This window comes from Nicotiana tabacum, chromosome 20 (assembly GCF_000715075.1).
Source record: "Nicotiana tabacum cultivar K326 chromosome 20, ASM71507v2, whole genome shotgun sequence".
NCBI lineage: Eukaryota > Viridiplantae > Streptophyta > Magnoliopsida > Solanales > Solanaceae > Nicotiana > Nicotiana tabacum.
The window spans coordinates 59,583,882-59,872,239 of record NC_134099.1 but is presented as its reverse complement, the minus strand read 5'-3'; the positions used below and the strand labels follow the sequence as shown (position 1 = coordinate 59,872,239).

The following is a 288,358-nucleotide window of genomic DNA, read 5'->3' as shown; positions in this document are numbered from 1 at the left end:
TTTCTAGCCTCTATCTAAAGTCTGGGCTATAAACAACCTTTTGTACTTGTGTATCTCATACCTCCTTTAACTTTACCTTACTTACCTTTAAATCTCGCATCGTATCTTTTGTCTCTTTCATAGCATCCCTTCCACATAGGTGGAATTTACATCCACGCCTTAAAGATATACTATAATAATTGCACCTCTAGTGCTTAGACAATCCGATGGAAGCTTCATACTAACTTTTTATGAATCAACTCTATGGCACGATATGGAAACGAAAGAAAGGTACATTTCCTTAATGCCCTGTAGCTTCCAAATTATAAGTGTGGCGCGCAACATACCCATAAGTGAGAATCTATTAAACATGGCCTTGTAGATTCCCTAGGCACGGTCTGCTCTGATACCCCTTTGTCATGCCTCAACCTGGGGATACCCGACTGGTACTGTATACGGTGAAAGCGGAGAGCCCAATTTCTCGACATCAAGGCGCCTCAGAAAACCATCTCGAAGTCTCGAGGCTACAAGGTTATGATCGAGTCTCCTCCCTCGAGGTTTGTCGAGGTCCGATCTTGGGACGACGTTAACCTCGACCATGATAGAAATGGGGAGTTTCCAAGGCACGTGGCTAGGACTGACATGACTACCCTAGCCCTTAATCAGGATGTCTCCTTGCTGTCCCATCTCTATTTCTTTGTAATTAATGCTTGTTGTACTATGATGGGATTCCCCTCCTATATAAAGGGGATCCTTTCCACTTTGTGGGGGGGGGGGGGTGTTGCTTCAGTTGCTCCACACGAAATATATAAGAACATTCTATTTGCTCTCTAACATACTCTCTTGATATTATTACTTTCATTTATTATCTTCATATTTTGTTCATCATTTATTGCTTATCATTGGCCATAAAGAGCCTCCGTTAATTTACCATAGTTTTTAGTCACATTTTGACCCCCTTCGATAGCCCACAGGCGAGCTCCGAAATCAACCCCGAGGCCTCAAATTAGCAAGTTCGAGGCCCAGATATTTGACCCATTGGTTTGGTTATCACTTTGCTCCTTGCTCTTATCTCGTTTCTAAACTTCACACTTAGCATCAACTACTTAACAAAATAACATAAAAATAGATCACGTATATTTAGAGTCCCATCAACAAAATTAATTGTTATTACCATTTTCACGATAAACAGTTTGGCGCCCATCGTAGGGCTAAAAATAATAGTGATTATTTTCTTGCTGGTTTCGTCACACTACGCAAGTTATCTTTCACACTTTTTCTTGTCCAAGATCTTCGATTTTAGGTCAAAATGTCTAACTCAGTGAATGGAGGCGAAAACAACAACCTCGAGGACCATGGAGAAAACGGTGTGGACGTTCCAGGTGTTGGTGTACCACCACAAAACCCTGGGAATGAGCCAGAACCAATCCCCATAGACGCGGTCTCAAGTGACGCCGAACGGGTTGATATAAGCTCGCATATCGACACGAGCGTGCGTCAGGGAGATCTATAAGAAGCTCAAAAAACCCTGACCAAGGAAGAGCATGAGGTTAGCCTTCATGTTATTTTTGAAATGTTGCAGGCACAACATCTAGCTATTGCTTAGCTGCAAAGTCACCAGAAAACTTCCAGCACGATAGCACCGGGGGCAGCTCCTCTAGCCGAACAAGTACTGGAGAGACGAGCAATAGCGGGTCGATGACCGATCCCGACATTGTAAAAATGCTCGAGGACCTCACCAGAAGGATCAAATATGACGAGAAAATGATAGAAGCCAATGACAAGAAGGTCGAGACCTACAACTCCAGGGTCAACCAAATTTCGGGCGCACCCCAGTCCTGAAAGGTGTGGATTCGAAGAAGTTCATACAAAGGCCGTTCTCTAAGGAAGAGTCCCCAAAACCCATTCCAAAGAAGTTCAGAATGCCAGAACTCCCAAAGTACAACGGGACCTCGGACCCCAACGAACACGTTACTGCCTACACTTGCGCAGTAAAGGGCAATGATATAAAGGATGACAAGATCGAGTCTGTCTTACTAAAGAAGTTCGGGTAAACGCTCTCAAAGGGGGCCATGATGTGGTACCACAACCTATCTCCTAACTCCATAGACTCATTCGCCATGCTGGTAGACTCCTTCATAAAGGCACATGTCGGTGCCATCAAAGTAGCAACGAGGAAATCTAACGTGTTCAAGATCAAGCAGAGGGAGAACGAAATGCTGCGAGAGTTCGTATCTCGCTTCCAAACGGAACGAATGGAACTACCGCAGGTCTCTAACGGCTGGGTGGTGCAGGCCTTCCCTCAAGGTCTGAACGAACGAAGCTCGGTGGCTTCGAAGCAACTGAAAGAGAATCTGGTCGAATATCCCGCCGTGACTTGGTCGGACGTCCACAACCGATACAAATCATAAATTAGGGTCGAGGACGACCAGCTAAGAGCCCCCTCAAGCTTAGTATACCCAATTAGGCTCTTGGCGAAGGAGCTAAAGCCGAACAAAGAAAGATATCAACCATACACCGATGACAGAAGGAAAGCCCCGAAGCGCAACCCACCTCGCAACGATCGAAGGATAGATCGAGGATAGAATCCTTGGGGACTCATCAATAGAGACGGATTCGATAGGAATGCGGGGTCAACAGAGGCGCCCCACTTATCAGAATACAACTTCAACGTCGATGTGTCAGACATCGTGTTCGCCATCAGCAAAATCAGAAACGGAAGATGGCCCAGACCTATACAATATGATCCTTCACAAAGGAACTATAATCTAGTATGCGAGTTTCACAACACGCACGGACACATGACCAAAGATTGCTGACAACTTCGGGAGGAAGTGGCTCGGTTACTCGACAATGGCCATCTTCGGAAATTCCTCAGCAACCGAGCCAAAAACCAGTTTCAAGAAAGGGAAACAACCAAAAAGAACAAAGTAGATAAGCCGCAACATGTCATCCACACAATCTTTTGAGACGGATACCACTAGCCGAAATGCCAAAGTCCCCTCCAGCAGAGAGACTAAGAAATAAATCGATGAAAAAATAGCAGCCACGAGACCATCTCCAAGGTTCGAAAACGCCATCGCCACTAAGGTATAACCATCTTCTTTTTATTTTATATTATATTTCATGATCCTTATGCAGGCGCCCGACCGAAGCAGTCAAAGCACTGACCTTGCTCAAAGACCTTAAGGTTTTAAAGCATCCGTTGCACTCTTTTCCTTAGACCGGGTTTCATCCCGAGAAGGGTTTTATCGGCAAGGTTTTTAATAAGGCAACATCCACATGCTACCTAAGGAAGGTTCAACAAGTATTCGAGGCTTCTTTTGCAATCAACCTCGAACACTGGGGGCCATCCCCCCGAGAGGCCATCCAGTCGGAAAAGCTAAGAAACGCCAAATGGGGTCCAATAGGAAATGATGTACCGGGCAAACGGTCGAACGAACCGTGTCCACATAGCTAAGCCTTCGACGGCGAAAACATGTACACCTGTACTGAATAATTGAAAAAGCATCTTCTATCAAAGCATCTCGTGCTCCAAAAGAAGCTCGGCACCTCCGCAAAAATGACTTCTCTGCCAAAACCGTCCCAAACACTCGGGGATTGGCGTCAATAATTCAACACCTGAATGACCTCCAGGTCGGGACTCCAAAATTATAAGCCCTCAGATGAGGTAACATGAAAATCGCGAAATATCTCCAATGCCGAAAGTACCCCGAATACTCAGGGACTAGTGTCAAAATCTCAAAAAACACATGACCTCAGGGTCGGGATCTCCAAAATTGTAAGCCCTCGACGAGGCAATACAAAGTTTGCAAATAATGGCTCCCGAGTCAAGAAACCCTCAACGACTCAGGGACTTCCATCAAGCTCCACCTCCATCGACTTATCAAAACCCGAGGCCATAAGACCCCGAGCGGGCAGACTCGGTCTCGTAAGACCTACAAAAGGCAACAACTATATCTGTAAGACCACAAGCAAGGCATGAACAATACTTGTACCAAGTATCCAACACTATAAGACCTTACTAAAGCCATTAACCCGATCTCAAAGCTTCGGCTAGATATTGAACTTGTAAGACCCCTAAAAAGGCATATTCTCGATATAGATGCCAAAACTACTTTATTTGGGACTCAAAGGCTCCAACCAAACACAAATGACTACAGTCACACGGCTGTACCATCTGAACAAATGCGACTCGGGGACGCCCAACTGTCGCGACAAAATCACAAGCCTTCAATTGCTTCAAATCTACTTCGAAAAGAACCAGTTAAATAGGCTACCCTTGATACATGCAAATGAGCTTCGACTGCGTCAGCTCCTATACATCAGGTTCAAGATACTCAATCTCCGAGCCAAAACCTCCCGAGGTGCTCGATCATCGCTGCATAATGATTCACAATCGAGGTTTTTTATTAAGCCGTCGAAGAGTCAGAAAAACACTATTTCAAATCCTTATCGAGGGAAAAATAAAGCCCACATAAATGGTTGCATTGACCAAAGTGTAAGATCAATTGTCGCTAGCCTAATGAGCCTCAGGGCCACACACATAAAAGGTCATTTCGACCCAAGGCGTAAGAGCCATTGTCACTAGCCCACACAAATACAAAACTTGAGGGTCGAATGAGCTCGAGTCGTAACCCGATTCGGAACCTAAACCCAAAATAGTTGAGTAAATATTCCTAAGAGCAAGGCGTAAGAGCCGTTGTCGCCAGCCCACACTAAAAAAGGCCGCGTTGGCCCAAGGCGTAATAGCCATTATTGCTAGCCTACATAAAAGGTCACATCGACCAAGCGCGTAAGAGCCTACGGGCCAGCCCAATGAGCCCCAGGTCTGTATCACGAATCTAGGGATTCCTACCAATTCAAAGGTCGATTGATCTGGCCGGAATCTTCGCAAAGAAGAACCCAGAAGATACAAAAATCGTGGGGTTTCCCCCTTGTACATACATGTAGAAAAATACAAGCTCTATTTACAGTGTGCTTTGAAAGAACTATATACAAAGACAAAGAAAGAAAATAGACATCCCCCTTGGGGACTATGGCCCGACGGCCCCGTCCTCGCCATCTTCGGCATTAGACAGAAGGAACTTGGCATCATACTCCTCCACCTTGGCTTGCCTGATCTCCTCCGAAAGATCGAAACCCCTGGAGTGAACTTCCTCGGGAGTTTCCCTCCGAGATTTGCACTTTGCGTACTCTTTATTGCTGCCCGCACGACCAAGAGTTCTCCTTAGCTTAGCTCTAGCACTAGCAACACTCTTTAAATAGGTCGCCGCTCTCTGATCCGCCCTAGTGCTGTTCATCACGGCCTCGACTCGGGCATTTACCACCTTGGCTTTCACCTTTGAGAGCTCAGACTCGAGACTTGCGATCATGTTCACCCCTGCAGAATCACTCATATGAACGGTCCGGATTTGCATCTCCAGGTGGAATCTTTAGTCAAAGCGCTCTCCTTGGCCGCAACTTGGGCATCTACATGGGCCTACAGCTCGTCGAACTCACGTTTGACCTTGCCAACTTCACCCCAAAGTCGTTCCAGCTCCTTCGTTTTGCTCTCCAACTGGAATATCTAAACATTAACCTCCGAAAATGAAAGAAGGAGCATATGTCGACATGAAATACAAGATACCTATCTTCCGAGATAGCTCTCGTGGCTCCGGCTTCGATTCGCCTCACACCGCAGGGATACCAACTCGCTTTCTTTTTTCACACAAAGAAGCTTAAGGGATTTCTCCCTATCCGAAGCTTTATGCAACCGAGCCTCGTAGCGAAGCAACTCAGATTTGAGCCTGTCAAAGGCCTACGAAAGAAAATTCAACGAGAAAGGGAGAGTGTGAAGCCGGAATAGTCCTATGCCGATTACCAAACTTACCATTGTTTGAATAACTATGGAGTTGAGTTCTATGGAAATATTAAGAGCTTACTTTCTATGTATTATGTTTCCCTTGTACAGTTTATGTTAAGGATGTTCCTTTTGGTAATATAAGATTTATGACATCATGGTTGATATTGTTTTCATGTTGTGTTACATTTTTGTGTTGTGGTTATGCTGTTAGGAGTGATTTCTGGGATTCTCTAACAGGTGGATAAGCCCAATTATAGGGGAAAATCTACCAAAATTTCTGGAAATATAGGGAGTTAGTCAAATTTGGAACTGTTGGTGTGTGACTTAAGCACCGAGTCGCTTTGGATGCCGATGGTGTATTTGAACCCTCATTCGAGGATGAATGATCCTAAACGGGGGAAATTGTAAGGCCCCATAAAATTTTACCTAAAACCCAGGGTTTCGTGGCGCCGAGGTAGGCTAAAGTGTTTGAGGATTGTACGAACGTTTTGGGTTGCACCGTGCGTCAGGGAGTTGAAAGAAATTTTTTGCAAAACATGGCATTTTTGCGGTCCACTATGCAACCGCAGAACCTCTTCACGGGCCGCAGATCGGCCGCAGAATGCAACTGAACTTGAGCCAATTTTTGAAGATCATTATGTGGTCTATTATGCGACCGCATAATCATTTTGCGGGCCGCACATTTCATCGCAGATTCAGCATGAAGAATTCCAGAGGGAGATTTTGCGGTACGTTATGTGACTGCATAACCGTTCTATGAGCCACATCACGGCCACAAACCTGACCAGACCTGCCTAGTTTTGGGACCATTTTTGCGGTCCCCTTTGCGGATCGCATATTCATTTTGCAGTCCGGTCTGCAACCATAGACTCGATTTCGTAGGCTTAAGTTTGGAATTTTTTTACTTGAACCCATTTTTATAAAACGACCTTGGAGGGCATTTGGGTTGGTTTAAACTACTATTTTACAGAGAGGGGAGTATCTTAGATAGAGAAGGAGGCCCAACCTCTTTTGCTCATCAATTCTCACCCCAATCTTGGAGATTCAAGGGAATCACTCACTAGTCCATCAACTATCCAGGTAAGACCTTGTTCTAAGACCTTTATGCAATTATTATGAGTTAATGTAAGTTGTAGAGTAGTACATAGGCCATGCATGTGCCATTAGGGGGTAGTATATGGGGTTGTTGAACTATTCCAAGTAGATTCTTGTTGAAATTGGTTGAGGGAGGAATGGATCACCATTAAAGAAGCCTTGTATTCAATTTTCATGATAGGTGTTCGAAATTCCCTAAAGACTTATATCATGAGAATCCTTCTAATTTTGATTTGATTTTATCATCTTCCTATAGATTTAAGTTGCTAGGATTTTTGGAACATTATAGTAATTTAAGGAAAGCTCAAGTGAGGTACCTTGGCTAAAATATTCTTTTAGAATCAATTCCATGATGTCCTTGTACGTTAAAATTATGATTGGCCTAGTGTCTTATTCCTCAAGTTACGAGTCCTTCCTAATAAATTTGATTATTCTACATAAGTGTTGTGTTGAAAGAAGCACGTTCTCAAAATGTGTTCCAATTGATCTTATCTTATAATGATCTCCTTCGAGAATGTAACCAAGTACGACCAATGTATCAAAGGTGTTGTGATATAAAATTATGTTTTAATTGCAAGTTATTATGACTAATTGTGGAAGAAAAACTCAATTTGCTTAAGACCCTTATTGCTTATATATATATATAATATGTCGATTGGGAATGCCCTTATTGTTGATAATCCATGATGATAATTGAAAATGAAAGGAGTGTGTATGAAATATGAAATACAACCGACGTGCCAAAAACAAAATTACACTTGTGGCCACTAGTGCCAATGAAATGAAAAGACGCATGTTAGATTATGAAATGAGCTGCAAATCCTTTTTCTAATAATTATTTTAGAAGTATCGTTTAGTCAATAAATAAGGGTAGGTTGAAATAGCCTAACCCCACAACTACACGTGCCAGTGTAGGAGTGATTGAATGGTATAAATATTGATGCGATGGGATTATTCCCCTTAAATGAGATGGGATTGATGTGTTGAGATTATTCCCCTAAATGGGATGAGATGATTTCTAGCAGAAAGTGATGTCGACCCACACGACATTATGGTGAGACGAATTAGCCGATCAGGTCGAGATCGGACGCCATGTCGCGCACATAGTGGTGTTGTTATTGGATGTCTTTGGGTGAGATGACTTAGCCGATCGGGCCGTGATTGGACTCCGTGATAATAACACGGTGGTATATCGGTACTAAAGATCTCCTAACCTAAAGCATTGTTATTTGCTTGAAATTCATCTTTCTCTTAACTTGACATTGTTATATTATTTAAGGCTCTCATTGATTCCATATTCTTTCTCATTGTACTATTACTCGTTATATTGAGAAGGTGTTTAGTCTTACATACTAGTAATATTCCATATGTAATAATGTCCCTTTTGCCGGGGGCGCTGCATCTTTAATGGATGCAGGTGGTTCCACAGCAGGCAGCATCAATTAGTGATAGTGGTACACTCTCTCCTTAGCTAACATTGTAAACCCCACTTCATTTTGGGGTCTTGTATCTTTTGTTCCTTATGTATAGTGTTTTGAGGTATAGCCTTGGACTTATTGCCGGCACCATCATATTTCTCTCTTGTATCCATTAGAGACTTCGTAGACATAGTGTGGGTTGTATATTGTTGTTGGGAAAGTCAAACTAGCAATGTTGTATTTGTATCACATGTTTCACTTCAAACTATGAATATATAATGTATTTTAGGAATTATAAATGAAGTAGCTAATGGTAATGAAATTGGTGTCGTCCATGAAATTCTCTCATTGTATAATGAATGGTACATATCTTCACTTTATTCATGGGTAAGGTCTGGTAGAAAGCATCAAGTAAGCTTGCTTGATCGGGGTATCTCGGAGTGTCGGTCGCACTCCCCATTGTCAGGGTGTGACAACCCTACTCCTTGTATTTTGAGGTATAGCCGAGGCCTTGTCATCGGAACTTCCATATTTATACTCATGTTCACTTAGAGGCTCTGTAGACATATTGTGGGTTGTGTTTTGAATGGAAATAACAAATTAGAAATGTTGTGGTTGTCGGACATGTTTTGGCTTTTAAACTATGAACTTGTAATCTTTTGGTAATTATCAATATAGCTCCTTTATGTAATGGAAATTGGTGTTGTATATTTTATTCCCTCTTCTGTCAAACTCTTGATATTTATTCTCAAATTATTCATTGGGAAGGATGGATGGTAGGAACTAAGTAGGCGTGCTTGACTGGGGTAACTCGGTTGAGCGCCGGTCTCACTCCCCATGGTCAGGGCGTGACATTTGTGATTCTTACCATCATGCTTTATGTGCTGTATGACTAGATGACTTCGTGAAACAAGTTAGAGATCATGTGTAGGTTAATCTCCTGTTCAAACATGATAATCGCTATTTTCTAGTGTATCCACCTAATCTGAGTCGTAGTTGTACACTTCGCACATGCATACACTTTAGCATATTATTTTATCAGTCCATGAGTATGTGATTTGTTATCCATTTACTGTATACATGTATTCTTGTATAAGCTTTTAGTGTTCTAAATTGGTTTGACAACACGTGAGTTGTCCGTGCGGGTTGAGTTGATTTTAGCACATGAGTTGTCCGTGCGGTTGTTATAGAATGTGTGTTGTCCATACAGTGTGGATAAGGATCCTTCGCCCTAGGGTCATCCTCTCATGTTTCTCCTTGATGGCGTAATGAAGTAGTGGAAAAGCGATCAGTGTTGGGTCTTTGTATATCTCCTCTATATGTGAATTCCTTGGGTATATCTCATACATGATACATGCCTTCTTATGCATATCTTCTCTATATGCTGCTTCTATTATTGAAATGGTATATCGACATATCTTCTCTATTTTTCTCCTCTATGTAATTTGACTTTCCTTTTTACGCATATCTCCTCTATATGCTAAACTGTTATCCTGTTTAATGTTCGTGTATTTATTCTTTATCTGCACCTTGAGACCTATGGTTATGATGGATTTTGGTATTGTTACAATGTATTCGTATGTATTTTACTTGTACAAATTTTATCACATGAGTATCATTGGTGATTCTTACGACTACCTCTATGAGGTTAGTCATGATACTTATGGAGTATATGAGGTCGGTTGTACTCATACTACATGCTACATTTAAATTTGATCAGATCCAGGTAAGAGACCTAGCTGAGAGGTGTACTGGATCACTATTGACTTGCCAAGAGATGAGGAAGAGTTGTTGTCACGACCTAGAATCCCAACCTGTTGTGAAGGTACCTAACACACTTGCTAGGCAAGCCGAAAAACATATATTAGCTAAGCATTTGAATAAAACATGATTTAATAAGCTCAACAGTTGAAAATATCATAAATATTTGATAAAAGTAATTGAAACTCTAATACAACCATCCCTAAACCTGGTGTCAACGAGTACATGAGCACTACTAAGTATCAACATAAACCAAAACTCTAGTATAAATGTCTGAATAATAGAATAGAACTGAAGAAAATAAAAGGATAGCCAAGGTCTGCGGATGCCATAACAGCTACCTTGAAGTATCTAAGCAAGTACTAGCAACAATCTAGCAATCACCGCACCCAGATATACCTGGATCTGCACACGAAGTGCAAAATGTAGTATGAGTACAACCAACCCAATGTACTCAATAACTAACATGACTAACCTTGGGCTGGAAGCAATGATGAGCTCAGAAGGATATGACTAGAACCAATATAATGACAACGTAGGTAAGATAATGACAATAATAGTAAATAACTCAAAGAAACTTCCATATTGAGCTCGTTCACGGTATAGAATTTAGACATGATTTCAAGTTCACAATTAGAGACCAAAATTGATAATAACATGTCAAGTATAACTAGCATGAGGAATGGTACATCTCTATACCTACATGTCAAATATAAGGTATGATAGTGATCTTTACAGGTACTCACACTCTTAGAGTACTCACTCCGTCTATCTCAAATGCCCACTCATCACGCACACAATCACTCAATATTGTATGGGTGCCTGACATCAATGCCCCTCACCAAAGCACGTGTATATATGTCACTGTGCATGCGCTTACTGCTGGTATGTTTGACTCCAGAGAGCGGGATCCTGCACAAGCGCTAATATAAAGCCTATAAGGCCTCCTGTGGCATACAACCCGATCCAAGGAGATATCTCAGGTAGATTTTAAAGGATGCCTAACCCCTTCACCTTAAAATAACTAGAACCCTTACCGAATCTCACTCCTTAGAAGACCATTAGGATAATAGTTCTTCACAGACTTATAGGTACCCTAATATACCTTAAAATATTAGGTGACAACTCTTTTTATCAACTTCAGAAGAACCACTAGTTTTATTTTATTTTGACCTGTCCAAAATACGGTGCAATAGAGTGCACCGACATATTCTGCTGAGCTGATAACCTACTAAGGAGGAGCATCAAATTGTCTATCTGGACCTACAACACGACATGCAACGTCCACAAATAAAGAGTCGTCAGCACGAATAAAGTGCTTACTGTGTAAGACATGAAAGCATAAATAAGAACATGAATGTAAAAAGGGATAGAAAATATACAACCTGTAACATCTGAGTGCCTCTGAGGGTGACTGACATGAAATGCATGATACACATAAAATATATATGCATATACCTTTAAAAACATATACACACACACACACATACATACATACATACATACATACATATACTTTTAAAAACATACACCTCTGTGGGAATCATCACCATCATATCATACTCGGCCATAATAGGCTCGGTAAAAATGTACTCGGCCATCATAAGGCTCGGTAGAATTGTACTCGACCACGTGAAGCTTGGTAAAACCCAACTGATCAATGCTTTCACAGTGCATGCTATACCCGGCCGACTATAGTGCGGTTTGGTAGAGTAAAATAGGTACATATATATAATACATGCTAGACTCATGGAATCACATTTTGAACCTTTCGGAGTGACATGATGTCGATAACTTCCGTATACCTTATTAGAGCTAACTCGTCATCATGAATCTTATAAGAATAAAGAAATAGCAATGACATTTGATAACATAAGAATAAGAGAAGCAACATTAGCATCAACTATTCCTTAAGAAGGAAAACAATGTAAGTACTACTAGCTTCTAAGAGTGGAGTATCTTTGGAAGCTCGTTCGTTTACGTTACACACAATCTGAGTCGTGCAAAAAAGAAAAGGGATAGCCTCACATACATTTGTCATTTAATTAACGATTCAACATATAAATTTTACGTTACATACAATCTGAGTCGTGCGAAAAAGAAAAGGGATAGCCTCACATACATTTGTCATTTAATTAACGATTCAACATATAAATTCCCGTAGAACTTCAATATACACCAGGAAAACATAACCTATGGTTAATGCCATGGATGAACTTAAAACATATTTATAAGCTAGTAACTCTCTTATAGAAAATTGGGCAGCACTTTCCCTATATTTCCTTAATTTCACGAATTCAAAAAAACGCACAACAACAATACTAACAATAGCAATAACTAATCACATCCATTCAGTCCCTCAACAATATAAGAACAATTCCAACAACTCAAGCAATAGTACAACGAGCGGCAAACTCGGTTTACGATTAACAAAACTATGGCTTGAAACCCCTTTTCCTTCCAAAACTTGTTAAAAATGGCAAACGCAACATACTCTATTTATTCCATGAATTTCCAGCCAATAAATAACATAAGGGGGCTTACAAAATAGTTCACCATACCATGACAACAAAACTATGATTTCTAACTTTTTAACCTTATGGGTTTTCAATCATACGAGCTATCCATAAATCCTTACGAGTTTAAATATATGTAGAGTAAGAGGTTCCTTATCTTTAACCAGATAGAACAACTCTAATTTGAGATTACTTCACCACGAAGTATCCTTACAACACAGCCACAAGAACAAGGAAGATAAATTAACAAGCACTTCGAGTTTCTCGACACTGGAATCATTTTGAAATATTTGATGACTTAGGGTTGATATGAAACCCGTGGGAGAGTATTTTTCAGAACTTAAACCACTTAAAACAACCACCCACAAGCTGGATCCACACAAAAATCAGCAACCACAAGAAGAACAAGAAGCTCACTAGTACCATGGGATTCCCGACACTTGATTTATGTTATTTTTCTTTTATTTGGGTCTTTCATCATGCGAGTACTTTTGGAGAAGGTTTGTAGGTGTCCAAGGTATGGATATTGTCACGTCCCAAATCGGAGGGCCATGACTGGCACCCAGTGCCTACTTCAACCGAGCGCCACATACCTTATCCTTATTTACTATAAGAATCGTCATGGGCCATTTCAGGAAACATCGATATACATATATATATAAAAGTAACGTCATTAGAACTTAACTCGAATAACCAACTCATACATAATTTACACAAATCATAGGGACCGGCAAGTCCGTCATGATAGCCTAACATGCCCTAACTAAAACTATCCACATGATACTGTCTGCAAAGCCTCTATGGAAACATGAACCTAATCGATAAGTTAGGATAGGGCGACATTACCCAAAACTAGAATAAGATATACAAAACCCTAATTCGGCAATACTATAGGAAAAAGTGGAGCTCACCAACCAAAAGCTGATATTTGCAGGCAACCTATAGTGGAGGGTCCTCACCTCGTCTATCTACACCTATGTGGCATGAAACACAACGTCCCCTGGCAAAGGTATGTCAATATGAAGAAGGTACCGAGTATGTAAGGCATGAATGAATCATAACAATAAGATACTATCACTAAGAGAGATAAGAGTGAATCTATGAATCTGACTTGCCACTAAGGGCCATAACATGTATATTAAGTTCGATCTCATGTATATGTGTGTGTATATATGTACCTACATATAGCTACAATACCATAGTCCTGACTACATCATTATCGTGATGTTAACTGCCCAACTGATCAGTGGTCGGTAGTAAATGCATGACTGCCCGACCGGCCATAACACGGTAATAAATGCATGACTACTTGACCAGCTGTTGCATGGCGTTAAATGCATGACTTCCCGACCGACTGTAGCTAGATGGTAAATGAATAAGTATGACTGCCAACCGACCATAGCTCAATGGTAAATGCATGACTACTCGATCGGCCATAGCTCGGTGGTAAATATATGACTGCCCGACCGGCCATAGCTCGGTGGTAAATGCATGACTTCCCGATCGGCGTTAGCTCGGTGGTAAATGAAGATGCATGACTACCAAACTGGCCGTAGCTCGGTGGTAAATGCATGGCTGCCCGACCGGCTGTAGCTCGGTGGTAAATTAAGATGCATAACTGCCCAACCGACCATAGCTCGGTGGTAAATGAAGATGCATATAACACTACATTATGAACATTAACATCTTTATCATATGCCTCAATAGGGACTTAGGTAAATACTTAGACATGATTTGAATATCATTTGCAGGAATGAATAACGTAGACATCCTTTACTTCTAAGTACAGAATTGTTTATGGAATAATATTACATTTGTGTATCATTACTTGGATCATGCTAAAAGAAGGAAGGATTAGTCTTACATACATTAGTAGCTTATATGAGCTTGTAGAAGGTCGCCTTCTTTAAAGCTTCCCTACACCTTACTTCAATTGGGATAATTTGATAAAAAGGAACCTCCAATCAAGATTACTGTTCGTTTTCATTAAAATAAAAAGAAGAAACAACACTTTTGTTTGTACTTCATTGAATTGAAAATAAGAGGAATGTAAATTGCTATTTATTGATTTATAAAGAAGGTAACGAAAGGATATGATGAAACATTAATTGCCTTTAGCGGTGGAACATGACTAGTTAGATAATGATGCAACTTTTTAAGAAAGTTGGGCATGTGTCCACCACAAAGTTATACATATCATATTACTTTATGTAGAGGTAATGGAATATATATAAGTGTATGGTATAAATAACATAAAATATTATACTCTACATTATACACTAAATTAATAACTTTGACTCATTAATAAAATAATGCATGACTACTTATTGACACCTATGTAATTTTATCAAATCCAATTTTTGGCAACCCAATATCAGGAGCACATTTTTTTATACTATTAATTCTAAAAAGGGTAAAAAGATAACTCTTCTTATGAGAAAGTAATTTATTTTCTTAAAATACATAATATATTATTTAAAAGTTTCCTCATATCATGTGTTTAACTAATACTTATCAAAAAGTAATATACTAATAACTTTTGATAGTCATATTTATCCAACATTTACAAAAGAATGTTTCTCTTAAAATAAAGTGCCATATCAAGGCATTATATAATGTTTTCGAAATTCATTAAACTTACAGGGTCTTACATCTATAACTTCATGTACGACCTTAATCTCTTCCATCTAACATGGTTTTTCCACAACGCATCCAAACACTAAGGTACGAGGTGTTATATCCTCCCCCCCTTAGGAACATTCGTCCTCGAATGTTAACTTTTAGAGACTTATAAAATTTTTGCTAGTGTCTCTCTGTATGCTGAACTAAAAACCATATGTTATTAGCCTATTGCCGTCCCCTTACTTCTACTTTGGTCCTTCCTTTATATTTTATAGTCACAGTCTATAGCTAATATAATAGCATTCATACTTATATAACAAGTAATAAGTTGCTTCCTGAGTTCATATGTATTTAAATCGGAGGGATTAATGTACCTCTAACCGTCCTGCCTTGGTCCTATCTGAGAGCCTCGATCAGACACAATTCGAAGCAGAATCCTTATATCCATATCAAATAACTTCCTCCTCTTGGCCCGACTACTCTCCTCTTCTTCCGCATATCCCATGACATATACAGACGAACCATGATTGACGGACTCCTAAGACTGTGGACTATTCGACACCTCAAAAGAGCTGGTGTCCATAAATAACCTGACATAATTTTGAGCCTGGGTGGAACCCGGTTGTACCAATCCCTGCACCACTTCCCTAATACCCTAATGAACGGACCTTGATGACGAAACTAAGGACCTTGGTGAGTCCAAAACCCCTCTCACCCCATCTGTTGCCAGCAAAATTGAAACTACTCGAATGGATGACTCATATGGATCCTCAGAAGGATCCTCCTCAATAGAACTCATGATCTCCGATGGGTCTGAATCCATAGTGTAACTTATATCTCCTTTTACCACTTTTGTAGCCTTTTGACCCGTACTAGCGATTGGCGCCTGCCTTCTAGTAGTAATAGGCATCGCTAAGAACATAAATAAATTAAAGATTAGAAGTGAATACTTGCGACTCAGCTCTATCGCACAATCTAGATTAGATTGAAAAGTAACCATCCTGAATATCCTGTAGCCTTTTGTCTATAAATGTGGTGCACAACACACCCATATACAAGAATCTACTAAATAAGGCTTGCAGACAACCCTCGAACAATCCCGCTCTGATACCGAGTTTGTCACGACCCAAACCAGAGGGCCATGACTGGAACCCAGTGCTTACTTCAACCGAGCACCACGTACCTTATCCTTATTTACTATAAAACTCATCATGGGCTATTACAGGCCACATCAATATACATATATAAAATTAACAGCATTAGAACTTAACTCGCATAATCATAAATAATTTGCACAGATACATGGGGACCGGCAAGGCCGTCAAGATAAACTAACATGCCATAACTAAAACTATACATATGATATTAATTGTAAATCCCCTATGGAAACATGAACCTAGTTTATAAGCTAGGACAGGGCCCCCAGTATTCCCATAAACTAGAATAATATATAAAAAACCATGAATCGGCAATACTCCAAGAAGAAGTGGAGTTCACCAACCAAAAGCTGATATACGGAGGCTGCCTATAGTGGAGGGTCCTTGCCTCATCTATTTACACCTGTGTGTCATGAAACACAACGTCCCCAGGCAAAGGGACGTCAGTACAAAGAACGTACCGGATATGTAAGGCATTAATGAATCATAACAATAAGATACTATCACTAAGAGGGATAAGAGTCAACCCATAAATCTGACTTGCCTCTAAGGGCCATAACATGTATAATAAGTTCAATATCATGTAAATGTGTGTGTGTGTTTGTATATATATATATATATATTATCGTGGTATATCATTATCGTGACGTTAACTGCCCAACTGATCGTAGCTTAGTAGTAAATGCATGACTGCCCGAATGGCTGTAGCATGGTGGTAAGTGCATGACTACCCGACCGGCCATAACACAATGGTAAATGCATGATTGCTTGACCGGCCATAGCTCGGTGGTAAATGAAGATGCATGACTACCCGACTAATCGTAGCATTGTAACGACCTGACTAGTTGTTTCATGAGTTACCACTCCATTTTCCCCTATTTTTGCTTCCTATTGTCTTGTTCAGCTGTATTATGTGTTATCGGGTTGGTTAGCTCAGGTTCAGAGAGGTTTTGGTAAGGTTTGAGATACTTAGTCTCTTTTGAGTAAGCTTAAGTTGAAAAAGTCAATAGTATGTTGACTTATGTGAATAAGGGATCGAATGTGAATTTCGATGGTTCAGGTAGCTTCGAGAGATGATTTGGGACTTAGAAGCATGATTAGAATGGGATTTGGAGGTCCGGAGTAGATTTAGGCTTGAATTGGCGAAAATGGAATTTTGGTATTTTCTGGTTGATAGGTGAGGTTTTGATATAGGGGTCAGAATGGAATTCCGGAAGTTGCAGTAGGTGCGTTGTGTTATTTGGGATGTGTGTGTAAAATTTTAGGTCATTCGGACGTGGTTTTGATATACGTTTTGATCAAAAGCGAAATTTGGAAGATTTTGGAACCTTAGGCTTGAATCCGATGTGTTTTGGTTGATTCCTTGTTTTTTGAGGTTTTTTGAAGATTCGTATATGTTTGGATATTGGTATATGACTAGTTCGTGCTTTTTGTTGAGGTCCCGGGGGCATCGGGTGATTTCGGAAGGTTGATGGGAGATTTTGGAGTTGAGCTTGGCAGCTGAAGTTTTATGGTTGCTGTCATAATCACATCTGCGGTTGGGAGGCCGCAGGTGCGACTCCCACAAATGCGGAAGCAAGCCGCAGAACCGACCAAGAGGCAAGTCAGGCGAAAGCACAAAAGCGGACTTATGGACGCATCTGCGATGGCACAGGTGCGAGAGATTGACCGCAAACGCAGTCCTGATGTTATTAGTCATTTCTGCAGGTGCGGTGGGTAGGACCGTAGAAGCGGTAGTGCAGAAGCGGAAAAAGGGATCGCATGTGCGAAATCCCTAGGTTAGAAGATATATAAGGTTTCCTTCGCAAATGTTTGCTAAGTTCTCCATTTTTGAAGATGGGAAGTGAGCTAGGGCAGTGAATTTCAAGGGGAAATCGAAGAGTATCAGTTGGGTAAGCTACCTAAGCTTCATTATTTGTGTTTATGACCATTTTTCCATTGTTTAATCATGTTATTAGTGGAAATTAAGGAAGAAAATTGAGGAATTAGGGCTTGATATTGGAGAGTTTTGAGTGGGGATTCGAGGGGCCATTTAAGGTCCGATTTCGATGCTTTTGGTATGAGTAGACTCGTGGGAGGATAAGTATTCTATTGATGTGATTTTTATGGAATTTCGAGACATGGGTCTGGGGGTCGGGTTTGGTTAATTTCGGGATTTTTGGTATAATTTGATTATTTTCGCATGAGCTTCGTTCCCTTAGCGTATTCTAATGTTATGATTTTGATTTTGGGTAGATTCGGCGCAAGTTGAGGGCGAGGCGAGAGGCAAAGGTGTCACGAAGTAGTATTTCATATGGTTTGAGGTAAGTAACCATTGTAAATCTGGAACTGAGGGTATTAAACCCCAGTATTTTGTATTGTTTTGACAAATGAGGTGATGCACATACTAGGTGAAGAGCGTGTGGGCGTGCACCAGTAGGGATTGTGACTTGGTCCGTCCCATAGCGACTATTAATCTACGTACTTGATTTTAAATCTTATGATATCGCGTATTTTAGAGATTAACACTTTATTATGGGCTGTATGCCATGTTTGGGGCCTTGTGCCGACCTGTTGAGACCCTTAGGGGGAATTTTTACTGTTTTTCTCACTCTATTTGTTTGAAAGCATATCCTCAGTCACGTTTTACCTGTTTATTATTTAAACTTGGTTTTTAAAATGTGAAACCTATTTGATTATTACTCTACGCGCCGCAGTGATATGACCCTTGGGCTGTAGGAGCCCCTCCGGAGTCTGTACACCCCTAGTGAGCGTAGTCGACTATAAACTATGGATCGGGCTGCACGCCACAACAGTTATTATGATTTCTATTATTATAAGATATTATGGAGCCTGCGTGCTTAGAGTGAGTACTGTGTGACGAGAGTTGAGTTATGAGTGACTGAGAGGCTTGCTCGAGAGGCTACATTTATGAGTGATACCTTGCCCGAGGGGCCCATTTATGATATTTTTGATAATTTCACTCTTCTTTCATAATGAGCCTCTGTTGAAAACTGCTAAGTAAATGATTTTAAAGTATTTCAATTAAAAACTGAAGTTTTTACAAAGTAACTGGCATTTAAACTATTGAGTTTGGACTTGATATTTCTGTTGAAAACTCTTATATGGTTTTAAATTGTCGTCACTGCACTCAGACCTTATTTACTTTAGTTACTTACTGAGTTGGCATACTCATGTTACTCCCTGCACCTTGTGTGCAGATCCAGGTGCCCGAGTATCATAGTAAGAGCTTCCAGCTCTCTCAGAAGCTTACCGGAGACTGCAAGGTAGTTGCACAACGTCTGCAGCCCTGCTTTCCTCCTTCCTATCCTTGTGTTCTGCATTTTTAGACTCATTATGTATTAGTCAGTCATACTGGTTGTATTTAGAGGCTCTAGGCTTGTGACATCAGATTGTTGGGCTGTGTTGGTTTGATGTTTTTACTATTTTTCCGCACATTTTAGTGATTTAGATATATCTTATGAAAAATTGAGACTTAATCAGTGTTAGAAAAATGGTTTTATAAAAGAATTACTGTGGTTAACTATTTGGGTTGGCTTGCATAGTATTGTGATAGGCGCCTTCATGACCGGGGTATTTGGGGTTGTGACAACCATGGTGGTAAATGCATGAATGTCAGACCGACTGTAACTCGATGATAAATAAATATGCATGATTGCCCAACTGGCTATAGCATGGTAGTAAATGCATGACTGCCTGACCGGCCATAGCTCGGTAGTAAATGTATGATTGCCCGACCTGCTATTGTTCGGTGGTAAATGTATGACTGCCCGACCGACCATAGCTCGGTGGTAAATGAAGATGCATGACTGCCCAACCGACCATAGCTCGATAGTAAATGCATGACTGCTCGACCGACCGTAGCTCGATGGTAAATGAAAATGCATGACTGCTCAACCGGCCGTAGCATGGTGGTAAATGAAGATGCATATAACACTACATTATGAACATTAAAATCTTTGTCGTATGCCTCAATAGGGACTTAGGAATATACTTTGACATGATTTGAATATCATTTTACAGGAATGAATAACATAGATATCCTTAACATCTAAGAGTAGAACCGTTTATGGAATAACATTACGTTTATGTATCGTTACTTGGATAATGCCGAACGGAGGGATTAGCCTTAATATACATTAATTGCTTATACGAGCTCATAGAAGGTCGCCTTCCTTAAAGCTTCCCTACACTTTACTTCAATTGAGATAATTTGATAAAAGGAACCTCCAAATAAGATTACTGTTCTTCTTTATTAGTAGAAAGAAGAAACAAGACTTTTATTTGTAGTTCATTAAATTGAAAAGAAGAGGAATGTAAATTTCTACTTATTGATTTATAAAGAAGGTAAAGAAAGGATATGATGCAACATTAATTGCCTTTAGCGGTGGAACATGACTAGTTATATAAAGATGCAACCTTTTAAGAAGTTTGGGCACATGTCCACCACAAAGTTATACATATCATATTGTTTCATGTAGAGGTAATGGAATATATAAAGACTCATTAATAAAATAATGCATGACTACTTATTGACACCTATGTAATTTTATCAAATCCAGTTTTTGGCAACCCAATATCAGGAGCACATTTTTCTGTACTATTAATTCTAAAAAGGGTAAAAAGATAACTTTTCTTATGAGAAAGTAATTACTTTTCTTATAATACATAAAATATTATTTAAATGTTTCCTCATATCATGTGTTTAACTAAAATTTATCAAAAAATAATATACTATTAACTTTTGATAATCATATTTATCCAATATTTACAAACGAATGTTTCTCTTAAAAGAAAGTACCATATCAAGGCAATATATAACGTTTTCGAAATTCATTAAACTTACGGGGTCTTACATCTATATCTTCATGTACGACCTTAAACTATTCCAACAACCATGGTTTTACTACTGTTGCACCCCTTTTTCTCGTGAAATCGGGTTTCGACATTTCTGAGACAACTGTTTTTTGAGAGGGTAGTGAATTGGAAGAGTCACCACCTAGAGCAAATAACTCATATAACCAGTTACATCACCAGAGATCGGGTAAGAGCTCGAAATTATCTTGAGGGGAAGGTGTTAGGCACCCTCGAGGTCCACAACGATGGGTCCCGACCGAACTTAAATTAAGCGAATTAGTCTAAAAGGAAGAGAAAACAATTTGGAAAAATACAATATTTAATTTATATTAAACAGGGGTATATGGGGTGCTCCTATGTTTTTTAACCTATAGGATCATTCCATGCAATACTTTATAACTCTCTCAAGTCGGGGTGTTACTCATAGCATTAGCGCACGGACTATAATCTCCTTACTACCCAATTACTATCTTTAAGTTGTTACTTAAGTGTTCTAGTAGTTTCTAACTCGTTCCTTATGCATGCACTACCCGTCCCTTTCCTATGGTCCCGGAGGTATTAGGACCTCTATTTGGGATGGCTCTAGACCAACCTATATTACTTAAAAATGTGAAATCTAGGCGACAAACAACACAAGTAGGACTTTCAAATAAAGAACAAATATGTGCTAACATTGACCTCCACACATAGGCAACAAAAGCATGCAATTGAATCAGCAAACTTTATTAACTTGGAATCCTATAGGTAAGATATCCACATGAGAAAAATAGAGTATAAAGGCAGTTTTATTAAGGCCAACATTAAGACCTATTTGTTTGCCTACTAGTTTGATTCAGCATGAATCTAGGCACTTCAGGAAGTAATATGTCACAATGATAAACCCAGAATCATTATTAAGGCCTACAGATACGTTGCCTAAGTGATTTTAAATAACGACTGAACTTAGAATCGATTAGCAGAATCCTATGGGCATGATTTCTATGAGCTTATTAATTACAGACCTATAGACAAGATTTCTGGGTGCAGTACTGATTTTAACTCGTAAAAATATAGATTTTATTTCCTATAGGCATGCTTTCTAATTGCTGAATTGACTTAAGTCCTATAGGCATGATATCTATTGATTTAAATCCTATAGACATGATTTATAGGTTTAAAACTGATATAAATCCTATAGGCATGATATCTATTAACTGTATACGGGCAAAAATGAAACAAATTACCATGAAGGACAGTTAATTCAGACAACAAGATCCTATAGGCATGATTGCTAATGCACATTTACTAAAAACATGTATAGACCCTATGAGCAGGATTTCTAATGTACAGAATTGAACGAAAGTCCTATAAGCAGGATTTCTAGTATGCAAATATAAAATACAGAATCAAGATGATCATGAAAGTCCTATAGGCAGGATTTCTAAATACAGTATAGTACTCACAAAATTCAATCAGCATAATTAGATCCTATAGGAGTGATTTCTACCCAATTTTAACAAAAGATATAAGGAAAACCCCCCAGCTTTACTAAATATCCCTAAATCTGTTATTACATAGTTATTACAGACCAGAATAGCCGAATGAATTACATAGTGGAATCATTACACTTTAGGGAGCCTTTATAGGCCCAAATGAACCTAGGAACCAGGCCTTCCTACATAACAACTTTGGAACATAGTAGTGATTCATCCACAACACATTAAAACTAGGCTTTCAGTATGTCAAAGTTCCCAAAGAGCCTCAGGGACCCTGGGCAATGCTCACACCAGAACCACACATTCCGTAAAGAGTTCATAAAAGATTGGAAAACTAGCCCCCCAGTGAGTTAGAGTTCAAAGGAGACTCAAGGATCCTAGGCAGTGCTCGCACTAAGGTGGTTTATAACCTAAGGGACTAAGAGTATATAAAGAGAGAAGGGACCAGGTTTTTAAAAGATAGTTGGATTTCAGAAGAAACAGGATTCAGAACATAGAATTATAGGCAGAATTGCATCAAAATTCATGCTTAAACACATAGTTCAAATAGGTTGAAGTCTAGTTAAGATAAATACTCATTCTAGTAGTCAAGATAGTCATGGTTTAATCACAACAACAATTAGGCAGAAATACTTAAGTTAAACAAACAAGACATGTGAGTTAAGTAACAAGCTAACTGATTACATGTTTATAGTGCAAAGTTCAGAATAGGTAGAGGATTAACAAGTAATACATGAAACAAATTAAACCTTAGGCTAAATAATGAAAAGGATTAATATTATTCAGAATAACTTAGGCTTAAGTTAACAGTGTTACTAAATGAGATCACACTATCATGTGAAGGACAAAATCATGTTGAGAATTGAAACAGGCTAGTCAAGCAAACATCGAGAATGTAATTTGCAAAGGTTAGGGCATACCAGTTAAGTGAGAAAGCAAGTAAGTATACCACAACAATGAGGTTCCAGAATAATTTTGGCCTTGGCTTTCAGCCGGCCAAAATCAAGAGATACTTAGCACAGAAATCAGAACGAGAGAGAGCAAGAGAGAGCTTAAGCTTTTTTAGTGAGAATCAGAGAGTTCGTTTCTTATCTAGAGGGAGTGAGGAAGGGGTTTAAATAGTTCTCAATGAAACAAACAAATAAGGTAATACGTCAATCATAGACAAATAAGGAATGAAAATAGAAGTAGAATCAATTCAAGGTCGGCTTCAATCAATTAACATAACATAATAACATAAAATCAGGCAAGTAACACTTAAAATAAAGAAGATATCAATTAACAAACAGTCTCATGGTAAATAAGGAAAGTATTAGTCACATATGAGGAAGGAAATATATCGAAAAATCAGTAAAAGATTTCGAACCTTAATTTTCAGTAAACCAAAAAATGTGCAGTAGAACAAGGTACATAATGTAGACAGGAGAATTCAAAAGGAGAACCAAAATTGAATAGATTTAGTTTGATTCTTGAAGAATCAAAACCCCAAATTTAGGGCAAGTTAAAAGCAGTAGTAAGAAAGAGTTGTAATAAAATGCATAGAGACACATAAACGACAGTATTAAAGAGAAGTAATTAAGAAATCAAAACCAAATTAGATCTAGAAAGATCTAAAACCCTAGTTTTGGGTAAAACACCAAATCAACCAGAATAAATGAGAATAACACAAATTCGTAACAAATAAACATATATAAGAGTTTATTAAAGGAAACCCATAATCGAATCAGTTTTAATTCAAGTAAAAGAAAGGGTTTGAAACCCTAGATTTAAGTAAATCACAGAATCGGTAAAAAATCAATAGATCTATGAATAACAGAGCAAATATAGACAAAGAAAATGCTTAAAAAAAAAGTTTGAACCAGATTTTGTTCAAATTAGAGAGGATCTGAACCCTAACCTTTAGGGCTTAGCTAATCAAGAGAGATATAAGAGAATCATTACAAATAACGTGCTTGGACTTGAGATTGTCCAGATTCAAAAGGCGAACACAGATTTAGACGGAACCAAATCGGGGTACTTGCCATATTTAGGCACGTACCTAAGTTATTCCAGAATCGGGTGCCAAATAAGGGAAGAACCGTAGAATGGTAAGGGAGTAATGGGAGAATCCCATTAGAATAGGAATTCTTGGGGTACTTGGGTGAGACAGCGGCTTTAGGCTTTGATAGGGAGGGATATGAGAACGTTTAGGGGCGGCAGAGACGGAATAATAGGGATTAGGGTTGGGTTTGGTTAAGTTAAAAAGGACAGATATAATATGGACCGTTGATCGGTGTTTCTGGGTTGGGTGATTTAATTGGGTAGGGGTAATTGGGTATTAGGCTGGGGCGTATAATTGCGCTAGGGTAATTGGGTTAGGCTAGGTCTGAAATTGGGGTTTTAGGGGCTAGATTTTAAATACCCAATTAAATCAGTAAAATAATTTATCAAAATAATTAATAAATAATAATAGTATCATTTTTGCATGAAAATGATTTAAAATAATTACTTAACATTATAAAAATATAAAAAGCCATTTACTGTATAGATAATATAATTATGCGTATATATGGGCTATTATTGCAAAATGTGCAGTTCTAGCCTTAAAAATGCAAATGTAATTATAAAAAATATAATTAAAATATTTAAGTACTATATGGGCATAAATAATAAATTTAAATGATTAAATCATCATAAAATAATATGAGGGATAATTATTTGATATTTGTATAACAAAAAATTGCAGAAATAAATTGATTAAAAGTCTTTAAAATTATAGAAAAAATATAAAAACACCTGTGCATGTTTGTAAATATAATAATAATGCATGTTCACTATTTTGATGATATATATGCATATTTAAAATATATGATGGAAAAATTGTGTATCAACAACTACGACGCATCCAAACACTAAGGTACGAGGTGTTATTGAGATAGTGAAAAATAACAAATGAAAATGAGATGTAGGCGTCATGCACACACACACACACACACATTCAATCGCCTAAGTGGGTCCCATAGGGAGCTGCTTGCACAGCCTCGCAAAATGCAAATATCTCTCTACTATGATGTCATATCGACAAACAGTTTAATGAGTTGGAAATTAGACTCCTAGATATTCAATTTGGGTGGATAACCCCGTAACTCCAAGTAAATTGAGAGAAAAGCTCAATAATATTACAATCAAATTTTATGTAAAATTATGAACGTAACTTGCGGCTACTTTTGTCAACTTTTGTAACACAACTCGCTTGACTTTAAAACTTATGATACAGATATTATATGATTCAAATATGTTAAAACATGACCTTCTTAGTGTATTAATCACCCCTAGTTTTATCCCAAAAGTATACGTTATAACATTTTTGATTCGTTTAACCTCCAATGATCACGATAATTCCTTAACACTTGTTTTAACCATCACTATCTTCGTAAAGGTCCTTAACCTCTCCGGCTCATATTGATTCACATATAATGCATTCTAACATGAAAGTACCGGGTGTAACATCTTTGTTTGACATTATTGGGTTGTATTTGACTAGATTCGAGTCGTTTGGTGTTGGATTTGTACGGAAAGCTGATTTGTTATTGATTAAAGCTTGTCGGGTGGGGGTAAGTCTCTTGTCTGTCCTTGTAATAGGTAATTCTCCCTATAGGTGATTTATTTCTACATGATTCCCCATTATATATGAATCCGTCCCTCCAGAATCAGGTGATTCCCCATGTTACCTAAGGCCATATGAGCGTAGACAACCGTGATTCTTTGGTGCTTGTTGGATATGTGGCCTATGTGAGGCACATGTATTTGTGCTGTGAATTATTGATATTTGATCAGGGGCATGCCTTGACATCTTAGACTCATGCATTGGCTCTTATATATATATATATTGGTATTGGATTAGGTGCATGCATTGGAAGCATAGACTCATGCATTAGCTCTTAAACATATTGGCATTGGATCAGGGGCATGCGTTGGAAGCTTAGACTCATGCATTAGCTCTTATATATATTGGTATTGGATTGAGGGCATACTAACAACTAAGACCATGCATTGACTCCTACATACATTGATATTCGATCATAAGCATGCACATGTACATATTTTGACTTATGCTGTGGTTTGATATTAATATTGTTGACATTAATCATGTCTTGGTATGAGGATCGAGGTGTTGATATCTTAATTACTCCCTTATTCTGCTAAGCATGCTTAAATTCTGTATAACTTGTGTTTCTTTGATTTTTTGTATTCATTTGATGATAACATGGTTATTTCCGTACTTAATTTATGCTTTACCTGATTATTGGAAGGATAATGAGTGTCGACGTAGACCGGGAACCACTACTTCTATGAGGCTAGACTTGATACTTCTTGGGTACCGTGGTTTTTTTCTCATACAACACTTTTGCATATTTTGTGGAAGTTCTGAGATTGGCATTAGCAGTACCATTGAGTTGAGTAGGAGCACTATCTTGGAGACTTCTTGGTGAGCTATTGTACTTGACCTGATTCTCAGACATGGAGTCCCCTTCCCTACTTATCTATTTTCTTTTTGTGTTTTCTTTTTTGGGTAAATGTATTTATTCAGTTAACTTTAGTTAGTCTTATTAGATGCTCATGATGTAGTGGCACCGGGATTTGGGTCATTTGTTAGACAGTTGTGGTGATTGATAGACCTTGTTATTGAATTGCACTTGTATTACTGAACTGCCTTTCATTTTCGCATTGTTATTATACCACAAAAGAGTTAATGGCTTAATAATTGTATCTTGTGGTGTTGATTGAGTGTTGGCTTTCCTAGCGGGCAGGTTGGGTGCCATCACGACCTTTGGTGGGAATTTGTATGCAAGTAATACTGCAAGACCGTACACCCGATCGACTACTATAGAATCCCCATCCAGTATTGTCACGACCCAATTTCTCCCTCCATGAGTTGTCGTGATGGCACCTAATCTCTACGACTAGGTAAGCCTAACATTTTTGCATAAAATGAACAAAAACATGAATATTGACTACTAACAGTAAAGATATCTAATAAGCAACTGAATGCCACTTGGCATTTACAATTATCACTTCTAAAAAAGTACAAAACAATTCCCAAAATCCGAAAACCCGCAAGTCACAAGCCACTAAGAAGTCTTAACTCTTCTATACATCAATTCTACAGAAGAAAGGAAAAATGAACATAGGGGATAGAGGGTGTCACGACCCCAGTTCACCCTCCATGAACTGTCGTGACGACACCTAGTCTCTACAACTAGGTAAGCCTAACAAATGCGGAAAATAAATAATTTGCGGAAGAAATAATTAAAAACCAAAATAACCGAATGAAGCAGTATTTAAGATGTCGCTCGGCATATACAGTACACCTCTTGAAACTAACAACATTTTCCCAAAACCCGGAATCTCATGAAACCACAAACCTTTAAATGTCTACAAGCATCTAACTCCAGAATGTCTAACAAAAGTAAGTACAGAAGGGCTAATACTTAAAGAGAGAATAGAAAGGGACTCCTCGGTCTGCGGACGCGACAAATATACCCGAAGTCTCTAGGAAAGTCGCCTCGCCTCAAGGGTGATAGGACTGAGTCGAAGTACCAGGATCTGCACATGAAAAACATGCGCAGAAAGGGCATGAGTACACCACAACGGTACTCAGCAAGTGCCAAGCCTAACCTCGGTCGGGCAGTGACGAGGAAAGTCAGGGCCCTACTGAGATTAAATGTAATATAAGGAATGAAAGTATAGAATAAGACAGTAAAATTATACAGTAAGAAATAACATAGAATAGAAAGAACAACAACAACTACAACAAAAATAGAATAATCATGGAAGGAAGTACATCTCAACACGGAGATAACAACCGGGGATCTCTCAATATCCCGAGGATCTCTTCGTATACTCAATATGTGTGCTGGGGATCTCTCAGTATACCGAGGATCTCTTAGTATCCTCAATATCTATGCTGGGGATCTCTCGGTATCCCAAGGATCTCTTAGTATCCTCAATACGTGCCGGGGATCTCTTGGTATCCCACACTATAGTCCAAATATATATATATATATATATATATATATATATATATATATATATATATATATATATATATATATATATATGCAGGCTGATGTCCTGTGGTACTGCCCCGTAGTCCCAAAGTCAACACGCAGCAACAACACGAAGAAACATTCAATTTAATTCAGTTTCACACCAAGGTAAATAGGTATTTCTAACCTAGCATGCTTCATGTAGTCCAAATAAGACAGTTTAAGCAAATAAAGCAATTAAGTCAATTAGGCATGATTCTTTAAGCTAACAACAGGCTTAAATTGCAAGTAGTATAAACAAGAAAAAGGAACATAATTAAATTTACTTCAAGAAAAATCGGATTTTCAACAATTAGCACAAGTACGCACTCGTCACCTCACGTACAAGGCATTTCATATATCAATAACACCAAATCCTAAGGGGAGTTTCCCCCACACAAAGTTAGGCAAGTCACTTACCTCGAACTGGCTCAATAATCAACCCAAAACCACGTTCTTGCCACGAGTACTTGACTCCAAATGGCCCAAATCCAATCGATATCTTTGACTCAAAACCTTGCTCAAATCCGAGCTCCCAAGCTCTAGTTTTCACAAAAATGGTTAAACCCTTGATTTTGGGTTTTTAAATCTACCCAGGCAATACATTCACTGCGATCGCGAAAGCCCAGTCGCGATTGTGAAGAGCAAAACCCACGCGTCTCAGATTTAGTCTACGCGAACGCGGAACCCCGTCCGCGAATGCGATGCTTTAGTTCCCTCAACCTGCGCAATCACTGTTGGCTTCACACAATTGCGTAGAGAAATACTAAATTCCACTGCCACCATATTTCTTCTACGCAAACGTGGCCTAGCCCACGTGTTCGCGATAAAGCACTGCCCATAACTACGCGTTCACATTCCTCTTCACGCGAACGCGAAGAGCAAAATTTCCCTCTACCTCATCTAAGCCTTCGTGATCGCGATCCTCTCCACGCAATCGCGATGAAGAAAAGTCTGCAACAAATATGAGCAAAAATCTGATCCTTCTCAAGTCCAAAAATGGTCCATTGAGCATCTGAAACATACCCGAGGCCCCAGGACCTCAACCAAACATGCCAACCAACCCTAAAACATCATTCAAACTTGTTCCAACCTTTGGAACACTCAAAACAACATCAAAATATCAATTTAACATCAGATTCAAGCCTAAGAACTCTAAAACTCTCAAATTACACTTTCGATCAAAAAGTCTATCAAACCTCGTCCAAATGACCTGCAATTTTGTAAAAATGTCACATTCAACACTACGGAGCTATTCCAACTTCCGGAATACCATTCCGACCCTGATATCAAAATCTCACTATCGAACCAGACATTTCAAAAATTCAACTTTCGGCATTTCAAGCCTAAATTAGCTACGGACCTCCAAAATATAATCCAAACATGCCCTTAAGATAGAAATCACCCAACGGAGCTAACGGAACCAACAGAATTCCATTCCAAGGTCGTCTTCACACTACTCCGACTACGGTCCAATTTCTAAAACTTAAACTCTCATTTAGGGACTAAGTGTCCCAAAAATCTCTAAAACGCAAAACCAAACATCCCGACCAATCAAAATAGCAGAAACAAACACGGGAAAAGCTGTTAATAGGGGATCAAGGAACAAATTCTTAAAACGACCGGCCGGGTCATTACAAAGAGAGACTCCGAGGATCTGCGGGCACTGGAAAATGTACCTTGACGTCTCCAATAAGCAACAATGACTGCAACTAGTGATGAGACTGGTAAGATGATCCTCGATCTACACACGAAAAGCATGTGCAGGAAAGAGCATGAGTACACCACAATGGTACCCAGTAAGTGCCAAGCCTAACCTCGGTCGAGTAGTGACGAGATCAGGTTAGGGCCCTACTGGTATAAATATAATGAAATAAGACAGAATGAAATATTACAATAAAAATAAATATAGAAATCTAATTGGAATAGAATTCAATGAAAGACAACATCTCAGAACACAGAGATAACAACAGGGGATCTCCCGGGATATCGTCCCGTAGTCCCAAACGTAAATGTGCAGGGGGATCTCCCAGAATACCGTTCTGTAGTCCCAAAGTAAATATGCCGTGCTGGGGGATCTCTCGGAATACCATTCCCTAGTCCCAAAGTAAATATGCAGTACAGGGGGATCTCCCGGAATACCGTTCCGTAGTCCCAAAATTAACATGCAACTCAACCAATAGAAATAACAGTTACAGAAAGAAAACCTACAGTTTAGACTAAGTTCAAAGCAAAGAAAGCAAGTAATTTCACTAAACATGCTGCACAGAGTTCAAATAGGCAGTTAAAACATGTAGGCATGTTATTCTTAACTAAAACGAGATAGTTACATATGCTAGTGTAATTCAAATAAGGAGAAACAAGTTATGACTTAGTGAAAAACGGGGTTTTACAACAGATAGCCCGTGTACGTACTCCTCACCTCACGTACATAGTGCTCACATATCAAAACAATACTAAATCATAAGGGAAGTTCCCCCACATAAGGTTAGGCAAACAACTTACCTCGAATCAAGCTCATATCAATCCGTAACAATGCTCTTTCCACGAATATCCGGCTCCGGATGGCCCAAATCTAGCCAAATCAATTACATAACGTAAATATAGCTACAAGCAATTAATCTAGCTGATGATATCAAAGCTAAGGCAAGAAAATAGAAAAACGACCAAAAAGCCTCCCCAGACCCACGTCTCGGAATCGGGTAAAAGTCACAAAATATGAACACCCGTTCACTCACGAGTTCACTCGTACCAAATTTAATCAAATCTGATGTCAAAATATTGATCAAAACCCTAAAATTCGGCCTAAGATCTTTTCCCAAATTTTTCCCAATTTTCCAACTCAAATCTCTAATTAAAAGGTGAAATCAACCATAGATTAATGGAATACAACCAAAAACGAGTTAGGAATCATTACCCAATAACTCCCTCTGAAAATCTTTCAAATAATCGTCAAAATTCGAGTTCTCAAGTCCAAAAATAAAGAATGAATTCAAACCTCGATTTTGCCCCTTTTCTGCCAGTCAAACTGCACCTGCGATCCATTAACCGCTTCTGCGGCTAGAGCTCCGCACCTGCGGAAAGTCATTAATCCTTCGAACTCCGCACCTGTGCACATATATCCGCATCTATGAATGTGCTGCACTATTTCTGCGAAAACTTCACTCCTTCCTCAAGTTCGCTTCTACGATCACTTCTCCGCAGATGCGGCTCCGCTTCTGTGGCTTTTATGTCGCATCTGCGACCATTGACCCTCATGCTTAAAATCGCACCTGCAACCTCATCCTCGCTTCTACGTGACCGTACCTGTGGACCTCCCACTGTAGGTGCGAAAATACCAGAACCAACAAACTTCAGAATATGCACAAATCCAAATTTCATTTTGTTAAGCATCTGAAACACACCCAAGGTCCTCATGACTTCAACCAAACATACCAACCAATCCTAAAACATCATACGAACTTAGTCGAGTACTCAAATTACATCAAGAAATGCTAAATTCACGAATCACCCTCCAATCCAAACATAAAGAACTTGAAACTTCCAAATTCGACAACCGATGCCGAAACCAACCAAACTACGTCCGATTGACCCCAGATTTTGTACACAAGTCATAATAAACATTATGGAGCTACTCCAACTTCTAGAATCAGATTCCAACCTCCTCGATATAAAAAATTCACTACCGGCCCAAAACTCCAAAAATTCGACTTTCGCCATTTCAAGCATAAATGAGCTACAGACCTCCAAAACACAATCCGGACACTCCACTAAGCCCAAAATCACCCAACCGAGCTAACAAACTTGACAAAATTCCATTCTAGAGTCATCTTGACACAGTTCTAACTACGGTCCAAATTCTAAGACTTAATCCTCCGTTTAGGGAATAAGTGTCCCAAACACATCCAAAAACCAAAATGAAACCTCGCAGCGAGTCACAATAGCAGATATAGATATGAGGGAAGTAGTTAATAAGAGATCGGGGCTTTAACTCTCAAAACGACCAGCCGGGTCGTTACAAGTATAGACACAGAAAGATAAATATCAAGAGAATCACGAGGCATACTCAAGTGCAATGCAAAATGTGAAGACATATAAAAATATGTAGAATCTGGATCAAACAACACCAAATAATCTCTATGACAAAGTTAAATAATACCTGTAATGACTGCATCAAGCGACTTTGCCTCCAGTAGGTGAGAATGCATAACGACAGAGCTGATCCCCACTAACTTGTCCTCCACCTCTAAGAAGACGTCTACTTGGGTGACCTCCACATTTAGATGGTTGAACCCCACCTCTGGCTGGGTGGGTGGTGTAGCAACTAGTGCCGAAATCATGGCATGAGAACCCTATTATGGCATAATACTCCGCAACCTGGGTTAAAACCTCTTGATATTGCCCGTATCACAACACTCATAACAACCTGCATGTAGACGTGGCTATTGAGTCCGAAACTATCCCTAAAAACCAAAATGACCACCATAAATCTCTATACTAGAGGTGCACTGATGGAAGTTGGAGGTACGCTAAATGCTGACCACTCAGAACGAGGTCGATAAGCATTATAGCTACCTGATCCACCATGTGAAACCTGAAGCTCTAATTATACTGTTCGAATAACAGGACCTATACCAAAATGACCCTGCCTCTAGATGTGGCACCACTAAAACCTCCAAAATGATGATTCCTCCTATCATAAGTGCCACTCTCACCTGGCCTCGAATGTGCTCAATCCTCCTAGTAGTCTCCACTACATGGGTAAAAGAAGTCTAAGGTTTGACCTCTTTGGCCATCTAAAGTCTAATACCATAGGTAAGACCCTCTTTGAACCTTTGTATCTTCTCTCTCTAAGTAGGGATCAAGGTAGCTACATAACGAGACAAATCAACAAATCTCGTCTCATACTGGGTGACTGTCATACTACCCTACTGAAGATGCTCGAAATAGTTGTGTAGTTTATCTCTCTGAGTGAGGGGGATAAACTTCTCTAAGCATAGTTGTGAAAATTGCGACCATGCAAGAGGTGGAGATCCTGCTGGTGTACCCTTCTTATAAACCTGCCACCACCTCTCGGCTTAACCATGCATATGAAAGATAATGAAATCCACTCCATTGGACTCAACTGTCCCAAATTACGCAAAATCTCATAACAATGGTTCATGAAGTATAGGTCATCCACTGAAGGCGCACTGCTGAAATAAGGAGGAAACAACTTCACGAACCAATCCAACCTTTTTAGCTCATTAGCTGACACTGGGGCCTAACCTCAGGTTGTACGACAATGATAGGCTGAACTACCCCACCTGGTAGCACTCTTAGGTTCTGATATCCTTGATCCATATGCTCTAGAGTATGAGTGGTAGGAGTCTAAACTCCTTCCATGGCCTAAGAAACGATTGATTCCATAGGAAACACATCGGCCTGAGCTATACTCTCAATAAGGCCCACCATGGACCAAGGCATCCTGAAGCACTAGAGTAGCAATAAACCTCTCTGGGACCTGTACTGGTCTTATTGGCTCAAGCTGAACTAGAATCTCATCCGGTAGATCTATTTGAGGCTCAGCTGATGTTGCTCTAACACAAGTGTGAGTGGCTACGAGTGATGCTATGCATGCTCTAGGCTGGGCTCTTCCCCTGCCCCGACTTCTACCTCGACCTCTACCCTTTATAGTAGATGTGACCTGGGGTATGTGTACTCATCATCTGTGAGAAAAGAGAAGAAAGATTCAAACTATAAAATGGAACAAAGTCGCTCAATTGAGAAAGAAGAAAGTGAATTTTCCTAAAATCCTTATAGCCACTCGAAGATAAGTACATACATCTCTATACTGATCCTTAAGACTCTATAAAGCTTTCTCATGACTCATGAGACACATGCAACCTAGTGCTCTGATACCAACTTATGACGACCTAAATTCTCAACCAAGAGGTTGTGATGGAGCATAACACCACTTGCTAAGAAAGCTACTAAATACCAAAAATAAAGGGCAGTATTGAGAATAAACGAATTTGATATCATAAATAAAGAATAAAAGTCATTATAGTATAACAAGACTAAATCCAACAACACCCCCATAACTAGAGTTACTAAGTACATGAGCGTCTACAAAAATGCTAAATACAACATCTCAAATAAATAATACAGTGTTTGGAGCAAATAAACAGTAGCAAAACTATAAGCAAGGTGACTCTAAGGCCTGAAAACAAGAATATAACATTACCTCAAGTCTCCTCAATCAAGCAAGCTAATCCGTCCTCAAGCTATCACTAGGTTCGACACCAAAATCTGCACAAGAAGTGCAGAAGTGTAGTATGAGTACAACCGATCCAATGTACTCCATAAGTATCAAGCCTAACCCCGATGAGGTAGTGACGCGTTTAAGACATGACATCCTCTAATTAAACCTGTACTGTTGAATCACAATAATATAATGAGAGATATAACAAATAAGATGATAAGAAAAGTAGCAAGTAAGATGACAAGATTGAGAACAAGAGAGATAACAAGTGTAATAACAAGAAGACATAGAACGAGGAATAATGAAAGAAACGACTAATATAAACAATTGTTTATGCTTCCACAAGAAACTCCAAACAATCCTTTCAAAACAATCATGAAACAACATAGCCAAGTCCTCATTCGCATACTAAAAGTAAGGACCAATGGTAACATATCAATAGCACGGAAACACCCGTCATGCATATACACTCTTTCTCACAAGCATGGAAGCACTCGTCATGAAATATCTATCAACCTCATATCTCATAAATAGCCATTGTGCAATACCTCTCAACGTCACAGCACGAAAACACATGTCGTGCATATTCAGTCATCCTCACCAAGAACACGTAAAATCAATGCCAAACAAAGTGAGGAGCAACAACAACATCAACAAGAGTGATAAAATATAACATAACACAAGAGATATAACCATCACTTTTGCAACAAAAACCAAACCAAAATTTCAAGAACATCCAGCGCCTAATATCTCAACAATCCAAACATAGATATCAACTTGAATAACACCAAGAATTATGTAATGACCCGATCAGTCGTTTTGAGATTTAGTGCTTCATTCAGGGGTTTGAGACTTTGAGTAGCTTCATATGGTACATTATGATCTACTGGTAGGGTTGGTTTTGATTTTTCGAGAGGTTCAAAGTTGATTTGGAAGGATAATTCTCAATTCGGAAGCTTTAAGTTGGGATAGTTGACCAAGATTTAACTTTTAAGTGAATGATCTCGGGTTCATGCTTTGATGGTTCCAATGGGTTCATATGGTGATTTTGTGCTTAGGCACATGTTCGAATTTGGATTTGGAGGTTTCTAGGTTAATTTGGCTCTATTGTCAAAAGTTAGAAATTTGAAGGTTTAAAAACTTTATAAGTTTGAGAAGGAGTTGATTTCAAGGATATCGGGTCAGAATATAGGTTCGAGAATTGAAATAGGTCCGTTTTATTATTTATGACTTGTCTGCAATATAACGGTTCATTCCGGATTAGTTAAGCTTGAATAAGACACTTGGTTTGAAGTTGGAAGTTTATAAACTTAAGAGATTGATCTTGATCGACGATTCTTAGTTTTGATGTTAATTACAGTGGTTAGAGATTTCTTTTGAGGTTTGGATGATGTATTTGGACTTGTCGGTATGATGGGACGGGGTCCTATAGGGCTCATATGAGTTTCAGGGTGGTTTTGGACCACTTTGGGTTGTGATTTCATTGCTTGTACTAGTGCTGGTGCACCACATCTCCGGAGTGTTAGTCGCAAATATGAGGTCGCACCTGCCCATGAGGTGTTTTGTAGAAGCGAAGATGGTGGAGCCAATAGTTTTTTGCTTCTGCGGATGTAGTCGTAGGTGCGGAGTCACACTTGCAAAAGCATGAGTGCATCTGCAAAGCTGGGCTGGACTGAAGAATTATGCATCTACCTTGTGGAGATGCACCTACGGTGTAGAAGATATAATTGAAAGGCCATAGATTCAATGAGAGATGGTGCTATTAGACCTCGCGAATGGGAGAACCAGAGTCGCGAAAGCGAAAAGCGAGCTCGCAGATGTGAGTTGGAGTCCACATGAGCGAGAATGTCTCATGGGATATTATATTCGAGGGTTAGCTTCATTTTACCTTTTTTTATGATTGAGAGCTCGGATTGGAGTGATTCTTTAGGTAACTTTCACCCACTTGGATTGGGTCAGTGTTCCTAACCCAGATTTGATTATTATCTATGATTCTATCTTCAATTTTAGCACTTGAATGGTGGATCAAGGAGTAAATTTATGGATTTTTCCAATAATTTAGGAAAGTGTATTTTCGGGAATTGAGTACAAATTTGGACTCGGTCTTGGAAACTAATTAGATATTTGAACTCGACAAGTTATGAGTCTTTTAATTTCGGTATTGGTTTCCGGCACATGGACTCGAGTTGACTCTTGGAAATTTCTTCAAAGATCGAAGCTTTAGCTTTATGGATTAGGATCGCGTGCTATAGCATTATTGACTTCCTTGGATTATGTTTGGCTTGGATTTGCTTGATTTGAAGTCTAGATCAAGGGTTTGACTTGATTCGAGGTTGAAGACTAGCCCGGATGAGGTAAGTATCTTGCCTAAGCTTGGTCTGAGTGTATTTTTCCCATTGGATATATTATATTTGTTATATGTTTGGGGTTACGTATAGGTGAGGTGACGAGCGTATATGCGTGCACTGTGGTTATTTATGACCCAAGTAGATCTTAGGCTAGTAAATGCTTTATTTTCTATCATCCTTCTTTGATATCATGTTTTCTTCATTTATATGACTATGTGAACTATTATTCATGCTAGGAATCATGTATAGGGTTTTAGCATATCAGTTTGACATATAGTATGGATATGTTTGCTATCTTGAGCCATTTCCCTTAGACGCAATCATACTTTTCCTTCATGATATTATATAAGTGTGTTATATCCTTGTCGCTGTGAATATTTTATATGTTATCTCATGTTGTTGGTGTCCTTGTGCATGACACGAGTTTAAGCTGAGTTGTGGTACATTGGTATATTCCGTGTGGTATACTGAATTATGTTTTTGTGAGATGTTAGCATATGGAAACTTGAGCAAATTGATGATTGATCTTGGGCCATAAAGTCGTATTGGTATTGATATTGATATTGAGGTGATGTGTGTGCCAGGCCGCATGTTGGGCTGAGTAGTATTGATAGTGCGGTGACACGTGCACCAGGCTCCATATTAGATTTATTGATATTGATCGTTGACTTAGATTCGATCAGCGCTTGGGCTAGGACCCACCCCTCTAGAGTCATGTAATAACTTGCGGGTGCTGGCTTATGGGTCATATATTTGCTTGGTGAGGGACCTTTGTTAGGCACCCGTACAATGTTGAGTTTTTTTTTTGTGTGTGTGTGTGAGCGTGATGGTCCATGGGCATTTTTCCAGGCACCATGAGATGTTGAGAGTATGATGTAGGGGTACTTTGCTCCAGGCACTATGCATGTGCTGAGATTATGTATACCTGATATTTAAAGTGCGATTCTTGCTGATTTGGGACGTATCACTGACTTGAAGGAATTGAGTTGTATTATCCCTCATGCTAATTGCTATTTGATGTCTCCACTTGATGTTTAGAGCTTGATATTAGTATTTTAATCTTGTCAAATACCTTTCTAAGTGAAGTTTGTGAAAGTTGATGCCTTGATTGCTATATATGAAAAACATGCCTACTCTTCCTCCAATTGTGTTAACTTGAGCCTGTTATTATTATTATTTGATCTAATTTTCTTTATATGCTATCATTTGGTTGTTATTGTTGTTGGCTGTGGAAAGTGAGCACCGGACCTTGGCTAGCTCGTCACTGCATTCAGCCCGAGGTTAGGCTTGATGCTTATTGAGTACATGGGGTCAGTTGTACTCATACTATACTCTGCACTTCACGTGCATATCCATGCATTGTTGACCCTGGTAGTTGCTCATGAGTTTGATCCGTATTATCTTGGAGATTTCGAGATAGCTCTGTAGTTCCGTTCCTAGGCCAAGCAGTCCTCTCTTTAATATTATGTTCTTACTGTTCACTCTTGCATATTGTATATTGTCCAAAATTTGTATTTAGTATTCTATAGAGCTTATTCACTCGGTGACACCAAGTTTCATGGTGGATTTCAGTTGTAATGACATTTAGACTTCATTTATTTATACCATTCCGCTATATGTGATTTATTTCTTATTTTATTAAAGTTTATTTCCACATATTTTTGTTGGATTACCTAGCAAGCAGTGTTAGGCTCTATCACGATGTAAGTGGGTTTTTGGCTCCTGACAAGTTGGTATTAGAGCACTAAGTTCATATAGGTCTCACCAGTCATGGGTAGGCCCAATAGAGTATTACAGATTGATAAGGAGATATATGTACTTATCTTCGAAAGGCTATGAGGATTTAGGAAAGTTTCTCTTTCATGATCCCTCATTGTGCGACATTATGTCGACTTGAATATGTTTAGTTCTTTCCTACTCATTTTTACGTGATTTTGAGTACTCGATATCAGTTTGGGCAGTGAGATTTGATAATGATACAAATGTAGTGTCGGATGTTTTTGCTTTGTGTATGAGGTCAGACTACTAATGTCATTTTACCTTCTATTGCAGCCCCAATATTTGTATTGCCTATGGGTTTGGGGCCCTATACAGTGTATTCTGAGGATCCACACATTGGTCTTGATGATGTGTGGGTATGATATGGTTGGATGATTACTTAAGCTTGAGGTCGTAGTAGCCCATGAGAAGGATTATTCGGTTCACCATTTGGATTTTGGCATTTGTTCCATCGGAGGCGAGGTAATTGAGTTGTTGACACTTAGGCCCCGGTCGATAGATTTGTGAGGTTGGGTATTTTTATGTTTAATAGAGTTGTCGCTTTTTGTGTTGTTGTGTAGTCATCATTGTGTGAGCGCATTAAGGATTGTCAATATGATGGTTTTTCTTTGCTTGTCCTCAAGGACACGTTGTTCCGAGGTAATGCTAAGGAGGTGGTCCTTCGTGGGGATGGTTATGTTGCAACTTACGGGTTGGATTTGCATTCCCAGTGTTGATGATTCAAGGGAGATGATACTTGAAGAGGCTCGTAGTTGTGGTATTCTATTCGTCCGGGTGTTATAGAGAGGTATTGTGATTCGGGGAGACATTATTGGAAAAGTTTCATGGTGTTTCATTGTCAGCAGGTCGAGAATGAGCATCAAACACCGAGTGGCTACATTGGGAGGTTGTTATACCAGCGAGGAAGCAAGAGCGCATCATGGTGGATTTTGTGCTTGGATCGCCATAGATTTCGAGGATGTTTGATGCTATGAGGTCATTATTGACCATTGAGGGAATTTAAAATTGGGGGCAGCTTCTTACCTTTTGAAAGTTTAAATTTGATATGAAGGGTTTCCCTGAGCTACTAAGGGATTGTGAATGTTTGATTTTTATCTTGGTGTGCATACCATCTTGTGTTGGGAGGTGTTGAAGGGTCTATTAGTTGTTTATTGGAGGAATGAAATAGATTTTTGCAGCTTGTGAACGAGTGTGGACTTAGGAGGAGTCATTGATTACATAGTATTGTAGCATGGCTGTAAGGCCCTGTAATATAAACAATTATATGTGAAAATGGTTTTGAAACATATTAAAGAGGTTCATAGGTTGGAGGAATTTGTTTGGAACAACTTGGAAAATAAGAAATAGAGAAAGGATGCAACTGGGGGGCTAGTCTAAACTCGTGCATCACGCGGGTTTGAACAAGCGAAGGCCTCTAACCATTGTAGCAAACAGTGAAGTAATGTCCCAGGGCACTAACTTGAATGAGGGCTCATTGTATGCGGTAAAACCGGGGGCCCGATTTCCCCATCATTAGGTCGCCTCGCGAACATGATTCTCGAGGTTCAAAGCCGAGGTCGAGACCTACCTTCGAGAGCCGTCGGGTTTCGGCCTTGGGGGGCAGCGCATACCAACAACTATAATAGGGGAGATGGGAGTTCCCAAGGCACACAACTGATATTAACAGAGCCTAATGCTGTCTAGTTGTCCCATCCCTCTACCTTTATAATTAATGCATTTTGTACTATGTCGAGATTTCCCCTTCTATATAAAGGGGATCTTTATCATTTTGCAGGGGGACTATTGTTGCTCCAACTATTCTACACGAAACAAATAATAACTCTCTCTCTTTCTCTTTCTCTCTCTCTCTCTCTCTCTCTCTCTCTTCTCTCTAACTTACTCTCTCGATATTATTGCCCTTATTTGTTGACTTCATACTTGTTCTTCATTTATTGCTCCTTATAGGCCATAAAGAGCCTCTAACAGTTACATCCTAACTGTTAACCCTTCCCCAATTATCCCCGATAGCTCGACTCTGAGCCTAGGCATCGACCTCGAGGCCCCGCATTGGTCAGTCCGAGGCCCGAATAGCTAAACCTCCCGGTTCAATTATAATTCCATTTTAGCTCGCATTTCATCTTTTATCTTCACATATCTAGCATCAACTGCTTAATAACTAGCATAAAAATAGATCACGTATTTTTAGAGACCCATCAACAAATTTAATTGTTATTACCATTTTTATGGTAAACGGTTTGGCGCCCACCGTGGGGCTAAGAATAATAGTGATTATTTTCTTGCTGATTTCATTACACAACACAAGTTGCCTTTCACACTTTTTCTTGTCCAAGATCTTCGATTTCAGGGAAAAATGTCTGGCTCGGTGAACAAAGTTGAGAACAACAACCTCGAAAACCACAAAGAGAAGGACATGATTACTCTAGATGTCGATACACCACCGCAAAACTCAACCCGGGCGGAATGGGAGACTCTCCGACACGACGTCCATATGATTATTGGAGGAACCGACATCCCCCAAGGACCCATGTTCAAACGGACAAGAAAGTCCGCCACAGAAGAGGGACCGACCCAAAACCGCGTGCCTGAAGACACCCTTGCGTTCAGCGAGGAGGATCTCGAGGCCATGATAGAACCACACAATGACACACTGGTGATCTCGTTTCTTTTAAACAATACTAGGATAATACATGTTCTCGTGGATCCAGGAAGCTCGGCCAACATAATTAGATTAGAGGTAGTAGGACAACTGGGGCTGCTCGATCGAGTCGCCCCCATCCCGCGAGTCCTCCATGACTTCAACATGACCGGCGAAGTAACAAAAGGAGAGAACACCCTCCCGATCGACACGTCAAGTGAGATTCAAAACACTGAGTTCCAAGTCATCGATGGCGACATGAGGTACAATGCATTGCTTGGTAGGCCTTGGATACACAACATGAGGGCAGTACCTTCTGTCGCGCCCCTTTTTTCCCGCGAAATCGGGTTTATGACATTTGGGAGGACAACTCGTTCCCTTTTGGTAATTGGATTTTTTGATTTGAAGAGTCTCCACCTAATGATTAAGTGCATTAGGACACTAGGAAGAATTTGTTTAGAAAAACCAGAGTTTGGGTAAGGGCTAGAAATTATCTCGAGGGAAAGGTGTTAGGCACCCCTCAAGATCCACTAGTGTGGTTCCCGGCCATGCTACAATTGTGACTTAAGTGCAAACAATAAATAAGCAAATAAGTGTTTCAAATATGAGGGGTTGTCACATTGTGATTGCAAATAAGTTAAAGTTTGAAGAAACAAGGAAGCTGAAATTTGAGAAAAAAAAAGTTTTGAAATTTTGAAAGTAATAAAATAAACAAGTAAAGGGAAGGGGGTCCTAGGTTTATAAATAATATGGATCACATCAATGCAATACCCGGTAATCACTCCTCAGAAGAGGGGTTACACGTGGTATTAGCGCACTGGTCATCATATCCATTTCTACCCTTTCCCACCCGTTGAGGTATTAAATGCGGAATCGTTTCATTTACTTATTGCATGCTAGTACCCGTCGCAATCCTATCAGTCCCGGAGGCATTTGGGACTACTAGTCCTAAAGGGAAGGGAGATTTGGGCTTTGTATGGTTTAAAAGGATAAAATTCTAAAGCGACAAACAAAAACACATAAGGCAGATATGGGAAACACATAACAATTTAAAAGGCTCAGACAGGCCTCCTCACTTAAAGACAGATTGTTTAGCATGTCTTGCAGATACTGGTTATGGTCTGAATTAAACTTAAACGTTAAGGAGGCAGACTGGTCTATTACACATTTCAGATAAGAAACCGGAATCAGACCTGCCTGCTGGTTGGAATTAATAGAGTCTGATTCAATTAGCTAATTTACCTTATAGCTTGCCTAGTTGAAACCTATAAGCATGATATCTAAATACAAGAGAAAGATACTGATTTCAGAAGCAGATTTATTAACAACAGGAACATAAGTTCTGCAAGCGTTTAAGCAATGCTATTACTAATTTTAAACTTATAAGCAAGTTGAGGGATTCAGATTAGTTGCTTATTCCTATAGGCATGCTTTCTAAGTGTGACTGATTTTAACCTTTACGAAAATGCAGAAATCCTATAGGCATGGCGTCTAAAACGTTGATTTTATTATTTAAGCCTATATATCATTTGCCTAGTAATGGATACGTATGCAGTATTCAGAAACCCTATAGACATGCTTTCTATATGATAGACAAAATGCTGAATCCTATAGTCATGTTCTCTATATGAGATGTAGAAATGCAAACGCTATTAATATGATATATATGCAGAACTTATAGGCAGGATTTCTATGATGCAAAAGTGCAGAAGTTTATAGACAAGATTTCTATATGAAAATGTAGAAGTGCAGAACCTAAAACAGGATTTCAAAGATGCCGAAATGCAGAACTTGCCATGATTTGTAGAAATAAAGACCTAATGAGCATGATATCTACCCTTATGCATACATGAGTACCCCTCCCCTTTTCACTCTAAGCCCCCATGAGTTATTATAAATTATTATAGCCTAGAATGAAGAAAGAAAAGTAAAAATTACATCAGAAAGCTAAAATCCCAACCAAGGAGAGCCTGATTCAAACTTCTGTCTGAAGCATGAAGTAAACCAACTCCAAAGAACAAATTCCAAAGCCTTTCTCCTATTTGGGATGTGTCAAAGTTCCCTAAGAGTTTCAAGTGGACTCCGGGCAGTGCTTACACCCAAATATATTGTAGAATCGGATTATAGTGCAGTGTGGAAGGGCCAACCCTCAAATGTCCAAGTTTAGAGGGAGCTCAATGTCCCAAAGCAAGGCTCATAGGAACGGGGCAGAAAGTAGAATCTAAGAGAGAGTGAAAGTGCATAGAGGGGATTTTGGGGAAGGCCAAGACAGGCTGGTAGTCATACCCAGCAAATAAGAGTGCTGGAACTCCCCTAACCAGCCTGTTAGCACATTGTTTGGGAGTTAGGATCCATTAAAGGATCAGGTTCAGACAAGAGCAGCAATTTGGATACTGCCATGCCTGAACCTTAACTCAAACACATAGAAGGGAATAAGGGTATGGGGAATTCACACAACAACAGATGCAAAGAGTACAACATATTCAATACAGAACATAAACAACAAAGTAGACAAGATTATTGAAACTGTAAAGCAAACACATAGGGATGAAGTCGAAAGTTAAATTAGAACATACCAGTTTCAGGGAAATAAGAAGAGAAGAGCAGTAGTAAAGCCAAATTGCAAGCACACAACTAGAAGATTTCAGATGAGAGTAGAGTGTTGAATTGAGAATGTAGGAGTATTGAAATTAAAAGTGTTAAATAAGTGTTGTGTAAGTGTTGAACTCAAGGTTTTAAAGATTATTGAATTGGAAGTCCTCAAAAGTGTAGAGGGTCGTGCCCTTTATAGTGCAGAAAGTAAGTAGAAATAGGTAAGAGAATAATTCAGAAATCAATTACACAAGTTCCCCTTCAATTAAGGGATCATGATTTTAAACGGGCAAAGGATAATTAAGGAAAGAGTTTGATCAAGATCTTTTCCAAAGTAGCACAAGAAGGGTAAATACACAGAATTTATTTAAGGAAAGAGTTTGATAACAACACGGTTTGTGCAAATAAGGAAAGACAATCAATCAACAACCAGTAAAAAAATTAGAAATTGAGTATTGGTATGAATGAATCCAACCAGAAAAGGTGAAGAAAGGTTTAATTAAAGAAAAATCAGTAACAATCAATCGATCCTTATTAAAAGGAATTCTTAATCAATCACAAATTGGCAAAACCTTTTGTGAAGGAAGAATTCATCATATATAAAGTGTATAGACATGTGAATCAAGAAAGAGTTGTCATGCTAATTAGAAAAGCCTAGTATACAAAAGTTCAGAGTCAAAGAAGTTCGAGTTCAGTACAAAGACTCAAAAACAAGTCTGAGAAACCTAGAGTTCCAAAATAGAATCGTAGTCTCAAACACAAGATCGAAACTCGCCAAAAACCCCAAACCCTAGGGTTTTCAACTCGAGTCAGATACAGAGAAAAGAAGACAAATAACGAAAATAGGCTCAGAGGTCTTTTTCAGAGACTTATGAGAAAAAAAGAAGATGTAATAGCAAGTTTGAAACAACAAAGTGAGAAAGCTATTTTGAAGCATAAAGAACACGTTTTAAGAAAGCTTGGAACTTAAACAAGTTTCAGAAGAGAAACGAGATAGTATAGCACTTAAGAGAACAGTAGAGGAAACATGTTTAATAAAGAACGCAAACAAAGTCCAGAAGAAGGCAACTAAAGACCTAAAAGCTTAGTAGAAAATACAGTAAAGGTACAAAGGGGTAAACGAACACATAAGATAAACATGTGAAAGCATGATATAGAAACCAGTAGAAGAAAGAATGGATCACAATAGAAGAACATGCAAAATAAGGCAAACATAAAGATACATGAGAAGAACATGCTAGGTAAAAAAAGAAAACATACAAACATAGATAGATAGATAAGAAAACATACAAACATAGCATATACAGATACACACAAAGAAAAGAAGAGGAAGAGTCAGAGAAACATTTCGAAATTTTTTCAGAAACCCTAAATCGAAGAGAAATGAATTTTTAAAGAAAAAATTGGGGAAAATATTTTAAAACTCCAGTAGAGCACATATATAGCATAGATTTAAGAAAACAACCAGATAAAAACCTCGAATGGATAGGGTTTCAAAGAAACCCTAGAAATAAGAAAGGCTTGGAAGAAAAGTCCGATCTTGAGTCGGATGAGTTAGTACCAGGCTCGAAATGCTTTAGATGTGCCGGAGCAAGACCGGAGAGGCTTTAAAACCATGGATCTGAGAGGATCTGAATGGACACCACTGATGTCAGACCTCAAAGCTTCGAACCCCAGACGTTTGAGAGTGGAGGGAGGTGAGTACAGGCCATCCATGGTCTGAGAAGCCATGGATTCCAGTGAGGTTATGGTCGGAGAGGATGAGAGAGGCTTATGCTTCTAGGGAACTTTCGAGAGAGTTTGAGAGAGGAGAGTAGTCAAAGGCGGTTGAGAGACGGAAATGAGGGGATTAGGGTAGGGTCGGTGGATTAAAAATGGTAAGGGGTGATCGTGGTCGTTGATCCAAACAATCAACGACCTGGATTAAAAGGAAGACTGGGCGGGTTGGATAAATGAGTTAAGGGGTTGGGTTGAAATTGAAATTGGGCTGGTCCAATTGGGGGTTAATATTGGGTCAATTGGAGGCTAAAATTGAAATGTAATGGGTCTACAATTGAAACGAAATGAGGCTAAAATTTACATAGCCAGTTTTTCCCTTTTATTTTACAAAAAATAGTAAAAATGATTAAGTACTGGATCAGTAAATAATATATAAATATTAATTTAAAATACTGGAACCAATTTTATAATTATAAAAATGCTATTAAATCTTAAAGTTGGCTAGAATTGCAATTATATGCAATTTAGCTTTAAAAATATCAAATAAATTTGTGAAAATATATAAAAATTACCTTAACTATATTTTAGTATAAATATGGGAATAAAATAAATTATTCACCAAAATTGATAATTTTGGGAGTAATTATTGATTTTGTACTGCTAAAATGGACAAAAAATTGGTTTTAAAAATCTATTAAAAATTGGGAGAAATACTAAAACACTTGGGCATGCTTATATATGTGTACATATGTTATTTTGAAAGTATTTTGTATATATGAAAAATATACAGGGAAAAATTGGGTATCAACAGCTGTCCCTCTTTACCCGGGAAGGATGAAAGAGTTGTCGGGTAAAGATATGATGACCAATTTTGACCGAACAAAATGAATTGAAGAATTTGACCATGCTCTAGTTCCTAAGCTGCCTACATATCCCTGGTCTTACAGGAATCAGGCCATATGTAGTTCAGGATATATCGGCGGAATACGTTGACAGAGATATTTTCAAGAACGGACGAGATATTCGGGTTGGGGTGGTTGGTTATAGTCTAGTAGGGCTGCGGGAATTGGAGTGGGATCGCTCCTTCTGAGACGACCGTTTCTAGCAGGTTTACCTGCAAATGAGCAATACAAACATATATTGTGCATAATTTTAAACGTGATGCAAGTTCCCGTTGGACCATGAATGCTCTCTTTGGACAGTTAAGATGACGTCCTCAAACCATGATGTCCTGGGCCATGAAGCATATAATAAAGGATTCGTAGGCCATGAAATGATGCTCTCGGGCTATAAGGATGATGCCTCCGAGCCATGATGCCTTTGAATAATGATATGCAAAAAATAAAATGGAGTCCTCGGGCCATGGCATAACATTCTCAGGCTATGAAAATGGTGCCTCCAAACAATGATGCCTTCGGACAATTTGGCGATCTTTCAGCCCATGAGATGTAGAAGGAGGTGATCTTTCAGCTAATGCAAAAATGTAAATGAGGTGGCGGTATTTCAGCCGATGCAAGATGTAAATAGAAAGTGGCGATTTTTCAGCCATGCAAAAATGTAAATGAGGTGGCGGTATTTCAGCCGATGCAAGATGTAAATAGAAAGTGGCGTTATTTCAGCCATGCAAGAAAAATAAAAGTGGCGATATTTCAGCCATGCAAGATGTAGATGAAGGTGGCGATCTCTGCCCTAAACTAAGAAAGAGTATAGTGCTCGTTTTGATAAGAGTATTGCATACTATCTGTTGGAATGTTTTCAACGTCCCCCTTATGCAACTATGGGAAGCCATCTGATATAGGGCTTTCTCCTGTAATCTGTCCCTCGATAAGAAGCTTTCTTTTGATCCGGGTTAATCTCGTCTTCTTGAAGAATTACGGATTCCTAAACCTAGTAAGGGAAAGTCAGCCATGCGAGACATAAATAAAGAGGCGATATTTCAGCCATGCAGGTGGAGACAGAGCTTAGTCTTGAAAGGCAGAGTGGTAGCCTTATGCAATGCAAGAAATGCAGGTGGAGATATAGCTAAGTCCTCGAAGGCAGAATGGTAGCCTTATGCAATGCAAGAAATGCAGATGGAGACAGAGCTTAGTCTCGGAAGGCATAATGGTAGCCTTATGCAATGCAGGAAATGCAGATGGAGACAGAGCTTAGTCTCGGAAGGCAGAATGGTAGCCTTATGTAATGCAACGAAATGCAGATGGAGGTAGAGACTAACCTCGGAAGGTAGAATGGTAGCCTTATGGAATGTAGAGAATGCAGATGGAGACAAAGCTTAGTCTCGGAAGGTAGAATGATAGCCTTATGCAATGCAAAGAATGCAGATGGAGGTAGAGCCTAACCTCGAAAGGTAGAATGGTAGCCTTATGTAATGCAAAGATTGCAAATGGAGATAGAGCTTAGTCTGAGAAGGCAGAATGGTAGCCTTATGCAATGCAAAGAATGTAGATGGAGGTAGAGCCTAACCTTAGAAGGTAGAATGGTAGCCTTATGCAGGAAGTAAAAATGGCAAATGGCAATAGATTTTCTTAGCTGATAGCGGATTGTGGTATCGTGATTGCTGGGGATATTGTGCCTGCTGGGGACACTGTTGTGCGAATAGCAGTTGTGAGCAAGTGCAACGGTTCGGAGAGTTGTATTCCTGAACTTTGTGAGTGAGCGCTGATGTATAAGTACATTTGATGATTTTGCAACTCAAGTGCCTCTATCCAAAGAAAAATCATGAGTTTGTAAAGGGAGAAAAGTTAGTTCGTATCTCGCTGGCTTTGCTTGACCTACTCGGCTTTGATCTGGTGATACTATACATATCATTGGGGTAGCGTTGCTAAACAAGGCAATTTTAGTAATGAACATGCATGATTTAGTAAAAGCATAATATAAGTGCATAATTAAGAATAATTCTTTTTAGATGAACCAATAACTGCGACGTGGTTCAAGACATTGCAACTTCGCTTGTTCCGGAATTTTGAGGGTCCTCCTCAAAATTCTGCTCCAGTTTACTAGGTTGCTGCTCCTGACGGTTGTTAATGATAAATGGCTGGAATCGACTTTGGAATTTTGAGGGTCCTCCTCAAAATTCTGTCCCAGTTTCCAACAGTGAGGGAAATGGAAATTTTATTGAATTGTGACCGAACCCATAGGGCTACCTACGTATCCCCTCTTAAATGGGAATCAGGTCAGGCGTAGTTCAAATTACATCATATAAGGAAAGCATAAAGATTACACATAGTATCGCTTGACTGCGTCTGAATTGATCGGCTTTGGCCAAACTTCTCTGTCCATTTTCTGCAAGTATGAGGGCTCCTCCTGTCAGGATCCGGTGAACCATGTACGGACCCTGCCAGTTGGGAGAGAATTTCCCTTTGGCTTCATCTTGATGTGGAAAGATTTTCTTTAACACCAGCTGCCCCGGTGTGAATTGTCTCGGCTTGACTCTTTTGTTGAAGGATCTGGACATTCTGTTCTGATAGAGCTGACCGTGGCAAACTGCATTCATTCTCTTTCCGTCTATAAGAGCTAGTTGTTCGTAACGACTTTTCACCCATTCTGCATTGTCGAGTTCAGCTTCCTATATGATCCTTAGGGAAGGAATTTCTACTTTAGGGGGAATGACTACCTCTGTACCGTAGACCAACATATAAGGGGTTGATCCTTCCTCCCCGTTTCATCATGTTTCCCCAGAACACAACCGAATGCTCCATCAAATACCGCAAGGTAGGGAAATAGAGGTTTGCTTGGCTGGGGCGGGACCAAGACTGGCGGTGTGGACAAGTACTCCTTGATTCTGTCGAAGGCTTTTTGACAATCATCAATCCATTTGGCAGTGGAGTTCTTCTTCAACATCTTAAAGATTGGCTCACAGATGACAGTAGATTGTGCTGTGAACAGACTGATGTAGTTAAGTCTTTCCAAGAAACGTATTACGTCCTTCTTGTTCTTTGGCAGTGGCAACTCTTGAATGGCTTTGACCTTTAATGGATCCAGTTCTATTCCTCGACGACTCACAATGAACCCAAGTAGTTTTCCGATAGGAACCCCGAATGCACATTTTGCGGGATTCAGCTTCAAGTTACACCTTCTTAGTCTATTGAAAAACTTCCTCAAATCTTCCCTGTGATTAGTGGCTTTCTTGGACTTGATGATGACGTCATCTACATATACCTCGATCTCCTTGTGTATCATACCATGGAAAATGGTAGTCATGGCCCTCATGTAGGTGGCCCCAGCATTCTTTAACCCAAATGGCATCATCTTGTAACAATACATTCCCCACGGCATAATGAAGGCCATTTTCTCAGCATCTTCTTCATCCATATAGATCTGATGATACCAAGCAAAACAATCAACAAACGACTGCAGCTCGTGCTTGGCGCAGTTGTCAATTAGAATGTGTATGTTTGGGAAAGGGAAGTCGTCTTTGGGACTGGCTCGGTTGAGGTCCGGGTAGTCGACACAGACTCTGACCTTCCTGTCCTTCTTTGGTACTGGCCCAATGTTGGCTAACCATGTTGGATACTCTACTACTCTGAGAACCTTAGCTTTGACTTGCTTGCTGACTTCTTCCTTGATTTTCAAACTCATGTCAGGCTTGAACTTCCTGAGCTTCTGCTTTACTGGTAAGCATGTCGGATCAGTTGGCAACTTGTGTGCCACAATAGATGTACTCAAACCAATCATGTTATCATACGACCAGGCGAATATGTCCTCATATTCCTTCAGAAATTCTGTGTATTCTTCCTTTTTTGCCGGTGACAAATGAACGCTAATCTGAGTTTCTTTGACATTTTCTGCATCTCCCAGGTAAACAATCTCGGTTTCATCCAGGTTGGACTTAGGTCTGTTCTTAAAATCCTCAACCTCTTTAACAACCTCTTCTGGTATATCATCTTTCTCTGAGTCCGTTTGTCGCGTTGTCTCGTTACATGTCACAGTCGTTGGTTCATCAAGATAAGTAATAGTAATACTGTAAATAAGGTAAATGAGAGAAAGTAATAAGAGTAAGATTCATAAGAAAAATCAAAATGCTTTGAAAAATTCCATAACTATTTTGAACATTGAAGATCTTATTGCGAAATTAAAAGGCAAAAGGAAAGTCAACTAGTAAAAATGAAAAATAGTGCATGATGCTTGTTCAGCCTTGCTACCCCGAGGCTTTTTGGGCTCTGGTGGTTCTGATGAACCAATTATTGAGGCATGATCCTCCACTCACTGCCTATATGAGGGCCTCCCTCCCCCTCCTCCTCGAAAATGACACAGCAATCCATGTCATCCTCTTCCAAAAATAAATCCCTCATTGCTGCTAGTGCTTCCTCTTCTTTTGACCCATATATAACATCAGTTGGCTGGAAAATCTGCTCCAAGTGAGGTATCGGATGCTCTAGTGGATAATAAGGCCCGCGCCATGGTGAAGACCATTCATTGAACTCTTTCCAAGTGTACTCGTATGCCAGACCAAAGGTGGTACCATGTTTCTTCAGCTTGACAGGCTTAGCGATCCCTTGTAGTTTCTTTCCAAGTCCCTTGTCTGGCTCATATCCGAACTAGTTCAATATGCTTTCGATTTTGTTGTCCCACCATTTATCCTTGTCTATGGTGTTGACTCGCTAGATGTGGTGATAGGTTTCTCTGCCTATCTTCCTTCTTCCTCCAATCGCTGGGATGGTTTGGCGATTGTATATGGGATTGTTACAGTCGCCATGGGTGATCACATCTTGGTGATTCCACTCAAATTTCACTGCTTGATGTAGGGTTGATACTACAGCTCCAGAGGCATGAATCCATGGTCGTCCCAAGATCAAGTTGTAAGATGCCAGCACATCTATTACTTGAAAGTCGACATCGAACCAAGTAGGCCCCATTTGTAAATACATGCTGATTTCCCCAATAGTGGACCATTAGGAACCGTCAAAGGCTTTGACGTTGATGGCCCCATCTTTGATCTCATGCAGCCCTTTCCCTAGTGTTCTGAGTGTTACCAGTGGACAAATGTTGAGGCTGGACCCTCCATCGATCAGGACCCTGGTGATAAAATAATCTTTGTATTGCACGGTGACGTGTAAAGCCTTGTTGTGGCTCAGCCCTTCTGGTGGCAACTCATCTTCATAGAAAGTGATCTTGTGACTCTCCAATACCTGCCCCATCATGTTTGCCATCTCTCCTCCAGTGATGTTGCTCGGTACATATGCCTCACTCAGTACTTTTAACAGAGCATTCTTATGTGCATCAGAACTTTGTAGCGAAGCTAGGATAGAGATCTGTGCTAGTGTTTTGTTCAGTTGATCAATGACTAAATGATCTTTGGCTTGTACCTTCCTCCAAAGGTCGTCGGGCCTAGTTGCGGTGATGGTTGGCCGTCTAGGGGCCTACTTACTTGAATCAGCTAAATGCTCTAGAGTATAAACCCTTCCGGTTCTTGTCATACCCTGTGCCATAACTGTTTCCCGAATTTAGCTTTCTCTTTCCTTCTTTCCTCGGCTGTGTAATCCCAAGGGATGGCCTTTGTGTGGAATGGTGTTACGGCTGTCATTGCTACCGGAACGGGCACCTTTGCAGTGGAAAGTAATATAACAACCTCAAATGGTATAGGTGCCTTTAGGGACCCAAACTCGACCTCAATTGGTGTTGGCGACTTTGCAGGGGGTGGTGCTTCAAACTCAAGTGGTACAGACATATTCACCTCGGCGTCCCCAGAAGGCTGAATTTGGACCACAATCGGGTTAAGGGTGAATGTTGATTTCTTTGGCTCGTCACCTTTTGCGATTAATCTGATCGATCCTTTGGGGTCCCAATCATCCTCTATCTCAAATCATGTGAACGCCTCCACCCTTGTGGTCTGGTAGAGGGTTGCTGCGGACGTTCGGGGCAGGCTTTTTTGCCACGATAATCTTGTTGTCAATCAAAGCTTGGATATTATCCTTCAAAGAGCGGCACTCATCAATAGTATGCCCTTTCATGCTGGAATGGTATGCACAAGTTTTGTTTGGGTTGACCCATTGGGAGGGGTTTTGGGGGGTTATGGCAGGGATAGAGGTGATATAACCAGCAACTTTGAGCCTTTCATACAGCTGGTCAATTGGTTCGGCAATGGCAGTATACTATTTGGGAGGTCTGCGGTCGAAATTTGGTCGGGGTCTAGGAAAGTTTTGGCGAGGGGGAGGTGATTGATAGTAGGCTTGTTGAGTGTTGTAGGCTTGGTAGACATGTGCGGGTTGGGAGTATCTAGGTGAAGTAGGCCGATATGTGGGTGGTGGAGGTGATTGGTAGGTAGGTGGTGGAGCTTGGTAAGAGGGCGAGGGTGCTTGGTAATTTGGAGTAGGTTGATATGTGAGTGGAGGTATTGGGTAGGTTTGGTATTTGATTGGGGATTTTGTTCTCTGTGCAACCATCATGGCACTCACGTCCCTTTTCTTGGACGTGCCACCAGACTGTAGAGCCTTGTTGGTAGCCTGCAAAGCTTCAAGGTTTGTGACCATACCACTTTTGATACCTTCCTCGATCCTCTCCCCTAGCTTGACGATGTCAGAAAATTTTTTGTCTTTCAATTAGCATCAGCCTTTCGTAGTACTATGGGTCTTGAGCTCGGACGAAAAACTTGTTCATTTGTTCTTCTTCTAAAGCCGGTCTAACCTTAGCAGCATCTAATCTCCAACGAGTGGCATACTCGCGGAAAGTCTCCATAGGTTTCTTCTTTAGGTTGTGGATGTAGAACACATCTGGCGTATTCTTCGTGTTAAACCTGAACCTGTCCATGAAATCAGACGCCATACTTACCCAATTCGACCACTTCTTCGGGTCTTGGCTAATGTACCAAGATAGAGCATCTCCTTTCAGACTTCTCACAAAAAGCTTCATGCGAATCTTTTCATCCTTCCCTACTCCGACCAGCTTGTCGCAGTATGTCCTTAAATGGACTCTGGGATCCCCTGTACTATCAAACATTTCGAACTTAGGAGGTTTATACCGCTCGAGCAGTTCGACATCTGGTTGTATGCAGAGGTCTTCGTAGTTCAATCCCTCGATTCCCTTGCTTCCTTCAACACCCTGAACTCGACTAGTCAACTTCTTGAGTTCTGCGGCCAGGTTCCTGATAAGGGAGTCTTTGTCATCAGACTCAGGTGTGCTTGAGACGGGTGGAATGGAGTGTGGTATGGTTTCCACATAGATGGGGGTGTTATGGTGAGTGTGGAGATGATCATTTGTGGAGTTTAGTGGTTCAGGGATGAGTAGCGAGGTGTTGTTGGAAGTGTGGCAAGCGTTGCAGTGGTGATGGGGAGCGGGATGGTTTTGTGGAGGTGTGGGGTTTTGAGTGTTAGGAAAGTTGACATCTGGGGTGGTGAGGGAAAACGACAAGCTTGCCAAATTCCGGACTTGATCAAGTTCCTCTTGAAATTTCAGCAGTTTCTGCTCGAGTTAGGATGCACTTTCATTGGAGACATGAGTACTCTGAGTGATTTCTACCCGTTCAACCGGATTTTCCTTTCTATTGTTGCTCAAATCTTCCATTTTTCCCTTGTTCCTGTTTCTGACGGGACTAGGCAAAGGAGTGGGTGGAGGGTCCTTGGATCTTGTGGAGTATGATAACGATGCTAGAGTGCACAAACTAACCTTTGGGGAGGGGAATAAAACAAAAGTAAAAACAAAGGTAGCAAGTTAGTATGGATAATAAAGAAAAGATGTTGTGATATTTAAACACATAGTGCAAGAATATAAATCGCGTCCTAATTTGGGAGCCTCATTGTGCCTGAGGTAAGCCTAGCGACAAATTGATTTGGAGAACTTAGAATGCTAAATGCCTCATTTTATTGATAAAAAGCAGACAAATCCTAAAACGACACTAAATAACAAGGAATAAAATGTCACTAGTGGCCATTGGCCTTATTACATTTCATAAAGTAAAAGAAAACTCCTATCTATTTTCTCCTAGAAGGACCTTTCTCAAGTTGAATGCTCTCGTTAATCAAATCCTCCAGCTCGCGTAGGTTCACCAGTAGAAATGCCTTTGCCATGTGTTCTCCTTCATTTCCTTTAGTGTTCTGGTAGTTACTGACTCTCTTCCTCACTTTCCCTTCCAATTCCAGCAGACTGTACTCCAAATATTCCAGCTTTTTGCTATCTTTGGCGGCCCTCTCTTTCCACTCGTTAATTTGGTCATTTGATGGAAGACTCCTCCACCAGTCCAGCAAGAGTGAGGGTGTGCTAACTATACCGAAGTTGGGGACCTCGTGCCTCATGTTTCTTCAAGACAAAAGGGTTAGGACCTTACCCCCACCAGACTCGACTATTAAATACCAATAATTGGCATAAGAAGCATTTAGTTCTCCAAATAAATGCACAGAACGTGGTAATGTCCGTTTGGGTTCTAAGGAAACCTAGTGGACTTTGGACAAGGCTATCTTAAAGAGTCATTATGTGGACAACATAACTGACTCGCTAGGTTTTGACAGTGATGCATGCATAATTAAACAGAGTAGGGTTTCTATGGGGTATTAGACTGGTACCCTTGAGTGGACAACTCAAGAGGGAAAGGCACGGAACCATTGACTACACCGTTGATCGACTGATTTTACCGCAAATACGCCTTTGCCAAATTTAGGGGGTAATAATATCGGAAGGGCGCAACCACTCATTATAAGTGTTGCTATGGTATTTTGTTTGGCACGAAGGGAATATGATGTTGAATATGCAGTTACAATAATTAAACAAATTGTCATGTATTTGCACATTCATAAGGTAATAATTACAATAATTGCTCAAAATTACAACAGTATTAAAGGAAAGCGATAAAAGAAAGCATTAAGAGAAATAAAGAGAAGAAACGAAGAGCCACGTCAGTTTTTGAAGTAGGAGAGCAAAATAAATACTTAAAGGCATTAAAGACATTAAAGGAAGCATAAAGTGACTAATAGCATGAAATGGTAAAAGCCTTTAAAGAAATTCCCAGCAGAGTCGCCATGCTGTCGCGCCCCCTTTTTCTCGCGAAATCAGGTTTATGACATTTGGGAGGACAACTCGTTCCCTTTTGTGAATTGGGTTTTTTGATTTGAAGAGTCGCCAACTAATGATTAAGTGCATTAGGACACTAGGAAGAATTTGTTTAGAAAAACCATAGTTTGGGTAAGGGCTAGAAATTATCTCGAGGGGAAGGTGTTAGGCACCCCTCAAGATCCACTAGTGTGGTTCCCGGCCATGCTACAATTGTGACTTAAGTACAAACAATAAATAAGTAAATAAGGGTTTCAAATATGAGGGGTTGTCATATTGTGATTGCAAATAAGTTAAAGTTTGAAGAAACAAGGAAGCTGAAATTTGAGAAAAAAAAAGTTTTGAAATTTTGAAAGTAATAAAATAAACAAGTAAAGGGAAGGGGGTCCTAGGTTTATAAATAATATGGATCACATCAATGCAATACCTGGTAATCACTCCTCAGAAGAGGGGTTACACGTGGTATTAGCGCACCGGTCATCATATCCATATCTACCCTTTCCCACCCCGTTGAGGTATTAAACGCGGAATGGTTTCGTTTACTTATTGCATGTTAGTACCCGTCCCAATCCTATCAGTCCTGGAGGCATTAGGGACTACTAGTCCTAAAGGTAAGGGAGATTTAGGATTTGTATGGTTTAAAAGGATAAAATTCTAAAGCGACAAACAAAAACACTTAAGGCAGATATGAGAAACACATAACAATTTAAAAGGAACAGACATGCCTCCTCACTTAAAGACAAATTGTTTAGCATATCTTGCAGATACTGGTTATGGTCTGAATTAAACTTAAACGTTAAGGTGGCAGACTTGTCTATTACACATTTCAGATAAGAAATCGGAATCAGACCTGCCTGCTGGTTGGAATTAAAAGAGTCTGATTCAATTAGCTAATTTACCTTATAGCTTGCCTAGGTGAAACCTATAGGCGTGATATCTAAATATGAGAGAAATATACTAATTTCAGAAGCAGATTTATTAACAGTAGGAACATAAGTTCTGCAAGCGTTTAAGCAATGTTACTATTGATTTTAAACTTATAAGCAAGTTGAGGGATTCAGATTAGTTGCTTATTCCTATAGGTGTGCTTTCTAAGTGTGACTGATTTTAACCTTTACGAAAATACAGAAATCCTATAGGCATGGCGTCTAAAACGCTGATTTTTATTATTTAAGCCTATATATCGTTTGCCTAGTGATGGATACGTATGCAGTATTCAAAAACCCTATAGACATACTTTCTATATGATAGGCAAAATGCAGAATCCTATAGTTATGTTCTCTATATGAGATGCAGAAATGCAAAAGCTATTGATATGATATATATGTAGAACTTATAGGCAGGATTTCTAAGATACAAAAGTGTAGAAGTTTATTGACAGGATTTCTATATGAAAATGTAGAAGTGCAGAACCTAAAACAGGATTTCTATATGAAAATGTAAAAGTGCAGAACCTAAAATAGGATTTCAAAGATGCTAAAATGCAGAACTTGCCATGATTTGCAAAAATAAAGACCTAATGAGCATGATATCTACCCTTATGCATACATGAGTACCCCTCCCCTTTTCACTATAAGCCCCCATGAGTTATTACAAATTATTACAGCCCAGAATGAAGAAAAGAAAGTAAAAATTACATCAGAAAGCTAAAATCCCAACCAAGGAGAGCCTGATTCAAACTTCTGTCTAAAGCATGAAGTAAACCAACTCCAAAGAACAAATTCCAAAGCCTTTCTCCTATTTGGGATGTGTCACAGTTCCCTAAGAGTATCAAGTGGACTTCGGGTAGTTCTTACACCCAAATATATTGCAGAATTGGATTATAGTGAAGTATGGAAGGGCCAGCCCTCAAATGTCCAAGTTTAGAAGGAGCTCAAGGTCTTAAATCAAGGCTCATAGGAAGGGAGCAGAACTTAGAATCTAAGAGAGAGTGCAAGTTCATAGAAGGGATTTTGGGGAAGGCCAGGACATGCTGGTAGTCATACCCAGCAATTAGGAGTGCTGGCACACCCCTAACCAGCATGTTAGCCACATTGTTTGGGAGTTAGGATCCATTAAAGGATCAGGTCCAGACATGAGCCGCAATTTGGATACTGTCATGCCTGAACCGTAACTCAAAAACATAGAAGGGAACAAGGGTATGGGGAATTCACACAACAACAGATGCAAAGAGAACAACATATTCAATATAGAATATAAACAGCAAAGTACACAAGATTATTGAAACTGTAAAGCAAACACATAGGGATGAAGCCGAAAGTTAAATTAGAGCATACCAGTTTCAAGGAAATAAGAAGAGAAGAGCAGTAGTAAAGCCAAATTGCAAACACACAGCCAGAAGATTTCAGAAGAGTGTAGAGTGTTGAATTGAGAATGTAGGATTATTGAAATTGAAAGTGTTGTGTAAGTGTTGAACTCAAAGTCTTAAAGAGTATTGAATTGGAAGTCCTCAAAAGTGCAGAAGGGCCGTGCCCTTTATAGTGCAGAAAGCAAGTAGAAATAGGTAAGAGAATAATTCAGAAATCAATTACACAAGTTCCCCTTCAATTAAGGGATCATGATTTTAAACGAGTAAAGGATAATTAAGGAAAGAGTTTGATCAAGATCTTTTCCAAAGTAGCACAAGAAGGGTAAATACATAGAAGTTATTTAAGGAAAGAGTTTGATAGCAACACGGTTTGTGCAAATAAGGAAAGTCAATCAATCAATTGCTAGTAAAAAATCGAAAATTGAGTTTTGGTATGAATGAATCCAACCAGAAAAGGTGAAGAAAGGTTTAATTAAAGAAAAATCAGTAACAATCAATCGATCCTTATTAAAAGGAATTCTGAATCAATCACAAATTGGCAAAACCTTTTTTGAAGGAAGAATTCATCATATATAAAGTGCACAGACATGTGAATCAAGAAAGAGTTGTCATGCTAATTAGAAAAGCCTAGCATAGAAAAGTTCAGAGTCAAAGAAGTTCGAGTTCAGTACAAAGACTCAAAACGAGTCTGAGAAACCTAGAGTTCCAAAATAGAACCATAGTCTCAAACACAAGATCGAAACTTTCCAAAAACCCCAAACCCTACGGTTTTCAACTCGAGTCAGATACAGAAAAAAGAAGACAAATAACGAAAATAGGCTCAGAGGTCTTTTTCAGAGACTTATGAGAAAAAAAAGATGTAATAGCAAGTTTGAAACAACAAAGTGAGAAAGCTATTTTGAAGAATAAAGAACACATTTTAAAAAATCTTGGAACTTAAACAAGTTTCAGAAGAGAAACGAGATAGTATAGCACTTAAGAGAACAATAGAGGAAACATGTTTAACAAAGAACTAAAACAAAGTCCAGAAGAAGGCAACTAAAGACCTAAAAGCTTAGGAGAAAATACAGTAAAGGAACATAGGGGTAAACGAACACATAAGATAAACATGTGAAAGCATGATATAGAAACCAATAGAAGAAAGAACGGAGCACAATAGAAGAACATGCAAAATAAGGCAAATATAAAGATACAGGAGAAGAACATGCTAGGTAGAAAAACAAAACATACAAACATAGCATAGACATATACACACAAAGAAAAGAAGAGAAGAGTCAGAGAAACATTTTGAAAATTTTTCAGAAACCCTAAATCGAAGAGAAACAAATTTTGAAAGAAAAAAATGCGGAAAACATTTTAAAACACCAGTAGAGCACAGATATAACATAGATTTAAGAAAACAACCAGATAAAAACCTCGAATGGCTAGGGTTTTAGAGAAACCCTAGAAATGAGAAAGGCTTGGAAGAAAAGTCCGATCTTGAGTCGGATGAGTTAGAACCAGGCTCGAAATGCTTTAGATGTGCCGGAGAAAGGCCGGAGAGGCTTCAAAACCATGGATCTGAGAGAATCTGAATGGACACCATTGAGGTCAGACCTCAAAGCTTTGAACCCCAGACATTTGAGAGAGGAGGGAGGTGAGTACTGGCCATTCATGGCCTGAGAAACCATGGATTCCAGTGAGGTTATGGTCGGAGAGGATGAGAGACGTTTATGGTTCCAGGGAACCTTCGAGAGAATTTGAGAGAGGAGATTATTCAAAGGTGGCTGAGAGATGGAAATGAGGGGATTAGGGTAGGGTCGGTGGATTAAAAATGGTAAGGGGTGATCGTGGCTGTTGATCAAAATGATCAACGGCCTGGATTAAAAGGAAGACCGGGCGGGTTGGATAAACGGGTTAAGGGGTTGGGTTGAAATTGAAATTGGGCTGGTTCAATTGGGGGTTAAGATTGGGTCAATTGGAGGTTAAATTGAAATGTAATGGGGCCACAATTGAAACGAAATGAGGCTAAAATTTACATAGCTAGTTTTTCTCTTTTATTTTACAAAAAATAGTAAAAATGATTTTGAAAACAAGTTAAAAGTACTGAATCAGTAAATAATATATAAATATTAATTTAAAAATATTGGAACCAATTTTATGATTAAAAAATGCTATTAAATCTTAAAGTAGGCTAGAATTGCAATTATATGCAATTTAGCTTTAAAAATATCAAATAAATTTGTAAAAATATATAAAAATTACTTTAACTATATTTTGGTATAAATATGGGAATAGAATAAATTATTCACCAAAATTGATGATTTTGGGAGTAAATATTGATTTTGTACTGCTAAAATGGACAATAAATTAGTTTTAAAAATCTATTAAAAATTGGGAGAAATACTAAAACACTTGGGCATGCTTATATATACGTACATATGTTATTTTGAAAGTATTTTGTATATATGAAAAATATACAGAGAAAAATTGGGTATCAACACCGTCAACCTTACACCAGGTGATAAAAATTTCCCACGAAGGATAGCATAACGACCATATATGGAGAACAACGGGTGGCAAAAGAAATGTTTGCAGTTCACCATAAGGCGACGATCCCCACGCACCCGATCTTAGACGAGGTGAGGAACACACAGACCCCCAAGGACGACGAAGAAGATTTCCTCGCTCCTCGGACCTTCGTCGCCCCCGAAGAATCGGACGCAACTAAATCGACAGTCGAAGAGCTGGAGCAGACCATTTTAATCGAACACCTCCCAGATCGTAAGGTATACTTGGGAACGGGGTTGACTCCCGAAATCAAAAAAGTGTTCATTCATTTTCTTAGTAACAATATCGACTGTTTCGCTTGGTCCCACTTAGATATGACAGGAATTCTGCCAGAAATAACCTCCTACAGGCTGAGCATTGATCCCAAGTTTAAACCCGTAAAGCAGAAGAGAAGATCACAGTCCGAGGTAAAACTACATTCATCAAAGAAGAGGTAACGAAACATCTTAAAATAGGATCCATTAGAGAGTTAAAGTACCCCGAATGGCTGGCCAATGTAGTAGTGGTGCCTAAAAAGGGAAACAAGCTAAGAATGTGCATAGATTATAAAGACTTGAATAAAGCGAGTCCCAAAGACTCCTTCCCATTGATTAACATTGATCGTCTTATCGATGCTACGGTCGGCCACGAGACCTTCACCTTTCTCGATGCCTACTCGGGGTATAATCAAATCTAGATGAACCCCGAGGGCAGGGAAAAAACCTCGTTCATCACAAAGTATGGTACCTACTGCTACAACGTAATGCCCTTCGAGCTAAAAAATGCAGGGGAAACGTACCAGAGCCTAGTTAATCAATGGAGGTATATATTGATGATATGCTAGTTAAGTCCCTGCGCGCAGAGGACCATTTGACTCATTTGCAGGAAACTTTCGACATACTCAGAAGTTACAACATGAAGTTCAACCCTTAGAAGTGCGCCTTCAGAGTGGGTTCGGGCAAATTCCTGTGCTTCATGGTATTAAATAGGGGGATCGAGATTAATCCTGAAAAAATAAAGGTCATCGAAGAAATCATGGTGGTGAACAAAGTAAAGGTCGTACAACGGCTAACAGGGCGGATAGCGACCTTGGGCAGATTCATATCAAGGTCATCAGATAAGAGCCATCATTTCTTCTCTTAACAAAAAAGAAAGAACAACTTCGAACGGATTCCAGAATGCCAACATGCCTTAGAGAAACTAAAATGATATCTGACTAGTCCACCTTTGTTGCATACGCCAATGGAGGATGAAACACTATATCTATACCTGACCATGTCTGAAATAGTGGTAAGCGGCGTGCTGGTTCGAGAGGAGCAAGGTACACAATTTTTTGTTTATTATGTAAGCCAGACCTTGGGGGATGCCAAACCAGGTATCCCCATCTAGAAAAATTGGCTCTTGCGCTAATAGGCGCCTCGAGAAAGCTGAAGCCCTATTTTCAATTTCAGTGTATCTGCGTTCTGTCGACGTACCCCCTCCGAAGCATACTGCACAAACCCGAGCTATCGGGCCAATTGGCCAAATGGGCCATCGAACTCGGAGGATATGATATCAAGTATCAATCTCGAACGGCCACTAAGTCCCAAATTTTGGCAGACTTCGTGGTCAATTTTCGCCCTCCCTCGTACCCGAGGTAGAGAGGGAACTTTCATTAAAATTAGGCACATCTTCCGGGGTATGGAACCTATTCACAGATGATGCCACAAACATAAGAGGATCCGGGCTCAGTATTGTCCTAAATCCACCCGATGATGGCATAATCAAACATTCAATACAAATCACAAAATTGACTAGCAATGAAGCCGAGTACGAGGATATGATTGGCTAAAAGTTGGGAGCCAAGACCGTCAAGGCGAAATGCGATTCACTCCTCATAGTAAGCCAGGTGAATGGGAGATATGAAGCTCGTGAAGACAGGATGTAGAGATACTTCGACAAAATCCAAGTTGCATTGCGTCGCTTCAAAGAATGGACCTTAGTGCACATAACTCGAGAGCATAACAATGAGGCTAATGCCCTCGCAAATCTGGGATCTTCCGTTGAAGAGGAGGACCTACTCCCCGGGGCTGTCGTCCAATTGTTTAAATCAGTGGTCGAGGAAGGTCACGCAGAGATTAATTCCACCAGCCTAACATGGGATTGGAGGAATAAATATATTGATTATTTAAAGGACGGTAGGTTGCCCGCAGATCCAAAAGAATCAAGGGCCCTGCGAACCAAAGAAGCTCGATTCTTGCTCGACGAAAATGAGACTCTATACAGGAGAACTTTCGATGGCCCCCTGGTGGTATGCCTAGGGCTAGGTGAAATAGATTATGTACTCCGAGAAATTCAGGAGGGTATTTATGGCAATCATTCCGGCGACGACTCCTTAGTCCGGAAGGTGATCGGAGTAGGCTACTATTGGGACAGTATCGGAGAAGGGAAGCTGGGCCAAAACTGGGAAGGACCGTACCGTATCCTCGGAGTAGTCGGTAAGGGATCTTATAAGCTCGGCACCATAGAGGGCGAACAACTTCCGAGCAACTAGAATATATCGATGCTAAAATGATATTACTGTTAGGGTATCCGATCGAAAATTCCATAAATACCCTCAAGCAATCATTGTACTCTTTTCCTTCGACCGTATTTTATCCCAAAGAGGGTTTTAACGACAACGTTTTTAACAAGGCAACACCTACATGCTACCTAAGGGGAATGCAACAAGTGTTCAAGGCTTCATTTGCAATCAACCCCGAAAACTGGAGGGCACCCTCTCGACAGGCCACCCACTCGGAAGAACCGAGGAATGCCAAACATGATTCTAATAGGAAAGTGATGTACCGGGCCAAACGGTCGAGTGAACCGTGCCCGTATGAGCTAGACCCATGGCAACAAAATGACATGTACTTGTGCCAAGCAATCAAATAATGTCTTTTGCCAAAGCACCTCATACTCCAAAGGAAACTCAACGTTTTCTCAACAAAGATTCCTCCACCAAGAGCGCCCCAAATACTCGGAGACTGGCGTCAATAACTCGGCACCTGCATGACCTCAGGGTCGGAATAACCAAAATTGTAAGCCCTCAATAAGACAATTTTGAGCTCAAATTAACGGCTCTCGAGCCAAAGCAAACTCAATGACCCGAAGACTGTCACCAATTGCCATTCGTTAAAAAATTCGAGGCCGTAAGACCCCGAGCAGGCAGACTTGGTCTCATAAAACTTTTACCAAGTATCAACGAAAACTGTAAGACCTCAAGAAAGGCATGAATCATACTCTTATCGAGTATCAACAACACAAAATGTAAGACCTCAAGCAAGGCATGAATCATACTTGTACCAAGTATCAACGAAAACTGTAAGACCTCAAGAAAGACATGAATCATACTTGTACCAAGTATCAACGAAAACTGTAAGACCTCAAAAGGCATGAAAATTTTGTAAGACCTTACTACAGGCATAAACTCGATCCCGAAGTTTAGCCTGTATGTCGGATTTGTAAGACCCCTAAAAAGGCATACCCTCAATATAGACGCCTAAACTACTACACTCGGGACCAAAAATGGCTTCGGCCAAACACAAACGACTTCGGTCATACGGTTGTACCAGCCGAATTACTGCGACTAGGGGACGCCCGACCGTCGCTACAAAATCATTAGGCCATTACTTCGAATCTACTTCAAAAATAACCGATTAAACAAGCTACCCTCGATAGGTAAAAGGTCTTTGACCATGTCAGTTCCAGATCACAAGGCTTCGAGCTACTCAGCATACGAGCCAAAACATCCGAGGTGCTCGAACATCGCCGCAAACGACTTGAAATCGAGGTTCTTCCCAAACCGACGACGGGTCAGGAAAAGTCATTTCAAAAAGTCCTTAACGAGAGGAAAACAAAGCCTATATATGCCTAAGGGCAAAATGTAAGAGCCATTGTCGCCAGCCTAATGAGCCCCAGGGCCATATACACTAAAAGGTTGTAATGACCAAAAGCGTAAGAGCCACTGTCGTTAGCTTAAAATTTGAAAGCTTGAGGGTCAAAATGAGCTTGAGTCGTAACCCGATTCGGAGAGTGGACCCAAAATAGTTAACTATACATGCCTAAAGGCAAAGCGTAAGAGCCATTATTGCCAGCTTAATGAGCCTCAGGTTCGTGCATATAAAAGGTTGCTTCGACCCAAGGCGTAAGAGTCGCTGTCGCCAGCCCACGCAAATACAAAACTTGAGGGTCAATTGAGCTTGAGTCAAAACCCGACTCAGAGACTGAACCTAAAATAGTTAAAATACAAATGCCTTAGAGAAAAGCATAAGAGCCATTGTCGCCAGCTTAATGAGCCTCAGGGCCGTGCAATAAGAGATCTCTTTGATCAGAGGCGTAAGGGCCATTGTCTCCAGCCCATGCAGATGCGAAAGCTCGAGGGTCAAATAAGCTCGAGTCAAAACTTGACTCGGAGACTAAACCCAAAATTGTTGAGCAAAAGCATAAGAGCCCTAATACCAGTTTATACTAATGGTCGCATCGACCAGGAGCGTAAGAGTTCCCGAGCCTACCTAATGAGCCCCAGGGCCGTATTACGAATCTAAGGATTCTTGCCAACCTTAAAACAAGATCACCCAGCTGAATTCTAGACAAGAAGAGGAGTGGAAGAAGCAAAGCCACAGGGTTTACTTTATACATATGCTAGTATGAAAGTACTATATACAAATAGGAAAATTGACAGAATCCTAATCCATTGTCGAGCCTAAATTCTCAATGGCTCCCCAAGGGTTGCACCCCGACAACTACGAGTCCCCAAACGACCCCTTCTCAATGACATCTTCCCTTTCTGAGAATCCACCCTCATTTTTTGGCATCGCTCGAGCTCTCACCCGACACACCTCCAATAGTCTACTTTCGAGAATCCGGCCAAGCATAATCCGCAGCTCGAGGTAAATTCGGGCTATCCTCCTCAGACGCCCTCTCAACGTGAGCACTTGCGATAATAGCTTCCTCCCCATGCGCCTCGGCTTCGACTTTGATCCTAGATAGTGCAGCTACCAACTCGGAATGGAGACCTCTGTACTTGTCACTGTCCTCCTTCGCATCCTAGAGCTGACGGTCGACTGAGGTTACCTTCCCCTAGAGGGTGTCCCTCTCGTAAGTTATTTCCCTTATATACTGACTGAGCTCGGAAATTTCAGCATCTCTAGCCCGGAGCTCCTCTCTCAGCAGGGCGTTTTCCTTATCAAACTACACAAATCAGGTCCGAGATGTTAAAAGCACTAGAATCTAACAAAGATTCAGATAATAGTAAATGAGGGATGAATAACCTTCTTGGTAAGATAGGATTTTTCACGCTCACGACGGTTCACCTCATCTTGGTATTGGGTGAAAGCCTGGTTGTAAAGCGCTTTGGCCTGAAGCCACAAAAAGGACAAGTTAGAAAAACAAAGATCGAAGCAGCCCAGAGCAGCAGACAGGGTTAGCAAAAATTACCCGCTCGCAAAGTCTGCCCATTTCACCAAAAACGAATGAAGCGTCAACCTCAGGAATTCCCTCAAGAATGGTTGGCGGTCTCTCGAGCGCATCTCCACCTTTGACTGGTGCCCCTTGCATCGAAGGGCTCTTCACACGGAGCATCTTGCACTCCATGAGGTGGTAGAATCACTCCCTAAGGAGAATCAATAACGATCACAGAGTTGGCAGGATCAAGCAAAGTCTCCATCCCTTGTTCACCCTGGACCCCAAAGCTGGCCCCCTCTGAACTGCCTAACAAGGGCACCTCGACTCGGGGAGAATCCTGGCCGCCTACCATCTCGAGGGTAGTACTCGATACTCCATCCGTTGCCTCCCCACAATAAAGATGGACCACAACAGCATCAGGCTCCGGTTCAGAAGTCTCCATCCCCATGGCCCTAGGATCGGCCGAGTCTATGCACTCCTCGGGGGCCGTTGGGAAGCTACTTTCCCCCTCGCCTTCAACTCAAGGGTTTCCCGCTGTCTCCAGGGTCAGAGTTACCGGGTCGACCTTGGATTCTTCCACCTTAACCCTCTTGGACTCTGACGGCCTGACCGACAGACACCCTACCTTCTCTTCTTCTCGCCAGGCACTAGGGCATCCCCATCAACGTGTAGTGCCTCCTTTGTCAAAGGGACTTCCCCTAGACCTACACAAATGCAGAAGTTAAACACAAAGAATAAAGAACGCTAGTAATAGCGATTTGCATCAAAGGGTGCGGATGCAGCAGGGTTCGGAGCTTACCATGATCTTTGTCTTCCCACCGGGCTCGGGATAAATCTCGCCACACTCGTTCGGCATATGGGCAAATCGAGTATAAGCGGCCTACTCAATCTAGGAGGTCCGAAACCGTACCGAGGTAGGTTGATACGGCTAAAAAAGTAAGAGAAATAGAGTTAGATGCTTGGAGAAATATTGTCAAAGAGAAGCAAAGGAAGACATGACAACATGTTTACTTACGCCCCGCATTCCACCTCTCGGGGAATGACATCTTTTCCATCGGGATCAAGTCAGAAGTCCTCACTCAGACGAATCATCTTGCCCATACCCCGTTCCCGAGATCCTCGGTATAGGCAAAGAGGGACCTCGGGGCTCGACAACGGAGTTTGATTAGGCCCCCGCGGAGGAGACAAGGACTATACATCCTGATCAGGTGGTTGAGGGTGAAGGGCATCTCCTCTATCATGTTTGTGTAATGCCTGATCATATGAACAATGCGCTAGAATGAAGGATGAACTTGACAAGGGTTACCTGATACCGTCGACAGAAGTCGAGAATCACGAGGTTGATCGGGGGCGAGGATGGCCCCACCAGCCCCAAGGTGAATGGATAGGTGTACACACTCAGAAAGCTGGCTTTATGAGCCGTAATATCTTCTTCCCAAGCAGGAATCTCCACAAGCACGGTATCCCCCCAGCGACAGTCAGCCCTCACTCTCCCGACATCTATTACCGAGCTGATATGCCGAGTCACGGGCTCGCGATGCTCTGGCTTCGAAGGAAGGTCTCTCGACCTTGAAATTGGAGGTCATCACAAAATATCCTGGGACGCATTCCTCAGCACGAGGAGGTGTGACCACTTCACCTTGAGAAAAAAACGAAGAGGATGAGACCGCAACCTCCTGAGAAGCAGAGGTGGAAGTTTTCGCCATCCCTAGAAGATTTTGGAGGAAGAAAAAGAGTTGCGTTTCTGAGAAAAAACGAGAGCAAAGGAAGAGCAAACCTTTTCAGGGATTTGGGCACACAATGGGTTATAAATAATAAGAAGTGGAGTATTTATAAAAGCCGTGTGTGTGCATTGAAGAAGGCCAAAGGCAGCCAACTGCCATAGTTAATACGGAAACCTGCAGGAGCGGCGTGCATGTCGTATCTTGGCATCTTATGGCTGTTGCCGATTAAAAGAATATCAAAGGAGGAAGAAATTCAAGGTCGTTTCTTATCACTTTCACTCTAAGAAACACAGAGACTATCTGTATGTGGTAAAACCGGGGTTCGAAGCCGATGTCAAAACCCACCTTCAGGAGCCGTCGGGTTTTGGCCCTGGGGGGCAGCGCATACTAACGGCTATAATAGGGGAGTTCCCAAGGCATGAAGCTGATATTGATAGAGCTTAGTGCTATCTAGTTGTACCATCCCTCTACGTTTATAACTAATGCATTTTGTACTATGTCGGGATTCCCCCTTCTATATAAAGGGGATCCTTATCATTTTGTAGAAGGGACTGTTGTTGCTCCAACTATTCTACACGAAACAAATAATAACTCTCTCTCTCTCTCTCTCTCTCTTTTTCTCTTCTCTCTAACTTACTCTCTCGATATTATTGCCCTTATTTGTTAACTTCATACTTGTTCTTCATTTATTACTCCTCATAGGCAATAAAGAGCCTCTAACAATTACATCCTAACTGTTAACCCTTCCCCGATTATCCCCGATAGCCCGAGCCCAGGTATCGACCTTGAGGCCCTACATCGGTCAGTCCGAGGCCCGAATAGCTAAACCCTCCGGTTCGATTATAATTCCATTTTATCTCGCATTTCATCTTTTATCTTCACATATCTAGCATCAACTGCTTAATAACTAGCATAAAAATAGATCATGTATTTTTAGAGTCCCATCAACAAATTTAATTGTTATTACCATTTTCACGGTAAACACTCATCCATGTCCGCGCGTATTGTAGGTTGCAGTTGTGTTACAACTGTGTATGTAAAACATCCTTATTAATAGTGATATAGTTGTGTAGCATTATTGTAGATTGCAATTGCTTAGTCTGGTGAACCGTTATAGTATAAATAAGGGGTAAATTAGAGGTACGTTGGCTAAATTCCTTCCTTAGAATTGGATTCCATGTATTACACTTGTGAACTCCAAGTGTGGTTTGTCCAAGTTCTATTTCTATTGTTCTGGATTGACTCTAATGATTTATTTATCAAAACATTTATGTACTCAAGTATTGTCCCAGTTACCTTTATATCATACTCCCCTTTGGGAAAAATATTTCGATAATAAATGATGTATTAGATTCTTATGATTTTAGATCATGTTTCGATAGCAAATCATTATGCTCCCCTTTTGGAAGAAATTCAATGTGTTTAAGGCTCTTATTACTCATGTATTTAAATCTATGGTTTCCAAAATGTTCTACATATTAATGTTTTATGATGACCGTTTAAAGTAAAGAAATGAAAGTATGAAATACGAAATGCGGCCATTGTGCCAAAAACGAAGATTAAACATGTGTTACTACAGTGTCATATTCCTTGGTACTAAATGGAGGACAGACCAAGCCTTTCAAAGGAAGAAGGGGGATTAGACAAGGAGATCCAATGTCTCCATACTTATTTGTCATTGTAATGGAGTATCTTGTCATGCCCCAACCTCGGGGTACACAACCGGCGCTCGACTGAGTGGACCTGGTCGAGCAAGCCTGTTAGACACTTTTCTACCCAACTCGCTTATAATCAAGAGAAGGCGTATTTTCATTAGTTAAACAGTAGAAGGATCATATATGTAAACATTACTAATTCATTTCATTTTGCTACATCATTGTTAAGTCCCGAAATACTTACATTTTACGATTTAGTGGAACAAGAGTCCAAAACACAACATAATCTGACTAACCTTTCTAGCACCCATACATAATTCGTATAATGTCTACGGAGCTTATAAGATACAAAAAGAGAGTGTAAATATAGTGTCGGCAACAAGGCCCTTATTATACCTCAAAAGTGACTACAACATAGCAAAAGATATAATACAAGACCCCAGAATAAAGTGGGGCTCACCGAGTTCGCAGAGAAGAGGATGCACCACTAGCTTCGGTCAACATTGTCTGCTATGGAACCACCTACATCCATTTAAAGATGTAGCGCCCCCGACAAAAAGGATGTTAGTACTGTCGAATAGTACTAGTATGTAAGCTAAAACACCATCTCAACAGAATGAACAATAATCTGGGGGGGGAGAGGACAGTTATGAGTTCAACAAGAGCTTCAAACAATACTAAAACATCAAGTAAGGATCACATAAGTTCTCGAGTCAATTTCCTTCTTATTAGATTGGGTAATCTTAAGTGCCATATGCCAGTATCCATAATACCACTGTATTCTTACACGGAGTACGATATCGACATGATCAGCTAGATCATCTCATTTGAGACATCAACCATATCCACAATTTCAATCAATCATTTCAAGAACAGTTACCACCATGTGTGCGGCTTGGCGTCCGATCATGGCCCGATTGGCTAGGCCATCTCACTTGAGACATAAACCTTTCAATCAATCATCTCACTTCATCTTTCTTTCCCATCTTTCAATACATTAGCACGAGTGGCCTCATTTATTAAGTCATTCTTGGCTTTTGGCCGTATTGCACAATTCAAGTTTCCCTTTTTACTCATTCAAATAGCATTATCATCAGCAACAATAAGGCCTATCATGTAAGGCATTTGTACACATAAGAAAAAACCTTGGGAAATCCTAAGCACATAGAAGCTTTTCATACAAATTTTCATAACGACCTTTATTCGATTTTTGACATGAAATCTTAACCTTTATTAACACATATTACACATTTTTAAACACATCTTCAAAAGGGCAAGATGACATGATAAGCATCTAGAACAAATATTGAACATATATCATTCAACACAACACATTAAGGATAGTCAATTCTACTATGATCAATTTGGGGACTTACACCAACTACACGAACACCATGGGTTTCGATTCTAAGAAGAAGGGGGTTTAGCCATACATACCTCAACTGAGCCTCTTAAAACTCTAAGATGTTCCAGAATATTAGCAACTTCAATTTATTTTAGCAATATAGCAAAATTGAACCCAAAATTAGGAAAACAATCATAATTCTAGCTCACTTGAGAATTTTATCAAACACTAGGTGTGTATTAATGTTTCATGGCCCTTTTTATCAGAGAATACACAAACCCACACCCCATTCTTTTCATCTTTAACTCGCAACCTCCCCACATACCTTAAGAATACATGCATGCAAGGTAATCACTCACATCCCTATGAATTACCTTGTTAATGGCCCATTCTAGTTACATTTTGAAATTAAAAGTTTGGGTGATAGAATCTTACCCCTTGGGAAGAAGACCTAGGTGCCTCTCTTGATAATCTTCAAGATGTTAAGCAAGAACTAAAGAGCAAGATTGATGGAGATTACTTTATTTTATCTCTCTACTGCTCCCTTTCTCTCTCTAAAGATATCAGAAAACTAGCTCCAAATAGCCCCTTACATCTATTTTAACGAAGTTGGGTCGGGTTTTAACACCCCAAAAATGAAGCTCCAGAATAGGTCCTGCATTATGCGGTCCGCAAAATGACAGCGAAAAGTGGCCCTGGGATTTGGGTTGGTCTGCTTCAATCTGCGGCCATTATGCGGCCTACAGACCTGTTCTGCGGTCGCATAATGTGCCGCAAAACCTCCCTCCACAAAAGTCCAAGGACGATTATGCGACTAAAGTGCGGCCTGTGAAATGGATATGCGGTCACATAATTGGCCGTGAACTGACTTCAAAATTGGCCAAAAAGAGTTCTTCACTCTGTGGCCATTCTGCGGCCCGCATAGTGATTATGCGGCCACATAATGGGCCGCAAAAATGCCTACTTCTGCAAATATATTCCTTCAACTCCCCAGCGTACTGTTCAATCCAAAAAGTCTGAACCATTTCTACTACTATTAACCTCTACGCCTACTTCGGCATCACAAAATCTGGGTTTTTAGGGAAAATTTTACGGGACCTTACATATCTGGGAAGAGAACTGGGACAATTACATAATAATGGAGATTTTAACTTTCATCCTAGGTGCAGAAAGTTAAATATATGCATATATGTTTTGTTGATGATCTCCTAATGTATTGCAGAGCTATGCTGCCTTTCACAGATTCTCAATTGTTTCTGGCTTGCAGAAAAAGGTGGATAAAAGTGTTATATATATGGCTGGAATCTCACCAACTATGTAATAGGAAATTCTTACAACATTGGGTTTTATTGAAGGAAAACTTCCTTTCAAATATTTGGGGATCCCTTTAGATTCTAAAAAGCTAGCAGTTTACCAATATCTACCTCTTATTGAGAAGATACCTGCAAGGGTCACATGCTGGTCAACTAAGCTTCTATCTTATGCTGGCAGATGTCAACTGATCAAGGCTATTATTTTTGGCATTCAAACCTGTTGGGCACATATTTTTGTTCTTCCAAAGAAGGTTATGAAATTAATTGAGGCAATATGCATAACTTTCCTATGGGCTGGTACTACTACTATCTCTAAGAGAGCACTAGTGGCATGGGAGAAAGTGCGCAGGCCAACAGCTGCTGGAGGACTCAATATACTAGATATCACACTATGGAATAAGGCAGCAATCATAAAATATTTGTGAGATATAACAAGAAAGAAGGACTGCTTATGGATAATATAGGTGCATAGTTTTTATAAAAAGAACAGAAATCTAGAAATAATGGCTATACCTATGTCTGCATCTTGGGTAGTGAGGAAGATACTAGATGGCAGAAGTTTGATTATGGAGCACCAGCAACTTCAGGGTTACATCCATAGTAGACTAAAGTCAATGTGCACTGATACAAAGTTTCAAATAAAGCAGATGCACTTGAAGCTGATACCAACATACCCCAGAGCTGAATGGAAAAGTTTGATATTGCATACCAATATACACGCCAGATACAGAGTCACTCTATGGATTGCAACACATAGAGACTAGCTACAGTGGAAAGATATTGAAGATTGACATCCAAATTCCTGCAGCCTGTGCATTTTGTGGACATAGCCTGGAATCCTTTAGCCACTTGTTCTTTGAGTGCACCATCACAAAGAAGTTGTGGTCCATACTATGTTCATGGTTGGGATATAATAGGATCATTTGGGATTGGAAAACATAGTTGGAATGGGCATTCAAGAAACCCAAAACCAGAAAAGGAACAAATGCAATTACTAGCTGTGTGTTTGCCACGACCGTTGCATTGATTTGGAGGGAGAGGAACAGAATCAGATTTGAACAAGCTAAATTTGATGATCTCCAAATATACAGGGATATAGTATTGCATATACATATTAGAGGAAACAACATAGTCAAGTGGATAGAAGCTTTGCAACAGCTGAATTGAGTTCCATAGATAATTAGAATGAACAGTAGGAACCCTTGATGTAGTTCTTTTAAAACAAGTGTCTGTATTGAAATATAGTGTAGGACAGATAGACACAAAAATTGATAGAAATAGATTGTGATGTATATCTGGAGTAGCCCGTCAAAGATGCTCCTTGGACTCAACTGTACATATTTTTTTGAGTATCAATAGAATATAAGCTTTATCTAAAAAAATTTTACATGTATGGCCAAGAGTGCCAATAAAGTGAAAGATTATATGAAAGGCTATGATATATATATATATATATATCTATATTTATTTTTTCCTTTATATACAAAAGTGTTTTGGGGAGTATCATTAGGGTACTGAGGAAGGGTGGGTTATAAAGGCCCACACCCGAAACTACACGCACCGGTATAGGAGATGATTGGGAGACAAATTCCCTTGTACTATGATGAGATTATTCCCCTTAATTTGGATGAGTTTACTGCTAGCATCAATTCATGTGTCCCCACTATTAATACCCAATTTTTTATCATATATTTTTAATACATATATATACTTTCAAAATAGCACATATGCAGTTAAAAGCATGCATAAGAGTTTTAATAATTTTTAAAAGCTCCAAATTGCTTTATTTCTTCCCTTTTTATTTATAAAATTTCCAATAATTATTCTTCAAATTATTTTTTGTGGTGATTTAGTCATCTAAATTCTTTATTTATGCCAAAATATTGTTTAAATATTTTAGTGTACTTTTTATAATTGCATTTACATTTTTAGGCGACATTGCATATCTTTGCAATAATAGCCCTACTAGCGTATTATTATGTTACTGATGCATAAAATGATCTCTTATATTTTTAAAATATTAAACAATTATTTTAAATTATTTTTTAATACGAAAATATTTTTTTAGAAGTCATTTATTATTTTATAAATTATAAAGGATTAAAAGTGGCTATTTAAAACCTAACCTATTTTTATTTTAATTTCAGTCTTAATTCTAACCCAATACCCAGCCCAACTCTTAAACCTAAACGTACCCAGGCCCAAATACCCATTTGCCCAACCCAATACCTGGCCAAATCCTGACCGTTGATCATTTTGATCAACGGTCCAGGTTCCCCTTTCCATAATTAACCTAACGATCCCCCCAACCTAATTCATTTCCCACCTTACACCGCCCGTCACGTAATCCTCTCTACTCTCAAACGCTCTCAACCTAACCCTAATCCAATCCCACTAACTCTCATCTATGGCTATCTCCGTGGCTTCTCACTACCTCCTAGGCCTCCAATGGCCTCCCTCACGTTACTCTTGCCATCTCCACGGCCCTTAAGGGACCAGGGCTAATTGGCTCGCATCAATGGTTCTCTCTTGCCTGTTTTAGGCCATTTCAGTGTAACTCCGAGTAAGATCACCCTATATTGACCACGATCTATGGGGTTTTCAGTTTATTTCTTCACCTCTGTGCCGTTCTCTTTGAAACCCTAAATTTCTTTTTCTGGACCTCTTAGATCTGCATAGATCTGAGAGGATATAGACTTTTTTCATATGAGTTTTACAATAACCTTAAGATTTTTTACAAGAATCGTATGATTTTCAAGCGATTTTCATTTTTTCCTAAAACTAGGGTTTTACAGAATTTCTCTTTAAAAATTGTTTGATGATTTTTTTTTTGTATTTATTCTTCCGCTTCTCGTATATTTTGACTTATTTTATGAGTCTGCTACAACTTTAACTCGCTTGTACCAAAAGCCCTAATCTTTTGGGGTTCTTCGTTTGGTTTCTGAGTTTAGTACATCTGACTGGTTCTTGCTTTGAGTTCTTGTGATTTCTCGTGACTTTCTTGCCCTAATATGCTTCTACTGAATTTCTTAGTTTGACCTTTCACTGATTCAATGTGCTTGTGTTCGTCTTGACTATTCATATCAAGACCTGTATCATTCTCCTTGAATCAGTGCCGTTCTAACTATTTGTTTTGTTAAAGTTATATGTCAATTCTTGATTATTCATGTTTCACCTTATTTATATGTTAAACATGCTAACTCTTTCATGACTTTCTCTTTGATTGAACCCTTGAATATTCTGAACTCCTTATTTCCTGTTTTGATTTGAACATTTTTCCTTAAACTTTCGATTCTTACCTATCTACTTGATTTAATTGAATTACTTGTCTTAATTAATTTTCCCTTGCCTTGTCTACATTATTGCTTGATTCTTACTGTTATTTTCTTAATTAGAACTCTATGTATTTACCCCTAATTTCTTATTCTGTACCTAGGTCTTTTGAACTCTTTCCTTATTTGGTACCTGTTCTTTACCGTTTGAAATGACTCCCTTAATTAAGGGAAGACTTGGACTGATTTTACTTTAATTGATTTCGAGATTCTCCAATTACTGAACAATTTGATTCTTACCTTATTTACCTAGATTTCAAACTACTATATATATGCTTTCTTCTACCCTCATTACATAGAACATTAGTTCACAAAAAAAGGCAAACTTACACTTTAAAGTTCTCTTTCTTTTCTGCTTTTGTGATACTTGCTGATATAGCCGGCTGAAAGCCAAGGCTAGATATTGAAAATTCATTTGCTTTATATCCTGAACCCTTTTCTTCAACTGGTATGTCTCTAGGTAACTTTTGGAATCCACTCCCTATATGTTTCATTCTTGTACTAGTTCATCAGTTATGAGTTTCAACTTGAATTCCTGCCTACTTCTTTGCTCATCATGTCTAAAATTTGCTTGTTCAATGTATTCTTTATATTCTGCACTCTTTCTTGCTTACTTCTTTGCCTATCATGTCTAAAATTTTGTCCTGTCCAATGTATGCACTTTTTCCTGTTTATTGCTTTTCCTAGCATGACTTACTGAGTCTCTAAGATCCTAAGTGTTGTATGCAGTTTGTGACTATATGTTTCCTCTATCCCTATCCATGTACCCTAATGTGATTCTTATGGTCCACAATCCCTTTATCCCCATGTGAGGATCTGTTTATTAAGTGTTCGTTTTTGAATCTGGGTGTCTCCTATGACCAATTAATTGTCTGCTACTTGGTACTCTTCTCAAATTGTCTTTTACCACTAAGTTATTTCCTATTTTCTGAAAAACTTTTCTACTTCTAAAGTCATCCCTATACTATTTCTAAAACAAAACTATGTCAAGCACTCTCACTTTACTCTTAGAATATTAGGTTCTGCCCCTTTGATATGTATACTACCTTGAGACCCTTGAGATCTCTCTAAACTCTGGTATGTCAGAGCTGGCCTTTCCACACTGCACTTAAATCAGTTATTGTTGAGAAAATGTCTAGGTGTGAGCATTTCCCGGGATCCTTGAGGTCCTTAGAAAACTCAGACACACCTAGACATGATACTATCTATGGAACTTTGGCATTTTGAGGCTGTTGGAGGCTTGGGAAGTCATTTGGGCCTGCTTCAGGCTCCCTATAGTTAACTTCTTTTTTTTCCTTTATTTGTTTATGTAATTTATTAGCTGGTCTGTAATAATTATTTGTAAACAACATTGGAGTGATTAGTGAAAAAGGGTGGGTAGGTATATATGTTGGGTAAATTGGGTAGATACCATGCCTATAGGATTGTGTTAATGCATTTGCTATTTTTGCTTTAATATTAGAAACCATGCCTATAAGATCTAAATAGTTTTATAATTAGATATCATGCCTATAGGATTAAAATCAGCTTTATAATTAGATATCATGCCTATGAAGTAATTGAAGTTCAGTTTTTCGTTACAACATGTAGTCACATTCTTCTTCTTATAAATCATGCCTATAAGCTCAAGAGTCAGCCTTAATAATTAGATACCATGCCTATAGGAATTAAAATCAGCTCTAATAGAAATCATGCCTATTGAACTCAAAACCAGTTTAGTTAAATAAATCAATTTAATTCATTGTTTGTTCATTCTGAATTGGTTAATTAATGTGTCCGCTTCTTAAAGTTTTCAAATACTTCCTTAAGTTAATACCGTTAGAATGTATGTCTATAAGCTCTCAAGTTGTCCGTTTTGAAATCTGTTCACTGTTTTACTGCACTTCTAATCAATGTAGATATCATGCTCTTGGGACACCACTGTTATGCATTTAGGCAAGCCTCTAGGGTGATTTAAATTCTGAAATTACAAAACTTTTTAGATTTAACAAGTCTAAATCAGTAGGCGAGCTGAATACGTTTTTGACATTTGTCCTAATTCAATACTGCATAATCCCTGCTCACCTAGATATCATGTTCTAGGATTTTCTCTTAAACATCTAATTATTGTTTGAAGACGTGAATTTATATGTTATATTTGTGGAGGTGACTGTGACCCTGTAATTTGTTCTCTTTAAATGCAGTCCTAACTATTCTTGATTGACGACTAGACTTTTATCCTTTAAAACCTTAGGAAAGTCTAAAACTGCCCAAAAATATAGGTCATAAATTCCTCCAAGGCAATGAAGAAGGGACGGGTAGTACACACATATGACATCTGTCAAGGTTATTAGAACGCTTTAGGCTATGACCAAGGGGAGGGAATTGGGTAGTAAGGATATGATGACTACGCGCTAATGTCACGTGTAGCCCTTCGTGGAGGAGTGTTTACTTGGCATTGTGTGGGGTGATCCTATAAGCTAATCAATCTAGGACCACTCTTTTCCCAACTCCTATATGTTTTAAATGAATTAACTTCTCTTTACATATGTTCAAACCTTTTCCATGGTTTTCATTACTTGATTCGTACATGTACTTAGAATGTCAAAACATGACTTTATTTGCAAGTATGTGTTTAAAATATTTATTTGTTTAAAAGGATTAATTCATAAGTATATGTTCGGTCGGGATCCACCGTTGTGGACCACAAGGGGTGCCTAACACCTTCCCCTCAAGGTTATTTCGAGCCCTTATCCTAAATATCTGGTAATGAAAACTAATCTAAAGAGTTAATCACTCTAGGTGCACTAACGCACCACAATCCGTTAGGTGGAGACTCTTCAAAAACCCAAATTCCCAAAAGGAAGTGAGTTATTACCTCTAATGAATGCCGAAACCTGGACTTCCCTCTCTCTGCGGAGGGGAAAAAGGGGGCACGACAACATGTCAACTCTGCTGGGGATGTCTTTAGGCTCTTACCATAATGAACTTATCTTTTGTGAATTAGTCCAAACATGCTCCATCCCACGTACCCTTTCCCTTTATGTGGATTTAACTATCTACTTTCTTTTAAGCATTTATGATTCTTTTATTCATGAAACTGACTTGTCTCTTTGTTTTCTTTTCCGTAACTGTCTTTCAATTATTTAAATATTGTACTTATTTTTCCTACGTGCAAATACTTGACTACATGCTATTTATTGCTGCATAAATCATGTTCCACATGATATTCCACTCGTGCGTATTAAATCCTATAGAAACGCTTGATGAGTGGTTGCGCTCTTCCTATTTATTACCTTTAAATTCGGAAAGGCTTATTTGCGGTAAAACTAGTCGATTAGCAGTGCAGTCGACGGTTCCGTGCCTTTTCCTCTCAAGTTGTTCGCTTGACCCGCCTAGACCTCCATAGTAACCTTACTCTGATCGAAATTGTTCATGCATCATGGTCAAACCTAGTCGGATCAATATGTTGTCCACATAATGATCCTTTAAGATGAGTCTTATCCAAAAGTCCACCGGGGTTTCCATAATCCCAATGGACACAACCACGTTCTGTGCATTAATTTGGAGAACTAAATGCCAATATGCTAATCATGAATGTATAAATAGTTGAGTCTGGTGGGGGAGAAAGGCCTAACCTATTTGTTTTGCAGAAAATCAGGCACGAGGTCCCCAGATTCGGTATGGTTAACAATATTCCACCATTGTTGCTAGATTGGTGGGAGGAGCTTTCCTCAAGTGAAAAGAAATATGTAAGGAAGTACCTAGGTAACTTGCCTTCCTTGCTAGACATTGAGCCAAAAACCAAGTTGATCGAGGCTGCCACTTTGTTCTGGGACGTTGAAAGGTTTGTGTTCCATTTTGGTGACATAGAAATGACACCACTTCTAGAAGAAATTGGAGGGTTTGGGGGATTAACTTGGGATAGTACCGGGTTATTGGAGCTGGATAACTGTACCGGTAAAGGGTTTTTAAAGATGATGGGGCTGAAAGAAAATGCTGACCTGGTATGCCTAAAGGAATCTTACATACCCTTCGACTATCCGTATGAGTGGTATGACCACAACAAGTCCTACCATACCTACCATGATGATCTCTCTCTCACCTCTCTGGGCCACATCCACCGCAGAGTGTTCGTGTTCATTGTATTCTTCTTAGGACTAATAGTATTTCTAATGAAAAGGGAAAGAATCTACACTAGTTTGGCCATGGTTGCCAAGACTTTGATGGAAGGGATCAATAGACAAAAATATACTATAGTCCCCATGATCATAGGTGACATTTACAGGGCTCTAGAGCGCTGTAAAAAAGGGGTCAAACATTTCGAGGGTTATAATTTGTTGCTGCAGTTGTGGTTGTTAGAACATTTTCAAAAGGGTCACTATTGCCAAGAATTTCTGCGAAGGGCTTTGAACGACCATATTGCCTTCCATCACCCCAAGCAGATGACTTACATTCTAGACAAGTTTTCCCAGTCTGAAAATGCCAAACAATGGGTAGAGTTCTTCGACAATCTGACTGAGGAACAGGTGCAATGGATGTTTGAATGGTTCCCAATAGACGAATTCATCATCAGATCCAGAGACGCTCCACGCTTGGTGCTGATTGGGTTGATAGGGATATACCCTTATGTCCATATCCTAGTTATGAGGCAAGCATGTAGGAAACAGGTTGTACCAAGGGTTGCCAAGATGAGTCATTTCAGGGCAGACTTTCAAGACGATGACGTCCCTTAAAAGTGCCAAGCTCAACACATGTGGCACTGCAAAATCATTGTGGAAAAGAACACCATTGAGGCAGATAGGTATCATGCGGGGTGTAAGCCTCTCTACCCAGTATGGTTAGAGGAAAATCTAAAAGGAATGGTGATGCTAGGAGCAGGTCGATGGAATAGAGTCATATACGAAAAAGCTGAAGCTCAAGTCAAATACAACAGGCTACGCAAGATGGTTTACGACTCTGAGAATGAGCACCGGGAAATACAAGAGGAATGTGAGGTTGATCAAAGAATGGAAAGAAATGGCATTCACTTCCAACAAGAAGTTGGAATATCTGGAGCGAGGAATAGTGGAGCTGGAAGGTAAAGTCATAAAGAGGATCGTGGATTGCCAGAATACTGAAGGAACTGAAAGAGGACATCTTGCCAGAGCTTACTTGCTGCTGGGTCTGCACAAGCATAGGGACGTGTATGATGGAGTTAGGAAGATTGAATCTGGGGAAGGTTCTTCTGGGACCAAATAGGCTAGATTTATTTGCTTTCCTGAAATGTAATAAGGCCAAGTGCCAGTAGTGACTTATTTTTCTATTATCTTAGTGTCGTTTTGGGATTCGTCTATTTTACATTATGAAATGAAGTATTTACTAGCATCTAAAGTTCTCCAAATCTACTTGTTGCTAGGCCTATTTCGGGAATAACGATGCTCCCCAAATTAGGACACAATTTTATATTTCTGCAATATGTGTTTAAATACTGCAAACATTTCAGAATCCTCACTGACTTGTTACCTTTTTGGTTTTCCTTATTTTGATTATTCCCATCCCCTTAGGTTGGTTCACTCATACTAGCATCATCAGCATATCATACCAGATCTAGAGGCCCTCCACCTCCTCCTTCTCCAAGCAATTCAAAAGGCAGAGGAAAGCAAAAATTGACGACTTAAGTAGTATCTGAAAGGAGAATATTGAGAACGCAGAAACTTCAGATGGCCGTAGTACTCCGGCCCCAAATGATCTAGTCTTGAGACTGGAAAAAAATATATTGGAATTACAAGGAGAACATGATCAGGTTCGTAACTTGGAAAACTTGTCACTCACCCTAAATGTCGCCGACATCCACCAACAAAAGACAAAGAACCCAGCACCTCCCCAAAACACACAAAACCAACACCCACAAAATCCTCCTACACCGAATCAATAAGAAACCCCGCCGCAAAATCCCAATCCCTTACCAATACCAACTCCACCACAACATCACCATCAACCAATTCAGTACCCACCAACCACCACTTACTACACTCCCCAAAACACACCACAACCCATTCCCGATCCTCAGAGCTCAACCAATGACCATCATTAGATCCAATTCCGTGGAACCCATCAAAGCAACCCTATATATGTAGAAATTGTGCCTCACTCTATCCAATCTCATATACACCGGAATCCTCCGAGAAGGACCTACTCATTAAGAACATGGCTGAAGAACTCAAGAAGTTGACAAACTGAGTTCAAGGTGTCGAAGGTGGCAAAGGAATAGAAGGGTTGAACTATGAATACCTATGCATACAGCCAGACGTAGAACTTCTAGAGTGATACAAACCTTCCAATTTTGAGATGTTTGATGGCACATGTGACCCCAGGGTCCATCTGAGGAACTATTACGACAAACTTATCGGGGTCAGGAAAGACGAAAAGATCCGAATGAAACTCTTTATGAGGAGTCTTGTTGGGGATTCTTTGTCATGGTACATCATCCAAGATCACAAGAAAAAGTCCAATTGGGTAGGTATGGCGTCAGATTTCATGAACCGGTTAAGGTTCAATACATAGAACGCACCAGATGTTTTCTACATTCAGAATCTTAAGAAGAAACCTACTGAGACTTTCTGTGAGTATGCTACTCGTTGAAGGTCGGAAGCGGCCAAGGTCAGCCATCTTTGGACGAGGAACAGATGAACAAGTTCTTCGTCAGAGCACAGGATCTACAATATTATGAAAGGTTGATGGTTATCGAAAATTATAAATTCTCTGATATCTGTTTACCGTGAAAATGGTAATGACAATTAAATTTATTAATGGGACTCTAAAAATACGTGATCTATTTTTATGCTAGTTGTTAGAGTAGCTGATGCTAGATATGTGTAGCTTAACGACTAAATACGAACTAAGATAGGGTTATAATCAAACTGATGGGCTTGCTGTCCGGGCCTCGAACTGACCGATGAGGGGTGTCGAGGTCAATGCCTAGGCTCGAGTTATCGGGGATAATCACGAAAGGGCTAACAGTTAGGATATAATTAAAGGAGGCTCTTTATGGCCAATATCAAGCAATAAAATGAAAGAGGTAGTCTCAAGCGAGTAAGTTAGAAAGAAAAGAGAGAGATGTTATTGATCTTATATAGAATAGTTGGAGCAACTGGGTTTACAAAGTGCCAAGGACCCTCCTTATATATGAGGGGATATCACAACATAGTAAAATAATGCATTAATTGTAAAGACATGGAGATGGGACGACCAGACGCGATACAGGTTCTGCCAGTGCTATCCGTTCATCTTGGGAACTCCCCTTTCCCATACTGTAGCCATTGGTACACAATGACCCCTGGGTCCAGTACCCGACAATCCTTGAGGGTGGCTCTTGACCGTGCATTCGAGCCTCAAGAATCATGCCCACGAGGTGACCTAATGACGGGGAAATCGGTCCTCCGATTTTACCACATACAGATAGTCTTCGCGTTTCTTAGAGTGAAAGCGGTAAGAAACAATAAGAAGAGACCTTGAATTTCTTCCTCCTTCGATGTTCTTGCAATCGGTGACGGCTACGAGGTACCAAGATGCAACGTGCACGCTGCTCCTGCAGGTTTCCGCATTGACAGCGACAGTTGGCTGCCTCTTGGCCTCCTTCAATGTGCACACAGTGCTTTTATAAATACTCTCCTTCTTTCTTTATGTAACCCATTGCGTGCCCAAACCCCTAATAAGGTTCATTCTTCCTTTGCTCTATTTCTCTCTCAGGAACGCGCTCTTTTTCTTCCTTCAGAATCTTCTAAAGATGGAAAAAACTTCCACCTATGCTCCTAGGAGGTTTCGGGCTCATCCTCTTCGCTTCTTTCTCAAGGCGAGGTGGCTATACTCATGCTGAGGAATGCGTCCTAGGATCTTTTGTGATGACCTCCGATTTCAAGGTCGAGAGACCTTCCTCAAAGCTAGAGCGTCGCGAGCCCGTGACTCGGTATATCAGCTCGGTAACGGACGTTGGGAGAGTAAGGGCAAATTGTCGCTGGGGGGATACCGTGCTTGTGGAGATTCCTACTTAGGAGGACGATATTACGGCTCACAAAGCCGGCTTTCTGAGTGTGTATACATATCCATTCACCTTGGGGTCGGTGGGGCCGCCCTCGCCCTCGATTGACCCCGTGATTCTCGACTTCTGTCGGAGTTATCAGGTGACTCTAGGTCAAGTCCATTCATCGTTTTGGCGCATTGTTTATATGATCAAGCATTATTCTAACATGATAAAGGAGATGCCCTTCACCCTCAACCACCTAATCTGGATGTATAGTCCCAACTCGTCCGAGAGGGCTTAATCAAGCTCCGTTGTCAAGCCCCGAGGTCTTTTTACCTGCACCGAGGAGCCCAGGAATGAAGGATGCATAAGCCGATTCGTTTGAGTGAGGACTTCTGACCTTATTCCGGCGGAAAAGATATCGTTCTCTAGGAAGTGGAATGCTTGGCATAAGTAAACGCATTGTTGGGTCTTCCTTTGCTTCTATTTGGCAATATTTCTTCAAGCATCTAACTCCTTTTTCTTGCCTTTTTAGCCGTAGCAACCTACCCTGGTGTGGTTTTGGACCTCCAGGGCTAGGTCGGCCACTTATACTCAATTTTCTCATATACCAAACGAGTGTGGCAAGATTTATCCCGAGCTCGGTGGGAAGCCAAAGATCATAGTAAGCTTCGAACCTTGTCGCATCTGCATACTTTGACACAAATTGCTATCAGTAGCATTCTTCGTTCTTTCTGTTTAACTTCTGCATTTTTGTAGGTCTGGGGGAAGTCCCTTTGACGAAAGAGGCACCACCCGTTGAAGAGGACGCCCTAGTGTCTGGGGCAGTGGGGATGGAGGCTTCAGAACCGGAGACTGATGCCGCTGTGGCCCATCTTTGTAGTGGGGAGGCAATAGATGGAGTATCGAGTGCTACCCCTGAGTCAGCTGGTAGCCAGAATTCTTCCCGAGTTGAGGCGCCCTTGGTGGGCAGTTCAGAGGGGTTCGGCTCCGGGATTCAGGGTGAACCGGGAACTAAGGCTTTGACTAGTCCCGTTAGCCCTATGATCATTGTTGACTCACCTCAGAGAGTGATCCTGCCGCCGCATGGAGTGCAAGATGTCCCGTGTGAAGAACCTTCCGGAGAAGGTGCATTAGTCAAAGGCAGATATGCGCTTGAGAGGTTGTCGATTGTTCTCGAGGGAGGCCCAGAAGTTGATGCTTCATTTGTTTTTGGCGAGATGGGCAGACTTTGCGAGCGAGTAATTTTGCTGACCTCGTCTGCTACTCTGGGCTGCTCCGATCTTTGTTTTTCTAACTTGTCCCTTTTCATGGCTTCAGGCTAAAGCGCTTTACAGCCAGGCTCTCACCCAGCACCAGGTGAGGTGAACCGTTGTGAGCATGAGAAAGCCTATCTTTTCTGAGAGTGAGATTCTATCACTTTTAACATCTCGGACCTGATTTGTGCAGTTTGAGAAGAAAAATGCCCTGCTAAGAGGGGAGTTTCGGGCCAGAGATGCTGGAATTTTTGAGGTCAGTCGGTATATTAATGAAATGACTTCCGAGAGGGACACCCTCCAGGGGAAGGTAACCTTAATCGAGCGTCAGCTCCGGGATGCGAACGAGGATAGTGACAAGTACAAAGGTCTCCATTCTGAACTGGTGGCTGCATTGTCTCAGATCAAAGCCAAAGCTGAGGCGCTTGTATCCTCACACGGGGAGGGAGCTATTGTCGCAAGTGCTTGCGTTGAGAGGGCATCTGATGGGGCTAGCCCGAATTTATCTCGATCTGCGTATCATGCCTAGTCGGTTTCCTGAAAGCAGACCATCGAGGGTGTGTTGGATGTTAGCTTGGATGGTGCTAAAAATGTGATTAGATCCCCGGGGATAGAAGATGCCATTGAGAAGGGGCCGTCGGGGGACTTGTAGTTGTCAGGGTGCAATCCTTGGGGAGCCATTGAGGATATAGGCTCGGCAATAGATTAGGATCCTGTTGATTTACCTATTTGTATATAGTATTTTCATACTGGCACATGTATAAAGTGAACCCTGTGGATTTGTTTCTCCCACTCTCCTTTTTTGTCCAGAATTTGGATGAGTATTCTTGTTTTTAGAATTGTCAAGAAACTTTAGATTTGTGATAAGGCCCTGGGGATCGTTAGGCAAGCTCGGGGGATTTTACGTGCCTGGTCAACGCGACCTTTAGTGTAAACTAGCGTTAGAGCTCTTATACTTTTGCTCAACTATTTTGGGTTTAGTCTCCAAGTCAGGCTTCGACTCGAGCCCATTCGACCCACAAGCTTTTATGTTTTCGTGGGCTGGAGACAACGGCTACTACGCCTTGGGTCGAAGCGATCATCTATGTATGTGGCCCTGAGGCTCATGAAGCTGGCTCTGATGGCTCTTACGTTGTGCCCTTAGGCATGCATAGTTAACTATTTTGGATCCGGTCTCCAAATCAGGTTACAACTCGAGCTCACTTTGACCCTCAAGCTTTCAAAATTTTTAAGCTAGCGATAGTGGCTCTTACGCTTTTGGTTGTTGCGACCGTTTAGTGTGTGTGGCCCTGAAGCTCATTAGGCTGGCGATAATGGCTCTTACGCTTTTGCCCTTAGGCATATGTAGGCTTTGTTTTCCTCTCGTTAAGGACTTTTTGAAATAATTTTGCCTAACCCATTGTCGGTTTGGGAAGAACCTCGATTTCAAGTCGTTTGTGGCGATGTTCGAGCACCTCAGAAGGTTTGGCTCGTAGGCTGAGTAGCTCGAAGCTCGTTTGCCTGTTCGAGGGTAGCCTATTTAACCAGTTCTTTTCGAAGTAGATTCAAGGTAATGGCCTGTGATTTTGTAGCGACAGTCAGGCGTCCCCGAGTTGCGTTAATCTGGCTGGTGCAGTCGTATTGATCGTAGTCATTTGTGTTTGGTCGGAGCCATTTTTGATCGCGAGTATGGTAGTTTGGGTGTCTACATCAAAGGTATGCTTTTTTGGGAGTCTTACAAATGCAACATATAGTCTAAACTTAGGGAATGAGTTTTATGCCTGTAATAAAGTCTTACAAAATTTTCATGCCTGTTGAGGTCTTACAGTTTTTTCATGCATATTGTGGTCTTACAGTTTTTTCATGCTTGTTGAGGTCTTACAGTTTTTTCATGCATGTTGAGGTCTTACAGTTTTTGTTTCTATATTAAATAGATCTTGCAAGACTGAGTTTGCCCGCTCGGGGTCTTACGGCCTCGGCTTTTTAAGTGAATGGCGATTGGCGACAGTCTCCGAGACATCGAGTTTGCTTAGGCTCGGAGGCCATTATTCATGATCTTCGGAGTTGCCTTATTGAGGGCTTATGAGTATGGAGTTCTGACACTGAGGCCATGCGGGTGCTGAGCTATTGATGCTAGTCTCCGAGTATTTCTGAGCGTTCTCGACGGAGGAATCTTTGGTGTGAAAATGTTGAATTTTCTATGGAATACGAGATACTTTGGTGAAACATGTTCTTTGATTGTTTGGCATAAGTACATGTTGTTTCGTTTCCGTGAGCCCGGCTTGTGCGGACATGGCTCTTTTGACCATTTGGCCCAGTACATTGTTTCCTATTGGAACTTAGTTAGTCGTTCCCTGGTTCCTCTGAGTGGACGACCTCTCAATGGGGCACCCTTCAGTGTTCGGTGTTGATTGCAAAAGAAGCCTTGTAAGCTTGTTGGGTCCTCCTTAGGCAGCGCGTAGACGTTGCCTCGTAAAAAACCTTGCCAGCGGAACCCTCTTCAGGGCAAAAACTCGGTCAAAGGAAAGGGGTGCAACGTTTGCTCAAGGATTTTTGCGGAGTTTTTCGCTCGGATGCCCTAGCAGTAGTACCATTAGCATTGATATATTCCAGTTGCTCGGAAGTTGTTCGCCCTCCATGGTGCCAAGCTTGTAGGATCCCTTCCCGACTATTCCGAGGGCACGGTACGGTCCTTCCCTGTTTTGGCCCAGCTTCTCTTCATTAAGGTTTCGGGTGTTGAGAGTAACATTCCTTAGGACTAAGTCCCCGTTCCCGAAATACCAGAGATTTGTTCTCTTATTGTAGTATCTTTTGATTCTCTACTTCTGGGTGGCCATCCGGATCAGCAAGGCTTCTCGCTTTTCATCGAATAGTTCGAGGGCCGTTATCATGGCCTCGTTGTTCGAGGCCTCATTAGCGTGCTAAAATCTGGCACTCGGCTCCCCGACTTCCACTGGTATCAAAGCCTCGGCGCCGTATACTAGAGAGAAAGGTGTTTCCCTGGTGCTTGACTTTGAAGTTGTTCGATATGCCCATAGCACCTCGGGCTGTGTTTCCCTCCATTTTCCCTTAGCGTTCTCTAGTGTCTTCTTTAGGTTTTGAATTATGGTTTTATTTGTGGATTCGGCATGGCCGTTTGCACATGGATGATAAGGCGTTGACAGGATTCTCTTGATTTTGTTGTCTTCAAGGAACTGTGTTACCTTGCCCCCGATGAACTGCCTTCCGTTGTCGCGCGTTATTTCAGACGAGATTCCGAGTTGGCATATGATGTGATGCCATATGAAATTGATAAATTCTTTTTCTCTTATTTTATCAAAGGCTTGTGCTTCCACCCATTTTGAAAAGTAGTCAGTCATAAACAAAATGAATCTAGCCTTACCTGGTGCCATTGACAAAGGGTCGACGATGTCCATCCCCCATTTCATGAGTGGCCATGGTGATAAAATGAAATGTAGTTGCTCGCTGGATTGGTGGATCATGGGAGCAAATCTCTGGCATTTGTCGCACTTTCAGACGAATTCTCTAATATCTTTTTCCATGCTGTCCCAATAGTAGCCCTGCTCTAATCACCTTCCGGACCAAGGAGTCTGCGCCAGAATGATTCCCACAGGTACCCTCGTGGATCTATCAGAGTACGTAATCTGTGTCACCTAGCCCTAAGCATACCGCCAGGGAGCCATCAAGCAGCAAGTGTACAAGAGCACATGGAGGTGAGTACAGGTCACCCAGGGCTTGGGATGCCATGGGTTCCGGTGAAACAAGGTAGAAATCGGTGGGGAAGATTAGGGTTTCGGAGAAGGCTAGAGAGAGTTTGAGAGGACGAGGGTTTAGAGGCGGCGTATCTGATAGAAGTGATTTAGGGTTAGGGTGTGAGTGGGAATTAAAAAGGAAAGAACTGATCGTGGTCGTTGATCAGAATGATCAACGACCTGGATTAAAAGGGGAGGTCGGGCGGGTTAGGTTAGTTGGGTCAGGGGCGGGCTAAATTGAAATTGGGTCGTTTGATTTGGGGATTGAAATTGGGTCGAATTGGGGTGCAATTTGGGCTGTAATTGAAATGCAACTGGGGCTAGGTTTTAAATAGCCACTTTTTCCCTTTCAATTTTATAAATATTAATAACGATTTTAAAAGCAAATTAAAAATACTAGGTAAGCAAATATTATATAAATATAAATTTAAAAATATTGGAGCAAATTGTATTGTTATAAAATGCTATTAATTACAAAATAGGCTATAATTGCAATTATATGTAATTTAGCTTTAAAAATTCCAAATAAATTGGTAAAAATATGCAAAAATCACCTTAATTATATTTTGGTGTAAATATGAGAATGAAAAGTTATTCATCAAAATGATAATTTTGGGAATAATTTTGGATTTTTGTGGTATTAAAATGGGCAGTAAATTGGTTTAAAAATCACAAAAATACCAAAACTCTTGGGTGTGCTTATATATGCACCTATATGTTATTTTGAAAATATTTTGGGTATAAAATACATAGGGAAAAATTGGGTATCAACAGATGGTAGTCATGGCCCTAATGTAAGTGGCCCATGCATTCTTCAGGCAGAATGGCATTATCTTGTAACAGTACACACCCCACGGTATAATGAAAGCCGTTTTCTCAACAACTTCCTCATCCATCCAGATCTGATGATAACCAGCGAAGAAATCCATGAATGATTGTAGCTCATGGTTGGCGCAATTGTCAATCAGGATGTGTATATTTGGCAAAGAGAAGTCGTCTTTCGGACTGGCCCATTTGAGATCCCGGTAGTTGACATAGACTCTGACCTTCCCATCCTTCTTTGGCACTGGCACAATGTTGGCTAACCATGTCGGGTATTCTACTACCTTGAGAACCTTAGTATTGATCAGCTTGGTGACTTCTTCCTTGATTTTCAAACTCATATCAGGCCTGAACTTTCTAAGTTTTTGCTTTACCGGTGGACACATTGGATCGGTTGGCAGTTTGTGATCCACAATAGACGTACTCAGACCAGTCATGTCATCATACGACCAGGCGAATATGTCCTCATACTCCTTTAGAAATTTTGTGTCTTTTTTCTTCTCTGATGGTGATAGGTGAATGCTGATTCGTGTTTCCTTGACATTTTCTGCATCTCCCAGGTTGACAATCTCGGTCTTGTCTAGGTTGGACTTAGGCATGTTCTCAAAGTTCTCAACTTCTTTGACAATCTCGTCAGGTATATCATCTTCCTCTGAATCAATGTCTGTTTGTTGCGTTGTCTCATTGCATGTCACAATCATTGGTTCATCGAGACAAGTAATAGTAATGTTGTATTAGTAAAGCACGGAGAGAAAACGATAGCAATATTAATTCATAAGAAAAATCAAAAATGCTTTTGATAAATTGAATAACTGTTTTGAACACTGAAGATCTTATTTGCTAGAATTGAAAAAATGCAAAAAGAAAATCATTTAGTAAAAACAGTGAATATTGCTTGTTTTAGCCTTACTACCCCGAGGCACATCGAGCTTTGGTTATCCAGATGGTCCAATTCTTGAGATGTACCCCTCTGCTCATAGCCTGTATGGTAGGGCCTTCCTCCCCCCCTCCTCTAGAATAACGCAACAGTCCATATCACTATCCTCTAAAAACAAGTTCTTCACTACTTCAAGTGCTTCTTCTTCATCTAACCCATAAATAGTGTCGGCCTACTGGAAGGAATTCTCCAGATATGGTATTGGCTGCTCTAGTAGATAGTAAGGACCGCGCCATGGTGGCGAACAGTTATTGAATTCTTCCAAGGTGTATTCATATCCCAAGATGAAGGTAGTGCCATGTTTCTTGAGTTTTATGGGTTTAGAGATTCCTTGGAGGTTCTTGTCGAGCCCTTTGCTTGGTTCGTACCCACCCCAACTCAGTATACTCTCAATTTTGCTATACCACCATTTGTCTTTGTCGAAAACATTGACCCGCTCAATATGGTGGTAAGTTTCTCCACCCAGCTTTCTTCTTCCCTCGATCGCCGGAATGGTCTAGCAACTGTATATAGGGTTGCTATCGTCGCCGTGAATGATCACTTCCTGGTGATCCCATTCGAACTTTACTGACTGATGCAATGTTGAAGCTACGGCCCCAACAGCATGAATCCATAGCCGTCCCAGCAGCAAGTTGTAAGACGCTGGTACATCTATTACCTGGAAATCAATCTCGAACCAGGTTGGTCCCATCTGCAGGCATAGACTAATCTCACCAATGGTGGACCTCTAAGAACCATCGAAGGCTTTCACATTTATTGCTCCATCCTTTATCTCATGCAGCCCTTTACCCAGCTTCTTAAGTATTACCAGTGGACAAATGTAAAGACTGGAACCTCCATCAATTAGGATTTTGGTGATGAAATAATATTCACATTGCACGATGATGTGTAGTGCTTTGTTGTGCCCTAGCCCTTCAGGTGGCAGCTCGTCCTCATAAAAGGTGATCTTACTGCTTTCCTGCACTTGTCCTACCATATTAGCCACTTCCCCGCTAGTGATGTTACTTGTCATGTATGCTTCATTTAGCACCTTTAATAGAGCATTCTTGTGTGTCTCAGAATTTTGCAGCAAAGAAAGAATGGATATTTGTATTGGCATCTTGTTTAACTGGTCGATGACCGAATATTCCTTGGCCTGTATTTTCCTCCAAAGGTCGGCTGGACCTATCTCAATGAGGGGTGTCCAATTGGAGGCATGCTTGGTTGATTCAGCTAGATGTTCAGGGGTATAGACTTTACCAGTTCTTGTCATACCCTGTGCTGCAACAGTTTCTTCAATCCTGACCTTGCCCTTCCTTCTCACCTCGGCTGTATAGTCCTAGGGTACAACATTTGTATAGAAGGGTGGCATGGTTGACATCGCCACTAGGATTGGCACGACTATCCTCTCTTCGAATGAAACATGTGCCTTGGGTGGCAAGACTGCAACCTCAAATGGTGCAGGTGCATTTGCCGGAGATGCGAATTCAACCTCAATTGGTGTTGGTGCCTTTGAAAATGGTACTGCTTCAAACTCAAGAGGTACATATGTATTCACCTCAGCGTCCTCAGATGGTTGGACCTGGACTATGATCGGATTGAGAGTAAATTTTGGTTTCTTTGGGTCATCACCTTCTGCGATCAACCCGATTGATCCCTCAGGATCCCAATAATCTTCTACTTTAATCATATGGATACCTCCACCCTTATGATCTGTCAGAGGAGTTTTGCGAAAGTTTGGAGTGGGCTCCTTTGCCACAATGATCTTGTTATCAATCAATGATTGTATCTTGTCTTTCACGGAGCGGTATTCATTGATGGTGTGCCCTTTCATGCCGGAGTGGTATGCACAGGACATGTTTGGGTTAACCAACTGAAAAGGATTTTCAGGGGTTGTAGCATGGATGGGGGTGACATAACCAACAACTTTGAGCCTCTCATACAGCTGGTCGATGGGTTCAGCGATGGCTGTATATTGTTTTGGAGGTCTGTGATCAAAATTAGATCAGGGTCTAGGGAAATTTTAGCGTGCAGGGGGTGATTGATAATGGGATGGTTGAGTATTATAAGTTTGGTAGACATGAGCAGGTTGAGTGTATCTTGGTGAAGTAGGTTGATATGTAGGGGGTGGAGATGATTAATAAGTTGGTAGCGAAGCTTGGTACAAGGGTGAGGGTGCTTGGTAATTTGGAATTGGCTGGTATATGAGTGGAGGTGTTGGGTAAGTTTGGTATTTGAGGGGAGACTTGGTCCTTTGTGCAACCATTACGGCCCCTACGTCCCTTTTCTTGGACACACCACCATACTATAAAGCCTTATTCGTAGCTTGCAAGGCTTTGAAATTTGTAACCATACCACTTTTAATACCTTCTTCAATTCTTTTGCCTAATTTGATAATGTCGGAGAATTTGTGGTTCTCAATCATCATCAACCGTTCATAGCACTGCGGGTCTTGAGCTCAGACAAAGAACTTGTTCATTTGCTCCTCTTCTAAGGCAGGTCTGATCTTAGCAGCTTCGGACCTCCAGCGAGTAGCATACTCGCAAAACATCTCCATGGGCTTCTTCTTCAAATTCTGGATATAGAACACGTCTGTTGTGTTCTCTGTATTAAACCTGAATCTGTCCATAAAGTCAGATGCCATGCCTACCTAGCTTGACCACTTCTTGGGATCTTGGCTGATGTACCAAGATAATGCATCTCCTTTCATACTTCTTATGAACAGCTTTATGCAGATCCTTTCATCCTTCCATACTCCAAATAACTTGTCGCAATATGTCCTCAAATGGACCCTTGGATCACCCATACCATCAAACATTTCTAACTTAGGAGGTTTGTACCCTTCAGGCAGTTCGACATCAGGTTGTATGCAAAGGTCCTCGTAGTTCAGCCCCTCAATTCTTTTGCTTCCCTCAACTCCCTGAATCCGGCTAGTCAATTTCTTAAGTTCCTCGGCCAAGTTCCTGACAAGCAGGCCCTTTTCATCAGACTCAGATGTGCCTGAGATAGGTTGGGTGGAGTGTGGCATGGTCTTCACATAGATAGAAGTGTTATGGTGGCCTGGTGTATGGGTGTGGAAATGGTCATTTGTGGAGTTATGAGGTTCTAGGATGAGTAGTGGAGCGTTGTTTGGGGTATGACAGGTGTTATATTGGTTCTTTGGTGGAGCAGCGGGATGATTCTGCTGTTTCGGGATATTTTGAGGAGGTGTAGCATTTTGAGTTTTGGGGAAGTTGATAACTGGGGTGTTAAGAGAAAATAACAAGTTTGCCAGATTTCGAACCTGATCGAGGTTTTTCTGGAATTTCAACAGTTTTTGTTCAAGTTGTGACACATTCTCGTTAGGAACCCGAATACCCGGGCCATCAGTGGGCTCTACCTATTCAGTTGTGTTCTCCTTCCTGATATTGCTTAAATCTTCCATTTTGCCTTTGTTCTTGCCTTTAATAGGACTAAGAGGAGGAGTGGGGGGAAGGCCCCTAGATCTTGTGAAATAAGATGATGATGCCAGAGTGCACGAACTATCCTTCGGGGAGGGGAATAATAAGAAAAAATAAAAACAAAAGGTAATCAAGTTAGTGAGGATTATAAAAAGTATCACAATGTTTAAACACATAGTGCGTGAATGTAAAGCGTGCCCAAATTTGGGAACCTCTTTGTGCCCGAGGTAGGCCTAGCGACAAATTGATTTAGAGAACTTAAAATGCTAAATGCCTCATTTAATTGATAAATATAGGTGAATCCCAAAATGACACTACATAAGCAAGAAATAAAAGTCACTAATGGCCATTGGCCTTATTGCATTCATAAAGTGAAAAAGTAAATTCCTATATATTTGGTCCCAGAAGGACCTTCCCCAGGTTGAATGTTCTCGTTGATCAAATCCTCCAATTCGCGTAGGTTCACCAGTAAAAATGCCTTTGCCAAATGTTCTCCTTCATTTCTCTCAGCGTTCTAGCAATCGATGACTCTCTTCCGCACCTTTCCTTCAAATTCTAACAGGCTGTATTCTAGATATTCCAGCTTTTCGCTTGATTTGGCGGCCCTCTCTTTCCATTCGTTGATTTGGTCATTTGATGGAGGATTCCTCCACCAGTCTAACAAGAGTGAGGGTGTGCTAACAATACCGAAGTTAGGGACCTCGTTCTTCAGTTTTTGCAAAACAAAAGGGTTAAGACCATACCCCCACCGGACTCGACTATTTAACATCAACAATTAGCATGAGGCATTTAGTTCTCCAAATAAATGTACAGGACATGATGATGTCCGTTTGGGTTTAGGGAAACCCAGTGGACTTTTGGACAAGGCTATCTTAAAGGATCATTGTGTGGACAACATAACTGAATCGGCTAGGCTTGAACATGATGCACGCATAATTTAACAGAGTAAGGTTTCTATGGGGTTTTAGACTGGTACCTTTGAGCGAACAACTCAAGGGAGAAGGGACAGAACTGTCGCCTACACCGTTGATCGATTAGTTTTATCGCAAATAAGCCTTTCCGAATTTGGGGGTAATGATATAGGAAGGGCACAACCACTCATCAAGCGTTGCTATAGTATTTGTTTGGCACGAGTGGAGTATGATGTTGAGCATGATTATGCAATAATTAAAAGCATGTTGACATCTATTTGCACGTTAAGAAAGCGAAAAAATAGCAGTTTCATAGTTTAAAGCAGTTATAAAGGAAGGAAACAAGAAAGATATGTCAGTTTTGCTTTTGAAGAAATTAAACTCTTAAAGAAATTAAATAAATAATTGCACATAGGGAGGGGTACAAATTCATAAAAAATGGTATTAAATGGTAAAAGCCTAAATATCCCTAGAAGAGTCGCCATACTATCGCGCCCCCATTTTCCTTCGCGAAATCGGGTTTATGACATTTTGGTTGGGACAACTATTTCCTTTTGGGAAAGGGGGTTTGTAGTTTGAAGAGTCTCCACCTAACGATGTATGGTGCGCTAGGGCACTTATAAGGTTCATTTATAACTACGTTTGGTAACCAAAGATAGGGTAAGGGCTTGAAATTATCCTAAGGGGAAGGTGTTAGGCACCCCTCAGGATCCACTAGTGTGGTTCCCAGCCAAACAACATTTTGTGAATTTGTACAACTAGAAAATAAATAAGTATGCTAAAATAGTAGGGGATTTAATTTTAAATACACACATGTTTGAAAAACAATTAGTGAAAAGCGAAATTTTGAAAAGAATTACAATCTAAGCATGTTTATAAATGTAAAGAGGGGGTGTCCTAGGTTTGTTTGTAATATGGATCACATTAATGCAATACCCGGTATGACACTCCTCAAAGAGGGGCTACGCGTCATCATATCCATATCTACCCTTTCCCGCCCAGTGAAGGTAATTAAAGCAAGGGTTGGTCTCGACCCCTATTACGTGTTGTTACCCGTCCCTTCCTATCAGTCCTAGAGGAATTTAAGACTTCTATCCTATGAAAGGGAGAGGTGTTCTAGGCAAACCCACAGGTTTAATGTCAAAATACTAGGCGACAAGTAAGAACACATAGGACTGCATTTATGGGGGAAAAAATAAAAAAACAGATAGAAAGCTCAGATATACCTCCACAAGTAATACACATAGACAGAATGACTCATACACAGTTTAGGTCTAAATTGAGATCCTAACAAGGTATCTAAGTGACAACAGCAGAACCAAATTTATTGCATGACTCAGAAAAGAAGTCTGAATCAGGCTTGCCTACTAATTTTGACAATTGATAATTAAGCAACATACATAAAGAAGCATGTTTCCAGTTTTGACAAATTTAGCACCTAAGGCTTGCCTAGGTGTAAAACAGTGTTCCAGTTATCAGAGATACTTAGAGAAGACTATTTGAATTGTATTGTTGTTTTGAATGTTCAGAATTCCAGAATTATTACCAGCTGGGTTAATCTATTTTGTTAATAATTTAACTAGAGATGCCTAAGCGGATGTGAATGCAGTTCTAAAGGCATGGTATCTAATACACAAAAATTCAGAGTGATGTATATGCAGGACCTGAGCAGGATTTTTTCTAAATGCATAAGTATTGCGTACTTTCAGAATATGCAGAAGATATGGAAATGACCTATTTATTAGCGTTGTTTTTATCCTAAGGCAAGATCTCTAAGTGTACATGGCAGCGCATAACATAATGGTAAAGTGCTATTTATTAGCAAATTTTAACACATGATTTATTAAGGATGCACATGCTGAAACAATAAATATCGGACATAAGAGCATGATTTCTAATGCATGTGAATCCTAAGCATGGTTTCTATTGCGCAATTAGGAATATAAACCTAATAACATGTTTTCTATCCTTAACAACTATAGCATGCATATTTACCCCATCCCATTTTACTAGCCAACCCAATACTTGTTCACAATAGGTTATTACATACCAACATTGAAATGAATTACATAAAAAAGTTACACTATAGAGAGCCTGAAAACAGGCCCAAACCTTCAACACCTTCTTAGGACTTCCTCCCTGAGCTATGTAATAAATCACCTCAAGTTCCAAGATTATGCCATATCCTTTCTCATATCTGGGGGTGTCAGAGTTCCCTATGGACCTCAAGAGATCCCGGGCAGTGCTCACACCCATATTTCATAGCTAAGATAGAGTAAGTACAGTGTGGAAGGGCCAGCTTTTGTGTATCCAAGTTCAGAGGGAACTTAAGGATCCCAAGGCAAGGCTCACACAAAAGAGGTTGAACCTAGTGGTCTAAGAGTAAGGTGAGAGTGCTTGACATAAGTTTAAAAGAGTTGAGTTGAAAACAGTTTTGACAATGATTAGTTGAAAATAAGTTTTGGAAAGAGCACTAGAAGAGTTTGCCTTAGTGAAAACCAGTTTGGAGAAGGAAAGAAATAGGACAATCAGCAACTCAAGACCAAATCAACATACATGGTTCAAACACAACAGGGAAAGGAGGAATTGGGGACAGATAGTTCATATGTGGAAGCATATTTGCACACAGGTTAACACCAGAGAAGAGCTACAGAAATTAAATAGTCACAACAATAGTCTATCACAAAGTGTTCATGCCAGGAGCTTAACAGTATTAGATCAAGGGGTGCTAAACAGATTTACTCATTAGTTTTAGGGGGAAGGGTTCAGGATCACATAGTGACTGGGTGTCACAAACACATGCTTACAATGTATTGGGGGTTAGGGGTTAGGGAAGAATAGTAGTAGAAAATGTAAGAAAGCAGTAGACATACTGGCCGAGTATCAAGCAAGACAAGTGATACCCCGACATGCTGATTACACCCTTGAACGAGAGAGGGCAATACTTAAGCATGTTGTATAAAGCAGTAAACAAGAAGAGCAATTAAATACATAAGCCATTAGATTAATGCATAATGAGACATGGATTAACAGACATGGAGCACATAGTGTTGAGTTTCAGAATTGAACTAGGAACATACCAGTTAAGGAAGCAAAAATGCAGAAAGTAAAGCAAGTAGAGTTCCACATTCTAGCCTTGGCTTTCATCCGACTAGACAAGTAGTTAGTACAAGTAACAGAGAAAGAAGAGAGAGTTTGAGTTTGGGTGTGTGTATTCTCAACTATTGTTTATGTGTTAAGAGGTAAAACAAGAGTGTATACATAGCACTTTAGGAGTAGAACCAATAAGGTAAAGAATCAGAAGCCAGTCAATTAGGGACAATCACAGAGGTACAGAATCAAATTACCTAAAGGGGTTCGGAATATACCCCCTTAATTAGGGGTAATTGATTAATGGTAACAACAGGGGTTTAAGTAAGGCAAGGAGTCCAAATCATACCAAATAAGGAGTTAGTAAGAATCCTAAAATTATATAGGCAATCAATTAAGGCAGAGATGACCAATTAAAGTCATAAACAAGGAAATAAATATAATCTATGCACACGTATCTTAATAGAGTAAAGTAATCATCAAAACCTTCAAAAGAGTAGTGATTTCCGGAAATAATTACTCAAATCCCATAAAATAAAGACTAGACTAAGTAAGACCTCAAAGAAAAAATATAGTACTTAGCTGAAAAAGCAGGTTCAAACTATAACAAAGATTAATTAGGGGGAAACCACAAAAATACTGGATTTAACAAGGAAAAAATATTTAAGTCCAAAATATGGAGTACACTAACACGACTGGTACCACAAAGATACCCCAAATCGAAGCATAGATTGAATGAACCACATAGAATCAGCTAGGGTTTTATATTCTTGCACAAATCAGTCGCGAAAACAAAAGGATAATTAATCAAACACTTAGAAGTTTGAAAAACAACTTGGGATGAACCCTAGTTTAGGAAGAGTGATTAAAAATTCGAAATAGTTAGTTAAAACAGGAGGTTTTTAAAGAAAAAACGCTTAATAATACTCGAATCACCTCAGATCTAGAAAGATTTGAGAAGAATCGAACAATAGCGAATCTAGGGTTTTCAGAAAATAGTAGAGATGAAGAAAAATCGGTTAAAAACTCATGGATATACCTATATCTTAGACATATCTAAAGAAAAGTGGAAAATCTCAAGAGTTAGGGTTTTAGAGAACCCAGAGAAGATGAGAGGACCTTAAAATGTTACCAGTTTTAGCTGGAAAAGTCATAGATCTTACTCGAACAACCATGGATAAGCGGGAAATGGAACGAAATACCATGGATAGGAGTTGAACTGCTCCAGGTTCACCTGAGGACCTCAGGGTAGTGTCAGACCGGAGTGGGGTGAAGAAGAGGCCAGGAGATGATGAGAGACTATGGTTTCCGGCGAGGGGGTGGCCAGAGAAGGTGGATAGTGATTAGGGTTTGAGGATGTCTGAGAGAGAAGATAGGAGGAGAGGATTCATAGGCAACGCAAATGAAAGAATGGGGTAGGGTTAGGGGGGTTGTTGGATTAAAAAAGTAAAGAAACGGCGTGGACCGTTGATCTGAGAGATCAATGGTCGAGATTAAACGAGGTAGGTGGGTTTCAAGTTTGGGTATGGGTTAATAGAGTGTGGGTCGGGTTTTTTAATTGTAAATTGGGCTGGGAATTGGTGTCCGATTTGGCTATAATTGAAAGCCAATTTGGCTATAATTTAAATAGCTAGTTTTTCCCTATTTGATTTATGAAAAATAGTAGATAATTTTTGAAAAATAATTTAAAAAGCTAAAATGATTTATAATACATAATTAACAATAAAAATACAGGATCCAATTTTATGCATATAAAACATAATTAAATCTTAAAAGGGGCTAATATTGCAATTATGTGCAATTTAGATTTAAAAATACTAAATGTAATTACAAAAATATGTAAAAAATACATTAGCCATATTTTGGCATAAATATAGAAATCCAATAGGTGACTTATCAAAACAATAATTTTAAAAATAATTATTGGGGATTTTATGGGTAAAAAGGGAGAAAATAAATCAATTAAAAACCTTAAAATTATGGAAATAATAATAAAACCTTGAATATTCTTATGCATGCATATATATGCTATTTTGAAGGTATTTTGCATATTGAAAATATATCGGGAAAAATTGGGTATCAACAGTAGGGAATCGGCAAGCCTTCTGTGGTTCGCCCGCAGGCACCGGCTTCAAGGGCACCACCTCCAATGTTCATCTTTTAGGGGCCACATCTTCAACCAGAAATAACATATGTGACCCCGTACTCTTTAACTCAACCTCCGCAATATGATCTCTCGGTGGAACAAGAAAAGGTTGTTAAAAATCCCGAGCAAGAGGAAATTGCTCGGAAGATGAAGAGCCTGGAACAAAGACAGAAAAACATGCAAGGTCTAAGTGGCCAAAAATGTGTCTCATACTCTGACCTCTGTATGTTTCCCCATGTCCACTTGCCAGCTGGCTTCAAGATGCAAAAATTTGAAAGTACGACAGGCACGTAGACCTGGTCGCTCACTTGAAATGATATTGTAACCACCTGAGGGGTGCTGGTGGAAGAGAGGAGCTGCTAATGGCCTATTTGGGGAAAGCCTCTTCGGAATTACTTCTGAGTGGCATATGGATCAAGATATTACCCAATGGAACGTGTGGGATGATATGGTCGAGATTTTGTCCGCCAGTTCCAGTATAATGTGGACATAGCTCCCGACAAAAACAATTTGTCCAATTTGAAAAAGAAAACCGTGGAAAACTTTCGCGAATATTATATCAAATGGCGTGATCAAGCTGCCAGGGTAAAGCCTCCAATGGATGAAATTGAAATGGTCACGGTCTTTCTACAGGCCCAAAAGGCATACTACTTCTAGAACATGATGTCCGCTATGGGTGAGCCGTTTGCTGAGGCTATCAAAATGGGGGAAATGGTTGAAAACGGTTTAAAAATAGGTTGAATCTTGAGTCATGCTGCTTTTAAAGCCACATCACAGGCTGCTCAGAATGGTTTGGAGGGTTTGATGAACAATAATGGGAGTGAATACGGGGCCATGATGGCTTCAAGCTTGAGGGCGGCCCGCAAGTCACTCAGCCAGTCATATGTGCCTCCTATGGTCCCACCACACTATTATCCCCTTCAAGGTGATGCTTATGTCATGGCACTACCTCCCTATGTGGTGATGAGCGCGCAATCTAAACACCCAGCCACAACGTTATACATAAAACCGATTTCCAGCTCCCAAAAATGCCCATCCTTACCAAGCTCCATATAATCCTCAACCAAATGATCCCCAATACAATCCTTGCCCAAGAGAGCCTTTCAGAAAGAATTAGTTCACCTCTATTGGTGAATCATATTCAAGCTTGTTCCAAAAGCTAATCAGGCTAGATCTATTGCAGGCAGTGGCCCCGAACCGGCCGAATCCCGAGTCCCCCTCGCACCGAGCTGATGCTAGATGTGAATACCACTCTGGAGTAGTGGGACATAGTACAGAGGACTATTGGACCCTTAAAAGGGCAGTTGAAGATTTGATTGAAGCTGAAAGAATTGTTTTTCAGGATGAAGAAGCTCTTGATGTGATGAACAATCTGTTGCATGCACACAACACCGGCCAATAGTCGGAATGATTTGTGAAGATGAGGAATTTGATCCCGCATTGAAGGCCATTGTAACCATTGCCGAGACAGAAGAAAAGCCAAAAAATGGTCGCCAAGCATGAAAATTCCCCATCAGACGGGAGTTTCGGTAGCCAGTCTTTCTATCCTTTCTGCATCCGGATTATCTCAGGGTGTGATCCGGATGTTTTACCTTATTGTCTTACTTTCTGATGTAAACCCTTCTATCTTCAAAAAATTGAAAAAAAAATAAAAAAAATTAAAAATCAAAAATCAAATGAAATTAATATTTCATTGTCCAGGAATGTCTCTTTTCTTACTCTTGTCATTTTTCTTTCTTATTCTCTTTTTATTTCTGTTAAATGTAGATTTCAATAACATGACATGCTTGCGGACTTCATGCCCAGAGCCTGAAAGCTGTCAAACCTCAAAATAATGAGGCAAGAATCAGAATGCAATAAAGATAAGTTTAAGGAAATAAAACAAAGAATCGGAACAACTAACAAAAAAGTTGGCTCCAGATTGGAAAGGTCCATACATTACAACAAGAGTACTGCCAAAAGAGTGTGTTGTACTTGGGACACATCGAAGGAAATGTCCCTAAAACAACTGTCAATGCAAATGCAGTTAAAGGTACTATGTTGGATCCTCTATGTAGCACTAATGTTCTCCAATTGGGATGAGGAAGGCTTACTTTCCCACTATCCAAACACTATCAACCCTTTTGTAAAACATTTGAGACGGTTACTCTTCTTTGATTACCCTCTTTGGAACTTGAAAGTGTTACTAAAAAACTGCAAAAATTAAATGAAGAAAAAAATGAAAAAGCGAAGAAAAAGAAAAATACAAAAAAAGAAGAAGGAAGAAACGACAAAGAAAATGAAATGAAAAATGAAAAAAAGAGAGGAAAAAGAAAGGAAAAAGAAAGAGAAAACAAAACAAAATAGAAAAACAAAGAAAACCAAAAACAAAGTTTACTGAACTACGTTCGACTTGATTCCGAAGGGATACATAGGCAGTCTCTCTCTGGGGTTCAGTCACACCAAAATAAAAATTCAAATTCCCCCAAAAGTGAAACTGGGGTAGATGTTATAATGGTTCAGCAATGATCCCGCCTGAATGGTTCCAAAGCTGTAATTCAGTCCAAATCATTTTTACCCTAATCCTTTCAAGTCCTTCCGATCAATCGGTGAGAATGTTCAAGAATCAGAGAATACAGCTACTTGGATCCGATGCAATCAAAATAAGAGAAATAAAATGAGAGAATCTTATTAGTGAAAACCCACACGGGCACCGTAAGGCGAGGGTAAGCAGAGAAATTGAAAATGAGAGAATCTTGTTAGTGAAAACTCACAAAGAGCACTATAAGATGATGTTAAGAAGAGAAATGAGAGAGGTCAGCTCGTGAAAACCCGCAAAGGGTGTCCCTGATCGAAGAGAGGATCCTCACAGCCATCAACATCAACATAGTCCTGGCAAGGTTCTCGATTTTGAAGCAAAAGTTGTGATGAATTTTCTGAGAGTCGGACGGTTTACAAAGATCAGGCATCCAATCCAAAAGGCATGTCATGTTCATTGAAGTCCGCATGTCCTCTAGATAAGTCCTTTCCTTTCCCCGAAAGGGATACCTCTTGTCTAAATTCATTTATCAATTCCTTTGTATGTTTTTCTTTTGAATCCCTTTGGGTCTAACTCTATTCTGAAACTGAGATAAAGAAGGGATGACAAGACTAATTTACAGGGTTCTCATTTGACACGAGCTAATGTGCAATAAGGCACCCAACCCAAATGCTCTGAAATTGAAGTTGGTAGAAAGAAGCCAGAAAAGAAAGGCCTACGAAGGCGAAATAATGTTGGAAAAGGTTAAGTCCCACGCGGCTAGCCGTTGTAGCAAAGTTTGAAGAGCCAAAAGTTCCCCAACACTCCAAAGTTAAAAAAAAAGAGAAAAAAAAAAGAAAAAGAAAAAGAAGTCAGAAGGGAAAGGCCTACGAAGGCAAAATAAAGTCGAAAAGGTTGAGTTCCCCCAACCAACCGTCATGGCAAAATCTGGAAAAACCAGAGGTTCTCCAGGGCCTGAAATGAAATCGGTCCTCGGGGAACAAACAGTTGCAGTTGAGATCTTCATCAAAGAAGCCGGGCCAAGATCAAGTGATTGAAACAATCAAGGCCACAAAAACAACTACCGTTTCAAACTAATAAATGTTCTTTGTTTGAAAACATGAAACAAGTGCAATCCAAAGCAACCTTGCAAGAAGCAGGTGCAACCAAAAAGAAACTGCGCAAGGGCTAGAAACAACTTTGCAGCAATAATCAATCCAAAAGGGAAGTCTCCTCTGAATTTTTTCCTGTGTTTTTACTCATTTTCTATAAAAAAAAGATTGAAATGAAAAAAGAAGAAGAAAAAAAATCATGGTAGCCTAGGGTCTCCAATCTCTAGCTATGTTTTTCAAACATAGGGTTCCATTCCCTAGTCGCTGCCAGCATAACCTAGTAGTCTTTTCTTGTATAAGGTCCCACTCCCTAGTTGATCCCCGGCATAACCCGAGGACCTTTTTCCGGCATAACTCGATGACTTCCGGCATAACCCGTGGACCTCCCTAGCATAACCCCATGACCTTTTTATTTCCCAGTATAACCTGTGGACCTCCCCGGCATAACCCGAGGACCTTTTTTCTTTTCCGGCATAACCTGATGACTTTCCCGGCATAACCCGTGGACCTCCCTGGCATAACTCGAGGACCTTTATCTTTTCCGGCATAACTCGATGACTTCCCCAGCATAACCGTGGACCTCCCCGGCATAACCCGAGGACCTTTTTCTTCCGACATAACCCAAAAACTTTCCTGGCATAACCCGTGGACCTCCTCGGCATAAATCGAGGACCTTTTTCTTTTCCGGCATAACCCGTGGACCTCCCCGACATAACTCGAGGACCTTTTTCTTTTCCGGCATAACCCGATGACTTTTTCGGCATGACCCGTGACCTCCCCGACATAACCCGAGGATCTTTTCCGGCATGACCCGATGATTTTTTCTGCATAACCCGTTGACCTCTCCGGCATAACCCGAGGACCCTTTTCATTTTTGACATAACCCGATGACTTTCCCGGCATAACCCGTGCACCTCCCCAGCATAACCGTGAACCTTTTTCTTTTCCGACATAACCCGATGACTTTCTCAGGATAACCCGTGGACCTCCCCATCATAACCCGAGGACATTTTCCGGCATAACCCGATGACCTTCCCCGAAATAACCCGAGGACCTTTCTGGCATAACCCGGTCATTTTTCCAGCATAACCTGGTAATCTTCCCAACTTAGGGCCTCCGATCCCCATTTGATTTCATTTTAGATATTGGGTCTCCACTCCTTAATCTCTTTTTCTTAGGGATACACAATCCCGATTTTAATAGCTTTCAATAAAAGAAATAGTTTAGATTTTTGTTGCAATGACTCACAAAATTTTCCTAGTGAAAACTGAGGCAGAAAAATTTCATTCGCTTGTTTGTTTTGGTGCCTGAGCAGGTTTTTACCTTGAGGTACAAGTTTCGAGGTGACCAAAAGAAGAAGTCTTGATTCAAATAAAAGAAAAGAAAAATAAGAATTGAACTCAAAGTGTTGAAGCGGAGAAAAGATGAGGACTGCTCAATATATGATTGAAGGCACAAGTTTTGCATGTCTCGCCTTGATCCGAAAAATTGAAGAAGAATGAACCAACGGTTACAGCTAACGAGCATCAAGATTCAGATCAGAGTCTACAGGAAGAACCAGTCAAGACTCAAGATCAAGCTTTAGAAGATTTATAGATAGGAATCTTGTAACTTGTAATTGATAGGCTTAGCTAGTTTAGCTTTTTATATTTCATTTTGGTGTAATAAGGAGCTCAGCAAGTAGAAACAACAGAAACAACAGTAAAATCACCGTAAACCAGTAGTCCCAGCTACCAAACCTTCCAGAACTACCCTGACCTGATTCCTTTATAGCCAAGGATATGTAGGCAACCTCCGAAGCAAGGTTCGGTCAAACATTTTCAAAATGCTTCTCATGGAGTTTCAAACGAGCAAAAATCGCTCGTAATTGCTCACTTTATATTTGCCCGAAAACTCTTAATGTTTCCGAGCAAAGAGGGGCAGCTGTGAGCACCTGATTTTTGCCCTACATGAAATAACTCCTTAAAAATAGACCAAAAATAATTTTTAAGGGATTTTAGAAGTTTTTCTTTATTTAGTTGCATTTCATGAATTTTTAATATATTTTAAAATCATAAGAAAAAATCATAAAAATGTCAAAAATACCATGCATTGCATTTAGATTTTATTTTTATATTTTTAGGATTAATAAATTAATTTAATTGTTGTCACGACCCCGGTTTGCCCTCCGTGAACCATCGTGACGGCACCTAATCTCTACGACTAGGTAAGCCTAATTTGCGGAAGAGAAACTAAAACTTGCGGAAGTAAACAATTCAAAACAGAAATACAGCAGTAATAGTGTTTAAATGTGCCGCTCGGTATACACCATGTTTAACTCTCAATACCAAACATAAATCCATGACCTGGAAACCCAAGAATCACAAGCTAAGAAAAACAATACTACATGGCTCTAACTTCGAAATTTCTAATAAAGAACAGAGAAGTACAGAAGGGCTAAATACTAAAGGCAGGAATTAAAAGGGATTCCTTGGTCTGCGGATGCAACAGATGTACCTCGGAGTCTCTAAGCAGTCGCCTCCCTCAATGATAGTAGGCCTGATCAGCGGTACCTGAATCTGCACATGAAAAACATGCGCAGAAGCGGCATGAGTACACCACAACGGTACTCAGTAAGTGTCATGCCTAACATCGGTTGGGTAGTGACGAGGAAGGTCAGGGCCTTACTGAGGTTAAATAAGATATAAAGATTAATAGTATATAACGGAACATTATAATTGAGTACAACATTAAATAACATAGGGTGAACAAAACAGTAACAACTATACAGAACAAGGTAAACATTGAAGGAAATACAGCTCAGCACCGATAGTAACAATTGAGGATCTCCCAAGATACCGTCCTGTAGTCCCATCTTTGCATATCCAGTGAATCTCCCGGGATACCATCCTGTAGTCCATCATATATATATATATATATATATCCGAAGGATCTCCCGGGATACCGTCCCGTAGACCAACTCATAGTGCGCGTGGATCTCCCGGAATCCCGTTACATAGTCCCAAATATAAATACCCAGTACTGGGGGAATCTACCGGGTGCATTCCCGTAGTTCCATATAACTGTGCAGGGAGATCTATCGGAAATCTAACCCGCAGTCCCAAAGTAAATGTGCAGGGGGATCTATCGGGAATATAACCCGCAGTCCCAAAGTAAACAGACAAGGGGGAGCTACCGGAATCCCACATCTGTAGTCCCAATGTAAATACACAACAACAGCAAGAAGATATTGTTGCGACCAAAACACTCACGCAAGCGTACGCGATCTTCAAGTAATATAGTAATAAGTAGAGTATCGTCCCCATGAGGACTTGTGATTAACTTAATGACTGATGCAAACTCAAACAATTATTGATTCAAGCTAATTCATCACAAAATACATAAATAACCAATTTACAATTTAACTAGTAGACAAACAATAATACAACGCAAAGTTACTACGCCACTTATGAATTTTTCTCTTAAAAATTAATAAAAGAGATATCCCGGGGTTATGGGCTTGCTAGAGATCATGCTACGTTTTTAGCTTAAAAATGATTTATTGAATTATCTGGGTTATTGATTATAAGGTTAATAATACCCATAAGAATCTGTCGACTTCTTATGTGCCTATTCAAGTTATATTAATACCTATATTTCTATGGTATTAATATTAACTCAAATGCATTTACAAATCCTATTTCTCAACCAAACAAGGCAATTAAGTATAGTTCTATCTTAATCGCGAATTTTTTACCCGATGCCCAGGATCCAGATCATGCTCTATTTGATTCTATATGCAATCAAGAATTTCCTTTTTCAAGTTTAACTCAAGATTCGTAAATAGTATTTCACTGTTAGTTACGTAGTAAAATAATTAACAACAGAATCAAATAAACAACCCTTAACGATAATTTCAAGATCATCAATCTAAGCTTCAAACAACATAATCATGTAACACCCATAACCCCAGAATATTTGGGTTTTTAGCTACTCATAATGATACAAAAATCAACAATAAAAATCTTAAACATAATATGAGTAAATACTAGGAGAAGGTTTAGAAAGTCTTTTAATCATTGCTCCAAGTTGATGTTCCTCCTTGATTCTCTTCTACAAGATGAATCTCCTTCTTCTTTTTCTCTCCAAAAATAGGTCTCTCCCAATAATGGCACTGCTTTTGCCTTTTTAATCATGTAGGCAGGGGTTTTGACAAGTATGCTCTTTTTAGTCCGAAATAGAATAATTTTGTGATTTTTACACACCCGCGGCGCCCCGGGCGATGCGTACATGGATTGGACAGAGGCAGAATGCATTTTAACGGAGCAAAACAATGAAGCGAAAATATTTGCACAGCTGCGGCGCCCCATGCGGTGCCCCCCGCGGCGCGACAGTGCAAAATTTTGCGTTGCTTCATTTTTTCATTTGTTTTGCTATCTGAGCTTGCTTTGCGACCCTCGAACACGATCCCGACTTGATTTATTTAGCTTTTACTCAGACTTCAAAGCCCCAAATCAATCAAATTCATCCCAAAGTTAGTTCTTAAGTTGGATTAGCTTTCTGCAAGGCATAAAGCATGAATTCAGTACAATTCATTATCATTTAAGCTCAAACCTTTGTAAAATGCAATAATTAAAGTGTTGTTACAACGACTAAAACACGAGTTTTTAGCCTATGATCAACACCCCACACTTATATCATTGCTCGTCCTCGAGCAATTAACATACATTTCACATAAGGACGACCTTTTTATCAAACAATTTCTCTAACAACACATGCCAACACTTAAGTACCAATTCATAATAGTTCAATCCTCAAGACATGACTCACAAGTGCCACGCATTTTCATAACTTGCTCATTTACTCTAACACAAAGGTCAAAATGTTTCCTTGCTTTCACAAATCATGTGCCCTCCCACAACTAATATAGACTAGTTCCTCTCAACATAGTATTCACAAAAATTTAGGAACTCAAAATAGGAATAATTAACTCACTCTCAGAATTGAAATTCATGTGCAATAGATGACATACCATATGCTTGCCCCTAGTGTAATACTTTACTAATTGAGCTTATTCAATCAAGGATTAAATAGGACTTTAATTGGTTGTAATGTAGGCTGAGGAAGGGTGTGATAAATATAGAATGTAGTAGTTACATCTCTTTGAGCACTTCATATATACACCATTTCATTTCACAATTTTAGCATTACTCCTATGTTAAACCATCTCCAACCTTTTTGAGATTTTTCATACTAACAACAAATCCCCTTTTCTTTAAGCACCATAAGTTAGGGACTGTTACGCACAGAAAATTCACCCCTATATATATATATATAGATATATACACACATATGAATTATTCTTCACTCTTTTTTTTAAACTCATTCAATAAACCAACAAATGTCTTCTCAACTTTAACAATATTAAAACAAGACTAAGTGCTAATAAGAGATAGAGATTCAAACAACTGATATATATACATAAATTGGTAAGGTTTAAAATGCGGATACCAAAGAAATAGGATTAACAGCTCAAAAAGGTTTGACTAAGATATATACAATTAGGTGAAGATAATTATCAAACTTGTTCAACAAAGAAATGCCTATATCATCTCCTAAACTGAATAATGCTACTATTTCGCTTTGCAAAACAGTTGAGGGCAAGTTCTAGATATCAACTCTTACGCACAGAATATTTCAACAACCTCACTCACACATTGGCACACAACTCATTCAAGCTTGAATCTTTCTTAACTCTCTAGTCAAAGCAGTTAAGCATAGTTATAAATACACAATTTAAGGCACATACTTTAGAATCAAGAACTGAGATTTGAACATCACAAATAAGGTACATATAACTTCTAAAGCATGTGCATTTGAGGAGATTAACTCTGTAAGTTAGGAACTTTTTATTCAATTGAAATAAAAAATTACACTATACCCGGTTCAAATACACTCTTGGAAAAGAACTGTGGTGTAAAGAAAAACCAAGGGGAAAGTTTTAATTTAAACCAAAACTAGCATACACTAAACTGAAAATAAAACAAAATTGCAAACTCAATAATTTCGAATTTTTCTGATGGACTTTTTTTTTCGACTTGATTTTTTCTTTTTGAATTTCGATTTTATTTTTCAACAAGAAAATCCAGGAGGGATCTATACCGAAATTAGGATTACTTACTATCTATCAACACTATATTCTAACAAAACAAACTAAAAATTATTTTAACAAACTAAACAAAATCAAACAAAATAACTAAACTCAATCAAACAAAATACGAAAAATATAAAAGTAAGTACATTACAATAGGGGCCAACCACCCCACACTTAAAAAATTTGCATTGTCCCTAATGCGAAAAGATCAAAAATAGATCAGAAAAGACTCCCTGAGGCCATTGGCCTAAGCATCGTCATCCTCAAAGGTGCGCAAATATTCTTCATCATCTGAGGGAATATAGTTCACATCTTCATCCGGTGGGATTTGTCAATGTTGAGCCATTCCTAACCACTGTTGTGTGAAAGGAGATAAAGGGTGATTTTGTTGCAACTCTTCCAAGTTCACTTCCCCTATAGAAGCGCGAAGGCGCATGTCAGCAAATAATATCTGCAAAGTCTCTTCCACTCGGACAAACCTTTGATCGGGGTTAAGTGCAGCTGCAGGCAGATCTATCACAGTCGTGACATCAAGTGCCCTGATAGGATATGTTACTTCTATCCACTGATCATAGTGATACTCTTCTTCAATGAAGTGCGTCCGCAATAACCGAGTAATCATACTCGGATATTGTAGGCGGCTTCCTCGAAAAGGTCTCACCTTTGACATGTGTTCCAGCATAATTTTCCCAAGATCCACCTGCATTCCTGTTAAAATGCATAAATCAAGCAAACCTTTAGTTTTTATACGTCTGTATCACTTTGTGTTGGCATGATTTTGGCATTTATTATCTTCAAAATGACTCGTGCAGGATGCTGGAATGTTCCTTTTTTCATTTCCTTGTGACACTCATTTGTATCTCTAGTCCACAAGACAAAGGAATCTTCACCATATAGCTGTCTGCGGATGTCTGGGTAATCTGGTCTACGCACGAACCCCTGAAATAGCTTATGTGAATGTTCAGTGAAACCCATTATTTGATTTATGACCTTTGACGAAAATGGGATCACTCTATTTCTGACCCTGACTTGATAGCTGACATCTAAATCACCGCCCGGTTGCCAATTGGCATAAAATTCTTTTACCAAGTTGATGTTCACACTATCACCTTGGTGAAACAACCCTTCAAAACCCAAAGCTCGAATGTTAGTATATATGGCATTATACTTAAGGACAAGCTTTGCTTCATTTATGCAACTTCTGGGGTTGGTGGCATAGCAGGGACGAAGGATTGGAACCATTGTATTGTATGGGCTGGAATAGATCTGATGCCATATTTACACTCTGGCACCTCATCTGCATCAGGGTCAAAGTGTTCCCCTTCCTCCTCCACTGGTGCCGGAGGTGGTGCCCTTCTACCTCCACGTCGGCTAGTAGATGTAGCCTCAGTTAGGCCAGCATTTGATCTTTTGCTTGGGCGCCGAGACATTATACCTACACAACATGATATATTAGTTAAATATACACAAAATTATTTTAAGATCAAGTGGAGTAAATACCCCACACTTATGTTATATCATGTTGACACTTAGGATGTATAACAGGGATTCAGACTACCATGTTCTTCAATTAGAATGATATAATGCTTATCGGCCTACCCAATCATTAAAAAGACTTGCAACAATTAAAAATAAAATAAAAATCAAAAACTAAGCTAGAATTTACAAGCTAAATTAATATTAAACATAAACATAAAAAGAAATTTGTCCATTTTACAAAATTCAAAATTTATATACAAAATATACTACATAGGCACATTAGCATGAATCTTACATCTAATTTTTACATAAAGAAAGTGAAAAAATCACGGCTTGGCCTAATGTTATAGTTGTTATCAATAATAACATCTCACAATATAATTTGTTTCTCAATTTGCAACATTACTCAATTTTATGTCACTTAGACATTTTAACAAACACATTGTAAGCATGTCTTTTTTTCTTAAAATTTCAACTTCAAAAGAGTCCTAATCACCATATCAACAACACCAATATGCCTCTCATCACAACTATAACATCACCACATCTTCACAATAATATTTACAATTTTTCACTTTTTTATATGCATTTTCGGATTAGTACACTCCTTAACAATCTTCAACAAGAAACTCAACTCATTTCACCTCAACACACCTTCAAATCCTCCATAACCCCAAAAAGAATATACAAGCTAAGTTTCTAATACTATTTTTAACAATATTAACAAAAGAAACTAAAAGAAGATTATGAACACAATTCTTGCTAGGGTTTATACAAATATACTTGAAAATAAGAAAGAAATACAAAATGAAATACTACTAGTTTGAAGGAAAAGAGAGAAGAAAATACTTACCTTGCAAGAAGAAGAAGGATTTGTGGATGAATCTTTGAATGAATTTGTTTGGTTGGGGTGCTTGAGTTTAGTGATAGAGACTAAGAGAGTTTGGGGAGTGAAATAATGAAATAAAGGGAGGGGGTTTGGATTTAAGATTTTTTTTTATATATAAAACTGGCCTGCTGCGGCGCGGTAGGCCAAAAATCTTAGCTGCTCCGAAAATTTTGTATTCTGCCTCATATGTGAAATTTTGCCTGGCATGATATGTGGCACGACGCCCCATGCGACGCGGTAGGCCAATTTTTCATAGAGTTAGCATATATTTTTGGTTTTTTAGCTCACCATTCACCCCCTACATCATTATACACTGATTTTATGCCAATTTCATGCTTGCACAAGACCAAAAACATTATACATATAAAATCTAATAATTCTAAACTACAATTAAAAGTTAGTGATGTTAGTCATTGGGTTGCCTCCCAACAAGCGCCTAATTTAACGTGGCGACATGACTCAACAGGTCATTATGCATCAACCAAATCTAACGAGGTCTTGTGACGTTTAATATCACCACCCCAATAGTGTCTTACTCGCTGCCCATTCACCAAGAATGTACCACTTGAATTTATGTCCCGCAATTCAACTGTTCTATGAGGAGTCACACTTACCACAACGAAAGGGTCTGCCCAACGGGACTTAAGCTTTCTAGGAAAAAGCTTTAGCCTTGAATTAAACAAGAGAACTTCTTGACCCAGCTCAAACTTACAATGTTGGATGTACTTGTCATGCCACCTCTTGGTTTTTTCTTTATATAACTTGGCATTTTCATAAGCATGCAACCGAAACTCATCAAGTTCATTGAGTTGTAGCAATCTTTTTTCACCGGCTAAGTCCATATCCATATTTAGCTTTTTGATTGCCCAATAAGCTTTGTGTTCTAGCTCAATGGGTAAATGACATGCCTTTCCATAAACCAACCTGTACGGAGAAGTACCTATTGCAGTCTTGTATGCAGTTCGGTAAGCCCACAATGCATCTTCTAACTTACCGGACCAATCTTTCCTATTTGCACACACTGTTTTCTCCAAAATCTATTTTACCTCCCTGTTTGACACTTCAACTTGACCACTCGTTTGAGGGTGGTATGCAGTAGCAACCTTGTGTCTTACCCCATATTTTGCTAGAACATTTTTCAACAATTGTTGCAAAAGTGTGTTCCTCCATCACTTATCAACACCCTTGGAGTTCCAAAGTGTGTGAAAATGTGCTTCTTTACGTAACTTATCACTACCTTTGCATCATTAGTAGGGAGAGAAATGGCCTCAACCCACTTAGACACATAATTGACTGCAACCAAAATGTATCTGTGCCCATTAGAATATGGAAATGGTCCCATGAAATCAATTCCCTAGACATCAAAGAGCTCTACTGCCAAAATATTTTGGGCAAAGGCATTTCGTTCCTCTTTGTGATTGTACCTGTTCTTTGACACATATCACAATTTTTAACAAAAGCATGTGCATCTTTAAACAATTTTGGCCATTAAAAACCTGATTGCAAAACCTTTTGTGCAGTTTTATCTCCACCATGATGACCTCCATACAGAGAAGAATGACAGTCATGCAATATTGCATTCATATCCTCCTCAGGGACACACCTTCTTACCAATTGATCTGCGCATTGCTTGTATAGAAAAGGCTCGTCCCACATGTAGAACCTCACATCATGTAAGAATCTTCTTCTATGATCAGCTGTGAATTCTGGTGGAGTGTTACATCCCGTTATATTACGTCGATATTATGTCCCACTGTATTATATTAAGACGATGTTATACTCTACCGTAATATATTACGACGATGTTGCACCCAGTAGTATTGTACGTTGAATTTTTCGTAAGGAAATTGACATCAGTCAAGGAAAAGATTATTTGGGGATTATAAGGATATACTATTTCAAACAAGTAATAAGTAAATTCGTAAAGGTGAAAGGGGAAGCAAGTCAAAGAAAACGAATTTTCGTCCAAGTTTGGCATGTTGGGATAAAATACGGCTTAAACTAAAATACTCGGTATTTATAGACTAGTGCCATACAAGGTACCACATGACCATAATAGTAAGGTGTATAAAGTATGCGAAAAGTGAGTAATATTTTAAGTAAGTGGGAATAATTCTCAATTATGCGGGTAATTGATTAATTACCGGGTAACGGAACATTACCCAGTTAACTAATAAATTGATAAAGATTAATAATTATCTAAAAAAACACGTGGCAGCCAACCACTTTCCAAACAATGACTCATGGTCATGTTGGAGTAGGTTGCTACCTAAGCTTAATTGAATTAATAAGCAAGAAACGTTTCAGCATTTCATTCTAACTACATTAGAGATCAAAAAGTTAAGTTTCTTCATTTTGGACAAAGGAAACTAACGTCCCAAAGTATACAAAAGCAGGAAAACATTTTAGAGATCATAAGTCAATTCTCATAGTACACAAAAACGTTTTGAAGCAGAAACGATTCCGTCCAAAATTTCAAGGAATCCAGTGCCAATTTTCTCTCAAGGATTCAGAAGCAGAAGCTTCATTTCATTCGGATAATTCAAAGAATAGGTATGTTAAGGCTATCCATTCTTTCTTTTGGCAAGATCCATACGACACAAACGAAATGTGCAAATGCACAAATTCCATAAATGACCCTAGTCATAGAAGTATTAGAGATATTTATATTCTTGAATTTCCATGTGTCATAATATTTTATCATATGTTGATGGGTCTCAGAAAAATACGAAAGTTGAAAAGAGGTTACTTTATGATATTACTCAAAGGCAAAATGGTCTTATGGCAATTCCGAAAGATTTTATTAACGTACTTTTCATGCATTACATTCATGTGCATTGACCCATGACTCAGACGGCGTTATATACGCGTATATATGTATAGATATGTATATGGGATATGGGAAAAGGTTACGGCATTATATACGCACCACAATTTGATCAACTGGTATATGATGATGATGTTGCCCACAGTGGCTGAAATATGATTCAAACGGCGTTATATACGCGTATATATATATATGTATTCAAATAGCGTTATATACGCATATATATGTATGTATCCAAACGGTGTTATATACACGTATATATGTATGTATATATATGTACATGGGATATGGGAAAGGTTATGGCGTTATATACGCACCACCACCTGATCAGCTGGTATACGATGATGATTTTGCCCACAGTGGCCAGTATGATATAATGGAATGCCCTCAGAGGCTGATGATGTTATGAAACATGTACCTATGAATGACATGACATTCATACGCACATGCATGACGCTAAAAGTAATTTATGATTTACAAAGTTATTCAGACTTGCAGGTTGAATCATGTACTCTATATTTCTTCCATGTCTCTGATGTACTTACTTATGTGCCTTACATACTCGGTACATTATTCGTACTGACATCCATTTTGCCTGGGGATGCTGCATTTCATGCCCGCAGGTCCCGATAGACAGGTCGAGAGCCCTCCAAGTAGGCTATCAGCTCAGCGGAAGATGTTGGTGCGCTCCATTTGCTTCGGAGTTGCTTGTTTGGTTAGTATGATTTAGACGTGTATTGTTTGGTATGGCAGGATCTATCCCGACCTCTATGACATTTATGTATTCTTAGAGGCTTGTAGACATATGTCGTATACGTGAAAGATTGCACGGCCTTGTCGGCCTATGTTTGAGTTTATAAATGATTATATTGGCCTACTAGGATCGTATGTCACGTGTACATAATGATGTAATATGAAAGATACGCTACGTTGGTACTCAGTTGAGTAAGGTACCGGGTGCCTGTTGTGGCCCATCGGTTTGGATTGTGACATGGAGTCACCCCACTTGCAATGAAATTCACATAATCAGCATACTACGGGGTTTCATCTGAAGTGATGGCTAGCAAATGTTCGTCAGGAAATGTTTCTTTGATTGATTCTCCTTTAGTGACATGGCCTCGATTTTCCAGCCTGGATAAGTGATCTCCACCCTAATTCTCTGTCCCTTTTCGATTTCGAATCTCCGAATCAAATTCCTGCAAAAGAAGAACCCATCGGATTAACCTTGGCTTGGCGTCTTTCTTTGCAAATAAATACTTAATAGATGAGTGATCTGTGTAAACTATGACTTTGGTTCCCACTAGATAAGACCTGAATTTATCAAATGCCCATACTACTGTGAGCAACTCTTTTTCAGTAACAGTGTAATTCATTTGAGCTGGATTAAGAGTTCTGCTCGCATAATGAATGGAGTAAAAGATTTTCTCCTTCCGCTGCCCCAAAACAGCTCTAATGGCTATATCACTTGCAGCACACATCAACTCAAATGGAAGTTTCTAATCTGGAGCAATGATAATTGGTGCAGTAACTAATCTTCTTTTCAGCTCATCAAATGCTTTCAGACAAGCATCATCAAACTTGAAGGATGTATCTTTCTCAAGAAACCTGCACAAAGGAGATGAAATTTTTGAAAAATCTTTAATGAAACGACGATAAAAACCTGCATGGCCCAAGAAACTGCGAATGCCTCTAACTGATGTCGGTGGAGGTAATTTTTCAATTGCTTCCACCTTTGCTGTATCTACCTGAAATCCATTCTTGGACAATTTATGCCCTAGGACTATGCCTTCTCTTACCATGAAATGACATTTTTCCCAACTTAGTACCAATTTTGTTTCTTCGAACCTAGCAAGTACCTTGTCAAGATTCATTAAACATTCATCAAAAGAACATCCAAATACAGAAAAATCATCCGTAAATACTTCCACAAATCTTTCAACCATATCAGCAAAAATAGCCATCATACACCTTTGAAAAGTTGCAGGTGCATTGCAAAGACCAAATGGCATTCTTTTAAATGCATATGTCCCATAGGGACATGTAAATGTGGTCTTCTCTTGGTCCTCTGGGGCTATAACAATCTGATTATATCCCGAGTAACCATCCAAAAAACAGTAGTATTCTTGCACAACTAATTTATCAAGCATTTGGTCAATAAAGGGGAGAGGAAAATGGTCTTTTCGGGTGGCATTATTCAATTTTCTATAATCTATGCAAATCCTCCACCCAGTAACAGTTCGAATGGGAATCAGATCATTGTTTTCATTTGTCATTACGGTCATTCCTCCTTTCTTTGGAACACATTGGACTGGACTTACCCATTTGCTATTAGAGATTGGAAATACAATACCTACATCAAGCCATTTAATCACTTCTTTTCTTACCACCTATTTCATGTTGGGATTTAGGCGGCGTTGTTGTTCTATGCTCGGTTTGTGTCCTTCCTCCATGAGAATTTTATGCATGCAAAAAGCTGGGCTAATACCTCTTATGTCAGACATTGTCCACCCAATTGCTCTTTTATGCTCACGTAGTACTCTCAACAAATTTTCCTCCTGCAATTCAGATAAGTCAGAAGAAATAATAACAGGTAACGTATCAGAACTACCCAAATAAGCACAATGAAGGTGAGAAGGTAAAGGCTTTAGTTCCAATTTTGGAGCTTCTTCAATTGATGGCTTCGGAGGAGGACCATTTGGTCTGTTCAAATGTTCAAAGGGATTTAAACCTTTTATATATTCACATGATGCATTCAAAATATGCTTCATCTCTTCAACCTCATGATTAATCTCCAGACTCTCGAACAACACAATTGCTTTCTCTAAAGAATCCATCAAATATACACTTGGGGCAATAAGTTGCTCATCCATCTCCATGACAGATATCATAGACAATTCTTCATAATGGCGAGGAAGTTGAATTGCTTTGTATACATTAAAAATAGCTTCCTCGTTGTTAACTCTCATGATCATTTTTCCCTCTCTTACTTTAATTATAGCATAAACTGTATCCAAGAGAGGTCTTCCCAATATAATAGGAACTTTTTCATCTTCTTCAAAATCTAAGATAATGAAATCAGTCGAGAAAATGAATTTTCCAATTTTCAGCAGCACATCTTCAATCACCCCTTTTGGGTAAGCTATGGACCTGTCTGCTAGTTACAATATCACAGTGGTGGGTTTTGGAGCTCTCAAACCCAATATTTTGTACAAGGACAATGGCATCAAATTTATGCTTGCTCCCAAACCACAAAGTGCATGGCCTACATCAACATTGCCTATTCTCACAGGGATAGTAAAGCTGCCAGGATCCTTAAGCTTTTGAGGAAGCTTATTTTGGACCCTTGAAGTGCACTCCTCAGTAAGTGCAACTGTTTCAAATTCAGTCAATCTCCTCTTGTTAGCCACAATATCTTTTATGTACTTGACATACTTTGGAATATCATGAATCGCATCTACCAACGGAATATTCAATTGAATCTGACTAAACATAGAGAAAAATTTGTTGAACATACGATCATCATTCTTTTTCTGCAATCTTTGTGGAAAAGGTGGTGGTGGCCTTGGAACATTCATAGGCGCTGAAACTATATCATCTTTATTTGCTTCCTGTGTTGCTTTGGGAATCAATTCACCCTCAGGTATAGGCTTGTCTTTTCTCTTCTGTGGAACTTCTTCTAATTCCCTTCCAGTTCTAAGTGTAATTGCACTAACTTGCGGATTTTTCTCTATATCACTTGGAAGATCACCTGCAGGTCTAGTGTTTTGATTTGCAGCTAGCTGTCCCATTTGCCTTTCAAAATTTCTGAAATCAGTTCTGAGTTGTTGATTGTCATGCAACAATTTCTTCAACAAATCATTTGTACTTTCTTCTACCTTCTAGGGTGGCCTTTTAGGTTGATTAAAATTTCCTTGGGGTCTATATTGATTCTGATTTGATTGATTTCCACCCCAAGAGAAATTAAGATGATTCCTCCAATTTGCATTGTAAGTGTTCCCATATTGTGCCTGTTGGTTCATCGGACCTCTGCTTTGTTGTCCCACATAATAAATAGATTCAGGATTCGTTAGGCACATGTCACTTGTGTGATTGTCACCATACATTTCACAACAAATCAACATTTGTTGAACATGTTGCAATTGTTGTGTCTGGTTCATTGTCATTCTATTCATTTGATTTCCCAATTTTGCTATATCTGCTCTCATGGCTAAAAATTCATCAAGTTCAAGTACCCCTGCTGCTTTCTGTTTCATTGCTCTCCTTGGTTCTCCCTCACCTTGCCAGTTGTGATCATTAGCAGTGAAGTTATTTAGCAGAAGTTGTATTTCACTATATGGTCTCGCCATGCAACTACCTCCACAAGCTGAATCAAGATTCATCTTTGAAGTCTCATCTAATCCATCAACAAAAGTATGGCCCAATACCTCATTAGTTTGAAAATGATGTGGATAGTCTCGAAGTAGTTTCTTGTATCTTTCCCAAGCTTGGCGAAGAGTCTTACCATCCTGTTGTTGAAACCCAAGAATCTGGCTCCGCAAAGACTTTGTCTTTTTAGTGGGGAAAAACTTTATTAAGAATTTCTTTGCTAAATCATCCCAAGTATGGATTGAATTAGCAGGCTCCTTCTACAACCATTCTTTAGCTTCCCCCAACAATGAAAAAGGAAACAAGGTTAGCCTGACATAGTCCTTGGAAACAGTTGGATAGTTGTAAGTATTCCGTGATTTCCAAAAAATTCTGAATGTGCCTCTGCGGGTCTTCATGAGATAGACCTACATATTTTCCAGTGGACTGAATCAGCTGTACCATGTACTTTTAAGCTCAAAGTGACCAGTGATATCAGGCTTGACAATAGCCTGGGTCATATTAGCAAGATTTGGCCTTGCAGCTTCTATCACCGGACGCCCTCCATTACCTGCCATCACTATTGGCTGTGGTTGAACTAAAATGTCCAACTCTCTTTCTATTTTGTATCTAGCTTCCAACTCCTTTCTCTCTCTATGAAGTGTTCTTTCAATTTCAGGATCAAAAGAGAAGAGATTGCTTGTGCTTCTACTCCTCCGCATTCAAGAGAAGAGCCTGCATGACACAAACAAAGTGAACTGAAAATTGATACCTAAACAAATAGATGATACAAGATTAACTTAGTCAAGTAGCGAATTTCCAAGTCTCCGGCAACGGCGCCAAAAACTTGCTGCGACCAAAACACTCACGCAAGTGTACGCGATCTTCAAGTAATATAGTAATAAGTAGAGTATCGTTCCCACGAGGACTTGTGATTAACTTAACGACTGATGCAAACTCAAACAATTATCGATTCAAGCTAATTCATCACAAAATACATAAATAACCAATTTACAATTTAACTAGTAGACAAACAATAATACAACGCAAAGTTACTACGCCACTTATGAATTTTTCTTTTAACAATTAATAAAAGAGATATCCCGGGGTTATGGGCTTGCTAGAGATCAAGCTACGTTTTTAGCTTAAAAATGATTTATTGAATTATCTGGGTTATTGATTATAGGGTTAATAATACCCATAAGAATCTGTCGATTTCTTATGCGCCTATTCAAGTTAAATTAATACCTATATTTCTATGGTATTAATATTAACTCAAATGCATTTACAAATCCTATTTCTCAACCAAACAAGGCAATTAAGTATAGTTCTATCTTAATCGCGAATCTTTCACCCGATGCCCAGGATCCAGATCTTGCTCTATTTGATTCTATATGCAATCAAGAATTTCCTTTTTCAAGTTTAACTCAAGATTCATAAATAGTATTTCACTGTTAGTTACGCAGTAAAATTATTAACAACAGAATCAAATAAACATGTCACGACCCAAACTGAAGGGCCATGACTAGCACCCGACCACACATGCCGAGCACCAACGTACATTTCATCTAACCTTCTTTATTATCTTTTAGGGCTGACGAGATCAATATAAATGGTAGACCTAGATCATGGACAACCAGCAATAAAATATGACGGCATGAACATACATAGTAGGGGATGACCAGACAATCAAGAAACTACAAATAAGGTATGAGCTACCACGCTACTATGAAAGACTATACAACAAAAACTAGCCGACAAGGCATACCAAACTATACATGAGCCGACACCTGTCTATGAGCCTCTAAAGGAACATAAGTGCTACAACATAGCCGGAACAGGGCACCGACATACCCATAATATCTATAACAAAAATTGCATACCAAGACCAAGGCAAGTCCGGAGAAGGGATCTCGCCAATCACCGCTGAACTGGACAGTCTACTGTGGTGGGGGAGCTGCACCTGCCTGTCTATAAGGACCTGCAGCACTACATGCAGCGTCCACAAATAAAAGGACGTCAGTACGAATAAAGTACTGAGTATGTAAGGCAAGGAACCATAAATACGATCAGTAATGTAAGCAAGGATAGAGAATATACAACCTGTAACATCTTAGTACCTCTGAGGGCTACTTACATGAAATGCATGATACATATGTATAAATACATAAACCTTTAAAGCATTCGCCTCTGTGGGCATCATCATCATCATATCGTACCCGACCATAATAGGCTCGGTAAAAAAACGTACACGGCCATCATAAGGCTCGGTAGAATCGTACCCGGCCACGTGGAGCTCGGTAAAACCCAACTGATCAGTGGTTGCACAATAGGTGCCATACCCGGCCAACTATAGCGTGGCTCGGTAGAGTAAAATAGATACATATATATAATGCATGCTCGACTCATAGAATCACATTCTAAACCTTTCGGAGTGACGTAAGGTCGGTATCCTCTGTACACGTTATTAGGACTAACTCTTCACTATGAACCTTATAAGATTTAGGAAGTACGAACAACATTGATAACATAAGAATAAGAGAAGCAACATTAACATCAATCGTTCCATAAGAGGGAAAACAATGTAAGTACTGCTAGCTTCTAAGAGTAGAGTATCTTGGAAGCTCGTTCATTACATTATGTACAATCGGAGTCGTGCAAAAGAAGGAAAGGGATAGCCTCACATACCTTGTATATACTGCCCCAATCTCAAGCTATGCAATTGTTAAAACTCCTTAGTCTACAATAAGAGAAACGATACTATCGTTATCATTTAAGCGTCATAACTATTATGTATCGACCACAACCTATTTTACGATGAAACGGACAGCACCTCCCCTATATATATGACCTCACACTATTCAAAACAGTCACCAAACAGCCCAAACAACATCAATAATAAACATATTGAGCCTCCCAAAATAGTCCACACACAGCCTAATCACTCCATACATACGACGACCACCGTAGTCGTGTCAAACAACCTGGAAATGTTACGAATAACTATCAGCCCATAACCCTACATATATATGGTGTTTCTCCACACCCTTCCTCCTCCAAAACTCCACAAGATAGTAGTAAAATACGCAGCCCAACAACAACGCAAAACAGTCCACAAAACAATAACATTACTACCAAGCCTTTCGATATATATTTCACAAGCAATGGCTTAGCGGCAACTTGGATAATCTTAAATACATATAGAGTAATAGGTTCCTTACCTTTATACAGAAATAACCACTCCAATTTGACCTTAAATTTTCATGAAATATCCCTCCAATGCTGCCACAACAACAAAAAAGCGAAACTAGCGATCAATTAGTGTTTTTCGGCACTAGAATCACTTTAGAAGGCTTGAAATCACCTAGGATTGATATTAAGAACATGAGGGAGTATTTACAGAACATAAACCCTTTAAAACAACCTCCCACACGAGCTGGAACGACACAAAAATGAGCAACAACAAGAAGAACAAGAGACTTACTAGCGCCACGGAATTCCCGACACTTGATTTGTGTTGTTTGCCCTTTTTGGGTCTTGAATCTTGAGAGAACCTTGAGAGGATGTTCCTAGGGTTCTAAGGTCTGAAAATAGTGAGAATAAATGACTTAAAACGGGTTGGAGGCATCCTATATAGGTCCAAATATCTTAAACCGCCTTAGTGGGCCCCATAGAGAGGTATTTGGCGCAGTCTCGCGAAAACGTGAATATCTCTCTACTCCAAGATCGTATCGATGAACGGTTTAATGCATTGAAAACTAGACTCATAGATATTTAATTTAGTTGGTATATCACCCCGTAACTCCTTGTAAATTATGAGAAAATATTAGAAACATTTGACCTAATGTTTAAGTAAAATTATGAACCTAAGTTGCGACAACTTTTGTCGACTTTTGTTTCATAACTCGTTTGACTTCAAGACTTATGATACGGATATTATATGATTAAAATACCTTAATAAATGACCTCTTGAGTGTATTAAGCACCGCTAGATTACCTGAAAATACGAGTTACAACATCCTTGATTCGTTTAACTTCTAATACTGGTTAATCACTCTTATACACTCTTGTATCACTTAAGACCAATAGGATTGACTTCTTATCATCTCAAAGATAATTCCTTCTTGGATTTATGTTAACTAATATATGGCATGAACTAACACATGTGGATATGGGTTGTAACACCCTCCCCCTTAGGAACATTCGTCCTCGAATGTAAGGGTTTATGGGGAGTTTAAATCATCGTGGATTCCAATGGAAATTTCTGATCAATTTTTCCCTATAAAATGGTCAACAAGACTTGCAAGTAATTAAGCATTATGCGTATTTACATTATCTACATATCACCATTTTGTATTAAGGAGGAGTATTCTCAAATTATTGCTTACCTCATAGAGCCGTTTCACCTTCCAATGTATCCTGTCTTCCACCAGCATCCTTGTTATCTTCATTCTGGAATAAGTAAGGGTATTTAGACTTCATCTCCTCTTCTGCTTCCCATGTCATTTCTTCCATATTTTTGTTCCTCCACAATACTTTGACGGAAGCTACATCTTTTGTTCTCAACTTGCGGACTTGCCGATCTAATATCGCCACTGGCACTTCTTCATATGATAGGTCCTCTGTAACTTGTACATCTTTGATAGGGACGACTCGAGAAGGGTCTCTAATACATTTTCTCAACATAGATACATGGAATACCGGGTGGACAAATTCCAATTCGGATGGCAATTCTAACTCATAAGCAACCTGTCCAATTCGTCGAAGAATTTTATACGGCCCGATATACCTTGGACTCAGCTTACCTTTCTTCCCAAAACGCATAATACCCTTCATTGGTGAGATCCTCAGGAAAACCCAATCACCAACCTCAAACTCTAGATCACGACGTCGGACATCAGAATAAGATTTTTGCCTGCTTTGTGCCGTCCTCAATCGCTCCTGTATCACTTTCACCTTCTCAATAGCTTGGTGAATCAAATCTGGCCCATATAATTCTGTTTCACCGACTTCGAACCATCTAACTGGTGATCTACATATCCTCCCGTATAGTGCCTCGTATGGGGCCATTTTAATACTTGAATGGTAGCTATTATTATAGGCAAATTCTATGAGTGGAAGATGATCATCCCAATTCCCCTTAAAATCTAGAACACATGCTCGTAGCATATCTTCCAGTGTCTGAATGGTACGTTCAGCCTGTCCGTCAGTCTGCGGATAAAATACAGTGCTGAGATTTACCTGTGTGCCTAAACCCTTCTGGAAAGACCTCCAAAAGCTAGCCGTAAATTGAGCTCCTCGATCTGATATAATAGATACGGGCACACCATGAAGCCTAACAATCTCCTTGATATACAACTTCATATAATCTTCAGCCGTGTAAGTTGTCTTCACTAGCAGAAAATGGGCACATTTTGTAAGTCGATCAATTATCACCCAGATGGAGTCAAACTTATGATAAGAGCGAGGTAATCCAATAATGAAGTCCATATTAATCACCTCCCACTTCCAGGTCGGAATCTCTATATTTTGAAGCAATCCACCGGGTTTCTGATGTTCTATCTTTACTTGTTGACAATTGGGACACTGGGCTACAAATTCTGCAATAGACTTCTTCATATTATCCCACCAATACTGCTCCTTGACATCATGATACATCTTTGTCGAGCCGGGATGGATGGAATATCGGGATTGATGAATCTCATTCATAATCTTCTCTCGCAACCCTGCCACATTAGGCACACACAATCGGCTCTGGTATCTCAGTGCCTCGTCTTTTCCGACCCCAAAAGCCATACTTTTACACTGTTGAATGCTTTCTCTTAATCGCACTAAGATAGGATCTTCATATTGTCGTGCTTTTACCTCGGCTACCAAAGATGATTCTGATGTATTCTGTACAGTAACACCTCCGTCATCAGAGTCTAACAATCTGATTCTCATATTGGCTAGCTGATGAAGCTCTTTAATCAACCCCCATCTACCTGCCTCAATATGTACTAAGCTTCCCATTGATTTAAGGCTGAGAGCGTCTACCACAACATTAGCTTTACCGGGATGATACAATATCTCGACGTCGTAGTCTTTCAATAATTCAAGCCACCTACGCTGCCTCAAATTCAACTCTTTCTGCTTGAAGATGTATTGTAAACTTTTGTGATCTGTGTAGATGTCAACATGGACGCCGTATAAGTAGTGCCGCCATATCTTCAAAGCATATATTACTGCAGCCAATTCCAAATCATGGGTTGGATAATTCTTTTCATGCTTCTTCAATTGTCTTGATGCATAAGCAATCACATTCCCATGCTGCATCAATACGCACCCCAAACCTATACCTGAGGCATCACAATATACCACATAACCTTCTGTTCCATCAGGAAGAGTGAGCACTGGTGCAGATGTCAATCGATTCTTCAGCTCCTGAAAACTACGTTCACAAGTGTCAAACCACTGGAATGTGGTAGCTTTCTGTGTTAACTTAGTCAATGGTGATGATATAGAGGAAACTCCTTCTACAAACCGCCTAAAATATCCTGCTATCCCTAGGAAGCTGCGGACTTCTGATAGTGTTGTAGGTCTCGGCCAATTCTTTACTACATCGATCTTCTGAGTGTCGACACTAATACCCTCATCAGATATCACATGGCGAAGGAATGCTACTGAGTTCAGCCAGAATTCACATTTGGAGAGCTAAGCATATAACTTACGAGCCTGAAGCGTCTGTAATACTATCCGCAAGTGTCCTGCATGTTCCGCCTCCGAACGAGAATACACTAGAATGTCATCAATGAATACAATCACGAACACATCAAGATAGGGCCTGAATATAGTATTCATGAGATCCATAAAAGCTGCTGGGGCATTTGTTAGCCCGAACGACATCACCAAGAACTCAAAGTGCCCATATCTTGTCCGGAAGGCCGTCTTTGGAATATCCTTCTCCCTAACCCTCACCTGATGATACCCTGAACGTAAATCAATCTTAGAGAAATACTTGGCACCCTGGAGTTGGTCAAACAGGTCATCAATTCTTGGAAGTGGATACTTGTTCTTTATAGTAGACTTATTCAACTGTCGATAGTCGATACACATCCGTAACGACCCGTCTTTCTTCCGCACGAATAGGACTGGTGCACCCCAAGGTGAAGTGTTAGGCCTAATAAAGCCCTTATCCAGCAAGTCCTTCAACTGCACCTTCAACTCTCGCAACTCTGCCGGGGCCATTCTGTATGGAGGAATAGAGATCGGTTGAGTGTCAGGCAACACATCAATGCTAAACTCAATCTCCCTTTCAGGAGGAAGGCCTGGGAGTTCATCTGGGAAAACATCTGGGAATTCGTTGACCACAGGGATTGATTGTAAAGTAGGCGGTTTCGCCTCCGCATCCCTAACGCGAACGAGATGATAAATGTAACCTTTTGAGATCATTTTCCTTGCCTTAAGATAGGAAATAAACCTACCTTTCGGTGTAGCAATGTTCCCTTTCCATTCAATGACGGGTTCACCCGGAAATTGGAACCTAACCATCTTCGTACGACAGTCAACATTTGCATAGCATGAGGCCAACCAGTCCATTCCCATTATCACATCAAAATCAACCATTTCTAACTCAAATAAATTTGCCGAGGTTTGACGACTACAAATCATCACAGTGCAACCTCTATATACCCCTTCTAGCAATCACAGAATCTCCTATCGGAGTAGATACCGCGAGGGGTTTACTTATCAATTCAGGTTCAATGCCAAACTTATTAGCCACAAAGGGTGTAACATATGATAATGTAGATCCCGGATCAATCAGCGCATATACATCATAAGAAAACACAGATATAATACCTGTAACAACATCTGGAGACGACTCAAGATCCTGTCGACCTACTAGAGCATAGGTTCGATTTTGAGCACCACTCGAACTTGGCACTGCACCTCTACCCCTACCACGACCTGTCGACTGCTGAAAACCCCGTGCTGGACGTCGAACTGATGAGGGAGAACCAGACACAGATCCAGTCGGCTGAGACATACCATCACCTCCTCTATTAGGACAATCCCGCATCATATGGCCAGGCTGTCTGCACGAATAGCATGCATCAGAACCTCAACGACACAGTCCAAAGTGGGCCTTGCCGCACTGATCACAATGTGGTGTTGGGGGTCTCATCTGACTAGTATCCCTGTGATGTTGCGAGCCAGATGCCTGCGAACTCTGACCTGGACCATAATAGGATCGATCATATCGAGGCCTCTGAAACTGTGGAGGAGCACTATCTACAGGTGGCGCCGAACTCCTCGAAAACTGTGGCCTGATGCGGCCTCTGAAGTCATCAGAATACCCTGCAAATCTCGTCCTCTTATGCTGGCCCCTATCTTGCTCCCTAACTGCCATCTGTTGGCGCTTACGATCCTCTAGGGTCTGGGCATAAGCTTGAATACGGGAAATATCCATGCCCTCCACCAAGAAGGCTATCGTACACTCATTTATCAGATGTGGTCCCAACCCATTCACGAACATATGCACCCTATCACTCATCTCTGCCACCATATGGGGAGCATACCTTGCCAAAGAATCAAACTGCATATTGTACTCTCGCACACTCATATTACCTTGTCTAAGGTTCAAGAACTTATTAGCTCTAGGTTGTCGTATCTCAACTGGCAAGTAGTGACGAAGAAAGGCCTCAGAAAATTCCTTCCACACAGCTGGAGGAGGGTTCAAACCCCTGGATCTCTCCCAACTATCATACCAGAGAACCGCTAAATCCCGTAGCCGATAAGAAGCCAACTCTACTGCCTCTGTATTACTAACATGCATAACCCGAAGTGTACAATGAACCTGGTCAATAAAAGTCTGTGGGTCCTCCTTGGGGTCTGATCCAGTAAACACTGGAGGGTCTAAATTAATAAAATCACGAACTCTTGTACTAACTGGTTTCTTAGCAGCACCTGTATTCTGCCTCTGAGCCTGAGCAGCTACCAAGCTAGTCAATAACTGCAAAGCACTCCGCATATCCTGGTCTGGAGTGCCAGACGGAGGAACTAGAGGCGCTGGGTGCCTTCTAATATCCTCTAGAGGAGATGGAGTAGATGAGGTATGAGAGGGCATCTCACTCTGAGTCTCACTTTGTCCTGCTCTGACTTGGGGCACCTGACTGGTACCCTCTCCCACTGCTGTATCAAGCCGTCTACTAATCGTTTGCTTCCTAGTCGAAGGCATCACTGAAAAAAACAAGGTGAATATTAGAGACGAACACTTACGACTCAACTCTACGCACGATCTAGATTCAGGAAGAAGGTAACAACCCTAGATGTCATGTAGCCTCCTAATTATAAATGTGGCGCGCTACACATCCATAATCAAGACTCTACTAGACACGGCTCATAGACAACCCCTAGGACAGACTTGCTCTGATACCAAGTTTGTCACGACCCAAACTGAAGGGCCATGACTAGCACCCGACCACACTTGCCGAGCACCAACGTACATTTCATCTAACCTTCATTATTATCTTTTAGGGCTGACGAGATCAATATAAATGGTAGACCTAGATCATGGACAACCAGCAATAAAATATGACGACATGAACATACATAGCAGGGGATAACCAGACAATCAAGAAACTACATATAAGGTATACGATACCACGCTACTATGAAAGACTACACAACAAAAACTAGCCGACAAGGCATACCAAACTATACATGAGCCGATACCTGTCTATGAGCCTCTAAAGGAACATAAGTGCTGCAACATAGCCGGAACAGGGCACCGACATACCCATAATGTCTATAACAAAAATTGCATACCAAGACCAAGGCAAGTCCGGAGAAGGGATCTCGCCAATCACCGCTGAACTAGATAGTCTACTGTGGTGGGGGAGCTGCACCTGCCTGTCTATCAGGACCTGCAGCACGACATGCAGCGTCCACAAATAAAAGGACGTCAGTATGAATAAAGTACTGAGTATGTAAGGCAAGGAACCATAAATACGATCAGTAATGTAAGCAAGGATAGAGAATATACAACATGTAACATCTCAGTACCTCTGAGGGCTACTTACATGAAATGCATGATACATATGTATAAATACATAAACCTTTAAAGCATTCGCCTCTGTGGGCATCATCATCATCATATCGTACCCGGCCATAATAGGCTCGGTAAAAAACATACCCGGCCATCATAAGGCTCGGTAGAATCATACCCGGCCACGTGGAGCTCAGTAAAACCCAACTGATCAGTGGTTGCACAATAGGTGTCGTACCCGGCCAACTATAGCGTGGCTCGGTAGAGTAAAATAGATACATATATATAATGCATGCTCGACTCATAGAATCACATTCTAAACCTTTCGGAGTGACGTAAGGTCGGTATCCTCTGTACACGTTATTAGGACTAACTCTTCACTATGAACCTTATAAGATTTAGGAAGTACGAACAACATTGATAACATAAGAATAAGAGAAGCAACATTAACATCAATCGTTCCATAAGAGGGAAAACAATGTAAGTACTGCTAGCTTCTAAGAGTAGAGTATCTTGGAAGTTCGTTCATTACATTATGTACAATCGGAGTCGTGCAAAAGAAGGAAAGGGATAGCCTCACATACCTTGTATATACTGCCCCAATCTCAAGCTATGCAATTGTCAAAACTCCTTAGTCTACAATAAGAGAAACGATACTATCGTTATCATTTAAGCGTCATAACTATTATGTATCGACCACAACCTATTTTACGATGAAACGGACAACACCTCCCCTATATATATGACCTCACACTATTCAAAACAGTCACCAAACAGCCCAAACAACATCAATAATAAACATATTGAGCCTCCCAAAATAGTCCACACACAGCCTAATCACTCCATACATACGACGATCACCGTAGTCGTGTCAAACAACCTGGAAATGTTACGAATAACTATCAGCCCATAACCCTACATATATATATGGTGTTTCTCCACACCCTTCCTCCTCCAAAACTCCACAAGATAGTAGTAAAATATGCAGCCCAACAACAACGCAAAACAGTCCACAAAACAATAACATTACTACCAAGCCTTTCGATATATATTTTACAAGTTCTAGCTTCAATGGCTTAGCATCAACTTGGATAATCTTAAATACATATAGAGTAAGAGGTTCCTTACCTTTATACAGAAAGAACCACTCCAATTTGACCTTAAATTTCCATGAAATATCCCTCCAATGCTGCCACAACAACAAAAAAGCGAAACTAGCGATCAATTAGTGTTTTTCGGCACTAGAATCACTTTAGAAGGCTTGAAATCACCTAGGATTGATATTAAGAACATGAGGGAGTATTTACAGAACATAAATCCTTTAAAACAACCTCCCACACGAGCTGGAACGACACAAAAATGAGCAACAACAAGAAGAACAAGAGACTTACTAGCGCCACGGAATTCCCGACACTTGATTTGTGTTGTTTGCCCTTTTTGGGTCTTGAATCTTGAGAGAACCTTGAGAGGATGTTCCTAGGGTTCTAAGGTCTGAAAATAGTAAAAAGAAATGACTTAACACGGGTTGGAGGCATCCTATATAGGTCCAAATATCTTAAACCGCCTTGTGGGCCCCATAGAGAGGTGCTTGGCGTAGTCTCGCGAAAACGTGAATATCTCTCTACTCCAAGATCGTATCGATGAAAGGTTTAATGCGTTGGAAACTAGACTCATAGATCTTTAATTTGATTGGTAGATCACCCCGTAACTCCATGTAAATTATGATAAAAGATTAGAAACATTTGACCTAATGTTTAAGTAAAATTATGAACCTAAGTTGCGACAACTTTTGTCGACTTTTGTTTCATAACTCGTTTGACTTCAAGACTTATGATACGGATATTATATGATTAAAATACCTTAATAAATGACCTCTTGAGTGTATTAAGCACCGCTAGATTACCTGAAAATACGAGTTACAACATCCTTGATTCGTTTAACTTCTAATACTGGTTAATCACCCTTATACACTCTTGTATCACTTAAGACCAATAGGATTTACTTCTTATCATCTCAAAGATAATTCCTTCTTGGATTTATGTTAACTAATATATGGCATGAACTAATACATGTGGATATGGGTTGTAACAGACAGTTAGGTAGAGAGCTTTATTATGCTCCGTGCCTTCCACTGGCAGATCATCATTTGAGAATGTTACCCTGTTCACCTCAAAAATTTTGTTGGCAATCGACAATAAAAATCTTAAACATAATATGAGTAAATACTAGGAGAAGGTTTCGAAAAACTCTTTTAATCCTTGCTCCAAGTTGATGTTCCTCCTTGATTCTCTTCTACAAGATGAATCTCCTTCTTCTTTTTCTCTCCAAAAACAGGTCTCTCCCAATAATGGCACTACTTTTGCCTTTTTAATCGTGTAGGCAGGGGTTTTGACAAGTATGCCCTTTTTAGTCCGAAATAGAATAATTTTGTGATTTTTACACACCCGCGGCGCCCCGGGCGACGCGTACATTGATTGGACAGAGGCAGAATGCATTTTAACGGAGCAAAACAATGCAGCGAAAATATTTGCACTGCCGCGGTGCCCCACGTAGCGCCCTCCGCGGCGCGGCAGTGCAAAATTTTGCGCTGCTTCATTTTTTCATTTGTTTTGCTATCCGGGCTTGCTTTGCGACCCCCGAACACGATCCCGACTTGATTTATTTAGCTTTTACTTAGACTTCAAAGCCCTAAATCAATCAAATTCATCCCAAAGTTAGTTCTTAAGTCGGATTAGCTTCTTGCAAGGCATAAAGCATGAATTTAGTACAATTCATTATCATTTAAGCTCAAACCTTTGTAAAATGCAATAATTAAAGTGTTGTTACGATGACTAAAACACGAGTTTTTAGCCTATGATCAGATATTCATAAATGAAATTTCATATCAAGGAAATAAGTAATTCTAACCTAACATGCTTCACGTAGTGCAATCAAGGCAGTTTAAGCAAATAGGCCATTCAAGTCAACTAAACATGCTTTTTAACTAACAACATGCTAAATTTTGCAAGTATAATAAAGCAGGAAAAGAATCATGCTACCAAATATTTTAAGAAAACCGGATTTCCAACAATTTGTACAAGTATGCGCCCGTCACCTCACGGACAAGGCAATTCAATTACCAAACATACCAATCCTAAGGGGAAGGTCCCCCATACAAGGTTAGACAAGTCACTTACCTCAAATCGGCTCCAAATCAACTTGAAACCACACTTTTGCCATGAGTATCCGACTCCAAATGGCTCAAATCTATTCAATTCAATCGCATTTTGTAAATAACAATTCATGTAACTGATTCTACAATTAAATTCTATGCTAATACGCGAAACATGTAAAATGACCAAAATGCCCCTCAGGCCAACATCTCGGAATCAGGTGAAATTTACATTTTCAGAACCCTCACACTCTCACGACTCTATACATAACAAAAACACTAAAATCGGAGTCCAAATGACCCCTCAAATCCTCAATTAAAGGTCTCATAAACTCAAGCCCTAATTAACCATTTTTCCCAAATTTCTCACCATTAATTAGGTCTTTAATCACATAAAAACGAGTTATGAAGTCAAGCACATTACCTCCAATAGATTTCCCTTTGTTTTCCTAAAAAATCCCTCTCAAAAGCTCCAAACCGGATGAAAATGGTGGAAGAATAGCCAAATTTCACAATGGCAACTATTTATATGTTCTGCCCAGTGATTTCCGCATTTGCGGCCTTGGAACCGCATTTGCGGTCCCGCTTCTGCGGAACAAGTGTCGTATCTGCTACTTTCATTAAATGACCAATTTTCCTTACCTGTGGCCTTCCACTTGCAGATGCGGTTCTGCTTCTGCGGAAGATCCACCGCATCTGCGGAAGCTACTAAACAAACCAAAATCCGCTTCTGCGGTCTCCTTAGCCACATCTGCGGTCCCCAAGCTGCAGATGCGAAAACACCAGAAGCAGCAATGCTACAGCTGCTGCAACACTTCTTCAACCTTCTCGTCAACCATCTGAAATCATCCCCAGGCCCCCAGAACCTCAACCAAAAGGGCCAACATCACCTAATACCTTATTCAAACTTGTACCAATCCATAAAACACCTAAAACAACATCGGAAACTCGAATTAATCAAGGATTTAAGCCTAAGAACTCCGATTTCCTCCAAATACGCTTTCGATCAAAAACCTAACCAAAACCCATCCGAATGACCTACAATTTTGCACACACATCCCAAATGACATGACGGAACTATTGCAACTTCCGGAATTCCATTCCGACCCTTGGATCAAAATCTCACTATCGAACCGGAAACTTCAAAAAAATTCAACCTTCGGTATTTCAAGCCTAAATGAGCTACGGACCTCCAAAACACTATCGGAACACACTCCCAACCCCAAAATCACCTAACGGAGCTAACACAACCATCAGATTTCCATTCCGAGTCTGTCTTCACACTTTTTCGACAACGGTCAATTTTCTAACACTTAAGCGCTCATTCAGGGACTAAGTGTTCCGAAACTCACAACCGAACATCCCGGCGAATCAAATTAGCAGAATTAAACTTGGGGAAAGCAGTTAATAGGGGATCGGTGTGTTAATTCTTAAGACGTTCGGTCGGGTCGTCACATCCTCCTACACTTAAACATTCGTTCGTCCTCGAACGAGCATAGAGACATACCTGAAGTAGTGAAGAGATGAAGGTAACGGCTGCGCATATCCTGCTCGGTCTCCCAGGTTCCCTCCTCGACCGGCTGGCCCCGCCACTGAACCTTTATCGATGCAATGTTCTTTGACCTCAACTTTCTAATCTGCCTGTCCAATATTGCCACTGGCTTCTCAACATAAGATAGATCCTTTTCCAACTGGACTGAATTGAAATCCAACACATGCAACGGGTCGCCATGATACCTCCGGAGCATCAAAACATGAAATACCGGATGAAGTCCTGTCAAGATGGTAGGTAAGGCCAACTCATAAGCAACCTCCCCAACACGCCTCATTATGTCAAAAGGGCCAATAAACCTCGAACTCAGCTTCCCTTTCTTCCCGAACCTCATAACGCCCTTCATAGGCGAGACCCGAAGCAGAACCCGCTCTCCAACCATATAGGAAACATCGTGAACCTTCCGGTCCGCGTAACTCTTATGTTTAGACTGGGCTGTATGAAGTCTATCCTGAATCACCTTAACCTTCTCCAAAGCATCTTGAACCAAGTCTGTGCCCAATAGTTTGGCCTCACCCGGATCAAACCAACCCACCAGAGATCTGCACCGCCTACCATATAAAGCCTCATATGGTGCCATCTGAATGCTGGACTGATAGCTGTTGTTGTAAGCAAACTCCGCCAATGGTAAGAACGATCCAAAAACCCTCCAAACTCAATCACACATGCACAAAGCATATCCTCAAGAATCTGAATAGTGCACTTGGACTGTCCGTCCGTCTGAGGGTGAAATGTTGTACTCAACTCTACCCGAGCACCTAACTCATGCTGAACAACCCTCCAGAACCGGGATGTGAACTGGGTACCTCTATCTGAAATGATGGAAACTGGAATACCATGCAGACGAACAATCTCCCGGATATAAATCTCCGTCAACCGCTTTGAAGAATAAGTAGTACACATAGGAATGAAATGAGCGGACTTGGTCAGCCAATCCACAATCACCCAAATAGCATAAAACTTCTTCAAAGTCCATGGGAGCCCAACTACAAAGTCCAAGGTGATCTGCTCCCACTTCCACTCCGGAATCTCTATATGCTGAAGCAACCCACCCGGTCTCTGGTGCTCATACTTCACCTGCTGACAGTTGAGACACCGAGCTACAAATCTAACTATATCTTTCTTCATCCGCCTCCACTAATAGTGCTGCCTCAAATCATGATACATCTTCGCCACACCCGAATGAATGGAATACCGTGAGCTATGTGCCTCTTCCAGAATCAACTCCCGAAGCCCTTCAACATTGGGTACACAAATCCGACCCTGCATCCTCAATACCCCATCATCACCAATATTCACATCCCTAGCATCATCATGCTGAACCTTGTCCTTGAGGACAAGCAAATGAGGGTTATCATACTGCCGCTCCCTGATACGATCAGATAAAGAAGACCGAGAAACCACTCAAGCTAGAACCCGACTGGGCTCCGAAAGGTCCAATCTCGCAAATTGGCTAGCTAAGGCCCAAATATCCATCGTGATAGGCCTATCTGATGCTGGTAAATAAGCCAAACTCCCCAAACTCTCTACCCGGCGACTCAAAGCATCGGCCACCACATTAGCCTTGCCCGGGTGATATAAAATAGTGATATCATAGTCATTTAGCAACTCCAACCACCTTCTTTGGCGCAAATTTAGATCCTTTTGTTTGAACAAATGCTGCAAGCTCCGATGGTCAGTATAAATCTCACAAGGCACACCATATAAGTAATGGCGTCAAATATTTAGGGCATGAACAATGGCAGCTAACTCAAGGTCGTGAACATGGTAGTTCTTCTCATGTATCTTTAACTGTCTGGATGCGTAGGCAATTACCCTACCCTCCTGCATCAACACCGCTCCGAGGCCAACCCTCGAGGTGTCACAATAGACCGTATAAGACCCCGAACATGTAGGAAGTATCAAAATTGGGGTTGTAGTCAATGCTATCTTGAGCTTCTGAAGCTCATCTCACACTCCTCCGTCAACTAAAACGAAGCACCTTTCTAGGTCAATCTGGTCATGGGGGCTGTAATTGATGAAAACTCCTCCACAAAGCGACCGTAGTAGCAAGCCAAACCAAGAAAATTGCGGATCTCGGTAGTTGAGGATGGTCTGGGCCAACTCTACACGACCTCTATCTTCTTCGGATCCACCTGAATACCCTCACTCGATACCACATGGCCTAAGAATGCCACTGAATCCAACAAAAACTCACATTTTGAGAATTTAGCATATAACTTCTTCTCTCTCAAAGTCTGAAGCACAGTCCTCAGGTGCTGGTCATGATCTTCCTGACTCCGGGAATACACCAGAATATCATCAATAAAGATAATGACGAACGAGTCAAGATACGGCCAAAAACACATTGTGCATCAAATGCATAAAGGTTGTTGGGGCATTTGTTAGCCCAAATGACATAACAAGGAACTCGTAATGACCATACCGAGTTCTGAAAGAGGTCTTCGGGATATCTGGCTCCCGAATCTTCAACTAATGGTAACCTAAGTGCAAGTCAATCTTAGAAAACACTTGTGCTCCCTGAAGCTGGTCAAATAAATCATCAATACGAGGCAAAGGATAATGGTTCTTCACTGTAACCTTGTTCAACTGGCGATAATCAATACACATACGCATAGAACCATCCTTCTTCTTCACAAACAAAATAGGAGCACCCCAAGGTGATACACTGGGCCGAATAAAACCCTTATCAAGCAATTCCTGTAACTAATCCTTTAACTCCTTCAACTTAGGGAGAGCCATACGATACGGAGGAATAGAAATGGGTTGAGTGCCCGCCAATAGATCAATGCCAAAATCAATATCTCTATCATGTGGCATGCTTGGAAGGTCAGCTGGAAACACATCGGGAAAATCCTGTACTACTGGAACTGAATCAACTGTAGGGGTATCAATACTGACATCTCTCACATAAGCTAAATATGCGTCACATCCCTTCTCAACCATACGGTGAGCTTTAAGGAAAAAAATAACTCTACTGGGAGTGTAATCTAAAGTACCCCTCCACTCAACATGGGGTACACCTAGTGTAGCTAGCGTCACGGTTTTGGCGTGACAATCAAGAATAGCATAATGGGGCGACAACTAGTCCATGCCCAAGATAATATCAAAGTCAACCATACTGAGTAATAATAAATCGGCTCTGGTCTCAAAACCACTAAGAGCAACAAAACACGACCAATAAACGCGGTCCACAACAAGAGAATCTCCTACAAGAGTAGAAACATAAACAGGGAAACTCAAAGAATCCCGAGATACACCTAGATGTGGAGAAAAATAAGAAGAGACATAAGAATAAGTAGAGCCTGGATCGAATAGAACCGATGCATATTAGTGGCAAACCAGTATAATACCTGTAATGATAGAATCGGAGGCAACAGCCTCGGTACGGGCAGGAAGGGCATAGTATCTGGCCTGGCCTCCCCCTCTAGGGTGACCTCTACCTCCGCGACCTCCACCTCTAGCTGGCTGAGCAGGTGGGGTAGCAACTAGAGCTGTAACCATAGCCTAAGAACTCTGTGGGGCACACTGTGGCTGAGAAGTCTGTGGAAGTGCACCCCTCCCAAGTCTGGGGCAATCCCTGACCATATGGCATGTATCACCACACTCAAAAAAGCTCTAAGAGGGCGTGGTGGTTGTGACTGGCTCGGGCCAGGTCTGCTGGACTGACCTATGAAAGCACCCCACGCAGGAGGCGCGCTAGATACCGGTGGTGCATAATAAGGCTCCTTAGATCTAGGAGGAGCTGGAGCACTACTGGCTGCTGGAAGAGCTGAATGAACAGGGCGACTCATATAACCCTTACTATGACGACCTACAGCTGGGGTACGGGCACCAAAATAATGGCCCGACACTCGAGACCTCTTGGCCTCCCTCTCCTCTCTCTCCCTAGCATGCATACCTTCAATCCTCCTAGAAATGCTCACCACCTGCTGATAAGAGATGTCCATCTCCAACTCACGAGCATGCTAGACTTGATGCTGGGAATGAGCCCCTCAATAAACCGGTGAACCCTCTCACGAACAGTGGAAACCAAAGCTGGTGCATGTCTAGCCAATCTGGTGTAACGGATAGCGTACTCTGAAACAGTCATAGCACCCTGGCGCAAATGCTCAAACTCTGTACACCACGCGTCCATGAGGCTCTGAGGAACAAAGTCCCTCAGGAACAACTTTGAGAACTGAATCCAAGTCAGTGAAGCAGCCTCATCTGGACTGTCTAACTCATAGGTGCCCCACCACTCATAGGCGACTCCCCGAAGCTGGAAAGTAGTGAAGGAAACCCCGCTTGATCCTGATATACCCATAGTGCGAAGGATACGGTGTCACTCCTCTAGAAATCCCAAGGCATCATCTGATGCTAAGTCTACTAAATATCGGAGGATCATACTTCTTGAACCTCTCAAGTCTCCGCTGCTCATCATCTGAAGCATCTGCCCCATCCTCAGGCTGAACTTGCACTACAGGCGGTGCTGGAATGATCTCTGGGACCTGCTCAACATGCACTTGCTGCTCAGGAGTGCGGGCGGCGGGAGTCTGTGCTCCTTCCCCGGCCTGGGATATGGCTGCAGCAAGGGGAAGCAACCTTGGCTGAGCCAAGGTGGTGTACATACTCATGAACTGTTCCAGAGTCTCTTGAAATGCTGAAGTTGTAGTAGCAATAAGCGTGTCAAGTACCTGGACTCCAGCTGGATCCGCTGGTGGTACCTCGGCGGCAACTTGCGTAGGTGTTCTGGCTACACCACGTGCTCGTCCTCGGCCTCTAACCCGATCTCGGTCTCTAGCGGCCGCAGTAGGGGGCGCGGGTGCCTGATCATCTCGGGTAGCACATGTCCTCACCATCTGTGAGAGAATAGAAGAAAGAAGTTTAGAATTGTGATTTCAAAAATATCGCATGACAAGGAAATCAATTGAAGGGGAATTTTTCCTAACATTTACATAGCCTCTCGTAGATAAGTACAAGTATCTCCGTACCGATCAGAGAGACTCTAATAAATCGGCTTGTTATCCATGACTCCTATGAACCTAGAGCTCAAATACCAACTTGTCACGACCCCGGTTCGCCCTCCATAAACCATCGTGATGGCACCTAGTCTCTACGACTAGGTAAGCCTAATTTGCGGAAGAGAAACTAAAACTTGCAGAAGTAAACAATTCAAAACAGAAATAAAGTAGTAACAATGTTTAAATGTGCTGCTCGGCATACACCATGTTTAACTCTCAATACCAAACATAAATCCAAGACTCAGAAACCCATGAATCACAAGCTAAGAAAAATAATACTACATGGCTCTAACTCTGGAATTTCTAATAAAGAACAGAGAAGAACAGAAGGGCTAAATACTAAAGGCAGGAATAGAAAGGGACCCCTTGGTCTGCGTATGCGGCAAATGTATCTCGGAGTCTCTAAGCAGTCGCCTCCCTCAACGGTAGTAGGACTGATCAGTGGTACCTGGATCTGCACATGAAAAACATACACAGAAGGGGCATGAGTACACAACAGTGGTACTCAGTAAGCCAAGCCTAACCTTGGCTGGGTAGTGACGAGGAAGGTTAGTGCCCTACTGAGGTTAAATAAGATATAAAGATTAATAGTATAGAACATAACAGTATAATTGAGTACATCAGTAAATAACACAGGGTGAACAGAACATCAACAACTATACAAAACAAGGTAAACATGGAAAGGAAATATAGCTCAACACCGATAGTAACAATCGGGGATCTCCTAGGATACCGTCCTGCAGTCCCATCTTTGCATATCTAGTGAATCTCCCAGGATACCGTCCCGTAGTCCATCACACACACACACACACACACACACACACACACACACATATATATATATATATATATATATATATTCGAAGAATATCCCAGGATACCATCCCGTAGTCTAACTCATAGTGCGCTGGGATCTACCAGAATCCTATTCCGTAGTCCCAAATGTAAATACCTAGTACTGGAGGAATCTACCGGGTGCATTCCCATAGTTCCATATATCTGTGCAGGGGATTTATCAGGAATCTAACCCGCAGTCCCAAAGTAAATGTGCAGGGGGATCTATCGGGAATCTAACCCGCAGAGCCAAAGTAAATGTGCAGGGGAATCTAACCCACAGTACCAAAGTAAACAGACAAGGGGAAGCTACCGGAATCCCACATCCGTAGTCCCAATATAAATACACAGCAACAGCAAGAAGATATTCAAAAATAAAATTTCATATCAAGGAAACAAGTAATTCTAGCCTAACATATTTCACATAGTGCAATCAAGGCAGTTTAAGTAAATAGGTAATTCAAGTCAACTAAACATGCTTTCTAACTAACAACATGATAAATTTTGCAAGTATAATAAAGCAGGAAAAGAATCATGCTAACAAATATTTTAAGAAAACCGAATTTCCAACAATTTGCACAAGTACGCACTCGTCACCTCACGCACAAGACAATTCAATTACCAGACATACCAATCCGAAGAGGAAGCTCCCCCACACAAAGTTAGACAAGCCACTTAACTCGAACCAGCTCAAAATCAACTTGAAACCACACTTTTTCCACGAGTATCCAACTCCAAATGGCCCAAATCTATTCAATTCAATCGCATATTGTAAATAACACTTCAAGTAACTGATTCTAGAATTAAATTCTAAGCTAATACGCGGAAACATGTAAAATGACCAAAATGCCCTTCAGTACAACATCTCAGAATCGGGTAAAATTTAAATTTTCAAAACCCTCGCACTCTTACTAGTCTATACATAACAAGAACACTGAAATCCGAGTCCAAATGGCCCCTCAAATCCTCAATTAAAGGTCTCTTAAATTCAAGCCCTAATTACCCATTTTTTCGAAATTTCTCGACATTAATAAGGTCTTTAATTACATAAAAATGAGTTACGAAGTTAAGGACATTACCTCCAATCGATTTCCCTTTGTTTTCCTCAAAACTCCATCTCAAAAGCTCCAAACCCGAATGAAAATGGTGGAAGAATAGCCAAATTTTGCAAAGGCAACTATTTATATGTTCTGCCCAACAAATTCCGCATTTGTGGCCCTGGGACCGCATCTGCGATCCCGTTTCTGCGGAACAAGTGTCGCATCTACGACTTTCATTAAATGACCAATTTTTCGCACCTGCGGTCTTCCACTCGCAGATGCGGTTCCGCTTCTGCGGAAGATCCACCACATTTACGGAACCTGCTGAACAAACTAAAATCCGCTTCTGCGGTCTTTTTAGCCGCATCTATGGTCCCCAAGCCGCAGATGCAAAAATACCAGAAGCAGCAATGCTACAACTGCTGCAACACTTCTTCAACCTTCCCATCAACCATCCGAAATCATCCCAAGGCCCCCTGGACCTCAACCAAAAGCGCCAACATCACCTGATACCTTATTCAAACTTGTACCAATCCTTAAAACACCTAAAACAACATCGAAAACTCGAATTAATCAAGGATTTAAGCCTAAGAACTCCAATTTCCTCCAAATACGCTTTCGATCAAAAACCTAACCAAAACGCACTCGAATGACCTGAAATTTTGCACACACATCCCAAATGACATGACGGAACTACTGCAACTTCCGGAATTCCATTCTGACCCTCGGATCAAAATCTCACTATCGAACCGGAAACATCAAAAAAATTCAACCTTTGACATTTCAAGCCTAAATAAGCTACGGACCTCCAAAACACTATCCGAACATGCTCCCAACTCCAAAATCACCCAACGGAGCTAACAAAACCATCGGATTTCCCTTCCGAGGCCGTCTTCACACTGTTCCGACTATGGTCAATTTTTCAACACTTAAGCTCTCATTCAGGGAGTGTCTCAAAACTCTCCGAAACTCACAACCGAATATCCCGGTGAATCAAATTAGCATAATTAAACTTGGGGAAAGCAGTTAATAGGGGATCGAGACGTTAATTCTTAAGACGACCGGCCGGGTCGTCAGAATTGCATTCATTAAACAAAAATCACAAAAAATTACTACAATAGTCATGTCCACATTTTAGCTTTTAGTTTTAAATTAACTAGTGTTAAATTAGTAAAAATAAGTAATATTAATTTTACAATATAATTTAAGGTATAGACTAATTAAGGATTTTATTTAGCTTGTTTAATTAATTCAACTAGAATTTTTAAAATCAAAGAAAGAAAGAAGAACAAAAGAGAAAAGAAAGTTGTCTTATTTTTGAATTGGGTCAAGGCTCAAGAGACCCAAAAAAAGTTAAATTCACCCCAAAACCCCTCCCCTTTAATAAAAATACCTAGACTTATACCTATAAGACATCATATCCTAGACCTAAAGGAGAAGAGGAGACACAAAAAAGATCCCCTTCCCAAAAAAAATGAGAAAACGGTGCAACCCCCATTCCCCTTTCTTCTTCTCCATTCCTGATCACTTCGGTAAAACGTTTTCAAAATGCTTCCATATGGTTTAAACTCCATTTCTAACACACAAGAGAACAATCAGATCTCCTCAACCTAGCAACAACCGAGAACCCCCATAGCAGAACCCTAAAAGTTTCAAACTCTGAGGTCTGAAATTTCAGCTTCAAAAGCAAGAAAAAGAAAACAAAAACCACGAAGGATTCTTAAATCTGGTCGGATTTCTGTTGTGTTTGGTTTGATAATTTCTGGGTTTTTGAGTTGATTTTTGGCTAGGATTGGTGTTGTTTTCTGCCGATTCTACTGCTGACTTTGTTGAGCTCTAGTTGCTGATTTTTCTTTCAAATATGTTTCCAAGTTTTTCTTTGCTTGTAATCGTTTCCCGAATAAAGTTAATCAAAAGCAATTTCATGTACATTTTCTTACTATTCTATCTATTTTGATCTTTTCATGGTGAATAGGAGTCTCGGAAGAGCCGTTTAGAGATAAGTTAATTTGGCAGCTAGTTGTTTGGGTTTAATTATCAGTTTATGTACTAATTCTGTGCTTCTTTGTTCTAGTTGCTCGATACATTTTAGTCTTAATATTTTGATTGTAGTATTATGTATCGTTATGCTTTGTCGATTGATGATTTGAAGTTTGACTATAATTAATCTTCTGTTGTTAAATCGGAAACTGCAAAATCACCAGTGCATGAAGACTTATTTTGAAGCAGCAATGCTTTATTCTGTCTCAAATACCATGAATCAAATGCAGATTAGGTACAAGATAAGTTAAGATACTACATTCGATTTAATTTGGAAAAATAAAATTGCAGAATGCTTTGTTTTCGAGAGCCAATTAATGAAACAATGTCACGTTGTTTGAAAAAGAAGTTAACTTTGTTATCAGCTTCTTCATTGATTCTGAAACAATTGGTGCAAACATGGCATCAGATATGCTCACTACACAAGGATTCTGGCTGCTTAGGACAAATTGGCTTCTTCGTTGGGATAAATTTTTAGCTCAAACTTTAGTTTAGTTTAGCTTTGTAGATTGTGATAAACTCTTGGCCTTACAACAATTTTAAATCTAGTAGAATTACTTGAACATCGTAGCTTGCTTTAGGCGTGATTAATGAATAAATCATCATGACTATGAGTACAGTTCCCGTGGCATACTCATGATACCTAATTCTCAAATTTGGGGGTGCATTTCATGTAACCCGATCATTACAACATCTAATATCAATAAAATACACATGTCGTGAATCGCGGGTACATTTCATTTAGTGTGGTTCGCGGCGTGTTCCAAAACAAACAAGTGTACGACAATCATAACTTGTTCAAGAAATAATTCCATAAATCCTAAAAGCGGTTTTAAAAGAATTAAAAGGCGGTTATAAAGTCAAAAATACATAATAGGTTTAAAATGTGTAGTAAATCAGATAATAGGCCAATAATTAATAGTTTAAGCGACCGTGCTCGAACCACGGAACCCGAGAAGGCCTAACACCTTCTCCCGGGTTAAAGAATTCCTTACTTAGAATTTCTGGTTCGAAAACTTTTAAAATAAAGTCAAAATTTCCTCGATTTAGGATTTTAAAATAAACTGGTAACTTGGGACACCAAATAAACTATCCCAAGTGGCGACTCTGATAAAATAAAATAATCTCATTTCGAACAATGTCACTTTAATTTGAAAAACTCCCATATACCTTCTCGGGCGGTAAAAAGGAGGTGTGACAATATTTAGAAATGTCAAATTTCATATTAAGGCAAACAAGTAATTCTAGATTAGCATGCTACACAGAATTCAGGTAAAGCAGTTTGAGCAAATAAAGCAATTAAATCACTTAGACATGCTTTCTTAAGCTAACAACAGGCTTAATATTGCAAGTAATAAAACAGAAAAAGAAACATACTAGTAATTACTTAATAAAAACCGAATTTCCAACAATTAGCACAAGTACGCACTCGTTACCTCACGTACAAGGCATTTTAATTATCAATAATACCAAATACTAAGGGGAAGGTCCCCCACACAAGGTTAGGCAAGCCACTTACCTCGAACCGACTCAAAATCAGCCCGAGACCACGTTCTTGCCACGAGTACTCGACTCTAAATGGCCCAAATCTATTCAATTCAATTGCATAATATAAATAACACTTCAAGTAACTGATTCTAGAAAGAAATTTTAAGCTAATATGCGAAATTAGGTAAAATGAACAAAACGCCCCTCGGGCCCACGTCTCGGAATCGGGTGAAATTTACATTTACAGAATCCTCACACTCTCACGAGTTCAGTCATACCAAAAGTACCAAAATCGGACCCAAAATGGTTCCTTGAATCATCACTCAAAGGTCTCTAATTAATCAAGCCCTAACCCCCAAATTACCACTGATTTTCCTTAATTTTTCATGCTTATAATGATAAAAAACACTCCAATAACGAGTTTGGAGACCAAAGACCTTACCCCAATGAAATCCTCTGAAAATCTCTCTTGAAAATGCTCCCCAAGCCTTCTTCCCATTTGAAAAGAGGTGAAAATAGCTCAAATTTCGCGAAAGCAAGTATTTATATGTTTTTGCCCAGTTAATCCGGTTCTGCGACCTCAAACAGTTCCAAATTCTTCTGACAATCTTCTGAAACCATCCCGAGGCCCCCGGGACCTCAACCAAAGGCACCAACAAGTCTAATACCACTGCCCAAAATTGTAACAATCCTTAAAACACCACAAATAACATCGAAACGATGAAACAACCGCGAATTCACGTCTAAGAGCTCTAAAACTCAAAAAATACGCTTTAGATCAAAAAGTCTATCAAACCTCGTCTGAATGACCTGAAATTTTGCACACACGTCACATTAAATACTATGGAGCTTCTCCAACTTCTGGAATTCTATTCTGACCCTTGGATAAAAATCTCACTATCGAAGCAGAAACTTCAAAATTTGACTTTCGGCATTTCAAGCCTAAATTAGCTACGGACCTCAAAAACACAATCCGAACACGCCCCTAAGGCTGAAATCACCCAACGGAGCTAACGGAACCATCAGAATTCAATTCCAAGGTTGTATTCACATTGTTCCGACTACGTTCAAATTTCCAACACTTAAGCTCTCATTTTGGGACTAAGTGTCCCAAAACTCTCCGAAACTCAAAACCGAACATCCCGACAAATCAAAATAGCAGAAATAAACACGGGGAAAGCAGTTAATAGGGGATCGGGGTGTAAATTCTTAAAATGACCGGCCAGGTCGTTACAAGTTACCAGCTACACAATTTCTATAATGGTAGTAGTAAAGCATTCACAAATCAATATACAATGCGTCTTCTGCAACACACACTCTCCTCAATTGATATGAGAGAGTGCTATCATACTCTTAAACATCTGAAATCTCTCATGTTATCTAGAACTCGTGACCTTCCTTTTCAAAACCGAATTGCAACCTTGTCAATTCAATTCCAATGCCTCACGCGGCTCACTAGATCTATCATGATATCACGAGAAAATACAAAAATACAAGAAAATATGAAAATGTAGTATATACACTCTGTTGTGCCCCCTTTTTCCTCGCGGAATCTAGGTTTTGACATTCATTAGGAATAATTCATTTCTTTTCGGGAATTGGGTATTTGAATTTGAAGAGTCGCCACCTAACGGATTAAGGTGCGTTAGGGCACCTAAAGCAAGTAACTCATAAACTGGTTTGCATTACCAGAGATTGGGTAAGGGCTCGAAATAACCTTGAGGGGAAGGTGTTAGGCACACCTCGCGGTCCACTATGATGAGTCCTGGCCGAAGTCAAATTATGTGAATTAGTCTTATAAACAGATAAAGCAATTTAGACAAATTGGTATTACATTTAAAACAAAGGGGTAAAAAAGGGTCCTAGGTTTTGTTAGCCTATAGGATCACATCGGTACAATACACGGTAAACCTTCCTAAACTAGAGGGGTTACACGTGGCATTAGCGCACAGGTCATCATATCCTTGTACTACCCAATTACCCACCCCTTTAGCGGTTATATAAGCCGTTTTAATTAGACGAACTCTACGCATGCATTACCCATTCCTTCCTTGTGGTCGTGGAGGTGTTTAGGACCACTAATTTTAGATAGTTCTAGACTCTCCTAAGGTGTTTAAAAGGGAAAATCTAAGCGACAACAAAGTACAAACAGGACTATCAAGTAAGAAATAATTAAAGGGGCTTATGTTTACCTCCACAAATAAACAGACAATTAGCACGTCTCAAACAACAGATTTTAGATATTTCAGAAAGGTCCTAGAACAGGATATCTACGTGAGCATGACAAGCACACAATATGTAGCATTGTGCTAAGGCGAAGCGATAGAGACCTAATCAATTTGCCTACTGATTTTAGAACCTGTTGAATCTGGGCAGTCACAAATAAGCAAAGCATAGTTTCACAGTTTTTATTAGAACTTGATTACCTATAGGCTTGCCTAGGCGTGGATCTGTAATACCCTATAAACATGTTGTCCAAAATTCTGGGAATTAGTTTAAAACAGTTTGAACTTATTAAGTCTTATAGGCATGCTGGTCTAGGTGCTGAATATTACATTACAGAACTGGTTTATACACACTTATCTCTTTAACATCTAAGTGTTGAGATTCTTTTTAAGAATTTTTATAGACATGATAGTTATTGATTTAGGCGATTTAAACATGGTTTAAAAGCAAATACAGTCCTAAAGCAAGATCTCTAATGCACAGAAAGAATGGACATTTTGTTAGGCAGAATTATAGCAGTAACTTAATAATATGATTTCTATATGATCATGCAGAAACAGAATTTTGTAACAAATGAGGTAGTGTGCCTATAACATGTTGTCCAGTATGCCAAGTGATCCTAAAAGCATGGTTTCTAATGCAGGTAAACATAGTATAGACCTAAATCATGATTTCTAATACAATAAACATAATGTAAACCTAAAGGCATGATTTCTGCCCGGTTCCCCACAAAAATCATATAAGAATCCCCCCTTTTACTAATTTCCCCAATATATGTTTACAAAGATTATCATTACAGATCATAAGTGAATAAATTACATACTAAATATAAGTTATGATATAAGGAGCCTGAAATAGGCCCAAAGGGAACCTAGAAGTACCTGGCCTTCAAAACAGTCCAAGATATCATAGTCTATAGTATCTAATGAGGTATCCGAGTGCATCAAAGTTCCCAAGGACCCCGGGAAATGCTCACACCAAGATCCTTATAAACAGAGAAGTAGATATATGCGGTATGGAAGGGCCAGCCCCAATGTGCCAGAGTTCGGAGGAATCTCATGGATTCCTAGGCAGTACACACACTGGATGGAAGAATTTAAATAATCTAAGAGTGAAGTGAGAGTGCTTGACATAGTTGGAAGAACATAGTAAAAACAGTATAGAGGTAATAATTTTAGGAGTGAAAAGATATTTCAGGAATGGAAACAGTTTTAAGAAATGTTAAGAGTGAAAACAGTTTTGGAAGCAATTCTGAGAATAACAATGATTCAACAAACAATCACACAATTACCAAACTTAGAGTGCCCAGATTCAAAGCCATTTATGACGTGATTCTAAGTGAAGACAAACAAGTTTACAAACAGAGATCATGGGGGTTGGGAACATAGGGAGCTTAAATCAGAAACACATGAACATGGATAAGAGGGAAAACATATTGATCAACAAGTACACAGAACAAGCAGGGATTGATTTACAACCAGTGAAAAATTCATAGCATTAGAATACAAACTATTGATTCAGAGTATTAACAAGGAAAATATACTTAAAGCTAAAGTGATAATAGACATTAGAACATAGAGACAGAATACTGGAATATCTATATTGAGGACAAGGGTCTACCACACAAAATTAGTCATACCAATTGTGGTTAATCAGATAAATTAGGAGCCTAAACTACTTAAAATGGGCATGCTAGTTAAAGGAAACATACAAGAGCTCAAGTAAACATGCCTAGACATGCTGATTAAAACACGGAACAAGAGGGGGTAAAACTTAAGCATACTGATCAAAGTAGTAAACAGGAAGAATAACTAAGTACATAATCAGTTAAACTAGTGCAGAAATAGGCATGGATTTAACAACTGTGGAGCACATAGATTTGAATTTCAAAATTATATTGAAATAAGAACATACCAGTTAAGGAAGCAAAGTGCAGAAAGGAAAGCAGGTAAAGTTCCACAGTCCAACCTTGATTTTCAGCCGGCTAGACGAGCAATAAGCACAAGTAGCAGAAAGAGAGATGAGAGAAAGTTTGAGTGTGTGTGTTCATTTTTGAACTATTGTCCGTATTTTTGAGAGGTAGAACAAGAGTGTATATATAGCACTTAAGGAGTAGAGCAAATAAGGTAAAGAGAATCAGAAGTCAGTCAATTATGGAGCAATCAAATAATCACAGAATCAATTCATATAAGGGAGTCCAGAATAGAACCATTAATTAGGGGTAATCACTTAGTGGTCACAACAAAAGGGGGTTAATTAGGGTAAGGAATCCAAATCATATCAAATAGGGAATCAGTAAGAATTACAAAACCATACGGATAACTTATTAAGGCAAGTGTGATCAATTAAAGTCACAAATAAGATCTATGCACATAGATTTTAACAGGGCAAAATAATAGGAAATAATCAGTAAAACCTTCAAAAGAATACTAATTTTTGGGAAAGAATTACTCAAATTCCATAAATAGAAATTAAATAAATAAAGCTTCACAAAAGTACAGAATTCAGCTAGAAAAATAGGTTCGAACCATAAATAGAGATTAATTAGGGTAAACTCCCAAAGAAATACTGGATTTTAACAAGGAAAGCATTTAAGCCCCAAAACGGAGTAAACTAATACGACTAGTATCACAGAAATAACAAAGTATCGAAACAAAATTGAAGAAAACAGTATATCGCACAGAATTAACTAGGGTTTGAACATTCATGCCAAAATCAGTTAAGATGATGAAGAAACAATTAACCAAACACTGAGAACTTAGAAAAATCGAAGAAGAAAAATTTGAGATGAAACCTAGTTTAGAAAGAGATTAAAAATCAAAATAATCAATTAAAACAAGAGATTTTTTGAAGGAAAACACTAAATAACATTCGAATTACCTCAGATCTATAAAGATCAGAGAAGGACCGATAGTATCGAACTAGGGTTTTCAGAAAAATAGCAGAGGTGAAGAGAATATGTCAAGAACCCAAAGATTCGTAATAAAACAAGGAGAGATCCTTACTTATGAACAACAAATGGCCTAAGACAGGCCGGTAAACAAAGTTTCAAACCAAAACCAGTTGGAGTTCCTTGAGATCTTCTCAAGGACTCATGAAGTCAAAAAGCCATGGAACGTAAGAGCCCAGGGGTGGTCGGAGAAGACGTAGAAGCACCATAGAAGGGAGGTTTACACCGGTAATGGCGACTAGGGTTAGGGTTAGGTTAAGACAGAGTTGGGAGATGAGGGGAAACGATGATGGCGGGTTTTGAGAGAATGGAGGGGATTAGGGGGGTCGTTTGGGATTAATATGGTAAGAAAGAATAATGGTCATTGATCTTAGAGATCAATGGCTAGGATTAGAAGGGGGTATGGGTCGGGTTAGGTTTAATTGGGTTGGGTCTGATTTGAATTAGGCTTGGGTTAAATAAATTGGATTGGGGGGGTGGGGTCCGATTTTGGGTGTGAATTAGGGGCTATTATTTAAATACCCATTTTACTAAATAAAATAATTTTAAAAATAGATAATTAAATGATAAAAAATGATTTTCAAGCATGAAGGTGATCTAAAATAATTATTCAATATTATAAAAATATGAAAAGTTATTTTCTGTATAGATAATGTAGTTATACATATATAGGGGTTATTTTTGCAAAATATGCAATTATAGTCATAAACATGTAAATGTAATTATAAAAAATACAATTAAAATATTTAAACACTCATATGAACATAAATAATTAATTTATATGATTAAATCATCATAAAATAATATGAGAGATAGTTTTGAACATTTATGTAATAAAAATGCAGAAATAAATGGATTTAGGGCCTTTAAAAATTGTAGAGAAAATTGTAAAACACTTGTGCATATTTGTAAATGTGTGTATAATATTTTGAAAGTATTTATGCAAAAATTTAAAATATATGAGGGAAAAATTGGGTATCAACAGCTGTCCTCTTTACCCGAGAAGGATGAAAGAGTTTTCGAGTAAAGAAATGATGATCGATTTTGACCGAGTGGGTGTTTTGAATTATATAGGCCGAACCCTAGACTTTGAGCATCCTACATATCCCTGGTTTTACAGGAATCAGGCCATGTGTAGTTCTGGACCCACCGGTGAATGAAGCTGATGGAGTTGGTATAAGAATGGTAGCCAGTTTCAGCAAAGGTTCTTTTGCGAAGCGTAATGTTGGATGGAGTTATGGTTTTGAGTCCGGAGTGTAACGGATGTATTATAGGGAAGATAGCTAGATATCACAGAATAAGGTGGGTAATTGATGGGAATTGGTTATAATGGCAAAGTGAAAATGTTATGAGCGGAAACCGGAGCGAAGGCTGCTCCTATTTGAAGAATGGTTACCTCCTGGATTACCTGCAAAACTTAAATCACAGTGCATGCGAGTAAACAACAACAACAACAAAAAACCCAGTTTGATCCTAACAAGTAGGGTCTGGGGTGTGTAGTCTGTACGCAGACCTTACCCCTACCTAATGCAGGTAGAGAGGCTGTTTCCAATAGACCCTCGGCTCAGGAAGGGCAAGAAGAAGAAGAGGAATGCAGGGGAGGAAGAAATATGGAAGATAAAAGAAAAGGGAGAGATAAAGGATAAGTGGTACCAAATAATAGCAATAGGGAATACAATACCTGAGGCGAACAAAACCACATAACATAATAAAAATCTAAGAATATGAAAGGACATGCATACTACTAAGACTATCGGTGAACAACTATAGACTACCTACTATCCTTCTACCTTAATCCTCGACCTCCACACTCTCCTATCAAGGGTCATGTCCTTAGTGAGTTGAAGCATCTCCATGTCCTGCATAATCACCTCTCCCCAATACTTCTTAGGCCTACCTCGACCTCTTCTCAAACTCTCCATGGCCAACCTCTCACACCTCATAATGAGAGCTTCAATTCTTCTCATTTTAATATGTCTGAACCATCTCAGCCTCGATTCCCGCATCTTGTCCTCCTCGGAGGCTACTCTCACTTTGTCTCGGATAGCTTCATTCCTAATCTTATCTCTCCTGATACACCCACACATCCATCTCAATATCCTCATCTCTGCTACTCTCATCTTCTGCATGTGGGAGTATATAGATGATGCAAATTCCCTTTGGGCCATGAAAGATTATCTTTGGACAGTGCGGATGACGTCCTTAGACTATGATGTCCTGGGCCATGAGTTGTGAGATAGGAGATTTGCAGGCCACAAAATGATGTTCTCGGTCCATGAGGATGGTGCCTTTAAACCATGACGCCTTTGAATAATGATGTGCAAATATTGAGAGATTATCAAGCCATGACATGGTGTCTTCAAGTTATGAGGATGATGCCTTCGGAATATGACACCTTTGGACATGTTGGCTATATGTCGGCCCATGAAGTGCAGAGATATAAAAAAAAGTGGTAGCAAGACAAATCTTAGTCTCGTGCGGAGTTTGGGGCAAAGCTTAGCCCGAGGGAAGAAGATAGTGCCAAGAATAGAGCAACATTTTTGTAAGGAGGGACAATGCTTAGTCCCAAGGAGAAGGAAATGCTTAGCCTTATGCAAATATGGAGGCAAGGCTTGGCCTTATGCAAATATAGGGGTAGGGATTAGTCTTGTGCAAAGAGAAGGCAATGCTTAGCCTTATGCAAATGTGGAGGTAGGGCTTAGCCTCGTACAAGATTTTAGACAGGGCTTAGTCTCATTCAAAGAGAAGGCAATGCTTAGCCTTATGCAAATGAGGAGGTAGGGCTTAGCCTCATGCAAGATTTATGATAGGGCTTAGTCTCATGCAAAGAGAAGGAAATGCTTAGCCTTACGCAAATGTGGAGAAAAGGCTTAGCCTCATGCAAGATTTGAAACAGGGCTTAGTCTCATGCAAAGAGAAGTCAATGCTTAGCCTTATGCAAATATGGAGGCAGGGCTTAGCCTCATGCAAGATTTGAGATAGAGCTTAGTCTCATGCAAAGAGAAGGCAATACTTAGCCTTATGCAAAAGTGGAGGAAGGGCTTAGCCTCATTCAAGATTTGAGACAGGGCTTAGTCTCATGCAAAGAGAAGGCAATGCTTAGCCTTGTACAAATATGGAGGCAGGGCTTAGCCTCATGCAAGATTTGAGACAGGGCTTAGTCTCATGCAAAGAGAAGGCAATACTTAGCCTTATGCAAATTTGAGGCAGGGCTTAGCCTCATGCAAGATTTGAGACAGGTCTTAGTCTCATGCAAAGAGAAGGCAATGCTTAGCCTTGTGCAAATATGGAGGCAGGGCTTAGCCTCATGCAAGATTTGAGACAGAGCTTAGTCTCATGCAAAGAGAATGAACTGCTTAGCCTTATGCAAATATGGAGGCAAGGCTTAGCCTCATGCAAGATTTGAGATAGAGCTTAGTCTCATGCAAAGAGAAGGCAATGCTTAGCCTTATGCAAATATGGAGGCAAGGCTTAGCCTCAAGCAAGATTTGAGACAGGGCTTAGTCTCATGCAAAGAGAAGGCAATGCTTAGCCTTGTGAAAATATGGAGGTAGGGCTTAGCCTCATGCAATATTTGAGACAGAGCTTAGTCTCATGCAAAGAGAAGGCAATGCTCAGCATTATGAAATGAACAGGTAGCAAATAGGAGTAGACTATTTCTTAGTTGGAGATATATTTGCATTTGGCAGCTTGATTGATAGTGACTTTGATATGTGTATGTTTGCAAATACTTCTGTTAGGTTCACCATGCATGCGTCCAAAGAAAAATTATGAGTTTTGTAAGGGGAGGTTGGTTCGTGCCTTCGTCTGCTGGCTTTGCTTTGCTACGTTATGGAGGCCTTGTTTGAATTGCCCTAGGTAACACCTGGCTGTCACGAAAATAGAGTTTCGAAAATATGCACTTATTGATGAAAGTAAAGTTATTTTAGAAAACATCACGAAATATTAAGTAATTTTAGATAAAGTAATGACTGTAACACGTTTCAGGGACATTGCAGCTTTCTTGATTTAGAATTTTGAGGATCCTCTTCAAAATTCTGCCTCAGTTTGATAAATGGTCTTTCGCCATTTGCGTGCGATGAAACTTGCTGACCCTTCTCCGGAATTTTGAGAATCCTTCTCAAAATTCTGCCCCAATTTCTTTACCAATTTCTTACTTTTTGGCCTATGATGGAGTTGGCGGGACTAGCTCCGAAATTTTGAGGGTCCTCCTCAAAATTCTACCCCAGTTTCTAGTTCTAGGAGAAAAATGAAAATTTTATTAAGATATGACCGAACCCACAGGGCTGCCTACGTATCCCCTCTTAAATGGGAATCAGGTCAAGCGTAGTTTAGTTACATTAGATGAAGAAATGTGAATAGTCTAAACATAGTATCTCTTGACTGCATCTGAATTGATTGGTTTCGGCCAAACTTCTTCGTCTATTTCTGCAAGTATGGGTGCTCCTCCTATTACCGCCCGGTGAACCATGTTAGGATCTTGCCAGTTGGGAGAGAATTTCCCTTTGGCTTCATCTTGATATGGGAAGATCTTCTTCAGTACCAACTGTCCTGGTACGAATTTACTTGGTTTGACTCTTTTGTTGAAAGCCCTGGATATTCTGTTCTGATAAAGCTGACCGTGACATACTGTGTTCATTCTTTTTCCGTCTATAAGGGCCTGTTGTTCATAGCGACTCCTTATCCATTCTGCATCGCTGAGTTCGACTTCCTGTATGATGCTCAAAGAAGGAATCTCTACCTCGGCTGGGATGACAACTTCGGTCCAGTTGATGTGCGGACTGTAGTGTGGTACCCCAATAGGGCAAAGGGTAACATCTCGTGCCATTGTTTGTGGTTTTCTACCATCTTCCTTAGTATCTTCTTGATGCTCTTGTTGGCGGCTTCTACGGCTCCATTCATCTGAGGTCTGTATGTTGTAGAGGTTTTGTGCTTGATTTTGAAGGTTTCACACATAGCACTCATCAGGTCACTGTTGAGATTGGTGGCATTATCAGTGATAATGGACTTCGGAACTCCGAATCAGCAAACAATACGATCCTTGACAAAGTCTGCAACGACTTTCTTGGTCACAGCTTTGTAGGATGCAGCCTCTACCCATTTTGTGAAGTAGTCAATGGACACTAAAATGAACCTATACCCGTTTGAAGCAGTGGGCTTGATCGGACCAATGACATCCATTCCCCAAGCAGCAAAAGGCCAAGGTGCACTTGATACGTTGAACGCATTGGGGGGTACCCTTATTATGTCTACATGTACCTAACATTGGTGGCATTTCTGTACATATCAGATGCAATCCGTCTTCATGGTCATCCAAAAATACCCAGCTTTGAGTATTTTCTTGGCTAGAACAAAACCATTCATATGTGGTCCATAAGTTCTGACATGTATTTCTTTGAGCAGTCTGGAAGCCTCTTTTGCGTCAATACACCTTAACAATCCTAGATCAGAAGTTCTTCTATACAGGGCCCCTCCGCTTAGGAAGAAGTGATTGGACAGCTTCCGCAGTGTACGCTTCTGAGTATGGTTCGCTTATTCCGAGTATTCTCCTTTCACCGAATATTCCTTGATATCGTGCAACCAAGGCTTTCCATCCATTTCCTCTTCAACATGAGCATAGTAAGCCGGTTGATTATGGATCCTCACTAGGATGGAATCAATAAAATTCTTGTCTGGATGTTGTATCATTAATGCCAAAGTGGCCAGTGCATCTGCGAACTCATTTTGAATTCTGGGCACATGTTTTAATTCTATCTTTGTGAATCTTCTTATCAACTCATGTACATAATGCAGGTATGGTAGTATTTTGGTGTTCTTTGTAGCCCATTCTCCTTGAACCTGATGTACCAGACGATCCGAATCACCGATAACTAGCACTTCTTATATATTTATATCGATGGCCAGAATGAGCCCCATGATGCAAGCCTCATATTCCACCATGTTCTTGGTGTATGGAAACCTGAGCTTCGCAGATATAGGGTAGTGTTGACCTGTTTCTTATACCAAAATTGCTCTAATGCCCACTCCTTTAAAGTTTGCAGCTCCATCGAAGAACATCCTCCAACCGTCGTAAGCTTCAGTAATGTCATCTCCTATTAATGATGCTTCTTCATCAGGAAAAATATGTTTTCAAGGGTTTGTATTCCCCTCCCATAGGATTTTCAGCAAGATGGTCTGCTAATGGTTGTCCTTTGACCGCCTTCTGAGTTACATAGACGATATCGAACTCACTTAACAGTATCTGCCACTTGGCTAAATTCCTGATCGGTATGATATTATGAAAGATGTACTTCAGAGGGTTCATCCTAGATATGAGGTATGTGGTATAGGCACCGAAGTAATGCCTCAATTTCTGAGCTGTCCAGGTTAAAGCACAACAAGTGTACTCCAGCATAGAGTATCGTGCTTCATAGGGTGTGAACTTCTTACTCAAGTAGTATATGTCTTGCTCCTTTCTCTCTGTCTCATCATGTTGTCCCAAAACACATCCGAAAGCTCCATCTAATACATATAGATAGAGTAGAAAAGGTCTCACAGGTTCTGGAGGGAGTAGGACTAGCGGTATAGACAGGTATTCATTGATTTTGTCGAAAGCCTTCTGACAATCTTCGGTCCAACTCGTTTCAGCATCTTTCCTCAACATTTTGAAGATAGGTTCACATATAACTGTGGACTGTGCTATGAAGCAGTTGATGTAGTTGAGACATCCTAGGAAGCTCATCACACCCTTCTTGCTCTATGGTGGCGGTAACTTTTGAATAGCCTTAACTTTGCATGGGTCCAACTCGATTCCTCGGTGACTGACAATGAATCCCAATAACTTTCCTATAGGAACCCCAAATGCACATTTTGCGGGGTTCAGTTTTAAGTTGTACCTCCTTAACCTGTCAAAGAACTTTCTCAAGTCTGCTATGTGATATGCGGCCCTCTTGGATTTGATAATGACATCATCAACATATACCTTTATTTACTTGTGTATCATATCATGGAAGATGGTTGTCATGGCTCTCATGTAAGTAGCCCCAGCATTCTTTAGACCGAATGGCATTATCTTATAGCAATATACCCCCCACGGTGTGATGAAAGCTATTTTCTCCGAGTGTTCTTCATCCATCCAGATCTGGTGATAACCCGCGAAGAAATCTACAAAGGATTGGAGTTTATGCTTGGCGCAATTGTCGATCAGGATATGTATATTTGGCAGTGGGAAGTCGTCCTTGGGACTTGATCTATTTAAGTCTCGATAGTCAACACATACTTTGACTTTTCCATTTTTCTTCGGAACTGGTACAATGTTGGCTAGCTAGGTTGGGTACTCAACTACCCTTAGGAATTTGGCCTTGATCTGCTTAGTGACCTCTTCCTTGATTTTTAGACTCACGTCTGGTTTGAATTTTCTAAGTTTCTGCTTCACTGGTGGACATATTGGATTGGTAGGCAACTTGTGAGCCACTATGGATGTGCTCAGACCGGTCATGTCATTATATGACCATGCAAAGATATCCTCATATTCCTTCAAGAAATGAACGTACTCCTCTTTCTCTGGCGGTGATAAGTGAATGCTTACGCGAGTTTCCTTGATGGTCTCGGCATCTCCCAAATTTACTGCTTCGGTTTCATCCAGGTTAGACCTAGGCTTATTCTCAAAGTTCTCAACCTCTCTGACAATTTCCTCAGGTATTTCATCTTCTTCCTCTGAGTCACTATGCTTATGTTGTGTTGTCTCATTACATGTCACAGTCAACGGTTCATTAGGAAAAGTAATAATAACATTGTATAAAGAGAGATGTGAAAGATAATAATAAATAGCAATGCATTGATTAAATTTTGAAAGTATCCTAAACAAGTACGGCTCGATGAATCGAGCAATTATTTTGAAACAAAATGCGTCTTTAAAACAAAATTACTGCAAACATTTGAAGTGCCTAGCATGGGTATAGAAATAGATTAGGCTAAATGCCAAGCTACCTAGGGACTCGGTAGGCCTGTGATGGTGTGGCAGTCCACTTCCTAAGAATGGCTCATTTCTCCACAGTCCGAATGGTGAGGCCTTCTTCCTCCTCCTCCTCAATTATTGCATTGCAATCCATGTCTTTGTCCTCTAGGAACAAATTCCTTAGCCCAGCTAAAGCTTCTTCCTCTTTTGTTCCCTATATTGTATCAGCCTGATGAGTCTGACCCATATATGGCACTGGTTGCTCTAGAGGGTAATAAAAACCATGCCATGGAGGTGATCAATTATCATACTCTTGCCATGTATACTGGTATCCAAGCCCAAAGGCTGTACCATGACGTTTAAGCTATATTGGTTTAGTAATGCCCTGGAGATTCTTCCCAAGCCCTTTGTCGGGTTCATACCTAGACCATGCCAGTATGCTTTCTATTTTGTTACTCCACCATTTATCTTTCTCGGCTGCATCGACATGTTCGGTGTGGTGATAAGTTGCCCCTTCTAGCCTTCTTCTGTTCTCGATAACCGAGATGATTTGACTGGTGTAAATGGGATTACTTCCATCTCCGTGAATGAACACCTCATGATGTTCCATTCAAACTTCATGGCCTGGTGTAGTGTGGAAGCCACAGCCCCAGCGGCATGTATCCAAGTTCGACCCAACAGAAGATTGTATGTAGCTAATATGTCAAGCTCTTGGAATTCAACATCGAACCAAGTTGGCCCCATCTGTAGGCAAAGGTTAATTTCCCCAATTATAGCCCTTGGAGACCCATCAAATGCTTTCACGTTCATACTTCCCACCCGTATCTCATGGAAACCTTTGCCCAATCTTCCTGTTTTGGTCATTCCTTGTGCAACATCAGATTCTTCCATTTTTGCTTTTCCCTTTTGCCTAGCTTCGGCAACGTAATCCCAAGGTATGGCCTTGGAATTGAAAGAAGGTGTGGTTGATACTATCACTGTGAAAGGTGTGGCCACTTCTACCTCAAATGAAGCAGGTGTGGCTGTAGACGGAGCTACCTCTACCTTAAATGGAACCGATGCGGTTACCTCAACCTCAACTGATGACTATGTCTGCACCATAATAGAAGTGAGTGTGACTGCAGGTTTAAAATCATTGTCTTCCCGAATAAGCCCTATTGACCCCTCGGGATCCCATTCTTCATCCGTCTCTATCACATGTACCCCCATCACCCCTATGATCTGGGAGAGGATTGTTGCAGATGTTGGGTGCAACTTCCTTTGCCTGTATGACCTTGTTATTGATCAATGTCTGGATTTTATCTTCAATGTTCGGCACTCGTCAATGGTGTTCCCCTTCATACCGGAATGATATTCATAGGTTTTGTTTGGGTCGACCCATTGGGATGAGTTCTCTAATACCATAATGGGAATAGGAGTGACATAACCTATGGCCTTCAACCTTTCGTACAGCTGGTCGATCGGTTTAGCAATATTGATGTATTGTCTGGGTGGTTTGCGGTCAAAGTTAGGTTAGGGTTTCTGGTAATTTATATGAGTTAGAGGTGAATGATAGTAGGCTGACTGGTTGTTATAAGTATGATAGGCAGTGGCGGGTTGAAAATATTTGGGAGATGAGGGTTGGTATGCGGGTAGAGGTATTTGATATGTGGGTGGAGGTGTTTGGTATATGAGTGGAGATTTTGGGCCCTAAGCCACCATTAATGCCCCCACTTCTCTTTTCTTTGGTATGCCGCCTGATTGTAATTCTTTGTTCGTGGACTGTAGTGCCTCGCAATTTTTTACCATCCCACTTTTGATACCTTCTTCAATCCTTTCTCCAAGTTTGATGATATCGGAGAACTTGTGATTCTCAATAACCATTAGCCTTTCATAATACTATGGGTCCTGTACCCTGACAAAGAACTTATTCATTTGTTCTTCTTCTAGTGTTGGTCTGGCCTTGGTTGCTTCTGACCTCAACCGAGTAGCATACTCGCAGAAGGTCTTAGTTGGCTTCTTCTTTAAATTATGGTTGTAGAAGACATACAGTGCGTTCTCCATGTTGAACCTGAACCGGTCCATAAATTCTAATGCCATGCTCACCCATTTGGCCCACTTCTTAGGGTTCTAGCTTATGTACCAAGACAGGGCATCTCCGGTAAGACTTCTCGTGAAGAGCTTTATTTGGATCCTTTCATCTTTTCCGACCCCCACGAGCTTGTCACAGTAAGTTCTCAAATGAACCTTGGGATCACCTGTTCCGTCAAACATTTCGAACTTGGAAGGTTTGTAACCCTTTGACAGTTCCACGTCCGGTTGTATGCACAGATCCTCATAATTCATACCTTTTACCCCTTTGCCTCATTCGACACCCTGAACTCGACTTGTCAATTTCTTGAGTTCCTCGGCCATGTTCTTGATGAGAAGGTCCTTCTCAGTGGATTCTAGTGTATAAGATATCGGTTGAGTAGAGTGAGGCATAGTTTCCACATATATAGGGTTGTTTTGGTGAGTGCCAGGGACTTGGGTGTAGTGGTGGTCATTGGTTGAGTTTTGAGGGTCGGGAATGAGTTGTGGTGTGTTCTAAGGAGTGTTATAGGTAGTGGTTGGTGGGTACTGGATTGATTGATGATGGGGTTGTGGTGGAGTTAGTATCGATAAGGGATTGGGATTTTATGGTGGAGTTGCATATTGATGTGGTGCAGGAGGGTTTTGTGGATGCTGGTTTGGTGTGTTTTGGGGAGGCGCTGGGTTTTTGGTATTTTGTTGGTTGATATCGGGGACGTTCATGGTGAGGGATAGGTTTACTAGGTTGCGAACCTGCTCAAGTTCTCCTTCTAACTCCAGTATCTTTTGTTCCAACCGAAAAACCAAATCATTTGGTGCCGGAGTACTCCGACCATCTGATGTTTCTGCATTCTCAGCATTCTCCTTTCGAATACCACTTAAGTCATCCATCTTAGCTTTTCCTCTTCTTTTCGAATCACTCGGAGGAGGAGGTGGATGGCCTCTAGATCTGGTGTGATATGTTGATGATGCCAATATGTGCGAACCAATCTTAGGGGATGGAAATAATAAAGAATAAAAAAAAATAAAAGGTAAATAAGTCAATAAAGGTTCTGAAAAGTTTGCAGTATTTAAATGCATATTGCGGGAATGTAAATTCGCGTCCTAATTTGGGAGTCCTGTTGTGCCCGAGGTAGGCCTACTGACAAATAGATTTTGAGAAATTTAGTGCCAATAATTTCCTCATTTCATTAATGTAAAAATAGACGACCCAAAACGATACTAAATAAGATAATGTCACTAATGACACTTGGCCTTATTACATTTTAAAAAAGCAAGTAAATCTAATCTATTTGGTCCCAGAAGGACCCTCTCCAAATTGGATTCTTTTGTCGATCAATTCCCCCAGTTCGCACAGGTTCAACAATAAGAATGCCCTTGCCAAATGTCCTCCTTCATTTCCCTCAGCGTTCTGGCAATCAGTGACTTTCTTTCTCATTTTCCCTTCCAATTCCATCAGACTGTACTCAAAATATTCCAGCCTTTTGCTGGATTTAACAGCCCTCTATTTTCACTCATTGATCATTTCCATGTCGGCCTTATGTTGTTCCATATGCTCAGCTTCAGACTCGCAAATTCTTTTGCGCAATTTGTTGTACTTCACCTCTGCTTCAGAAACTTCATCTATGACCCTGTTTTCTGGACCAACCCTTGGCTCGAAGATTCCTGCTATGTTATCGTCCAACCATGAGGGGTAAAAGTATGTATGACCAGCATGATATCGATCTGTCTCTATGGTATCCTTTTCCATGATAATTTTCAAGTGCCACATGTGTTATGCTTCGTTTTTATATGGGATGGTGTCACCCTAAAAATCGGCTATGAAGTGACTCATTTTAGTGACTCGCGGTGTCACGCCCCGAATTTGGGAGAGCAAGACCGACACCTAGTGCCTTACATATCCTTGCGTACCAACTTGCAACTAAGGGACTCTGAACATATGATGTCATACTTTTGGCCATGGGCCATATTTCAAGACGACAACGAATGCTGACTAAATATGAATATAAATCTTGGCCAACAAGGCCGTCATATTTATTACAACTGACAAACCAACCAAATATACATACAAGGCCTGAAAGCCCAACATACTGCACTAAATGACAAGATATGTCTACAAGCCTCTACTAATGGATATACTGCGATCGGAATGGCTATCTGACCTACTCATGTCATGAAGAGGCCTACTCTTCTGTCTGTCTGACCTGCACGCATGAAATGCAGCGCCCCTAGAAAAGGGACGTTAGTATGAAATAATGTACTAAGTATGTAAGGCAATATACTGAAAGCTGAAACTGAACTGATAATATAATAATTGCAAGTAGCTGGAAGTCAAAGATAATCTGAAGATATGTTTACCTGCTGATACTGACTTAATTCTCTCAATATAGTAAGTAAAATAGTTGTCCGGCCCTATAAGGCTCGGTATACATATATATCTGCTCTGCCGTAGTAGGCTCGCTTATAAGAGCTCGACCATACTAGGCTCTGTATCTTGACCAACAGGGCTCGCTCATAAGCGCTCGGCCATAGTAGGCTCTGTATCTCGACCAACTGGGCTCGCTCATACGTGCTCGACCACAGTAGGCTCGGTATATAACTTACCATCTGATCAGAGGTTGCCCAATAGGGGCCTGCCCATCAATTATAGCTCGATGGTAATGAAAATACTTTTAATACTGTATATATGTAACTTCAATGCTCTCTTGACTGGAATAAGGAAATACTCAACTAAATATGAAATCCCGATAAAGAGAATATTACAAATTACAACACTAGAAAAATATACGCAATTTGCGAGACTAGCAAAATATACGTAAATTTCGGGATATGAATGTAATGACGGGATCATGCCAAATGAAAGAAGAGCTTAGCATTAACATACCTTTAAGGTCAACTTTCTACTTGTATCCACGAACAATCTCCTCTATGCGTTAATCTTATATGCCAAAACTAGTCTTCCTCCACCTTACTTCATACGAAGAAGTCTCCAATTTGCTATTATACAGAGGAAACCAATGAAAATACACATATTTCTACTTCCATCTGGTATTGTTACTTGTTTTTATGCATTGGTTAGAGACCGGGACTTTTGGTCTGCACAATGGAGTTGAGGAGAAGCTTTGCTTGACACCAACAGAATTTGGACTTGATGTTGAAGACTATCCTATTGGTGAGTGACCCTAATTTTCCAAAAAGTCTTGGTACAAAACTTGCTCTTAATTTTTTTTATTGTAATTGTTTCAGGTAAGATGAGTAGGAATTCATTATGCACATGCACTCAGTATTGTTTCTAAAGTAGGAGCTTATATGTGAAACCATAAACCTTGCTTTAAAGGATTTGTGCATGTAAGGTTCAGAGGCTTCTTAATGCCTTCCATATTTGCAAAAGATAAACTTTTTAAGTTATAATGGCTAAACTATCAAAATGGCTAATGTATGGCATTCTTCACGTGTTTTTGGTTTCTGAAACAACCCCCTAAATCATCAACTCTTAATGATCCCTTTCCAAGAAACGAGATATGCCCTCATATACTTGACACATCAACACAACTTTAAATATGCACTACAAGTGTAATGCTTCCAAACATTAAGAGTCATTACTTGAAACAAAGGTGGATTCCACGTGGGGATGGGGTGGAAATTTTAGTCTATCCTATAGTTAATTAATTAATTAGGTAATGTCCCGCTACCCTGTAGTTAACCAATTATCTGGATAATTAAAATTTACCACAAATTACTTAAAATATTACTCACTTTCCACATACATTATACACCTTATTATCATGGCCATGTAGGGGTGGAAATTTTAGTCTATCCTATAGTTAATTAATTAATTAGGTAATGTCCCACTACCCTGTAATTAACCAATTACCCGGATAATTAAAATTTACCACAAATTACTTAAAATATTACTCACTTTCCACATACATTATACACCTTATTATCATGGCCATGTAGTACCTTGTATGGCACTAGTCCATAAATACCGGGGTATTTTAGCTCGGACCGTATTTTACCCCAACATGCCAAACTTTGACAAAATTCGTTTTCTTCGATATTATTAATCCTCTGACCTTCACGAATTTACTCATCACTTATAATCCTTATAATCCCCAAATAATCTTTTCCTTGGACTAATGTCAATTACCATACGATAAATTCAACGTACATTATTGCAGGGTGCAACATCGCCATAACCTATTACTGCGAAGCATAACATCACTGTAATGTAATACTGCAGGGTACAACACTGTCGTAACTAATTACTGCAGGATGTAACATTATCGTAATATATTACTGCAAGGGTAACATCATCCTAACATATTACTGCAGAGCATAACTTTGTCGTAATATAATACTGCGGGACGTAATATTGCGGGGTGTAACATCATTCCCCCCTTTGGAACATTCGTCCTCGAATGTTGACCAATGCTCTTATCATTTTCTTAACTTATATTTTCCGAATACTTTAGAACTTTCCTTGCCATCTAGGCGACTATTCTGTAAATAAATCCAAAGTCCAGGGCACTCCCCCCTTTAGGCCTCATTCTCACACCGTGGCTTGTGGTCGGAATCCTTTCAACCTCGTAATTGTTGCTGCCTTTCATTATGTAGTCTGTACGGCTCTGAACTTGTATGCACGCCTATGCGACTCTTCTCTCCTTATTCCCCAGTCTTTAGCCAATATCTAAGCGTCATATGTAGAGCTTGATAAGATGTCCCTTTGGGCATATATGAGTATACTGAAGTTCTTCGCTTGGTAATTTGTTGAATTCACTAATATTGCTATATCTCATTGCATAGGTCCGTTTAGCTATCCGTATGAATTTACTACCATAACTCTTACTTTAATTTATCGCTGCTGAGGTTTGCTACTAAATCCCAGCTTACTCTCGTTGCTTATTCCATATTTTATCTTGCAACCTACACATATCCATTTATACTACTTACAACCTTTCATCAACTTGCTTGCACCAAAATTTTCCTTATGTTATTCTGGAATATCAAGTGAGACGTCACCTCATCTCTAACTCTTTTATACTCTTTTAACTACACCTCTCGATATGTAGAAACCATAGGCTGGAAGATATGCCACTAACAATGCCACTATTATTCCTGGATTATGAATCCCCGTGCTTATAACCTTTTATCCGAAGTATGGACTATTCACAACTTTTTGCATTTTAGTATCTCGTACGTTGTTCACTTTTACCTTACTTACTTAAAATCTCGTATCATATCTTCTATCTCTTTCATAACCTCCCTTCCATCTAGGTGTAACTCACGTCCATAACTTGAAGCTCTATTATAATACTCGCACCTCTGGCACACACACAATCCGGTGGGAGCTTCGTACTGACTTTTTATGAGGCTGGTACTTCTTCTAACTGGATTCCTTGTAGATCCCTTATAGATTATGGTTGTTGTGTTATTTCTCTTGAACGTCTGACATTAAGAGCGATTATGTCATGTTCTCAAGCACAACTTCTATAATTTGTTTCCCTAGGTCCAATAGTCAGACTCTTGATTCACTTAGGTGATGTAATTCTTTAGTTTCCTCTTCCTTCTGATCAGCCTTTACGTAGGCTTAAGCTATCTTCCGATTCGTGGCTCATGGTATCAGTTATTACCTTAGCCTTTCATGGGCATGATGGAATATCCCTAATACAATATTCTAACAATTCAATCCCTCATTTATGCCCTGGTCTCAATTCTTTCTTTTAACTTATACCGGAGTCTTCTATGGCTGATGATTGTCAACAAACATAATTCTCCAAAATCTCGAGTGTATCCATAACGTACTAACTCTGGATCATTGATCAAATAATTCTTTTGTTCTATCTCAGCTTTCTTTAAACGTGTGCAATTACTTTTCCTGGTCTTTCTGTCCCTTGTTGCATCTGTACTTAGCTTATCTTAGTGCCCACACTTGCCAGAGTTTTCATACAACTCATATTATCTCAAATATTACTTTTAATTCTTATTTCCCGTTCATTAGCCATGATAGGTGCCACTTTCTTTTGGAGTGCTTACAATATTGCTGCGAAACTGTTGTTACACGACCATTTCCTCTTTAGGTCATTGTGCTTAGGTTGAATCCTTCTTCCTTATTTCCTCAGCTAGTCTTTTGTTGTAGTACTTAGGGAGAACCCTTGATTCTCGTAAAGCTGTGAGCTTATTACGGACCTTCTTGATGTCCTTACTTGCCTATAATCATCGATAGTTGCTTACTTCCATGCCCTTGTGCTTGTATAGTTGCTTCTGAACTGATATTTTAACTGTCTTCCCAGTGTTACTTTCTTTTATCCCCGTAACACTCATACGGTATCTTTAACTACCCCAACGCTTGTTTGAATATACTTCAAGTATTATAATGATATTCTTCGAGGTTGAATTCTCCATGTTGGGTTCTACTATGTTTATCTTACACGATCTGATGACTCGTCTGTAACCTCCTGTTTAGCCATAACTGGGATCTTCCTGACCAATTACTAATTACTCGTTGGCCCATTCTCATATCAATGTTCCTTGTAATCTTTCTTGGGTTATTTCCTTTGTCTTAACTTACGTCTCGCACTGGCTCCTTATTTATTAATAACATCTCGGGCAGGAACCTTTACTTCCTTTACCATTCCATAGTCACTAGAACCACTTAATTCTGACTTAATGTCACATCACTCCATATTTCCCCCTTTAGGGGTGTATTAAAAGCTGAAGCCATGAGGATCTACCTATAGATGTTTTCCCTCTTCATCTTTGGCGTCGTTTCTCAACATCAATGATCCTTACTCGCCTTGCGGCAATTCTCCTATAAAAAGGATGAAAAATTCCCTTACTCGCGAGGTTGACATATAGCGTAACTGGCACATACAGTCTCTTAAACTTAACTTTGCTCACATTACTTGCTCTAGGGAAGCTTCTCCCTGAATGATTTTTCTCTGAATTCATCGTGAATCTCCTTCTGCGGTCCGTCCTATTATTGCCGGAACATGATCTGAAATTCTCAAGAGGCTGAATATTATCAAATCACTCAGTTCCTAATTCATATTTAGTTTATCTTGTTCACCAGTCCATATTAATTTCTATTACTCTGGGTCTAACTTTTCCTTTTTGTAATTGCGTTAGAGTTACGAACTTATTTCTCGAAATGGGGATATGACCTTATGGCCTATATTCTTTTATTGTCTTAAGGCCCATCACCTTTCGTCTCTTCCTTCATTTGACAATAGGTTCTGTAACACTCTACCATTTTCATCAATGTATCACACTTTATTCATAATGCTTCATTATCTCTCTTCTCATTATTCTGCTAGTATTTCTTCATGTCCCTTTTCTTGTGAAAACTTCAATACGACATTCTTTCGCTTTTAGATTTCCTTTGCTCCATCCAGTGGCTCTTCAAGTTGCTTAACCTTTTATCTTTACTAGGGACGCGAGCCACACTAAGGTAATATTTATCTCTTCAAGGCTTATAGTGCAAGTCTTTGTAGTACTCATATCTGGTTGTACTAGATCTATTAGCACATTTGCAATATCCTACGAAAATGTCAACTGACGCAATCAATTCATCCATCATATCTTCTTATACTACTTTTGTTAACCCCTATAGGACATATCTGGAAAGGGTGTGACCAATTGTATATACCTCTGTTACTATTAAATATAAATCAAGAAGCTTATGTTCCTCTGCCTCAATTATAAATGTTGTTAACCTTCATTAACTAGGTACCTTGTACCCTTTTTCACCTTGCTTCTTTTACTTGCCGAAACTTGTACTTATCTTCTTAATCTCTCATTGTCCTTCACCATAAAGAGGGATAAGCATTCTTTCCTTAAGGCTTCTTATCAGGAAGCTTACCATTTCAGTACACCCATGATCTGCTAAAGACCTCATATTTTCTAATCGTAGGCATCATACAAAATTCAATTCCTCTGACTCAGTTCTTCCACAACTATCTCTCTTTCCAACCTTCTTTCGGGAAGTAGGCATCGTCTTATTACGAATAAAATAGAATTTCAGAACTTAGATTCTTATAAGTGAGCTCTACCACACGATCTAGAGTATGAAGAAAGAGTAACAATCCTAAATGCCCTGTAGCCTCTTGCTTATAAGTGTGGTGCACGACACACCCATGAACAAGACTCTACTAGACACGACTTGTAGATTCCCTGGGACAGAACTCCTCTGATACCACTTTTGTCATGCCCCGAATTTGGGAGTATATAAAGCTTGGCCAACAAGGCCGTCATATTTATTACAACTGACAAACCAATCAAATATACATACAACGCCTAAAAGCCCAACATACTGCACTCAAGAGGCCATACTAGGCTTTGTATCTCGACCAACTGCGCTCGCTCATACGCGCTCGGCCATAGTAGGCTCGGTATATAACTTACCATCTGATCAGAGGTTGCCCAATAGGGGTCTGCCCATCGATTATAGCTCGATGGTAATGAAATACTTTTAATACTGTATATATGTAACTTCTATGCTCTCTTGACTTGAAGAAAGAAATACTCAGCTGAATATAAAATCCCGATAAGGAGAATATTATAACTTACAACACTAGAAAAATATACGCAATTTGCGAGACTAGCAAAATATACGTAAATTCCGGGATATGAATGTAATGACGAGATCATGCCAAATGAAAGAAGAGCTTAGCCTTAACATACCCGGAGTAGGGAAAAGACATCCGTGTGATATTCTTGAGAAGGATTGCACCGTACTTCTCTTATAACCCAAAACTAGTCTTCCTCCACCTTACTTCATACGAAAAAGTCTCCAATTTGCTATTATACGGAGGAAACCAATGAAAATACATATATTTCTACTTCCATCTGGTATCATTACTTGCTTTTATGCATTGGTTAGAGACCGAGACATTTGTTCTACCCAATGGAGTTGAGGAGAAGCTTTGCTTGACACCAACAGAATTTGGACTTGATGTTGAAGACTATCTTATTGGTGAGTGACCCTAATTTTCCAAAACGTCTTGGTACAAAACTTGCTCTTATTCTTTTTTTGATTGTAATTGTTTTAGGTAAGAAGAGTAGGAATTCATTAAGCACATGCAGTAGGTATTGTTTCTAAAGTAGGAGCTTATATGTGAAACCATAAACCTTGCTTTAAAGGATTTGTGCGTGTAAGGTTCAGAGGCTTCTTAATGCCTTCCATATTTGCAAAAGATCAACTTTTTAAGTTATAATGGCTAAACTATCAAAATGGCTAATGTATGGCATTCTTCACATTTTTTTGGTTTTTGAAACAACCCCCTAAATCATCAACTTTTAATGATCCCTTTCCAAGAAACGAGATATGACCTCATATACTTGACACATCAACACAACTTTAAATATGCACTACAAGTGTAATACTTCCAAACATTAAGTGTCATTACTTGAAACAAAGGTGTCTTCCACGTGGGGGTGGGGTGGGAATTTTAGTCTTATCCTATAGTTAATTAATTAATTATGTAATGTTCCGCTACCCGGTAATTAATCAATTACCCGAATAATTAAAATTTACCACAAATTACTTAAAATATTACTCACTTTCCGCATACATTATACATATTACTATCATGGCCATGTAGTACCTTGTATGGCACTAGTCCATAAATACCAGGGTATTTTAGCTCGGGCCATATTTTACCCCAACATGCCAAACTTTGACAAATTCATTTTCTTCGATATTACTTACCCTCTTACCTTCACGAATTTACTCATCACTAATAATCCTTATATCCCAAATAATCTTTTCCTTGGACTAATGTCAATTACCTAACGACAAATTCAACTTTCATTACTGCAGGGTGAAACATCGCTGTAACCTATTACTGTGAAGCGTAACATCACTGTAATGTAATACTGCTGGGTACAACACTGTCGTAACTTATTATTGCAGGACGTAACATTATCGTAATATATTACTGCAAGGGTAACATCATCATAACATATTACTGCAGAGCATAACATTATCGTAATATAATACTGCGGGACGCAATATTACGAGGTGTAACACGCAGTATGACCTGTATCCTGTCTTCCTGTCTCATAACCCTGAGGGGAGCGTAAGGGTATATGCCCCTTAACCCAATCAACACCAAGTGCGGAACATCCCTGGATCTGATGATGAACTCATCGGTGGGGAACCACTCGAACATCCATTGAACCTGGTCCTCAGTTAACTTGTTGAAAAACTGCACCTATCCGACAGCATCCTTAGGTTGAGCAAACATGTCTGAAATATAAGTCATTCTCTTAGGATGATGAAATGTTATGTGATCATTCTACGACCTTCGCGGAAATTCCTAACGGTATTGACCCTTTTAGAGATGTTCTAGCAGCCAAACTTGTAGCAGCAAATTGCAACCCTCGAAGAATCTAAACCCCTTCAGACAGCGTCCCAAGGCCCGGTAAATATCTGCAATGATCATAGGAACAATGGTATATGTCTGCCCCTCGATCTCGTCCATCAAAGTTTTGGCCACAATGGGCAACCTGGTGTGGATTCTGTCTCCTTGGATCAGGAACACTAGAATGCCCAAGAAACACACAATGAATACAAAAACCCTACGGTGAATCCAAACCAAGGAGGTGATGAAGAATTCATCATTGAAAATACGGTAAGAGCTTCTGTGACCGTATCGTTCATAGAGGAAGTCGAAAGATATGTAGGAGTTTTTCAGGCACTCCAAGTTATCATTCATTTTTAACTCCATCATCTTCAGAAATCCCCTAGTGGTGCGATTTTCAGGTGCCAATAAACCAGGGCTATCCCAAGGTACCCCAGCAAATTCCCCTATTTCTTCCAAGAGGGGGGTCATTTCTATATCTCCAAAGCGAAACACAGCGCTTTCTTTGTCCTAGAACATGATGGCAGCTTCGATCAACATTTTGTTTAGCTGAAAGTCCAACAAAGAAGGCAAATTTCCTAAGACCCTTTTCACAGTATTTTGGTCACTTGAAGGATGATCCCTCCACTAATCTAGCAAAAGTGAAGGTATGCTACCGACCATGCCGAACCTGAGGATTTCGTGCCTCATTTTTTCTGCAAAACTAAATAAAGTTAGGCCCTTTCCGCCTCCAAATTTGTCAATTTATACAACAATGATTAGCATATTGGCACTTACTTCTCCAAGATTAATGCACACAATCATGGTTGCATCCGTTGGGATTATAGAAAACCCGATGAACTTTTGAGTGAGACTTGTCTTAAAGGGTTATTATATGGACATCATATTAACTCGGCTAGGTTTGACCATGATGCATGTACAATTAATCAGAGTAAGGTTTCTATAGAGGTCTAGACTGGGACCCTCAAGCAGACAACTTGAGGGGGAAAGGCACGGAACCGTCGACTGCACCGTTGATCGACTAGTTTTATCGCAAATATGTCTTTCCACATTTAGAGGGTGATATATAGGAAGAGCGCAAACACTCATCAAGCGTTGCTATATGATTGATTATGCACGAGTGGAATATGATGTCGAGCATGATTTATGCAACAATAAATAGCATGTTGTCAAGTATTTGCACGTTTAAAAATGATAAATGTGGTATTTAAATAATTAAAAGACAGTTATAAAAAGAAAACAAAGAGATAGGTCAGTTTCAGGAAATAAAGGAAATCATAAATGCTTGAAAATAAGCAATTAAATCCAAATAAAGGGGGAAAGAATAGGTTGTATCAAAAAAATAAATCATTCTTGATACTAATTCACAAAAACAAGTTCGTTATGGTAAGAGCCTAAAATATCCCCAACAGAGTCGCCATGCTGTCACGCCCCCTTTTTTCTCGCGGAGTCCAGGTTTCGACATTCATTGGGAACAACTCATTTCCTTTCGGAAATTGGGTATTTGAATTTGAAGAGTTGCTACCTAACGGATTAAAGTGCATTAGGGCAAATAAAGCAAGTAACACATAAACCAGTTTGCATTATTAGAGATTGCATAAGGGCTCGAAATAACCTTGAGGGGAAGGTGTTAGGCACCCCTTGCGGTCCACAACAGTGGATCCCGGCCAAACTCAAATTATGTGAATTAGTCTTATAAACAGATAAAGCAATTTAGTAAAATTGGTATTACATTTAAAACAAAGGGGTAAAAGGGGTCCTAGGTTTTTTAGCCTACGGGATCACATATGTTCAATACCCGATAAACCTTCCTCAACTAGAGGGGTTACACGTGGCATTAGCGCACATGTCATCATATCCCTTTACTACCCAATTACCCTTCCCTTAGCGGTTATATAAGCGGTTTTAATTAGACGAACTCTATGCATGCATTACCCGTCCCTTCCTTGTGGTCTCGGAGGTGTTTAGGACCTCTAATTTTAGGCAGTTCTAGATTCTCCTAAGGTGTTTAAAAGAGAAAATCTAAGCGACAACAAAGAACAAACAAGACTGTCAAGTAAGAAACAATTAAGAGGGCTCATGTTTACCTCCACAAATAAACAGACAATTAACATGTCTCAAATAGTAGATTTTAGATATTTTAGAAAGGTCCTAGAACAGGATATCTAGGTGAGCATGACAAATAAAGAATATGCAGCATTGTGTTAAGGCAAATCGATAGAGACCTAATCAGTTTACCTACTAATTTTAGAACCTGTTGAATCTGGCCAGTCACAAATAAGCAAAGCATAGTTTCACAATTTTTATTAGACCTTGAATACCTATAGGCTTGTCTAGGCTTTGATATGTAATACCCTATAAACATGTTGTCTAAGTGCAATCAGAATTCTGGGAATCAGTTTAAAACAGTTTGAACTAATTAAGTCTTATAGGCATGCTGGTCTAGGTGCTGAATATTATATTATAGTACTAGTTTATACACATTTATCTCTATAACATCTAAGTGTTGAGATTGTTTTTAAGAATTTTCTATAGACAAGATAGTTATTGATTTAGGCGATGTAGACATGATTAAAAAGCAAATACAGTTCTAAAGCAAGATCTCTAATGCATAGAAAGAATGAATATTTTTATTAGGCAGAATTATAGCAGTAACTTAATAACAGAATTTCTAGATAATCATGATTATGTAGAATCAGAATTTCGTAACAAATGAGGTAGTGTGCCTATAACATGCTGTCCAGTATGCCAAGTGATCCTAAAAGCATGGTTTCTAATGCAGGTAAAGATAGTATAGACCTAAATCATGATTTCTAATGCAAGTAAACATAATATAAACCTAAAGGCATGATTTCTACCCGGTTCCCCACAAAAATCATATAAGAACCCCCTTTTACTAATTTTCCCAATATCTGTTTACAAAGATTATCATTACAGACCATAAGTGAATAAATTACATAATAAATATAAGTTATGCTATAGGGAGCCTGAAATAGGCCCAAAGGGAACTTGGAAGTAGCAGGCCTTCAAAACAGCCCAATATGTCATAGTCCATGGTATCCAATGAGGTATCCCGGTACGTTAAAGTTCCCAAGGGCCTCAAGGATCATGGGCAATGCTCACAACTAGATCATTATAAATAGAGAAGTAGCTATGTACTGTGTGGAAGGGTCAGCCCCAATATGTCAGAGTTCAGAGGAATCTCATGCATACCTAGGCAGTACACTATTACACCCCATGTTTTCGTACGTGAATGTACGCCACAAGTAAATTGACATAAGTTCGAGAATGAGATTTATTTTGGATTTATAAATATTATGCTACCTCAAACAAGTGATGAGTAAATTTGTGAAGGTGAGAGGGCAAGGAAATCAGAAAAAAAAAGGTGAATTTCATCAAAATTTGGCATTTTGGGATAAAATATGGCCCGAGCTAAAATAATCAGTATTCATGGACTAGTACCAAACAAGGTATCACATGGCCATGATAGTAAGGTATATGAAGTATATTAAAAGTGAGTTTCATTTTATGTAATTTGAGATAATTCTTAAATATGCGGGTAATTGGTTAATTACCGGATAGCAGGATATTACCTAATTAACTAATTATTGGATAAGATTAATAAATCTTTAACGTGGCAGGCCCCCCTTTCCAAAAAAATTACGTGTGACTAATGTGAGCACGTGATTTTTGCCTTACGAAAAATTGCTCCAAAATAAATCAAAATAAATTTCTTTTAATGTGTAATTTCTAAATTTGCGTGGTGTTAAATATTTGTCTATGTCCGTAAAATGTTTGCTTTGTTATAATTAAACAAAATTAAAATAAAAATACATGTTTCGTCTAGGATTTAAGGATGCATTTAATTAAGTTAATTTAAATAAAATTACAAAAATATGCGTTTGTTCTAATTTTAATGTTTCACTATGTGATTAATATTTTTGTATATGTGTTAAATTGTTAAAGGTTGATTAATATTTTTAAGGAGTAATTTTTTTTTATTTTAATAATTGAAGAATTAAATTGGAAATTAAAAAGAGTGGAATTAAATGGGAAAAAACGGATCTGGGCCAAATTTTCTAAACAAAATCAGGCCCAATCCAAATGACCATGTCCGGTCCAATTCAAAACAGAATCAAACGACGTCGTTTGGTTACCCCTTATTAAGGGCCGTTGGATTAAATCCAACCAACGGCCAAGATCTCATCACCCTAACCCAAGACCCTTACCCGATCCGATACCCGGTTCAACCCGTCCCCCTAACCTAAACCAAACGACACCGTTTGGTTAAGTGAGTAGATCTCAGCCATCCATTCTACTTGATCCAACGGACGATACCAGTCCACCCCACCCCTATATAAATCCCAAGCCTCTACCCAGCCCCTAACTGAACACCCCCCTCTCCGCTCCTGTTCATCATCGTTCCAAACAGACCCCTAACCCTAGCCGCCCCTATTCCCCTTCGCCTGAAACCCGGCGGCATCAACGCCGCCGGTCACCAACTTAACACCCTAGGACCTCCTGAACCTCCCCTACACGAATCCAACCTTAGTTTCCTTCGAATTAGGCCCCAACTCTTCGAATCTAAAATCGAAGGTTGGCCTGAAAACTTGATCTAAACCAATCAGCCCCAAATTAACACCATGGCTTCCCCTAACAACCCTTGTTATGGATCTGAAGTTAGTTTGGTTCGAATCAGCTCTGAACTTCTCGAATCTTCTTTTGAAGATTCGGACCAAACAAGGACGAACTCAGATCCGTTTCAAACTAACACCAAATGACCCCTAGGCTACCCTCACCATTGTGTCATGTTTGGTTCTTCTCGAATCTGACCAGAAATGGTTAAATCCCAAATCGAGTTTTTAAGAACCCTAAAAATACCAAACTTCCGGATTCGATTCAGATTATGATGAAGATTGAGGTTTAATCGACCTTAGTCGAAGTATTTTCAGTGGAAAATACTTCGACTAAGGTCAGTTTGATTTCAAACAAAAAATCCGAAATCCAAGTTAAGTTCGAGTCGGAATAAAATTAAAATTCAGAGGTATTTTTCTATTTATTTTGTGTATTCTACGTGTATTGTTGTCTGTATTAATAGCTTGTTAATTTTTTATATTTGTATTTTGATTAATTCTGTCATTTCTGTTTCTTACCTATCTACTTGATCAGAATGTGAATTGTTTCTATTGGTTGTGATTGTTTACAATGTGTGTAATCGACTAGATTAAGTTCGTCGATTAGTTATATTACGAATTTTCATTTCTGAAAATGTTGACTGAAACAGTCTGCTTCTATTGTTTAGACTAATTATTGACAAATGTTGTAAATAGTCAATTGATTAGTATTCGTCAATTAAATCATGTTTGTTTATGAATTAGTGAATTCAAATGTATGTTGTATTGTTGTTTTCTAAACGGGACATTGTCAGTATATTGACAATGCTCTTGTATTTGTTTGCTTTTAATTCAGTTTTGAATTCCAGTTGAAATAATCCTGCATGTTCTGTATAATGTTAAGGTTGTTTTTATTCAGTTGAGAATTCCCTGTTTAAATTCAGTTTTTGTCAATCAGCCATTAGAAATGTAATATACTGTCTCAAAATCATAGGATTGGTTATAGCTGTAAATCAGAAAGATAGTTAAGTCTATACAGATTGTAGAATCTGTTTTACAGTGGGTTCTGATTTTTCAAGTAATAACAGTAGGTCAGGGGTATTTCTGGGAATGAAACAGTAAAAAACAGGGTGTTAATGCTAGTGTATTATAATGTAATGTTAATGGCTATATTTAAGTAATAAAGGGGGAACAAGGGATAATGGGGCTGCTGAAAATCATGTTAGGATCAGATAAAGTATTAAAAAGAAGTTTCAATGGAAACTTTCTGGTTGTTAAAGGGATAAAGGGTCCCTCCAATACTAATTGATATAGAACCAGCCCTGTATAAATACAGGAGCTGGACAGACCTTAAGGGGGAGTAGTCTTTATTAGTTTTTAAGACAAAGAGAGACCTTAAGGCAGACTGGGTCAGAGAAGATTTTAAGAAAGAAAAAGAAAAGGAGAAGTAAGAGATTTTTAGGATTAATATTCTGAAGAAAGGAAAGAACTCGGATTTTGTTTAAAAGGAAAGAGAGGAAGAAAATAGAAAGAAAAATAGAAAAGAGAACATTCACACACACACACAATTTGAAACAGAAAAATCAGAAATAAGGAATCCGCAACAGAAAGAAACTGAAATCTGAAATGCATTCTTTCTGGAATCTGTCCGTTGTTTGCCTCTGAATGTTATTCAGAAAATCTGAAATTTCCTTAAGTCTTTGTCACTGTCCATCTGGGTTCCTCGGGTCCTGTTTTTGTGGCTCAAATCTGTGGAAATACTGATATATTTTGCTGCTTTGCTGCTGTTGTCACTGCTGAAATTCATTTCTTCTACCTCCATTTTCAGGTACATGTCTTTTAAATTTTAAGTTGGAAAGAGATTCAACATGACTCATCAATGAAGTTCGAATTGAAATTCTGTTTTTATTTGTCCAAGTTCATCAATTTAAATTTCATTTTTATTTTATGTTAGTTAATTAGAAGTGAATTAAATTTGATAGCTATGAGCTAATTGTCTTGCTGTGAAAGTTCGTATAAAGATTTGTAATAACATTAGCTCATTATCTCATTAGTTCAATCATATTAAATTGTCGAAGTAGGGAATATGGTATGAATGTTGGTCATTATTTAAATTTTGTTGTTGGTTAAGTAAGAAGTGATGTAGAAGTGCCAAGATAATTATAGTAGTGATATTTATTGTTACATAAGGTAAAGATGGTGATGTTGATAAGATAATAGATGTGTGTATAAAAGTGGGCGAAAGGCGATATGATGTAGCTTATTACAATACGTTATGAATACGATATACAGTTAAGTTGCATGTAAGGTAATTTTATTGAATTAACTTGTATAATAATTCGGCCATTATAGCTCGGGGTCTATCTACCTTCATAAAACAAATTAACCAAGTGATTAGGCCTATTAGATTAAAAGCAAGCATATAAGAATGAAAAGAGATGTATAAGTATAAATTGCCACACTTCATACCAATGATAATTAGAAGTAGAATTTGCATTAAGTAAATAATGAAAATTCTCGGAAAATATTTCCTTCCTTTATGAATCATTTATTTTCAGTTCCATATGCAATTTATTCTTTGGCATATATATATATGTCATATTTGTTTAAAATAGTATTAATCATATTTTTATTCCGTTCTTTGAATTTGAATAGTCTTGGATAAACATGTTATATGCGGAAATTATAATCAATGGGCAACATTCAATAAATTGTGAATTCTTTTTCAAGAATTAAGGATATCTTAAAGGAAAATTCCTCATAATATAATAAACATTTTATGGAAAAAACCGTAATATCATTACAAATATGTCGCGCGATTAGGGATACGTTCGCGTACCCTGATTATATTTTTAAAAGCAAAAAATTCGGATTACGCGTACGCGCAATTTCGAACGAATATTTGATAAAAGGATTTTTCCAAAGGCGTTAAATCAATTTCATAAAAAACCGAGATGTACGGTTCACTATTCAAGAAAAACAAATATTCTTGATTCGACACAATTTCGAAAAAGGATTGCTCAATAAATATATTATCAAAAGTTATTGTGTACACGTACGCGTGACACAATTCCGCATTTTTTTTAACACGAATATACGTACGCGTAATTCGATTCAAAGAAGGTTTCTTAACCACAATAAGTAAAAGCGGTAGAAAAATCATGTAACAAAAAGTATTTAATAAAAATCAAGATAATTAAGCCAATAATAAAAACAATTAAGCGACCGTGCTAGAACCACGGAATTCGGAAATGCCTAACACCTTCTTCCGAATTAACAGAATTCCTTACTCAGGATTTCTGGTTCGCAGAATAATAAACAGAGTCATATTCTCCTCGATTCAGGGATTATAATTGGTGACTTGGGACGCCTTAAAATTCCCAGGTGGCGACTCTAAAACAAATAAACAAATCCCGTTTCGACTGTCCTTCAATTGGAGAAACTCCCCACGCGCCCCGCGGGCGCGGAGAAAAGGAGGTGCGACAGCTCTGGCGACTCTGCTGGGGAAGCAACTTTTGTTACTATAACCCAGAACCATTGGTTCAGGGTTTAAAGAATTCGAGCTTAAAATATCTGTTTTTCTTTTGGCTTTATTTACTATATAATTTTCAACTGTTTATATGCTAATATGCTAAATATTTTTTTTACCGCTTTAATATTATTTGAATTGTGAATATATACAACTGCTACGAAACCCCCTTTCTTTCTGAGTCTTCTGAATTTATGGTGTACATGTGCGCGTGACCCACCTTTCTGTTAAAGTCATACCAAATAAGACGGAGTTGGGACAAGTAACTAGGCCGGGCAGACTTTTGTGCTCCCGGTACATTACCCCCGCTTCGGCTCAAACTGTCCGTTTGGGTAAGCCAGGTTTAGAACAATCAACCTAAGGTTTTACACTTAGAATAACTTAGCCATGTACCGGATCCCTAGTAGGAACGAATATTTGCATCATATGCATTTGGCCTTGGAGACTCAACACAGGGGTTGGGTCTGTCTAGGACAGGTGAACCCCAAAATTAAAAGACCATCATGATGCATCTTACTTGTTATTTGTGCATTCATTCACCTCGAACATGCTTGTTGACCAGCTTAAATAAAATCTTGGTAAGAATAAAGGAATAAAATGGGTTGCTTTAAAAATTTCGAAAAAATATAGTTTTAAATTTTTTCAATAAATAAAAGAAAATTTCAAAATTGATTTTAGCATAAATTTTTCCAAAATAAATTTTGACTTTATTAAAATTAACTTTCAGATACAAAATGAGCACTACACAAAGCCCCTCATCCACAAGTATGGAGGAATTTCTATGTCAGCTTCAAATGTGGTGGTATGATTTAGGCAAAGACGGTCAAAAATGGGTCGTCAAGCATTTGGGAAATCTCACGGACATTATGAAAGTTGAGCCTCGGGATGATCTGATTACGGCATTAGTAACTTTCTGGGATCCTGTTCACAATGTTTTTCGTTTCTCTGACTTCGAGCTTACTCCTACATTAGAGGAGATAGCTGGATATGTTGGTTTTGACGGAAGTTTAAGAAATCAAAACTTGATATTCACAAAGGCTCCTTCAATACATCGATTCTTCGGTCTTCTGAACATCAGCAGTCAAATCAGGAAAAGCAATGTCATCAATGGATGTTGTTCCTTCAATTTTTTGTATTCCAGGTTTGGAAAGTCAGATGGGTTCGAAATTCATGAGAAAGGCCTTACTAATAAGCAAAACAAAGACACTTGGCAGATGCACCGTCGATTTGCTTTCATGGTGGCTTTTCTAGGGGTCATGGTCTTCCCAAATAAAGAGCGAACAATTGATATTCGCACCGCAAAAGTTGTGCAAATCCTCACCACTAAAGAAAATCACACCCTTGTCCCCATCATTCTATCAGATATTTATCGGGCTTTGACTTTATGCAAATCAGGAGCGAAAGTTTTCGAAGGATGCAAAATTTTGTTGCAAATGTGGGTGATTGAACATCTCCAACAACAACCCAAAATCATACAGTATGGGTCGAACAAAGCTAATTGCATCGAGAGCTATGAGGAAAGAACAAAAAATTATCAAGCTCCAGAAGGGATAGAAGCATGGGTATCTCATCTAAAGGCTTTAACGGCAAATCAAATTGAATGGACTCTGGGATGGCTCCCGATGAGAGAAGTAATTCATATGGCAACCTCAAATAGTTATCTACTACTATTGGGATTGAGAAGCATTCAGCCGTATGCACCACTAAGAGTCCTAAGGCAACTAGGGAGATATCAAATAGTTCCTGATGAGGAAGATTTGAGTACGCAAGTAATCGAATTACACCCAGAAGCCACTATTCCCGAAGCTTTACTTCAGCAAATGTGGAATGGGTGCCGATACTTGAAAAGTGATACTCAAGTCCTAGACACTACCAAGGGTGAGATAAATCCTGGATATGCAAGGTGGTTCGAAAAGCGGTCTCGCGTGGATGATGTACCAGAACCTGAGCTAAAAAGGCCAACAAAAAGACCCCACGTTCAAAACTTCAATGATAAAATCCAAGAGCGGTTGATCTGGGGAGAAAAAGAAAAAGGGTACAAAGCAACTATCCATGCCCTAAAAGAAAATCTAAGAAGCCTCAGTTTGGAGAAAGATTTGCAAGAACAAGAAGCCAAAGGCGAGAAAAAGAGTCTAGTTTGTGAGAATGAAAATCTTCATGCTCGATTCCAAAAAATGAAAAGAGTCTCTGAAACGCCAAAGAAGAGCTGGAAGGATCAAAAAACCACCGCCAATCTCTTCGAAAAAATGCAAGATTATGATTCCATGCTTGCGGAAAACGAAAGGGCATTGAGCAAAGCAAAAGAAAGGATCCAACAATTAAACGAAGAAGCCAGATCTAACAAAGAACGCCAAGATAGGCAATCCAAAAAAGACAAGGCTCAATTCAAGAAGGAAAAAGATTATTGGATGCGATCAGAAGACCAGCTTCGTGCACAACTAGAAGAGGCAAGAAGATGCAACAGAGAATATCAACAAGCAGACCTCGACAGGGAAAGATCGCAAGCAAGATTAGAGCAGGCCAGACTCCGAGCTCTATTAGAATCAGCTTTAGATCGTGAAAACCGTGTTAGAGACATAGCCACCACTCGTCAGCAGCAATTGCAAGACCAAGACCAACGTCTCCAAGGTTTCAGGGCACAGATCCACGACCTGGCAGTCTTCACATCTCAAAGTTATGTAAACTGCCAAGGAATGGATTATGAAAGGTTTACAGAACATGCGCCCACTTTTGCTCGTCATCTAGCAATGGAGTTGGAAAGGATGTATCGTACGCTGGGAGGCCATCCAGGTCAAGCCCCACATTGAGCAGATAATCCAATATTAGAGAACAAAAGTGGAAAGTGGGGCATGTTGTGAGATGTTATGAATTGTATCTTTTATTTTGATTTAAGTGTGTGTGTTTCAAGCTATTTTCTTAAAGTTTTCAAATGTAATTCCATCTTTGTGTAATAAATAAACGTGATTGACTTTAGTCCAAACTACGCAGGGTCTGATTCATGTTTGGCATGATACGTAGGCAATCTCTAAGATTCGACCACCACGATAAAGAATATATAAAAATAAATAACAACAAAATTTCAAGAAAAGCTGGGACGACACAAGCAGCCGAGCAAATACATAATAGAAAGGGATTATTTGTCTAGGAGCATTGCATCTCAACGTGTGATTATATGTGTGTTAAACTCTCAAAACTAACAAGTTTGTCCATTTTCAGAATTCAAGCAGTTAGTTCCTCTAAAGAGTATACTGGCATATTATCACTATCACACAAGATCAAAAGGACCGATACCCGAAAGTATGTCTATCCCAGATGTTGACACAGGTATGGAGATAGAAGAGATGGATGTCGGGAAAATGAAAGAAGAGATGCTTAAGCTCAAGCAGCAAATGGCTGAGATGTACCAAGCTTGGTCTACAGGACAGTTACCCCCATCTTACCCAAATAACCCTGCTCCATCAATGACCCAAACTCAGGATAATATCACCACCGAATTATCCCCAAGTTTCCCCATTTATCAGCACTACCGAGGCACCACCTCTCAGACACCACAGTCTCCACCTCCAAAACCAGTTCCGTACTTTCCTCCACCTATGACTCCTGTTTTCGTCGCACCTCCTCCTGCTACATTTCACAAATCTCCTAGTGAGCCTACATTTCATGCCCAAGACAACCAATATTACCCCCCGGAGCCCACCTTCAAAGCCTCCGAAATCAATTCAACTACTCCTTGGTTTGATCTCCCAACCGAAATTGACAAGCCAGTCAAAAATGTTGAACAAGAAGAGATGTTCAGGAAGGTCAAATGTCTAGAACAATTGTTCCGAGACATGCGAGGATTAGGTGGACAAGTCAGTGTAGCCTACAAAGATTTATGCTTATTCCCTAGTGTACAATTGCCAGTTGGCTTCAAGATGCCCAAATTTGACCTATACAACGAGCACGGCGACCCAGTAGCCCACTTAAGGGGTTTCTGTAGCAAGATGCGAGGAGCTGGGGGAAATGATGAATTATTAATGGCATACTTCAGTCAAAGTCTAAGCGGATCAGCTTTGGAGTGGTATACATGCCAGGACCATGGAAGATGGTACACCTGGGATGACCTGGCACAGGCATTCACATACCATTTCCAATACAATCTGGAAATCATCCCAGATCGATTATCTTTGACCAAATTTGAGAAGAAACACAATGAAAGTTTCAGAGAGTATGGTTTTCGGTGGAGAGAACAGGCAGCAAGAGTGGATCCTCCTATGAAGGAGAGCGAAATGGTAGACTACTTCCTCCAAGCCTTGGAACCAACTTACTATGCCCACTTGGTTTCAGCGGTTGGAAAATCATTCAACGAGGTAGTAAAGATGGGAGCTATGGTGGAAGAAGGCCTCAAAACAAATAAAATCATGAGCTATTCAGCAATTAAGGCAACCACTCAAGCTATTCAAGGCGGAGTAGGAGGAATCGGAAGAACGAAGAGAGAGGAAGCAACCGTAGTTGATTCAGGAATTTGGCCGGGACCCAGGGGTTCACCGCTTTACTATAATCAGCAACGACCTCGCCAATCAGCTTACCACCATGATTCATCCCAACACTACTATCACCCTTCAGAGCCTCATTTTGCCATTAACCATGCTCAAGCATACAATCAGCCACCTGTTCACACCAATTGGCGTGCTCCTGTCACACCAAATACTTACCCCCGATCTTATCCCGGACCAGGTTTCAAGCCTAGGCCAGCATTCAGGGGAGAAAGGGAACAGAAAAAGAAAACTTACACTCCATTGGGAGAATCTTACACTAGTCTGTTCCACAGGTTGAGACAGCTAGACATGCTGAGACCAATACAATCCAAACTACCCAATCCTCCACCAAAGAATCTGGATTACACCATTAGCTGTGAATATTGCTCCGGTGCACCAGGCCATGATACGGAGAAATGTTGGCATTTGAAAAATGCAATACAAGAGCTGATTGATACTAATAAAATCGAGGTTCAAACCCCCGAAACTCCAAATATCAATAGAAATCCAATGCCAGCCCATCAAGAGGCTAACATGATAGAAATCATACAAGCTGATGGAGAAACAAAGAAGCCGTCACAAACTGTCATGATGATCAAGACTCATGAAACCAAGCCAGATAAGCAGTTAATGGAGGAGAAACCGGTGTCTAAGCAGCACAAAAATGGTGATAAACCGTCTATGATAGTCAATGAGGCATCATCGAGCAAAGTTGCCGCAAAACAAGAAAGGCCGAAAGTGGTAGTACCAGGGGTTGCTAACAAACCCATTATATTCGTGGAAGGAGCCCGTACAGATCAGGTTATTATTGCACCTGTAATCCAGCTACCGGTCATCAACAACAAAGCCATCCCATGGAACTATGAACGGGTGACTGTGATGTACAAGGGCAAAGAAATCAAGGAAGAAGTGTGTGAGGTGCAAGGCTTGACACGTTCGGGAAGATGTTTTACTCCCGAAGAGCTGAGAAAAACTAAAAACAATCCAATGCCAACAAAGAGAGCTGTGACGGAAGAAGAGGCGGAGGAGTTTTTAAGAAAAATGAAACTCCATGATTATTCTGTTGTGGATCAATTAAAGAAGACCCCCGCTCAAATTTTATTGTTGTCATTACTGATCCATTCAGAGGAACACCGTCTGGCATTGATGAAAATCCTGAATGAAGCTCATGTTCCTGAAAAGATCTCTGTAAATCATTTGGGCAAAATAGCCAACAAAATCTTTGAGACAAACAGAATTACATTTGCTGATGATGAATTACCTGTGGAAGGTACCGAGCACAACAGAGCTCTCTACCTCACCGTGAAATGTGAAAACTCCATAGTAACCCGGGTATTGGTTGACAATGGGTCCAGTGCAAACATATGCCCTCTCTCCACTTTAAACAAATTAAAAATTAAAGAGGAGAGGATCCAGAAAAATAGTATCTGCGTACGAGGATTTGACGGGGGAAGCAGAGATTCATTTGGCGACATAGTGTTGGAGCTAACTATAGGGCCAGTTGAATTCACAATGGAATTCCAAGTGTTGGACATATCTGTTTCTTACAACTTGTTATTGGGTCGACCATGGATCCATGCTGCTAAAGCAGTCCCGTCAACACTACATCAGGCTGTCAAGTTTGAATGGGATCATCAAGAAGTAGTCGTGTATGGAGAAGAAAGCTTAAATGCTCACAGCAGTACCATTGTACCGGTCGAGGGAACAGAAAATGACCAGGGACCATGGGTATACCAAGTGACAAACACAGTGTCGATAGAGAAAATTCCAGAAGGGAAATACCTTCCGAATCCAAGGATATCCTCTGCATCAGTCATGATAGCTTATGAAATGTTAAAGAATGGCTTTATACCCGGCAAAGGTCTAGGCTTATTTCTACAGGGAATTGTGCAACCAGTATCTTTCCCCGAGAACTGGGGAACATTCGGTTTAGGGTTCATACCCACCGCCAACGACGTAATAAAGGCCAGGAAGTTGAAACACCAAGCATGGCTTCTTCCAAAACCAGTACCACATCTATCAAAGTCTTTTGTCAAGACCGGTGCTAAAAATCGCCCGATAACAACAATTCCTAAATCCCAGGTTAATCCGGAGGAGGAATTAATTGAAAGGTTCGAGAAATTGTTTAGTGATGTGAATATGTTGGAAAGCGGAGAAGGGTGTAGTAACGCAGAAGTTCAATTCGTTGGACCGAAAACAAAGCTCAATAATTGGAAAGCCACTCCTCTCCCAATTCGAAAGGAGTCTTGGTAGTTTATTTTGATTTTCTTTCAGTTTGTTTGGGTTATTTCAAGGTTGTAATCCCAAAGTTTATCTTACAGTTGGTTTGAAGTGTGCAAAACCTTGTTATCTTTCATCATCCAATAAAAAGCAGTTTCCTTTTTATTATCATTCCTAATAGCTTTCTTTTCTTTTTCTTCTTTTCTGTACAGTTCTTTTTACGCTGGCTCTAGTGATATGGCATGCATGAGGAATCTTCAACCCAGTCTTAAAAATCAATCTGGTTCCGAAATATTAATTCAAGAAACATATTGTGATTATGAATCAGAATATGATGAAGATGAGGTTTTTGAAGAGATTAGTAAAGAGTTAATTCACTTTGAGGAGAAAATCAAACCTAACTTGAATGATACCGAGGACGTCAATATAGGGGACACGAGTAATGTCCGGGAAACTAAAATAAGTGTCCATCTCAAGCCAAAAATCCGAGAGAAGTTAATTAAAGCACTCATAGAATTCAAAGATGTTTTTGCATGGTCGTATGACGACATGCCGGGCTTGAGCACTGATTTAGTGGTCCACAAATTGCCCACCGATCCAATGATGCCTCCTGTCAAGCAGAGGCTGAGAAAATTCAAGCCTGATATGAGTATGAGAATTAAAGAAGAAATCACCAAACAATTGGAAGAAAAGGTCATTCGAGTCACTCGATATCCTGTTTGGTTAGCTAATGTCGTTCCTGTACCAAAGAAAGACGTCAAAATTAGAGTATGCGTCGACTATCGCAATCTCAACAAAGCAAGTCCAAAGGATAATTTCCCATTACCTAATATCCATATTTTGATCGACAATTGTGCCAAGCATGATATAGGGTCTTTCGTGGATTGTTATGCCGGATATCATCAAATTCTAATGGATGAAGAAGATGCAGAAAAGACGGCATTCATCACACCATGGGGAACTTATTGCTACCGGGTAATGCCATTCGGTTTAAAAAATGCCGGAGCGACCTATATGAGAGCAATGACCACAGTGTTTCATGATATGATACACAAGGAGATCGAGGTATACGTGGACGATATGATCATAAAATCAAAACATCAGGCCAACCACGTTGGGGATTTGAGGAAGTTCTTCTTAAGACTTCGCAGGTACAACCTCAAACTTAACCCTGCCAAGTGTGCATTTGGAGTTCCATCTGGAAAGTTATTGGGATTCATAGTCAGTCGACGAGGCATCAAGCTAGACCCATCAAAGATCAAAGCCATCCAAGAACTACCACCCCCAAGAAACAAAACTGAAGTAATGAGTTTGTTGGGAAGGTTAAATTATATCAGTAGGTTTATTGCTCAGCTCACAACAACCTGTGAGCCAATTTTCAAATTGTTAAAAAAGGATGCTGCAGTCAAATGGACCGATGAGTGTCAAGAAGCGTTCGATGAAATAAAAAGGTATTTGTCAAACCCACCCGTGTTGGTCCCGCCAGAGCCAGGAAGACCGTTGATTCTTTACTTAACGGTTTTGGAAAATTCATTTGGTTGTGTATTGGGGCAACATGACCCCACTGGCAGAAAAGAACAGGCCATCTACTACCTTAGCAAGAAGTTCACAGCTTATGAGGTTAAGTATACTCATCTGGAAAAGACATGTTGTGCCCTAACATGGGTAGCTCAAAAATTGAAACACTATTTGTTATCCTACACTACTTACCTCATTTCTCGGTTGGATCCATTGAAATACATTTTTCAAAAGCCTATGCCAACAGGAAGACTTGCGAAGTGGCAGATATTGCTCACAGAATTCGACATCATCTATGTGACTCGAACTGCAATGAAGGCTCAAGCACTGGCCGATCATTTAGCCGAAAACCCGGTCGATGAGGAATATGAGCCGTTGAAGACTTATTTTCCTGATGAGGAAACAATGCATATCGACGAGGTGAAGCAAATTGAAAAACCTGGTTGGAAACTTTTCTTTGATGGAGCTGCTAACATGAAAGGAGTCGGAATAGGAGCTGTAATCATTTCTGAAACAGGGCATCACTATCCTGTTACGGCTCAACTACGATTTTATTGCACCAATAATATGGCTGAATATGAAGCTTGCATTTTGGGGTTAAGGCTAGCCGCCGATATGGGTATCCGAGAAATCTTAGTCATGGGAGATTCAGATCTTTTGGTACATCAAATTCAAGGAGAATGGGAAACCCGAGACTTGAAGCTCATACCATACCGACAATGTTTACATGATCTTTGTCAGCAGTTTCAATCAGTGGAATTCCAACATATTCCAAGAATCCATAATGAGGTTGCCGATGCATTGGCTACCCTAGCATCAATGCTGCACCATCCGGACAAAGCTTATGTAGATCCAATACATATTCAAGTCCATGATCAACACGCTTATTGCAATATGGTTGAAGAAGAATTTGATGGTGAACCATGGTTCCACGACATCAAGGAGTATATCAGAATGGGGATATATCCCACACAAGCCACAGGAGATCAAAAGAGGACCATTAGGCGATTAGCAAATGGATTCTTCTTGAGCGGAGGAGTTTTATATAAAAGAACACCAGATCTTGGATTATTAAGATGCATAGATGCCAGACAAGCTACAGCTGTCATGTCTGAAGTACATTCAGGAGTTTGCGGACCCCACATGAGTGGATATGTGTTGGCAAAGAAAATCCTCCGAGCTGGTTACTATTGGTTTACCATGGAGCGAGATTGTATCAGTTTTGTACGCAAGTGTCATCAATGCCAAATACACGGAGATTTGATTCATTCTCCACCATCCGAGTAGCACACAATGTCGGCACTATGGCCTTTCGTTGCTTGGGGCATGGATGTGATTGGACCAATTGAGCTGGCAGCATTCAATGGACACAGATTCATTCTGGTAGCTATTGATTATTTTACCAAATGGGTTGAGGCCAAGACATTCAAATCAGTGACCAAGAAAGCTGTGGTCGATTTTGTCCACTCAAATATCATATGTCGATTCGGAATCCCGAAGGTGATCATCACAGATAATGGTGCTAATCTTAACAGCAACTTAATGAAAGAAGTATGTCAACAATTTAAGATTACACATCGTAACTCTACCCCATATCGGCCCAAGGCGAATGGAGCAGTAGAAGCAGCCAACAAAAACATAAAGAAGATACTGCGGAAAATGGTAGAAGGTTCAAAACAATGGCATGAAAAATTACCATTTGCATTATTGGGATACCGCACTACCATTCGCACTTCAGTAGGAGCAACTCCTTATTTGTTGGTATACGGCACTTAAGCGGTAATTCCTGCAGAAGTTGAGATTCCTTCCCTTCGGATCATCGCCGAAGCAAAGATTGATGATGATGAATGGGTCAAAACCCGTCTAGAACAGTTAAACTTAATTGATGAAAAACGATTGGCCGCGGTATGTCATGGTCAATTATATCAAAGAAGAATAGCAAGAGCATACAACAAAAAGGTGCGTCCCCGGAAGTTTGAAGTAGGTCAGCATGTGCTGAAACGTATTCTTCCACATCAGGTTGAAGCAAAAGGTAAATTTGCCCCGAATTGGCAAGGACCATTCATTGTGACCAGAGTATTATCGAATGGTGCACTATGTTTAACAGATATCGAAGGCAAATGCATAGATATGGCGATCAATTCTGACGCGGTAAAGAGATATTATGCATAACTTTTTGAATGTTTGTATTTAGCATTATTTCGAAGATTGAAATGACAAAGGCAATTTGTTCTGCTATCCAAACACTATACCATTTGCTTCCCCTTTTGAGCCATACTTGTTTTTTCCTACCCTCTCTTGGAATCAATGAAAAAAAATCTTCACTATTATGTAGTGAACTACGTTTGACCTGATTCCTCAAAGAAGGATACGTAGGCGCCTCACGGCTCGGTCATAGGGTGCACAACATGCACAATGTGCACAGAAAAGAAATATTAAGAGACCCCAATCAAGAAACTGGGGCAGGAATTGTATTGGAAATAAGAAAGGATTCCAAGAGTTGTAATTTTAAACCCATACCAAAGCTATTTAGCTTTTAATACCTTTTTCATTCCTAAACTTATACCAAAAGACCTTTTGATCAATCTTAGAAAAATGCTGAGGCAAGCAAATGAAGTGGTTCATAACACTCTGGTACAAACAAGGAAAGAAAGTAAAAATGAGAGAGTCTTATAGGTGAAAACCCACACAGCCACCATAAGACGAAGAAAGTTGAGAGAAAAGTAAAATGAGAGAGTCTTATAGGTGAAAACCCACATAGGCACCATAAGGCGAAAAGGAAGTGAAGAAGTGAAAAATGAGGAAAATTTATCGGTGAAAACTCCTTGAGACAAATTGAGAGGAGATTGATTAAAAGACTGGGTTGATTAATCCGAAATGCATACCCTGATCATTGGTGCCAGTAATTCCAATCAGATAAGTCCTTTATTCCTTTTCCAACAGTCATCCAAAAATTGGATTTTTCTTTTCATTCTATAATTGTCGAAATCAGCGTATTTCGTTGCTAATAATCTTACTTTCTCCAAGCTTTGAGATAAGTTTTATTCCAAACAAATAAGAAGGAATGTCAAGGTATATTACCAAGATTCAAGGTTACAAAATACAGCCACAAAAGGTGGGAGATAAAATACGGGTGTAAGAAAGATGAAATAAAAAGTGGATCAGCAAAGTCAAAAGAGGCACATGATTACAGTTGAAAGGTTTTGAAGGAAAAAGACACAGAGAGGAATCCTATAGTCAAGGATCAATTACAAAGACAAAACAGTCTTTTCAATCATTCCAAGGCAATAAAGAGAGACGAAGAGAAACATCACCATCTGCAAGAATACCACAGCCAACCACCCTGCTTTAAATTAACGAAGTTTTCCTTGATTTAAAACAGGGGCAAAAACAGTATTTGTGTTAGCAAATACCTGGTAAAGAAGAAATCAGGCGTCCACCTGGAGAATGAGGACAAAGAATTGAAGAAGTCAGGCGTCCACCTGGAGAATAAGGATGAAGAATTAAAGAAATCAGGCGTCCACCTGGAGAATAAGGATGAAGAATTAAAGAAATCAGGCGTCCACCTGGAGAATAAGGATGAAGAAATGGAGAAGTCAGGCGTCCACCTGGAGAATGAGGATGAAGAAAAGAAGAAGTCAGGCGTCCACCTGGAGAATGAGGATGAGAAAAGAATTAAAGAAGTCAGGCGTCCACCTGGAGAATGAGGATGAGAATTGAAGAAGTCAGGCGTCCACCTGGAGAATGAGGATGAAGAAAAGAAGAAGTCAGGCGTCCACCTGGAGAATGAGGATGAGAAAAGAAGAAGTCAGGCGTCCACCTGGAGAATGAGGATGAGAAATTGAAGAAGTCAGGCGTCCACCTGGAGAATAAGGATGAAGAATTAAAGAAGTCAGGCGTCCACCTGGAGAATGAGGATAAAGAAATTGAAGAAGTCAGGCGTCCACCTGGAGAATGAGGATGAAGAATTAAAGAAGTCAGGCGTCCACCTGGAGAATGAGGATGAGAAAAAGAAGAAGTCAGGCGTCCACTTGGAGAATGAGGACAAAGAAGAGAAGAAGTCAGGCGTCCACCTGGAGAATGAGGATGAAAAAAGAAAAGAAGCAGTCAAGGCACCCACCTGAAGAACGAGGGAATGAAATTGAAGTGTTGAAATAAAAAAGCCCGCTCATATGAGAAAGGAGCACATTTAGGATCAATAATGCAGAGGAGCCCAACAGAATCCCCAGCAAGAAACAACAAGAGTTCCAAGAGGAATACGAAATAAGCCAAATGCCCAAGATTCACCAAGATATCAAGACAACAAGAAACGCAAGGGCATGATCTAGATAAGATTTTTATAATTCCTGTACCATAATCTAGCTTAATTTTGAATTTCCTTTAATGTAATGTGTAATAAGGAGGTCAGCAAGCAGTAAAAACAACACGAAGCAGCAGTAACATCACAGTCCCATGGTAGTCCCAGCTACTAAAAAATTCCCGAACTACATTGACCTGATTCCTTTATAGCCAAGGATATGTAGGAAACCTTCGAAGCAGAGGTTCGGTCAAATCTTTCAAAAAATGCTTCCCACGGAGTATTAGAACGGGCAAAAATCGCTCGTGTCCGCTCACTTTATCTTTGTACGAAAACTCTTCGAGTTTCCGCACAAAGAGGGGCAGCTGTGAGCACGTGATTTTTGCCTTACGAAAAACTGCTCCAAAATAAATCAAAATAAATTTCTTTTACTGTGTAATTTCTGAATTTGCGTGGTGTTAAATATTTGTTTATGTCCGTAAAATGTTTGCTTTGTTATAATTAAACAAAATTAAAATAAAAATACATGTTTCGTCTAGGATTTAAGTATGCATTTAATTAAGTTAATTTAAATAAAATTACAAAAATATGCGTTTGTTCTAATTTTAATGTTTCACTATGTGATTAATATTTTTGTCTATTTGTTAAATTGTTAAAGGTTGATTAATATTTTGAAGGAGTAATTTTTTTTATTTTAATAATTGAAGAATTAAATTGGAAATTAAAAAGAGTGGAATTAAATGGGCAAAAACGGATCTGGGCCAAATTTTCTAAACAAAATCAGGCCCAATCCAAATGACCATGTCCGGTCCAATTCAAAACAGAATCAAACGACGTCGTTTGGTTACCCCTTATCAAGGGCCGTTGGATTAAATCCAACCAACGGCCAAGATCTCATCACCCTAACCCAAGACCCTTACCCGATCCGATACCCGGTTCAACCCGTCCCCCTAACCTAAACCAAACGACACCGTTTGGTTAAGTGAGTAGATCTCAGCCATCCATTCTACTTGATCCAACGGACGATACCAGTCCACCCCACCCCTATATAAATCCCAAGCCTCTACCCAGCCCCTAACTGAACACCCCCCCTCTCCGCTCCTGTTCATCATCGTTCCAAACAGACCCCTAACCCTAGCCGCCCCTATTCCCCTTCGCCTGAAACCCGGCGGCATCAACGCCGCCGGTCACCAACTTAACACCTTAGGACCTCCTGAACCTCCCCTACACGAATCCAACCTTAGTTTCCTTCGAATCAGGCCCCAACTCTTCGAATCTTAAATCGAAGGTTGGCCTGAAAACTTGATCTAAACCAATCAGCCCCAAATTAACACCATGGCTTCCCCTAACAACCCTTGTTATGGATCTGAAGTTAGTTTGGTTCGAATCAGCTCTGAACTTCTCGAATCTTCTTTTGAAGATTCGGACCAAATAAGGACGAACTCAGATCCGTTTCAAACTAACACCAAATGACCCCTAGGCTACCCTCACCATTGTGTCATGTTTGGTTCTTCTCGAATCTGACCAGAAATGGTAAAATCCCAAATCGAGTTTTTAAGAACCCTAAAAATACCAAACTTCCGGATTCGGTTCAGATTATGATGAAGATTGAGGTTTAATCGACCTTAGTCGAAGTATTTTCAGTGGAAAATACTTCGACTAAGGTCAGTTTGATTTCAAACAAAAAATCCGAAATCCAAGTTGAGTTCGAGTCGGAATAAAATTAAAATTCAGAGGTATTTTTCTATTTATTTTGTGTATTCTACGTGTATTGTTGTCTGTATTAATAGCTTGTTAATTTTTTATATTTGTATTTTGATTAATTCTGTCATTTCTGTTTCTTACCTATCTACTTGATCAGAATGTGAATTGTTTCTATTGGTTGTGATTGTTTACAATGTGTGTAATCGACTCGATTAAGTTCGTCGATTAGTTATATTACGAATTTTCATTTCTGAAAATGTTGACTGAAACAGTCTGCTTCTATTGTTTAGACTAATTATTGACAAATGTTGTAAATAGTCAATTGATTAGTATTCGTCAATTAAATCATGTTTGTTTGTGAATCAGTGAATTCAAATGTATGTTGTATTGTTGTTTTCTAAACGGGACATTGTCAGTATATTGACAATGCTCCTGTATTTGTTTGCTTTTAATTCAGTTTTGAATTCCAGTTGAAATAATCCTGCATGTTCTGTATAATGTTAAGGTTGTTTTTATTCAGTTGAGAATTCCCTGTTTAAATTCAGTTTTTGTCAATCAGCCATTAGAAATGTAATATACTGTCTCAAAATCATAGGATTGGTTATAGCTGTAAATCAGAAAGATAATTAAGTCTATACAGATTGTAGAATCTGTTTTACAGTGGGTTCTGATTTTTCAAGTAATAACAGTAGGTCAGGGGCATTTCTGGGAATAAAACAGTAAAAAACAGGGTGTTAATGCTAGTGTATTATAATGTAATGTTAATGGCTATATTTAAGTAATAAAGGGGGGACAAGGGATAATGGGGCTGCTGAAAATCATGTTAGGATCACATAAAGTATTAAAAAGAAGTTTCAATGGAAACTTTCTGGTTGTTAAAGGGATAAAGGGTCCCTCCAATACTAATTGATATAGAACCAGCCCTGTATAAATACAGGAGCTGGACAGACCTTAAGGGGGAGTAGTCTTTATCAGTTTTTAAGACAAAGAGAGACCTTAAGGCAGACTGGGTCAGAGAAGATTTTAAGAAAGAAAAAGAAAAGGAGAAGTAAGAGATTTTTAGGATTAATATTCTGAAGAAAGGAAAGAACTCAGATTTTGTTTAAAAGGAAAGAGAGGAAGAAAATAGAAAGAAAAATAGAAAAGAGAACATTCACACACACACACACAATTTGAAACAGAAAAATCAGAAATAAGGAATCCGCAACAGAAAGAAACTAAAATCTGAAATGCATTCTTTCTGGAATCTGTCCGTTGTTTGCCTCTGAATGTTATTCAGAAAATCTGAAATTTCCTTAAGTCTCTGTCACTGTGCATCTGGGTTCCTCGGGTCCTATTTTTGTGGCTCAAATCTGTGGAAATACTGATATATTTTGCTGCTTTGCTGCTGTTGTCACTGCTGAAATTCATTTCTTCTACCTCCATTTTCAGGTACATGTCTTTTAAATTTTAAATTGGAAAGAGATTCAACATGACTCATCAATGAAGTTCAAATTGAAATTCTGTTTTTATTTGTCCAAGTTCATCAATTTAAATTTCATTTTTATTTTATGTTAGTTAATTAGAAGTGAATTAAATTTGATAGCTATGAGCTAATTGTCTTGCTGTGAAAGTTCGTATAAAGATTTGTAATAACATTAGCTCATTATCTCATTAGTTCAATCATATTAAATTGTCGAAGTAGGGAATATGGTATGAATGTTGGTCATTATTTAAATTTTGTTGTTGGTTAAGTAAGAAGTGATGTAGAAGTGCCAAGATAATTATAGTAGTGATATTTATTGTTACATAAGGTAAAGATGGTGATGTTGATAAGATAATAGATATGTGTATAAAAGTGGGCGAAAGGCGATATGATGTAGCTTATTACAATACGTTATGAATACGATATACAGTTAAGTTGCATGTAAGGTAATTTTATTGAATTAACTTGTATAATAATTCGGCCATTATAGCTCGGGGTCTATCTACCTTCATAAAACAAATTAACCAAGTGATTAGGCCTATTAGATTAAAAGCAAGCATATAAGAATGAAAAGAGATGTATAAGTATAAATTGCCACACTTCATACCAATGATAATTAGAAGTAGAATTTGCATTAAGTAAATAATGAAAATTCTCGGAAAATATTTCCTTCCTTTATGAATCATTTATTTTCAGTTCCATATGCAATTTATTCTTTGGCATATATATATATATGTCATATTTGTTTAAAATAGTATTAATCATATTTTTATTCCGTTCTTTGAATTTGAATAGTCTTGGATAAACATGTTATATGCGGAAATTATAATCAATGGGCAACATTCAATAAATTGTGAATTCTTTTTCAAGAATTAAGGATATCTTAAAGGAAAATTCCTCATAATATAATAAACATTTTATGGAAAAAACCGTAATATCCTTACAAATATGTCGCGCGATTAGGGATACGTTCGCGTACCCTGATTATATTTTTAGAAGCAAAAAATTCGGATTACGCGTACGCGCAATTTCGAACGAATATTTGATAAAAGGATTTTTCCAAAGGCGTTAAATTAATTTCATAAAAAAACAAGATGTACGGTTCACTATTCAAGAAAAACAAATATTCTTGATTCGACACAATTTCGAAAAAGGATTGCTCAATAAATATATTATCAAAAGTTATTGTGTACACGGACGCGTGACACAATTCCGCATTTTTTTTAACACGAATATACGTACGCATAATTCGATTCAAAAAAGGTTTCTTAACCACAATAAGTAAAAGCGATAGAAAAATCATGTAACAAAAAGTATTTAATAAAAATCAAGATAATTAAGCCAATAATAAAAACAATTAAGCGACCGTGCTAGAACCACGGAATTCGGAAATGCCTAACACCTTCTTCCGAATTAACAGAATTCCTTACTCAGGATTTCTGGTTCGCAGAATAATAAACAGAGTCATATTCTCCTCGATTCAGGGATTATAATTGGTGACTTGGGACGCCTTAAAATTCCCAGGTGGCGACTCTAAAACAAATAAACAAATCCCGTTTCGACTGTCCTTCAATTGGAGAAACTCCCCACCGCCCCGCGGGCGCGGAGAAAAGGAGGTGCGACAACTAACATGTAACATCTATGCCACATGTAACAATCTTTCAATACGGTGGCAAGAGAGGTGGATGCTACTTTCTACTTATTCATATCTTTGGATGGATTTTACCAAACACAATTATAAGCATATGTATAGGCACATGATCTGCTCCATGAAAAAACAAAAAAAAACGTAGTAATTGGACCACTTTTCCAGATGCTTATCTTGCTTTTGTGTAGCTAAGTATACTAATATGATCCATTTTTCTACTCATGGAGAAAAACAAGAAAGAGAATGGATGATTATGTGGTGTCTCTAAATACTTTAACTCTTAACCAACTTTGAAACAGTTTGAACATCACCGTACTAGCTCCCAATTACGTTGATAGATCCTTACATGCTAGACATCAATCAGTGCGATGACTTTATGCTTCAGAAGCTCGCAAAACAAGACGTCGTCAGGCTTGATACAAAATCTATATTAGTTATTGGAGTATTCTTGGTTGTTATTATGAAGTCTGAGTCTAGTTTCTTTAAGTAGCCTTTGGACGGATTGTCAAGAGAACCGGCTCAAGTATGTTAAGGCTAAGCTCTTCCTTCATTTTGTATGATCTCGTAGTCTTCCTTCATTTTGTATGATCTCGTAGTAACAAAAGTTTGATAAAATTTACATATATTTTGCTAGTCTCGCAAGTTACAATAATCTCTTTATCGAGACTTCATATTCATTTGAGTATTTCATTCTCCCAGTCAAGAGAGCAGAGAGTTTACATATATACAATTTTATAAGTATTTTCATTACCATCGAGCTATAATTGATAGGCAGGCCCCTATTGGGCAACCTCTGATCAGATGGTAAGTTATATACCGATCCTACTATGGCCGAGTGCCTATGAGCGAGCCCAGTTGGCCGAGATACAGAGCCTAGTATGGCCGAGAGCCTATGAGCGAGCCTACTACGGCAGAGCAGTTATATATATACCGAGCCTATTGTGGCCAAGCGATTATGAGCGAGCCCAGTTGGTTGTGATACAGAGCCTAGTACGGCCGAGCGCCTATGAGCGAGCCTACTACGGCAGAGTAGTTATATATATACCGAGCCTTATAGGGCCGGACAGTTATTTTACTTACTGTATTGAGAAAGTTGAGTCAGTATTAGTTGGTAAGCATATCTTCAAATTATCTTTGACTTCCAGCTACTTGTAGTTATTATATTATCAGTTCAGTTTCAGCTTTCAGTATATTGCCTTACATACTCAGTACATTATTTTGTACTGACGTCCCATTCTGGGGGCGCTGCTTTCATGCGTGCAGGTCAGACAGACAGACGGGTAGGCCTCTTCAATAGGTATTGCCCGAGTTTAGCTTGATCGGTAAGCTCTATGTCTTTCAGAGTTTCCGGGTCCAGAGCCTTATGTACATCTTGTATATATATGTATATATGTTATGAGTAGGTCGGGGAGCTGTTCTGATCATAGTATATCCATCAGTAGAGGCTTGTAGACATATCCTGTCAGTTAGTGCAATATGTTGGGCTTGCAGGCCTTGTATGTATATTTGGTTGGTTTGTCAACTGTAATAGTTATGACGGCCTTGTTGGCCCAGTTTTATATTGACATTTAGTCAGCATTCCCAGTTATCTTGCAATATGGCCCATGTCCAAAGTATGACATCATATATTCAGAATCCCTTAGTTGCAAGTTGGTACGCAAGAATAGGTGCGACACTGGGTGCCGGTCTCGGCCCCCCCAGGTTGGGGACATGAGAAAAGTGGAATCAGAGCAGTTTTGTTATAGGGAGTCTACAAGCCGTGTCTAGTATAGTCTTGTTTATGGGTATGTTGTGCACCACACTTATAAGCAGGAGGCTATAGGGCATTTAGGATTGTCACTATTTCTTTTTACTCTAGATCGTGTGGTAGAGCTCACTTATAAGAATTCAAATTCCGAAAATCTATTTTATTCGTAATAAGATGATGCCTACATCCGGAAAGAAGGTTGGAAAGAGAGATAGTTGTGGAAAAGCCGAGTGAGAGGAATTGGATTTTTGTATCATGCCTATGATAGGTAAATATGAGGTCTTTAGCAGATCATGGGTGCACTGAAAGGTGTAAGCTTCCTGATAAGAAGCCTTAAGACAAGAATGCCTATCTATCTTTATGGTGAAGGACAATGAGAGATTAAGAAGAAAAGTATAAGTTTCAACAAGTAAAAGGAGCAAGGTGAAAAAGGGTACGAGGTACCCAGTTAATGAAGGTTAACAACGTTTATAATTTAGGGAGAGGAACATAAGCCTTTTGAGTTATATTCAATAGTAACAGAGGTATATACAATTGGTCGCACCCATTCTAGATATGCCCTATGGGGGTTAACAAAAGTAGTATAAGAAGATATGATGCATGAATTGATTACGTCAGTTGACATTTCTGAAGGATAGCAAATGTGCTAATAGATCTCTTTATGAGACACCTAGATGGTGCACTCTAAAATAGTGCAGCCAGATATGAGTACTACTAAGACATGCACTATAAGCCTTGAAGGGATAAATATTACCTTAGTATGACTCGCTTTCCTAGTAAAGCGAGAACGCTAAGCAACTTGAAGAGCAACTGGATGGAGCAAAGGAAAGCAAAAAGCGAAAGAATGTCGTATTGAAGTTTTCACAAGAAAAGGGATGTACAGAAATATTAGCAGAGTAATGAGAAGAGAGATAAGGAAGAATTATGAATAAGGTGTGATACATGGATGAAAATGATAGAGTGTTACAAAACCTATTGTCAAATGAAGGAAGAGACAAAAAGTGATGGGCCTTAAGACAACAAAAGAGTATAGGCCATAAGGTTATATCCTCATTTCGAGAAATAAGTTCATGACTCCAACGTGACTACTAGAAGAGAGAGTTAATCCCCAAAGTAATAGAAATCAGTATGGGCTGGTAAACAAGATAAACTAAATATGAATTAGGGACTAAATGATTGGAAAATACTCGACATCATGCGAATTTCAGATTGCATTCCAGCGACGATGAAATAGACAACAGAAGAAGATCCATGATGAATTCAGATAATGGTCACTCAGAAAGACGCTTCCCTAAAGCAAGCAATTTGAGCAAAGTTAAGCTTAAGGAACTATATGTGCCAGTTACACTAAGTGTCACCATCGCGAGTGAGGAATTTTGTTATCCTTGATATAGAAGGATTACCACAAGGCGAGTGAGGGTTATTGATGATGTGAAAGGACATTAAAGATAAAGAGGAAAAACATCCATATGCAGGTCGCCATAGCTCCAAGTCTTAGTACTCCCCTAAAAGGGAAAATATAGAATTATAAAGGAAGAATGCGATAAAAAAATGAGGAAGGGATGAGATTACACCTATCCAAATGTTACAAATATGTTATGATTCTAGAACGTTATGTAAGCACGACATCAAAAAAAAAAGTAAGTAAGGATTCCTACCCGGGATGTTATCTATAGATAAGGAACCAGCACGTGAGGTAAGTTAAGACAAGGAAATAACCCAAGAAAGATTACGCATAATATGGATATGAGAATGGGTTGATGAGTAAGTAGTAGTTGATTCAGAAAGAGCCCAGTCATGACTAGACAAGAAGTTACAGACAAATCAACAGATCATGCAAGATGAATGTAGTAAACCCCAACATGGAGAATTGTGCCTCGCAGTAATGTCATTATAATATTTAAGATATATTCAAATAATAATCGTGGTAGTTAAAGTACTGTATGAGTATTACGGGAATAAAAGAAAGCACCACTGGGAAGGTAGTCAAAATATCAGTTCAGAAGCAACCATACAAACACAAGGGCATGGAAGTAAGCAATTATGGTTGATAATAGGCAAGTAAGGACATCAAAAGGGTCCGTAATAAGCTCACAACTTTACGAGAGCCAAGGGTTCTCCCTAAGTAGTACAACGAAAGACTAGCTGAGGAGATAAGAAAGAAGGCTTCAACCTAAGCACAATGACCTAAAGAGGAAATGGTTGTGTAACAACAATCTCGCAACAACATTGTAAGCATTCCGAAGGAAAGTGGCACCTACTGTGGCTAATGAACGGGAAGTAAGAATTAAAAGTAATATTCGAGATCATATGAGTTGTATGAAAACTTTGGTAAGTGTGGGCACTAAGATAAGCCAAGTATGGATACAACAAGGGGCAGAAAGACCAAGAAAAGTAATTGCACACGTTTAAAGAAAGCTGAGATGGAACGAAAGGAATTATTCGATCAATGATCCAGAGTTAGTACGTTATGGATACACTCAAGATTTTGGAGCATTATATTTTTTGACAACCATAGAAGACTCTGGTATAAGTTAAAAAGAAGAAATGACCCCATGGCATAGACAAGGGATTGAATTATTAGAAGATTGTATCATGGATATTCCATAAAGCCCATAAAAGGCTAAGGTAATAACTGATACCATGAGCCACAGATCGGAAGATAGCTTAAGCCTACATAAAGGCTGATCAGAAAGAAGAGAAAGCTAAAGAATTACATCATCCAAGTAAATCAGAAGTCTGATTATTGGACCTAGAAAAAATTATAGAAGTTGTGCTTGAGAACATGACAGAATCACTCTTAGTATCATATGTTCACAACAACCATAATCTATAATGGCTCTACAAGAAAGCCAGTTAGAAGAAGTACCGGCCTCATAAGAAATCAGTACGAAGCTCCCATCAGATTGTGTATGTAGCAAAGGTGCGAGTATTATAATAGAGCTTCAAGTTATGGACGTGAATTACACCTAGGTGGAAGGGAGGTCAGTAAAGTGATAGAAGATACGATGCAAAATTTTAAGGTAAGTAAGGTAAAGGTGAACAACGTACGAGATACTCAAAGGCAAAAGATCATGAATAGTCCATACTTCAGATAGAAGGTTATAAGCACGGGGATCCAATAACTAGGAGTGATAGCGGCATCGTACATATTTTCCAGCCTATGGTTTCTAAGTACTGAGAGATCTAGTTAAGAGAATAGAGAAAAGTTGGAGACGATGTGATGTCTCGCTTGACGTTCCAGAATAACATAAGGAAATCTATGGTGCAAGCAAGTTGAAAGAAAGTTTATAAATGAATATGTATAGGTCGCAAGCTAATGGTAGATCGACAAAATTTTAAGGAAACATAAGTAAGGATGAGGAAAGGCAAGTGAAAAAGTGACGAGAATGGATAAGTCTTTAGGATTAAGCCCATGAAAACAAGAATAGCAGAGTGTTTCTCTATGTTATACAAAGCTCACTATAGCCTTAATGAACTCAAAGGAGTCTAAGATTAATAGCATATAGAAGGAATGAAATGTTGCCCTGCTAGTAGAATGAGGGTGTAATTGTGATAAATAAAGGATGACGGTTGGGCCTTCGATTGAGTAATGATTTTAAGAGGATTTCATGAATTGTACAGCATTAAAATACCTACGTAAGTTGAGTCATATTGGAATGCTATAAAATACGGTCATAGAAATATAATATCACCCCTAGGTGGATCAATCTAATTACTCCAGATGTCCCTGTTGAGACGTGAGCCCTAGCGGCGGTGTTACATAAGAGATCAAGTCATCAGTGGTAGATGATAGATCAACATTAAGGTGAATCAACACTGGATGGACAAAAGTCACAAAGTATGAGGTGAGATTAGGCCATCATTCTTAAGATGAATAAGTAATAAGGAGGCATTAAAGGATTTAGATTTATACATATGGGATAAGTAACGAAAGTAAGCTGGATTCTGGTAGCAGACCTTAGTAACAATGAATCGAAGGAATAATTATGGTATAATAAGACCTACATAGATGTAGTGAAGCTAATGATGCCCAGAGGGACAGATTGACACAATTTTGCATATGTTCATAATGTGAAGCCTAGAGATTGGCTAAGAGCTGGAGGAAAAAGAAGAGAAGAAGTTAGGCGCACATACAAAGTTAGATTCGTAAAGACTGCATGATAGAAGGTAGCAACAGTTACAAGATTAGAAGGATTCTGACTACAAGTCGTGGTGTAAGAAAAAGGCTTAAAAAGGGGAATGCCCTGGCCTTTGGGATTCATTCACAGAACAATCGCCTAGATGGAAAGACGAGTACTAAAGTATTCGCAAGACTTATGGGTAATGAAAATGAAAAGAGCATCAGTCAATATTCGAGGACGAATGTTCCAAAGAGAGGGAATGATGTTACACCCCATGTTTTAGTACGTAAAAGTACGCCACAAGTAAATTGACGTAAGTTCGAGAATGAGATTTATTTTGGATTTATAAATATTATGCTACCTCAAACAAGTAATGAGTAAATTCGTGAAGGTGAGAGGGTAAGCAAATCGAAGAAAAAGTGAATTTCATCAAAATTAGGCATTTTGGAATAAAATACGTCCTGAGCTAAAATACCCGATATTTATGGACTAGTACCAAAAAAAGTATCACATGACCATGATAGTAAGGTATATAAAGTATATTAAAAGTGATTATCATTTTATGTAATTTGAGATATTTCTTAATTATGCGGGTAATTGATTAATTATCGGATAGCATGATATTACCTAATTAACTCATTATTGGATAAGATTAATAAATCTTTAATGTGGCAGGCCCCCCTTTCCAAAAAAAATTACGTGTGACCAACATGTAATATCCATGCCAAATGTAACAATCTTTCAATATGGTGGCAAGAGAGGTGGACCCTACTTTCCACTTATTCATATCTTTGGATGGATTTTACCAACACAATTATAAGTATATGTATAGGCACATGATCTACTCCATGTAAAAACAAAAAAAAGACGTAGTAATTGGACCACATTTCCAGATGCTTATCTTGCTTTTGTGTAGTTAAGTATACTAAAATGATCCATTTTTCTACAGATGGAGAAAAACAAGAAAGAGGTTGGATGATTATGTGGGTGTCTCTAAATACTATTACTCTTAACCAACTTTGAAACATGCATCACCGTACTAGCTCCCAATTACGTTGACAGATCCTTACATGCTAGACATCAATCAGTGCGACGACTTTATGCTTCAGAAGCTCGCAAAACAGGACGTCGTCAGGCTTGATACAAAATCTATATTAGTTATTGGAGTATTCTTGGTTGTTATTATGAAGTCTGAGTCTAGTTTCTTTAAGTAGTCTTTGGAGGGATTGTTAAGAGAACCGGCTCAGGTATGTTAAGGCTAAGCTCTTCCTTCATTTTGTATGATCTCGTAGTAACAAAAGTTTGATAATGAGCCATAAAGAAAAATTCATATCCCGGAATTTACATATATTTTGCTAGTCTCGCAAGTTACAATAATCTCTTTATCGAGACTTCATATTCATTTGAGCATTTCATTCTCCCAGTCAAGAGAGCAGAGAGTTTACATATATACAATATTAAAAGTATTTTCATTACCATCGAGCTATAATCGATGGGCAGGCCTCTATTGGGCAACCTCTGATAAGATGGTAAGTTATATACCGATCCTACTATGGACGAGCACTTATGAGCGAGCCCAGTTGGTCGAGATACAAAGGATAGTATGGCCAAATGCCTATGAGCGAGCCTACTACGGCAGAGCAGTTATATATATGCCGAGCCTATTGTGGCCAAGCGCTTATGAGCAAGCCCAGTTGGTCGTGATACAGAGCCTAGTATAGTCGAGCGCCTATGAGCGAGCCTACTACGGTAGAGCAATTATATATATACACCGAGCCTTATAGGGTCGGACAACTATTTTACTTACTATATTGAGAGAGTTGAGTCAGTATCAGCGGGTAAGCATATATTCAGATTATCTTTGACTTCCAGCTACTTGCATTTATTATATTATCAGTTTCAGTTTCAGTATATTGCCTTACATACTCTGTACATTATTTTGTACTGACGTCCCTTTCTGGGGGCACTGCATTTCATACGTGCAGGTCAGACAGATAGAAGGGTAGGCCTCTTCAATAAGTATTGCCCGAGTTCAGCTTGATCAGTAAGCTCCATGCCTTTCGAAGTTTTCGGGTCTAGAGCCTTATGTACATATTGTATATATATGTATATATGTTATGAGTAGGTCGGGGAGCTGTTCTGATCATAGTATATCCCTCAGTAGAGGCTTGTAGACATATCTTGTCAGTTAGTGCAATATGTTGGGCTTGGAGGCCTTGTATGTATATTTGGTTGGTTTGTTAGCTGTAATAATTATAACGGCTTTGTCGGCCCAGTTTTACATTGACATTTAGTCAGCATTCGCAGTTATCTTGCAATGTGGCCCATGGCCAAAGCATGACATCATATGTTCAGAATCCCTTAGTTGCAAGTTGGTACGCAAGGATAGGTGTGGCACTGGGTGCCAGTCTCGCCCCCCAGGTTCGGGGCGTGACATACACACTCTGGAGGGGCAGAACTTAAATAATCTAAGAGTAAAAGTGAGAGTGCTTGACATAGTTGGAAGAACTTAGTAAAAACAGTATAGAGGTACAAATTTTAAGAGTAAAAAGATATTTCAGGAATGGAAATAGTTTAAGAAAATGTTATGAGTGAAAACAGTTTTGGAAGCAATTCTGAGAATAACATAGATTAAGAAAACCACCACACAATCACAAAACTTAGAGTGCCTAGATTCAAAGCCATTTATGACTTGATTCTAAGTGAAGACAAACAAGTTTACAAACAGGGATCAGGGGGGTTGGGAACATATGGAGCTTAAATCAGAAACACATGAACATGGATAAAAGGGGAAGCATATTGATCAACAAGTACACAAAACAAGCAGGGATTGGTTGACAACCAGTGACCAAATTCATAGGATTAGAATACAAACTATTGATTCAGAGTATTAACAAGGAAATTATACTTAAAGCTAAAGTGATAATAGACATTAGAGCATAGAGACAGAATACTGGAATATCCATATTGAGGACAAGGGTCTACCACACAGAATTATTCATACCAATTGTGGTTAATCAGATAAATTAGGAGCCTGAACTACTTAAAATGAGCATGCTAGTTGAAGGAAACAGGCAAGAGCTCAAGTAAACATGCTGGATAAAATAGCAAACAGGAAGATTGAAACCTAGACATGCTGATTAAAACACTGAACAAGAGGGGGTAAAACATAAGCATACTGATCAAAGCAGTAAACAGGAAGAACAACTAAGTACTTAATAAATTAAACTAGTGCGGAAATAGGCATGGATTTAACAACTAAAAAGCACATAGATTTGAATTTCAGAATGATATTGAAATTAGAACATACCATTTAAGGAAGCAAAATGCAGAAAGCAAAGCAAGTAGAGTTCCACAGTCTAGCCTTGGCTTTTAGCCGGCTAGACGAGCAATGAGCACAAGTAGCAGAAAGAGAGATGAGAGAAAGTTTGAGTGTGTGTGTGTATTTTTGAACTACTGTCCATGTTTTTGATAGGTAGAACAAGAGTGTATATATAGAACTAAGGTAGTATAGCAAATAAGGTAAAGAGAATCAAAAGCCAGTCAATTAGGGGGTAATCAAATAAACACTGAATCAATTCATGTAAGGGAGTCTGTAATAGACCCCTTAATTAGGGGTAATCACTTAACGGTCACAACAAACGGGGGTTAATTAGGGTAAGAAATCCAAATCATACCAAATAGGGAATCACTGATAATCCCAAAACCATACGGATAATTTATTAAGGCAAGTGTGATCAATTAAAGTCAAAAATAAAGGAACAATAAGATCTGTGCACACAGATTTTAACAGGGCAAAATAATAGGATATAATCAGTAATACCTTCAAAAGAATACTAATTTTTAGGAAAGAATTACTCAAATTCCATAAAAAGAAATTAAATAAGTAAAGCTTCACATAAATACAGAATTCAGTAAGAAAAATAGGTTCGAACTATAAATAGAGATTAATTAGGATAAAATCCCAAAGAAATACTGGATTTTAACAAGGAAAGCATTTAAGCCCAAAAACGGAGTAAACGAATACGACTGGTATCACAGAAACAACAAAGTATTGAAACAAAATCGAAGAAACCAGTATATCGCACAGAATCAACTAGGGTTTGAACATTCATGCAAAAATTAGTTAAGATGATAAAGAAACAATTAACTAAACACTGAGAACTTAGAAAAATCATTGATGAAAAGTTTTAGATTAACCCTAGTTTAGAAAGAGTGATTAAAAATCGAAATAATCGATTAAAACAAGAGATTGTTTGAAGGAAAACAATTAATAACATTTGAATCACCTCAGATCTATAAAGATCTGAGAAGAACCGACAGTATCAAACTAGGGTTTTCAGAAAAATAGCAGAGGTGAAGAGAATAGGTCAAGAACCCATAGATTCGTAATAAAACAAGGAGAGATCCTTACTTACGAACGAAAAATGGCCTGAGACAGGACGGTAAACAAAGTTTCAAACCAGAACCAGTTGGAGTTCCTTGAGATCTTCTCAAGGACTCATGATGTCGAAGAGCCATGGAGCGTAGGAGGCTAGGGGTGGTCGGAGAAGACATAGAAGCACCATCGAAGGGATGTTTATGCCAAGATCATCCTTGTCCTGGACCTACAATAACACATGCTCATACAACGTAATCATTAATGGTAGAACCCACACTTGGCTTGGAGCCACACAATACAACATTTGATAACACATCCTCCTTAATTTCCATAATCTTGCACAGTTACCCAACTAAATCTGTTCATAATCTCATTTATCACTCCTTCCAAATCACATGTCGAGTACATACTCATCCTCATGACAATCGAGCTAACTTCCTCAAGTGCTCTGAAAAGGTAGTACATGCATTTCACTAGATAGAATGAAAACTCTTCATTGAAGCCTCACAAGAATCGTTCAAACTCAAACCTTCTCACAAGCATAATGCGATCAATTAATTTTCCTGAGTCTACACTCTTCATTATTATATAAGAATCCACTTCATTCCACAATTGAACAACAGAAAAAACCAACAACACATCCACCTCTTAAGACTATACACGACACCAAGACGATAATCTAGTATTCATAGCCTTTGGCATCCCAAGTAAATCCTTCTCGCACATCCAAACCTTCTAAGTGCAGTCCTCAATGACATGTTCTCATCACATAGCTATATTTCCACTCACTAAGTCATTAGTACCACCTCTAAGGGCACTGTTGCACCCCTTTTTCTCGCGAAATCGGGTTTCGACACGTGACAACTCTTTTAAGGAAGATGGTTTAAAAGAGAGAGTCTCCACCAAATGGATTAAGGTATGTTAGGGCACCAATTTGCAAATAACTCTGTCTAAATAGTTTGTGTTACTAAAGATTGTGCAAGGGCTCGAAATTACCTCGATGAGAAGGTGTTAGGCACTCTTTGAGGTCCACAACTATATGTCCCAACCGAACTCAATTATATGAATTAGTCTATGTGATCAAAGATAAAGAAGGAAAGGATCTGGGGAGTTCACAAATAATTGATGAAGACAAGGTGGCGAGGGGGTCCTAAATATTTTAGCCTAAAGGATCACCCCGTGCAACATAAATAATACTTCGTAACTTCCTCAAGATAGGGTGTTACTCATATTATTCAGCGGGCAGAGACTATAATCTCTTGCTACTCCATTACTATCTTTAAGTTGTTTATCTGAAATGCACTAGTCAATTCTAAGTCGTGTCCTACACGTGTACCTCACGTCCCATGCCTATGGTCCAGGAGGCATTTTGACCTTTATCTCAGGGTGGTTCTAGACTTTAACTTAGGCTACTCAAAATGTTAAAAGTTAGGCAACATAAAAAAACATTGGACTTTCATTTATAAGCAAGTAAGGGCTCAAGTTGGCCTCCGCAATTAGGTAACAGATGCACGCAAGTCAGATTAACAAAGACAGTTTGCTGATTTTAAATAGTTTAGATTGTAGAAACTTATAGGGAGGATCTCTATATGAATCTAGATTCGATGAGCGGGTAGTTTACAACATCTGGAACCTACAAAGTTGCCTATTGATTACATGAATAAAAGATTAGACCTATAGGCATGATATCTAGGCATTTTATGCAGAAATAGTGGTAATTACAGGATCCCATTTAGAATTGGTTGAGTGAGTCCTATAGGCATGGTTTCTAGTGAGGATAATTAGCACAACATTATCGATTAGTTAACTGATTCAAATTATATAGGCACGGGTTCTACACTTAAACTGATTTTAGATCCTATAGGCATGATTTCTAAAATTAAAAGTGATTTTAGATCCTATAGGCATGATCTCTAAAACTGACTTTTGTTCCTATAGGCATGATTTCTACGATCAAAACTGATTTTTTTAGATCCTATAGACATGATTTCTAAAAAGCAGGCGTAGAGCATATTTTAACCAAATAAAGGACCTATAGGCAGGATTTCTACTGGGAAATAATACATTTTGAGCAAGGATAGAGTACCTATAGGCATGATTTCTACAATAACTGAAAGTAGCATGTTTTAAGCAAAGACAGATTACCTATAGGCAAGATTTCTAGCATATGAAAGCTGAACATGTTTGAACATAATAGCACATTTTAACTAAGTGATGAGCCTATAGGCAGGATTTCTACCCAACTTGTTGCAAGTAAGATAAAAATCCCTTTCCCAATTTTACTAATACCCCAAAATGTTATCACAATAATTATTACAGACCCAGAATGAATATAGTAAATTACAGAATAGATATAGCTATAGGGAGCCTACAGCAAGCCCAAATACACCTGGACAGGCCAGGCCTTCATTCTCACAATTCATCACAGCACCAATGTTACATACTCATAGACATAAAGTAGTCAAGAATTGAATGATTCCCCAGTAGCCTTAAAAATAGAATTGAGCATATAGAACCAAGACCCTAGTGTGTTAGAGTTTCCAAGGGATTCAAGAACCTAGGGCAGTGCTCACACTAGGTAAGCGAACAAAGATGATTCAGAAGAGGGACTCAGGACCAAGTCCTAGTGTGTCAGAGTTCACAAGGGCCTCAAATGGACCCCGAGCAGTGCTCACACTAGAGAGGTCAAAGCGCAGAACCTAAGTGGCCTTGGCTTTCAACCGGCTAAGAATAGGATTCAAAGAACTTAAGCAAGAAGGGAAAAAGAAAAGACTAAGGTTGGGGGAGACAGGGATTGACTTAAACAAACTTAACCATATTGAGTCAACAAGCAGACACTTAAATGCATAGGTTCAACATGATGAAAACACATTTTAGGCTAAAAAGGGCAGAGCATGTATGCAAGTTTCGCAAATCCATAGGTGCAGAATGAGTTATGGCATGCTTGAAGTAGGCTAAGTACTTAAACTAATGTTAATATCAAGAAACTAGAGCATCATAGAAAGGGGGAAGGGCATCATATTAGCAAAGGGGTGATCTTACAGTCATAAGTTAAAACACATATACTCAGTAAAACCATGTCGGATAGTAGGTAACATTGTCATGATGATCTAAACAAAGGTGATCCAGTTATATCGAAAGTTTATTTTAAAGTAGCAATTCAAGCATGATGAGATAGTCATTAAAAATAGGCATCAGAGAGGTGTGGGGATCGAATGATCATGTTGACATAATAGTAAAGAGGCAAATTACAACTACCAACATGAGTTACAAATGTGAGGCATTCACTACAGGGATTCAGGGTAAGGGGATAGACATGTTCATAGGCATTCGAAGGTTGACACATTAATTGGATAGACCTTAAGGGAGTTCAAATAACTTCAAAACATGTAACATTAGGAGCAAACAAGTGTTAAAGAAACTAAGACATACACAACTAACAAATATAATGCCTAAACATCACTTGTATGCATATTGGATCATGGATTCAGCAATAATAACATATACAAGTCAGGGATGTGTAAGAATGCGTGCAGAAGTTAAGTGAATCACCAGTTAGGCGAGAAATGCAAGAAAAGAACAAAAACCCACAGTGTTTTGAATCGTCAATTAGAAGCAAAATCCCCGAACTTAATGGCCTTGGCTTTCAGCCGGCCAAAACCATAGTATAGAATAAAATAATAGAGTAAAATTTAGATCTAGTGAGGTTATAATGATTTATAAGTCTGTCTAAAGGGAATGGGGGAATGGGTTTATATAGTGGTAGAGATTAACACATAAACATGGAAAAATCATCAGTCAAACACTAGAAAGGAAAACAATCGAAATCAGTAAGGAAAAAGAGGAAATTCCATAACCCTAATTTTAGGTACGGTACATAAATTGACGAAAATTAAAATAAGTAAAAATCACATGCTGCATAGAATAAGATGAACATAGACAGAAATCTATTCAAAATCAAAGAATCGAGTCAGATTTGGTTTGATTTAAAAAGGATCTAAAACCCTAAATTAGGGTAAGTAAAAATTGATAAAAATAAACAAATCTACACATAATAGGGCGAATATAGACAAGATAATACTTAAAATAAAAGGCTTGAACCAACTTTGGTTCGAATCAAAGAGAATCTGAAAACCCCAGTTTTAGGGTAAGTAAAAATCTCAAAGATACACAGAGATTCATAGAGATTCATACCATAAAAGAACAAGAACAAACACAAATGGAAAGGGTCAAAGAGCTTAACCTAATTTGGTTCCATTTCTAAGATATTCACTTGCCATGTTTAGGCAAGCAAACTAGGTAACACCATAAACGAACCAGTAGTGAGGGGAGGTAAAATAAGGTAAGGGAATCCATGGTAGATTCCAATTTGGGGTCGGATTTGGGAGGGCTTGATAGTAACGGCAGCTAGGGTTCATGAGAGATGAGAGACGAGAGAGTTCTAGGGTGGCGGGGGTATAAAATGATTAGGGTTAGGGGTTTGGTTAAGTTTAAAGGGGTAGATATAATGTGAACCGTTGATCTTACAGATCAATGGTCCTGATTTAAAGGGTCCTGGGTCGGGTATTAAAATGGGTATGGGGACTGGGCTAATGGATTTTGGGCCAATGGTATGGGCTGGTGTATTGGGTAGTTTTAGGTCTGAATTTGGGTAGGAATTTAGGCTAGTTTTTAATATCCAATATTTAATAAATAAATAATTTATAAAAGTAATTAATAAATAATAAAAATATAATTGTGCACTGAAATAATTTATTAAGATTTTAAAAATATAAAAATCATTTTCTACATAAATAATGTAATTATACATTAATATGGGCTATTATTGTAAAGATGTGCAATTTAGCCTTAAAATGCAAATATAATTATAAAAAATGCATTGAAAAATATTTAAACATTATGTTGATATTAATGATAAATTTAGATGATTAATTCATCACAAAAATAATTTTGAGGGTAATTCTTGGATATTTATATAATAAAAATGCAGAAATAAATAGACTTAAACTCTTTAAAAATTATGACATATTGTAAAAATGCTTGTGTGTGCTCATAAATCAAAATGATGATGCATACGCACTATTTTGAAAGTATATGTATATATATAGTTGAAAGTGAGGGCAAAATTGGGTATCAACAGCTGCCCCTTTTTACCCGGGAAGGATGAAAGAGCTGTCGGGTAAAGAAATTATGACCGATATTGACTGAATGGAGTGGTTTAAAAAAATATAGGCCAAAACTTGGTTTCTAAGCAGCCTATATATCCCTGATTTTATAGGAATCATGCCATGTGTAGTTTTGGTTCCAACGGTGAACGAAACCGACCGAGTTGTTATAGGAATGGTTGTATGCTTCGGAAACGGGTTCTTTTGAGTAGGATAGTATCGGATGAACTTATGCAAAGTCATGAATGTGAATTCGAGATGTTATGGATGTATCACATGGCAGATATCTGAACGGTCATAGAGTAAAAGGTGAGCAATTACTAGGAGTCTTACGTTTGAAATAATGGCAGGGTGTGAACGATATGAGCGGAAACCGGAGCGAAGATTGCTCTTGTTTAAAGAAAGGTTACTTCCTGGATTACCTGCAAAACATATAACACAATGCATGCAAAACATATATGGGGTTATTGCGAGAATTTAAACATGATACAAATTCCCTTTTGACCATGGAGATTGTCTTTGGACGGTGATGATGATGTCCTTAGACCATGACGTCCTGGGCTATGAATAGCATGATAAGGGATTCACAAGCCATTAAATGATGTTCTCAGTCCATGAGAATGCTGCCTCTGAACTATGATGCCTTTAAATAATGATGTGCAATATTGAGAGATCCTCAGGCCATGACATGGTGTCTTTAGGGTATAAGGATGATGCCTTCGGACTATGATGCCTTTAGATAATATGGTGATGTTTCAGCCCATGAAATGTAGAGACATGATGATGGATCATATAAGTGAAATAATACAAAGCTTATTCTTGCATAAGATTGGGACAAAGCTTAGCCCCGGAAAGGCAAAATAGTGCTAGATTTCAAGTAGCATGGCATTCGGTATTAGACAAGGAAAGGTAGAGCTTAGCCTCATGCAGTTGGGGAGGCAATGCTTAGCCTCATACAAGAAAGGGAGATAGGGCTTAGTCTCATGCGATGGAAGGCAGTGCTTAGCCTCATGCATTTGAGGAGGCAGGGCTTAGCCTCATGCAGTGGAAGGCAGAGCTTAGCCTTATGCAGTTGAGGAGGCAGGGCTTAGCCTCATGCAAGATTGGAGACAATGCTTAGTCTCATGTAGTGGGAAGGCAGAGCTTAGCCTTATGTAGTTGAGAAGGCAGCGCTTAGCCTCATGCAAGATTGGAGACAATGCTTAGTCTCATGCAATGGGAAGGCAGAGCTTAGCCTTATGCAGTTGAGGAGGTTGGACTTAGCCTCATCCAAGATTGGAGACAATGCTTAGTCTCATACAATGGGAAGGCAGAGCTTAGCCTTATGCAGTTGAGGAGGAAGGGCTTAGCCTCATGTAAGATTGGAGACAATGCTTAGTCTCATGTAATAAATAGACAATAAGTGATAGCAGAGTATTTCTTAGTTGGATATATGTTTGGGTTCAGTAGCTTTGTTTCTATGAAGATAGTGATTCTAAGGTGCACACGTACTGGCGGCTATTTCTTGTTCCTGCATTTATAGAAAAATTATAAGTTTTACGGGAAGGTTGGTTCACGTCGTTGCCTGCTTGCTTTGTTTTGCATTGAAATCATGCTCGAGTTACCATGGGTAGCATCTGATTTCCATAGAAATAAAGTTTTCGAAAAGTATGCATGCATTTGATAAACATAGTTATTTTAAAACATATTAATATACGACATCGAGTAAATTAAATGAACCAGTGACTATGAGACTTTTAGAGACATTGCGACTTCTTTGCACTAGAATTTTGAGGGTCCTCCTCAAAATCCTGCCCCAGTTTAATAAGTGATTCTTCGACCGTTCTGCATATGATGAAGTTTTCTAGATTTGCTCTAGAATTTTGGGGATCCTCCTTAAAATTCTGCCCCAGTTACTTAGCTTATTCTCTGACTGTTTTGCATATGATGACGTTAGCTGGACTTGCTCCAGAATTTTGAGGGTCCTCCTCAAAATCCTGCCCCAATTTCTGGTTATGGGGAAGATGAAATTTTTTTTGAATTGTAACTAAACCCACAGGGTTGTCTATGTATCCTATCTTAAACGGGAATCAAGTCAAGCATAGTTTAGTTACATCAGATGAAGAAATGTAAACAATTTAAATAAAGTATCTCTTGACTGAGTCTGAATTGATAGGCTTTGGCTAAACTTCTTCGTCCATTTCTGCAAGTATGAGTGCTCCTCCTGTTAGTACCCTGTGAACCATGTAGGGCACTTGCCAATTGGGTGAAAATTTTCCTTTGGCTTTATCTTGATGCGGGAAGTTTCATTTCAACACCAGCTGCCCCGGTGTGAACTGCTTGGGTTTGACTCTCTTGTTAAAAGCTATGGACATTTTGTTCTGATAAAGTTAACCATGACATATTGCATTCATTCTTTTTCCATCAATAAGAGCTAATTGTTCATAGTGACTCCATATCCATTCTGCATCACTAAGTTCTGCTTCTTGTATAATTCTCAAAGAAGGGATTTCAACTTCGATGGGAATAACAGCTTCAGTACCATAAACCAACATGTAGGTAGTTGCTCTGGTTGATATGCGAAATGTGGTATGATACCCCAATAAGGCAAATGGTAATTTCTCGTGCCATTGCTTATGGTTGTCTACCATTTTCCTCAATATTTTCTTGATATTCTTGTTGGTGGCCTCCACGACTCCATTCATTTGAGCTCAGTATGCCGTGGAATTCTTATGCTTGATCTTGAAGGTTTCACACATAGATTTCATTAAATTGTTGTTGAGGTTGGTGGCATTGTTAGTAATGATGGATTATGGTACTCCAAATCGGCAAACAATACGATCCCTGACAAAATCTGCGATGACTTTCTTGGTTATAACCTTGTAAGATGCAGCCTCAACCCATTTTGTAAAGTAGTCTATGGCCACTAAAATGAACATGTGCTCGTTCGAAGCGGCAGGCTCGATCGGACCGATGATATCCATTCCCCAAGCGGCAAAAGGCGAAGGTGCACTTGTTGTATTGAGTTCATTTGGTGGTACCCGTATCATATCTCCATGTACCTAACACTGGTAGCACTTTTGGACATGCAATCAGTTTCCATAGTCATTCAATAGTATCCTGCTCTTAATATCTTCTTAGCTAAAACAAAACCATTCATGTGTGGTCCACAAGTTCTGGCATGTATATCATCGAGCAGTTTGGAGGCTTCTTTGGCGTCAACGCACCGTAATAACCTAGGTATGGAGTCCTTATATATAGAATTCCTTCACTTTGGAAGATATGATTGGACAATATCCAAAGTGTGCATTTCTGAGTATGATTTGCATGCTCTGAGTATTCTTCTTTTGCTAAATATTCCTTGATATCGTGAAACCATGGATTTTCGTCCATTTCTTCTTCAACATGAGCATAATACGCCGGTTGATTATGGATTCTTACTGGAATAGGGTCGATGAAATTCTTGTATGGATGTTGTATCATGGAAGACAAAGTAGCTAGTGCGTCTGCGAACTCGTTCTGGATTCTTAGAACATGTTTGAATTCTATCTTTGCGAACCTCTTCATCAACTCTTGCACATGATATAAATATGGTAATATTTTAGTATTCTTTGTAGCCCATTCTCCTTGCACCTGATGGACCAGCAGATTAGAATCACCAATTACCAGCAACTTTTGGATATTCATGTCGATGGCCAAATTGAGACCTATGATGCAAGCCTTGTATTTTTCCATGTTGTTGGTATACGAAAACCTGATCTTTGTGGATACTGGATAATTTTTCCCTATCTCTGACACCAAAACAGCTCCAATACCTACTCCTTTGAAATTTGCGGCCCCATCGAAGAACATTCTCCAACCGTTGTAGGTTTCGGTGATATCCTCTCCTACAAATGCTACTTCTTCATCGGGAAAATACGTTTTCAGTGGTTTGTATTCTCCTCCTACTAGATTTTCCGCAAGATGATCTACTAATGCCTGTCCCTTGAACGCCTTCTGAGTCACATAGACAATGTCAAATTCACTCAACAGTATCTTCCATTTTGGTAGTTTCCATGTAGGCATGGGTTTCTGAAAGATGTATTTCAGGGGATCCATCCTTGATATGAGATATGCAGTGTAGGCACAAAAGTAGTGCCTCAATTTTTGAGCTATCCACATCAAGGCATAGCAAGTGCATTCCAGCAAGGAATACTGTGCTTCATAGGGTATGAACTTCTTACTCAGATAGTATATGGCATGTTCCTTTCTTCCTGTCTCATCATGTTGTCCCAAGACACAACCGAAAGCTCCATATAGTACGAACAAATAGAGTAGCAGAGGTCTACCAGGTTCCGGCGGGACCAAGACTGGTGGTGTGGATTGGTATTCCTTGATTCTGTTAAAGGCTTTCTCATATTCTTCAGTCCATTTTGTTGCAGCATCTTTCTTCAGCATTTTGAAAATTGGCTCACAGATCACGGTCGATTGTGCTATGAATCGGCTGATGTAATTGAGACGTCCCAAGAAACTCATCACATCTTTCTTTCTCTTCGGAGGCGGAAAATCTTGGATAGCTTTGACCTTTGAAGGGTCCAAATCAATCCCCAGACGACTGACGATGAAGCCTAGCAGTTTTCTAGCAGGGACTCCAAAGGCACACTTTGCAGGATTCAGTTTCAGATTGTACCTTCGAAGCCGATTAAAGAATTTCCTCAAATCTACTATATGATATGCGCCTCTTCTGGATTTGCACGTCATCCACGTATACCTCTATTTATTTATGAATCATGTCATGAAAAATAATCATCATGGCTCTCATGTAAGTGGCTCCAACATTCTTCAGGCCAAACGGCATCATTTTATAATAATACATCCCCCACGGAGTGATAAAGGCTATTTTCTCGCATCCTTCAGATCTGATGGTATCCTGCGAAGCAATCCACAAAGGATTGGAGTTCATGTTTGGCACAGTTGTCGATCAATATGTGTATATTAGGTAACGAGAAATCATCTTTGGGACTTGCTTTGTTTAAATCTCGATAGTCGACACATACTCTGACCTTCCCATCCTTCTTTGGAACTAGCACGATGTTGGCCAACCAAGTAGGATATTCAACCTCTCTGAGAACCTTAGCTTTGATCTGCTTGGTGACTTCCTCTTTGATTTTCAGACTCATATCAGGCTTGACCTTTTTGAGTTTCTATTTTACCGGTGGACACATCGGATTGGTAGGTACTTTATAAGCCACTATAGACGTGCTCAAACCAGTCATATCATCATAAGACCATGCGAAAATGTCTTCATACTCCTTCAGGAAACGGGTGTATTCTTCTTGCTATGATGGTGACAAGTGGATACTTATGCGGGTTTTTTTGACTGTTTCAGAATCTCCCAAGTTGACTATCTCGGTTTCGTCCAAATTTGACTTAGGCTTATTCTCAAAATTTTCCACTTCTTTGATAATTTCCTCAGGGATTATATCATCTTCTTCTATTTCCTCTGAATCACTATCCTTATATTGTGTTGTCTCATTACATGTCATAGTCGTCGGTTCATCAGGATAAGTAATAATAATGTTGTAGAGAGAAAATATAAAGGATAATAGTAAATACTAAAATAGCAATGCATTAGATAGATCTTGAAACATTAAAACAAGTACGGCTCGATGACTCGAGCAATTATTTCAAAACAAAATGCATCTAAAACAAAATACTGAAAACGTCTTAAATGCTAAAAATTATTTTTAAAAATAGATCACGCTAATTATTAGGCTACCTAGGAACTCGACAGGCCCGGGACGATGCAACAGTCTAGTTCTTGAGAACAGCTCCCTTTCCCACGGTCTGAATTATAAGGTCTTCTTCCTCCTCCTCCTCAACTATTGCATTGCAGTCCATGTCTTCATCACCTAGAAACAGATTCCTTAGGCCAGTTAAAGCCTCATCTTCTTTAGATCCCCATATCACGTCAGCTTGTTGAAACATCTGGTGCAAATGTGGTATTGGTTGTTCAAGAGGATAATAGGGACCACGCCATGGTGGTGACCAATCGTCATACTCCTGCCATGTGTACTGGTATTGTTGATACCCAATTTTTTCATAATTTTTAAAGACTCTAAACCAATTTATTCCTGCATTTTTTTATATATAAACATCCAATAATTATCATTGATATTATTTTTATGATGAATTAATCATCTACATTTATCATTTATACCAACATAGTGTTTAAATATTTTTCAGTGCACTTTTATAATTACATTTACATTTTTAAGGATAAATTGTACATCTTTGCAATAATAGCCCATATTAATGTATAATTTACATTATTTATGCAGATGCCGTGTGGGTCGACATCACATCATATTTCGCTAGCAATAATCTCATCTCATTTAAGGGGAAACATCTCAACACATCAATCTCATCCCATATAAAGGGAAACAACCTCATCACATTAACATGGGGATTTACCCCTCAATCACTCATACACTGGGATGTGTAGCTTTGGAGTTAGGTTATTTTGACCTACCCTTCCTTGGTGACTAAACGATACTAACAAAGCATTTATTATTTAAAGGATTTACCACTCATTTCATAATCTTTTACATATCATTCATTTCATTGGCACCAATGGCTATAATGTAATATCATTCTTGGCATGTTGGCCGCACATCATATATCATGCTCTCTTCTTTCACTTTCAAATATTATCATGGATAATCAATAACAAGGCTTTTCAAATTAAGACTTTAAAAATATACATGTGAGGAAATAACGATGTTAAGCACATGGAGATTTCTTATACAATTTGGCATAACAACTTTCATTTGAACTTGACTTGAAGTCACAACAGTTTAATACATGACTCATGCTTTGAACACGCTCCTGAAGAACAATATTATGTTATAAGAATATTAGGAATACACACACATACACACACACACACACATATATATATATATATAGACACACACTCACCCCTTTCGACACCAAGCTTATTTGGGATAGCAAGTTTAAAATGAACAACTCGGAACTTACACGAACATCATGAGATTAAGTTCTAAGAGAGAGATTTAGCCAACATACCTCACCTTGAGCTTCTCTTAAATTACTACAATGTTCGGAATTCTTAGTCACTTCTATCTATTTAGAAATATAACAAAATAGAACATAAATTAGGAAGGAGTTTATGGTTGCAGTTCATTTGAGCATATTATCGAATACTAGGTGGCCATTATGATTTCAAGGTCCTCCTATGGTGGATTCCTTCATTTCACTACACAAAGTCTATTCAATTGAATTCAACAATCTTTCCACAAATCTTAATAGTACATGCATACATAATGAACAACTCCTACACCCAAGAATTGCTTGTCTTATTACCTATTTTTAGTTAAATCTCGAAATTGAGGGTTAGGGAGTAGAATCTTACCTCTAGGATGAAGAGCTTGTGACTTTTTCTTGTGAATTCTTCAAGACTTGAGCAAAGATTGGTAAAAAAATTACTTTAGGAACCCCCTCTCACTCTAGAGCACTTCCCCACTCTTAAAATATATGATTTTTACCTTACAAATGGTCTCCAACGACTATATATCGAAATAAGGTCGGGTTACAAAATTAGAAAAAATGAAGTCCCGATGTAATTCTGCGGTAGCATAACACTTTTGTGGTCCACAAAATGGACCGCATAATGGCCCTCCGGAACTGGGAATTTCTGTGCAGGTATGCGACAGGTCTGCGGTCCGCAAACCAATTCTGCGATCGCAGAAGGGACTGCAGAACCTTCTTCCAAAATTTCTCATGTTGCCTTCTACGACAAATGTGAGGCCCGCGAAATGATTATGCGGCTGCATAAATGAGCACAAATAACCTCCAAAGTTTGGCCATTTCTCTGCTTCACTATGCGGTGGATTTGCGGCCCGTAGAGTGATTTTACAGTCGCATAATGGACCTCGGGTTTTAGATGAAATTTTACGGGGCCTTACATCCTCCCCCTCTTAAGATCATTCGTCCTCAAATGAGGTCAAAGTTCATCATTAGCATCCAATGTGACTCAGCTGCTATTTCACACACCAACAGTTCCAAATTTTGACTAACTCTCTATATTTCCAAAAGTTTTGCCAGAGTTTCCCCTATAATTAGGCTTATCCACCTGCTAGAGAATCCCAAAACCAATCCTAACAATATAACCATAGCACAACGATATAAGATAACATGGAAACAACACCAGGCACATTGCCATAGATATTACATTATCAAGAAGGATTATCCTTAACATAAGCTGTAGAGGGGGGACATAATTTGTAGAAAGATAGCTTTTAACATCATGGACATAATTACATAGCTATTCAAACAAATGAGGGTAGTTCTTCTTCATGTATCCCTCAGCTTCCCAGGTGGCCTCTTTGGCTTGTTGGTTTCACCATAGCACTATCACGGAGGCAATCTTTTTGTTTCTCAGCTTTCGGACTTGCCTATCAAGAGTGGCAACTGGAATCTCTTCATAAGTCAATTCTTCATAACCTCTATAGTCTCAAATGGAACAATAAACGATGGATCTCCAGCCACCTTCTTCAACATGGACACATGAAACACCGGGTGCACGAAGGACATATCTGGGGTAGTTCTAGCCTGTATTCCACCTGGTCAATCCTCTTAATAATTATGTACGGTCTGACATACCTCGGACTCAGTTTCCCTTTCTTACCAAACAGCATCACCCCCTTCATGGGGGAAACCTTCAAGAATACCCAATCATCCTCTTGGAACTCCAAATCCCTATGACGAACATCTGAATAAGACCTATGATGACTCTAGGAGATTTTCAACTGTTACTTAATGATCTTTACCTTCTCCATATCCTGATGCACGAGGTCTGGCCCAATCAACTCTGCTTCACTAATCTTGGACCACCCAATGGGACATCTACATCTCCTACCATATAAAGCCTCGAACGGTGCCATTTGAATGCTAGCATGATAACTGTTATTGTAGGCAAATTCTACGAGTAGCAAATGATCATCACAGCTACCTTTGAAGTCAAGAACATAAGCAGGCAACATATCTACAAGCAACTGAATGGTCCACTTTGCTTGCCCGGCGGTCTATAAATGGAAGGTTGTACTAAGATTTACCTGAGTACCCAACCCTTGCTGAAATTTCTTCCAAAAAATAGTCGTGAATTGTGCCCCCTGATAAAAAATGATAGAAACTGGAGTGCCATGCAGCCTGACTATTTCCTTGATATACAACTGAGCATATTGTTTTGCTGTGTCGGTAGCCTTAACAGGTAAGAAGTGCATTGATTTCGTGAGTCAATCCACAATCACCCAAATTGAGTCGAACTTGCAAAGACTGCGAGGTAGTCCTACCAAAAAGTCCATATTGATCATCTCCCATTTTCACATCAGAATTTCTATGTTCTGTGCCAGCCCACCGGGCCTTTGGTGCTCGGCTTTTACTTGTTGACAATTTAGACACCTTGACACAAAGTCCGATACATTCCTCTTCATGCCATTCCACCAGTAGACTTCCTTAACATCATGATACATCTTTGTAAAGCCCGGGTGCAAGAAATATCTAGAAGTATGAGCCTCGGTCATGATTCTTTCCCATAGGCCATCCATATTTAGAGCACATAGTCGCCCTTGGTACCTTAGTACACCATCATCCATGCCAAGAGAAAAAGCCATGGTCTTATCTTTATGAATTCCTTCCTTCAACTATACCAACAGTGGGTCATTGTAATTGCTTCTCCTTGACCTCTACCACAAGCGATGATTCAACCCTATTTTGCACAATCACCCCTCCTTAATTAGAGTCCGGAAGATGAACTCCCAAACTAGACAACCAATGAACCTCATTGGCCAACGGCCTTTGGTATGCCTCCAAGTGAGCCAAACTACCCATAGATTTCTGGCTAAGACCATCCGCCACAACATTAGCATCCCCAGATGGTATAGAATATCGATGTTATAATCCTTGAGTAACTCAAGCCATCTTCTCTACCTCAGATTCAATTCTTTTTGCTTGAAAATATACTGAAGGCTCTTAAATACATTCTCTGCCTCATATTCACCTAAAACTAGAGGTTTCGTGGTGCTAAGATAGACTTATGTGTTGACAATTATAGAGATTCTTCACTACGAGCTTGCGAGCCACAGTATGGACTCTTAGGGGTTAAACAGTGCATTGGGGAGAGGCCCCGTAAAATTTCATCTAAAACCCGAGGTCCATTATGCGACTGTAAAATCACTCTACGGGCCGCAAATCCACCGCATAGTGAAGCAGAGAAATGGCCAAACTTTGGAGGTTATTTGTGCTCATTTATGCAGCCGCATAATCATTTCGCGGGCCTCACATTTGTCGTAGAAGGCAACATGAGAAATTTTGGAAGAAGGTTCTGTGGTCCTTTATGCGACTGCAGAATTGGTCTGTGGATCGAAGACTTGTCTCATACCTACACAGAAATGCTCAGTTTTAGAGGGACATTATGCGGTCCATTTTGTGGACCGCAAAAGTGTTATGTGACCGCATAATTGCATCGGCCTTCATTTTTTCTAATTTTGTAACCCGGCCCTATTTCGATATATAGTCGCTAAAGACCATTTGTAAGGTAAAAATGAGATATTTTGAGAGTGGGGAAGTGCTCTAGAGTGAGAGGGGGTTCCTAAACTAATTGTTTACCAATCTTGTTTAAGTCTTGAAGAATTCACAAGAAAAAGTCACAAGCTCTTCATCCTAGAGGTAAGATTCTACTCCCTAACCCTCAATTTCGAGATTTAACTGATAATAGGTAATAAGACAACCAATTCTTGGATGTGGGAGTTGTTCATTGTGCATGCATGTACTATCAAGGGCTGTGGAAATATTTGAGCTCAATTGGATAGACTTTGGGTAGTGAAATGAAAGAATCCACCATAGGAGGACCTTGAAATCATAATGCCCACCTAATGTTCGATAAAATACTCAAATGAGTTGGAACCCTGAACTCCTTCCTATGTGCTCAATTTGTTATATTTCTAAATAGATCGAAGTGTGTAAGAATTCCGAACATTGTAGTGATTTAAGGGAAGCTCAAGGCGAGGTATGTTGGCTAAACCTCTCTCTTGAACTAAATCCCACGATGTCCATGTAAGTTCTGAGTTGTTCGTTTTAAATTTGCTATCCCAAATAAGCTTGGTTTCGAAAGGTGTGCTATATATATATATTTTAAACTTGCTATCCCGAATAAGCTTGGTTTCGAAAGGTGTGCGTATATATATATATATGTTCAAAATGTGTTCCGAATATTCTTACAATATTATGTTGTTCTTCGGGAGCGTGTTCAAAGCATGAGTCATGTATTAAACTATTGTGACTTCAAGTCAAGTTCAAATGAAAGTTGTTATGCCAAATTGTGTAAGAAATCTCTATGTGCCTAACACCTTTATTTGCTCACATTTATATTTTTAAAGTCTTAATTTCAAAAGCCTTGTTGTTGATTATCCATGATAATATTTGAAAGTGAGAGAAGAGAGCATGAAATATGATGTGCAACCAACGTACCAAGAATGATATTGCATTACGGCCATTGGTGCCAATAAAATTAATTATATGTAAAATATTACGAAATGAGTGGTAAATCCTTTAAATAATAAATTCTTTGGGAGTATCGTTTAGTCACCAAGGAAGGGTAGGTCAAAATAACCTATCCCCAAAACTACACGTGCCGATGTAGGAGTGATTGAGGGGTAAATCCCCGTGTTAATGTGATGAGGTTGTTTCCCCTTATATGGAATGAGATTGATGTGTTGAGATGTTTCCTCTTAAATGGTATGAGATTATTGCTAGCGATATGTGATGTGATGTCGACCCACACGGCGTTGTGGTGAGACGGCTTAGCCAATCGGGCTGAGATCAGATGCCATGCCACGCATATGGTGGTATTGTGAGTGGATGTCTCGGGGTGAGACGGTTTAGACGATTGGGCTGAGATCGGACTCTGTGCTAAAAATATGGTGGTGTATCGGTGCTAAAGATCTCCCAACTTAAAATATTGAAACTTACTTGAAATTTACCTTGCCCCTAAATTAACACCTAAATACTATTTGAGTCTCTTATTGATTTCATATTTCCTTATCTGTTTGTTATTACTCGTTCTATTGAGAGGGTATTTAGTTAACATACTAGGGTATCTGCGGTCGCATAATGGACCACAAAATTTCCATTTTATATAATCTCTTCTACCAACTTCACGATGCATAGCAAGTACAAAAATCCTTACTAAGGCTCACAAACTCGCCGTGAAAATTATCTACAACCTTCCAAACACATTAGCTTACCTTTTCCACCATAAAACCAGAAAAATGACGAACTGTTGTCACGACCCAAACCCCGCTCCGGTCGTGATGGCGTCTCTCGTGAAGACAAGGTCAGCCAACAAACCCATATCGCCTTTTCAAAAATAGTTAAACATTAATAAACAGTTTAAATATGATTTAATGATATAATTAACGGAAGCACAACCTGACACAGCCCTAACCGGGATGTCACAAGTCACGAGAATCTACTAGGGTGTAAATAGAACTGAAAGCCTGGAGTGTACAAATACAGACTAATGAAATAAGGAGAGAGAAAAGCAGTGCTGCGAACGCCGACAGCTACCTTGCTAAACCCTGATGACTCTGCCTCTAATCAGCCAAAACATACCTGAATCTGCACACAAGGTGCAAGGAGTAATGTGAGTACTCCGACTCAGTGAGTAATAATAATAAATAAAGACTGAAGGCAAGAAATCACGCAAAAACACAAGGTATTCCATATTGAAGCAGTAAAATCACTTTAAACAGTAAAGCAGTGAGAAATCAAGTGAAAATCCCCTTTTTTCAACAAGTAAAGCAAGTAGTTTACAAGTGAGTAACAAAAATGATAGAAATGTAAACAGCCCCTCGGGCAAAACATGTACAACAAACCGCCCCTCGGGCATAATATCAACAGAACCAGCCCCTCGGGCTCAATATTAGAACAGTGCCATCCCCTCGGGCTCAATATAAGAATAGTAACAGCCCCTCATGCTCAATATCAGAACAGTAACAGCCCCTCAGGCTCACTCTCAGAATAGCATCAGCCCCTCGGGCAACTCACAATCACTCATATCATCCCCTCGGGCATAGTATCAATCACTCAGAACAATGGGTACCCGCGCTCACTGTGGGTGTGCAGACTCCGGAGGGGCCCCTTACGGCCCAAGCGCTATATCAAGCCACCTCGTGGCATCATCACTCAGCATATCCTCACATCACTCAAGCCACCGCGTGGCATATAAAGTATCTCAGGCCCTCGGCCTCATATCACTCGGCCTCACATCACTCAAGCCACCTCGTGGCATAAATAGTATCTCGGGCCCTCGGCCTCATATCACATGGCCTCACATAACTCAAGCCACCTTGTGGCATAAATAGTATCTCAGGCCCTCGGCCTCATATCACTTAGCATATCCTCACATATGGCCCTCGGCCTCACTCAGTCCAGAAATCATCATAAGCCCCTCGGGCATTTGTAAAACAGTAGTTCTCAGCCCAAAATACCATTTAGAAATATCATTTGAGTTTTCAAATCTGCATAAAAGCGGCTGAGTTTGTAAAACAATAATTATCAACAGGACTGAGTTTAAATATACGTCAAAACAGTGAGAAAATAGTGATAAAAATTCCCAAAGGATTCAAAATAATTGGCATGAAGCCCAAGTATGGCAATCAACCCAAATCATGATGATAACAAATTAGTTTCAATCAAATATGCGGTAAAATCATCAATCGGGATGGACCAAGTCACAATCCCCGGTAGTAAAAGATCCCGCACTCATCATCCAGCACGTGTCTTACCTCAATATAGCACTACGATATGCAAATCCGGGGTTTCAAACCCTCAGGACATCATTTACAATCATTACTCACCTCGAACCGGCAAATCCTCTAGCTCGCGATGCCTTTGTCTCTCAAATCAACCTCTAAATGCTTCGAATCTCGCCACAATAATTCGATTCAGTTAATAAAAATTATAGGAATTAATTCCATATGAAATTTCACATTTTCCATTAAAAATTCGAAATTGCACTCAAAAATTCGCCCATGGGGCCCACGTCTCGGAACCCGACAAAAACTACGGAATATGAAACCTCATCCAACCACGATTCCAAGCATACCAATTTTACTAAAATCCGACATCAACTTGACCCTCAAATCTTCAAATTAAACCAAGAGGGTTTTCAAGATTTTTCCAACTAAAATCACCAATTAAATGCCAAAACTAGTAATAGATTCGGGTAATCTAACCAAAATTAAGTTAAGAACACTTATCCCATTGTTTTTTCTGAAAATCTCCCGAAAATCATCTCTCCCCGAGCTCCAATTTGGTAAAAATGGAAAATGGGAACTCAACATTTTGTCCAGAATTTCCGTGGTTACTGTTCACGGTACAGTTCATATGTAATGTACATGGATACTGTTCATATTTACTGTACATACTGTACACGGATACTGTTCACGCAGGTGCGGTTACTGTTCACACGTGCGAAAAATGCAGAAAATTGCAACAGCTTTTCTTTTCACTAAAAAGGCTCTAACTCCATCATACGAACTCGGAATTTGATGATTCTTGTTTTTATGAGTCACAAATAATAATACGAACATAGCCCTTTAGTCGAAACTCAATTCGGAGCTCATTTGCTCAGTTTAATACCCATTTCGCTCGTTAAACAATTAACTCATGTTTCGTGTCAAAAACCCAATCGCGACTTGATGAAATTAGACCAAACTTTCCAGATCAGTCCTATAATTCATTATAAAAATTCTAGAAGTCTCGAAATAAAATTTTGATCTCTAGAACTAAAAATGGACCTTTGGATCATTACATGCTTATGCTCAAAACAGCAAAATCTTCCAAAAACTCTTCCAAAACATATCCGAGCCTCATGGGACCCCGACCAAACATGCCAACACACCCTATAACATAATTCAAGCTTGTTCCAACCTTCGGAATGCTCAAAACAACATCAAAACATCAAATCACCCTGGGATTCAAGCCTAAGAATTCTAAAACTTCCAAAATCCGAATTCGATCAAAACGTCGACCAAACAACGTCCAAATGACCTGAAATTTTGCACACACCTCACAAATAACATAACAAAGCTACAACAACTCTAGGAATTCCATTCTGACCCTCGGATCAAAATCTAACCTATCAACCGGAATTCGCCAAAATATTAACTTTGCCAATTCAAGCCAAATCCTTCTACGGACTTCCAAAATGCATTCCGATCGTGCTCCTAAGTCTTAAATCACCCAACGAAGCTATCCAAATCATAAAATTTCCGATCCGAGCTCATAGACAAATAGGTCAACTCTTAGTCAAACCTTTCAAATTCAAAGCTTTCAACTGAGACTGTTCCTTCAAATTCATTCTGATTTTTCCTGAAAACCAAAACCAACGATCTACATCAGTCATAATACATTACATGGGGCAAGTCATGCACGGGAACTGGCGATCAAAGGGCAAAAGTTCAAAATGATCGGTCGGGTCGTTACATCTGTTTTAGGGCCTTACAAGCTGATAAACATAGCAGTCAATATTCGAGGATAAATGTTCCAATAGGGGAATGATGATACGCCATATATTTTTGTACGTAAAAGTACATCGTAAATCATGTAAGCTCAGAAATGAGATCATTTTTTAAACAATATAAAGTATGTTAATCGTGTTACCTTGAAAGTTACAAATATTTAAGATCATGAACAACAAGTACCAATAGGATTGCAAGGTTTAGAAACTAACAAATCGAAGAAAATAAGTTTGTCGAAAGCTGGCAAGTTGCGAATGTCATAACTCGTACTCACAGGGTAAAACTATGAGTGCTTAATATGCTAAGGAGGTTGTGTTTTATGTTACTTGAATCATATAATATTCTTAAGGGATGTTTTAAGTCAAACAAGTTGTACAACAAAAGTCGACAAAAATTGTCGCAAGATACGTTCATAATCTTACTGAAATTTGGGCCTAATTTCACTGAGCTTTTCTCTCAATATACTTGAATTTATGAGGTGATCCCCCTACCAAATTGAATCCCTATAAGTCTTTTTTCAAACGCATTGACCGTTTGATAATATGACATTAGAGCAGAGAGATATTTATATTTTTGCGAGATTATAGAGGCAATCCCAATGGGACCCACTTGGTCTATGTGGAGAGGCATCAAGGCCATCATCAGATGGGGGCAGCCGAACACGAAGATACCAGTTGAGGTCAATGATGATAGCGAAGAGTATTCCTTCATGTCGAGTGCTGCTGGTGATGATGATGAGGCCGCCAGTTCTTCCTGACAGTGATTAGCCTTTCTCCCACAGTCTGCTAGTCTGATACGGACCTCAGGGAGACCCTCAAACTACTTTTATTTTATCTTGATATTGTTCAGTGAGGAAACTGCAGTGTCTTTAGTTGGGGGTGGCTTTAGGGAGTATACTTTATTTATACATTGATGCTTGACTTGTGCCATTGTCGGGCTTGTGCTTTAGTATTGTATTGCGTGCCCTTGTCGGGCTTGTTTTACTAGTGCTTATCATGTGCTCTTGGCGAGCGTAGTTTGTGATTGGTGATACATTTGCGGACTAGTCGCTTTTGTGATTCTATTTTATTTTTCTTTTTTTAATTCTTTTCGTTAGTAGTTTTTAGTTTATGTTATGTTTTGTTCCTTTAGTGTTAGTTGTTTTCTTCTTTATTTATTTCTTTTCGTTAGTAGATTTTAGTTTATGTTATGTTTTGTTCCTTTAGTGTTAGTTGTTTTCTTCTTTATTTATTTCGTTTCGTTAGTAGATTTTAGCTTATGTTATGTTTTGTTCCTTTAGTGTTAGTTGGTTTTGTTATTTTATTTTCTTTAGTAGTTCTTAGTTATTTCATTTTTATTCCTTTAGTGTTTATTGTATTTTTCTTTAGTAGCTTTTAGTTCATTTTACTTTTATCTCTTTTAATAGTATTTTCTCCGGTTTTCTTTATGCTATGGTTCTGTCCCGAGGAATATTTTCCCTATGATGGATGGCATGACGACTTTCTTAAGGGAATTAGTCTTGTTTTGTTATGTGGAAACTTTTAGATTGTTTGGTACTAATAAAATTACCTCTTGTATGTGAAGTGTGAATTAAGAATACCCCTCCAAATTTTGATTTTAAATTGAAAAAGTAAGTTGCATGGGGAAGAATAATTTTTGCAACAACTTTTTGGCTCATTTGGTGACTCTTTGCCCACTAGTTGACATGATATTGCTCTAAATGCTCTTTTTAAGAAGTAAAATGTAAAGACCCGACCGGTCGTTTTAAGCATTTGTACTTCGCTTGCCAGTTCTCAAGCATGACTAGCCCCGTGTGATATATTATGACTTATGTAAATCGTTGGTTTTGGTTTTCAGGATAATCGGAATAGATTTGGAAGAACAATTCCCAGTTTGAAGCTTTAAATTTGAAAGGTTTGACCAAGTTTTGACTTTTTAGTATTTGATCTCGGATTTGAATTTTTATGATTTTGTTAGCTCCATTAGGTGATTTTGGACTTGGGAGCGCATCCGGAATGTGATTTGGAGGTCCGTGGCAGAATTAGGATTGAAGTGGCGAAATTGGAAATATGGGATTTTCCGGTTGGCAGTGGAAATTTTGATATCGGGGTCGGAATGGAATTTCAAAAATTGGAGTAGGTCCGCTGTGTCATTTGTGATGTGTGTGCAAAATTTCAAATCATCAGGGTGAAGTTTGATAGACTTTTTGATCGTTTGTGGAATTTGAAAGTTTCTAAGTTTTTAGGCTTGAATCCGAGGTTGATTTGGAGTTTTATGTTGTTTGGAGCGTTCCGAAGGTTGGAGTTAGTTGAACTATGTTATGGGATGTGTTGGCATGTGTAGTTGAGGTCACAAGCGCCTCGACTGTGTTTTGTATGCTCAACGAGTCATTTTTGGACTTGAGGAGTTAACAGATTTTGCTGGCTTTTTGTTGCAGAGATTTTATTCATCACATTCGTGGAAGGTGTCTCGCGTTCGCGAAGGGTGTCTCCTATGGTAGTGATTTTGTTCAACGCGTTTGCGAAAGAGAGGATGCAAACGCGAAGGTTAGGGCAGCATGTGCATCGCGGACGCGTGATTAGGGTCCCGTTCGTGAAAAGGAGTGAGGCCGTTAGGGACCCCAGGCCCTTGGTCTACGCATTCAGGAGTTTAGGGTTGCGCTCGCGAAAGCCTGGACTGGCAAAGCATCACGTTCTCTTGGTAGTGTTCTCGTTCGCGAAGAGTAAAGTGAATCGGCAGTATAATTTGGTCTACGTGAACTCGAGAGGGCGGTCGCATTCGCGAAGAAGGCGATGCCTGGGCAGAATGTATAAAAACTCATCTTCATGATTTTTAGCCCATTTTCACCATTTTTGAATGGCTTTGGAGCTTTTTGAGAGGTGTTAAAGAGGAAATCAAAGGGAAACACTTGGAGGTAAGGTTTTTGAACTCAATACTCGATTCTATGGTAATTTCTAACTAATTAGACATGAAATTAGTGGGATTTAAAGCCTAAAATTGGGGAATTAAGGCTTGAAATTAGAGAGTGTAAATTGGGGATTTGAGGAGAAATTTGAGGTTCGATTTTGATGTTCTTAGTATGTATGGACTCGTGGGAGGATAAGGGTTCTACTGATGTGATTTTTATCGGATTCCGAGATGTGGACCCGGGGGTTGGGTTTGGCCAATTTCGGGATTTTTGAGTTAATTCAATTATTTTTGCTTGGGCTTTGTTCCTTTAGTGCGTATTAATGGTATGATACTAATTTTGGTTAGATTTGGAGCATTCGGAGGCTTATTCGAGAGGCAAAGGCATCGCGGGCTAGAGTTTGGACTGGATTAAGGTAAGTAATGATTGTTAATGTTCTCCTGAGGGTATGAAACCCCGGAATCCACATCGTGGTGCTTCTTTGAGGTGACGCACACGGTAGATGATGAGTGTGGGGGCGTGCACCGTTATGTATTGTGACTTGGTCCGTCCCGTACGATTTTTAAGTCGCGTATTTGATTGAAAACTATTTGATACTATTGTGTTTTGAAAAGTATTACTATGTTGTGGGCCTCGTGCCATATTTGGGTCTTGTGCCAATTGTTTTGGACCCTTAGGGGATTTTTACTACTATTCCTCATTGTTTTGACTTAATATATATGCTCAGTCATGCTGTGCTTTACTGATTTCATAACTCAACCATATTTACATTGTTCTGAAATTTTAAATGATATTTTGGGCTGAGCATCCTGTTTTACTATCGCTCGAGTGGCTTGAGAGGTATTTGACTAAGTGATGTTGAGGTCTTGTGTTGTGAGGATATCATGGGATCGGGTTGCGCGCTGCAACATGTTGTACTGATTTGTTATATATGAGAGGTCGAGGGCCTGATTTATGATGCCACGAGGTGGCTTGTTATGTGAGGCCGAAGGCCTGAATGATTATGCCATGAGATGGCTTGTTATAGCGCTATGGCTATAGGAACCCCTCTGGAGTCTAAACACCCCCAGTGAGCGGGGGTACCCAATGTGAGTGATGTGACGTTGCCTGAGGGGCTGTTATTGATTCATGTTGTGCCTGAAAGACTAATTACGAGTGATTGCGAGGTAGCCCGAAGGGCTGGTTCTGTTGATATTTTGTCCGAGGGGTGGTTTATGATTCATTGTGCCCGAGGGGCTATATACGAGTGAGTTTTTTCCCAAGGTGGCCAACTATGTTTTCATCATTTCTACTCACTATTTCATCACTTGTTTGAAAACTACTGAAAGATGTTTTAAATGGATTTTTACACATCTTCAAATTATTTCTATCAAAAACTGGATTTTTTAATGAAATGATTTGATTTATATACTGTTTTGGAAACACACTGTACTTACTGTGGTGTTATGATGTGGTCTATGTGTTTTCTTACTGCTCAGTCTTTATTTACTCTTATTACTTACTGAGTTGGAGTACTCACATTACTCCCAGCACCTTGTGTGTAGATTCAAGTATTTCTGAACTCGGTAGCGGGTGTTGATTACTCAGTGGCAGGTTCATCGGAGTCGACAAGGTAGTTGCATGGCGTTCGTAGCCCTGTTCCTTTCCCTCATATCTTTCCTAGATTTATTTGGTTTGGTCTTCCGGTCTTGTTTAGACTTTATTGTATTGAGACAGAGTTGTAGTTGTTTGTGACTTGTGACACCCCGATGTCGGGCATGTGTATTTATTCCGCATTGGTTATTTAGACTTATATTATGAGATTTCTTGTTAATTAATGGCTTAAAATGACTTTTATAGAATAATGCTTTGAATTTGGAATTATGTCGGCTGGTCTAGTTAAACGATAGGCCCTATCATGACCGGGTCAGTTTTAGGGTCATGACAAGTTGGTATCAGAGCCTAGGTTACATAGGTCTCACGAGTCTTGAGTAGGTTTAGTAAAGTCTCGCGGATCGGTACGAAGACATTTGTACTTATCCTCGGGAGGCTGCAGAACCTTTAGGAAATCCTACCTTCTTGAATTCTTATCGTGCATCCTTGATTCAGCTTGAAATATAACTCTTTGAATTCCTTCCACACGTTCGTATGCGTGCATGAACACTCGGTGTCAGCTGTGCATCGATGGCTTGTGATTCCCTGATCGCAGGATGAGATGTGATTTCTGTGTGTTGATGTTGGGCTAGTCTAGAGGACTTGAGGCTAGGTTTTGTCTATATCTTGAGCACTGAGGCGTTGATTGTGTGAGCACGTGCTTCTGGATTTATATGTTCGGTAATGTCCCTATTAGTGGAAGTGGTGGTTGGATGGCTATGTGATGAGCATGATGTAACTGCGAGATGTGTTCATATGATTTGAATGTGACAGGAGGAGTCTTCTTGAGGGTAGAAAGAACTATTTGGTGCTTTATTTCCATCTTGATTTGATGCGTAGCTCCGAATTACGGGTGTATTGAAGGATCTTTTCATGTTGTCTAATTAGGAAGTGAAGTAGATTTCATGTTGTGATATGAGTTCAGACTCAGGAGGATTAAGTGATTGCGTGATGTTTATGACGATGGAAGGGTATGAAGAGATATTAGTTTGAGGCAAAGTAGGTGGGTTATCTCCTACAGATTGTTCTAAAGTTTGTGTGATCCTTATATTGTTTGTTGGGAGACCTCCTTTACTAATGAATTATATGTGCTGCAGATTGAGTTTGGATCGCATATAAGAGTGGGCTTGACTATTATGAGGGTGAATGCGAGAGTTGCAAATGATTTGAAGTACTAGCTGGTTTGTGTTACGCAAGCTTATGAAGGATTTAGTTTAATCTCACTATGGCAGTATGGCAGTAATAGAGTATGGGTATCGTGAGTTATGGTGTGTTTTGATCTGTGGCTTTGAGCTAAGTGGGGGAGTCTGCTATTGATAAGTTGATTGCTCGGCTAAGTGTCGTATCAGTTTTAGTTTGAGGTATACTGGTGAATCAGTTGTGGCTTACAAAGGTTAAGATCGAGGATGACTCGAGTAAAGAAAATTTTGGATAGGGGTTGTATTATGCTTTATGGGTGTATAAGAATCATGGAATGACTTGAGTTGTTATTGGTAAAGGATGTAATGTGCATGGAGTAGGAATTGATTTGGTTGCATTAAGGTGGGGCTATTTTCTAGGGTTTTGGAGTGCTAATGGAGCCCAGGTCATTCGATTCTTTTGATCAGCCTAATTGAAACCTGAGTAGAGTGGATGACTCCCGAGAATGGTTTTGAAGGATTCAAGATTTACATGTAGTAATTGGGAATCTTAAGGATGTGTGTTGACTAGGAACGGAGATTTATATGGGAGGATATCAGTACATGTGGAATTTCTGTATCATTATGAATTCTACATACCAGTATCAGGAAGGTGAAGGTAATGGATTTAGATCCGCAGAAGGTCTCTTCAGAGCGAGTATCTTGGTTGTGGTACTTTTGGGGGTGCTTCAGAAGAATACAATGGTTTATAAGCCTTAGGGCGGTGTAGTTTTATGCTAAAGTTCGTGGGGAAAGTTTTAGTTAAGAATAGTGGTGTACTAGCAAGTAAACATATCAATTTGAAGGTAATTTGGAAGGAACTCAGAGAATTAGGACATCTTAGTAGCAGGTTGGATCTCCATGGTAACGGATATGATTGGTTCTGGGGTGCTTATGATGCGGTGGATTTCTACAGGTGTTTTGAGGAAATGCTCTTAGGTTTTGATGGTCTGCGTAGCTTGGTAGAGCTAAAGGAATTCAGTCCTAACGGTTTGGTTTTGTGCAAATGGGATTCAGAGAGCTCTTGATGATTTCTACCACGGTTTGAGGTGTAAATTTTCCACTGGCGTGAGGAGCATGTGATGTATAGTGATTTTCTTCTAGGTGGGATCAAATGGAAAGTTCTTGGCTAGTTGAGTACGTAGTTGTTTGTGGTTCAAAATGGATACGAAGTTCTCATGTATATACTAGGATGGTACGGTATATACGATATGTTGTGGAGGATTGAGATCTGCATGTGTAAGGTCACGGTTCAATTCTGAAAGGAAGGTCATAAATTCTTAGACAGCATGGGCGGTTTCAGAAGACTAGGTAAATAAAATCACTAATTGGTGCAGCTTGATGAGGGTATACATTTCAGAAAGGGAAATGTGCTTGAGTTAAGGGCACTTCATTGGTATTGTGGCGCTCTCTTGTTGGATAGACTGCTGATATTCAAGTTTGCTTGGTGACACGGAAGATTTATAGGAGCATCCCTCGTGAAATGATTGAGTATTAGAGGTGTGTTATGTATTCGAGCGGTGGAGTTGGGATCAAATATGGTGATTCGTGTTCTTTATGGATTCGAAGACCGGGAGTTCTCATAGACAGGTTATGTCGTGGTTGTAGGTCGTGTATATCGGTCTTGTGTGGTGACAATTGGAGGTTGGGAGGCCCGAGTGGATCCGTTGTTGCTTAGCATGGTGGATTTTGATTTGATATTGGGTATGGATTGGTTGCCTCTGTGTCGTGCTATTCTGGACTATTACGCTAAGATGGTGGCGTTGGCTATGCCAAGGATGCCACAGATTAAGTGGCAAGGTTCGATGGGTTATGTTCCCGGTAGAGTGATTTCATTTTTGAAGGCCCAGCTGATGGTTGGGAATGGGTTGTCTTTCTTATTTGGCCTTCATGAGGGATGTCAGTATCGAGACTCCTCCATTGATTCAGCTCCAGTGGTGAGGGATTTTTCGGATATGTTTCCTGTTGTCGGGCATGCTACCGGACAGGGTTGTTGATTCCAGTATTGATTTGGTGTCGGGCATCATATCGTATGGCACTGACAGAGTTAAAGGAGTTGAAGGAGCAGCTTCAGGAAATCCTTGATAAGGGGTTCATTTGTAGGCATATATGGATGTGTGTTATGCATCGAGTCGGCTTTATTGACTTCGAGTTGCTATTGTTGAGGGATGTGTTGATTCAATTGTTGTTAAGCTTAATAGTGTTCTGGTGTAATCTATGAGTTACCTTTCCATGTTGTGAGGCATTATGATTTATTGGTTATAGGCACATATGGTGCGGTTCTATTGGGGTCTCATCATGGGATTCGAGCGGGAAGAATATTGGGTATTGCTCAGTGGATGGCGTATCGGTTATGTCATTTCGGGTTTGTATGGTGTTATGTCATTGCTTCGTCATGGTTATGATGATTTGCTCTTGGTACTAGACATCAAATTGCGCATGGTTGTTGATTTTGAGCATAGTGACTTGAGATTGTTTTATGTGGACCAGTGTTTGGATAGGGTCGCGCACTGCAACGAAGTTATGTGGAGGTATGATCCTTCGGGTTAGATTTGTGTGTACTGGTTCTATGATGTGTGATGGGTTCTCAGCATTATATGGTGGTATTACTGGTGAGCTTGCGGTACAGCTCTCTCATTTGAGTCATTTTTCCATGATTTGAGTACATTTGGGTTGTTGCTTATTGGTGCGCGGGTCGCACGGGTTGTGGATCTAGATTGTATTGATGTGTCATGTCACTAGAGTAGTCGTGTTGAATTAGATAAGGTCATTGAGATTTGGAATTAATATTATCAGATTTGATTTCATCATGTTGGAAGAATAATATGGGGATTCGGCTTACTATGGTCCTTGCCAAAAGAGAGGGAGTTTCATGAATGGTTGATCTGATGAATGGTTATGACTTCTTACGTGTTTCTTTCATCATTGGCAGTATACAAAAGTGTTGGAATGAGGTCTGTTTAATAAGAGGTTTATTACCAGTATGGTGTTGCTGTGAGCAGCTACTGTGATTAGAAGTTATCGTTATGAGAGTTTGAGTTGTGTGGTATATCATGTGATTTCATCTTGAATTGTGATTATGGCTCGATACAGCGTGTCCAGACTGATTCAGTGTATAGATGTGAGGTTCTGATCTTATGGATAATTTCGGAAGTGGAAATTTGGTTCTAAAGTTCATGGGCTGGGTTGGATTGCGAAATTTCAGTCATGTTGCGTTATCAGACCTATATGGGATAGGGTGACATGGGATCACCCCCGGGTATGTGCACGGTAAGGTTACACGGCAATTTGGTGGTTTTTAGAACAACTCTGGACATGTTCAAGGACGAACGCATGTTTAAGTAGGGGAGGATGTATCGACACGACCGGTCGTTTTGAGCACTTGCACTTTGCTCGCCAGTTCTCGGGCATGACTATCCCTGTGTGATGTATTATGACTTATCTATATCGTCGGTTTTGGTTTTCAAGATAATCAGAATAGATTTGGAAGAACAATTCCCAGTTTGAAGCTTTAAATTTGAAAGGTTTGACCAAGGTTTGACTTTTTAGTATTCGATCTCGGATTTGGATTTTTATGATTTGGTTTAGCTCCATTAGGTGATTTTAGACTTGGGAGCGTGTCCGGAATGTGATTTTGAGGTCTGTGGCAGATTAAGGCTTGAAGTGGCGAAATTGGAAATTTGACATTTTCCGGTCGGTAGTGGAAATTTTGATATCGGGGTCGGAATGGAATTCCAAAAATTGGGGTAGGTATGTTGTGTCATTTGTGATGTGTGTGCAATATTTCAGGTCATCCGGGTGAGGTTTGATAGACTTTTTGATCGTTTACAAAATTTGAAAGTTTCTAAGTTCTTAAGCTTGAATCCGAGGTTGATTTGGTGTTTTGATGTTGTTTGGAGCGTTTCAAAGGTTAGAACAAGTTTAAATGATGTTATGGGATGTGTTGGAATGTTTGGTTGAGGTTCTGAGGGCCTCGGGTGTGTTTAGGATGCTCAACGGGGCATTTTTGGACTTGAGAAGTTAGCAGATTTTGCTGGTTTTCTGTTGCAGAGATTTTGTTCATCGCGTTCGCGAAGGGTGTCTTCTATGGTAGTGACTTTGTTCTACGCGTTCGCAAAGGAGAGGAAGCAAACATGAAGGTTAACGCAGCATGTGCATCGCAGACGCATAATTGGGGTCGCGTTAGCGAAGAGGAGTAAGGTCGTTGGGGACCCCAGGCCCTTGGTCTACGCGTTCGCGAGGTTAGAGTCGTGTTCGCGAAAGCCTGGGCTGGCAAAGCATCGCATTCGCGTGGTAGTGTTCGCGTTTGCGAAGAGTAAAGTGAATAGGCAGTATAATTTGGTCTACGCGAACACAAGAGGGCGGTCACATTGGTGAAGAAGGCGATGCCTGGGCAGAATCTATAAAAACCCATCTTCGCAATTTTTAGCCCATTTTCCACCATTTTTGAATGGCTTTGGAGATTTTTGAGAGGGATTGAAGAGGGAATCGAAGGAAAACACTTGGAGGTAAGGTTTTTGAACTCAATACTCGATTCTATGGTAATTTCTAACTAATTAGACATGAAATTAGTGGGATTTAAAGCCTAAAATTGGGAAATTAGGGCTTGAAATTGGAGAGTGTAAATTGGGGATTTGAGGGGAAATTTGAGGTCCGATTTTGATGTTCTTGGTATGTATGGACTCGTGAGAGGATAAGGATTCTATTGATGTAATTTTTATCGGATTCTGAGACGTGGGCCTGGGGGTCGGGTTTGGCCAATTTCGGGAGTTTTGAGTTAATTCGATAATTTTCACTTGGGATTTGTTCCTTTAGCACGTATTAATGGTATGATACTGATTTTGGTTAGATTTGGAGCATTCAGAGGCCGATTCAAGAGGCAAAGGCATCGCGGGCTAGAGTTTGGATCGGATTGAGGTAAGTAATGATTGTAAATGTTGTCCTAAGGGTATGAAACCCCGGAATCCACATCGTGGTACTACTTTGAGGTGACGCACACGCTAGATGACGAGCGTGGGGTCGTGCACCGTTGGGGATTGTGACTTGGTCCGTCCTGTACTATTTTTAAGTCGCGTATTTGATTGAAAATTATTTGATACTATTGTGTTTTGGAAAGTATCACTATGTTGTGGGCCTCGTGCCATATTTGGGCCTCGTGCCAACTGTTTTGGAACCTTAGGGGCTTTTTACTACTATTCCTCATTGTTCTGACTTAATATTTGTACTCAGTCATGTTGTGCTTTATTGATTTCACAACTCGGCCACATTTACACTGGTCTGATATTTTAAATAATATTTTGGGGTGAGCATCCTGTTTTACTATCGCCCGAGTGGCTTGAGAGGTTTCTGACTAAGTGAGGCCAAGGGCCTGTGTTGTGAGGATATCATGGGATCGGGCTGTGCAACGCAGCATGTTGTACTGATTTGTGATATATGAGAGTGCAGGTACCCAGTGTGAGTGATGTGATGTTGCCCGAGGGACTGTTATTGATTCATGTTGTGCCCGAGGGACTACTTACGAGTGATTGCGAGGTAGACCGAGGGGCTGATTTTGTTGATATTTTGTCCGAGGGGCGGTTTATGATTCATTGTGCCCGAGGGGCTGTATACGAGTGAGTTTTTGCTTGAGGGGCCGATTATGTTTTCATCATTTCTACTCACTATTTCATCAGTTGTTTGAAAAATGCTGAAAGATGTTTTAAATGGATTTTTACACATCTTCAAACGATTTCTACCGAAAACTGGATTTTTTAATAAAATTATTTGATTTATATACTGTTTTGGAAACACATTGTACTTACTGTGGTGTTATGACATGGTATATATGTTTTCTTACTGTTCAGTCTTTATTTACTCTTATTACTTACTGAGTTGGCGTACTCACATTACTCTCTGTACCTTCTGTGCAGATTCGGGTATTTCTGAACCTGGTAGCGGGTGTTGATTACTCAGTGGCAGGTTCATCGAAGTCGACAAGGTAGTTGTATGGTGTTCGCATCCCTGTTCCTCTCCCTCATATCTTTCCTAGATTTATTTAGTTTGGTCTTCCAGTCTTGTTTAGACTTTATTGTATTGAGACAAAGTTGTAGTTGCTCGTGACTTGTGACAACCCGATGTCGGGCTTGTGTATTTATTCCGTGCTAATTATTTAGACTTATATTATGAGATTTCTTGTTAATTAATGGCTTAAAATGACTTTTATATAATAATGGTTTGAATCGGGAATTGCATCGGCTAGCCTAGTTACACCATAGTCACCATCACGAGTGGGTTGGTTTTAGGGTCGTGACATGAAATTGATCCATCTTGATTAGTTCATGTGCCATATGTGTTAGTCATTGTTAAAAACAATTCTTGTGTTTACTTATATCATCTAGAATTTTCCCGGTTGGTCTGTCAATGCTAATGATAATTATGTTTCGTTGGAGGGATGACCTTAGGCATTCTTTGTGATCTTTAAAAAAGCCTCTTTAGCCTTTCAAGCCTACTATTGCATAAATATTATCACTAGTTTACCTCATTTGAGCCTTTAAACTTTTCTTTGGCTACCTCATTACAAACCTTTACCCTTTTGTGAAATAATTTTCTCTTTTAAACTCGTCCCTCCTTGAATGTTAAGAATGAGGCTAAAAGCCTAAGTTGGGGGTGTTGGTGTTAATATGGAAATGGTGAAGATGTACATTATATGTAGAAACATATATCTTAAAGTTTTTTATATGAAGATACTCAAGCTCCAAAAGAAAATAGTTGTATAAAAAAATAAGAAGTCTTGAGAAAATTAGAGAGGTACTTTAAGGTGGTTCTAGTTTGGTAACTAGATGTCAATAAGGGCTATGTAGTGCAAAAAGAATGACGAATGTGAGTAATGTTCAAGGAGGATTTAGTCACTTGTATCCCAAATACTTATCCTACCCTTCCCTAAACCTATATTAAAAGCTTAATAAATTCCTTAGATCTCCAACCGAATGTTCTTGAATATGCGGAAAATTAAAATAAGGCAAGCTTATGGCATGATATTTTGTAACACTTGAAATTCTTTGTTGAGAGTGAGTGTCTTTGTGCATTTATCCCTTGTATTGTCATTGTAAATATAGTGATTTTGGGACTTTCTTTCTTGTGAGGGCACATGGATTATGATGGACTGGTGACATTATATATTCCGAATTGTGTAAATTGAGCATATGTAGTAGAAAAGTGCTTTTGAGTCACTTCTTGAGGTTTAGTTGTTGTCACTTGATTATTTTAAAACCCTATTGCATTCTTAAAGTTGTTTTTAAATAAGGGAGATATTTGATTGAGATTCACATGCTTGGGCATAATTATTAGTACCAACCAAATCCATAAGTATGATGCTTAATTGGAGAGTGTGATTTGTAAACGATGGCGATGCTACTTGTGCTTTAAATGGAATAACCTCATTGAATATTTGGTTTTGATTTGGTTGAGGACAAACAAAAGCTTTAAGTTGGGGGTGTTGATGAGTGGTGATTTTTCCATTTATTCTAGTCACTTTTCTTTAGTTTTTGTGTCCTTTAATTATAACTTGAGGTGATTTATGGTGTGCATTGCTAGATTTTCAGGTAAATGATGCCATAAAGAGAGTTGAATTAAATTGAAGTTGAATTGAGCAAAAAAGAGTTAAAAAGTGCAAATTCCTTCAGTTGTTCCGCATTTGTGCATCACTGCTCGCTTCTGTGAGCCCGCTTATGCGAGTGGAAGTCCGCATCTGCGAAAATGGGCTACATTGCACTGGGCCGCATCTGTGGTCATTAATCCACGCCTGCAAATTCACTTTTGTGACTATAGGTCTGTATCTACGGAGTAGGGAATTCTACATAAGCTTCGCACCAACGATTGGTAGACCGCTTTTGCGGAGTCGCACATGCGATGATTTATTCCGCAGGTGTGATCAACGAGCCTCAGCTGAGGACAATGTTGGCATTTCACATTTTCTCCATTCCAAACCCACAAATATATGACCTACCTTACTGGAAACAGATCTTTGACTTATTTTTCAGTCCTTAGACTAGAGAAGACAAGTTTTGGAGCTAGGGTTCTTGCATACACACTTGGGTCTTGAATATTTGAAGCTTTTGGTTGAGAATTTCTTACCTATTTATGTTCATTTCATCATTTCCTTGCTTTGTATTGTATATCTAAGTGTGTAGTATTTTTTCCAATACTTGAATCTTGTTTATGAAAATATTCATATTTAAAGTGTAGATTAAATATCTTGTTGTGCTTATGTATTGAATGATTTTTATTTATTATGAAATGAGTTATTATTTCTTTAATTATTCTTGTTCTTTAGTGTTTCCAAAGGGATTAGCTAATCCTAGGACTCGCCCATTAACTTCGAATTAATTTTGAGAAAGATAATTCGGGGTTGGGAAAGATTAATTAACAAGAACTTGAGGCTTTAACCCTCACTTTATAGATTCTACCTAGGGATAGGATTGAACTACTTGTAGCCATATCCGGATGTGCTTAATCTCTTAATTTGTTTTAGGGATAATTCGATTAGAAAGTCTTGTTAGTCTTTCGGAAGAAGCTAATTTAGAATTATTACCCCAGGCTAATTAATATAAACTCGCTCATATTTGTAAAATCGTGAAATACATTGGATTGTTACTTGAGAGCAATTCCCCATGTATCCATACTTGTAGCTACTGATCATTTTATTTTCTTTCTAGGTTAGTTTACATTTTCGCATTTAGACATAATATTTTCTCAAAACCTTTTTAAGTGTTTGGCTTAGCATAATAAGTGATAATTCTCTTACACGCCTAATAACCTACATATTGTTCTCTGTGGGATTCAACCCCGACTCATAGTTGGATAAATTATGTTGCATGCGACTGTGTCCATTTACTTTATAGTAGTGAATTTGGACATCATCACCGACCTTCACCTATTTTTATCTCGTTTTTGGGATGATCTTTGCTCATTTTTCGACCACCTTCAATCCTCACTCTCTCCAAACCCTCCCAAACAGTACCCCCAAGGCTCCAAGCAAATTCCAAAAAAATACACCAAAATCCAATTTCAAGTTAGCTTAAAGAAGGAAGAACACCTCTACGAGATTATGTCGTCGCACTATGGGTTGTTGTGAGCTAAGACAAACTTGGATTTCGAATTGTAGGTTCTATATCAGGTAATTATATTATCTCATTGATTGTGCTTAAGTTTGATTCGATGTTGGTGAGGTTGTTTGAATAAAAATACTATGAGATAGCATTGGAATAGCCTAAAATATGGCTACTATTTTGTTGGGCTATTTTGAGGTGATAAATGATTTGTGATGGATGAATATTGTGGAAAATAACTTGATCATGATATGGTTTATGTTTTTATGCTTGTCTATATGTTTATCAAGGGAATTGATGAAAGAAACATATGAAGCTATGAATTGAAAGTGAAGTTGAGGTGCTAGTGCATATGGAACTGTTCTGAAAGCTTTTTGAGCTAGGATTTGGTTGGTTCTTTATGTAGTATCTTGGATACATTATTGTTGATGTTGTTCCTATTGTTTTGGTTCTGGTTTGATTTGGATGGAAGTGGAAATTTATAGGGGAAATACTATCCGATTTTCTATATGTGACCTATAGCCTAGAAGCATGTTTGTAGTCCTTCTATGGCATTAACTATGAAGTTTTACTGTCCTAATGTAGATTGAAGTATTTGGAAAGATATATTTTGAGTCGTTAAGTAAATTATAGATGTATGTTAAGGCTCACCCCTTTGTTCTTTTGGCATGATCTATGAATAAACGTAACCATAAAAATGTCCCTTCAAAAGGAATGCTATTTGTAAAATTAAAGCTAGTGAACCTCATTGTTTCATATTGATATATATATATATATATATATATATATATATATATATATATATATATATATATATATATATATATATATATATATATATATATTTCATTAAAAACGTCGTTCTTTGTTGGAATCACTTTCCGCCTTAATAGCCTTTGAACATTATGTCTTCTTATAATCCTTGTTGACTCTCGGACAATTGATACAGATACATTTACATAATGATAATCAGAGGATAACAACCTTGAATCACTCTGATCAAATCCATAAAGCCTTTCAAGTCATTGCTTGCATTGCACTTGTATATATGTATCTATGTTCTTAACGACAAGCGATAGTTGATCGGGTACATAACTTATATGTTTACTTCGCTGCATCTGGTTTTGACATTTACTGAGTCTTGTTAGGCCGGGTACGACCGAGTCCTCCTCGAGGTCGGGTACGTTATGATATGACATAAGACATTATCGAGTCCTATTAAGGCCAGGTACGATGAGTGTAGACATGTAATTTTTGACCCTCCCCAAGATTTTTCATATTTTAGCACGTAAATATTTAATTTAGGCCTAATATAACTATTTCAACTATTTTTGACTTCTTTACTTTATTTTCGTCATAAAAAATGGAAAATTACAAAAAAATACTTTAGTATGTATCTTTCATAATTCTTAAAACAAAAAAATAATAAATAAATACAAAAATAGTACCTTATTTTTATTTTTATATAATTTTGAAAATACAAAAAAAATATATAATAGTTTCATGTTAGCTTTTGCATTGTGTAATATTTTTATCTTATTTTAAAATGAGTCAATTAAGGTGTTGGATCACAATTTTAAGAGTTTTTGAACCCAGTTCTTGGCTTAATTCGGATTAGTCCATTAAGCTTAGGGACCCTTCTAGACTTTTCTTTGGAATAAAAACAAACAAAAGACCCTAAGGAGCTAATACACAAAAGACCTAGGGACTAATTGGCAAAATATACAAAAATACACCTAAACCTAGACTCTACTTATAAAGTAATCTTTAAAAAAAGCTGGAGAAAAAGAACGAAAAAAAAGCTAAAAAGATGCGCAACTTTACACCTTAAAAAGGGCCCCTCCCCTAAACCTTCTCCTCTTCATTCCAATTCCAACATAGAAGAGATATCAGTAGCAGTCCTATTCAAAAACCAGCTCCCCACCTTATACCAAACGACCTCTTCCCCACACACACCTCTTCAGCAGCGCCGCAACCCACCTCCAACCCTGCCGACAACCACCCCCCTCTTTGATTGTCCCGGACAGAATTTTGGAGGAAATAGATTGGGAAAGGAAAAGAGTTCCGTTTTCTTCTCTGATTTCTGTTCATATGGATCTGGATTGAGCGAGCTCGTCGCTGTTGGAGTTGCCGATCGAGGTTGTTGTTGGAGGTTTAAGTCCAAAATTCCGGTTGTAACTGTTGCTCTGCTTCAGTCCGTGCAATTGCCTCAATTTGACTAATCAGAGAACTCTAACTTCAGGTTTATCTTATTCTTCTCTTTAATATCAATTGTTCTCTATGTGTGGTAAGATACAAGGAGAGCCGTTCAAATTCGGAACATGAAATTCAACTAGTGATGAAGTTTAGTAATCTCTTGCTCTTTGATTGAAATAAGATTGTTGTTGGAATTTAGATTTCCTTGATACATAATTTTATTAAATCAGTTCGTGCTTTGCTTGATATCATATGCATTGAAATGGAGCTCCTATGATCAGTTGTATTAATGGATTAGCGTTTGATTAAAATTGACTAGCGTAATGGCTGAAGACGATGAGGAGTCGATGAGAAAGGAGGGGACTGAAGCTGCTCCTTTATGCTTTTGCTTTAGGGCGTTTGATTTATTTGGAAATAGGACATGAATCTTTCATCGATGCCAACCCGTAACCCATTTGTTAATTCGTTGGAGTAGGCTCGTGGAAAAGAAAAATGCTTTTGATATGTTAAGATATAGGCTGCCCAATATAGTTTCTTAATTGCATTCATGGAATTTTCGTTAAAATTTTAGTAATTAAACCTTCAACTCACGGCTACTACTAAAATTCGGGTGTGCATTTCATGTGACCCAAATCCAAATCTCAACAACGTTAAATAAAATGTGTCTCGGACTGCGGGTGCATTTCATATGGCGTGGTCCAAAGACGTGTTTCAGATGACGTTGAAATCTTCCTTAAAATAATTAAAAGCGGTTTTAAAATTAAAATGCACATATGTTTAAAAGTGTTTTAAAGTCAGATAATTAGGCCAATAATAACAGTTAAGCGACCATGCTAGAACCACGAAACTCGGGAATGCCTAACACCTTCTCTCGGGTTAACAGAATTCCTTACTCGGATTTCTGTGTTTGCGGACAGTAATACAGAGTCAATCTTTTCCTCGATTCGGGATTTGAACCGGTGACTTGGGACACCATAAATTATCCCAAATGGCGACTCTGAATCTTTAATTAAATTGATCCTGTTTCGATTGTCACTTTAAGTTGGAAAAAACTCCCTCATCTACACCCTTTTTCGGGGTGTAAGGTAAAAAGGAGGTGTGACAGCTTTGGCGACTCTGCTGGGATCGAACCCAAAATCTCTGGTTCAGGGCTAAATTTAAAATTTAAAATCAAATCTCATCCTAAGGGTGAAAATTTCAGAGCTAAATTCAACTTCCTAACGGTGAAACCTATGCTAAATCTTAGCATCTGAGGGAGGTATTAAACTAAGTCCCATTATTCAGGAGGGTCTTGAAAATTTCAAATTGAATCTTATCCTAGGCATGAAAACTTCAAAGCCAAACTTATATTTCATTAAGGTAGAGCCTATGCTAGATCATAGTCTAGTCTAGCTTCTTTTATTTTTGGCACGGTGTAATAAGGGGTTCAGTGAGCAGCAGCAACAACAACAACAACAGTGAAATCACAGCTCCATGGTAGTCCCAGCTACCAGACATTCCTGAACTACACTAATCTGATTCCTTTTTAGCCAAGGATATGTAGGCAACTTCGGAAGCAGGGTGCGGTCAAATCTTTCAAAAATGCTTCCCACGGAGTATTCAAACGGGCAAAAATCGCTCGTATCCGCTCACTTATCTTTGCACGAAAACTCTTCGTGTTTCCGGGCAAAGAGGGGCAGCTGTGAGCACGTGATTTTTTCCCTATATGTATTACTCCAACAGATTCAAAACAAAATAATTTATTTCAGTGTTTGCAGTTTTGTTGGATTTCTTGGCATTTTCTGTTAATTATTTGCATTTGTCTGTGCACGTTTATTTTATTTAATTCATGAAAAATACGAAAAATACGTTGCATCCGCATTTAGGATTTAATTTTATATTTTTAGATTAATTAGTAAATAAGTTTGTTTTATAAATAATGAAAATCACAAAAATAATTCATTTTGCATGTATACTTTTAATTTTGAATTGTATAGTTTTCTTTAAATTTAGGATTTAATTAATTATTGTAAATACCATGATGAGTGATTAATCTAATTGGGTAGGTTAATTTAGTTTAAAAAAATTTATTATTAATTTAGGTTTTATTTTAATTTTGAAAAGAAAAGAATTTTGAAATTGAAAAAAGAAGAAAAAGAAAGAAATGAAAGAAATCCAAATCTGGGCTCAAACCCAATTTAATCATCCCAGCCCAAATGGAAACTACCCAATACCCGGCCCAAACTACCCTAACCCGGTCCGGTTCCCCCCCCCCCACCAAAAAAAAATCAAACGACGTCGTTTCATGGGCAATAGATCAGGACCGTCGAGGTTTCTTGATCGAACGGTCCTGAAGCCCGGGTTATGTGATATTTAAGGGTCCAAACGTGCCCCTACCCCCCCTCTCATCTCTTTCACCCCTCTCACCATCCCCGTCGGAACCGCCAGCCAGAAATCGTCTCCGCCGGCAGTGGTGCTCCGATCGACCCCAAACTTACACCAAATACCTTCCTCCATCTCCACATCCCAGATCCGTACCCCTTTTCCCTCAAATCGAACCCCAACTGTTCGAAACCTCAAACCCTAACCGCCGCCCTAGAATTCCCAACCCCTGCCCGGCGGCGGAGCTCGAACACCACCCAAAATCTAGCCATGCAGCCATCACCATTCCCTTAACCCCAATCCACCACCATTTCTCCCCAAATCCTCACCAAACCAGGTCCAAATCAAATCTGAGAACAAAGAAGGAGACAATCTGGCAAAGCTGTCAAGTTTTCTATGAACGATGCGGCTCGAGACTAGTATTATTCATCTGTTCTCAAAGAGAACACGCGGGTAATACCAGTTTCGGGTCAAGTCGAAGTCGCCTGAGGTTGCCCAAGTTCTGTCCATGTGATTTCCTAGGTATTTCTGTTTTTGCCCTTTCATCTCCATCTTCCGTATACTCGCACCCTTCTGCTTCTTCTCTTTTCTGTCCGTTTTCTGTTCACCTGACCCTCTCATTTTCTTCTAAGTTTTCTTTACTTTAATTTATGAGTTTGAATGGGGTGAAGTATTAAAACTCGAATATTGGTTCCTTTGGTAACCTTTACAATTTTTCTTGTAGAAGTTCTCATGAATTCTTTTGTAACTTGTGCATATTGCCTGTTTTAGTTCTGGTTTGTGTTCCTAATCATATTTGGCTCTGGTTAAATTGTAGCTCATTGTTTTAATCTAAAAGGAGAGCTTAGTTTATTCAGGTAATTTTGTTCTCCTAATTTCAAAATGAGCTTTTGATATTGTTTGGGCTTTGGGGTCGTTTTTGAATCTTTCATAGGGGCCTGTTAAGTGTTGGGTCAAACTTGATCCATGAACACTTCAAATTGGGTTAATCTGACCCATATAATTTGCTGAAGTTAATTTCAGGGGTTGTGGGGGGTAGTTTAGGAAATTGGCTTAGGGAATCTTTGGTGTAACTGCATTAGGAAGCTTCTAGGAAGCTGGGGGTTGGGGTTATTCTGAAGTTCTGAATTTTAAAAGAAGGATATCCAAGCAAAAACAAAAATTTCTGAAGGTTTGAAATGCAATTGTGAATTTATTAAAGCTTCCCTACTAACTTGCCTATAATGGCATAAGTTACTTGCAACTCAAGGGGATTTTCTTTTGGAGAGCTAGAATTCTAGAAAATAAAAGACGGACAAAATTGCTACTGTTTCATTAATTTCTTTATTGATTTTTGAAATTTTCCAGTTCTGAAATACTTTCTGTTTCATTTGAGATTGAGTATGAATTCATTTGGGATTTAAAACTGCTACGAAGTTGGGTCCTGGGGTCCGTTTTGTACCACTTGGTTTGAGTTGGTTTTCTGCTGATTTTCTTGGATCTGGGAGCTGTGTTATTAGCTGCTAGCTACTGATCCTGCTTTGCTTTGGATTCTTTCTTATTTCCAGGTACACACTAAGAGGCTTTGCTGTTTTTGAAGTTGGATTTGGAAGTTGAAAACGAAAGCAATAGTCTGAAATGTAGTATCAATTTGCCTTCGACTTTTCTGTATTGCTTTGGAGTATTATGTTTATTTTATCAGCTTGTTGTTATGGATTAATCGATTCAGATCTGTTTTGAGTTAGGGACTTTGTTATTTTAATTGATTGGGAAATGTCATGAAGTTTGAGAGAAAGTAGCTTGTCCGACTGAATCAATAGCTTAGCATTTGCACTCATTTGTGGTTTTATATAGTGTGTACTGTAATGCTTTTGGGTTGAATGGGGTATGGCTGTATGGGATTCATTGGACTAGCTATGAGTCATACACTTATCAACTCATTTATTCATGTTGTTAGTCAAATGAATCTGGTTTCATTTATATTTCCCTTTAATGTGTGTTCTGGATTTGCTTCTTCACTCTTCTTTAGATCTAGTTTAAATTGATTTCAGGTTTAGTTTAGTTTTTTTTTTTAGAATCTAAGTCTTGCATCATAGTCTTTTATCACATTGCCTTTTAGAATTCAAGTGAAACATTTGTGTTCTTGAAGAACTACGATTCAAACAATGAGTTAAGGTTTGACAAGTTACCAAATTTACTAAGATATGTAAGGTTTTCATGGGCGTTGGCAAGATCACAGTCAGGGTTCGAACTTCATGCAATAAGCTGTTGATTTATCTTAATTGAAACCAAGGTGTCGATTTTTATTCTTGTTCAATGTTCAGTTTCTCTTTCCCAGAAAAGTAATGATCATTTGGGGTATTGTTGCAAGCCATTTTGACTTGTTATTATGCGTTATTGAAGACTCGATATAAAGTCTTGCACTCGTTGATGTAAAGCTACAAAGATCTGGGCCCTACTGGGCCAATGCTCATTTTTCAAATAAAGAGGCCATATGAGTCTAAGGCAGACTCAGGCCCAAATCACGTTAGAGATTTAGAAATTCAGCTTTAGTTAACTTATTTAAATAATCAGTGATTCACAAAATGAAATGTTAGTTTAATTACGAGTCCCATGTACTTTCAGCTGATGGATATCTAATGGTTTGTTGATTCATGAACATTGGGCTTTAAGCCGGGCCCAAGCAAGGTCTTTAAATAATCAGCCCCCTTCTTTTAAAAGGTATTTTTAGCTAATTTGGGCCATAGTACAATCATAACTCTCTTAGTGTTTTAGATAATTAAGTTCTTTAATTGGTGGAAGTGAGTCATACTAGATAACACAAACGACTTATGGTCCTCCAAAGTTTAGTTCGAATTACCTTTTAAAGTTGGAATTAAGGGGTCGTGCCAAATAAAATCTTAAAATACATGGCCCTCACTTAGTTAATATTTTAATCCTTAGAATTCGAGGCGTGTCATTTAGCGAATTTTCCATGGCCCTCGTAAAGTTAAAAACGCGTAGTTGCTTTAGGCGCGTTATTTTAATAATATTACTTTCCTAAACTCAGGTGTGCATTTCATGTGACCCAAATTCAAATCTCAACAACGTTAAATAAAATGTGTCGTGGACCGCGGGTGCATTTCATGTGGCGTGGTACAAAGACGTGTTTTAAATAACGTTGAATCTTCTCAAAAAATAATTAAAAAGCGGCTAATAATTTAAATTTATACCATAGGCTAAAACATGTATTAAAATCAGATAATATGCCAATTGTAATAGTTTAAGAGACCTTGCTAGAACCACGGAATCCGGGGGTGCCTAACACCTTCCCTCGGGTTAACAGAATTCCATACTCAGAATTTCTGGTTCGCAGACTTCAAAAGGAAAGTTGAATTTTCCTCGATTTGGGATTTTTAAAATAAATCGGTGACTTGGGACACCAAAAACAAACCATCCCAAGTGGCGACTCTGAACAAAAATGAATAATTAATCTCATTTCGAATAATGTCACTTAAAGTGGAAAAACTCCCTTGTACTACCTTCGGGTGTGTAAAAAGGGAGGTGTGACAGCTCTGGCGACTCCGCTGGGGATCGAACCCAGAATCTCTGGTTCAGGGTTCAAGAATTCAAGCTTAGAATAAATGTTATGATTGGCTTTATCCATTATCTGATTTTGTTACATGATTTAGGCCTAATGTGTTAATTGATTGCTTTTACCGCTTTGATATTCCGTGAACTGTATATAAACTGTTGCGAAATCCCTCTTCTCTCTAAGTCTTCTAAATCATGAAGAAGTGTGCACTTCGTGTGACTTCTTTTCTGTTAGAGTCATATTCCAAATTTAGAACGAGGTTCGGACAAGTTGCAAAGCCGGTGAAGCTTCTGTATTCCCGGTACGCTGCCCCCCTCGGCTCGAGCTGTCCGCTCGGGTAAGCCAGGTCTAGAACAAATAAACTCAGGTTTTTAAACCTAGTATAACAATACCTCATGCCGGATCCCTAGTAGGAACGTTTGTTTGCATCACGTGCATTTGTCTTTGGGACTCAACACAGGGGTTGGGTCCGTCTAGGACAGGTGCACCCGAAACAAAAGACCATCCTGATGCATCATACTTGCTACTTGTGCATTTATTTGCTTCGGACATGCATGCTGACCGGCTTATGAATATTGGGAAAAGTTGAGGAAATAGAAATAGCAGTATGAGGGTTAAAGAGAGTTAATCGCCTCTTCTGAAAAAAGAAACCAATGTCCAAACAGTGTCGAAACTCTGCCGAATTTTTGAGAAAATAACAACAAAAAAAAGAGAGGAAAAACAAAAGTTGGTGTTTTCAAAAATAGTTTTATTTGCCAATGAAATGAGAAAAAACAGTCTTGTTTTTAAATAAAAAGTAGTTTGTTTTATTTGCCCGAACTACGCTAGTTTGATTCTCACAAGGTATGGGATACGTAGGCAACACCCATAGGGTCCAACTTCCTCTTTGCGAAAGTAGCCAAAAGAACAAAAAATTTGCTTTAATTTGAAAATAATTAGGGTGATGCCATTATTGTCAGAAATAGTTGAATGTCCCTAAAAGGGCACCGGAAGGCTGTTTTTGCAAGAACAACCACTTTTTGTCACTTTTAAGGTTTTGGTTGGTTAGCTTACATAGGCTTAAAATCTTCGTTTTTGAAGTGCTGAAAGGCCGTGTTGGCAAGGCCAGATGTTTTGGTGAAATTTTGAAAATAGTCATTTCTCTTAAGTCAAAACGAGTCATGGCTTTCTTTTAATTAAAATCACCTTAATAAATGTGCAGGATGAGCACAAATCAAAATGAACCTTTCTCAGTCCGTGAAGAGATCCCTTTGGAGCTACATATGTGGTGGCATGATTTGGGGGGCGACAGCAAGAAAGTTGTGACAAAAGCGCTGGGCGGTCTCATTGGGCTGTTGAAGGTCAAGCCCAGAACAGACGTGATTGAGGCCTTGATACTGTTTTGGGACCCAGCACATAATGTGTTCCATTTTGTGGATTTCGAGTTAACTCTTACGCTAGAAGAGATAGTAGGCTATGCCGGTTTCGAAGGGAATCTCAGAAGTCAATACCCGGTAGCACCAAGAACAGTGAACCCCTACAAATTTTTGGACTTGTTAAGCATCAGTCGGGACACCCGGTACAGAAATCTGGCCAAAGGATTTTGTACCTTCTACTTTCTATATCGACGTTACGGGAATCCCCGTGGCTTCGAAACGCCAGATACCGGTCTTACTCACGCTGGAAATCAAGACAAGTGGGAAGCTCGGAGAGGATTAGCTTTTATAGTTGCGTTCCTGGGTATCTTGGTTTTCCCGAGAAAAGACGGGAACATAGAGATGGGGCTAGTAGGGATAGCTGACTTTATGATGAAAAAGGCAAATGGGACTATAGTGCCATTGATCTTGGCAGAAATTTATCGAGCTCTCACTCTTTGTCGAGAAGGAGCCAAATTCTTTGAAGGGTGCAATATGTTGTTACAAATATGGATGGAGGAATGCCTTTGCCACCGTCCCGGCTACTTGAATTGCGGTATGACCGGCCTTGAGTGCATTGAAAAACATGAAAAGCGAGTAGAGGGTTATGAGTTTCCGGATGGACATTCGGATGGCTCTCGATCAACGAAGTAATCTATATGTCGGCTGAGGTATGCTTTTTGCTGTTGATGGGTCTGCGAAGTATCCAGCCTTATGCTCCGCACAAAGTCTTACGTCGGTCAGGCCGATACCAGACCATCCCACACAATGAAGATTTGAGTCGGCAAGGCATTGAGTTAGATCCAAAATCTGCCTTCCCAGAAGAGAAAGTGCGCCGGATTTGGCATCAGTGCAGATTCTTAGGGCCTAATACTCAAGTACGAGACTTATCCAGAGGCAAGGTGGAGCCTAGTTATACTGCTTGGTATGGTAAAAGATCACGAGCGCAATATGAACCTGACATGCCCGCAAAGAGGCCCCATGTCCAACAATTTACCGACGGAGCACAAGTGCAATGGGACTGGTTGACCAAAGAAAACGAGTACAGGGCTACCATAAGCAAATTGGAAAAGCAAGTCAGAGAACTTCAATTCGAGAATAGCCTGCAGGTCGCGGCGGATGAAGGAGAAAAGAAAAAGCTAGCCGAAGAGAATGAGGCCCTTCGAGCTCAAATTCAGAAAATGAAAGTAGCGGCAGAAAATCTAGCCCGGAGCGACAGAGACGAAAAACTCATCGCTAACCTGAGGTAGAAAGTAAATGACTATAGTTTTGATTTGAACAAAGCAGAAAGTAAACTAGCCAAGGCTTGAAAGCAATTGGCTAAAAACGCAGATGAACGAGTACGCCTGGTTAAGCAATTGAGAGAAAGGTACGACGATGAGGTCGCAGGGTTAAAGAAAAGGGTCATTGCCACGGAAAACAAAATGATCAAACAGGCAAAAGACTTCAAAGTTGAAAGGGAACATTGTTATACAGCATTGGCGCAATTAGAAATAGATTTGACACAACTTCAGGAGCAAAATCATGTGGCTGAGCAAACTTTGGAAGCCAGGGCCCAGCAGATTGGGCGTTTGTTACAAGAAAAGGGCGCCATAAGAGAGAGAATTAGAAGCATTGCCGACTACATCGTTATGAAGTGCCAGATTTGTGAGGATATGACCCGCACTACCTTCTTTGTAGCAGTAATGACATTTGTTAAACAGATAATGAACGACTTGGATCGACTTCAAAGGGAGCTTGCATATAGGCCCGCGGCGAGACCGAATGATGTCCCGCGGGCACCAGGAGCATTGATGTACTCATGATTTTTTCGCTTGAGTCTGCATTTCCCTTTTGTTAAGCGTCTGTCAGTCATGTTGAGTTTTTCTTTCTGCTAGAGTCCGTCAAATTGTTTTCGAGTCTTTATTTTCTTCTGTTGGAATAAGATGTCTATTTTTGGAGTCTGTATTTCATCTTTGCATCGAAATCTGTTAGTCTTTTGGAATTTGCTAGTTTTGAGTTTTGTAATGGAAGCATTTGTTTTTTTTTATGAAAACTGAAAATCCCAAAAATGTTTTATTTCGCACTTATCCCCAAGAACTACGCTTGGTTTGATTTATGCGGGGTCATGATACGTAGGAAATCTCCATAGGATTCGACCGTAACCAAATAAAAGAGAGAAAGAAAGGGCAGAAAAACAAAGAAAGAAAAGAGAGAAAATAAAAATCAAGAGAGAATAAAAACAAAGAGAGAACGAAAGGAAGGAAAAGAAAAAGAAAGAAAAGGGGGAGGTTTGCAATCGAAAGTAAGAATAGGCCGGAATGACGCATGCAACCGATCAAATACATAATAGAGACGGTTAACTATTTAGGTGTATGCATGCCCAATGTGCGGCTACCAATCTGTTAAAGCCTAATCTCTAACAAGGTTGTTGTTTGATGTATTAAGTTCAGGCAGGTGGTTAGTCGATTGGCATTCTGGCAACTCACTCCTAACAACACCCGATCGAAAGATAGGCTGAATATGGCCAACCAGGAACCAGAAACAAGTATTGTCAACCCATCGAAAGAGGTGGAAGAAATTGACGTTAATGCGATGAGGGAAGAAATGTATAAGCTGAAGCAACAGATGGCTGAAATGTACCAAGCCTGTGCGAAGGGGCATCCACCACCGGTTTATCCCGCCAACCCTGCTTATATCCCACCATCAGCCCAACCTCCGGAGCCTCCCACTGTGAACTCATCTCCAGCCTTTCCCCTCTACCAACAATGCCATGGCGCCACTTCCCATACTTCACAAGTTCCACCACCCAAACAAGTATCATACCCTCCCCCGCCAATTACACCTATTTTTGTGGCACCTCCACCTGCTACATTACACCGATCTTCCAGTGAACCCCTGTTTCAAACTCATGACAACCAGTACTATCCCCATGAACCCACCTTCAAAGTTCCAGAACCATATCCTTACACCCCTCATCTTGATATCACGGCAGAGACCGAGAAACCGCCCAAAAATCCCGAGCATGAAGAGATGATCAGAAAGGTAAAAAGCTTAGATCAATTGTTCCGAGATATGAGGGGGCTGGGAGGTCAAGTGAGTGTGGCCTATAAGGATTTATGTCTGTTCCCAGATGTTCAGTTGCCAGCAGGGTTCAAAATGCCCAAGTTTGATCTGTACGATGGGCATGGTGACCCAGTAGCACACTTGAGAGGATTTTGTAGCAAAATGAGAGGAGCAGGTGGAAGGGATGAATTGTTGATGGCATATTTCAGCCAAAGTCTGAGTGGATCGGCTTTAGAATGGTATACCAGACAAGATCACAACAGGTGGTACACATGGAACGATTTGGCCCAAGCCTTCGCCTGCCATTTTCAGTACAACCTCGAAATTATCCCAGATTGTATGTCATTGACAAAGCTAGAAAAGAAGCCCAGTGAGAGCTTCAAGGAATATGGATTCCGCTGGAGAGAGCAAGTAGCGAGGGTTGACCCTCCGATGAAAGAAAGCGAGATGGTTGATTATTTCTTGCAGGCCTTGGAACCCACTTATTTTGGTCACTTGGTGTCAGCAGTAGGTAAGTCCTTTAATGAAGTCGTGAAAATAGGAGGCATGGTTGAAGAGGGACTCAAGTCCAACAAGATCATGAGTTATTCAGCAATCAAGGCGACCACTCAGGCCATTCAAAACGGTATCGGGGTTATGCTCGGGAAGAAGAAAAAGGAGGACGTTGCGACAATTGAGTCAGGAGCTTGGGTTGGATCCAGGAACCTTCCTCGTTACTACAACCAGCCGCGACCCTATCTCCTAACTTACCCCCACACTCCATATAACCCACCACAACACTATTACCCACCGCCAGATCCCCATTTTTCTATCCATCACGCACAAACCTACACACAACCGCCCTCTCACTCGCAATGGTGTGCTCCAGCTTCACAAAACCCATACCAAGCTCCACAAAATAACCATCCACCCCCAAAAGCCTACAGAAATCCTCCTAGTACGGGTTTTCGACCCAACCAAGCCTTTAAGAATGAGAGGTTGTAGAAGCAAAAGACTTTCACTCCACTGGGAGAGTCATATACTAGTCTATTCCACATACTGATACAATTGGGTATGTTGAATCCGATCGAGGCTAAATTGCCGAATCCCCCTCCCAAAAATCTTGACCGCTCTGTGAGTTGTGAGTTTTGTTCAGGGGCCCCGGGACATGACACAGAGAAATGCTGGAAATTGAAAGCAGCTATCCAAGAACTCATTGACACCAATCGAATTGAGGTCCAAGCTCCGGAGGCACCCAATATCAATCAGAATCCCTTGCCATCCCATCATGAAACAAATGTGATTGAGATAGTGCATAAGGGAGGGGAGCCTAAGAAGCCTTTGCAAACCGTCATGATGATTCGGGCTAGTGAAGCCAGACCATTTGAAAAGTCAACAAGTGAGAAGTTTGTGATCAAGTTGAACAGGGCAAATGATGAACAATCTGTGGAGGTCAAGAAGGGATCCTCCAGTGACGTTGCAGGAAAACATGAAAGAGCAAAAGTGGTTGTGCCAGGAGTGACGAACAAGCTTGTGGTAATTATGAAGTGCGCCCCCAAAGATCCTGTTATTATCAAATCGGTAACTCAATTACCGATAGACAACAACAAGGCAGTCCCATGGAATTATGAACAAGTGACCGTGACTAACAAGGGGAAAGAGGTTAGAGAAGAAGTGTGTGAGACTCATGGTTTGACTCGATCGGGGAGATGCTTCACCCCCGAGGAGTTGAGAAAAGCTAAGACCTCAAAAGATAATCCAATGTTGGTGAAAAAAGCGGTGACTGAGGAAGAAGCAGAAGAATTTCTGAGAAATATGAAAGTGCAAGACTATTCCATTGTGGAACAGTTAAGGAAGACACCAGCTCAGATCTCGCTCTTGTCATTATTGATCCATTCAGACGAGCATTGTCATGCTTTGATGAAGATCTTGAATGAAGCCCACGTTCCTGACAAAATCTCAGTAAACCACTTGGAAAAGATAACTAATAAGATATTTGAGCTAAACAGAGTCACTTTTTCTGATGATGAGTTGCCCGTGGAGGGTACCGAGCACAATAGAGCCCTTTATCTAACGGTGAAATGCGAAGATTCCATGGTTACTCGGGTACTGATTGACAATGGGTCTAGCGCGAACATCTGTCCTCTCTCCACATTGACCAAGCTGAAAGTGGAGGATGAAAGAATTCACAAGAACAGTATTTGCGTTCGGGGATTCGACGGTGGAGGGAAGGATTCAGTCGGGGACATAGTGCTTGAGCTCACAATAGGGCCAGTTGAATTTACTATGGAATTCCAGGTGCTCGATGTGGCTGTTTCGTACAATCTGTTATTGGGACGACCCTGGATCCATGCGGCCAAAGCAGTCTCGTCTACTCTGCATCAAATGGTCAAGTTTGAATGGGATCGATAGGAAATTGTAGTACACGACGAGGATAATTTGTGTGTGCCCAACGGTGCCATTGTTCCGTTCATAGAGGTTGACGATGACAAGGGACCATGGGTTTATCAGGTTTTCGACACAGTATCGGTAGAGAAAATTCCGGAAGGAAAGTGCATTCCAACTCCAAAGATGGTTGCGGCATCATTTACGGTAGTTGTTGAAATGTTGAAAAATGGTTTTGTACCTAGAAAGGGTTTGGGTGCATCTCTGCAAGGTATTGTGAAGCCAGTTTCTCTTCTGAAGAATCTGGATACTTTTGGTCTGGGGTTCAAGCCTACCGTTGCAGACGTGAGAAGAGCTAGAAAAATAAAATAGAAAGCATGGGTATTGCCAAAGCCAATCCCGCGTCTGTCTAGATCATTCGTCAGGCCGGGTATTAGAAAGCAACTGTTGTCAAAGGTTCCTGGACCACTGATTAGTGCCGATGGAGACTTGGAGAAGGGGTTCGAAAGGTTATTCGCCGAGGTTAACATGGTTCAGGCTGGGGAAGGGTCCAGCAGGGCAGATGTTCAATTCGTGGGACCACGTGCAAAAGTCAACAACTGGGAAGCTACTCCTCTTCCTACCTGGAGGGAGTCTTGGTAGTGGGTTTTGATTTTCTTTTGTTGTCTGAATTATTTCAGGGTCTGTAATTCAGATATTATGTTCCGTCCAGTTGGATGTGTTAAAACCTTATTATCTTTAAATTCAATGAAATGCAATTGTTCCTTTTCCTTCATTTCTTCTAATTTTATTTTTTGTTTTCTTCTTTTTGTACAGTTCTTTTTATGTTAATATCAATGACATGACATGCATGAGGAATCTTCAGCCCAGTTTTAAAAGCCAATCTAAGTCTGAAATAATAATACAAGAAATTGAGTATGATGACGAGTTGGAATTTGATGATGATGAGGCCTATGAAGAAATTAGTAAGGAAGTCATTTTGAGAAAAAGCCCAAACCTAATTTGAACGATACAGAAGCAGTTAATCTAGGGGACCAAGATAATGTCCATGAAACTAAAATAAGTGTACATTTGGAACCTCAACTCAGGAAGGAGATAATTAAAGCACTGTTCGAATACAAAGATGTTTTTGCATGGTCCTATGACGACATGCTGGGTCTGAGCACTGATTTAGTGGTTCACAAGTTGCCCACTGACCCGGCATTCCCTCCTGTCAAACAAAAGCTGAGAAAGTTCAAAACGGATATGAGTATAAAGATCAAAGAAGAGGTCACCAAGCAGTTCGATGCCAAAGTCATTCAGGTCACCCGGTATCCCGCCTGGTTAGCCAATGTTGTGCCTGTACCGAAGAAGGATGGCAAGACCAGAGTGTGTGTTGATTATCGGGATCTCAACAAGGCGAGTCCAAAAGACAATTTCCCATTGCCTAACATCCACATCTTGATTGATAATTGCGCCAAACATGAGATTGGTTCTTTCATGGAATGTTACGTGGGTTATCATCAGATCTTAATGGACGAGGAAGATGCAAAAAAGACGACGTTCATCACGCCGTGGGAAACGTATTGCTATCGGGTCATGCCATTTGGCTTGAAGAATGCTGGGGCAACCTACATGAGGTCAATGACAATAATATTCCATGATATGATACACCAAGAAATCAAGGTGTACATGGATGATATGATCGTGACGTCTAGAAAGTAGTCTGACCATGTCAGGGATCTGAAGAAGTTCTTCTGAAGGCTTCGTAGGTACAATCTCAAGTGTAATCCTACAAAGTATCCTTTTGGGGTGCCGTCTGGAAAATTGTTGGGGTTCGTAGTCAGCCGCCAGGGCATTGAACTGGATCCATCGAAAGTCAAGGCCATCCAGGAATTGCCACCTCCGACGAGCAAGACCGAGGTGATGAGTTTGTTGGGGAGATTGAATTATATCAGCAGGTTCATCGCTCAGCTCACGACAACTTGCGAGCCTATCTTCAAACTGTTAAAGAAAGATGTTGCGGTCAAGTGGACAGATGAATGTCAGGAGGCGTTTGATAAGATAAAGGGGTATTTGTCAAATCCACCCATGTTGGTCCCGCCAGAACCAGGGCGACCGTTGATTCTATATTTGACAGTTTTGGATAATTCATTCGGTTGTGTATTCGGTCAACATGACATCACTGGAAGGAAGGAGCAAGCCATATATTATCTTAGCAGGAAATTCATGTCGTACGAGGTCAAGTACACTCAGTTTGAGAGGACATGTTGTGCCCTAACCTGGGTGGCGCAGAAGCTGAAACATTATTTGTCATCTTACACTACCTATCTCATATCTCGCTTGGATCCATTGAAGTATATCTTTCAGAAGCCTATGCCCACACGAAGGCTTGCAAAGTTGCAGATCCTGCTCACAGAGTTTGACATTGTCTACGTGACTCGAACTGCAATGAAAGCACAGGCCTTGGCAGACCATTTGGCCGAGAACCCGGTTGATGAAGATTATGAACCCTTGAAAACTTATTTCCCTGATGAAGAGGTGATGCACATTGATGAGTTGAAACAAGTCGAGAAGCCGGGGTGGAAACTTTTCTTTGATGGGGCTGCAAACATGAAGGGCGTAGGGATAGGAGCAGTACTTATTTCTGAAACAGGGCAGCACTACCCTGTTACGGCTCAACTTCGTTTTTACTGTACCAATAACATGGCTGAGTACGAGGCATGCATTCTGGGTTTAAGGTTAGTTGTGGATATGGGTGTCTAGGAAGTCTTGGTCTTGGGTGACTCAGACCTCTTGGTGCACCAAATTCAGGAAGAATGGGAAATACGGGATTTGAAACTCATACCATACATACAATGTTTGCATGATCTTTGTCAACGGTTTCAGTCAATAGAATTCAGACATATCCCAAGGATCCATAATGAATTCACCGATGCTTTGGCTACTCTGGCGTCAATATTACATCATCCGGATAAGGCTTTTGTGGACCCTTTTGCAGATTCAGGTCCGCGATCAGCATGCTTACTGTAATATGGTAGAAGAAGAACTTGATGGGGAGCCATGGTTCCACGATATCAAAGAATACCTCTGGATGGGGGTATATCCGGTACAGGCCACAGGTTATCAGAAAAGAACAATTCGATGATTGGAAGCGGATTCTTCTTCAGTGGAGGGGTGTTATACAAAAGAACTCCAGATCTTGGATTGCTAAGATGCATAGATGCCAGACAGGCCACAATTATCATGACTGAGGTACACTTCGGAGTTTGTGGACTGCATATGAGCGGGTACGTTCTGGCGAAGAAAATTCTCTGAGCAGGTTATTACTGGCTCACTATGGAGCGAGATTGTATCAGTTTTGTGCGCAAGTGTCATCAGTGCCAGGTGCACGGAGATTTGATTCATTCCCCACCATCTGAATTGCATACAATGTCGGCACCATGGCCCTTTGTTGCTTGGGGCATGGATGTCATTGGGCCAATCGAGCCAGCAGCATCAAACGGACACAGGTTTATTCTGGTAGCCATTGATTATTTCACCAAGTGGGTTGAAGCGAAAACTTCCAAATCTATGACCAAGAAAGTGGTGTTCGGATTTGTGCATTCAAATATCATCTGTTGGTTTGGGATTCCGAAGGTAATCATCACGGACAATGGTGCTAATCTCAACAGTCATCTGATGATGGAGACCTATCAGCAGTTTAAGATTATACATCGTAATTCCACCCCATATCGCCCTAAAGCGAATAGAGCAGTCGAGGCAGCCAATAAGAACATAAAGAAGATACTGCAGAAAATGGTGGAAGGGTCCAGACAATGGCATGAGAAGTTACCTTTCGCATTGTTGGGTTATCGCACTACTATTCGCACTTCAGTAGGGGCCACTCCTTATTTGTTGGTGTATGGCACAGAGGTAGTAATACCCGCAAAAATCGAAATCTCATCCGTTCGGATTGTCGCTGAGGCAGAAATTGATGACGTGGAATGGGTCAAACCCCGCTTGGAGCAATTAAGTCTGATTGATGAAAAGAGATTGGCAGCAGTATTTCATGGCCAATTATACCAATAGAGAATGGCGAGAGCATATAACAAGAAGTACGTCCATGGAAGTTCGAAGTGGGTCAGTTAGTGTTGAGATGTATCTTGCCTCATCAGGCTGAAGCAAAAGGAAAGTTTGCCCCAAACTGGCAGGGGCCATTTGTCGTAACTAGGGTGTTGTCCAATGGCGCGCTATATTTGACAGATGTGGAAGGTAAATGTGTGGAAATGGCTATCAATTCCGATGCAGTCAAGAGATACTATGTATGATTCCTTTGTTTGATTGTACTTGTTTGTATTTGACATATTTTTAAGATTGAAATGACGAAGGTGTTTTGTTCTGCTATCTAAACACTTTATCCCTCGTCACCCCTTTTGAACCTTATTTATTTTCTTTCTTACCCTTCCTTCGGAATCAGTAGCAAATATTAGAAGCACAAGCGTGAAAGATAAGTAAAGGAAAAGGAGAAAAGAAAAGAACGAAAGGGAGAGGAGAAAAATGAAAATTGAAGAAAAGAAAAAAAAAAGAAAAAAGCGAAGAGAAAGAAAAGAATGAAAAGAAAAAGAGAAGAAAAAAAACAACAAAAAGAGAAAAAGAAAGCAAAAAAAGAAAGAGAAAAGAGAAAATCACAACAACAAAGTAATTCCTATGACATGTGTAAGCACGTAATTTTTGCCCTATGAAAGAATTACTCCCAAAAATTTAAAATAAAATGATTTTCCTTGGTGTTCAATTTTAAGAATTTTTGTGACATTTTTGGATAATTATTTGTATTTGTCTGTGCATGTTTATTTGTTAAATTAATAAAAAAAATACAAAAATATGTCGCATTTTGCATGTAGGATTTAATTCTACAATTATGAATAATTAAGCTTGTTTTACAAGAATGAAAATTACAAAAATATGCATCGTTTGCATTTTTAGCATTTAATGTCCAATTGTACAATTTTATGCTTAATTACTACTTAATTGTGTGTTAATTGTTATTGGGAGTTAATTTGCGCTTTTATAAATTAATTTAGTTCTATATGATAATTTAAGGATTTTAGAATTTAGTTTCAGTTTAAGAAAAAATAAAAGAAGAAAAGAGAGCAAAAATATAAAGAAAATCGAAATTGGGCTCTTGTTCAAATTCAAGCCACAGGCCCAAAAAATACCCAACCTTCCCCATGACCCGGTCCATTTCAAACTGGGTCGACCCGGTCCATAACCCAAATACCCAACACCCCCTATCTTACAAAAACAAAACAAAAAAACCAAAAAAAAAAACCTAAAAAACCAAAAAACCCTTAAAAACCAAAAAAAACCATCCGCCCACCTCTCTCTTTCCCTCTTCTTCTCCAAAGCTCTCCAAGACCATCCATGGCTGCCCCTCAAGCTCACTTCAAATAGACCACGCTTCCACTGCTGCCTCATCTTTGTCGTCTCCGTCAATCACACAAACACATACACGACAAAACACACACACACACACGCAGCAGCCCATCCATGGCTGTTGCTTCTTCTTCATTGTCCTCATGACATCCCAACGACCCCGCCCTCAACCACGAACAGCTCCAGCCACCGCCATTTTTCTCCTCCATCGAGCTCCAGTCGCGAGCTTCACCATGAGCGACCTCATGGCATGAAGTTCCGCTATGAACGACTACCCTCGAGGTCCAGCTCCTATGGCTGCCCCTTGCTGCTTCATCTTCTTCGTCTCCATCGAGCTCGAGCTCGAGCTCCCATGGCTGCCTCCGCTCACCACTGCCATCTCCGAGCTCCATCCATGGATGTTGGGTTTTGCTTCATTTTTTTTCTCCATCCAAGCGACCAGCTCGCTTCTGCTGCTCCTGCTTCATCCAGCCTCGTCGAGCATCTGGTTCAAGACCAAACTCCATCGCTACTGCTTCACTTTTTGTGTCTGTCGCTTTCAGTCCAGTCCAAAAAACGAGACTCAACCATCTCGTTTGTTCGAGCTTTGGTCGGGGTTTGTCGAAACAGTTCATACACGGTCGAGGTCGTCGAGTTGCAGTGCGTCGAGGTTGTCATTCAAACCCAATCCCTTTAATATAGTAGGATTCCGACCAATTTTTGTGTTTTGTTAGCTTTCGTTCATTTTTATTCAATTCTCGTTCCGGGTAAAATTAAATGTTTGGTTTATTCTGATTTTCTCCTTCTCTGTATCGTTGCATATTTCAAGTTAGGAAGTTCAAATGTTTGGTTTAAACTGTGGCTATTCCCATGAGTGTTTATTCTTGTATGGGTTCAAATGATTTTGTTTTGTGTATTGTTTGGTTTCCTGCTTTTGTTGTTCATCATATGAGATTCAGTTTGCATTTTCGTTCCCGTTCATTGTGATTCATGTTGTTTCAAGTTTATTTTTATTGTTGATATTGTTGTGTCTTTGCTCATTCATTTTTGGTTTAAGTTAACCAGGATTGGTTCCCAATATGGTTAACTTATTCCCATTAATTTGAAGTTGTATGATTCATCTGTGTTCATGAGATTGGTTGTTGAATTTGTTTAGAAATTGGTCATATTGGCTATATTTTGGTTGGAATCGATTAGGTGAATTGGTTATAGCTGATGGGGTAGTTTGGTAAATTGCAGTACGTTCAGGGGTAAAATGGTAATTGCAGTAAGGTCGGAGGGGTATTTTTGGAATTGAACATTTGAACAATTGTTTAATATAATGGGGGACAAGACATAATGTAGTGGGGGAGAATAATGTAATTGTTTATATTAAGCATGGAGGACAAGATGTAATGGGTTGGGGTTGATATAATTGTTTAATATAATGGGGGACAAGACATAATGTAGTGGGGTGGGAATAATGTAATTGTTTATGTTAAGCATGGGGGACAAGATGTAATGGGTTGGGGTTGATATAATTGTTTAATATAGTGGGGGACAAGACATAATGTAGTGGGGTGGGAATAATGTAATTATTTATGTTAAGCATGGGAGACAAGGTTTAAAATAAAGAAAACATTAATTAGTGGGGACAAAGCATGCAATTGGGGGAATATTTCGGGTTTGGGATTCAAGACAAGAGTCTTGTTATAAATAGAGTCATTTGACACATTTTAATAAAAGGACCAAGACTTGAGAGAGGGCTTTAAGACTTGAGAGAAAAGACTTGAACTGAAAAAAACTTACTTAGAAAGAGAGGAAGACATTCTGAAAATCCTAAGAGAGTGTTGGGGAGTTTAAAAAGAGAAAACAAAAACAAAGTGAGAAACGTGTTTAGTTTTCAAGTTTAATACACGCGTGGGTGGTTGCTGTTTAGTTTGTTTACAAACTTTTGGGTTTGTTCTATTGAGTTGTTCGGTTTTTTTCTTCAAAGTTTTCTAGGCCTTGAATCTGGGTCGAATTGTTGTTGGGTTACTGCTGTTGCTGTGTATTTGCACTACTACTGCTTCTACTGATCTTCATCTTCTTTCCTTGCTTTCCAAATACCAGGTACACAAACTGATACACTGGTTCATCTTGTAAGCCACTCGAAGCATGAATGCAAAAATGAGAAAGATTTGAAGTTGTAGTTTAATGTAGTCCTTTCTTTCTTTTACTGTCTGTATGTATATGTTCCATGCGTTACCATGTAAACTCTCTAAACAACTAACTTTCGAAACTTAACTATAATAACTCGAATGTATGTAAATAAAGTAGGACCTTATCTTCATTTATTTTAGAAAACGAAAAAATAGAAAAATATAGTCATGCTAGGATTATCCTTTTAAATATAATGAGACGAGCCTCGCCAAATAAAAAATGCAAATTGCGGGGCCCTCACTAATTGGTCATAATAAATACTTAGAATTTGGGATGAACTGTTTAGTGAATTTCACTTCCTTCCCCAAAGATAATAACGCGCTAGACTCTTTAGGCGCGATTTAATTAATCTTACCTTCTTAAACTCGGGTGCGCATTTCATGCGACCCAAATCTAAATCCCAAAACATTGAATAAAAATGTGTTCCGGATTGCGGGTGCATTTCATGTGACGTAATCCAAAGACATGTTTTAAACGATGTTCACATTCTCTTAAAAATATAATAATAAAAGCGGTAAAGAGTTAAAATTGCACATGAGCGCATAATGGTATAAAATCAGATAAACAAGCCAAATATGATAGTTGAGCGACCGTGCTAGAACCACGGAATTCGGGAATGCCTAACACCTTCTCTCGGGTTAACAGAATTCCTTATCCGGATTTCTGGTTTGCGGATTGTAATATGGAGTTATTCTTTTCCTCGATTCGGGATTAAATTGGTGACTTGGGACACTCTAAATCTCCCAAGTGGCGACTCTGAAATAAATAAACAAATCCCGTTTCGATTGTCCTTTAATTGGAAAAACTCCTTCACCCCTCGTGGGGACGGAAAAAGGAGGTGTGACAACATGAACTACGTCTGACCTGATTCCTTTTAAGGATACGTAGGCAGCCTCACGGTTCGGTCTCATCAAACAAAATCCAAAAACCCCCAAGCAAGAATCTGGGGCAGAAGTTGTGGTTGTTGTGAGAAACCTGATTCCGAAAGTTGTAATTCTAACCCATTTGAATTGTTTTGAGCCTTTTATACCTTTTCTTTCCAACCCTGTCCAAAAGCCCACATTACGGTCCAAAGAAAGACCTTCTGATCAATCTTTGAGAAATGCCAAGTCGAGTAGGTAAAGGTAATTCATGTCAGGGGCAACACTCTGGTTCAAGCAGGAAAAATAAAAATGAGAGAGTCTTATTGGTGAAAACCTTCACATGCACCGTAAGGCGACGGGAGTTGAGAGAAATAAAATGAGATAGTCTTATTGGTGAAAACCCTCACGGGCACCTTGAGGTGAAAGTGAGTTGAAAAGTCAACACGTGAGAAAGTCTTGTTGGTGGAAAACTGTTTCAAGGCACCGCAGGATGAACAAGGTCAAGGTTTGGGTAAAGTGATCCGGTCATGGAAACTCTGAGGCGACAAAGTACGGCAACTAAAAGTTTATTGGTTGGACAGATTGGGCCAATTAATCCGAAATGCATGTCATGATCATTGGTACCAGCTGTTCCACTCAGATAAGTTTCTTTTTCTTTTTCTTTTTCCCTTTGTAGCAGTTATCTGGTTTTGGATTCTTCTTATCCTTAACCCGCAAAGTCATTGCATTTCATTTTCTTTTGGATTTATTTGTCTAAGAGGTTTTAATGTCAGTCTTGTCCCAAGTAAATGGAAAAGAGTTTCAAAGCTCACTACCAACTCCCAAAATTGCAAATCACAATGTGGTCAGAACATACTAAAGACAACATGATGTAAGGTGGGGTACAAGGAATCACCGAAAGTTTCATCGGTGGAATGATTTGGTAATGTCATGGGAGATGCAAAGGTTCAGATAAAGGGGCCAGAGGTGTGAAACAACATGGGTATAGAACACTCGGTTCGTCAAAGGTCGTGGGATCTGAAAGTCAGCTAGAAAGTCAAAGCGGTTCAGGGCCAGTTCGGGAAAGCCATTCAGAACAAAACAATGCAGTGGAGAGATCTTCAGCAAGAATGCCATCAGCTAACCACCACTTTAAACTGACAAATTTTTCTTTGATTAAACAGGGGCAGAAAATTCATTTGCTTCGGAGAAACTCTCCGCAGGGGAAAGAGCAAGCATCAAAACAGATTTGATTGTAAGCTTTCAGGACCCTCCTGGAAAATGGGACCTAGTTTAAAGTTCAAATATAGCATAATCTAGCATAAATGTATCCTAAGGGTATATAAGTTGGCTTAGAAGTTTGCATGTTTGAGATAGGGTTCAATTAGGAGTTTCCAGGACCCTCCTGAATAATGGGACTCAGCTTTAAGATTTCGATTAGATAGAAACATTTAGTGTAAAATTTTGCTGTAGGGGTAGTATAACTCAACCATAAAAGCTGTCACTTTTAAGATAAAACTCAACTTTTGATTTTCAGGACCGTTGTGGATAATAGGGAGTAGTTTGAAGACCCTCTTAGATAACAAGATTTAGCAGAAGTCACACTTTAGAAGATATAACTTAGATTTTTAATTGTCGTTTAACTAGGAATTTCAGGACCCTACTGGATAATGGGACCTAGCTTTCAATTCTTAGTAATACTTGGTGATACGATTTAGTTTTACACTCACATCTATGCCCAGCCACCAAACCGTGGCATAAAAATTTTCTTTGTTTTATCTATTTTGAAGTCATGAGCCCGCTTGGAGAGCAGGGAATACGTTTCAAGTTGAAGTCAGGAGCCCGCCGGGAAAGTAGGGAATACTTTCAAATGTTTAAGTCCCGAGCCCGCCTGGAGAGCAGGGAATAGATTTCAAGTTGAAGTCAGGAGCCCGCCTGGAGAGCAGGGAATACTTTCAAGCGTAGCAGTCAGGAGCCCGCCTGGAAAGTAGGGAATACTTTCAAATGTTGAAGTCACGAGCCCGCCTGGAGAGCAGGGAATAGATTTCAAGTTGAAGTCAGGAGCCCGTCTGGAGAGCAGGGAATACTTTCAAGCGTAGCAGTCAGGAGCCCTCCTGGAGAACAAGGGAGTACAATTTAAGTTTTAGCGTTCAAACTCTTTGTTTTGTCTATCTTTGAAGTTAGGAGCCCGCTTGGAGAGCAGGGAATACATTTCAAGTTGAAGTCAGGAGCCCACCTGGAGAGCAGAGAATACTTTCAAGCGTAGCAGTCAGGAGCCCGCCTAGAGAACAAGGGAGTACAATTTAAGTTTTAGCGTTCAAACTCTTTGTTTTGTCTATCTTTGAAGTCAGGAACCCGCCTGGAGAGCAGGGAGTACTTTCAAGTTGAAGTCAGGAGCCCGCATAGAGAGCAGGGAATACTTTCAAGCGTAGCAGTCAGGAGCCCACCTGGAGAACAAGGGAGTACAATTTAAGTTTTAGCGTTCAAACTCTTTGTTTTGTCTATCTTTGAAATCATGAGCCCGCCCGCAAAGCGGGGAACACTTTCAGATTAGCAGTCAGGAGCCCGCCTGGATAGCATGGGAATACATTCACGTTTTGAAGTCAGGAGCCCGCTTGGATAGCATGGGAATACATATCAAGTTCATCAGTCAGGTATCCGCCTGGAGAAAGGGAAGCATCTCAGTTTACAATTCAAGACGGCAACAAAGGAATTTTACCAAGAGAATACAAGACAACAAGGCAACAAGAAACACAAGATCAAGTTTGAAGATCTAGATAGGATTTTGTAAAGCATAGATCATAGTCTAGCTTCTTTTATTTTTGGCACGGTGTAATAAGGGGTTCAGTGAGCAGCAGCAACAACAACAGTGAAATCACAGCTCCATGGTAGTCCCAGCTACCAGACATTCCTGAACTACACTGACCTGATTCCTTTTTAGCCAAGGATATGTAGGCAACTTCGAAAGCAGGGTGCGGTCAAATCTTTCAAAAATGCTTCCCGCGGAGTATTTAAACGGGCAAAAATCGCTCGTATCCGCTCACTTTTCTTTGCACGGAAACTCTTCATGTTTTCGGGCAAAGAGGGTCAGCTGTGAGCACGTAATTTTTGCCCTATATATATTACTCCAACAGATTCAAAACAAAATAATTTCTTTCAGTGTTTGCAGTTTTGTTGGATTTCGTGGCATTTCCTGTTAATTATTTGCATTTGTCTGTGCATGTTTATTTTATTTAATTCATGAAAAATATGAAAAATATGTTGCATCCGCATTTAGGATTTAATTTTATATTTTTAGATTAATCAGTAAATTAGTTTGTTTTATAAAAAATAAAAATCACAAAAATAATTCATTTTGCATTTTTACTTTTAATTTTGAATTGTATAGTTTTCTTTAAATTTAGGATTTAATTAATTATTGTAAATACTATGATGAGTGATTAATCTAATTGGGTCGGTTAATTTAGTTTAAAAAATTATTATTAATTTAGGTTTTATTTTAATTTTGAAAAGAAAACAATTTTGAAATTGAAAAAAGAAGAAAAGGAAAGAAATGAAAGAAATCCAAATCTGGGCTCAAACCCAATTTAATCGTCCCAGCCCAAATGGAAACTGCCCAATACCCGGCCCAAACTACCCTAACCCGTTCCGGTTTCACCCCTCCAAAACCAAACGACATCGTTTCATGGGCAATAGATCAGGACTGTCGAGGTTTCTTGATCGGACGGTCCTGAAGCCCGGGTCATGTGATATTTAAGGATCCAAATGTTCCCCTACCCCCCCCCCCCTCATCTCTTTCACCCCTCTCACCATCCCCATCGGAACCGCCGGCCGGAAATCATCTCCGCCGGCGGTGGTTCTCCGATCGACCCCAAACTTACACCAAATACCCTCCTCCATCTCCACATCCCATATCCATACCCTTTTCCCTCAAATCGAACCCCAACTATTCGAATCTCAATTCGAAACCTCAAACCCTAACGGCCGCCCTAGAATTCCCAACCCCTGACCGGCGGCGGAGCTCGAACACCACCCAAAATCTAGCCATGCAACCATCACCATTCCCGTAACCCCAATTCACCACCATTTCTCCCCAAATCCTCACCAAACCAGGTCCAAATCAAATCTGAGAACGAAGAAGGAGACAATCTGGCAAAGCTGTCAAGTTTTCTATGAACGATGCGGCTCGAGACTAGTATTATTCATCTGTTCTCAAAGAGAACACGCGGTTAATACCAGTTTCGGGTCAAGTTGAAGTCGTCTAAGGTTGCCCAAGTTCTGTCCATGTGATTTCCTAGGTATTTCTATTTTTGCCCTTTCATCTACATCTTCCGTATACTCGCACCCTTCTGCTTCTTCTCTTTTCTGTCCGTTTTCTGTTCAACTGACCCTCTCATTTTCTTCTAAGTTTTCTTTACTTTAATTTCTGAGTTTGAATGGGGTGAAGTATTAAAACACTGAATATTGGTTCCTTTGGTAAGCTTTATAATTTTTCTTGTAAAAATTCTCATGAATTCTGTTGTAACTTGTGCATATTGCCTATTTCAGTTCTGGTTTGTGTTCCTAATCATATATTTGGCTCTAGTTAAATTGTAGCTCGTTGTTTTAATCTAAAAGGAGAACTTAGTTTATTCAGGTAATTTTGTTCTCCTAATTTCAAAATGAGCTTTTGATATTGTTTTGGCTTTGGGGTCGTTTTTGAATCTTTCATAGGGGCCTGTTAAGTGTTGGGTCAAACTTGATCCATCAACACTTCAAATTGGGTTAATCTAACTCATATAATTTGCTGAAGGTAATTTCAGGGGTTGTGGGGGTAGTTTAGGAAATTGGCTTAGGGAATCTTTGGTGTAACTGCATTAGGAAGCTTCTAGGAAGCTGGGGGTTTGGGTTATTCTGAAGTTCTGAATTTTAAAAGAAGGATACCTAAGCAAAAACAAAAATTTCTGAAGGTTTGAAATGCAATTGTGAATTTATTAAAGTTGCCCTAGTAACTTGCCTATAAAGGCATAAGTTACTTGCAGCTCAAGGGATTTTTTTTTTTTTGGAGAGCTAGAATTCCAGAAAATAAAAGACGGACAAAATTGCTACTGTTTCATTAATTTCTTTATTGATTTCTAAAATTTTCCAGTTCTGAAATACTCTCTGTTTCATTTGAGATTGAGTATGAATTAATTTGGGATTTAAAACTGCTACGAATTTGGGTCCTGGGCTCCGTTTTGTACCACTTGGTTTGAGTTGGTTTTATGTTGATTTTCTTGGATCTGGGAGTTGTGTTATTAGCTGCTAGCTACTGATCCTGCTTTGCTTTAGATTCTGTCTTATTTCCAGGTACACACTAAGAGGCTTTGTTGTTTTTGAAGTTGGATTTGGAAGTTGAAAATGAAAGCAATAGTCTGAAATGTAGTATCAATTTGCCTTCGACTATTCTGTATTGCTGTGGAGTATTATGTTTATTTTATCAGCTTGTTGTTATGGATTAATCGATTCAGTTCTTGTAAACTCATAGTCTGAATGATAGTTCTTCAAGAGCAAACAACTTGCTCGAGTTCTAAAACTGTACCAGAAAACTGCTATACAAAACTTAGGCAAGTTAAATGTAAACACCAAATTTCAATCAGATCTAATAGTCCGTGAAATAAACGATCTTGAGTCAACAGTATCTAAACCAGTCCAACTCGAAACAACTGAATAGCAAAATAACTGCATATAAAGAACTTATACTAAGGTAAACATTTAGACTAGGCTACCATGTCGTATGACATTCGGAGATTAAAGGTTGATTCCATCGTTCACAATTGAGAGGCAGCAAGGGAAATTTACAGCAAGACAAAGTAGACAAGCATGTTTATTCTTATTTTAAACTTAAATTGAATACAACTCAAAGCTCCAGATTCCATTTTTTGATTCCCACCTCAAGCTTTACATTCGAATAGAGTGCATAGATGTGTACCTAGAAATGAAAGAAGGAAGCAGAAAAATGAGATATCAGCAGTAACCAACAGCAGCAGTAGCATTCAACAACAGAAAGTGAACCAGTAGACTAATTTTGAAACCAAGAGATGTGATACAATAGTCCAGACCCTAATTTCAGTCTTAATGAATCAGCAGACCCTAAACCAGACTTGACTTAAACCCTTTTTATTATCAGATAACCAGAAATTGCTTCCATACTAGAGGAAAGCTTCAGAAAATACCAAATGACTCAATGAAACAGTGTATATTTCTGAAATTCTGCAATCGTTTTTTTTTATTTCTATCTCTTAACTCTCTTTCTGTATCTATTTCTGTGTATCTCTCTTCTTATATCTCTCTTAGAATGTCCTCTTCCAATCTCTGTCAGTGTATATTTCAGTATTTTCAAAGTACTAGACTCTCTCTTCTGTCTCCTTCTGTATATCTATCTCCGAGTCCCCTCTTTTTGATTTTCAGCTCCCTTAAATGGGCATTCAATTAGTGCATTTTCCACTACCAATTTAACTTTTCATTTCTTTAATCCTCCACTCCATTGTCCACTAAATTATCCACTTAATTATTTAATCCATTAGTGCAATCCTAACCCTACTATCCACTAGAAACTTCTTAAGTAGGTAAACACTTGAATTACTTATATTAATCAGTTCTTATCGACACATTTAAACAAGAATTTAAACCAATTTATTGAACTGATCCTAATTACTCTGACTAAGTGATTAAATGAAATTCGATTTCAAAGTCTACTGATATCCCAACTATACGAAACAAATCAACGAAACCAATCCTAAAAGAAACAAACAATGAACAGAAGAATTTACCAGAGTGCTGATCGAATTTGAAATTGACCAGAAAAGAAAAAGAGATGAGGAAAATGAACATCATAATAACACTAACTAAACTATAAGTACAGAAAATAGGACAGAAGAACTCACCGGACAGGTTCGAACTTGTGTATGGCTTTGATACTGTGACTCACCCCAAACTGATGCTAATCATTTGTTCTTTATCAAGAACAAATGAACAACATCAGTTTTGTAGTGAGTCGGCCTTCTAATCACAACAACTAGAGGCTTGGATCGATGCATGTCACCAGGCTCAATGGAAACTGATTTTGAACTTTAAGGTTCGAATCTTAGATTTAAAATTCGACGAGTTTCGGTCAGATTCGAAGGAAATCATTGATGGATTTGGTATGAGGGAGTCATGGGGGTTGTGTAGTGTTAAACTGGGGTCGATTGGGTAGGCTAGGGTTCAGAGGTTTTGGGATTTTGAACCTTAGATCTAAAATTCGAGAGGTTTGGGCAAGATTCGAGGGAAACGAGTCATGGATTTGGAAAGAGGGGAGTGAGGGGGTTCTATGTGTTAATTTGGGGCTGTTTGGGCCACCGGAACCGCCATGAGGCGATTTCCGGTGGGCGGGGGACGATGGTGTGAGGCGGTGCATTTCTGGGTCTCTGAAGAGACTGAAGAGACGAGTGGGGGGTATTTGGTATATTAAATTAGTCAGTTAAGTTGGGCCGTTGGATGATGGGAATCCAACGGCTCCGATTAACTTTCTGATGAAACGGGGTCGTTTTGAGTAGTAACTGGGTGGTCCGGGTATGGGAATGGGTCGTGTTGTGGGGAAGGTTTGGGACCGTCCGATCACGCTGGTTCAACGGTCCAGATCGAAACAACCGAAACGGCGTCGTTTGGTCTTAGCTGTGACGGACCGGACTGGGCTTGTGTTGTGCTGGGTTGATTGTTTGGGCCTGAGATTTAATTTAAAACATAGCCCAACTGATTTTCTTCTTCTTTTATTTCCTTTTCCTTCCCCATTTTTCAAAAAATTAAAACTAAAATCCTAATTAAATTATAAAACCCGAATTAACTTTAAGAATATTAATTAACTCTAAGTAATAGTTATCACAAATAATTAAATACTAAATTAAAAGCAAATAACACAATTTGACTAAAACACACACATATGTTATTTTTTGTGAATTTTCATTTTTGTAAAACATCTAATTATTAATTAATTCCAAAAAATGTAAAAATCAAATCTTAAATTTGAGTTAGGGACTTTGTTATTTTAATTGATTGGGAAATGTCATGAAGTTTGAGAGAAAGTAGCTTGTCCGACTGAATCAACAGCTTAGCCTTTGCACTCACTTGTGGTTTTATATAGTGTGTACTGTAATGTTTTTGGGTTGAATGGGGTATGGCTGTATGGGATTCATTGGACTAGCTATGAGCCATATGCTTATCAACTCATTTATTCATGTTGTTAGTCAAATGAATCTGGTTTCATTTATATTTCCCTTTAATGTGTGTTTTGGATTTGCTTCTTCACTCTTCTTTAGATCTAGTTTAAATTGATTTCAGGTTTAGTTTAGTTTTTTTTAGAATATGAGTCTTGCATCACAGTCTTTTATCACATTGCCTTTTAGAATTCAAGTGAAGCATTTGTGTTCTTGAAGAACTACGATTCAAACAATGAGTTAAGGTTTGACAAGTTACCAAATTTACTAAGATATGTAAGGTTTTCATGGGCGTTGGCAAGATCACAGTCAGGGTTCGAACTTCATGCAATAAGCTGTTGATTTATCTTAATTGAAACCAAGGTGTCGATTTTTATTCTTGTTCAATGTTCAGTTTCTCTTTCCAAGAAAAGTAATGATCATTTGGGGTATTGTTGCAAGCCATTTTGACCTTTTATTATGCGTTATTGAAGACTCGATATAGAGTCTTGCACTCGTTGATGTAAAGCTACAAAGATCTGGGCCCTACTGGGCCAATGCTCATTTTTCAAATAAAGAGGCCATATGAGTCTAAGGCAGACTCAGGCCCAAATCACGTTAGAGATTTAGAAATTCAGCTTTAGTTAACTTATTTAAATAATCAGTGATTCACAAAATGAAATGTTAGTTTAATTACGAGTCCCATGTACTTTCAGCTGATGGATATCTAATGGTTTGTTGATTCATGAACATTGGGCTTTAAGCCGGGCCTAAGCAAGGTCTTTAAATAATCAGCCCCCTTCTTTTAAAAGGTATTTTTTAGCTAATTTGGGCCATAGTACAATCATAACTCTCTTAGTGTTTTAGATAATTAAGTTCTTTAATTGGTGGAAGTGAGCCATACTAGATAACACAAATGGCTTTTGGTCCTCCAAAGTTTAGTTCGAATTCCCTTTTAAAGTTGGAATTGAGGGGCCGTGCCAAATAAAATCATAAAATACATGGCCCTCGCTTAGTTAATATTTTAATCCTTAGAATTCGAGGCGTGCCATTTAGCGATTTTTCCATGGCCCTCGTAAAGTTAAAAATGCGTAGTTGTTTTAGGTGCGTTATTTTAATAATATTACTTTCCTAAATCGGGTGTGTATTTCATGTGACCCAAATCCAAATCTCAACAACATTAAATAAAATATGTCGTGGACCGTGGGTGCATTTCATGTGGCGTGGTTCAAAGACGTGTTTTAAATAACGTTGAATCTTCCTAAAAAAATAATTAAAAAGCGGCTAATAATTTAAAATTATACCATAGGCTAAAACAAGTATTAAAATAAGATAATAGGCCAATTGTAATAGTTTAAGCGACCGTGCTAGAAACACGGAATCCGGGGGTGCCTAACACCTTCCCTCGGGTTAACAGAATTCTTTAATCAGAATTTCTGGTTCGAAGAATTCAAAAGGAAAGTCGAATTTTCCTCTATTTGGGATTTTTAAAATAAACCGGTGACTTGGAACACCAAAAACAAACCATCCAAAGTGGTGACTCTGAACAAAAATGAATAATTAATCCCATTTCGAATAATGTCACTTAAAGTGGAAAAACTCCCTTTTACTACCTTCGGGTGTGTAAAAAGGGAGGTGTGACAATGAGTCCTCTTCGAAGCGGGTTATGTTATGTTATGATATGAATTGCCCCATAGAGTGGCTTGATATAATATTATATGACCCCATTGAGTGGCTTAATTATTATATAAATGCATATATATATATCCATGATTATGATAGTGTAAGCCCTCAGAGGCTTGTTATGAATTTCAGGTTGACTTCTGTGTTCTTCCTTCGTCTTTCATCTTCTATTTATGTTTTTTATCTGCCTTACATATTCCGTACATCTTTCATACTGACAACCACTTACCGGGGCATTGCATTTTATTCCCGCAGATACAGATAGCGATTCAGACGATACTTCACAATAGGTGACTCAACTCAGCTGAAGGTTGTCATGCTCCTTTCTTCCGGAGCTATCTAGTGAGCTAGTAGGTATGATAGTTGCATATATGAACATATTTGGGTAAGTCAGGGCCTTGTCCCAAACTTATGATATTTATGTACTGCTTAGAGGCATGTACACATATGTTATGTGTATTGATGGTCATGGCAGCCTTGTAGGCCCGTATGTCTCATGTATATAAGCTTGTATAATATTTTGAGCCATCCTTTGTCGAGTTTTCTTTCATGTTTTAATTAGATTATCTCGTGGCAGCCTTTTCGGCTCATTTAGGTATGATAGCATGGTTATGGATGAACGTTATGTTGGTGATCGGTGAGGTAGGCTCGACTGCCCGTCGTGCCCCTCCGATTTAGGGTATGACAAGGCAAGTCCATAAATTGAGGTCAAAGAACATTGCATTGGTAAAGGTTTAATGGAGAGATCAATTGGTCGAAGAGGCGACTTGGCAACCAATCATGATATGCGAAGTCGATATTCTCACCTCTTTGGCCTTTCAGGTATGTTTCTATACTCGTTCAACGACAATCGTTTGTTTAAGTGGGGGAGAAAGTATGACCTGGCCGATTATTTTGGGTATTTTAGCCCCTTTTCTCCTATTTGATGCTTTATATATGCATATTTGTGGTCATGTTACTTGTGGGGATGGTTGGTTTGGTTTCAAGGAGGTTTCGGATTGATTTGGGATACTAAGTCCCTTGGTTGGAGGCTTAAGTTGTAAGAGTTGACCGGAGTTTGACTTTTGTGGATACTACTCCGGAATAGTGTTTTGATGGTTCCAATAGCTTCGAATGGTGATTTTGGAATTAAGCGTATGTCTAAATTTAGGTTTGGAGGTTCCTAGGTTTTTTTGTCATGAATTGGTGAAAGTTAGAAAATTAAGGGTTTGGAAGGCCGATAGGTTTGACCGAGAGTTTACTTTATTGATATCGGGTTTGGAATGTGATTTCGGGAGTTGGTATAGATCAGTTATGTAATTTGGGACTTGCATGCCAAATTTGAGGTCATTCCGAGTGGATTTGATATGGTTCGGCATGCGTTTTGGAAATTGAAAATTAATTAGATGACATGTGATTCGTAGTTTTGATGTTGGTTGATGTGATTTGAGCCCTCGAGTAGGTCTATATTATGTTTTGGGGTTGGTTGGTGTGATCAGACATGGTCCCAGGGCCTCGGGTGTGTTTTAGATGGGTTTCGGACCATTTCCTCTTGTTTTGGACTATTGATGTTGGTGTCTAGTTTTGTTCATCGCGGTCACGACATGAGGGTCGCGTTCGTGAAGAGTATTTAGTGGCGGGTGTATTTTTTTTGTACGCATTCGCGAAGGGGAGACCGCGTTCACGGAACTTAGGGTGTTTGTGGCCTTTGCATACAAGGGAAGGCTGGAAGGGGCACCAGGTCTTTGGCCTCCGCGTTCGCGAGTGAGGCATCACGTTCGCATAGGCACTGTTGAGTTAGGCATCTCTTTCGCAAATGGGCTATCGCGTTCGCAAAGAAGGTTCAGCGGTTGGTTTTGGTTATTTTACCATATTTTAAGTTAGAGATCTAGAATTTTGGCGATTATGGAGGGAATTTTTACGATTTGGATTGGGGTAAGTATTTTGACTTGGATTTGTTTATTATTCATTATTCCAACCTCGATTTTAGTGTTTGATTGATGAATCTAATTTAAGAAATTGGGGATTTCAGTAAAAACTTTTCTAGTATAAAAATTGATGATTTGAAAGTCGATTTGAGGTCGGAATTAGGTGAAACACATTTATCTAGACTCGTATTTTCGGAATTTGTGAGTTTTGTCCGGTTCTGTGGTAGCCAGGGTTGACTTTTCGGGTTGACTTTGCATAATTGAACCAAGATCGTAACTTTATTATTTGGGATAGTTTCCCATGGCTTTTATAGATACTATTAAGTTATTTTGGCTAGATTCGAGTCATCCGGAAGTTGATTCATGCGAGAAGGGCTTCTTAAAATATTAACTTAGCTTGTTTGAGGTAAGTATCTTGCCTAACTTTGCGTGGAAAAATTCCCCTAAGGATTTGGTCTAATTTGTGTTATTTGTGCAATGTGAAACGACGTGTACATGAGGTGACAAGTGTGTAGGCGGGCGTATATATGATACTTGATCAGATTAGATTTTAGGCTATTAATATGCCTTGAATTGGTATTGTTTGTAATATGAAACATGTTTTATTATTGTTCATTTCCCCCACTCTTATGTTATTGCTATGATTTTCTTTTGTATATATTGTTGTTGAGCTATCGTGTAAGGATCCGGTCGGTTGTTTTGAGCATTTTCATTCTATTTGGTGGTTTGAGGCCATGAGTAGCTTCGTATGATGTATTATGACTTGTGTGCATTGTCGGTTTTAGTTTTCGGGTGATTCGGGATTTATTTGGAAGAACATTTCTCAATTTGGAAGCTTTAAGTTGGAAGAGTTAATCAAATTTGACTTTTGTGTATTTGACTCCGGATCAGATTTTGATGGTTCTGTTGGGTCCGGATTGTAATACTGGACTTGGGCATATGCCCGAATTGGCATTTGGATGTTTCTAGAAGATTTTGGCACTATTTGTGTATACAGTAAAATTAGAGGGTCCAATTTTCGGTCACTACGATGCTTCATAAACACGTTTCTATAGGCTCGAGATTAACACCCGAGGGGTTGTTGACATCCAGCCTCGAGGCAGCGTAGATCGGTAGTTATGGGGAAAAAGTGGGAGTCCCAAGGCATGTGACTAAAGCTAACCTATCCTATTTGGCTAGCTCAAGCCCGTACCTTGGCATTAATTAGTTGTATCAACCCTATATCTTGGCAATAAATGCATTTGTACTATGTTGGGATTCCCCCTCATATATAAAAGGGATCCTTGTCATTTTATAAGGGGCCTGATGCTCAATATTGAATACACAAGAACATTTTCTCTGCTCTCTAAAATATTCTCTTGATCTCATTACTTGCATTTATTGCTTAAATTCATTGTGTTCTATTTATTATTCTTCATTTATTGCTCATTATTGATCATAAAAGGCTTCCATCAAAGCTATCATAACTGTTAATCCCCCCGCGATTGACCCCCTAGCCGAGCATCCGACTCGACCTCGAGGCCCGTATATGCTAGCTCGAGGCCCTGATTTCCAGCCATTCGGTTTGGTCATTATACTATCTACAAGCTCTTAACTCATTTTCTAATCTTTTACATAGCATATATTGCCTAAACAACTAGCATAAAAATAGATCACGTATTTTTAGAACCACAAAATCAAATCTAATTGTAATTACCATTTTCAAGGTAAATAGTTTGGCGCCCACCGTGGGGCTAAAAATAATAGTGATTATTTTCTTGATGTCACACCCTTTTTTTTTACGACTCACTAAACACTCTTAAATAAATAAAAGATTTAGTAAAAGCTTGAAAAAGGTTTTCAATTTGAAAAGTGACAAAATTGTGTGTTCAAAAGGATTAACTTAGAGTCGCCACCTGACATTTAATTTCGGTGTGTCAGGTCACCGTCTTTTCTAAAAATAATAATTTTCCTTTCAAAACACTTTGAACTCTAAAACTAAGTCTGCACCAGACATTTGGGAAGGGGGTTCATTTGGCGGTAGGATGTAAGTGTTCCATCATCCACAGCTATAGCAACAAGTTGCTTCCCTCAAAGAACCTCCCGCCTTCTCGATTCCTGGTCAAAGCACGATAGATCTCTGCCAAAATTGTCAGAACCAAGGTGACTTTACTACTATGTTTATCATGGATAAGTGCAAAGGCTATTGACCCCAGACACGTGCTAATATGTCTACCCTCCAAAGGAAATACCAGGAGACCCAACAATGCAATAGCGAAGACCATAGGACGCCTCTTCTTCCATGAATCATATGATATGGAAAATTCATCTATGAAAGACTCATACCCAGTAGGACGAGCAAACATCTCGAATAAAAAGTCCAAAGGTACCCAAGATTGATCTAAACATCCCATGTGATTTTCTAAATCCATCCCTATTATCTTAAGGAACTTGGTGGTTGAATGAGCCCTTGTGTAAATCAAATCCTTGTCTAGGTATGGCAAGCGAGTTAACCCGGCTATCTCAGCTAAGGTGGGTGTCATCTCAAGATCCCCAAACTTGAATACCATTCCCTGTGGGTCCCAAAATGTCAACATTGCTTCTACAAGGTCGGGACGGGGAGTGATGTCCATCAAAGAAATAAGAGTCCCTAATTTACCCATCAGATCACGCTGCTCAAGTAATGTAAACATGTTCCACCATTTTACTAGCCTTCTAGGGACTTTGACCACCATTGATACTCTAGAGTTGGTAAGTGGATCCATACCAGAATGGGAAAAATGTGGTTAATGACTCAAGATATTATGTGCCACCACAACATTTCCTAGGGGATGGTTGGGCTATTTTAGCAAAATGGCCTGAGGGGCCGAAAGCGACTAAAAGTGCAAACTCAACAAGGGTGGACTCAAAGACATGGAAATACCTCACTAAAGCTTATATGGGTTCAAATTCCCAATAATCATGTACAAAAATTAATTTGCAAAATGACCCATTTTGCATGAACGACCAATATGGCCTGAAGTGGCTACAGATGCAAACTTGAAAAGGACGGACTTTAAAGTAATATGACCCCTAGTTGTGAACTCAAGATTCGAAGACATGGGTAACTGAACAACTTTTGCAAAAATGATCCCATTTTGCAAGAATGGCTGATGTGGCCAAAAGTGGCTAGAAATGCAAGATTTGGCTAAGACCCCGCAAAACCAAGAACCTAAGACATTAGGAAAACCAAACCATATGTGAGTTTCCTACGTATCACGTCTTAAAAGATGAGAATTAGGTTCGCGTAGTTCGGGAAGATTAGACATGGGAGAAAGCCCTGAAAAAATGCAACTAATTTGGAAAATCACATTTTCTTTTTCTCCGTTTTTGAATTTTTGGAAAATAATGGAAAATGTAAAATATTTTTGGATTTTTGTTCTCTCCCTTTTTTTGAATTTTTGAAATTTAATGGAAAAGTGCAAAATCTTTTTGGATTTTCTCATTTTCATTTTTTTTGATTTTTTGGAAAACTATGAATGAAAAATGCGAGTAGGTCCTACTTGCTTCATTTTATACATCACCCTCAAATATCATTGGTCTACTAAATGACCCATTTACCCCTAAAGAAGTGCAGCATGTAGCACTAAGGATGATTAAATGTCTTTTTGTGGCATAAGCCCATTTTGACATAATTTGGATAGGCCTCCTACAACGGGACACGGTACCTGGGACCGAACCCTGCTAAGTTTAAATGATATGATGCAAATAAACATGACCTAAAGGCAGACCTATGGTTGGGGTTCACTAGACAAGGCAATTCGGGGCGACACATGGTCGATGGCGATTGCTCTAGCTGTCCACCCACTCCACGCTCCCACGCCACCCCCCTAAAGACACGGGTGACTTTCAAAAAGGCCGTGTATCCTCAAACGTACTTCGGAAGACTTGTTGCAGAAAGAAGACTCGAGGTTATGCAAATGATGATAGTTTTTAAAGCAGTAACACATAAAGAAAAAACTGTAAACAAATAAGCAACTAGCAAAATAAAACGACATAAACAAAATAAACTCGAATAAAGCAAATAAAACACATAAAAACCTCAACCGAATATCCTAAAAGCCAACAAGATCAAGTACTAGCTCAAACCTGCAACTCCCCAGCAGAGTCGCCAACCTGTCACACCCCTTTTTTTACGACTCACTAAACTCTCTTAAATAAATAAAAAATTTAGTAAAACCTTGAAAAAGGTTTTCAATTTGAAAAGTGACAAAATTGTGTGTTCAAAAGGATTAACTCAGAGTCCCCACCTGACATTTGATTTCAGTGTGTCCGGTCACTATTTTTCTAAAAATAATAATTTTCCTTTCGAAACACTTTGAACTCTAAAACTAAGTCTATACCAGAGATTTGGGTAAGGGGGTTCATTTGGCGGCGGGATGTAAGTGTTCCATCATCCACAGCTGTAGCAACAAGTTGTTTCCCTCAAAGAACCTCCCGCCTTCTCGAATCCTGGTCAAAGCATGATAGATCTCTGCCAAAATTGTCGGAACCAAGGTGACTTTACTACTGTGTTTATCATGGAAAAGTGAAAAGGCTATTGACCCCTGATGCGTGCTAATATGTCTACCCTCCAAAGGAAATACCAGGAGACCCAACAATGCAATAGCGAAGACCATAGGACACCTCTTCTTCCAAGAATCATATGATATGGAAAATTCATCTATGAAAGACTCATACCCAGTAGGACGAGCAAACCTCTCGAATAAAAAGTCCAAAGGTACCCAAGATTGATCTAAACATCCCGTGTGATTTTCTAAATCCATCCCTATGATCTTAAGGAACTTGGTTCTTGAATGAGCCCTTGTGTAAATCAAATCCTTGTCTAGGTATGGCAGGCGAGTTAACCTGGCTATCTCAGCTAAGGTGGGTGTCATCTCAAGATCCCTAAACTTGAATATCATTCCCTGTGGGTCCCAAAATGTCAACATTGCTTCTACAAGGTCGGGACGGGGAGTGATGTCCATCAAAGAAATAAGAGTCCCTAATTTACCCATCAGATCACGCTGCTCAAGTAATGTAAACATGTTCCACCATTTTACTAGCCTTCTAGGGACTTTGACCACCATTGATACTCTAGAGTTGGTAAGTGGATCCATACCAGAATGGGAAAAATGTGGTTAATGACTCAAGATATTATGTGCCACCACAACATTTCCTAGGGGATGGTTGGGCTATTTTAGCAAAATGGCCTGAGGGGCCGAAAGCGACTAAAAGTGCAAACTCAACAAGGGTGGACTCAAAGACATGGAAATACCTCACTAAAGCTTATATGGGTTCAAATTCCCAATAATCATGTACAAAAATTAATTTGCAAAATGACCCATTTTGCATGAACGACCAATATGGCCTGAAGTGGCTACAGATGCAAACTTGAAAAGGACGGACTTTAAAGTAATATGACCCCTAGTTGTGAACTCAAGATTCGAAGACATGGGTAACTGAACAACTTTTGCAAAAATGATCCCATTTTGCAAGAATGGCTGATGTGGCCAAAAGTGGCTAGAAATGCAAGATTTGGCTAAGACCCCGCAAAACCAAGAACCTAAGACATTAGGAAAACCAAACCATATGTGAGTTTCCTACGTATCACGTCTTAAAAGATGAGAATTAGGTTCGCGTAGTTCGGGAAGATTAGACATGGGAGAAAGCCCTGAAAAAATGCAACTAATTTGGAAAATCACATTTTCTTTTTCTCCGTTTTTGAATTTTTGGAAAATAATGGAAAATGTAAAATATTTTTGGATTTTTGTTCTCTCCCTTTTTTTGAATTTTTGAAATTTAATGGAAAAGTGCAAAATCTTTTTGGATTTTCTCATTTTCATTTTTTTTGATTTTTTGGAAAACTATGAATGAAAAATGCGAGTAGGTCCTACTTGCTTCATTTTATACATCACCCTCAAATATCATTGGTCTACTAAATGACCCATTTACCCCTAAAGAAGTGCAGCATGTAGCACATAAGGATGATTAAATGTCTTTTTGTGGCATAAGCCCATTTTGACATAATTTGGATAGGCCTCCTACAACGGGACACGGTACCTGGGACCGAACCCTGCTAAGTTTAAATGATATGATGCAAATAAACATGACCTAAAGGCAGACCTATGGTTGGGATTCACTAGACAAGGCAATTCGGGGCGACACATGGTCGATGGCGATTGCTCTAGCTATCCACCCACTCCACGCTCCCACGCCACCCCCCTAAAGACACGGGTGACTTTCAAAAAGGCCGTGTATCCTCAAACGTACTTCGGAAGACTTGTTGCAGAAAGAAGACTCGAGGTTATGCAAATGATGATAGTTTTTAAAGCAGTAACACATAAAGAAAAAACTGTAAACAAATAAGCAACTAGCAAAATAAAACGACATAAACAAAATAAACTCGAATAAAGCAAATAAAACACATAAAAACCTCAACCGAATATCCTAAAAGCCAACAAGATCAAGTACTAGCTCAAACCTGCAACTCTCCAGCAGAGTCGCCAACCTGTCACACCCCTTTTTTTACGACTCACTAAACTCTCTTAAATAAATAAAAAATTTAGTAAAAGCTTGAAAAAGGTTTTCAATTTGAAAAAGGTTTTCAATAGATCTCTGCCAAAATTGTCGGAACCAAGGTGACTTTACTACTGTGTTTATCGAGGAAAAGTGCAAAGGCTATTGACCCCAAACGCGTGCTAATATGTCTACCCTCCAAAGGAAATACCAGAAGACCCAACAATGCAATAGTGCTATAGGATGCCTCTTCTTCCAAGAATCATATGATATAGAAAATTCATCTATGAAAGACTCATACCCAGTAGGACGAGCAAACCTCTCGAATAAAAAGTCCAAAGGTACCCAAGATTGATCTAAACATCCCGTGTGATTTTCTAAATCCATCCCTATGATCTTAAGGAACTTGGTTCTTGAATGAGCCCTTGTGTAAATCAAATCCTTGTCTAGGTATGGCAGGCGAGTTAACCTGGCTATCTCAGCTAAGGTGGGTGTCATCTCAAGATCCCTAAACTTGAATACCATTCCCTGTGGGTCCCAAAATGTCAGTATTGCTTCGACAAGGTCGGGACGAGGAGTGATGTCCATCAAAGAACTAAGAGTCCCTAATTTACCCATCAGATCATGCTGCTCTAGTAATGTAAACATGTTCCACCATTTTACTAGCCTTCTAGGGACTTTGACCACCATTGATACTCTAGCGTTGGTAAGTGGATCCATACCCCTGAATGGGAAAAACATGGTTAATGACTCAAGATATTATGTGACACCACAACATTTCCTAGGGGATGGTTGGGCTATTTTAGCAAACTGGTCTGAGGGGCCGAAAGCAACTAAAAGTGCAAACTCAACAAGGGTGGCCTCAAAGACATGGAAATACCTCACTAAAGCTTATATGGGTTCAAATTCCCAATAATCATGGACCAAAATTAATTTGCAAAAATGACCCATTTTGCATGAACGGTCGAAATGGCCAGAAATGTCTAAAGATGCAAACTTGGAAAGGATGGACTTTAAAGTAATATGACCCCTAGTTGTGAACTCAAGATTCGAAGACATGGGTAACTGAACCACTTTTGCGAAAAGGATCCCATTTTGGAAGAATGGCCGATGTGGCCAAAAGTGGCTAGAAATGCAAGATTTGGCTAAGACCCCGCAAAACCAAGTACCTAAGACACTATGAAGACCGGACTCTATGTGTGTTGCCTACGTATCACGTCTCGAAAGACGAGAATCAGTTTCGCGTAGTTTGGGAAGATTGGACATGGGAGAAAGCCCTTAAAAAATGCAACTAATTTGGAAAATCACATTTTCTTTTTCTCCGTTTTTGAATTTTTGGAAAATAATGGAAAATGTATAATCTTTTTGGATTTTCTTTTTCTCCCTTTTTTTGAATTTTTGAAAAATAATGGAAAAGTGCAAAATCTTTTTGGATTTTCTCATTTTCATTTTTTTTATTTTTGGAAAACTATGAAAGAAAAATGCGAGTACGTCCTACTTGTTTCATTTTATACTTCACCCTCAAATATCATTGGTTCGCCAAATGACCCATTTACCCCTAAAGAAGTGCAGCATGTAGCACATAAGGATGATTAAATGTCTTTTTGGGCCATAAACCCATTATGACATAATTTGGATAGGCCTCCTACAACGGGACACGGTGCCTGGGACCGAACCCTGCTAATTTTAAATGATATGATGCAAATAAACATGACCTAAAGGCTGACCTACGGTTAAGGCAAATCGGGGCGGCACGTGGTCGATGGAGGCTGCTCTAGCTATCCGCCCACTCCACGCTCCCACGCCACCCCCTAAAGACACGGGTTACTTATAAAAAGGCCGTGTATGCTCAAATGTACTTCGGAAGACTTGTTGCATAAAGAAGACTCGAGGTTATGCAAATGATGATAGTTTATAAAGCAGTAACACACAAAGAAAAGACTGTAAACAAATAAGCAACGAGCAAAATAAAACGACATAAACAAAATAAACTTGAATAAAGCAAATAAAACACATAAAAGCCTCAACTGAATATCCTAAAAGCCAACAAGATCAAGTACTAGCTCGAACCTGCAACTCCCCAGCAGAGTCGCCAGAGCTGTCACACCCCTTTTTTTACAACTAACTAAACCCTCTTAAATAAATAAAAGATTTAGTAAAAGCTTGAAAAAGGTTTTTAATTTGAAAAGTGACAAAATTGTGTGTTCAAAAGGATTAACTCAGAGTCGCCACCTGACATTTGATTTCAGTGTGTCAGGTCACCGTTTTTTCTAAAAATATTAATTTTCGTTTCAAAACACTTTGAACTATAAAACTAAGTCTACACCAGAGATTTAGGTGAGGGGGTTCATTTGACTCGGGGAGAAGGTGTTAGGCACTCCCCAAGTTCCATAAAAATCACGGTTACGTACCCGATCTAGTTGGCTTTTAGGAATATTCTAATTAAGGTAAAACACACAAAAGTGTAAATGAACACAGAAAGGTTTGAAGTTGCCCCCACCTAATAAAAGAAAAATAGAAATACTACGAGTTCTACTTTAAGCCTCCAAATACAAATACTTCGGGGTATACCCCGGATAAAATATATACAAATCTCGTGGGGCATTCCCCGGATAAATTCAACTAAGGAGGAGACCTCTCACCTTATATAAAAGAAAAGAAAAGGGAGATCCTAAATTTTGTCTACCCGAGTGTGGTCGGCCTAATCATGTTCCTAGCGAAAAGATAATAAAAGTAAAATAAATAAAAACTAAAATAAATAAAAATCAATTTCATGCTCATGCTTTGTTTTTAACTTTTCATTATTTATTAGACTGAGCCCGATCCTAAAGCATGCAGATAGTTTAATCGCTAATAATCTTCGGCCTCTCCCCACACTATGGCATAATAATCACAGAACCGAGCGATCATCCACACAAACATGTAACAGGGATATCCAGAACATACAAGCTAAAAGAAAGAAAGGAGTAACAGTAAAGACTACTCGGTGAATTTAATCTTGATAAGAGCCAGTTAAATCTAGCTAACCCGCCTTCCACTCTCACCTAATTAAACCAGATTTCACTAAGCACCAATCTGCCTTCTTAGTTTATCACAATTGCTAGATGATCAAGGTTCACCTAAAGCATCACTGGCTCACGCCATGTTGGACCTTAACAAGAATTGAACTACAAAAACAAACCATTAACTAAGGAACCAAGCCAAAATTATTTTTGCTCCAAAGAATTTTTATAGTGCTTAGTAAATTCACCAAAACAAAAGAAAGTTAACATAGTGGACTTAGAAGAGTAATTAACCTAACTACCATTGATTTTGGAGAAACTCAATATATTTTAAGTAATTAGGCACAATGTTGGAAAATTCTGAAACCACAAGAAAGACAAAATCGGAGTAGGAGCGGAAACACTTTGCCCACTTCAAAGAAAGTTAAAAGTCAAGTTTTACACTAACAGTGAGTCCATCATTTGAGATTGAGAAAAATAGACTAATAAACTCAAAATCTTACTCAAACAGCTACTACACCAGTCTAAAAAAAAGGCTCCTAGTAACTACGGGATAATGAAACAACATACTGGGAACAGTAAGTTTTAGAGCATTAACTAATTTGAATAAGAAAGAACATTCCAACATCTAAGATCGAGACATAATATCATATTTGATTAAAGAAACGAGTGAAATAGTTTTATGACACCGTTAAAAGAAAATAGTAGGATGAGTTTGTCCTTAAAATTATCATGATCCAGAAGATGGGCTGATCTAACTCTAGCAGCTAAACTGGTTCTTAATACCCATTCTGCAAATAGTAAATAATACTGAGGCAATATGATTCGACGCTTTGGATGATATAACAGAAATTAGCTATCGCTCTTCATATAAAGATGACCAAACAGAAACAACAACAAATACTCCAAACCGTCAATATGAATTCATATGGTGTACTGCAGCAAGATATAACCTAAATGAAACTAACCATGACTCAAACTTCTGAAAAAAAACTCATCAAAATAAACCAAATAGGGAATAACAGTACTCACGACGAACGACAACCAGAACTTCAATTGAGTACCACCGAAACTCAATCACACTCCATGCTTAAATCAAAAATGGAATCCCAGAGAAGAAATGAACTAATTTTTTGTGTGTTTTTTTAATAATAATTTTTCTGACTTTAAAAATAAATCAAGAACGAACTAATTTTTTTGAATGACCTTTACTGTGGAATTTCAAACAAAAAAAGACAGAAGAGAAGAAAGCTATGCCAAGCCTAAAACCGAACCCTAGAGCTTTTTCCTCTGAAAATTTATTCCGATTTTTCTCTCACCAAAAATCTGAGAAACCACCCCAATATATAGGGGGTCTCGAACCTTCTATGCTTCCTCACCAAGAAATCAATTTTTATCTCCAAATCCGAAAAAAGAACTCCAAAATTCCGAAAATCTCCTTATTTTTGGTAAAAATCTTGGCAAATAGAGGGGTATGATTAATTTTCATTAATCATATCCTACCCTTCTTCCATCATCTACCATTTAAAGAGATTCACGTGTGAGAAAGCAAATCAAAAATGCGGATAGGAAAGAGTAAGGGAATATTCGAACCAAAATCGGTTATTTGTCAGGCCACGTGGAAGAAAAAGAGAAAGGAAAGGGAGACCATGAGTTAACTCGCCAGAATCAGTGAGTTTTCTGGTAAGTTTTGGGCAAGCGGAAGGTGGCAGAGATGAGGGACGCCATTTTGGGTTGGCCTCTTTAGGGTTAGGGTTTGGGAAAATATGGCTTTTATATGGTAAGGAGGATAGATATGGACCATTGAATTTTATGATATGAATGGTTAAGATTTAGAGGGGGAAATGGGGCAGGTAGATGGGTCGTTTGGGCGGATCTGAGGCGGGTTAAGGGTAAAGGGATGGTCTGCTCAGATTTGGGTCTCTTCTTGCCTGAAATTGGGCCAAAATTTAGTGGGTTCTAACTCTTTTAAATCCAATAATTAGAAACTTGAACTTTTCTTTTTTAGAAAAATGATTTAAAATTAATTCCAATTAATTAAAGCAAAATATATCATACTATGAAACTATATTTTTTATATATCTTTTTTGTATAAATTATTATATTCAAAAATAAAAGTGAAAATCATGGAAAAAACAAAAGTATATTGCTATAAAAATATTAATAACCTAAACTAAATAGAAATAAGATAAAATATGAAAATATTTTTGTATTTTTTTCAATGATTATATTAAAATAAAAGTAGGTTAAAAAGTAATATATCTTTCCAAAATACCTAATATTGAATTAAATAGAAAAGTGAAACTACTTTTTTGTATTTTTCCCTTTTTTTGTGCCTAGAAATAGAATTAAATTTAAAAATAGAGTGAACTAATATAGGAACAAGCTCAAGTAATATTCAAAAAATATTAGGACTATTAAGGGTAATTATAATGCGCGGGTCAAAAATTACATGTCTACAGCTGCCCCTCTTTGACGGGAAACACGAAGTATTTTCAGACAAAGAACAACAAGACATGTTTT

At 39.4% G+C, this 288,358-nt stretch overlaps 1 long non-coding RNA gene across 1 annotated transcript; it reads left to right on the top strand.

The window, feature by feature from the left end:
* The first annotated feature begins 243,154 nt into the window (after positions 1 to 243,154).
* On the top strand, positions 243,155 to 247,611 carry LOC142174837 (uncharacterized). Its single transcript, XR_012703916.1, has 2 exons — positions 243,155 to 243,468; positions 247,331 to 247,611. It is a non-coding gene; the product is annotated as an uncharacterized LOC142174837 (long non-coding RNA).
* Positions 247,612 to 288,358: the final 40,747 nt, after the last annotated feature.